Source organism: Podarcis raffonei, chromosome 13 (genome assembly GCF_027172205.1).
Source record: "Podarcis raffonei isolate rPodRaf1 chromosome 13, rPodRaf1.pri, whole genome shotgun sequence".
Classification (NCBI taxonomy): Eukaryota; Metazoa; Chordata; class Lepidosauria; order Squamata; family Lacertidae; genus Podarcis; species Podarcis raffonei.
This window is the reverse complement of record NC_070614.1, coordinates 27,645,801-27,897,697: the sequence shown is the minus strand read 5'-3', so window position 1 is coordinate 27,897,697 and position 251,897 is coordinate 27,645,801. Positions and strand designations below refer to the sequence as shown.

At 44.5% G+C, this 251,897-nt stretch overlaps 4 protein-coding genes across 12 annotated transcripts; 2 read left to right on the top strand and 2 right to left on the bottom strand.

Moving 5' to 3' along the window:
• The first annotated feature begins 27,588 nt into the window (after positions 1-27,588).
• Positions 27,589-50,840, top strand: LOC128399979 (transcription factor CP2-like protein 1). The gene is made up of 16 exons (XM_053361882.1): positions 27,589-27,897; positions 29,637-29,747; positions 32,316-32,470; positions 33,409-33,482; positions 33,971-34,076; positions 36,384-36,490; positions 39,386-39,538; positions 40,509-40,619; positions 41,894-41,991; positions 43,512-43,566; positions 46,002-46,095; positions 46,797-46,887; positions 47,920-47,999; positions 48,263-48,408; positions 49,284-49,335; positions 50,378-50,840. The coding sequence occupies exons 1-16, from the start codon at positions 27,632-27,634 to the stop codon at positions 50,413-50,415; spliced, it is 1,737 nt and encodes a 578-aa protein (XP_053217857.1). The 5' UTR covers positions 27,589-27,631; the 3' UTR covers positions 50,416-50,840.
• A 2,883-nt stretch (positions 50,841-53,723) lies between these two features.
• Positions 53,724-119,968, bottom strand: FBXL20 (F-box and leucine rich repeat protein 20). 4 transcript variants are annotated; one of them, XM_053362974.1, is made up of 16 exons: positions 119,537-119,968; positions 96,237-96,331; positions 94,331-94,392; positions 84,042-84,096; positions 81,216-81,290; positions 79,602-79,696; positions 73,324-73,392; positions 72,234-72,329; positions 71,233-71,359; positions 69,066-69,140; positions 67,391-67,521; positions 64,968-65,028; positions 63,715-63,759; positions 62,271-62,327; positions 60,207-60,419; positions 53,724-59,257 (listed from the first exon to the last, which is right to left on the bottom strand). In XM_053362974.1, the coding sequence occupies exons 2-16, from the start codon at positions 96,282-96,284 to the stop codon at positions 59,150-59,152; spliced, it is 1,317 nt and encodes a 438-aa protein (XP_053218949.1). In that variant the 5' UTR covers positions 96,285-96,331; positions 119,537-119,968; the 3' UTR covers positions 53,724-59,149. The 4 variants fall into 4 exon arrangements, with proteins under 4 accessions (XP_053218949.1, XP_053218950.1, XP_053218951.1 ...); XM_053362975.1 differs by lacking the exon at positions 119,537-119,968 and adding an exon at positions 97,834-97,852; XM_053362976.1 differs by lacking the exon at positions 96,237-96,331.
• Positions 119,969-122,780: 2,812 nt separating this feature from the next.
• On the bottom strand, positions 122,781-148,305 carry MED1 (mediator complex subunit 1). 2 transcript variants are annotated; one of them, XM_053362973.1, is made up of 18 exons: positions 148,070-148,305; positions 145,716-145,825; positions 144,924-145,002; positions 143,800-143,854; positions 142,906-143,038; positions 142,150-142,178; positions 140,150-140,221; positions 139,244-139,318; positions 138,433-138,506; positions 137,227-137,316; positions 136,196-136,307; positions 135,841-135,965; positions 134,719-134,837; positions 132,153-132,354; positions 131,370-131,465; positions 131,144-131,249; positions 127,347-129,289; positions 127,036-127,177 (listed from the first exon to the last, which is right to left on the bottom strand). In XM_053362973.1, exons 1-18 carry the CDS (start codon positions 148,095-148,097, stop codon positions 127,140-127,142), a joined length of 3,486 nt encoding a protein of 1,161 aa, XP_053218948.1. In that variant the 5' UTR covers positions 148,098-148,305; the 3' UTR covers positions 127,036-127,139. The 2 variants fall into 2 exon arrangements, with proteins under 2 accessions (XP_053218947.1, XP_053218948.1); XM_053362972.1 differs by having other exon boundaries at positions 122,781-129,289.
• Positions 148,306-149,759: 1,454 nt separating this feature from the next.
• CDK12 (cyclin dependent kinase 12) lies at positions 149,760-188,262 on the top strand. Of its 5 annotated transcripts, none has more exons than XM_053361019.1 (14): positions 149,760-151,181; positions 156,040-156,918; positions 161,063-161,239; positions 163,045-163,184; positions 165,821-165,991; positions 166,624-166,813; positions 167,728-167,784; positions 170,063-170,164; positions 170,868-170,945; positions 172,413-172,529; positions 173,907-174,038; positions 174,990-175,204; positions 176,181-176,633; positions 188,146-188,262. In XM_053361019.1, the coding sequence occupies exons 1-14, from the start codon at positions 150,121-150,123 to the stop codon at positions 188,172-188,174; spliced, it is 3,801 nt and encodes a 1,266-aa protein (XP_053216994.1). In that variant the 5' UTR covers positions 149,760-150,120; the 3' UTR covers positions 188,175-188,262. The 5 variants fall into 5 exon arrangements, with proteins under 5 accessions (XP_053216994.1, XP_053216993.1, XP_053216990.1 ...); XM_053361018.1 differs by lacking the exon at positions 188,146-188,262 and adding an exon at positions 178,272-181,121 and having other exon boundaries at positions 176,184-176,633; XM_053361015.1 differs by lacking the exon at positions 188,146-188,262 and adding an exon at positions 178,248-181,121 and having other exon boundaries at positions 176,184-176,633.
• The last annotated feature ends 63,635 nt before the right edge of the window (positions 188,263-251,897 follow it).

Sequence of the window (251,897 nt, the reverse complement as noted above, 5' to 3'; positions counted from 1 at the left end):
TGTAGGCGGTTATGCATTAATATGGGAATACACTGAGGGCTTTCTGGCGGTTCCCTCACTGTGAGAAGTGAAGTTACAGGGACCCAGGCAGAGGGCCTTCTCAGTAGTGGTGCCCGGCTCTGTGGAACACCCTCTCATCAGATGTCAAGGAGATAAATAACCACAACTTTTAGAAGACACCTTGTCCTGAATCCATGGCCCTACCTGGCAGCAGATCAGTATGTCAAGTCCAAAGTCCAATCTGTGGGTCAAGCCACACAAGCAAAATCCAAAGGTCAGGAAACATGGTCTAGGGGCAATCCAAGTAGCCAAGTCTGAAGTCCAGCAGTCAGAATACAGTCCAGAATCAAAGCCAAAGCACAGTCCCATAGAGATCCAGGAACATCCAAGCCGAGGTCCCTCAACATGGGCAGCTGATCAGACCCAGCTCCTTAGCTCTGCTTCCCTTTTGTACTTTACATGCTGATTGCAGCACCTGGGCTTGACGAGGCAGGTGACCCTCACCTGTTCTAAGCCTGCTCCAGCTGAGGAAGCACATCCCTCCTCCAGAGCTAGCGAGCCCCAGGTGGCCAGCTGTGGGCCTTTGTCTGCCTCAGCCTCCTAGAGGGCCACTCCTGCTGCTCCTTACACCTCACAACCCATGTTCATAGGGACAGGGCCCCCTCTGGCTCTGGTGATGGGTGTTGCTGTTCTGGTTCCTGTGCATTGATCTCCTTCCCTTCGCCATCCTCCATCACCCTGTGAGTACTTCTTTCCCCCTCCCCTGCATGGCCAGGTATGTCCCAGTCCCATCTACACCCCTTGCCGTGATCCTCTTCCTTCTCCTCATTGTCCTGCCAGTTCATGACACATCTGAAGGCAGCCTTGTACAGGGAAGTTTTTAATGTTTATGTTTTTATAACTCTTGGAAGCTGCCCACACTGGGAAACCCAGTCAGATAAGCAGGGTACTAGTACTAATATGTACAGCCCTATACCCGGGGGTCTCAGGGCGGTTCACAGAATAATAATATAATAATAATAAAATAAAAAATGATTAATCTTTTTGTATAAAGAGATACCCTCTGTGTATTTGCTCCCTCACATGGCATAGGACCCTTGGGGGCTGGAAGGTGCCTGCCAAATGCTGAACTTGGCTTTCGTGGGCTAGGCTCCACTTTGTCAAAGGCATTAAATCCAGGTTTCCTAAACTTGAGTCTCCAGCTGGTTGTTGGACTACAACTCCCATCACCCCTAGCTAACAGGACCAGTGGTCAGAGATGATAGGAATTGTAGTCCAAAAACAGCTAGAGACCCCAGTTTGGGAAGCCCTGCATTAAATGGTACTCAGCTGGGTAGGTACAGGTGTCCAGAGCAATACTGGATGTCCAGGTGAGTTGCTGCAAGTGTGGTGCAAACACACAGCAGCCAAGCCAATCTGGTGTTCCTGCTGGTATGCTTGCACTGCGGCACTTTCCCTGCTACCTCAGTCCTCCTCCTCCCAGGAAGTATTAGAGACTCGCCTGCTGAGGAGGTCAGATTGGTGTGTGTGTCCCCCATCTCTTTTGGGGTAGGGGGAGCTACCCATTTAGCACCTATTCTCTTGTGCAGTTGTACTATATTGTTTGGGACTGAAATGTGTTTTCGAGCTGAAACAAATTTTCTCCTTGGAATACTGCCTGTTGTTCTCCTTGGGTAATTGTTCATATCTGAGATTTACTTGACAATATTTGCTAGATATTTTAAATTGATATTTGACATCACCCATTACCCCACCCCCAAATCGTGTGCAATAGGAGGCCAGGGAATGCTGATCTGCCTTACACAGCTTTTAAGGATTACTGAGACAATGTATGTAAAGCATCTTACATGTGATAAAAGTGCTTAGTGTTATACGAGGCGCTCTGCTCTTATGAAATGCTCTCCCCAGGGAAGCTTGCCTGACTCTGGCACTAGACAAAAATGTTTTATTTTCCTGGGCACTTGGACAGTATGAATGGCCTGCCTTGAAGTAGCTGTTTCTGGTGTTCATTCTTCTGTGGAGTGGGCTAGATATTCCATGTTTCAGGTGATTTTGGATAAGCAGTTGTTTTTACAGACATTTCTGTGTGATTTTGAGTTTTATTTTTCTTGCGAATCACTTTGGGACTTGTTTCACTTCTGCATAGCTATAAATGAAAGTAATGAGCTGAACGGAGCTACACTTCGTTCGATAGTTGTCAACTGATAGACAACAGGAGGGGAAGTGTAGATAACACAGACCAATGGTCTTGCTCAGTATAAGGAAGTTTCCTCTGTTCCTGTTTAATTCTTCCTCTGCACCAGTGTTTCTCAAACTATCTGGTGTGGTGGACTGCCAGTGTCCCAGAGACTGGAACCATCTCTGGTCTCTGAATAAGCTCACCCGACCCTGGGCTACGGAGGGATTGCTACGGATTGATAGCCAGTGGCTTGTGGACCGCAGCAGTCCACGGGCCACCGCTTTGAGTAGCACTGCTCTATATTATGGGTTCAGAGTGGCTGGCAGCAGTCCCCTCTGCTGTCAAAAGCTCAGTCCCTGGTGTGTCTCTGGAATGCATTAGGTATCGCTGAACTATGCCAGCAAGTTAATATAAGTATTGCAGTCATTTAAAAGGTCAGTGCTAGAACTCATTTGTCTGTGGAGCAAGATTCCTTTGCATGACCTCGTTTGGATAAATAAATCTATTTTATCACAGTGATAACATAATAGCAGCCTGGAACAAATACAGGAAGAAGCGGCCCCCTCACTGTCTCCCACTGCAGCTGTGATTAATGATGAGCCTTTTTGGTTTGCATCGTCACCTTGGTCATTGTGAAATCAAGGAAATGCATAGTCTGCGTTGAAAGGTTGATCGTGTTCATCAACAATGTGATATTATCTTATGACCCAATTACTGAACTGTTCTTGCTTGGCAGATTCCTTTTCTATTATTATCTGCAATTACGATCTTTTCTGCCTTCTCAGAAACAGAAATACAATAGATTAAGCTCTACAACAGAGCTTGAGAAACTGGTGCACACAGATAATAAAAAAAAGATACCATCTAAAGTGCAGACGATTATAGTTGAAATAGATACACAATGTAACATGACATATATACCTAAAAATGTGGGGGAGATTTATAAAGGAATACCTCAAATGAAGTCGGGATTATTTTCAGAACGATAACTAAACCTTAAAGTTACAACATAGTCACACAGAGCTATTTTAAGTCCCCAAAAGATATTTGAAATTTACAATACAGTAGTACCTTGGGTTACATACGTTTCAGGTTACATACGCTTCAGGTTACAGACTCCGCTAACCCAGAAATAGTACCTCGGGTTAAGAACTTTGCTTCAGGATGAGAACAGAAATTGTGCGGCAGCGGGAGGCCCCATTAGCTAAAGTGGTGCTTCAGGTTAAGAACAGTTTCAGGTTAAGAAGGCAGCTCCGGAGCGAATTAAGTACTTAACCCGAAGTACCACTGTACTGGAAATGATTATTATTTGCGTTGTTAAACCGCAAAATCTGATTTTTTACAATATAAGCACCATTAATTCAATGTATGAGCTGCTTTCCTACATAAGTCTTGAAGTAGTATTAAACGGTGATAACAAAAGTCTCAAGCTGACTTGTAAAATTAAAAATCCAATACAGAGTACAAAGTTTAAGAATCTATTTTTTTTTATTTTAAAAAAAACCAACCTTATAAAAGCATAACAAATCCCTGCCACATAAGCTTGGCAACAAAACAAATAGCCCCCAAAACAATGTTGAATTCTGGAAAGGCCAGAGAGAAGAGAAAAATTAAAAAAAAAACTTGTCCTTGCTGGCTGTAGACAGTGTGGGTGGGGGTAGTGGAAAGGTCCATTCCCCCATGGTGATTCTCCATGGAGTGCTGTTGGAGGGGGCATACGGAGAAGGACCTCTCAAGACAACCACCTCTGGGGAAAAGGATTCTGCAAGGTGTTGGGGTCCTGAATCGTATAATAAGGCTTTAAAGCAGTGGCACCGAATAAGGGTGGGTGGATTATGCTCTTAAGGGTGCTGAGAAACTAACCAACAGCTCATCCATACTTCTGCTTGTGTCGGCTTGGAAAGCACAAGTCAGAGCATTTTTTCCCTTGCCCCGCTCCTTTCTGAGGGGAAACCTGCTCTCTGCTGATAGATCGGAACAAATGGCAATCCACGGGAAACAACGAATCACTGTTTGCTCCAATTGAGCTCCAGAGAGCGGTTGCCCCACCAATGGAAAGGAACGGGACAAGAGGAAGTGCGGTTAAGCCCTAAAAGCCAGTGGAAGTCTTCCAGCCAGTGCTGTCCCAATGTGTTTTGCTACCTGAGGCTGAGCTGCAAATGATTCCCACGCCAGGAAAAACACTTCTCCATGCAGTTATCCATTCCTGCCTTCATCTAACCCAGGAATGGGGACCCTGTGACCCTCCAAATGTTGTTGCAGCCAAATTCTCATCAGCCCCAGCCACCAGTGGGATAATGGGAATCCACACTTGAGATGTGTATTTTTAGGACCCACGTTATTTCTGTGACTGTAAGCAGTTTTAAACTTTTTTTTAAAAAAATATTATGTTTTAATTGGCCTGGGACCTTAAGGTGAAGTGTAGGTAATTAGCAAGAGAAACAGCAGGCGCCTTCAGAATGTATTAGTGTCATGGGTGGGCTGGATGTAGAGGAGTGGTGGCAGAGTACCAGCTGGGTGGAAATGCCCAAGGGGAACCCCCAGGGGAATAAGGCTCAGAGCCAAGGGAGTGGTGGTGGGACAATTATTGTGGTCAGAGGGAGAAGAGGGAGCAGGCTGGGTGGAGGTGTTGGAAGCTGAAGGGGTAACAGGCTTCAGTGAGCAGGGAGAGGTGGCAGAGAGCAGTCTAGAATCAGAGGCAGAAGCAGAGGTTGGAGAGGAGAAGGGCCAAGAGCTGCTGAAGAAGCCAGGGGGGAGGGTCTCCCTCTCCTGCTGCAATCTCCTCCCCACTGGTCTCCCAGGACCAGAAGTAGTATGAAGAGGGTGGAGCAAAGGCAGACGAGGCGAAGAATTCTCAGATTGCAAGGAAAGGACCTTGGGGAGGAGGAGACTTAGGGAGCTGTGGGAAGGCTGGGACCTTCAGTCCTTGCAATGGCTTCACTGGGGCAAGACCTGCAGGGAAGAGTTGCTGTGCTGAAGTGGCCTGAGCCGTGTTGTTTCTTTGAATAAAGAGTTAACTGCACTGGCACCTTGTGAGTTATTGCTGACCTGCGCCCGTCTCTTGACCATCAGGGGCAACATGTCATGAGGCTGGGGGCACATGCAGCTCGTGGGCCACAGCTTGCCCACCTGTGCTTTAAAAGCGTTGTTTTAAAAATAACCAAGGAATGTATGAGGAATCAGACTATGCAAATGCTGGCTGTTTTTGCTCTGCGGTGCCAGTCAGAAAGACAGTCATTTCCCCCCCAGCTGCCAGAACGAATTAAAATTTGGACATAATGAAATGTGAGAGTGAGTGAGTGTAAAGTGGTGGTGAGGATTCAATTAGGAAGCTGGGAGGCGTTTCTCTGCTGGCTTTGTTCTTCTCCAGGCTGGTCTTCAAAGACCCCTGACCTCTTATTCCGCAGACAAACGCCAGCTGGATTGTGCTTGTTTTGTTGCTAAAGCCCTGCCGTTTCATTTAATATGGATGAGGCTGCCGGCTCTTCTCTGGCTGCGTGCGGCGGCTCAGCTGATAGACAGGCAAGGCTCAGAACAGAAGAAGGATGTGGCGAGATAGAGAGGTAGGGGCTGGCGAGGGGAATGAAGATTGACGGAAAGCAACATGGAAGGGGCACCGAGGGAAAAGATAAATACAGACATCAAGGCAACAGGAGTGGCAACAGAGAGACTGACAGATGAAAGGAGGAGAAAGACAGGTAGACAGTAGGAATGGAAACAAGAGCTCCCCACCCCCAAATATTGGGGGATGGAAGGAAAATGCAATGGCCAGCCTTGTGCAGGATTAGACGACGTTTCAGGTTTTTATGTCAGAACTAAGGCCTGGACTGGGTGAAGTAACAGAACAACACAGTACCGCTAAGCATGCGCAGAATGCAATTTCCCTTGCCAATGGGTCACCAGCTTCTGGGATAAGAATGAAGCTACCAGCTCCTAGCTAAAATGAGCTCACTCTCCATTTATAGAGAGGCAGGGGCGTTGTAGGCACAGAACAGGCAGCCACATGGCGTTCAGCTCATCGGGAGTTCTCTTGCACAAACCCCGATGCAACAATCCTGTTAATCCCAAGGAGGTTTGTGCAGAAGGCCTTCCCCATGGAATTATACATTGTGAGCGCAGTGACACTCCCCGCCCCCCCCCCGTTCTGTTGCCCTTAAAAGCAGCTTTGGCTGCCTCCGTTCAACAGCAACAGCTGCAAGGCGCAGCCCTGGTGTGCAAACCAATGCCATGCTAATTAGAGGATTGCGCTGGTGGAAGGTGAAGAAAAAACCTGGACCAAGATGGTGAAGATGCAGAGAGCCAAAAGCTTGCAGCGGAATGGGGTGGAATCATGTTGGGCACACAGGCAAAGGCCATGCCCACATTAGCGCATCCAGTGTGCTCCCACTGCTAGTTCCTTGTAGGGGTGGCAAAAATCCAAAGGCCATGCGTGTTGGATGAAGACATCAGTTCTCTCTCTCTCTCTCAGATGTGAACTCTGTGCAAAACTCAAGTTTTAAACGCAGCGAAGGGGGTGGGAGAAAACGACCTTGCTGCATATTAAGCTGCTCATGTGAACATGACAGCAATCTCACAGAGCCCAAGCACTGATGGGACTCGCTCCCAAGTAAGAGTATGCAGGAATGAAGTTTTAAGCTGCTGCAAGACTATACACCTGGCTTCCTCAACCTGGTGCCCTCCAGGTGTTTTTGACTGTAACTCCCATCATCCCTGAACATTGGCCATGCGGTCTGAGGCTGATGGGCTTCCAACACAGCTGGCGGGCACCTGGTTGGGCAAGGCTGCCATGCACACTTGACCTGGGAGCTTAACTTCTGTAAATAGACCTATATAGTATTTCACTAGTAGGCTTTTAAGCCTGTCCACTTCCATATCAACAAAAGAAAGCCAGTGTTGTGTAGGGGCTCAGGTGGTTCAGACTTGGACCTGGGAGACCAGGGTTCAAATACCCTACACTCAGCCTAAAGCTCACTGGGTGACCTTGCCCCGGTCCCTGCCTCTCAGCCTAGCCTACCTCACAGGGTTCTTGTGGGGATTAAATGAGGGGGAAGAACCAGGTAGGCCACCTTGAGTACCTTGGAGGAAAAGGGATATGAATGCAATAAATGAATGACTGAGGAGTCAGACTGACATTACATTTGGGTGTGTTAATATATATGAATATTTGCAAATTTAGAAATTACTGTAATTTCAGCAGAAATACACCCTGGTGAGGAAGACTTTGACCAGGTGACCTGCTCAGCCTATTTTTTAGGGGCTACATGTTGATGGGCAACTTCAAGCCCTTGGCCCCTGCTCTCCCTCCCTCCTTAGGGATCTTTATCTTTAAAGCGGACTTGGACCGCAACAGACACTTCCTCAAACAGAGGCCTGCCCTCAGGCAGACCATAAAATAAAGGCCTGTCCCCTGTAAAGCAGGACACGCAGTAAAGCAGGAAGTAAACCCCACTGCCAGCCGTGCCATGGAATTAAACAGGAGTCAGTGGACTTTTGTAATAGGGAGCCCCGAGCAAGGGCAAAATCCCCCTCCCCATTCCCCCTCCCCCAATAATTCCTTTGGGTACAGTTGCTTTTCATGGATTTTCTCAGTAGCTACCTGCATAAGGCTGGCCAATCGAAAGGTCAGCAGTTCAAATCCCCACGATGGGGTGAGCTCCCGTTGTTCGGTCCCTGCTCCTGCCCACCTAGCAGTTTGAAAGCACGCCAAGTGCAAGTAGATAAATAGGTACCTCTCCAGCGGGAAGGTAAACTGCATTTCTGTGTGCTGCTCTGGTTCGCCAGAAGCAGCTTAGTCATGCTGGCCACATGACGCGGAAGCTGTCTGCGGAGAAATGCCGGCTCCCTCAGCCAATAGAGCGAGATGAGCGTGCAACCCCAGAGTCGTCCGCGACAAGCGACTGGACCTAACAGTCAGGGGTACCTTTACCTTTACCTTCATAAATATAGGTTTATTTATTTATTTATTTTTGCATCCCCTCGGCTTGCCATCCTGTATGGGGGAACCGCTGGCACTGCCCTAAATCCAGCACTGCAGGAGTTTTGGGATGGAATCAGAGGGTGGCTGCGACTCCAGATCCCTTCACTGGCGTAGTAGCATCTTCAGCATATATAACGCAGGGCTGGCTGGTGTTTTTTGTTTCCTCTTCCGTTGCAGAAGCAAAAGGGAAATAAACTGGGTCATGGAGCTCGAATCTTTTGCTGAGGAAGCATCCCAAACATCACTGCAGAGACCTCGTGGCTCCTCCCCCTCTTCCCAGCCAGGGCAGGTGTGGCCGGGTATAAAAAGCTTCCAGCATCTGCTATATTTAGCTGCTGATTGTCATGCATGGATTTATTGCCCGCCGCCGCCACAAAGCTGCAATGCAGCTAATTCTAGGATGCGAGCGTGGAAGAGCATTTGTGTATCCATCCACACAGGCCAGGAAGGGTGCAGAATAAAAGAAAGCCCACCTGCAGCCACCTGAGCCTCGAGGAGATGAAGAGCTACACATTGATTTAGACCACAAACAGATACATACCCAGCTCCCCAATCTATAGGATGTTTTTCCTTTGCTAACTTGGCATGCTATCTTTAGGGCTGTGTATCTTGTGTGGTTGTGGGTTGCCCTGCTTCTCGAAGGTGGCTGCGTTTCAGCTGGTGTGGGATCAGGGCTACTTAGAGAGGTGGGAACATCATGACCCATTAGGGATAAATGATGAGAAACAATTATTCTAAAGTTGAGTTCATCTGGGATTACAAGCAGGGAAAGGACCGTGGCACTCATACCTTGCTTATTAATGGGCTTCCCATAGGCATCTGGTACCAGCACCCCCTCCAACATGTCCAGGCCCCAAACTGGGATGCACGTCTTCTGGACCGTGCTCCCGGGTGAGTCATGTGATCCATGTGAGAGTATGTAGCCCCAAAAACACACGTTTTTGTGCTCTTGCGGTGCTAGAAAAGAAACACATTTTGGGGAGCCTATTGAGATCAAGCAGGCCCCTTCACTCTGCTCTTTGGGGCGTCTGTTAAAAACATTCATGTTTAGACCAGCTTAGAAAGCTGAGGTAATTTTAATCTGTTCTGGTATTTTAACTTTTTTGTGTTTTAAAGAAAGGTTGTAATTTCTTCTTTTTATTGATTTTACTGTTTTACCTTTTGTAAACCACTTTGAGGGGTTTTTAACGATCAAGCAGCGTATAAATTTTATGAAATAAATGAGTAACTAGAAGGGCTTTTGGCACGTCCGATGTGCTTATGTGGGGCCAATGGCCAGCTCCATGATATCAGGGTATTACAAATACAAAATATATGAAATAACAGGATGTGAGGAAATGTGTATACAGTGCTGCTTCTAGTGGTGTCCACATAAAGGTAAAGGTAAAGGTACCCCTGCCCGTACGGGCCAGTCTTGACAGACTCTGGGGTTGTGCGCCCATCTCACTTAAGAGGCCAGGGGCCAGCGCTGCCCGAAGACACTTCCGGGTCACGTGGCCAGCGTGACAAGCTGCATCTGGCGAGCCAGCGCAGCACACGGAACGCCGTTTACCTTCCCGCCAGTAAGCGGTCCCTATTTATCTACTTGCACCCGGGGGTGCTTTCGAACTGCTAGGTTGGCAGGCGCTGGGACCGAGCAGCGGGAGCGCACCCCGCTGCGGGGATTTGAACCGCCGACCTTTCGATCGACAAGCCCTAGGCGCTGAGGCTTTTACCCACAGCGCCACCCGCGTCCACATACTTAACGTTAATGGGCAGCTTCAGACCAAAATGGCCACACTTTCCAGTGCCAATGGAAACAAAACTAAACCAGTTTTGGCATACATGCAAACACCTAGTTGACAGAACGTGGGTCCATTCGTGCAGGATTTGCACGTCACTTGGGCAGGCTTTCAGCTTGCAAATGCTTTCAAGAGGAACGATCAAAGAAAGCAGGAAGAAGAAGAGAAGTTTGAGCCTTCAGTCATTGACACTATCACCACCAGCAGAGGTGCCCAGAGAAGGTGGAAATAACAGGGCAGCCCTGAAACACACTCATCCTGAACTTCGTTCCCTCCGTTAAACGCAGCCTCATTAGTGAAGACACGGGTAGCCCAGCTGGGCCCTGCCATTTCTTATTATCTCCCTGCCTGTGTTTCCGAGCCTAAGCGGCAAGGAGTTAATGGTGTGAAGCAGCCCTGTCTGCTTGTCTCTCTTCGCTGATTGCCTTCCGTTCTCTTCTTTGAATCGAGTGGGTGGAGGAGAGACTTGTTCAGGATTTGTTTTTAAATGTCCTTCATGAGGCCTGCCCCCACCTCCCTTAATGTTTCCAGAACTTCATGATGCTTTAAAGTGCTTTCAATAGGTTTTCGTTTAAATTTTGATTGTGTTGCATTCCTACTTTTTCCATACTGCTCAACAGTCCTGTTTTAAGCGGGGCATCCCGGGATTACAGAAGCCAATCCCAGCTTCCAATTGGATTCCAGAATGTCCCATTTTGTGGTCTGATGATCTGACACAAGTCAGCACCAGAGGCAGGAGGGCCAGACTGTCTCCTTATTTGCTCTGGTGTGAAAGCATCTTTCGGTCTTGCACTCGCTCTTACATGTGCATGAGGTCTCAGAACCAAGGATGTTGGAGATTATGAGATCTTTTATTTACTCATTGTCTTTATTTACCACCTTTTCCTCCAAGAAACTCAAGGGGGCATACGTATCTAGTTCTCCCCTTCCTCATTTAATCCCCACAACAACCCTTTGAGGTGGGTTATGCTAAGAGGCAGTTGGCTGGCCTAAGTTTACCCAGCGAGCTTCACAGCCTAGTGGGGATTTGAACCCTTGTCTCCCAGGTCCTAGCCTGACACTCGAACCACTACACTGTGCTGGTTGTCAAGTTTTTTTTAGGACCCACCTTATTCTTGTGGCTGTGTTTTGTTTTCACTGTTTTAATATTGAATTTTAAATTGTTATAACTTGCCCTGAGACCCCCTGGTGAAGGGCAGGGGCAGGTAATAAACTGGACTGAATGAATCAACTAAATAAATAAAATCCAGGCCCATGTTTTGACCTTCTGGCATGGGGGACGGGTAGATAATGTCAAAAGATTTCATAGTTGAAGCAAAAGTTGAACCAAGAACCTTCCAGCCCCCACACTCTCAGACATGTCTCAACATTTCACTTCTCCCTACCATCCATAATAAGTTATGCTTATGATGCTTCCATCAAATTTCTAAGACTGTGACATTTTCATTTTTCTCATGCCCCACTCTGGAAAAAGAAGAAGTCTTTGCTGAATTTTCTCCAATTATTTTTCTGGAAGTTGTCATTCCACACACACACCCTCTTAAAAACCCAGGGCGATGCTAAGTCATTGCAGAGGGTGCAAAACGGTAGCCAGGCTGCCAGCAGAGTTGCTGGTGGTGCCATTTGCCACAGCAGCCTCCCCCCCCCCAAAAAAAACTCGTAAGGGAAAAAAGAAAGGTGCTGTGTTACTGCTATTGCCAATGGAAAGCCCCACCTCTGAGCAAGTGCTAGAGAATTTCTCTTCACTCTGCAGTAAGTTGGTGAAACACTCCCCTGCCCTCAAACCTATTTCTCAGTCCACAAGATGGGCAGAAAATTTTGAGAGCAGAGCAGGAGTCAAAGGTGTGACACTCTGGGCATTTCAGCAAAAACTGTCCCACTAGTGGTGTAATGGTTATGGGGTTGCTCGTGCGTAAGTTGCCACCACTCCTGGGTAGGTGGCCTGGTTAAACCTTTCCTGGCTGGACAGCCCCTCACTTCGTGGCTGCTCAGTCGCTGGCAGAATCCGACAGTGGGTGTTTCTTCAACCTTTTCCAACATAAAAGTCGTTTGACGCCCAGTCTCCTCCTAGCCTCCCTGCGCGGAAGCCTTCTGCGCAGGGTGGGCGTGGGTAGCGGAGGACCTGTGCTCTCTCCGCTGGTGTCCAGTGAAGAGTCTCTGAGCCTGCTCTCCGCTTCCCCCATTGCCCCCCCTCCATCCCTGGTGTCGCGCTGATTTTCTTCCCCAACAGGAGACCTGCCTCTCTCCCTACTTGGCCCCTTTCCAGCATCGTCGTGGAGCCTCTCCTCCTCCTCTCGTTCCGATGGCAGTTCCCTGACAAGTGGTTACCTTAATTAGTAAGTAACCCTTCCCAAATCCTGGTGTAGTGCTTAGCTAAAGGACCCAATGGGGCTTACATGTGAGAAAACAGGCATAGGATTCCACTGTGGGTTACGAATCAGGAAGTCCTTGGTCCAAATCTGACACTCTTTTATGAACACGGCCAATCAGAGGAAGGCAATATTAGGCCTGCATCCCAAATTTAGAGGCATTCGATAAGTTTTGCAACTTGTTTTGATGCACACTGGACCAAAATGTGGCACTCTCCCTCAGCTTAGAGCTGCCAATTCAGGCAAGCGGGAGATACAATCTGGTAAAAGGCTTTGTTGTTGTTGATAACTGATAGAGATTCTGTCACATTAAAGGGTTAGAAATGTTCATAAATATTAATTAAAACCTATCAGTTCTGGTGGTGAACTTTAGACTATGATGAACCTGTTCTCTCACATCAGCTGATTATATAAACCGCTCGTTCTTTTTGCAGGGAGGTTCCTTGCTTCTTTTCATGAGTTGTCGATTTTAAATTCTTTATTATGGCTAGGGGGCTTCAGAAGCTGGATGTGTCTGAGCCTCTCTGGACCTCTCAGGGGGTCTGGCTTATGACTTACTAGGTGGCCTTAAGGAAGCAACTAGCCTCAGCCCACCCCAAACCTTGCCATATGGGACATAACAGTACAGGTTTACCTGTGGAAGGATTACAGCACAAGGAATACATATGAAGCACTTTGAACACTCAGGTCATTAATCACCAACTTGGTGCCCTCCGGATGTTCTGGACTAGATCTCCCTTCAGCTGCAGCCAGTGCACCTGGAGGGCGCCAGATTGGCAAAGGCTGCTCCCTATGACATTAAGTATTTTTTGTTGCAGTTGCTTCCTTGTGCTGCAGGGGGTGCTGTGATCCTTTCACGGCCAGACTGAATTAGAATCTGCAGAGTTCCTTTGGCCAGATGTTTCCTTCAACAACCCACACCCAAGTGGCAAGTCCTCTTTTAACTCCAGGGAGCCTGCAGTGATGAGAGTTAACAAAAGAACAGTGCACAGTCGCCCCCAAACCCCAGCCATGCAGGAATAGGCAAGCAGGCTGTCCCATATGGGGATCAAACCTGCAACCCTGGTGTTATCAGCACCATACTCTAACCCAGGCGTAGGCAAACTAAGGCCCGGGAGCCGGATCTGGCCAAATTGCCTTCCAAATCCGGCCCGCGGACGGTCCAAGGAATCAGCGTGTTTTTACATGAGTAGAATGTGTCCTTTTATTTAAAATGCATCTCTGGGTTATTTGTGGGGCCTGCCTGGTGTTTCTACATGAGCAGAATGTGTGCTTTTATTTAAAAATGCATCTCTGGGTTATTTGTGGGGCACAGGAATTCGCTCATTTCCCCCCCTCCAAAATATAGTCCGGCCCCCCACAAGGTCTGAGGGACAGTGGACTGGCCCCCTGCTGAAAAAGTTTGCTTACCCCTGCTCTAACCGACTGAGCTGTCAAACAGCCATGGCTTCCCGACAACAGAATCCTGGGAGGAGTTGCAGTTTGTTAAAGGAGGGTGAGAGTTGTTAGGAAACCCCTTTCGCCCTCACAGAGCTACAGTTCCCCAAGTTCCCAGGGAAGAGGGACTGACTGTTAAACCAGCCTGAGAACTGTAGCTCTGTGAGGGGATTAGGTGTCTCCTGACAACTCTCAGCACCCTTTAACAAACTACAGTGGCGTAGCGTGGGTTGTCAGCACCCGGGGCAAGGCAAGTAATTTGCGCCCCCTAACCTGTGGATTTTAGCACTCGAGTGCGAGCACCCCCCCAGATGTTGCGGCCGGTGCCGCCGGCCCCCCTGCACCCCCCACGCTACGCCACTGGGGCTGGGGGCGAGCGAAGGAGCCAAGGACCCCCCCCAAAAGGCTCAGTAGGAATTTATTAAATTTATTATTTGCGGAGCCCCCGCGGGCCGAGGCGCCCCCTCCTCTCCTTGGGCTGTAGGTGGAGCCCGCGCTCCCAGGCGCTCCAGATCCGGGCTTGGCGAGCGCCTCTCATCCTCCCGGCCGGGTCCGGGGGCTTCCAGCCGCGCTCCGTCCTCGCCCCCCCCGGCTGAGACTTGCGCTGAGAGCCAGAGCCAGCGGCGCCCCCTTCCGCCGGGAGACCCTCGCCCGCCCGCCGGCTTCCTCTCGGAGGGTTTTGGGGAGGGCAGGGCGCGTCGAGGCCCCTCGGAGCTCTCCTCCCTCCCAGTCGGCAGAAGCAGCCGCCGCCTGTGGCTGGGCCGAGGGGATGGCGGCGGCGGCGGGGAGCCCGGCGGAGGAAGGAACTTGTCCCTTCCCTCTGGACTCGCGCCCCCCCAGATGTTGCGCCCAGTGCGGCCGGCACCCCTGGCACCCCCCACGCTACGCCACTGACAAACTACAGTTCCCAGGATTCTTTTTTTGGGGGGGGGGAGCAGTGTCTATTTAAAGCAGTAAGATAGGGCCCCATCTGCAGATATCTAAAAGAACTAACTACAGTAGGGCCAGAGATCCCCCATTTCTGGAACAGACAGGTAGAGAGGCCAGTGGCCTGACTCAAGGTAAGGCTGCGTCTGGTGTCTAATATCCCCACCCTCATCCTCCATAGTCTGCGATGGCTTGGCTTGAGCCGGAGGATAGGACAAGGGCATTTGAACTTGAATAATTCTAGGAACAAAAGATGGGTTCCAATAAACGCCAGCGATTTTTGGTGGGAGAGAACCAATAATAGGTGTTAGGCAGCTAATATGGATTAATGAATCTGCAGCAAAAGAAGGATGTGGTGACAAACATTTGCAGCGTTCTTAATCACGGGGAAATTAGAAACACAAATCATGCCGGAATCAGTGGGACAAGCTGGTCCTGAGTCGGCAAACTTCATTCCCTTTGATTTGAATGGGATTCGTGCACGATAGGATCTCTTGCATTCTTTCCCTCCTTTAAGAAGCGGGGTGTCTTGCTTACTATACAATGGAGTAGCTTTTGTTCGGGGTTAGTAAAGGGTTAACTCTGGAAGGAAAAGACATAGAAGGGGAGGATTTTTCTATCTGTCTATCTATCTGTAAAATCCTCCTACTTCCCAAACATGCTGGATGGGAGTTGGAAGTTTTACTAGCATTGTGCGTGCAACAGTGTTTACTAGAAACAGGTGGGAAGACTCGGGGCATGTGTATATAGAAAACAGCCAGTGGAGAATAATTGCCGCCTATGCTCCCAAGGCCTGCGATAGCTGCCTCACCTTTCTTCTACCTACAGTTGCTGATTATTGGTTCCACACATTCTGATACCAGGAGAGATCCAGGAGGCAGGAGGAGTTTGGGAAATGTCAGGGGAGTGGGTGTGAGAGAGAAAGCCCCAGGGCTGTCCTTGCCCTGACATGCTGCTCAGCCACAACCCTCCAGCGCCCTGTGAAGGGACCTCAAAGACAGCCGTATTGCAGCCGAACAACTTGCTACTACAGTCTTGGCGACACCGGGCTTTCCCCCACTACTTTTTTAAAAAGTGTTAATTCAAAAACCAGGACCAAATTTCTGGCTTTGCATGAAAAAGTCTTGGTAACTGACCCAGACGTCAAGAGACTAGCCAGGGCTGTTTGCTATTGACGTTGATTTAGCACCCGTTTAGCACCCCAGTTGCCATTATTCCAGACATTTCACAGGAAGCTGCCAAAAAAGGAGGAAATTTAGGGTACCTCCAATCCAAGACTGTTATTTATTTATTTTGTTCTTCATTTCAACAGTTGTGTGCCACCTTTCAGGGCTAAATCTCAATAATAATAATAATAATAATAATAATAATAATAATAATAGGGAGAAGGGGGCAGCTTTGCAAATGTGCAGAATTCCTTTCTTGCCCCAGTGTATACATCACCTCGAGTTTTCAGATTTCCAAACTGGAGGCTGTGATGGCCAAACAAATAAGAGTCTCGGTATTTTAGAGCTCGGTAATTATGCAACTCCCCAGCACCTTAAGATCCCACTTCCAGCCTGGAAGAGTCAGGAACTCTGAATCCTTGGCGTGAACGCAAAATCCAGGACATCTGAAGCTCAGTTTGGGATCCTCAGATGCCAGGAGGATAACAAGTGCTAACATGCTTATGTTCCAGGGGATGGAGAGAAAGAGAAGCCCCCGTCACCCATTCAAAATAACATGTGGGAATAAAACATGTATATGGGGCGTTCATGTGTGAACCCCAGGCGTATCCAGGAAGCAACCTTTGGCAATGAGTGGGAAGTCTGCAAGGGAACTTCTTGATGCTTTCAGGTGAATGCACTAAATTCTCTCTCTCTCTCTGGTTGGACAACACGTGATGTTTCCAGAAAGTGCACTTTGCGCGTCTAATGGGACAGTTTAGAAACAAATGGGAATCTAAGCAAACGACGAGGCCTCGTTTGTTCATTCATTTTCATTAGCACAAATGCATGGGAATTTGAGCTGATGGAAATGGAAAAAAAACAACCCCAGTTCATTTGTTTGTTCATTCACTTTTAGCTGTTTTGCATCGGAGGCATTGTTTTGCACTGATGAACCGGACTAGAACACTATGTGCAGTTCGCAGGAAGGTCACAGGGAGGGAGAGGAAGAGAGAGAGAATAGTGAAAAAGGAGAGGAGAAAGCTTTTTTTAAGAACCTCCATAGGTCACAGAAAGGTTGTACAGGGTGTGGGGAAAGACAACTGCGAAGATGAGGGTTTAGATCAAGGATGGGCAACCTCCAGATGTTGGGGAACCTTCGCCATTAGACAGAAGAAGCAGAGGGCCCTTTTGCTACGTTGCCAGCCTGGTCCACTTTTGCGCTGGCTTCTGACGTAGGGAAAGCATTCCCTCTCTGGACAGTGCGGAAGCCGCAGAAACAGGGAACTCTGCATTGCAAAGCCAGCTGCCGATCAGTTGTGCGCTGGGGAAGGGACTCCACAGCATGGAAGTACAGTGGGTGTCAGGGCCGGATTTAGGTTTGATGAGGCCCTAAGCTACTGAAGGTAATGGGGCCCTTCATATGTCCAGCTGTCCTTTGTCAACAACAAATTGTCACTGTTTTTTGTGTTGAATATATACTATATGGTAATTTATGGACCTAATAGGTACCTAAAGCCATTTGCACATGATGCCATGCAACCAGTCCATGCAGAATGTAGGCACCCTGTATATAGAAATGAGCAAACCAGTGATATTTTAGGGAGCAGGCTAGCAGGCGGGGCCCATTACTTACATCATAGGAACCTACACAACACAAAACACTGTTGCTGTATGTAGGTTTTATTTTATTTGTTTTTTATCTTATATTTTGGAAATGTACATCCAGTTTTTCCCCCCTTTAATTTTTTTGGGGGGCCCCAAGAGAATGGGAACCTAAGCTATAGCTTATTTAGCTTATACGTAAATCCGGCACTGGTGGGTGTACATGTGTGAGTGCACACGTGGGGTGTGTGAGTAAGAGAGAACGGGTGGGCTGGTGTGTAAAAGGGGTGTGTATGTTTGAATACCTTTGTTTAATTAAACAATCTATGGCCTTTTAAACAGTGGGAGGGTGAAATTGTTATGGTGTGTTGTTATGCTCTGCGTTTTTGTGTTTTTACAGGCGTCTTACGCTCCCGGGTACATATAAGTGAAATCACACATAGCAGGGAACACTACCTAAAAAGCCTGCAAACACCCTCTAAATCTCTGGAAACCCTTGAAAACCCCTTTAAGAAAACCAGCAGCACTTACCAGACTGGCATGAATAGCGGCAATGCCAGCTCTCGGTCTTCCTTGCCGCTGCAGGATGGCGTGGAAACAACGACAAGGGTGTTGCCACATAGGCCTTGAAGGTTGATGCACAGGCTCGTGGCATTGCAGTTGCAAAGGCTTCTGGGATTGCTAGCCATTTTCCTGTTCTTTATGCAACATTTTCTGCAGTTTCCCTGCTCTTTTCGGGCCCTTTTTTGTGGTTTAACTTGATTTATTTAATAATTTCCCGGTGCCACACGGACACGGGGTCGAGCACGAGTCGAATGTGTGGAGACGCCTGTATATTGTAAGCCTCCCTGTGATGGTCGTATGAAGAACGGTATAGAAAATTAATAAATAAAGAAAAAGAAAGAAAGAAAAAAATGTGCTATGTGTGTACAGTGGTACCTCGGGTTACAGACACTTCAGGTTACAGACGCTTCAGGTTACAGACTCTGCTAACCCAGAAATAGTACCTCGGGTTAAGAACTTTGTTTCAGGATGAGAACAGAAATTGTGCTCCGGCGACGCGGCAGCAGCAGGAGGCCCCATTACCTAAAGTGGTACCTCAGGTTAAGAACAGTTTCAGGTTAAGAACGGAACTCCAGAACGAATTAAGTTCTCAACCCAAGGTACCACTGTATTTTTGTGTGTGTGTGAGAGAGAGAATGAGGGTGTGACTGTATATTGTGTGTGCGCTTTGTTTCCACCCTTTAAAGTTTTTGGAGCCCCACCCACTGCTAGAATGTGGCCCTTGGAGAACGCTCGCCAGCTCTGGTTCATATAATGTAGTTCAGACAGCAGCTAAGGCTATGTCTGAGTGTCTCTACTTCAATTGCCTATAAAACGGGGACTCTTTTGTTCTATCCTTCTAAAACACTGCAGACCTAATCCTTTGCAGGGTAGCGGAACGCCTGACAGTTTCATGCCGGTAGGCAAAATAAAGAACACTGAAGGTACAAGCAGGAGATATGCACCTTGGTCTCCCATTAAAAGTAATGTGAAGATTATAGGAAGAGCACCGTTTTTTAAATTGCCTGCGAAACAGGGGGCCCTTTGTTCACTGTGTCTGAAATCTGGCAGGTCTGATGGCCTGTTTGGGAAAGGAGTGCTAGTAGTATTTAATCCTATTTGGATAGATAACAAGGAATATACAGGCAGCAGATGATTGACTGGTCTCCCATTAAATCAGCGGGGGGGAAATAATACAGAAACAATGAAATGTTTGCAATGGAATGTATGGGGGGGACTTTAAAAAGGAGAAGCAGATAGAAAAAAGTATTTGTTTCTCTTCCTACCCTGTTGGATGGGTGGGGTATAAGTAATATACTACTACTGCTACTACTACTACTACTACTACTACTACTACTACTACTACTACTATTATTATTATTATTATTATTGACTCCTAGTTACATATCTGGCATGCCCCTAGAGATGCCTTGTAGTGTTTCTCCCCATCTGGCAGACCTCTGGAGGAGCTGTCACTGCTGAACAATATTCAACAGGTGCATCCTCCTTGATCTCTGCAACTTAATGCTCGGACAAGCTACACCTGATGAATTCCGCTCACTATGTTGCAAGTCTCCAGGATATAAAGTGGAACATGTATATGTCTTCCATACCCGTTTCCTCTGCCCACTAAACCCTTCTGACTATATGAAAAGGAAGCATTTGCTGTGTACAAGGCTGGCTCCCCCAAAGTATGGAAGCACGCTTTGTGCTCAGCTCTTTGAACCTAAGTGATGGGTTCTGCAAGTTGCACTGAGAAGTCCTCTCTTGTTATGCCCCAAAGCATAAGAAATGCCGCGCTGGATCAGACCAAAGGCAGATCTTGCCCGGCATCCTGTTTTTACCAGGGACAATCTTGATGCCTGCAGAAGTTCACTAGCAGGACATGAAGATATGTCCTCAGCGTTTGGTCTTCAGAGACTTGGGCCCCATCTGCCCTATACATCTAAAGCTGTATCATACCACTTTGAGGAGTCACGGTTTCCCCACAACGATGCTGGGAAGTGTCATTGGTCAAGGGTGCTGAGAGTTGCTAAGAGACCCCCTCGGGATCATGGCTTGCTCCTCCACAATGAGCCACAATTACTAGCCAACCTTCAGTCATGATTTGTGGTTGGCTTGCCTTTCTAGGGAGTAACGAACAAACCACAGGCCCTGGTTTGGATGCAATGAGAAACCAAGGCTTTGTTTATCCCACTTGTGCAAAGGGAGGAATGAGGCGGGGGAGCAATTGAGCAGTGCGTACCAGCATGTTGCACATTCACAACAGACCAAAATTAGCTGGAAAGGCTGTGTTCTATCATTACAGTGGTACCTCAGGTTAAGTACTTAATTCGTTCCGGAGGTCCGTACTTAACCTGAAACTGTTCTTAACCTGAAGCACCACTTTAGCTAATGGGGCCTCCTGCTGCTGCTGCGCCGCCGGAGCACAATTTCTGTTCTCATCCTGAAGCAAAGTTCTTAACCTGAAGCACAATTTCTGGGTTAGCGGAGTCTGTAACCCGAAGCGTATGTAACCTGAAGCGTATATAACCTGAGGTACCACTGTATCTGTGAACACCCAAGAAATGTGCATGTGCTCAGAAGGCATTTTCTGTTATTGCGTGTTCCAGGGCTGAGCCCCAGCACTGCCAGTTTGCTCTGGGGTCAAACCCCTCTCGGGTGAAGGCAATACCTGTGCCTCACTCCTGCCCCCCAGCTACAAATGGTGCCCAGGCAGGACCTGGACTTTGGATATTAATTTTCCTCTCTGTCGTTCCTCCTCCTTCTCCAGGCCTTTGATCTCCATATGTTTTGACATCAAACACGTGCCAGGTTTCTAGGACAGTGTGAGAGCCTCTGGTATGTATACAGTATAAACAAGAGAAATAGGAGTTGGGGGTTGGTGCTGGAGATGGGCGGGGGGGAGAGGCAATCTATGCCATTTGTTTACTGATAAATTTATTGCTTGCTTGATTGTTTGCAGATAAAACTTCACCAGAGGCAAACGGGAGAGTGCCAGCAACTCCCTGAGGAGGAAGAGTGGGGCGGAGATCAGAAATCTCAGCGAGGGGATGGGATATTCCACTTGTGGAGAATTGACAAGGGCTGCTACACACAATTGCCTCCACACGTTGTGTGAAGGAATGAACCGATGAATGGCGGCTTGCAGGTCCTTGAGGCCTAGTCCTGTATGTTGCTGCCACATCCCTGGGATGAATGCACATGGGAGCCCTCCACACATGCATCTGTGCATGCAGACTCTTGCCAATGAATGCTGAAACAGATGTCTGTCAGGGGAGGGTGGTGTTGGTATGTGGGGGTGGTGGTAGGTGGGGCGACCTCACGTGGCCCCACGACCTCCTCCATGTATTCATTCAGTGTGTGAAGAGGGTTAAGTAGGACCCATCCTCCGTGTCAGAGTTTAATTCCTATGACAGAAAGAGAAATGGGCCCCTTCTACGCTGTACATTTAAAGCAGTGTTGTGCCAGTCATGGCTTCTCCCAAAGAATCCTGGGAACTGTAGTTTGTTCAGGGTACTGAGAGTTGCTAGGAGACCCCTATTCCCTTCACAGAGAAACCGTTTTCAGAGTGCTTTGACTATCAATCCTCCTCCTTGGGGAACTCTGGGAATTTTAGAATATTATTTTGAAATATTATTGTTTGGTTTAAGAAACCACTGATAATTTCCCAAGGAACCCCATTACTTCCCCTTTTAGAACAGAAAAAGGGCCCTCTGATTGTCCTCAGCCATCCCCTAGCCCTCCTGTCAGACTCCACTTTTGGGTCCGGAGCGGCTGGTCTTCTCTCTCATCCCCTGGCCACACAGCCCTTAAACTCAGGGAATGTACAGCACCTCAGCCTTAGAGTTGCCAATTGACCAGAAAAAAACAAAATGGCGGATGCTGTCCCATTGCCATGTTTAAAGTAACATTCAACTGCTGTCCTTCACCTCAGGCGGCAAAGTGTCTTGGACCATCTCCAGCCAAAGGCTGCATGGCTTTTGTCTCTCGGTTTCCAACAAAACTGCTGGGACCCCACCTCTTGGCTCTACCATTTGACTTGTTTGGTTTCCCTGCAGGAAGCAACATGCCCCCCCCCATAATAATAATAATTCAAGAGTTTAATAATTCAAGCTTAAATGCTTAGGGGTTAAGCAATGCCCTTTTTCCTCAAGGCACATCAGAGGCTGGGCAGCATATACAGATAATGAAAATTAGCCCAGTTGTATATACTGAATTCAGGGCCTTCTCCATATTTTGTCTTTGCCGAGTCCATCTTTACAGGCTGAAAGCTGACATTTCGACCCACACACATCATTAATGCCTGGAACTAGCACTAGGCCGGATGAGGGCCAACAAACTAAGGCTCAACTCAGATAAGATGTAGAGACTGTTGGCTGAGTAAATTGTCTGTCTTGGGAAGTGATGTTCATTCTGTATTTTCTTAGATCAGGGGTAGGGAAGTTGCAGCCCTTCAGCTGGTGTTGGTTTCTCAGCTCCCATCATCACTGACCACTGGCAATGCTGGCTGGTGCTGATGGGAGTCGGCGGGCCATACCTTCCCCCGGCAACAGGAGCAGGGAGACCCAGGTTCAAATCCTGTTTCATCCATGGAGCCCATTGAGTGACACTGGGCCAGTAAGTATCTTTGAGCCCACCTTCAAGGGTTGTTGTGAGGATTAAAGTATGTAGGCTTATCTTGTGCTCCTTGGAGAAAAGGTGGGTATAAATGAAACACATACATACATATATATATATATATATTTAAAATGGTTGAACAAATTAATGGAGGGTGATATATCAATGACATTTAGAGCTAAAAACGGAACAAATGAGTTGCATTCTACTCAGAGCAGACTCATTGAAATAAATGTACCGAAGTTAATCATGTCTACTTCAGTGGGTCTACTCTGAGCAGGACTATCATGGAATACCAGCCTCTGTGTTTCAGGCAGGATTCGTTTGATGGCCAAATCCTGGGGACAGATGATTTCTGACATGCTATGATTAGCCAGTGGCATCTGGCTGGCCACAGAGATGCAGTGCCAAACCAGATATCTGTCTGAGCCCATGGGAAGCACCCCTTGTGATCAATTATGTGATCAAGGATCAAGTCCTGGTTGTAGCTATTCACTGCTTCCTGCACCTGAACTATTTGGGGAGACATTTGTCACCTTGAGTTAAACCTTGGGCATTCAGGTTGTGATTCCTCTGGGCGAGTCCTCCAGCCAAGGGTTCTATCTTCTCTTCCTGCCCATTTTCACAACAACCCCCACCCGTTTTAAAAATTGTTTGCTGTAAACCCTGATTTCGTATTCAGAGAACATTCCATATTGTGGATATTTCCTTTCCTCACCCCTCGCTTTGAACTCATTATAGGGGGAAAGTAAGCAACAAGTTACAGTATAGGGAAGAGTACAAAGGAGCTATTTCTGAAGAATAAAACTGGCGAGGCTTCCAGTTCAGCTCCCAAAACAAACATCCCAAGTTAGCTCATCTAAACCCCAGAAGGATCCAGAGATAATGAGGGTCTCAGCTCCAGAAAGCCTGGGAACTGTATAAAGTAATAATAAAGATGACTGTGCCCTTGAGGATGCACAGAGTACCCCACGTCACCACTAAACAACCACAGTCAACCCTACAAAGTTAGGGATTAGGCAGGAGCAAGATTTCCAGGTTGGGGGTTGGGGATTTTAAGGAGGTTCGAGCATTAGCAAATCTGTTGTGAAATTAGTCTACATCACCTTGACGCTGGGACTTGCTCATGCTTTTGTTACAAACTTAGTAAGTGAACTCGTGCAAAAATCAGGATGTGGTGGGGGTGTTTTTTTGGGGGGGTGTTCAGGGATAAGGACTATTGTGGCAGGAGGATAGGAAGGGATAGAGGTAATTAAGCAACCAAACAGACAAGAAATGAGCACCAGATCTGTTTGCAGATACTGTCTACGTGGTTTCAGGGCGTACAGTTCCACTATAATGAGGCCTAGAAACTTGAACTAATTTTTAAAAACCCACTGCTAACAGTACCTTCACAGAACAATTATTTTCACATGCACGGCACAGCAGAAGGCAGAATTACCTTTCCTATTCGTCTGGCAACTGGAGCACAAAAACATTCATTTTGCCCAAATGCAATCATAGGAAAGTTGTAAGCTGCCAAAGCTCTGTATGGCAGCATATATGACTCATGCCCCACCGAGTCTCCTCTCTCCATGGCCTTTGCTGAACCTTCTTAGTCAGAGCGACTGCGTAGGAAGGAGAAGAAGAGCTGTAGAATGGATGCTTAGCACACCGTCAGCATCCCAGAACTAGTAACACTCTGTTTTAAGATGAGTTTCTCTCAAGGTCGCTCATCCCCAGGGACCAAAGTGACTCTCTTAGATTCAGCCAGCTTCTCTGCTTCACTTCTCCTGATTGCAGGGAATCTGTTCCAGAAGAGGATCTTGCCCTGGCGCAGGATTCCACCGGGGGCCAAGGGTTCCTTACATGCCAGCTGCCAGCTAAGGATCGCTCCACTCCATTGCAATATTCTCTACCAAAGAAAACCTGGAACTGGAATTTACTTCCTTCTGGAATGGGACATGGTGAAATGTAATGGGGAGGGGGAAAAGCTTAAGCAATGTTTGTCCAACTCAGATTTTCTTTAAAAAATGAATTTAGGATTCTCCTAATCAAAATTTAAGTGCTGAGTCATGGGTTTAGCTTTCATAATGGGAGTAGAGAATTATCAACATTCATAACAGACCCTCTGAGGGTCCCTATTTTCCAAGTACAGTCCTGGATTTACAGAAGCCAGAATGTCCTTGAATGTCCCGCTTTTCCTTAGGACATCAGAGAAATGTTGGAGGGTATGTCATAAGCTGATAGGTAATGTGACTGTCTTCAAATTCATGGACTAATATGTTGAATGGTAGTCCAGGTAGGGAGGGGCAGGTGAAATTCAATTTTGTTGGCATTTTAATGAGAAACTACCCTAATCCACACTTCTCAGCCAATATGCAAAACCAAACCATGGCTCCCCTTTAAAATTCACACTTCTTCTAAGGTTGCAGTGAAGTTCCCCAACCCACCAATGTCTACAAAAATGCATTTACAGTCGTACCTTCAATCGCAAATGCCTTGGTACTCGGATGTTTTGGCTCCCAAACACCACAAACCCAGAAGTGAGTGTTCCGGTTTGCAAATGTTCTTCGGAACCCAAACGTCCGACATGGCTTCCATGGCTTCTGATTGGTTGCAGGGGCTTCCTGCAGCCAATCAGAAGCCGCACTTTGGTTCCCAAACGTTTTGGAAGTCAAATGGACTTCTGGAACGGATTCCGTTCGACTTCCAAGGTGTGGCTGTATTAAGGCGGGGTGGGGCTGAAACCCCCCCCCAATCCCTGTAGTAGGTGAAAGTGTTCATGCCACAACAAGGCACCTATCATGATAAGTAATACACACGAAATCAATAGGGAAAAATTCTTGCAAAAATGTACTTCAGGCAGAGCTCCATTTTTAAAAAAGTGTTTATTATCAGAAGTGTGCAGTAACATGCTGATGAATTTTCTGGAGAATTCCCCCCCCCCCCCCATGCAGATTGCAGACCCTCCTAAGTGTCCCTATTTTCTAGTGACATCCCTGATTTAGAGAAGCCGTCCTGGTTTCTGATCTGATGCCGGAATGTCCCACTTTTCCTTAGAACATCCCTATTTTCATTGGAGAAAGGTTGGGAGGGTATGGAGTTATCTGACCCCTGAGCCGTCTGAAGGCAATCCTGTATAGGGAAGTATTTTTTTTTTAATGTTTACTGTTTTATTATGCTTTAATATATGTTGGTAGCTGCCCAGAGTGGCTGGGGCAACGCAGTCAGATGTGTGGGGTATAAATAGTAAAATTATCAGTGTGTGGAGTGGGTTGGGAGGACTGAGCTCTGTGTGTGTGTTCTCCACACAGCCTGCACTGAGCCTCTTATGCTAGCCCACTGACCTCAGGTGTGATGGAGGACACTGTCTCATCATGGGGAGGGTTCAACTTCCAGGGTGGTCTGTTTCCACACACGGGACACGTGTGTGTAGATGAGTGCCCATATTGTCCTTGGCCTCAGGCAGCAAAATATCTTGAGCCAGCCTTGACTTGATGGGCAACTTCAAGTCTCCTGCTTACTCTTCTTACCTTCTTTCTTTATACGCTAGACTTGAACCCGGACTGCCCTTCCAATAGAAGATAGTGTTCTACAGAGTGCGACTTGGGCTCTCCAGGGTTTCAGAGCAAAGGCCTTCTGAGAGATGCAGAGGACTGGGCGCATGCCAAGAATGTGCTTTGCCACTGAGCTATGGCATCCCTCATACCTCCCGCAGACCTGCTGTACGAAGTACAGGTGCAATTTGCCCGTCTCCGGAATTGACACCTGGGCTCTTGAACACGCCGGGCGAGTTCACTTTTATGATGCTGGCAGTGACGCTGCCAAAACAATCACACAATTGGGAATCGTCCGGCCAGAGGTGAGGAGCAGGCAACAATTCCACCCCCCACCCCCACCGCCCTTTCCCTCTTTTCATTCTGGTAGTGATTGTCTGACTTGGAGGATTTACATAATGACACATTTATAACTCTTCTCCGTAATAATACGGAAATGGTTCCAGCACGGTTGCGCAAGAGCCGAAAGGATTCTTCCTGCCTTACTGCGTCAGACCCCATTTCCCCCACTGACCTCCTACACACTCCAGGCAACTGTGTGTTTGACTATGCAACAGTCATTAATACCAACACTGCCTCCAAAGTTAACCCATTGTGAGGCCAGCTCTCAGGAAGACACACTTTTAGGTGGTGGAACTGGAAGGCTTCTAATTGCCCCAAAGAGAGAGCTATGTGTAGTAAAGTGGATTTAGAAGGGGAAATGGGGAGTCCCCGGTTTGAACCTTATCTCTGATGATAATGATAATGATAATGATAATGATAATGATAATGATAATGATAATGATAATAATAATAATTTATTTATACCCTGCCCATCTGGCTGAGTTTCCCCAGCCACTCTGGGCGGCTCCCAATTGAGTGTTAAAAACAATACAGCATTAAATATTAAAAACTGCCCTAAACGTGTAATATATTGACCAGCTTCAGGTTTGAGGGGGGCCCTAGTGGGTCCCTTCCTCTCTTTCTCGGTCCCAGGAAAAACTTATTTGGGTGGGGTGGCTGTCGTCCTAGACAGGATTTTAGGTGAGGAGCATTGTGGGAAACTGGACCGGCTACCTGGGGCTGCTCAGAGCACGGGGCCAGAATTTTAAGCATTCCAGGGAGAGGCATCAGCAGTGCGTCTTGCCTGGGCCCTGGCAATGGTCCAAGGATGCCAGGTGACAGCACCAATCCTGTATGGCTGTCACAAATCTGCAAGGAGGCCTTGGGCAAGCCGCCATCTGATCAGCCTCAGACACCCTCTCTGTAATGTGAGACGAACAAAGCTGACCTACTTTGTGGGGCTCTTGCACCGCAATGAGGGAGGCGAAGGGCTTTGAACATTTGAAATGAGCTGCGGAAGTCTAATTATGATTCCCAGGACTAGTTCTGTCATTAGGATGGGTGGGGTGTTTGTGCGCATATGGGGAGGACGTCTGCCGGTGCCTGGTCAGGACTCCATTATCAGGACTGTCCATTATCAGGACTCCAGGGCAAGTTCTGCCCTTCCCTATAAAGGCATATGGTGCCATGATTGCTAAGCAGTTTGAGGATAAAATAGTCCGTATCTATCTTGACTCCAGATGCTGTTGTTTCTACAGATCAGACCAATGGTTGCAACCAGAGCACCATCTAGTTTTATGTTTATTGCCACAGATTCCCCATCCCTGGATGCTGTGGAAGGCCAGTGGTCTGAGAAGGTGGATGAAGTGCTTGGAGGAGGTGTGGCCAACCACACGTCTGCTTGACCTTTGGCTCACCTTGGATTTTGTTTTTAGCAAGGTGCCTGGGTCCAGGTAAGTGCCTCACTGTGAAAGGAGCTGGTCCCAATTGCCTTGAAAGACGTGGCTGTGTGAGACCACTCCGTGGGTGGACCTCAGGGATTCTAACAGCTACCAGACATCATAGCCATGGCATCCCTGGGGAGAGAGTCTGCCCTCTTATGGAACTTTCTCCCTAGGGAAGCTCACCAGCTGCCTATGTCAACCATCAAGGACTTTCCATCACCAAGGAAAGAGACCTCTCACCCCAAAAGGCATTTGCCACTGTGCTTTTCCCCCTGCTGCTTTCCCCCTTCCATTTTTTTTAAAATAATAATTTTGCATCTGCTTTTGGTATTTTCTTTTTACTTTTACATGTATAAACAATTCTGATAATTGCACATCGGAGGAAGGTATTAAAACAAACAAATCTGACAAATGAATGTCGAAAAAGTGCTGAATTTTGGTTTCTCCCAGTGAAGTGACCAAGCATATAGAAGGAAGTATTGGGGTGCACTTCGGGACAAACCACTGAAGTGGGTGCTGAATCTGCCCCCTGGTGACACCAGCCATTGTGAACCAGCCTGCTCCAGGCTGCAAAGCCCCATTCTGCCTGTTTTCTGTATCTTGGTCACACCAGAGTGTGACGGATTGCTGGATACTCTAGAACTGTGCTTGCTTTTAAGCAAGCTGCATGTAAATTCCCACCAGGGGTTCCCTTTCTAAAAGGGGGGTGTTCTGGAGTCTGAGCCTGCCAGGAAGACATTACAGTTGACCTGAAAGCAGCGAGAGCTGGCTATGATAAATATGCAGTGAAGGTAAAGTGCCCTGCCCATGCTAAGAAGGATTCACCCCTGCTATCACTTAACATAGTGAGGAGGGAGACTCACTCTGCATTCAAAAAGAAAGGCAATGCAACTGATGGAACCCACATTTTATTCAATGTTTTGAGAAAATTCTGCTGTTTGTGTGTACACAAAGCTCCCCCAGTTATCCTGTGGCAATGGAGACTTTCCCCTTCTGCACTGGGATGGGGGTTCCAGAAAGAGAGACCCTTTCTAACCAGCCCCTCTAACCAACCTATATCTGAGAATACAGAATGCTGGGTTGGAAACCACAGTTTATCCTGTCACACAGCTTGCTCCAGCAGCCAATGGAACATTATTGTTTTATTTTGCAAGTGGTTTAAGCGGAAATTATTTTGCTCTTCCTGACTACAGTTACATTTACAAACATATGCAAGCAATTATTCTTTTATCTCCCTCCCCTCCCTCCCTCTGAATAATTTCATTTAATAGTGATAGTTTGTTGATTGTTCAAAATGTATAGATAGGGGTCAAAAATTTATCCAGCACTGCCCAATGAATCCTAGTTCCAAACAGGCAATTTTACCTGACTTTGGGGTTTAGCCACCAGGTTGTTGTTGTTGGTTTTTTTTACCTGCCTGGGCTTTTTCATGCTTCCTTCTCTGTTCTTTTGGACTATACACCCATGTCTCTCTTTAATGAGGTTGTGGGCTACTCTTTAAGTAAAGAAATGTGTCCTGGGTCCTTGGCACTTATCAGTTCCTCTGGTCAACCCAAGGAAAGGAAAAGGCTATAAAATGCTGTTATCCAAGGTATTTAACCCTCAGCCAATTGAATGGCATTTCCTTTTGAACACTCCCACCTGGCCGGCAGGTGCATAAAAAGAAAAGGGATGGTCCCAGTTGCACAACAGCCACAGCCTGCTGCAGAGCTAAGACTTTCTTTTCTTTTTCTCTGGTATTTTCCTAGTCCATCTTTTTTTGGGGATCCGCCAATCATGCTTTTCTGGCACAGCCAACCTGATCATTACTGGCCAAGCCCGGGGGAAGTGTATCCTTGCTCTGGAAGCAACATTATAAGGTGAGAGGCCTTCTTTCGTCTGTCTAGAGAGCCAGTGTGGTGTAGTGGTTAAGAGCGGTAGATTCGTAATCTGGGGAACTGGGTTCGCGTCTCCGCTCCTCCACATGCAGCTGCTGGGTGACCTTGGGCCAGTCATGCTTCTCTGAAGTCTCTCAGCCCCACTCACCTCACAGAGTGTTTGTTGTGCGGGAGGAAGGGAAAGGAGAATGTTAGCCACTTTGAGACTCCTTTGGGTAGTGATAAAGCGGGATATCAAATCCAAACTCTTCTTCTTCTTCTTCTTCTTGCCCTGCCCTGCCCTGCATTTCCCTTCCCACCCAACGCCATCCGCAGAGGTCGGGGAGGTGGAAAGTTCATGCAGAAGCCTGAAATTTATTCAGCAAGGGATGCGTAGAATTGTGGCAGGAGTTATTGGTGCCGCTTAGAACGATTCAAACAGCCTCACCATAGACCAACAGCTCATCTAGCCCGCTTCCAACAGCAGGTCTTGTGAAATCTCACAAGCCGAGAGGGATCTGCTATTCGGAGGTAGACTGCCTCTGCACAGGGAGGCTCCACTTCAACTATTCCGGCTGATACCCCCTCCACAGACTCACCTCCCACGGATTTGTTTGTGACCTATTTTAAAGCCACCTACACTAGAGGCATTGCTACGTCTTGCAGTAGTTAAGTTTCCTAAACAAATTCCAGGAAATTAAGCTTCACAGCACAGAAGCCAAGATTCATCCATGCGAGGGAGACTCTATGGACTTGTGAATGAACCAATGATTTGGATGGATCTCCCGTTGCTTTCCTTCTTGGGTTCACCTATGTTTGTTGGCTCTTTGGGGGTGCTTTGTATCCTCACCTGCAAGACTGCTCTAGCATGCCTCGCCAGTCTCCTCCCAAACTGTGTCCAGAGTTTTTCACCTCCTGGTTCTTTCTCCTCTGCCCCTTCTTCCTTTGCTCTCTCCACTCTGCGGCTCTTGCCCACCTCTGCATCTTTCCTCAGCCTCCTATCTCTGCCTTCTGCCATGCTTGCAACTCTCGGAGGGGGTCTCCTCCTCTACTCTGCCCCCCTCTCCCTAACCAAAAGCTTCCTTTGAACCTGCTCTGAAGCTCACCTTTCCTAACACCTCCTCTGCCACCGGGATCTCTCCTTCATCCAGATTGCAACTGTACAGAGGTGGATTTATTTTTAAAGTCCAGAAAACCACCCCAGAGGCCTCTTCAAGCCCTGAGCGTGACAATCGAGCCTGCTGAAGTCTAGATTTTGCAGCCGCCCACAAGTTCTGTTAAACGGTTCCATTTAAGAGTCCAAGGCCAGAGAGATGCAAGAGGCAGGCAGGCAGGCAGAAAGACTTCTGTGACGTACGTCAGGTGGGAGGAAGACAGGGACTGACCCCAAGCCACCCAGAGAGCAACCTAGCTAAATGCAGAGGGTATTGTCGAAAGCCTTTTTGCAGACTCATGACATGTGAAAACAGGCTTGCGCATAAAGAGACTCACCCGGCAGTCTGGGGTAAAGAATTGCCCCCAGGAGAGCGGGCAAGGAAGCTTTTGTCAAGCAGAAGAGAGCGGTTTCTTTTCTTTCCCCCTTTCTTCCCCTTCGGAGCTGTTAAATGTGCCACTAACGAGTAACTCGGCTACATTTTGGCAAGCCAGCTAATTATAAATTGGGCAGTCTAGTAACCTTTGCTTGCTTTATTTGTAAGACGGATGTGAATGTTGTCAGCACAGGACAGAACGTGTGAGAGAGATGCTTTCAGACAAAAGCTGTGTTCTACTTAAGGCACATTGAACATTCAGAAGTGGGACGAGGGAACAACAACACCCCCCCCCCGATGCCTTATGACTCATGATACTCCTACATAGAAAGGGCAAGGATGTAGAAATTAGCAGGTAATCTGCACGTAAACAACTAGCCATACTGCACGATCTATGCACAGGGAAGCCACTGTTGGATTCGGCATCCTGACATTTGCACACTGCATGCATGTACGTATGGAGTTTTCAAGTGCGTTTGAATACAGTCATGCCTCATGTTACGTTTGCTTCATGTTACGTTCTTTCAGGTTGCGTCCCGCGGCGACCCGGAAGTACCAGAAAGGGTTACCTTCGGGTTTTGCCGCTTGCACATGTGCAGAAGCGCTAAATCACGCTTTGCGCATGCGCACAAACACCAAATTGTGCTGCACACCTGTGCAGCTATGGTGCTTCAGATTGCGGGCTTTTCATGTTGCGAACGGGCCTCTGGAATGGATCCCGTTCACAACCAGAGGTACCACTGTATGTATGTTGCATTTATTCCCCCCCCCCGTTTTTCTCCAGAAACCACAAGGAGGTACTGTATACATTTAATCCTCACAACAAACCTGTGAAGTAGGTTAGGTTGAGAGGCAGTGGCCGAGTGGGGATTTGAACCCTGGGTCTCCCAGGTCTTAGTCCAACACTCTAACCACTACACCAAACTGGCTCTCTGCCTGCAGGCTACTTCCTTCATGTACGTGATGTGTATGCAGGAGTTTCTCCCCTCAGCTGAGTGTAAAATCACCATTTGTAAGTGCCCCTCTCCCTTGCTACCTGCAGGGAACCCCTGACTTTGCCATTCCTGAAACAGGAAGAACCAAACAGCATCTCCACGTCGGCCGAACAGCACTGCCCTTCTTTCCAGTATGTTCTGTGTGCCGCTACCTCTCCAGCTGTCAAGCAGCATGAGGAGACCCTTACCTATCTCAACCAAGGTAAGGTTTAGGGCAGGTGTGTGTGTGCTGAGGATGGAGTGAACTTTGCCTAGATGCTGACCCCTAGCGGTGAACATAAGGCATGGACAGATGTGTTGCCTCTTCAATATACGCAGTGAATAGGATGGTAAACATCCAAGAAGCTTAAAAACAAACAAACCAACATGTCAGGCTGGCTTTTACAGCTCAGAATGCTGCTAGCAGTTTGCTGAGGTTTCAGAAGGTTTTGTATGGATGCAGACCATGCTGATGGGTTTTGACCTCCAGATATTGTTGAACTCCCAACTTCCACCAGCCACAGCCGGCATGGCCAGTGGGGAGGGATGAAGGGAATTGTGGAGGGCGACACAGCAGGGGCGGGGGATCCTGCAGGTGCTGCTGAACTACAACTCCCATCAGCCCCAGAAAGCATAGCCAGGGATGATGAGAGTTGTAGCTCAGCAACATCCGGAGGACTAAAAGTGCCGCACACGTGAGCAAGAGGCTTCCCATCCATGACCCATGTAAAATTTCTGCTATATCAAAGGTGCTAGACTAGAACTCAAGTGAAATTTCAAAATTTTCAGATTTTGCAATTTGGATTTCAGCGTCAAAGCTTGATTCGGAATCTGACATTTGACTGATAGGCTTAAAATTGGATGCTTTCGATGGGATGTTTTCTGGTTGATTAATTATTCAGGTTAACATAAAATGTATTACATCATATTGCAAGCTGCTCACCAGATACTGTCAAATACTAAAGCTACAAATGTGCACAGGAACCTCTGCTAGCCGAATAGCTCAGTCGGCAGAGCGTGAGACTCATAATCTCAGGATTGTGGGTTCAAGATCCATGTTGGGCTTAGATCATTGGTGAAAATTTGTGCCTGATATTCCAGATTCTTGACCTATTTTTATACATCAGCCTCCCATTCCTGACATATTCTGCTCTTTTCTAGGGCAATCTTATGAGATCCGGATGCTGTGCAGTCCCAAGATGGGAGAGTCTGCAGAGGGGCGCAAGTTACTGAAGGTGAGGAAAGGGAGATTTGACTGGCATTTTAAAAAACCAAAAAAACTGGGATGCTCATTATGCATAATTAGCTTATGAAATTCATTGACACAGTATATGTTGCAAAGTTTTTTGGGGCGAAACAAATAAATGAGTATATAGAAGATAGGTCCAGCTACTAAGTCATAACAGCTAGATGCACAATCTCTTTGTTGAGAGAAAGCAAAGGTCCCAGATGTTGGGTGTCAACAGAGCAAGGATATTCCCACCATGCCTTGCTTGTAGATGCTCCCTTCTCATTCCTGTTCTTCTGTTATTCATTTGCTAGCAAAAGCATTTGGATTTCTCTTTTCTTAAATCTGAATGTTTTCAACATTCCTAATTGGGAGTGCTTTCAGACCTATGCATTTTAGGAGAAAACGATGCGTAAGTTGTGTTTGATGAATTGCACTTCCCCAGTGGTAGAAGTGGATCCTGGGAAATCTCTGATGCCTCCTTCTCCCTGTCAGAGTGTTGTCAGGGTGGTATTCCATGACCGGCGACTACAGTATACTGAACACCAGCAGCTGGAGGGATGGAGGTGGAACAGGCCAGGTGACCGCATCCTGGATATTGGTAAGTAATGATTCATTTTTTAATTGGGCCCTGGAGACTTTGTGCCCCTTTAAATACTTCTAAACCTTGCTTCTTTTAAACCTTCAACATAACCTTCAGTTTTCTGTAACTGGGAATGCTTGATGATGTTTTTAGAGAAGATCAGATTGAGTTTTTTTGTAAGCGAAACCCAGTCAACAGAACAAGGTTAAAGATCCCCCTTAAGAAAAGCTTCGGCTTCAGTAGAAAATAACGGTAAGTGCTAGGATGCAGGGAACATTTGCCCCACTTCTGTGAGAAATTCCATGGGCACAGGGCTCCCTTGGAAGGAGGTCACTGGTTCACATTACTTCACTAGCACGAATTAGGGTTATCAATGGACTTGTAACTGAATGGAAAATTAAAGATGTGTAAGGTAATAAAGGAGAGAAATTGGAAACCAGGGGTGGGGTGGGGAGTCTAGATGGGATGAAGAAGTAAGTAATTTGGGTGTTAAATTGTTAAATTATTGAAAATTGAAAATAAAATATGAGAAAAGGGAAGGAGGCTTATTAGAGTTTTGCAATGTTTGCATTTATTTACAAATGTAGAATTGTGCATAGGTGGAGGGGTTGCTTGAAGACTCCAAAGTCCACTGCTCCTACATTATAATTTAGTATTATAAAAGTACATTATAATTATAATATAACAACAACAACCCACTCTTTCCCATAAGGTTCCAGTGCGTGTTACAACAATTTTAAAAAGAACATTAGAAGCAGTTAAAGCAACTTAGGATCACAAGATCTAGGGATCAGCAAAATTTTTCAGCAGGGGGCCGGTCCACTGTCCCTCAGACCTTGTGGGGGGCCGGACTATATTTTGGGGGGGGGAAAGAAAAGAACAAATTCCTATGACCCCACAAATAACCCAGAGATGCACTTTAAATAAAAGGACACATTCTACTCATGTTAAAGCACGCTGATTTCCAGACCGTCCGCGGGCCGGATTTAGAAGGCAATTGGGCCGGATCAGGCCCCTGGGCCTTAGTTTGCCTACCCATGAGGATCACAAGAATAGGGTGCATCCTAAAGATATAACATCTCAAATGTCACAAGGCCAGAGGTATGTTTTCAGCACTCACCAAAAACTGTGTAGTGAAGGTGCCAGACACACTGCTGTGGGGAGGGAGATCCACAACTTTGGGGCTGCCACAAAGAAATCCCTCTCCTGGGCCGCCCCACAATCTTCTGAGGTGAAACATCCAAGAGCATCCCCTCTGCCAATCCCAGCACCCAAGAGGGTCTGTAGCGAAAGAGGCGGCCTTTCAGGCATTTGGGGCCCAAGTCATTTAAACGCTAATGTCAGCACCTTGAATAGGTACCCGAGTGCCTTCATGTCCTTTGCCTGAAGCAGGAAAATGTTTGGGGCCTGCCCTAGAGACTCATCACTGGAATATCTGCTCTATCAAGGTCTTTTGATAAGACTAAGAGGCCGGGCAGGTCTTGCCTCAGGGCAGCCCTCATTGGCAGCGGCTCTATTCACAGAAATCTGGTGAGAAACCCGCCAGGGAAATCTTTGTCCTTTTCTCATGCATTCTGCTCCTAACCTGGGGCTGGGCGAGAGATATTTTTATGTCTCCAAATGCCTTGACTCCCACCCTGACATTTCAAGGTTTTCTGGAGCACGCTGTCCTGCTCAGCCACTGCTTCGCCAGCACCGCTTCTCCACATTTATCCAATTCTGCATTGAGTCTTCTTCTTTAGGATGAGGGGGACTAACACTATTTATGGCACTTTAAAAGAACATCATAAGGGAAAGCAAAAAGGGGTTTTGAGTATAAAATAGTCAATGGGGAAAACAAAAGAGGAAAGAGAGGAGGAGGAAAATGCAGTTATGTGGACTTAAAATTTGGTTACTGTTGGGAATAAGGAGCAAAAGATTCTTAAGGCAAAGTCTCCATGGGAAACTTGAGCCCAGAAGAGGGATTTGAAGGAGGGCAGTGGAGAGACAGGAGGCAACAGCCCAATTTCTGATTCACTAAAATATTAGGAGAAGCAAAAGACAGTCTGTCTTGAGAGGCAATGGGAGAGATTCGCTGGGGACATCTAAGCAGAGGCTGGGTTGCACTGAGCAGGGAAGGTGTTGTTGAACCCTGCACTGTGGATCCTGCTCTCAGCAAGGGGGCTCAGATGAGAGGATCTCCAAGATCCCTTCTATGATTCTATGTGCACTCCCAGGGAGGGAGCTCCATGCACCCCCCTCCCCAAGGTGGACACCCAGCAATTGTTCTGATTGTAAGCTTGCCCTGAAATCCTGACCCCCTCTTCCTCTGGTGGCCAACTACAGATATCCCCATGTCCGTCGGCATCCTTGAACCTCATATCCACCCGAACTTGCTCAACACTGTGGAATTCCTGTGGGACCCGACGAAGCGGACTTCTGTCTTTGTCCAGGTAAGCAAGCAAGGTGGGGATACCTGCCGGTAGGACTCCTTGACTCCCACAGTTGCTTTCTCCTCCTTTAGGCCTTTATTCCCTTTCCCCTTAGACCAGTTTTGCTTCCTATGTATTCTCCAAGACATACACCATTGGTGCTTAATGTAAATACAGTATGTGTAAACAAACCTGTACGCCTTCAGCAATTGAATAACAAGTAGATGTTGTTAGGATAATAGCAGTCAGCAGATGCAAGCAAACATGAGTCACAGTCATAATAGCAGGGGCAGTTTTAGGGTGGCATAACCGGTACTGGTCACAAAGGGCACCGCACTTCAGGGGGTACCGAAATAATGCTGTAGAAAGGAGCGTGATAGGCATGTGTGCGCACGCACAGGCTGAATTTTAGCGTCGCTGAAATTTGAGAACCCAAAGTCCACCTCTGGCAATAGTACTGTTGAGGCATCTGATCATAGCCTGCATTTTAATCAAGGCTTATATTTTGATCAGATTCCTGTATTCTAAAAATGAGCTTAAATTCACAAATGTTTCTTTCGAGGCAGGAAACCAGCAGGCAAGGTCTTTGTCAGAGGCCCCTTTGGTTTATTGCGGTCATAAAAAGGCTGAAGAGCAAAAGGTCACTGACCCTACATATTACAGAATATAATAAAGCTGTAATAAAGCGGCTAAATTAAGAATTAGTAAATAGTAAAAGGTTTTGCCATTTGGCCTCTCATCATACAAAGAGTCATTTGCCTAAAGGTCAAAAAGGTCAAAGCATCTGGCTGGCAAGAGGGGGAGTAAAGAGCCGTTTTTTTAAGCTGTTCCTTGTTCCTTTTAAATTGAGATCCTTTTACTCTGCAAAGATTTCTTTTCCTCTTAAAAGGTTATTTATGTTATGTATAATATGATATTCTGTTGCCTGAATGCAGTAAGCATCTAGAAAGTAATAAATGTTAAATTCTTATTTCATAGAATCATAGAATTATAGAAGAGTTGGAATAGACCACAAGGGCCATTGAGTCCAAACCCCTGCCAAGCAGGAAACACCATCAGAGCACTCCTGACATATGACATCCAAAGAAGGAGCTCTTTCATAGATGGTGTGTGAAAAGGTGAACAAAAAGATCTGTTCAGATAAAATTAGAACCATTAGCCATCTGTTTTGCAGGGAATAGGGCAAGAGGGGCCAAAGGTTATCTGGTAATTAAGGTGCCTTGTAGAGGTTAATGGCTACTTGTTTGCCATTTATAAATAGAAGAAAATATAGCTCTCTGTCTCCCATAAAAGGTAATAGGAAATGGGTGTATCTTTTATGATTGGTTCTAGCAAACAGCCAATAGGAATTTCAACCAGGCTGATTGGACAAAGGCAGCCAAAGGGAGGAGAAAGGGGGCTGGATTGAGGAAATATAAGTGCTGGCCATAATGGCAGGAAGGCAGGCCAGAGCTTGGTAACCATATACCACTGTGCCTCTCATTTATTTGTCTGACAAATAAATTATTATTTTAATTTCTCTATTGCTGCGTTGAATATTTCATTCCAGCTAAGCGTTAACCACAAGCAGGGTGCTACACTGTAAGTAGGAGCTGCAACAAAATGTTGAATTTCAGACAAATAGAAGAAGACACCTTCACCCCAGTATGGCTCCCCTTTATCACATACACAGCCCAACAAGACGACAACAAAAATCCACCAACAGCATACAAATCAATATGGCTAACCTGATCCAAAACACCCACCCACCCCACTCACACACAAAAACAAAGACCACCGCAGCCAACCACAAATGAATAGCCACACCCTAGGCCAACCCCAACCTCTCTCACCACCAAAGGAACACAAGCAAACAGCAAAGAACCTGCACAAGCAACACTGACACAAACCCTACATATAGTAAATAAAATAGAAACTTCGCCACCCGACCCCACCCCCACCCATCTTCCCCCCCCTCCACCTCTTTCCCCCTTTTCTTCCTAATGTCTCAACAAATGAAACTGATTTGTAAAAATGTTACATAGGGGAAAAATACGAGAGAGAGACATTGCACACTTCTGTAAATCAACAAAATCTTTAATAATAATAATAATAATAATAATAATAATTTATAATAAATGTCGCAGTGCAAAAGGACCGGGATTCCAGCCACTCCGTTCCGTTCCCGCTGCCCAGCCAGTCAGTTAGTATTCTGTGTTCACTGAGCATGCTTAGCCTTCATTGGGCTGTTTCATGGAGCCGGCCCCCCATGGATGGCTTTAAAAGAGGATCAGATAAATTCATAGAGGATAAGGCTATCAATGGGTACTAGATCTGATAGAGATGTTCTTCCTCCACTATTGGAGGCAGTGATGCTTCTGAATGCCAGTTGCTGGAAGAGAGGGCTCTTGTGCTCAGGTCCTGCTTGCATCTGACTGGCCACTGTGAGAACAGGATTCTGGGCTAGCGGGGCCAATGCTCTTAAGAAGGCCTGCTGCACTTCTGCAAGCCTTAGGGTTCCCCAGACATTCAGATACTTCCCCTTGTTTAGGTGTGGCATTGTTTTTGGCCCCATAAACACTGGCACGGGTGCCTGAGCATTGGAACTAAAAGGGGTGTTTGCTACCACTCTGGCCTCGCACATGAAATGAGCAAAGTTGTTTTGTACAGACTCTTGACTGTAACAAGGCTCATTTCCACGCAGCTGCCCAAACTGGAAGAGTCCTTGCTCAATAAGCCTGCGGGATAGCTCGGTCAGTAGCGCACGAGACGCTTAATCTCGAGGTTGTGGGTTCAAACCTCATGTTAGGCAAAAAATAAAATAAAATAAAATCCTACCTTCCTACTTTACAACTCTGTGAATACCCCCTATTCCCAGTTGATGCTGCTTACCTGTTTTCTGACCTTCTTCTTCCCCCACTCTTTTTTGGGTAACAGGTCCACTGCATCAGTACTGAATTCACATTACGCAAGAACGGTGGCGAGAAAGGTGTTCCTTTCCGAATCCAGGTGGACACCTTCCGGTCCAATGAGAAGGAGGAACATGTGGAGCACTTGCACTCAGCCAGCTGCCTCATCAAGGTCTTCAAGGTAATGCTGCCTTGCCCAGCAGGAGCTGGTGATCAAACCTAACACACACACCCCGTAGCAGGATCCTCCCAGCAAAGAAGCCTTGCTATAGAGCTCCTCTTTCAGAAAGCTGAAAGCAAGCGTAAACAAGAGAGTGCCTGCTCTGTGTGACTCGAGCAAATAAGCCAAGTTGCATTATGCAAACCTGGGCCCAGTGAATTTGTTGGGAGCACCTAATAGACTAGTGTGCCGTTACTAAAACTAAGGGGGTATGAATCTGATTTGGCTTCTGGATGGGATGCCCTCTAAGAGGAAACCCTATGAACAGCAGACAGCAGGCGAGACCTTGTTAGTGGTGCTGCCCAGTTGGGGGCTGATCTGTGACAGGGCCTTTTCAGTGCTGGTTCCCTATCTTCATCATTAACTTTCAAGGTTGTGTTTTTTAAAAAATCCTGTTTATCCAGGAGTTTGGTGGCTAAAGAATTCTATCCCAGGCAACCCTGCGATCATTGGATAGAAGAATGTTTTTGGCTGCTTTTATATTTTTGTTTGTTTAAACTGTAACTGATTTTTGATGTTTTAAATTGTCATTGTTTGTGGAATATTTTAATCTGTTTTAGAATGTTTGCTTTGTCTTTGTTTTGAACGGCACCTTTGTCTCCCTGGGCTCCTTCCAAATATAGGCAGCCCCCACCTACTGTTGACATGTATTCAATATGTAAACAACTATGTATAAGCACATCTCACCAAACCCAGAAGTGACCCAGAAAGACATCACTGAAACATCGCTAAAAGGGCGGAACAGGGGCAGGCCAGGGTGTTTGCAGGCTTTTTCAATGGGTTTCAATTATGCGTGATTTCACCGATGCGTGAAATCAGAACGTAAATCGGGGGGGGGGGGGGGGAGGCTATCAGTAACTATATACAGGACCATACTGTAAGTGTAGGTGAAAATCTGATTTTATCGATATAGCAAATGTGTACTTTTCAGCCCAAAGGAGCAGACCGGAAGCAAAAAACAGACCGGGAGAAGATTGAGAAGCAGTCCCTTCAGGAGCGTGAGAAATACCAGCCCTCGTACGAAAGCACCATGCTGACAGAGGTACAGGTTCCCTTTCTACAGCAGGGACTGAGAATAAAAGAATTGTTGAGTTGGAAGCTACCCCAAGAGTCATCTAATCCAGCCTTCTGCAACACAGGAATCTTTTGCCCAACATGGGGCTCAAACATGCGACCCAGAGATTAAGAGTCTCGTGCTTTGCCAACTGATCTATCCCAGCCTTATAAGTTGTGGGTCAGGTATCGTTGGTAGGGCTGGGCGATAGCAGCTTTTCAACATCGCAGAATATCACCAGCCCAACATCGAGGTCTGGCGATATACCACGATATTGAAAGAACAAGCTGCATTGGCCTCAGCCTCACCCCAGTGCCTAGTGGGCTGGGACGCAGAGAGAAGAACAAGCTGTATTGGTGCCTCGCCAATGCAGTTTTTTTCTCCCTCTGCGCAGTAATGAGAGCAGAGTGGGATGGTGGTTTCACTCAGCGATATATCTGCCACCGCTCCCAAGTTCCTCTGCTAGCAACACTTGCTGGAGGAAGTTTGTAGCAGAGGGACTCAGGAGCAATGGCAGGTTCACCAGCGATATACCGTGGAGTGAAGCTGACATCGCGGTCTGCTCCTCATACTGGTCCTGGCCGATATATGGATATATCGCCCAGGCCTAATTATTGGACTGCAGTTTGTACCATCCCTGATAAGTTGCCATGATGGCTGGGGCTGAAGTCCAACAACAGGCTCCCCCCATCCCTAGCTTAGAGCCAGCTTCCCCAATCTGGAGCCTACAAGATGCTTTGAACTACAACTCCCATCAGCCCTAGCCAGCACAACCGTTCTGTCGGGGGCTGATGGTCCAAGTCCCTTCCCATTCCTAATAGCCCCTTAAGTCCTGGCATCTTCGTTGTTCTATACTTTTTCTTTATTGAAATCAAAGCTCCACGAATAGCCACATTCTTATCTCACACTGCTTTTGCTAGTTATAGGGGCAGATAAAGAGTTAAGCAGGGCACTAAAGCCTTGTCCACTGGGAATCCTCCTCAGCACCCCATCCAGCATGTAGGTTTTCAGTGGGCATTGCTCACATAACTTCAAGCCTACCATCCATAAGGACTAGGAACCGGCTTTTTGAACAAAAGCTTTCTGCAACCATGCAGTGCCATCATGCACACAGCCCTTTGAGAGGTGTTCTCTGAAGTAGGAGGGCTGTAGCCCCAAAGCACCAGAGGATGGGTGAGTGTGTGAGATGTTGCAGCATCCAAGGCCTAACATTTCTCTCCTGGTCTTTGTTTCCTCTTACCACCTTTCCCCTCCTTTTCCAGTGTGCCCCATGGCCAGAAGTTGCTGGCAACCTTCACAGTCCTCCGACCACCCCTGGCCTTGTCTCTCCCCATTCCTTCAAGCTTCAGACCCCTGAAAGGTAAGCTGGGCAAAGCAAGAGCCTGTGGTAGCATGAGAAAAGAACCTCATCCTTTTGAAGCCCTGGACGACTCCCCCCTGCCCCCCACATTAGTCCCGACTTGCTTGCACAAAGCTCATGCGGAGGTCAGACTATCTCATGTCTTTATTGAGCATTCCTTCCAGGGCTGTTAAATGACATTGAGGATTCGTCCCGATTTGTGTCAGCTGTGCTCATATGTCTTCCTGTAAACTGTTCATCTTCCCCACACTGTCCAGGGCATTTTCCTGTCACTTGCCTAATCGTGGCGGGTCTCCCCCCGCCCCCACTTTAGTGGATTTGTTGTGCTAGGGCGACAGAGTGCTTCTAACTGCTGTAATCACACAAACCTAAATATCTGGTCTGTGTCTGAATCCCTCCTGCAAAATGCTGACCATCTAGAGGTGGACCCTGGCCATCGAAACTGAATACAGTGGTACCTCAGGTTAATAATAATAATAATAATAATAATAATAATAATAATAATAATATATTTATATCCTGCCCTCCCCAGCCAAAGCCGGGCTCAGAGCGGCTAACAACAGTAAAATAAATACAACATTCTAAAATCATTTCATTATAAAATTAATTCAGATCAGATTAATTGCAACCATTGGGCTAGAGTTCTGTGAGGATTGCCAAAGGAGGGGGTCAGGCTGTGCCCTGGTCAAAGGCCTGGTGGAACAGCTCTGTCTTGCAGGCCCTGTGGAAAGATGTCAAGTCCAGCAGGGCACTGGTCTCTTGTGACAGAGCGTTCCACCAGATCGGAGCCACAGCCGAAAAAGTCCTGGCTCTGATTGAGGCCAGCCTAACCTCTCTGTGGCCCGGGACCTCCAAGATGTTTTTGTTTGAAGACCGTAAGGTCCTCTGTGGGGACATACCAGGAGAGGCGGTCCCTTAGGTACAAGGGTCCTAGGCTGTATAGGGCTTTAAAGGTTAAAACCAGCACCTTAAACCTGATCCTGTACTCCACTGGGAGCCAGTGCAACTGGTATAGCACCGGGTGAATGTGATCTCGCAGCGAAGACCCCGTAAGGAGTCTCGCTGCGGCATTCTGCACCTGCTGGAGTTTCTGGGTCAGTCTCAAGGGCAGCCCCATGTAGAGTGAGTTACAATAATCCAGTCTGGAAGTGACCGTCGCGTGGGTCACAGTGGCTAGGTCAGGGTGAGAGAGGTAAGGAGCCAACTGCTTAGCTTGACGGAGATGAAAAAATGCCGCCTATTTTATAGTTGCAATCTGCACCTCCATGGAAAGGGAGAACTAAATTCGTTCTGGAGGTCGGTTCTTAACCTGAAACTGTTCTTAACCTGAGGTACCACTTTAGCTAATGGGGCCTCCCGCTGCCGCTGCCCCACAATTTCTGTTCTCATCCTGAAGCAAAGTTCTTAACCCGAGGTACTATTTCTGGGTTAGAGGAGTCTGTAAGCTGAAGTGTCTGTAAGCTGAAGTGTCTGTAAGCCGAGGTACCACTATAACCCACTTTTGTTCCTCTGTTTGGCAGGATGTGCTCCTCACCTGGCTACACCTTGGATAGCTCATCAGAGAGCACAGCAGAGGTAAGCAGGGGATGGGACACACACCGATAGGCTGGCTTCACCCTCGTAAAAGTTTTCATCTCTTTCAGTTTAAATTTTCTAGGCACTGGTGCAATCTTAAAATGTTTTTATATGATACACTGAGAAAGCTGCATCTCAGAAAACTAGAGTTAGGTCCATTTTTCCGCAGGTCCCAACTACTTGGGCTCCCCATGAAAACCAGGAGTCATATTCTAGTAGTTTGCATTTATTTGTTCATTTATTAGGAACATAAGAGCAGCCCTACTGAATCAGGCCAGTGGCCCGTATAGTCCAGCATCCTGTTCTCAGTGTCTAACCAGATGTCTATGGGAAACCCACAAGCAGGATTTGAGCACAAGAGCCGTCTCCCCTCCTGTGGATTCCAGCAACTGGTATTCAGAAGTATTATTGCCTCCAAGCATAGCGGCGGAGTGCAGGGGGCTGGACTAGATGACCCTCGTGGTCCCTCTCCACTCTTAATTCTGTGGCTAGCAGAGATTGAGAACCTTATTCACAATGAAGTTGTCCAATCCTCTTTTAAAGACGTCCAAAATGGTGGCCATCACTGCGTGAAGAACTGCTTTCTTTTATTTGACCTGACAGGCTGTATCCCTATGCTTAGCATCAGCAGCAAAAAAGAAGAAGTCTGGGTTGTTTCACACCATGGTTTTCAAGCAATGTTCCATGTAGCTTGGGAAATTAACCAGTTTGTTGAAGAACTGCAAGGTTCCCCCACAAGAAGCACCACCAACCGCTGAAATAGGCAGCTGCAGAAGCAGGCTGGGAGTCTGAGAGCTCTAGGTTAAAAGGAACAGGTCTAAGACCCCAAAAACCTCCTCTGGCCTGATGGGAACTGAGGGCAGATCCACACCATTCTTGCAAAGCACCTCCAAGGCACATTTAAAAGCACATGAGTTTTCTGGCAACAGTCCCCAACATCCTTAAACTACAGCCCCCATAATTCTTTGGGGTTTTAAACGTGTGCTAGATGTGTATGGTGTGGGGTGGCTCTGGCAGAACCATCCAGATTGCACCCCCTAGCCATGGACGAATTAGCTCTTTCCCCCTCTCCTCCAACCACCCCCTCCACCCATTCAGTTCAGGGATGCGGGTGGTGCTGTGGTCTAAGCCACAGAGCCTAGGGTTTGCCGATCAGCGGTTTGAGTCCCCGCGACGAGGTGAGCGTCCATTGCTCAGTCCCTGCTCCTGCCAACCTAGCAGTTCGAAAGCACAAAGTGCAAGTAGATAAATGGACGGATTAGCTCTTTCCGCCTCTCCTCCAACCACCCCCTCCACCCATTCAGTTCACCTATTAAAAACCTTTTATGAAGCAATAACAGTATTTTTTATAGACATATGTTTTTGCTGATTTTGCACCCCTGGTGGGGGTCCACTTCACCACCCCCTAGATTCGGCCCTGGCTCTGCTGCGAGTGTGCAGAATGCCTGGCAATCCTTGGCTGATGAGTTGATTCAGAAAGTGTTCCCTGAAGGCTCTAGCGCAGGGGTCGGCAACCAGTGGCAAGGGACTATTTGATGGCAAAGAGATCTGAACCTCGCCGCTGCCCATAATCCCAGTAGTTTTGCTAGCTTGTGCCTTCTCTTGCTTTCCTTTCCCAAACATGGTATGAGAGTGACGTCTGGTGGCAGCAGATGGTTTTACTTTTAGCAGCCGGCATCCAAAAAGGGCATATGCATGTGTGTCACTATGCTTAGGAAAGGACACACCACACACAACAGCACCAGATAATTGCCACTGGCTTGTCCAGGTCAACATTTTTGTTGGTCTTGCTCTTCCAAGCAACACCAACGGGAGCTGAGGAGAGAGCCCGAAGGTTGTCGTCCCCCCCTGCACTGAGTTCGAAACATGCCACTTGCAGCCCACACCACTTCGTCCAGTTCTCTGAACTGATTGCACACAAAGGCTCTCGGGAACAGATTTTGAAGATGTTCTTTTTTCAAATTCCTGCCAATAATTTGTCCCGCAACAGCATAGTGCCATTAACTGCCATCTCTTTTATGTCATTTAATATTTTTTTAAAAAAATTGAAATCCTAAATATTCATGCAAGTCATGCAGAGACTGGGGGATGTAGAAGGATATAAATTATATAAATAATATGGGTTGGTGCCATTACAGCAACCCCACCTTCTAGGTAGGGCTTCAAGGTTCCTGGCCTCAGTCCTAAAACATCGAAGTGGCACTCCGAATCCAATCATAGATGGTTGCCTGGAACGGGTGAAGCAGCACTGTTGAATGTTTAACAGGCTCCTACCAAATCTTTTGGCACCAGCCAGCGAAGTGTGGAAGCCAAGAAACTCCAATTGTTCTTATACTTGGGCATTTATATACTGCCTTTGATGTATCTGATCCCCAGGGCCCTCTGGGTTGTAGCTGATGTTGGTTTCTCCATGTTTCTCCCACTCTTCCTTTCAGGCCCTGAGCCCCAGTGCTTCCATCTTGGAAACCCAACAATGGTTGCACAAAAACAGGTTCCCCAATTACTCCCGGATTTTCGCCAGCTATACAGGTGAGGCTTTTCCTCTTCCAACACATAGCTCATCTCCCCCTTGAAATGTTGATTCCCCCCCCCCGACAAGTGCCCTTTTCTGGTCTCCCACCAGAACAACCCCCACCCTACAAACTTTTTTTAAGGCATGGAGAAATCTCTCTGTCACACATTTTTAAAGTTCAGAGAGAAAGCCACCGCTATGCACCGCAGAGCAAACTGAGATTTAGATTGCAATCTCTGCAAGGCTGACTCTGATTATGTGACAATGTAAAGCGCCAGGTACATTGATGGTATCATATAGTCACAAATTAATTGGCTGTGCCAGTCCCTGACACCCTGGAAATATTTTAAGGGGTGGAGGAAATTAACTCCAAGGCACATTGTGGAGTGAGCCTTCCTGAAGCTGTGATGGGCTGGACAAAAGCATCAGAATTGACACTGGGCCAACTCTGTCTTGAGCCCCAAAAAGCTCATTTGGTAGAGCATGAGACTCTCAGTCTGAGGGTTGTGGGTTCAAGCCCCACAATGGGCGAAAGATTCCTGAATTTCAAGGAGTTGGACTCCATAATCTTTGTGGTCCCTTCCAACTCTATGATTCCAAGTTATTTTGCTCCCACTGCTGTCCCAGGAAGATGCACCGTGGATTTTACAACTTCAGGGCAAATTCTGAGCAGGGACCATTTTGCCAACAGAGTCCTCTCTTTAACTTCCTCCCACAGGAGCTGACTTGCTCAGGCTCTCACGCACGGACCTTGTGCAGATCTGTGGAACAGCAGATGGAATCAGACTCTCAAATGCGCTAAAGGCCAGGTATGGAATTATGTTAATTCCCCCCTCAGTTAAAATTGGAGGGGGGGGGCAAAGCTAAAGGGAAGATTATTATTATTACATCTTGTAAAGAAGTCCTCATAGCAGCTTAGTGTTGATAAAACATACACAAAGGGTCGGGCTGCAATCTTTGACACACTTACTTGGGAGAAAGTCCTATTGAACTCTATCAGGATTATGTCTGAGTTAGCTGGTTAGCTTGTGCTGCTGCTAATGCCAAGGTTGCAGGTTCAATCCCCGCATCGGACAGCTGCACTGCAGGGGGGTGGAAAGAACCCCGAGGGACCATCTGTGATTCTCGGTCAAGCCAATTATTCAACCCAGCTTCATGTTTGTTGAATCAGAGAAGGCAGCTGTGGCTTCTTCTACCCCACAACCTTCTCTGGCCTGCTGAAGCAAGCAGGACTCCAAGAGCAAGTGGGGAAATGGGAATGGGAGCAAAAGGAGCAGGTGGAAGGCACCACAGCTGACTCACCACCTAGCTGCATTTCAAAGGTTAAAGGGAAATCTCTGGGCTGTAATCTGGTAGGCCCTTTTTATCATTAAATTTGCATCTCCAAGGAGCTCCAGGTGATGCATGGGGCACCATCCCATTTGTTAAGGTGCCCCCAGCATCCAGAATTATCTATGGGGCCAGGCACCAGCTAGGGAACCCTTAGGGCAGATGTCATCTAAGATGTGACCAGCAGCTGCCATCTAGCCCAGTATAGAGGGTGATGTCACTGGGTTACACTAGATGGTGGTCCCAAGGGCAGGATGCTGCTGGTGGCATGGGAACTTGAAGCCTCTGTGGTGGCACCCCACTTGTGGAACACCCCTTAGAGAAGCATGGGTGGCTACAACACTAATGGGCAAAGCCCTGGGGATGGTGCTTAGTGCAGTGGGAAAGCTACTCTGCATTATCCCTGTCAGTTGGGTTTGATGGGAGACCTCACTTCTAGAGGGTCATAAATTCCCATGCACTACACCATCTTACTAGGTATTGGTGGGCTACAAAACTTTGCCTCCCCTCAGGTGTGTGCGCCCTCGGCTCATCCTTTATGTGTCCAGGGAAGTGGAAACAAGCGGGAATGTCTCTCCAAATGAAGCATCTGGTAAGTCAGTGTTACTTTCCCAAGTTTAGCATTAGAGACCTTTTATCTGGCTCCATATAATCGCACCTGCCAATGGGCAGGAAAAACCTCTCTGTGCTTTTAAATGACATTTTAAAACATCCCACAAGGGACTTGCACACCCTTCCTGGCAGCAATACTAACGTTTTGATGTTTGTGTTTGGCCCGGACATTTGTTTTTGGAGGCACCAATTTCAATCCCCTTTGTTTTAAAATGTGGGGTTTTTGTTTCCCTTTCCCCAAAGCCCTGTACCAGGAATTGTATCTGGAAGAGCTGACCGCCAGCGAGCTGACCAATAAACTGGCAGAACTGCTCAGCCTCCCAGCCAACCAGATTCAGCAGGTTTCCAGGCAGGGGCCGACAGGAATTCACATCCTTGTCAACGATCAGGTATGAGCCTTATTTTCAAGCCCAATACCATGGCCTCCTTCGGACAGGGGCCAGAAGCTGTAGAGCTGCCTTGGCCCAGTGTTTTGCCACAGGAACCCCAAAGTGTATTCAGAAGCATGAACCAGGGAGCTACAACTGACCTTGCAGCAACCTGGAGCATGTTTAGAAATGGAACTTCCCTCCACATGAAACCATTTTACTGTATCCAACACTGTTGCTACAACACAAGAGTGGTGTTTTTGTTTAAAGAGTGTGCTTCCATTAACATTACTAAAACCCTGTGTAGATCAGTATTATCCCCTTATTAGTTTGCAGGCAGGTCAGAGGCTGGTGAGTTGATGATGGAGATATTTCAACCATCGAATGTCTGGTGCAGAAGACCTGAATAAGCCACATTCTTATGATCAGCTGGATAACTTAGTTGGTTAGAGCCTGGTGCAGATAATGCCAAGGTTATGGGTTCAATCCCCCGTAAGGGACAGCTGCATATTCCTGTATTTCAAGGGGATAGACTAGATGATCCTCAGGGTCATCTCCAACTCTACAAGTTCGGAAGCAGTGCTAAACTTTACAAGCCCCATCTAAGAACCCTTAAGCATTCAAACTAAACTCTCGAGTCAGATTAAATTTACATAAATCTATTTTCAAAAACTAACACTGTCACATGCACCTGTTATATTCAGAGTGCCACCGGGTCTTACGCTTGCCTGCTATCTCTTTTGACACATCATGGCCATCTGCCACTCAGGCGGCCTGAGGTCTCTGGGGTGCTTTTCTTACACAAACCCAGAATCTCCAAGTTGACTTTAAACCTGCTCCTAGGGGTCTGGCCAGCTTCTAACCTTGCCTTCTTGTTCTCTCCTGGGTTGCCACAGATGGTCAGAAATCTTCCAGACGAATCATCCTTTGTAGCAGCTGTAACAAAAGGTAGGTGAGCTTCCCTGTAAAAATGAGCAGAATCTTGTGACACCACCTTACAAGACAAATCATATGTTGTGAAAACATGGGGGGGGGGCAAACCATGGAGACACAGGAGACAATTGTTCACAAAAGCTTGTGCCACATTAATTTGTTAAGTCTTTAAAGGAAGCTACAAGTCTCTTTAGCATTTTTGTTTTTAGCAGTTTTTCTTCCACCATGAAGGCAGATTTTCAGTCAGTCTTCCATGCAGGCACTGATCTGAGTCAGACTCATTTAATCCAACAAGGGTGCTGTATCACATGCACTCAGTTTGCAAATCATCTTGTCTCTGTGCATAGACAGATGTGTTTTCCAACTAAGGATAATTCTTTCTAAGTGGGTTTTAGTGGACAAATCCTTTTGCCACAATAAATGCTAGTCTCTCAAAGGCTCTTCCCTATTCTTTTGGTGTAGTGGACTAACATGGCTTCCTCACCCTGAAAAATCAAAATGAGGTGTTTTGGAAATGCGGGGGCAGAAGAACCCTAAAGCGAGCAGCCCATTTGAAGGTGGTCCCCTGTAAGCCCAGGGAAAAAATGCCATATATTCAGTTTGGTTTACAATATATGACATTAGTGATTATAGGAACAGGGATCTGAGTTCAAATCATAGTTTTAAACAAAGAGTAATTTGACGGCCTTCTTCAAGCTACTCCTCACCTCAATTTGCCATTCCACATGTTAGAAACTTAAAAGGTGGTGGAAAATAGTTGGTATTAGCTGAATTGCTTGGGCAAGGGCACAGAACACTCATTTGCTGGATCTTGCACAAGGGCTCACAAAATGCCAGAGTTGGCCCCAAACCACCCACTTTGAAATGATCTCTAACAAGCCCAGTCTAGCCTAGTCAAGAAGTGCAGGTAGCTTCCCTGGAGTGGCAGCTAGAACCCCCAAGCTAATAGTTCTTACCCCCTGGATCCGTATGTATGAAAATATACGAAAGCCACCCATTCACTGGATGAGTAAGGAACACTTGGAAAATGACTAATTTGTGTTGTGTGTCACTACAGCACAGAACACAGAAGGTTATCACTTAGTTCTAAAATAGACCCGGACCTTCTAGAAGATGACACGACGCTGGCCTCCAAGAAGATGAGGAGCAAAGGGATGCAGAAGGAAGCATAATAATAATATATATAGAGTTATTAAAAACCACAAGTTCACTGTATCTCATTGAATGCAAGATTTCGCAAGGCTGAACTCTTCAAGATCTGGAGCCGAAGGACCAAACTGGCTTTTGTTTGTAGCAACAGAGATCTGCATCGCAACTGAACACAGAAACAGCTTTCCATCTTGCATCTGAAATTTGCAGTAAGAGGGTGGGAAGCAAGTTGATGAGCAAGCAGGATGAGCAAACATGCTTTTTCTTGATAAAGGAGGCAGCAGAGATGTCAGTTATATGTGAGAAAGTATCCAAGGGAGATATATTTGTGTATAGGCTGTATAGGATAAAATTTTAAGGTTTTTTAAAAATAATAATAAAAAAACAAAAAGCAAACCTCACAGGCTTTTGCTACAGTATTGAAGTTCCAGCACGGTGTCAGTAAATGGTTAGCAGAACTGTTGCAAAAGACATATGGCTGTTTTTTGGAATATGTTGTCCCTACATAACCATTTTCAGAATGGCTGACCTGCATCTGACACGAGGACTTGGGAGCAACAGCTTCCTGACAATGCCCACTGCACAGATGGGAACCAGGGATCTAGCTGGGAGTGTAAGAGGTCTCCTAGCTATCTAAATGCTTACACTGCTATCCTTTATGTGGTATAATTAATCAGTTCTCAGGCACAAGCACATCTTTAATCTTCAAGCAGTACCACAAGGCAGAGATTACCAGTGTAGCTTGCTCAGAACTTCTCCAGCTCCTGCTCACAGCCCAACTTACCACAGGGCACAATCTACTGAATAGCTTGCCCCCTGCAAGCAGAGGCCAATTGTATGTGCGAAGGAGACACCACCACCCCTTCCCCAAAGTGCTTGACAACAGTTTTAGTGTGCATACATGTTAAACTGGTTCGCTGAGTTTCTGTTGGGCAGGACAATCTGTAGTTAGAATGTCAAGCTGGAGAGATGTATCATCATCACCACAACTGGAGAAGAGGGGTGGGACAGCTGCACACTTGGCAGAATGAGAATCTGTTAATGGCACATTTCTTAAAACACCAAATGCTTGACCTCCAGTATGTATTCTAACTTTCAGGATATAGCGAGGTCGCTTTAATAGCCAGGCTTGTTTGTCTGGTGCTATCCAATTACAGGAGTCTGGATGTCAATTTCTGTGTGTCAGTTTTATTAAGGAGGAAAGCCAATCAAACACTGAAAGGAGGTGGTTCATAAAAATCTAACGGAAGCTTTAAGCTGCAATTCTACATACTCACCTGGAAGAAAGCCCCACTGAATTCAATGGGGCTCACTCACAAAGTTGCATAGGATTGTGCCAATGGTTACGAACTCCAATGTTGCACTTGATCTGTAGACCAGAAACACAAACTGTTCCAAACCACTAGCTTTCAAATGTCTTTTTCCAAGAAAGGTATATGCCTTTATACTGCTTAAAGTATTTGTCATGTATTAGTATTAACTGCAATCTAAAAAAAAAAATCTATTTGTATTTTGATGTATTTGTCTATACCTTTTTATATTAAAAAACAGCTGTGATTTACTGCCATCTGTTACCAGCTGGGTGTGTGTTTTAATGGTTTTTAATCCTTCCACACTATAGGGGAACAGTAACAGAATTATAAAGTAATCAAGAGTGGCTATTTTTAATGTGCTTGTGCAACCACACTTGTGACCTGGAATTTCTCCCCTTCCACATACGGGAAATCTTCTAATAACCTGGCAAGGCATTGACTAAGTGACTGAGTGCACAAGCTTGACTAAACTGATTTATAGCCTCAGTTACAAGAACCATTACAATCTCCCAGTCTTGTATTTGAAGTGCGCACTCCAGTTATTTTAAGCACACACCACAACATATAAAGCATGAATGGGACACACATATCATAAGGACGCAAACTTGCCAAGGACCTGAGACTGAGAGCAGGTCCCAGGTGAAAATACGCTATGAGCACAATTTGGTGTGAAAGTGCTCCTTGGGATCACTCCACTGTAACCCCTTCGAAAGAAGACTGGGTGAATTCATGAAGGATACAGTTATACATGGCTACTAGCCATGATGACTATGCTCTGCCTTCATGGATGGAGGCACCAATGCTTCTGTTGCTGAAACCTGGGGTGAGGCAGGAGAGAAGAGGGAACTCTTGTTTATGCTTAGGTCACTTGCAGCTTTCCTCCAGGCATCCGTGGCAACTGGATGCTGGACCAGATGGGCTCATTTTATGTTCTCATAGACACAAGTCTTTTAAACACAGTATTGTGGTTTCCAGTCTTAGTGGGCTTTGAGTGGCGGCATGGGCACATTTGATTATGCAAACCATCTCATATACAGGCAATGACCTAGTTAGGCACGTCCAAATGACACATGATCGTGCGCACATGCATGACGCTGAACCCGGAAGTAGCCCAAAAATGTCATAAAGATGTCACAAAAAGGGGTGGAGGGGGCTTGGGGGGGGAGGTCCGGAACGCAACCCCCAGTGCAAAAACGAGGATCACCTGTGCCAACAGCTCTAATCGCTATGGTACATGGTGGATGGATACAATCCTTAAACTTAGTATTTCACCTAGAGTACTAGTATTACAGCTCCCATCAAATATATAATAACGGCTTATTCACAAAATGACTCTCAAAAGAAATCCCCAGATTATTATTCTGGGCCTACTTAAAGTTCACAAAAAATTCTGCCGCAGGAACAAAGACAAATCATAGAAACAAAGTTCTCACCACAGGACCCTTCACAGCCACAATTTGGAAACGTTTTCTTTTCTTTTCGTGACCATTTCCCCACATTACAAACTTAGCCAAAATCACAATATTGTAACATGGACAGAAAAAGAAAAGATTGAGCTACATATATATTTATATTTGCTTTACTTTTTGTTAATTGACATTATTATATTCACAATCAAGTGTCCAGGAAAGGTGAAAACACAGTTTACAGGATCATAAAAGTAGTATTTTACAGATATCTCTGTATTATAGTTATGGGGGCTGAATGGCAAGGTTCCAACCTGGGCATCCAATATAATTTTTTATGACGAAATGGAGGGCCTTGTTAATAAAAACAACGTTTGAAGATATGCTGGCTTTTAAAACTGCTCAACATCACATGGAATGTGAGAAGAACTGCACTGCAGCGATCAGGAATTGTGTTTCTTTTAAATTTTTGAGTAAGAAATTAGGAGGAGTCACATGTGAGGGCAATCCTAAAAATAATTTGAAAAGCACAACATTCCTTTAAACACACCAAGAATGATGGGGTTTGTTTAATAAAAAGTGTTCACATTATAGTTACTGTGCCAGAGGTTTCCTGATAGTGGGTGGTACAATCAATTCTACTGTAGGGTTCTCAGTGCGAATGAAATTTAGTATTTAACTATCAAACATCCAGCCTGTGGAATACCAGCCGCATCCTTAATATGTCTAATACAATTATTTCTGAACGCTAATCATCCCAAACTTAACCAAAAGATTAGATCACAAATTAAGGGTAGCCCAGGGCTCTTACTACGCTCCTTCTCTCTTAAAACAGAACATTACTGTGTAAGCAACCATGTCATACAATTCCCTCCCCAACACCTGTCGAATCACATAATACCATGGGCCAGCCATGCCTACCATATTCAGATTAAAAGAGGGGAAACAAATACCCCCCTGGAGTTCATAGTAACAGCCACTGTGGGAATGGTTTCAGAATTGTGACCAGTGGCTGCATTATTGTACCTTGAAATCTAACGAATTCTGTTGATCCAGCGTTCCTCCAAAGCTTGAGGTTCTTCAGAGAACCTGATTGCAGATGTTAACTTCATTCCCGTTGCCTTCACGCTGGTCTCAAGCTTGTCATAATATGCAACAGGATATAGCAGAAAGCTTACAACACACGTAGCTTTCACCGTGTACAACTTAATATGGTTCAGGTACAGGAGAAGCCAATGGCGAGGCTGTTAAGTTTTGACATCTGGAGTTTTCATGATTTCCAAAAGGCGAGGAAGGTAAAGAGTAAAAATTAAGAGTGACCGCAATGGCCTTCTGACAACAGAACTCTTCATATCCTTGGTAATCAGGGTGAGCTGCTGTAGCTGGAATTTGTGGGAGCACAGAAAATGGCATTTTCCATGTAATTATGGATTTGGCACATCTGGTTAGAACAGACTTTGGCCACAAGGCTATTAAATTCTCGCTGTGTTTCTTCAACACTCAGCCTTCCCATTGATCCTAGCAATTTGACTATCAAATTTGACTCTGCCCCTTGTCTCTCCCCACCCCAACTGATCACCAGCAACCAGGCAGTGGAGGACAGACAATTATTTCATCACAAAAATAGAGTCCCTTACAAAATGGGGCATTTTCATGACACAGTGCACTTCCAGAACTCACTGTATGTATCGAACAGTCAGTTAATACACAGGGAGTTAATACACATTACTACTTCCAAAATTATGTATAATAAAAATATGATCTGATTAATCTGTCCCAAAAAGCAGCAGCCAGATGCTCCCACTGAGGCGATGGCCCTTCTGTTTATTCCCAACATCTGTTATATTTGCCTCTGAAAAGGCATTCTTGACAATCACAGCTAATTCTTGCATCAAGCCATCCTTGCTAACAGATGGGTATGCTTGCTTCTGGGGGGCCTTGGCTCAATAAGAAGTTATTGTGCTTTTTGTACTCGCTGAGCTCAGAAAGGCTTGAAAAATTACATCTGCTATTGTTTACTTGCAGGTTTCGTGCAAGTAAAGTGGGGATTCTGCACATGTCATGGGGAACTGCTTTACATTGTAAGCCTTCAGGGTCAATCTAACAAACAAAGGGAACCCCTTCTGAGCATTTATGCAGCTAATCTGGCATGTGGCTGACACCTCGCTGGGTGCACACAATTAAAAATGGGAACCCAGGTCTCTCGTTGCAGCTCTATGGACCAGCATACACTGCTGGTTGCAGTGAAGGGGAACTCGGCCTTCTTCGAAGGTGGGGATGTTTATTTACCCTTCCCCAAGAGACACAGCTGTCTCAATGCGTAATAAAATATAAAGTGACAGGAAGGAAGTACCTAGGATTGAATACCAGAAGACAAGAACACAGGGAGCTCTCATCCTATGCAAAAGCCATTCTTCTAACAAGACAAGCTTAGAAAAATGTGGTTTATTGATGTTATTAATAAATACACTGACAAGGGTGGAGGGGAAGAGAAGGATTTGATTATTGGCTTTAAAAATTCTCAATCAAGTGATATGAATCAAGTTATCTTTCTGTTCTGCCCTTCCCCTGAAAATAACATGGCACCGTCACTTTGGTCTCAACTTCTCTATGTTGGGAAACTAACTGCTGGCAAATTAAGGTCCATTTCACACATTTAGAGTGGCATGCAGACAGTTGCCCTGGGGTGCTATTCCACCTAGTTGGGGAGGCTGAATGCTTCGATCTGGAGATGGATTTGGTGAAAACAATCCTGCAACTAGCCCTGTCCATATGAATGAAATATTCCCACACACGGACACCCCTCAGTGGTGCGCGACTGTGAGTAAGCGGTTTCCACAACATGACGTGCATGAGATTAAAGGCAGCCCTTAGGGAGAACCACTACTTACGATCGAACAAATGCAAATACACTGCATGCAATGCAGCAAGCACTGCTGCTCTACAATTCCCATTCATTTCAAGCAGTTTGCACTGGAATAAAGTTGGATGGACTGCACTCAAGCTTTTACTCCCCTCCTTCCATTCCTAGAGGAAGGTTCTACTTTCAAGAGCTGTGCTGAACACTGACAAGCTGGCAGCACACGCACAAACACACACTCCTGGCTTGTTCAGGAGGTTCAGTAACATTGCAACAGTGAGTTGTTTCCACAATGTCAGCAATTGCCACAATGATGTTTGGAATTCGAAAGATGGAATTATGCTGCCAAGTTTTAGAAACGAGATGCACGAATCATAGATGGGAGGGGAAGACTATCAACCATATTTCTATGCTGGAGTTCGTAAAATGTTGTGGTTTTTTTTTTAAAGACACAAAACTCACAAGAATCATCAGTAGATATCTGGGTGGAAGAAAGAAGATCAAAAGTTTTAAAAAAGATTTTGGGGGAAGGAAGGAAGGGGAAAATGCATTATTTTAAAAACAGGTTTTGCCTTTTCAGATCTTTGGTAGCAGTCTGAACTGCTGGAAGGCCTTGTGAAAAGCAACATTGGTGGGTTTGGGAAATTTAACACAGGTGTGTTTGAGAGAGAAACCAAAGATTGCTGTGTAAATATATTTCTCTGGGAGTACTGAGAAAACACAAATCCTCTGGAATCAAAAGAAATCGTGATTACTGCTTTGGGAAAATGCAGAGAACATTTCACAGGACAATTTCCATAAAACAGAGCTGTTCTCCAGGCCCTTCCCCAATTATAGCTACAATTGTCTGAGGTCTGTGATCTTGGTGGGACAACAGAAAATTAGTGAATACCTAATCTCATCATCCAGCACCTAGGATGCTGTCTGGGCCAGACACCTGTCCCATTATATCTCTGAGACCAGCTCATACGATTTGTGCAATTTGTGCTGGGTTCCTGCTTTGGATGGGGACCCTGACACTTAAAAACATTTAAGCCAAGAGTGAAACAGAGCATGCGTTTCCTACAAAGCCTCACAATCTGCCTTAAGAATCCTCATGAGCACTGCTGTTACCGTGGTGGTCTTTTTTTAAAAAAAGAAACCATCTTCTACTCTACGGGCTTAGACAATCAAGCTTCTGAATCCAACCAAAGTGCAGTGGGAAAGTTGTTTTACAAGCCATGCTTTGGACAGTCAGAAGCCAGCACAGTTGAAAACAAAGCAGCAGATCAGAAGTGGACTGGCAACAGGCTAATTAAAAAAACAAAACAAACCACTCATTAGCAAATGTGGATGTGCTCACAAGCAGAGCAAAGGATTGTACATCAGCAAGGAAGCCAGATTTCTCGGGACAGAATTCTCATTATGAAGGGTTCCCCTGTGCATTCTGTACAACAGCCAAATCGGCAGGTGCTATTAAGAAAAACTGTGTTTGGGAACTGTTAAGGCGGGAAGGGCAACTTGCGATGGGAAGGGCAACAGGCGACCAAAATGCTGGAATCATTCAAACTGGAGGAAACTGATCTGGTGCTGTGCCTCTGCCCACAAGACCTTTAAAAACCCACCCAGAAATAAAAATAGCTACCCAACCTGGCCCTGCAAGGCATCAAAAAATGGCTCTGGTGTTTTTGAAGAAACAAAACGTACAGTTATTTAATGCTGAAGTGGAAGAATCTGGCCAACTTCCCTATCAGGGTGGTAACTGATTGTAGGGGAAAACACACAGGTCTAGCGATGGTGCCAAGAACCCCACATCAAATAAAGAAAGATTTTCAGAGTTGGCTCTAATGATACCATTGCATTACTATGGCAAATAAATAGAACAGCACAGCTGTGTGCCATTTCCCATTTGTGCTACACATTGTTCTTGACGGGGTTACCTTTGAACACACAGGATGCTATGAGCCCCACTTGGACTGTGTTATGGGTTAAAAGAACCTAGAGAAGACTATAGAAGCAATTTTGCTTTCAGAACTTCATCCCATTTCACAGCTGTGATTTCAAAGCTCGCCCTAGCCTCCTGGTGGTAAAATACACCTTTTAAAAAGGAAAATAGCTTAACATATATTTTATGTTCAGTCATTTCATACAATCTCAGAATGGTTTTCTTAAATAAATAAAAAACCCCCCGAAAACCTGGAGATACTGAAGAAGGAAGAGAGAGAAAAACAAAACAAAAGAAAATAAATCAGACCTGACGTTACAGATTTCTAGCTTTATCGTCACAACAATCTAGGAAGCCTCTGAGCCAAATGCTATGGAAACATGGAAGAGAAACCGCTGAACCTTCAACATGAGCATGCTCCGTGGATGTGCCGGCACAGAAAACGAGGAAGCACAGAAGCACAGGAATCAATGTCTCACAATGGCTGCTGTTTCAACATTCCCTAACACAAGGATGATGATTTTTAAAAAGTAAAAAATATAACCATGGGCTTTTAAAGGTTTTACGTTTTTCTCCTCTCTGGACAGTGGTGGTGAAGATTCAACGTCTTATTTTGTTCCCTTCCTTGGTTATCACCGCTGCTTCCACACTTGCATCGAAGGGTTTGTCCAGTTTGCTGTTTCCAATGTCAAAAGAACGACCCTCTCCCCTCCCGCCCCCCCAGCAACAGCAGTTCTTCAGATGTGCGTGATGATCCCCTACCTCCCCACTTTCTCTCCCACCCACCTCCCCATGATTTCTTCTGAGCATGCCCAGTAGGAATGGTTCATAATAATACCAATCCACCTACAAGAGAAAAAAAGGGGGAGAGAGAGAGAGAGAAGGAGCCCACTGATCCAGCTCCTAAACTCCAAGGTCCTTCAGTTTGCTGGAAGAAGTAGGTGAGAGTGGGTGTATATACTGCAGTGTGTGTGTTTTTGTGTGTGGCTTATGGGGCAAAATCGGGAAGAAACTTCTGCGACCAGCTCCCCCTGCTTTGCTTTCTTTTCGAAAGGCCCTCGCGAGAGACCACCGGCATCACTTTTGTCGTGTGGAGATACTGGTGTCCACTGTTACTTCTAGAAGGGTAATTTAAATACTCAGTTTTTGTTTTGCACAAGGTAGATTGGCTCCCGCGTCATAGGATGATGCAGCATCTGCAGAAGCGCTGTCTGCTGCCCCCCACAGATGGTGGTGGGGTCACGGGTGCGAAGTAGGCGTGGACTTTAATATTGGGTAAGTGGGTCTGAAAAGACAAACACATATATTTCCCCATTCAGAAAAAAAATCAGAAAGATGGGGGAGAGCACGGGTTGCACACAGAAGGACGCGGGGCTCATGAGTTGCAAAGCAGATCTCCGTAAGGAACAGGGAGACATTTCAGGGAAGGTGTTGGTTTTCCCCTCATTCTTCCCACCCTTTTCCCCACCCTGTAACTGGCATATCAACATTTGCCAGTTTTCTTCCTAGCCCGCCACTGTTCTGCTGGCCAGTGAAGGGAACCCCTTAATTCTATATAGGCTTCTAACATATTGAAGATTTGTAGGCCTCACTTAGGATCTGCCTCTTCCTATTCCAGTCCAACAAGAGGCTGAGTATATCGTGTGCCCCCCCACTACACCAGAAAGAAATATATCATTTCTACATCCAGGAAAACCCAAATTTCTTAGCTTAAATATTAGGAATGTCTGAATATATTTGTGGGTTTAGGCAAGGAGTTATAAAGGGCCACAGAAGCTGCAACTCTTGACCTGCTCAGTCTGGCCACTGGGAAGAGTGAATACTAACGTTCTCTCATAATAGTTGAGGGTGCACAGGATCTGAGCAAAGTGGTTCAGAAAAGAGGCTACGTATTGTGAATGAGAGACAGACCCTGCCTTCTCTAACGTGGGGAATTTCCTGGTTGAAAGTTCCCAGTTGTCAATGGGCCCCCAGGAGAACCCTGCAGATAATTCCCACATTGACACCACAGAGGGCTATGTGTGAAGTTCTTTCTCACTCCCCGCAAAAGGAACTTAAGACTTTGATCTACTAGCCAGCATGTCCTTAATCTTAGCAGGGGGTAGGGAGGTGGTGTAGATTTAACATAAAACCCCATTGGGCTTCCCCGGCATCATCTTCTGAAAGGAGTCAAACGGGCCCAGGAACTAGCAAAGCGTGCACTTGTGCCTACTTAATAAATGCCGTTTTTTTACCCTGAGTCTCTTGATTCCAGCCCGTGAAATCTGTTGACAGTCGTACAACTCTATCCTCTCCAGGCTGTGGCAGCTCTTGAGGTGCTCCAAGGAGGCGTCTGTAATCAAAGGGCAGTTGTCCAGCTCAATCACCTCCAGGCGGTCGTGGGCGCAGGCACCATTGCCCAGGTGGCGAATCCCATCGTCAGTGATCAGCTCACAGTGCGATAAGCTCTGCCGCCACAAAGGGAACAAAGCGAAAGCAAAGGAGAAAGAAGCAGGCAGCATTTGCAAAGGTGTTATTATGAGGTCATTTCAAGATGGTGGAGCTACCCCAGCCTGGCAGCGAGAACTTGATATATGCCTAAGTTATCTTCAGCTGAAGAAATTCTCCAGCAACATCTGGGACTGTTGGACCACAGTATCCCAAACCTCGGCTTACAGATTTGTTGGATTCATGGATGCTCTCCTCATCAGACGAGCCCCCAACCCCAGCGACCTATGATGTGCCATGCTGCTGGGAAGAGCTTCCCCTTCTCTCTGAATCCCTGCTTCCTCAGCCCTCTCCATTGTCGACTGCAGAGGTGGGGAACTTTCCCCACTCTCTCCTGAGGAACCTTCTGAGGGCCACATGGCAGTGGAGGGTGGGGCCAGAGGCAAAAGTGGGAGGAGCAGTGGATGTAAATATTATCTTTGTACAGCAGGCTAGTTTCTGCACAAACTCACACACTCCTCTTTATCCTCCATCTAGACAAGCAAGAGGCAGCGTTATTAGACTTCAGGGACACATTTTAGTCAGGCAAAAACACTTGGGGTGCAAAAGCAACGCCAGTGAGGTGTGTAGCCTAGGGAGAGTCCCAACAGCCAGACAGATAGGTCTGGAGGGCCACATCTGGCCCCCAGGCCCAAGGTTCCCCCTCCCCGGCCTACTGATTCTTCAAGTCACTCCAAGCTCACTTGCTTAGTGCTGTGTGTGTATAGTTAGTTCTCTTCTAAACGTCTGACATACTTGCTATGCCTTCATTTAGCATTCGCCTTTCCCTACACACACACACACACACACACCCCTAATCCGTGTTATTTGTATTGTAATAATGAAAAGTGTTTAATTAGTGGTCAAGGTACCTCAAATTATCTCACGAAACCTTGCAACAATCCTATTATTATGCATCTATACTGCAGATAGAGAGGGACAAAAGCCAAGAGATGGTGGTTTAGATCAGGTTTACCTAGCAAATCCATAGCTGAGGGAGTTTTTTTTATTATTATTGATTAACTAAAATTTAATACAGTGTTCACAAGAAAAAGAATAATAAACATAGCATTGAATTCATAGCGTCATTTTACATAATCTTTAAACAATAATGGTCAATGTAGGTTCTCCGCATACATGGTTGCAAAATTAGTGAGGAAAGTTTGCTATCTATTTCCCTTGCATATGAAAAGAAGGGGGGTCGAGTTTCATTAAAGGTGTCTCTCTTTACAACACTTTTTGTGACCCTCCTAAGCCCTGTTAGTTGCTCTAAAAGAGCCACATCTCAGATATTGTTGAACCATGTATCCAGGGGTTAGCTGAGGCAGTATTTGAGATCAAGAAACTTTCTGGCTCGTATATCTTAGCTACCATGCTAGACCAGCTCTAAAAGCTGGGCCGTCTTGTTGACAAAGCTGCTGTCCTGTTCACAGATCCATTATGCCAATGACAGACTAGAAGGTAGAACACTCAGCAGTTGCTTCTTAAACAACCTGTTGCTTTCTTAATCACACTCACAACTTGGAGCTTTTTTAATGACCCAAAATTCTGCAGCTGAGAGAAAAGCACTAAATTTGAAACTCTGGCTCTACCCCATTGTTTTGGGCAAGTCATTCTCAGTTCTTTTTCCTATCCAGATCCGCAAAGCTTAAACAACAGATGACCTATCTCACAGAGCTTTGCATACGAGCACATTATTTAGGGGTTCATGCATTTCAATACGCTGAATTCACACCTCATTTTCTTTTCCGACTTGGCAAATAATTTAGAAATGCAGTTAACAACATGGTTAAAATCCATGATTGGGGGGGGGTGTGCTCTTGAAGACTCACCAAAACCTGAAGCCGTGGACAGTGTATGGAGAGCTGGATTAATGTGCTGTCTGTTATCTGGAAGAGATCAAAAGATACACACGTTTCAGAAGGTATCGCCTAGCCTATCTTGTAGTAGTTCTTGGTAGGCCTTCCAGATAAAGGCAAATGGCTGCTGGCAGAGTCAACTGTTTTCAGAAGGCTCCCAGAGTTTTAGAATCTCTAATATAGACATTCCCTCTCTCATCAAGTACATACAGAAGTTCTCAAACTGCGGCCCGCAAGCTCCATTCAGGAGGCCTGCAGAAAAATTGCATCTGTGTCTGGCCCTGCACTTCACTGATTTTTTTTTTCTGATGGAGAGCAAAGCTGTTTTGACCAGGGATGGATTTTCAAATTGGCAAACAAGAACCTGGGGCCCCTGTAGGTCTCTGATTTTCATGATACTGTGCCGGTTCACATTGGGATGATGGCACTGAAGAAATTTTTTTTTTTTTTACTTTGCTTCATATTTAATTCAGAAGCACATCTATCACATTAGAAATGAAAGCCTACAGTTATTCAAACATGAGTTGTGCATGTGCTTTGGTTCACAGAACCAAACAAGTTCATCAAGTGATCCACTGAGACCTTCAGCAATTTTCAAGTAGTCTGAGGAAACAGAAGTTTGAGAATCGCTAGGCTGGATGTTATGGGAGCCATATGGCTACTGCCAAAAGCAGCACCTCTGCACTACCTCTTCCTCTCTTCTGTGACGATATGCAGTAAGTGAGGTCATTGCACTCCAGGTCCCCCTCTTCTTGCATGCAACAGGAAATAAAGTAGAGCAGGGAAACTTTGAATACAATGATGCCCTATGATACTTTAAAAAAATTATTACTGGGCAGAGAGGAGGTGGCGGATCTAGAGCAGCTGCCACTCATCTTACAGTAATATTTTGTTCCACCAGATTTTATTACAAACTAAGGGGCTGTTTTCAACTAAGCAATACTATGGGTAGACCTGTTGAAATTAATGAATCGTAAGTTAGCCTTAGAAATTAATTTCAATAGGTCTACTATGAGTGAGATTAGAATTCAATACCACTCTAAGTGGATAGGATTAGCGAGACTATATACTGCTATGTCTCAATATTATGGTGACAGGAAGTTCAAGATCATCTTTTCCTTTGGGGGGGGGATGAGTGACCAAGACCCTCACCAAAGCATTCTTGTGAAAATGCTTCCATGCAGGGATGGATCAACAAACTTCCTTTCTGAGCATTATAGGAAGAGCACACAAAGAGGAAAAGCGCAACTCACAAAACACTTCCTGCTTGTTGGAATGTGAATAAACAATCTCAAGCAAAGGCTTATCTTAACAAATTACAGCATTCTCTGAGTCATGGTCTACGTCCATGACATTCTGCACATGCATGAACACCCACACCCACCCCTAAGAAATGGGATGAAGATATTTCATGTACCTGAACACACTCTTCCAGGTCCATTTTTTCAAGCTCATGACAATTCTGGGGAGAATCAAAAACAAAGCAAAACACACACAAAATTAAGCATTCGTTTTTTCAAAAAAGCATGTATTGATTCTTCCTTCTGAACGCAAGGTAAGATGGCTATAGACTAGTCCCAATTACTTCAATGGGATCACTCCAATGGAAGCTGCTGGAGAAATGAGGCCAAGAGGTGTCTTAAAAAGAAACATTCCTTCCACGATCAGAGCCATGATCGCAAGAAGATCTAACTACATTACAGTGCTGTCCTTAGTACTGGCCACTCTGGAGTAAGTTCTGCGTGGTAGAGAAAGTGCACTGTATTATCTTCCCCTCTCCCTGATTTGGCTCCAAAGCAATCCTAACTCTGTAGTTAAGAACAGATTATGCAGCTATGGAAATTATCATATTTAAATGGCTTATTCTGCTCCCATCAACCAGATTTCTCAACATAGTTTAACTCCAGACCAATCCCATTTCCACCAATGGGATTATTCTGGGGAGTGTCACAATAATCTCTACATTTAAGGTCTAGAACAGGGATGGGGATGCTTCAGCCCTACATATGTTGTTGGACTACCACTCATACCATTCCTGACCTATGGTCCTGCTGGCTGGAGCTGATGCGATTCCCCACCCATAAACTCAATGACGGGAGAGATAATGGAGATCAGAGGACAAGATGGTTTTGCAAGGGATGGAAGTAGGGAATGGCTGCCATGAGTTGGGAGAAGGCCATGGAAGCACGACTCCTTAAACAACAGAAAATATGGTGTTGCTTTGTCTTCCATTCAGCCCCAGCCAAGCTTTTAAGATGCTACCATATTGCAAAAGTCTAAAGAGGTGCGTGCTTTCAGACATCAGCCCTGCCAGGTTCTGGTGCTTGTTGAACCTCCATTTCCATGGCTGTTCAATCCAGAACTTGGCTTCTATCCTTGCCCTTAGGTTCTCTCAGGGCTGGCAGTGGCAGTTACATATTTCTTTTCACATGCCCATCCCCATTCACTTATAAAGCCTTATATAGGATGTACAGAAAAGGGCGCCAAATCAACACATCACCTCCTCTTAGTTCACTGCTCAAACCACTCTTCTCTTTTCCCAGCTTGCTTATGGTATTGAGCCAGGTATGGCATAGGGCATGAGGTGTTTAGCATCTGTCTTCTACAAGGAAGACACCACTCACTGCTTTAAGTCTATGAACAAACGAACAAAAAGGATCAGATGCTTACCCGAGCCAGCGTGGTAAACCCCACATCAGTGAGCTGAGAACACCGAGCCACTTCCAATATTCTGCACAGAAAATAAAATACAGCAAATTAAGCACTTGTTCTTTTCAGAAATCCATTTCTGAAATCTCACAAACTTAGTGCCTGTGGAGAAGAAACCCCAAGACCACCAGTTTCAAAGTAGTTGAGGACATTTCACTTGATGGGCTCACGCTATATATCAGCAATCCTAACAACACACGTCGAAGGGATAAATACAGCTTAAATCGCCCAAGATACACATTCCCCCCCCCCCATTTTTATGATTCTTACACTTCCCATAATTGCTCCAGAAGACCTTAAATAGACATTTTTTCCCTCTTCCCTATTTCTGCTTGCCTGCCTGTCATATTTGACAAAACTCCTCCAGCTCATCCGTATTTACTCCAAACCCTGAACCCATCAAACCCTTGCAATCTCACTTTCCGATGATCAATGTCGCACAACTTTGTGGGAGTTAAATTGCTCGAAGCCCATCCCTATTGTCCTCTTGACCTAGCTCTGGGAAGGGAAGCTAGGATTATCAACAGTATTTTAGGCAACCTACGACCATTAGTCTAATTTCAAAAGCTTTCTGTAAGCAATCAGTTCAGACCTCTGGGAAGAGTGATCTGTCCTTTCCCTGGCAGCCTGCTGGGCAGGGAGGAAGAAAGTGGGGGTTTCCTCCTCTACTTTTTGCTCTGACTCCACACACTATTTCAGCTTGGTTCATAGTGAGCATGTGGCCCCTGACAATTACCCATGAGCGATTTTGGCCCTTAACGAAAAAAAGTTTGCTTGCCCCTGTTTTAAAGTGGCAGGTTTCACTCTGGGCAATGACATTTTTCACAACCTTGAACCTATGAGACAGATTGTAAGTATACAATCTGGGCCTGGAAGAAGCGGACCATTTGGATCCCTTCCAGTCGGGATTCAGGCCTCATCATGGGACTGAAACTGCCTTGGTCGCACTGGTTGATGATCTCCGGCGGGCTAGGGACAAAGGTGAGAGCTGTTTCCTAGTTCTGCTGGATCTCTCAGCGGTGTTTGATACCATTGACCATAACATCCTTCTGGACCGTCTTGAGGGGCTGGGAGCTGGGGGCACTGTCATACAGTGGTTCCGCTCCTTCCTCCTGGGCCGTGTTCAGAAAGTGGTGGGGGGGGATGAGTGTTCAGACCCCTGGGCTCTCACTTGTGGGGTGCCTCAGGGTTCTGTCCTCTCCCCCATGCTTTTCAACATTTACATGCAGCCGCTGGGAGAGATCATCAGGAGGTTTGGGCTGGGTGTTCATCAGTATGGGGCGGTGAAGGTCCTGTGTGAGTGTCTGGAGGCGGTTGGAGGATGGATGGCGGCTAACAGATTGAGGTTGAATCCTGACAAGACAGAAGTACTGTTTTTGGGGGACAGGAGGCGGGCAGGTGTGGAGGGTTCCCTGGTCCTTAATGGGGTAACTGTGCCCCTGAAGGACCAGGTGCGCAGCCTGGGAGTCATTTTGGACTCACAGCTGTCCATGGAGGCACAGGTCAAATCTGTGTCCAGGGCAGCTGTTTACCAGCTCCATCTGGTACGTAGGCTGAGACCCTATCTGCCTGCGGACTGTCTCGCAAGAGTGGTGCATGCTCTGGTTATCTCCCGCTTGGACTACTGCAATGCACTCTACGCGGGGCTACCTTTGAAGGTGACTCGGAAACTACAACTAATCCAGAATGCGGCAGCTAGACTGGTGACTGGGGGCGGCCGCCGAGACCATATAACACCGGTCTTGAAAGACCTACATTGGCTCCCAGTACGTTTCCGAGCACAATTCAAAGTGTTGGTGCTGACCTTTAAAGCCCTAAACGGCCTCGGTCCAGTATACCTGAAGGAGCGTCTCCACCCCCATCATTCTGCCCGGACGCTGAGGTCCAGCGCCGAGGGCCTTCTGGCGGTTCCCTCATTGCGAGAAGCAAAGCTACAGGGAACCAGGCAGAGGGCCTTCTCAGTAGTGGCGCCCGCCCTGTGGAACACCCTTCCAGCAGATGTCAAAGCAATAAACAACTACCTGACATTCAGAAGACATCTTAAGGCAGCCCTGTTCAGGGAAGTTTTTAACATGTGATATTTTACTGTATTTTTGGTTTCTATGGAAGCCGCCCAGAGTGGCTGGGGAGGCCCAGCCAGATGGGCGGGGTATAAATAATAAATTATTATTATTATTATTATTATTATTATTATTATTATTATTATTATTATTAACAAATGATTTTCTTTTTCTATGACCCATCCCCTTCCACATAATATGCCAACCCTTTTCTGTGAGCTTTTGATTCCCCTCATGTTACCCATTTTTACCCAGCATGCATCCCATGTTCACATGCTAACCTTGTATCCTCTCATGCAGCCCTGTAACCCAAAGCCTACTTACCTAAGCCTTGGACAGTTTTGCCCTAAAGCGTTCAAGATGGCGTCGGTGATGTTGGAACAGCCAGAGGCGCACAGAGACTGTAACTTGTGGCACCCTCTACATATTGTAATGAGGCCATCGTCTGTTATTTGCTGCAGAAGGAGAGAAGGGTATCAAAGTCATTTGTAGTGTGCGGCAAAGTTTTGGTCTGTCTCGCCTGGCACATGAAACCCACAGGTCAAAGCAAACCATTGTTTAATGTGAATGAGCAGCATGCTGGTGCCCACTGCTCATAAATTCCCGCAGCATGCTGTGGACAAAAGAATCTGCATGTTTGTCATGTTGTCCAAACCCAGGCTAAAGGTTGGCTTCCACCAAACAAACCACAAGCAGTCAGTCAAGAACAAATTTTGGTACTGCTTATGACTTTGCTGGGTGGAAATCAACCATGAACCGGGGTTCAGAAGACAGGATAAGCCAGACTCTGGCACATTTTGTCCACAACGGGGCAGCAAAGGTTGTGGGGAGGAGCGCAATAGGAACCAGAATGCTGCTCGTTCCCATTAAACCACAGTTTGTTTTAAACTTTGGTTTGATATGACATTTGAACTGGACTCCAGGATGGGAGAACCCTTCTGAGTCCTAAAATTACATGTTAAGTATTATTTGGTAAACTCGTTTTAGCAACTATCACGTGAAAAAGCAGGATGCCAACTGCACACAGGCTATCAAAATCTGTTCCTTTTTTGGGCTCAACATTCCATTTTTGGCACCACCACAAAATGGTACAGGATATTTTCTTGCAGGACAAAAATGTACTTCCTCTTCCAACTTTTTAAAAATACACACACAAAAAAAGTTAAATACGGAGACAAGAAAGCATTCCAACCTGACCAAAAAAATCTTTTCCAGCTTGTCCTGCAAACAAAATTTGAAATGCCTCCCGGGCAGCGGTGAACTCAGAGCAGATAGATTTGTCACATTAAATGCTAACACTAGGAGAGTTCTTTACTATATCCAGAAGGTATCCATTGTATGGACTAGGGTGGTGATATGGTTGCCAACTTGAGATTTTAAAAATATCCAGTCAGTGAGTGGTGTTGGCAAGCTCCTAGTGATCTGAGGGTGGAGCCCATTGGATTTTGTAATGCCAGAGCAGAGTCAACAAAGTGCCCTCAATATGTTATTGGACTGTAACTTCCAGCGTGCTGGTAGAGCATGAGACTCTTAAATGGAAAGAGCTCTTTTCCAATATCCTTTATTCCCCCCCACAGGAACTATACAGGGGAATATCACGGTTTTAGGAAGCCTTCAGTGGCTTTGGGGCACCATGGAAATTCTAATAACGTCTGTATGCCTAGCATACTAGGGGCATTGAATGTCTTGCTTAACATGTTTGGAAGCAAAGGGTCAAGAATGGCTATAGGCACAGAGACGCAAGCAATTACAAAACACTTGCCCATCCCCTCAGCTACTGACGATTTTTATAGCCAGATTTTCACACATTCCCATCCACCACAGTTGGGATTTTGCCCCTATGGAATAAGATGAACATCAAGCTACCAGGACTGCAACTACTCCAAGCCAACAGGGAGAGGCATTACTTGGGGTGTGAGTGTCACTTTGCATAGTTCACTGCCTCTGCATGTTAAGAAAAACAGGAGCAAATTTGGATTTGTGTGAACCAATTACTTACCAAGCAGGTCTGCAAATTCAAAGTCACCAGTTCAGGACAGTGTGCCCCAATGTATTTGAGAGCTTCATCCTCCAGCTAGAACAAAAGTGCAATAGGAGGGAGGTAGGGAGGTAAGCAACTTGTTAAAAGAGTCAGCATGAAGTCATATTTTGGGTTTTCTTTTTCAGGAGTAAAATTACTGAAAATATGGATTCTCAAAAGTCTCTGTTTTTATTTTAAAAAGAAAGGGCTAGTTGCTCATTTTCAATGACAGCTAAGAGCCCATATGGGTCTCTGGTATCTCATGTCACCATGGGACCCACAGCATCTAATAGGCTTTCAAAGCTGGCTACTGCAAAAACTCCCAGCATCAAGGCTGCCATGAAGGAGGGAAGAACAAGAGAAATATTCCATTTCTGCAAGGCCTCCCCCTACCCCATTCTATACCCCCATGAGCACTACACCTTTGTGGCATCGTCGCCCAATAATTTCTCTGGCTGGGTTCTCAAAATACTTGGCTTCATTATGGAGGTGTTTGAAAATCACATAGTGTAACCACATGGTTCTAGAATCAGAGTTTCTGAATTTTACAGACTTAAGTGCCTTTAATAATAATAAGAATTTTATTACTTAAATCCTGCCCATCTGGCTGGCTTCCCCCAGCAACTCTGGGCAGCTTACAGTACATATAAAAACATAGTAAAACGTCAAACATAACTACTTGTTGGTTTCATATAAACATGCTTTGTTTAAAAGAGAAAAAGAGGCTCTTTTGTTAAGGCAAAAAGAAAAAAAAAGCCAACACCCAAGTTATTTCTGCTACTAAAGATGCCACGGATGTCCTTGAATCACAGAGAACAGATGGCAAAACAACTGATAACAAGTGCCTTGCTTCCATCAATATTTTTTCCTTAGCGCTCCATAAAAAAGGGGAAAGGCTCAAGCTATTTTAAAAAAAGAAATATGCATTATAAAATTATGGCTGTGTTTGCTAAACCTCTCCGCTATAACTTCTTTCTTTGACTCATATAGGTGCAACTATAAACTGAACATCCTTTATCCATGTGGATGCAGATGCAGATACAGATGTGGATGTATATCTCCTGATGTGCCCTGAAGCTCCCAGATGCATATTTGATGCAGGTGAACATCCTCAATCAGAGGCCACAAGTTATGTAACATGTGGTTAGCTGCCCACAACTAAACCTGGATTGGGGGCCTAGAAACATGTCTTATGCTACTCTATTACAATTCCAAGCTGCTCTAAGAGATCCACAAAAATGTTTGCAAAAATCCAGTACAAGGAAACTGAAACCATGACAGTGGAAAGCTCCTGTCCTGCAACTGCCTTGTGTCACAGCTATTTTACTATTTTGCCTGGGATTGCTAACAAGGTTGGGATTTTTCCTTTCCCTGTATGAGGTGCCACAACTAAGTCATGTGGCCCATCTCAAAGAACTGAAATTCTTTGAGATGGGCGAAGCACACAGAGCAATGGCCCTCAACTAGTTGAACCAGGTCCCGCCCAAAGCTGAGATCAGGGGCCATCCTGCCCAGAACAGGATTCAACACACAACTTGATTTCCAATTCAGTTATCCAACTTGCTATTTTTACTTTTTAGGCAATTTCTAATTTCAAGACAAAACTTGGAGCATATTTGGATAAAAGGTAGGATTGCAGAGTGTGTTTCAGAATTTCAAATACAGTGGACATGAGAAATGCTCAGCTTTTCAGTAGAGATGCCCAGGTTTTTTTAAAAAAAGGTTGGCTTGGATGCCTCGGTCCTCTTCTAGTCCAACACCCTTAAATATGACAAATATCCTAGAAGAGAAGTAACCAAAAGTTCCTATACTTAAAAGCCACATGCTATCGCCAGACAGCCAAGAACTGCACGAAGCACAGTGCTTCTGCTCTACTTTTTCTTTGTTCAAAAGTAATCTCACAGATTTCCTCCCTTCTTCCCTATCCTCAGAGAAACTCGTGTAGTGCAAATTGCCATTATAACTCTTTTGGATAGGGTAAAATAAATAAAGGAATAAATAAAATTTATTCTCTCCTACTGTTCTCCCTCTTGCTTCCAATGTCACAATGTATGACCCACACTCAACTTGATTCTGCTCCAAGTTAAAACAAATGCACTTCAACTCAAGCTTTCTTGAAGCTGCTGTGTCCTCACTGGAGACATACCTGCGTGCAGCCTTTAAGAAACAGAGCTTTGAGTCCACCGCAGCCTCTCACCAAAGCCTGGATGCCATCTTTGGTCACTTGGTCACACCATGATATATTGAGCTGCTCCAGTAGAGGGCATCCCTCGCTTGAGAGGTGAGAAGGGGGCAGAGGGGAAAGGCAGACAGAGATGTTAACTCTTAAAGATAAAAAAATTCTTGCTTTGGAAACAAGGGAAATTCACCGCCTTGTTTTCCAGTAATAACACACTGAACTCTGCTCTCTGCCGCAGCTTCAAGGATGACCACCAACTGAAAACTATAGCAGGAATTTGGTTAGAGCATGGTATGATAACGCCATGGTTGCTGGTTCAATCACTGTATGGGACAGTTGCATACTTCTCCACTGCAGGGGGCTGGACTAGATGATCCTCAGGGTCCTTTCCAGCTCTACAATTCTATGAATAATATGTGTTTGTGGCGACAAAAGCCATGTGGCAACACTGCAGGGAGAAAGGGAATGGGCATGTTTGTATACCATGCACAAGGGCTACTATATCAAAAGGACCTAAACAGGGCAGGGGCTGAGAAGGCACAGACAGCAATGCCACAGCGTGTCTCACATCTGAATCAACAGCAAGGAAAGACCATTCCATTTCTTGGATGTCAGCCTTCTGTGGCTTCCGCACTACTAGCATTGTTGATCTCGCTTGGTCCACGACTAATTGGGAAGCTCATTCTTTCCCTCTGACTCTGACCCCATGGGACCAGAAAACAGCCCAAGCTTGTACTGATTGTCATCTTATGCCCAGCCTTCCTGGAGTGCCCCAAGTCAGACTAACTAAGAAAGAACAAGGTGTGCCTCTACCGCACCCGCCCACCCGTTCCAATTCTGGTCAGCTGCTATACCACTGACACCGTGAGCTGGCCCAGAGCATGTAAAATGAAGCAGGGGTTTCCATCGCAAAGAAATGTGGTATTTTTAAATCAGGGTGGATAAGCTTTATGAAGAGCTACACTCACCTCAGTGCTTTGAGGGACAGGTTGGTTATTGAAGTGCAGGAAGCTAGATCAAGATGTCGGAGTTTGGAGCAGAACTTACTAAGGCTAGTACATGTCCTGGAAGAGAATAGGACACACATAGGTTCATTGCTCTGTCTTTTTTTTTTTTTTTAAGTAGAAGACGTTTAGTGATCATGTGCCTATATCAGAATGGGTCCCTCATTTTCATTGTAGTTGAATGAAATCTATTTCTTTAAAAGCACATCAAGATTCTCAATATTCTTCTTAATTTGGATTTTTCTTTTTAACTATATCATTGCTAAGGGGACGCGGGTGGCGCTGTGGGTAAAAGCCTCAGTGCCTAGGGCTTGCCGATCGAAAGGTCGGCGGTTCGAATCCCCGCGGCGGGGTGCGCTCCCGTTGTTCGGTCCCAGCGCCTGCCAACCTAGCAGTTTGAAAGCACTCCCGGGTGCAAGTAGATAAATAGGGACCGCTTACTAGCGGGAAGGTAAACGGCGTTTCCGTGTGCGGCTCTGGCTCGCCAGAGCAGCGATGTCACGCTGGCCACATGACCCGGAAGTGTCTCCGGACAGCGCTGGCCCCCGGCCTCTTGAGTGAGATGGGCGCACAACCCTAGAGTCTGTCAAGACTGGCCCATACGGGCAGGGGTACCTTTACCTTTTATATCATTGCTAAGACAACACAATGTTCTACAGTTTATATTAAAAATTGAGATATATAAAAATTTGGGTGTAGTAAATGAGAGAGATTAGATGCCCAGCAAATCTGGCCCAGCCTAATCATGTGCCCTCCAAGCTTAGCCTCTGATCCCTTGCATGTCCGATATACACACAGGGGACCACTGCAGATTTGGTGAAGGTGATGCAAAGGTAAGGAAGGGCTTGCTGTGCACCAAGTTTAAGATGGTGTCACTCCCTACAGTGGGACAGGGGTCCCTTGGCAATTTGCCCTTTCTATCTACCCATTCACAATAAGAACGGATATACTCTGACAGCATTTGAGCAACAAAACATGCAACCAAGAAAATGGGGGAAAGTGATTAAAAAGAGCTAAAGAAATACCGCGGAGAGCTGATATAAATGCCACTTACGCATCTGTAATCTTGGTGCAGCCATTCAAGTTCAACACTTCAATATTTCTGCAGTTCTGTGCAAATGTCCTTCATGACAGAAAAAAGTACAGTGCTTTTCAGGCTTTTAATGACATACATTTTAATTCAGTGGCACCTGACATTTAAAAGGTCTTACAAACCGAGGGGCAATTAAAGCAAATAATGCAGATTTGGGGTTGGTTTGTTTTGTTAAGTGATACTTTGAGAATATTTAGGGGTGATACCCAGCTTAAAAAGAAAAGAGAAAACACCATTCACAATCTATTTCATGTGTTGGCTGTGATCAAGATGGTAATGTACTTGTGGCTCTCCCGCTGCCAACTACAGAAGACAAGGCTCTACATACATACCAGGGTGCTTTCATCAGTGTACACTAGCTGTAGCCTATAGGTGTGCAAGTGCCAGGCAGGCAAGTACATGCATCAGCTCCCCTTGCTGGATCTCCAAACTGCTTTCTAACATTGCCTGGAAGAAGGCCCAGCATAAACAGAAACCCCAGTGCACAGAGGTTAGATGTTGGACTGGGACTGGGAGACCAGGGTTCCAATCCCTGCTCAGCTATGATGCTCATCAGGTGACTGTGGGCCAGTCACTGTCCAGCCTACTTCACAGGGTTCTTGCGATAATAAATTGGGGAAAGCTATGAACACTGGCCTGAGCGCCTAGGAGGGAGATGAAAACCTAACTGTTAACAACAACAACATCTCCTCCTCTCTGAGCATCAGGAGGAGAGAAAGATTAAGTGTTTTATAGCTGTGCTGCCAACATTCTGCTCTCTTTCCTTGAAGGAGAATCTTTGCTGTCACCATGCAATGTACCAGAAAAAGTGCAATCCACATAGCCCGCATTTCAAGTAACAAAAATACCAGAACGCTATATCCTATTTTAATTCTTCACAGTCTTTATCTCATCATCCTTACAATGATCCTTCCTGTGAAGGCACTTATGAAGTGAAGGCACTGTGAAGGCACAGATTATGGTAAGCCATAATCAATGGTTTACTGTGAACACAGATGTGCCTCTTGCTTCATTCTTCCCCTTGTGCAGGGCTGGTGCAACAAACCACAATCCCAGGCTTAGAGCCCTGTCCAAACAAGCCACAATCCTTGGCCAGAGTTCATGGGGTTTGTTGCTCGAGCTCACACTAGGGAAGTAGGAGCAATCCCTGCACATTCACAAGCAAACCATTAACTATGCCTCAGTTTACAGACTATGGAACTTAACTTCTAGGTTAGATTCAGACAGCTGCCCAGTTCAGATGTCAGAGTCAAGTCACATTTTGATCATCAGAGATGTGCTGTGGGCTTGAGTAGTCTCTCCAGTTTTCTGATACCATGATACCCTAAGCTGGGGAGAGAAATGAGCAGAGGAGCTGTAGCACGTTCCTGACAGCCAAGCCATGATTAGGCTGTGGTGTCCGAACTACACCAGTGTGTATGGGGCATGTGTTTGGGTCTCCTGAATCTCACTTTTGATAGGTATAATTCCCTCCAAATCTGTTACGGGAGGACTGGTGGTGCAGGCCTATTTCGAGCAGGTACCGAAGCCATGTCAAGAAACCAAGCATCTGCTGCGCAACCATTAGGTAGATCTTCGCCCTATTGTGGTGTTGCAAGAGAACATTTACTTCTAAATAATAAACACCATCACCTCAGAAAGAAGGGGAGACACATCTACACATAACCGAGTGGCTGTGGAAGCACAGTGATCTCAATGCTGAAAACCAGGAAGAGCTCAACACCTTGAGAAACAGACAGACACTCTCTGAGCAAACCAAACTAGTAAGAGCAAACATATACACTCTCACGACTGGCTGGCAGGGAGGGCAAAATGAACAGGCCACTTCACCTAAGTGCCTGTAATAGGTTATTAGCAACAGATCATTAGCAATATATAAAAATAATTAGCAGTTCACCTGTCAGGTAAGGGCCCTGAGCGGTCAAGCTGATAAAGCATGTACTCCTCTTGCCTCTGGTAGCTGAGCTCTGCAAAGCCCTGGGACAAGCTCTAGTCCTGTCCCATGATACTCAGCAAGTCCATGTCTTTCCGGAAGGTTTTGGAAGTTTTTGGCCTGGGCAACATGCATCTTGGATTGTTCTATACTACATTTCCATAGGACTTTAGAAGCAACGTGATCAGAAAAAGAAATAGAGGAAGTTATAGGGAAACTAAAAAAGGGGGGGAGCCCCAGGAGCAGATGGATTGGGAACCGAATATTGTAAAGTATTTAAAAATATATTGGTTTGTAAATTAAATGTTTTATATAATTCAGTAATAGAGGGTGAGAGGATCCCTCCATCGTGGGAACAATCAATAACTATCTTAATTCCAAAACCAGGAAAAGATTTGAAGGACCCAGGCAGGATTGTATAAGCTGATTTCCCTAATAAATCAAGATGCTAAAATATTGATCACAATAATGGCAAAAAGGATGAATAATTTTATAAATAAATAAATAAATAAATAAATAATAAATGTGGCTTTGTAGCAGGAAGACAGATGTATAGTTTAATAGGAAGAGTGTTGAATAAAATAGATATAATAAGAAGAAATAAACTGAAAGCTGGCATAGTAGCATTGGATATTTTAAAGGCTTTTGACTGTGTAGAATGGCTGGCGTTAAAAATGATTATAGAAAGCGTAGGATTTGGAGAATGATTTAAGGGATTGATCCATCAATTACATCTGAGGAAAAAGGAATATGTCATAGTGAACGATAATATAACAGAACAAATAACACTAGCCCAAGGTACAAGGCAAGGATGTCCCCTTTCCCCAATTTTACTTGTATTGGTCATTGAAACTCTGGCCATGTAATTAGAGAAGATGAAAATATAAAAGGAATATGCAATAATGGAAAAGAAAAAATAAACTTATTTGCAGTTGACACCTTGCTAACAATCGAAAATCTGTTGGAAAATATGCAGGTAATAGAGGGGGGGGAAATGGAAAAAAATGGACAAATAACAGGGTCGCGAATTAATTGGTTCAAATAAGAGATGTTGAGATTTTACTACGATGAAGAGGAAAAATGAAAATTCTTGAAGGAAATAAAAATAGATATAAAATTAAGAAATGTAATAAAGTACTTGAGAATAACAAGAAATTTTAAAAAATTAGAACAAGAGAATCTTAACAAATTAAAGAGGGAAATTAAGGGAAAGCTGGAGGAATATAAAAAAAATAAAACTTTCATGGTTTGGAAGAATAGCGATAATTAAAATGAAAATTTTGTCTAGAATAATTTTTTTTATTTAGAATGTCACCAATTAAGATATTGGAGACAGAGATAAAGGGTTGGCAAAGTATGATTAATAAATTTTGTAATGGAATAAGAAGCCTAGAATTAATAAAAGAAGATGGTATAATCCCCAGAAAACAGGTGGACTGGGTCTCCCCAACATAAAGTTATATAGAATAGATATAGATATAGAAAATCAGTTAAGATATATCATAGATGTGATAACAGAACAAGGAGAGTTAGAATGGTTAGAGAGTGGTACATAGGGAATGAGGGAGAAGTTCGTGAATATATTTTTTAGCTAACCAAATAGGCAATGGTAGCAGAATACTGAAAATCCCTTATTAAGAAATACCATTGAGGGATGGGCAAAATATAAAGGAAAACTGATACCAGTAAATTCCCCACTAACTCCGGTGGTGATTATAGAAGACTTCCCAGTAAATTAAAAAAAGGAAATTGAAAAAGAAGCAAAAGAGAAGTAAATACTTAAAATGAAGAAATAGGTGGAGAAAATGAGAAGAAAAGAACAAATAAGAGAAGCTCTAACAGGAAGTAAAATAAGTTGGTTTAACTGTATACAATTGGAGCAATGGACAAAGAAATGGTTATGAGAAAACAAGAACTGCAAAGAATATACAAATTTTTAAAAAATGATTATAAAAAGAGAGGATAAAGAAGAAAATATAGTTATAAAAGGGGAAACCAGTGAAATTTATAAAATATTAGTAGAAATGGGGGATCAACAAGATCAATTAAAAGAGGTGTGAGAAAAGGAGAAAACAGGGCAGATAAATAGTCAAAGCTGGGGGTAAATATGGGAGAAACACAATTTGAAAATGTTGTCTACAAGGATAAAAGAAAATTATTATAAGTCAATTTGGAGATGGTATTTAACAGCAGTCAGATTTAATCAAATAAACAAGAAATATTCAGTGTTATGTTGGAGGGTATGCCAGGAAACCGGGACTTATGTTCACATATGGTGGTGGTGTAAATTTGTACAATTATTTGGGCAAAGGGTGTTTAAGGAGATAATAGAAATCACTGGGTCCAGAGGTAGCATGATTATCCATTTGCAATGGAGTGGAAGGTTCACAGGCTATGAAGGACTTGCTCACAAATTTACTGAAAGCAGCACAAGCTATTATAGCTAGGAAGTGGAAGAGGCAAGGAGAATATAAAATAGAAGAATGGTTTGAAGAAGTGTGGGATATAACTATTGATGATAAATTAACATGTGCTATTAAGGTAAGATGGGGAATATGCAGCAGAAATGATTTTGAGGTGATATGTAGGGTTTTTGTAGAATTTGTATTGTTAAAACAGAAAGGGGTCAAACTATCACAAGAGGTGCTGAAATTCTGGGAGGGTGGATAGTTACAATGGAATGGTCTTAGGGCTAGGGTGCACATTTCTATTCTTATTTACTTATTATTACTTTGTCAAAATAAAATAGATAAAAAAGAAGCAAAGTGAGACCAAATTTGCACAGGCACTCAGAACACAGTGACTTGCTAGAGGCCTTTCACAGAGCAGTGACTAGCCTATAGGATAAGTGGCTATTCCTAGCAACTTAGACAAGCTACAATAAGAGTGAGTGAAGTTCCAGTATATTCAAAGGTAAGGTCCTGATTATATGATACCTACAGTTCAGTGGATGCTGGCACCTGGTGGTTCTTTACCATGCCTTCTAAGAGGTCAAGCTGTATGCCTTACAAGGAGTTGTTTGGAAGAAGCTATGGGACAGCAGCAATAGTGCCACTCCAGACAGTGAAGAGGCCAGAGACCAAGTTGGCTGTGAGTCCTGGAAGACCTGCTCCCTGCTTTGCAAGCCTTTTCCCACCTGGCCTGGGAGGGCAGGGCCCTGACTGACTCCAGCTACAAAAGCTGAGGCTGCGGAACAGAATCTTGTTTAGGTGGGGTTGTTGGGGGATTGTTGTTGTTGTTGATGACGTTATTTTTTGTATCTTTATTTTGGATCTGATGTGGAAATTATTCAATTTGGCTGTGTAATTTTTGATGTTTTGTTTATTGTTCATGGCTACTTTTGTTACATCTGTAGTTACGTAATCTTTTATATGTTGTAAGCTGCCTTGAGCATGGTTTTAACTTTGGAAAGGCGGCATGCAAATAAAATGTTTGATTGACTGATTGAAGACCTAAATTAGAATGTGAACACAGGTTTCCTCAATCCTGACTCAGGGACTGAGTGTACGCTGCAACATTTCATTGCAGACACCTACTTCTGTTCTATAATTCTGTTCAATGGACTGTGATCCAGCAACTGCAGAATCTACCAGGGGTGCCAACGTGAAAGTTGGTGGCTCATGAGGATAGGGATTTTCAGGAGAAAATGAAAAAGAAGTGTTTCTTGTCCTTACTCATATATTTTCCCACTGCACTACACAGTGCTAAACAGCTCAGGTTTGGGGTTTGCTGCCAGCCATTAACCTGAATGCTTTATGCCATTTAGCTAAAAGTAGGATAGGTCAGAAGGGTGGAAAACAGAAAAGAGGACATGTTTTCTTTTCTCTCTTGAAACTTCTCCATATAAGAGAGGGATTTTCTCTTTTAACCTCATGGCACACATCCTTTCAACTGTAATCCCCAGTTCTAGGACACTATAAATTGTTATGGACTCTAGCAGGCAAATAATATGTTTCCCATAATTTCCTCATTATTTTCTTTCAATTGATGCTCTCAATGCTCTGTAGGACCTGAAAGTCACTCTTAATAGGTTCTTATCAATTCATTTCAATTTTTAAAAATTCTTTTAATTTGCAAATTATGCAAGTATGCACAACCCCCACTATTTTTGGTAGGCCCATTTTCTAAACCGATAGAAATGGGACCGCCTAAGTGCGATATCAATACAGGAGCCAATTATTTTGGAAATGCTATAACCTCATTTGAAAGTGGCTCACTGCCCCACCCTACATGTTCAGGTTCTCTGCTGGATAGAAAAATAAAATTATTTGTGCTTTTTCAGTGGCAAAGCACTTGACCTCTCTACCTTAATGCGTTGTCTCCCACACCTAGGCATCCACGAAGGCTCAGCTTTCGTAAGAAACCCCCACATCTTTTAGAAATATTCTCCACTACACGCCCCTGTAAAAAGACCAGGAAGAGAATTCGATTGATGTGACCTTCCAGAGTAATTAGCTTTGCTTAACTTTCCATGTGGTAAATAACTTTCTCATTTCTTTAGTAAAAGCATCAACTCCCCCCGCCCTTAACCCACTCCTCCCCTGGTTGATACCCGTTTTTTATCTGACTTTCAAATCCTCCTTAAACTCGTGCACTTAAATTCTGTACTCCAGAAATCTGCATTCTGTAGAATGTCTAACATTCATATGTACTTGGCCTATAATAAGCTGAATCTAGGGCAAGGTCACACAATCCCTGTGTGCTGCTCAGATTCTTCTTTGCTAGTGGCATATTGGTCATCTGAACCTATAGGCACAAATCATGATTTGACATGCCATCATTCAACCCACATTCACAGTTGTTTGCTGCAATATACTCTTTTCCCAGTTTGCGCCTGCAAAAGACAGCCCACAGACAACTATTTTACTTAACAAAATATGAGCTGACAGGAGCCATCAGCATGACAGAAAACCATTAGCCAGCCGTGCATAGGGTCCTGTCACCAAGCCACAATATTATACTTGGAGAAGTTCAAAGAGCTGGTTTTCTGCACAAAAATCTGACTCGGATTGGCTCCCCATTACACAATTTGAGAACCCCTGGTATGAACAGATAGCTTTAAAGCTCATGCTAGAAGTTCCTAAGTCATATCCGATGGCACGGATCTGACTGCTGCAATGGGAAATTTGACTACATGAGAAAATAGGGAGCTGCCTTATCCCAAATCGGACCATTGGTCCATTTAGGTCAGTACTGTCTACTCTACATGGATTTCAGACAACCCTACTTGGGGTATTTCCCAGCCCTGCTTTGAGGTGCCGGGGTCTGAACCTGGGTCCTTCTGCATGCAGGGCAGATGTTCCACCACTGAGCTAGGCTTCTTCCACTTGGAAGCCACTAAAGTGGCTAAGAGCCCCAAGGAACCAGAACAGGTTCTTTCCACGGCAACGGTTATCACATAAAGAATAGATTTTGTGCAACTAGGAATGGACCAAAATATTTTGGTGCCTGAGGAAGGAAATCCAAATGGCAAACTTACCAAATGGTTGTTTGTTTGTTTTTTAACCCAAATGGTTTACAATCTGCTGCCCTTAGCAGCACTCCAAAAAGCCCACCACCCAAAATACGCTGTCTCACCCATCCTAATGGTGCATTATTCTTGCAAGCGGCCAATGAACTAATTGCCAAGATCTGCTAAATGGGAAGTTACCACCCCTAGATCTTTCCCCAGTAAAAATATTAACAAGTTAGGGATCCATGTCTTTGCACACAGGTGAGAGTTCACACATCCACAAACCTATGTGCATAAAATAAGTTAGCGCAGTTTCAGTATCTGAAATCCTGGAGCTAGAAACTAGAAATTAACAATCCTATCTCTGGGGAAAGATGCAAAAGATTACACAGTTTATTACTGATCTTACACAGCGCTGTAATTACAGTTTAACTAGAGAAATTGTTTCTGCACACCACTTAATTATACCTCTATGTCCCTCTGGAAATCAAACAGGTCAATGCGCTGCCAGTTGCTGCCATCCAGGGCCAGGACATTCCACGCCTGCAGTGAAAAGGGAGAAGACAGTGAAAAGAATGTAAAATGTGGGAAAATATGGCAGAAATATAAAGCAAAACTTGGGTCTAATTTAAACCGACACCAAAGCCGCTGGCCCTTAATGAGGTGCAGCTTCCAGTGGGATGCTTCTAGCAAACCCATGCGTGAAAGGCCCCAACGATGCACAAATGATTTTCAGTGTAGCAACAGAACTGCTGAGAGAATGCTTAAATCATTGTTTGTTCTGGTTGCCATTTCTTTCTCTTTAAAGAACCACAGACAGTTGGGTCTTCCACAATTCTGAAACATGCACACGTGGTGACTACACTCAAATGCTCAGGCTACGGTGCCATACTTTGCAGTGAACGACATGATTAAAAAAAGAGGTGACTGTATTGGCTGATGGTGCCTTGGAATTTTCTATAGTTTCACACTAAAAAACAAAAAAGCTTTAAAGCACACATTTTAATGATTCACATATAACAAATGGGAGTGTTATATTAAAGTAACTCTATTAACAAAAATAAAGTTCCCTAAAAAAGATCGGTAAGAGATGTACTTACATTTTCAAAATTACCTCTTGGCACTTTGCCATGTCATATACAGTGGTGCCTCGCAAGACGAAAATAATCCGTTCCGCGAGTCTCTTCGTCTAGCGTTTTCTTCGTCTTGCGAAGCAACCCTATTAGCGGCTTAGCAGATTAGCGCTATTAGCGGTTTAGAGGCTAAAAGGCTATTAGCGGCTTAGCGGCTTAGAAAAAAGGGGGGGGAAGCGAAAAAAATCCCAAGACTCGCAAGACGTTTTCGTCTTGTGAAGCAAGCCCATAGGGAAATTCGTCTTGCGAAGCGCATCGAAAAACAGAAAACCCTTTCGTCTAGCGGGTTTTTCGTCTTGCGAAGCATTCGTCTTGCGGGGCACCACTGTATATTATTTTGCATTACCCACTGAGGAAGGTTAGAACAGAACAGACAATGGAAGGGGCCATGGGGAAAAAAGGGAAGCAAAGAACTACAGAATGTGAGAGTCTTGCTGGATCAGATGGAAGGCCCACCTAATCCACATAGCTACTATATAGCTATAGCAGCTAATAAGACCCATGAATTGGTTTATTTTATTTTTAAAAAAACCCATGGCAACCATAAGATAAAGATGCATTTTGTTAATTTTGACTGTCCAGCCTACTAATTTCATTAGTGTTATTAGAGAGGAAGCAAAACATCTATCTACTCCACATCATACATAATTTAAAAAACTCAATTCGCCTCCCCAGCTGTCTTTTTTTACCCAAATAAAAAAATCCCAAGGGCATTAGTTGTTTCTTCGTAAGGAAGATGCTTGAATCCATGAATATTTTGGGCTTTCCTTCTCCAGTGCTACAATATCCCTTTTGAGCTGGGACAATCAGAATGAAGTACGGAAGCTTTGTAAATAGCGGCCATTTTATTTTTGGTCCCTTTCTTAAAGATTCCCAGTATGGAATTTGCTCACTCCACTGATGTTGCACATTGAGTTAACATTTCCATGGAGCTATCCACCACAACCTGAAGATCTATTTCCTGGATAGTCACAGACAGGTCAGAACCCATCATGATTTTTTTGCCCAATGTGTTAGAATGTGCCAGTGCTTACTAATAACTATGTGCTGGAGAAACTAGCAACAAATGTGAATTTGCATGACCCACCTTCCTCATCACAGTGATCTCAGTGGTTTAGCTACAGCTTCAGCACTCTCTCCTTCAGAGTTTGAGCCTGAGCATCAGTTCCAGTCAGGCATTTAGTGACTGGGGCAAACTATGAGTTCATAATGTTCTTTTTTTAAAAATAAAATAAAAATGCAGGTTGATACTTAATTATTTTGTTAACCTATGGATTATTATGTTTCCATAATAGCAGTCACATCTCCACCCAGAATTTTTATGATAAACAGATGCACACATATCCTACAGGAGAGAGGGGAGCATTAATCCCTGTATGCCCGACATTTTCCACAATCAAGAGAGACATGCCAGTGTTTGCGTCTGAGAGAGGTAACAGAAAAATAATTATATTTGACATAGGTTAGGGACCTTCCCTTTTGCTACAGTGATAACCTTGTACCCCATTATTCAGTATAGGGCAGTTGGCAGAAACATATAACATCTCTTTGTGATTCTCAATCCTAGGCTATTTGAAAATCTCAAAATAGTAAAACTCCACCCAGTTAGATTTGGCTGCTCGAAACTAAGACAGACCTCAGCTGGTAATATTACAAGAAAAGAAAAGTAAAAAAAAAAAAAGGTGGGTGGGGAATACAACCTGTGGGGAGGATGTGCATTCTGTGTCTCTGCACTTGTACAATTAAAGGAGTATCATACCACTTTTTACAGTTATGGCTTCTCCCAAAGAACCCTGGGTAGTTTGTAAATGGTGTTGAGAGTTGATAGGATGAAAAATTCCTATTCCCTTCATGGAGCTACAATTCCCAGAGTTCTTTGGGAAGAGGAATTGAATGTGAAACCACTATGACACCTGTAGCTCTGCGAGGGAAGAATAACAGTTTTCAGCACCCTTGACAAACAAAAGTTGCCAGGAATCTTTGAGGAGAAGCAATGATTGTTTAAAGTGGTATGCTTTAAATATATAGCGCAAATGGGGCCTCTGTTGAAATATCCCTTCAAGCTGACACTTTCTTGGCTCTGGGATATGATGACAAACTGGAGGTGCCCAAGAGACAAGCAATTAAAACCTTACCAGTACTAGTTTGCAAACATTCTTACCCTGGAGACCTGAGCGCAACGGCATAGCGTGACCACATCCAGGAAGGAGAATATTCTGTTAACAAACACATACATACAAATAACTAAACATTGGAACATGCACATGGGATTCTCCTCACAAATTGTTTAGCAACAATTGGTATATTTGGTCTTGCAGCCTGTTTCCAGTGCCTGGGCTCAGCCCTGAAAAATTAAAAGTGGAATAGGATTTAACATTTGACCAGTCAAAAAATATGTAGCAATTTGACCGGTCAAATACCTATAGCACTCATCTAATAGAACTGTAACAAAGATTGATTCTTCGAATAACAAACAGCAAATAATCAAATATGTGTTGTTTCTCTATTAGGGTTAATTCCTTATTATATGACAACTGGAATTAAGAGATACACTTACTACAAACAGCAAAATCAGTTTACTGTTTAAAATAATGGCAATGAATTCTATCACACTACTTCACACATTATAAATGTCTAATAGCAATATTTATGAGCTCAAGCAATCCTTGTCAATACTGACACGTTTTGTTAAAAATGCAGTTAAATAAAAAAAGCAAAGTAAAACAAATAAAAAAGCTAGTAGCATGAATACCACATAGCAAGAATAAAACACAGATTTTAAATGTGGTTGGGGATGAAAAGAGAGGCAGACAGAGATATGATGTACTCAGACACTTGCAGGACTCTTGCCTTTATTACTGAATGGCACTAGGATGCAATTAAAATGTAGGCCGTCTTTGTGGAACACTTGACTGTATTGAGTTTTCAGCAGGTACTGCCCATTCATTTTCAAATGCATCTTCTTTGTTTAAGGGCTAGCCACTCTTAGAATTGAAAGTGGAAAAATCTCAGGAAACTGAACCCATTTTGCACCTTTTCTGTGCTCCTGAAGAGTTATAGCACACAAACGGCCCTTCCTTTAATCTCTTAATATGCTATGCAGCATTTACGATACAGACCACAACTGCAACACGTTGGTAACACCACTTCCTTTTGAATGCATTCCTTTTTTTCCTGGGATTTATATCCCCTTCTTCTCTCCCTAAATGTACCTGAATACTAGAAATCTATCCTATACCCAATCCCTCAGAAAAGCTTCAACAAGTATGAAAATCGAGAAACAACAAGGATGCTCTAGTCATTAATTTAAATTCATCCGTGTGCTCTCAGGTGGTTTATGATAGGGTTCATTTGCGTTGTATCTCCAGGGATGGGCAATCTCTTTGGGTTAAGAAACCTATGCAAACTTTCCAAGGATATTTCAAGGACTAAAAACAGAACTGAAAGCTGCCTAAAAGCTCAGTAGGAATGCTCTTTTAGCCAAGCCAGAGCAGCTTAGAGACTCTGCAGGCATTGTTTAGTTACACACCCCAGAGCTGCAATGAACTGATGATGATGCAGCTTCTTCTTGCCAACAGCGAGGATGGAATTCCTCAGAGTGTTCCTCAGTCTGGGCTAGAAGAGGATCCCACAACTCCATACTCCATGAACCTGGCAAAACCATTGTGCATTTGCATGATTCTTTTTGTGCTCTCCCTCCAAATTATTCCTGCTCACCCTTTTCTGTAAAGCGGAAAACGCTTCACATCACTAGGAAGTTAGTCAAGGGGAGGGGCTGCGATGAGAATCACAAAGATACAAAAAAGAAGATAATCGTGTATTTTACTGGATCACCACCTTGATGTGAAATACATGCAAGTTTTTGATTTACACATGAATGAAGCGGTTAAGAAAGGGTGGGAAGCTGTTTTAGATATTGGCTTAACTCTGAGCAAGAATATTATCTAGAAGAAATGAAAGATCTTTTTACTGAGGTACAGTTATGTTTGTTTTAAATATTTATACACCAAAGAACTTGGAATCTACACACTGGGGGGGATGCGACATATCCACTCCTTTGTCCCATTATCATCATCTAGACTGGGAGTACTCTACTGCATATATAAACTGTGTGTTTCCAAACCAGAGCACGATAGGCAAACAGAAAGTAACTCTCAGGCCCTATCCGACAGCTTTCCCCTTTCCCAGTATGCAGAAACCTCCCCACTGCCATATATAGCAATCTTGGAGGAGGGTTAGACTTGGCAGGATGCGTGTCACGAGGTTTTAAAACTCAGCTCTCTATGAACCTTTCTTTACTTCTCACTCTTCAGAAATTTCCTCTCCATGCATTTATATGCAACAAAGCATGCAGGCATTATAACACAACATGGGAAGGTTTAAGGATTGTGAGAAAGAAAGCAAAGAAGATGCAATTTTGTACTGTGGATAAGTCCTCCACTGCAGTTTCTCAAATGTGAAAGTACTTTACTGGGTGCCCACCAGAGCTCAAGAATGAGTGCCTCTACAAATGTTGCTAGACATTTTAATGTGAGATAAACTGTGGTTGCTAGGGAGAAGATTTTTAACAGGTGGCCAGTCAATTTATATAATAATAATAATAATAATAATAATAATAATAATAATAATAATATAATTTATAACTTTGGGCGGCTTCCAACAAAATATTAAAATACAATAGTCTGTCAAACACTAAAAGCTTCCCTAAACAAGGCTGCCTTCAGATGTCTTCTAAAAGTCTGGTAGTTGTTTTTCTCTTTGACATCTGGTGGGAGGCGTTCCACAGGGCGGGTGCCACTACCGAGAAGGCCCTCTGCCTGGTTTCCTGTAACTTGGCTTTTCGCAGCGAGGGAACCGCCAGAAGGCACTGAACTTTTAACATATTATTGCAAGCAAATATTGGGCCAGAGCAGGTTGTAAAGCCCCCCAAGCACAATGATATATATTGTTTAATAAAACCTTCAGGGCGAAATTTAGTTTAAAAGTCAAATGCTAAGAATGTACCACTACCACCGCAATTACTGCCAAAAAACCCTAGATTCCCATTTGGGTAGTGGCTTCTTCTAAACCATGTTGATCTATAAAAACCACCAATGAGAGCTAATTTTGAAAGGTGCAAGCATTTAATCATACCTACATTTCACTAAGATATACAGTGGTACCTTGGTTTAAGAACAGCTTAGTTTATGAACAACTTGGATTAAGAACGCTGCAAACCCGTAAGTAGGTGTTTTGGTTTGTGGACTTTGCCTTGGAAGCAGAACATGTTGAGTGTGTTCCATTTGTAAATTGAGTCCCCCGCTGCTATGGGAAAGCACGCCTTGGTTTAAGAACGGACTTCCGGAATGGATTAAGTTTGTAAATCAAGGTACCACTGTATAGGCAATCTGTTCTAAGAGAAAGTCCACCTCTATGTTGGCTTTGTGTGCTTGTGTGATCTCCCATCAGCAACACAAAGGCCACCTTGCCATTAGCCATTTGCTCAGCTCTGATTTTTAAGAGTAATACGATTTCAGTCCCTTGCATGTTTAATTAACCTCCTGACCTCTGTTGCTTAATGCCTCTACTTAAATAGCTCACTTTAGGGGAGGGTGGAATATACTACAGTAAGTAGGAGAGAGAGAGAGGGACTGATCAGCTCAGCTCCAAAGTGGCCCCAAGCCACAGTAGCGAGAGAGGAATTTGCTTACTGATTTATAATTTCTTTTTTATACCACTTAATTAAAATTTCTATGCAGTTTACAAGAAAAACACACTAACACAAAAAATGCAAACATTATTCTATAAAATTACCCCCAAAACTTTCAAGAAAGCACTAAATGGAAAGTGCCAGCATAACATCATACTAGACACCTGACAGTTTCAAGTGGTTTTTCCATTAGTTTACACTGGGGCTTTTATTGTATTGGGTAATTGTTTTATGATAATTACATTGTATTTAAACTTTTAGCATATTATTTAGCCTTATTCACTGTGTATGTATTGGAGTTTTATATTGGAGTCTTATTTCTTAAGTTTTCAAGACCAACGATTAGTACAATTGAATTTGTGGTTGTTGTTGATTATCTGAGGATAATTTAATGTTGCATTTCTGGGTTTACATGCTATCCAACAACATATCCTCACTACAATTACTTCTACAGCTACTATGCGTAACATATATCATCCACCAGTATCATTAAGGTGAAATTCTGTACTAGGCTGATTATGATTATTCCACGAGCATACAGGTCACCAGAGAGGTTTATATAGAAAATTTACATGTTGCATGAGGGACCTGGGTGTAATTGTTAGGATGACACCAGCCATGCTTCTGAAGTAGCTGGGAAGGGAGAAGAGTTCAGGGATTGTTATTTTTTAAAATGTTGTTATAAGTTGTGTGTCTTTGTTTCTCAATTTGATCCTTTGAACATACTGTGGTATTTTATGCACTGTGGGATGGTTATTTTTATTGATTATACTTTAGTAATTATTCAATGGAATTGCTAAGGGTGAATTTTTGTTTAATTATTATTTGGTGGTATTTTGAGAGTTAATGTTACTGTGTACTATTATATTCTAATGTATTATTGAACATTACTTTATTTGATACTTTTATTGTAAAGTCAAGTTTTTATCATTACTTTTTTTGTATTGGATCAGATTATTATAAGGTGTGTGATCTTTGCCGTATACTTGGTTGTTGCAAATCCACCTTGTGCATAGTAATATAGAAATTAAAAGTGAAATGGAACAGAATGAAATGAAATGAAGGCAATGTGGAAACCAGGCCTTACTGTTAGCTAAATACTACAGTTAAATGGGGAGGCCTTTTTAAAAAGGCTTCTGAGTCTAATGTTTGGGACATTGTAGCAGTTGTAGGAATTGTTGCTGAGCAACTAGATGTGTCTCAACCTGCTGTGTTCCAAACCACAGCTTCAAGAGACGTATATGAAGGTCAAAGTTGAGGTAAGAGCTCACACTTTCTCTCCAATGGCTCTAGATGTCAGAGTAATCTTTTTGTCCTCACCCACGGGTAGAATCCAAAGGGGGAGAATAGCAAATGTTGCATCCCAACTATCACTGGCTGATGAAGGGACTTATTTTACTGGACAAGCATTTTCTAGTCCTAATTTTGTATATTTAAAGGAGGGGGAAAATAATTTCTGGGACTGCTAGCCAAACCACAAAGAGCTGAAGAAAGGTTCTATAAACCTTTGATGTGTGCAAATACTTGCCCCTTCAAAATGAGCAATTTTACAAGCTGTCATAACTACAGCAACCCAGTAAAGGGAAGCTACAAACCCTTCAAAAATAAAGAACATATTAACTGAAACTAAAAATGAAAAAGCAAAAACACCCTTGACTGGAATTCAAAGAAATCAAGGGGCTTTCCCAGTTTCCTGTTCTGATTATTACACCTCCTTATATCCTGCATTGGAGACTGAATGCTCTCCAAAGTTCCTGTCAGTTTTGAAAACTGCTTCTTGGGCAACTGCAGGGAGCCACAATAGGAAAAACAGAGCCCAAGGGACAACTATACAGGCAGAAGCTCTTCATAGGGTGCATTAGATCTTACCTTTGAAACCAAGAGCACTGAACTTTCTAGCAATGACAACATAATGCTGTAGATCTTTGTGTGAGAATGGGAATCTGGGGGGGGGGGGGCGAATTTTGAATGCTATTCTTTTGAAACAAACAGTCTTAGTGAGCGAATGGGGGGGTAAAATGGTAAATGAAATTCAGTGTAAACAACTGTAAAGTGATGCATGTAGGTGCAAAAAAATAATAACCTTAATGTGACATATACAGTGATGTGGGGGGTTGAACTGGTGGTGACTGGCAAGGAACGAGACCTTGGGGTAGTAGTGGATAGCTCAATGAACATGTTGTCCCACTGTGTAGCATGTCTTAAGTATCTGCCTAGCCTTCCCTTGGACTGACCTGTTTTAATATCACTGCTATATATTCACTTTTGCTCACCACACTCACAAATGGGAATGGCTCCCTCTTTTTTCTCCAATGCAAATATAGCTTCCCAGCCATCTCCAAAAACCAGTCCCCCAGAGATACAATCAGGTTGAGATTAAACAACAAATACTTAAGCAACAACAGAAAAAACCAGCCTTTAAGGCCAAGGGCAAACAGACATAGGATTTCCCTGAAAACTGGAGCAGTCACCAACCCCTCTTATCCCTCTAACTGGGAACTCCAATTCCTCAGACCATATGCAAAAGTCAGCCAAACAATTAAACAAACACCCATAATTAAAATCTTCTGAAATGGCCATACACTAAATATGGAGATAGTCCTCCATATGAAGGAAAAAATGAATGATTTGCCCAAACAGAGAAACCATTATTTTCCAAGTGAGCAAATTACCAAACCCACCCAAGCTGCCCTGTTACTGATAGGTATGTGAAGGCAGGCAAAAATTAATTGCAATTTTCCACAAGGCTAGATTAAACAAAAAGCTTTCTCACAAGAATAAGAAGTGACAAAAATCATCATTATAGAAAAGTGCTGCATGGCTTAAAGAAGTGCCTATGGTAAGGGAGCAGGAACCATCGTAACATGATCTCTTATGCCACTGTTCAGGCCTAAGCTCTGGCCTACATTTAATGGACTGACAACACAGTTGTCCTCTAGTTCTCAGGTGTGCTGGAAAGCAAACAGGTTCCAGAGCCGTTCGAATACTAGCACCATAACTCATCAAATGTTATGATGTTGTGTTTCCTTCTTTACCACTGCACATTTATGTGGCTGCCATCTGTATTGTGTGTGTGTGTGTGTGCGCGCGCAAAAGAGTTAGAGCAAGAGAAAACAGTGTTGGCATGGTACTCCCGTCCCCTATTTTCCTCCCTTGTGTTGCCAGAGCATGATGAAGTGGCAGTAGAAAGGGCAAACAAACCTCCAGTGTCAGACACAATGTAGGAATCCCAGTGCAAAGTCATCATGATTAGAAGCCAACCTGTTGTCCACACTACTGCAACTCAATGGGAGAAAAATAATGCTTTTCACTCAACACCCCCGTACATGAGACGTCAGGACATTCTTTGGAATGAAGGAATGAGGGAACAAGAACTTACACAGCAGGGCTGTATGAAAACACACCAGCCTTTGTCTGACAGAAACTGATGCCCATTTATAAGCCTGTCCCCTTGATAAGACTCCCTTTCAAAGGCTGCCCTGCCAATGTGCATTAATGAATTTTCGCAGTATGCACAACAGAAAGTTTCCAGTTCTCAAAACTCTTGCTTATGGTTTAACTTTTTATAAACTCAATCCTCCTCGTTTGTTCCCAAAAGCAAAGTCTGGCAGAACCCTGAATGCAGAACTCAGCTACTCAGGAGGAATTCCAGAAAGACTGCCATATTAATCTGCTGCTAAATAAATAAATAAGAAGTGGCTTGCAATACCTCCAAAATTAATCATTTTATTGTGGCAAAGCTTTCATAAGCAACAGCTTGCTTCTATACGCATTCCTTAGATGTAAAGAGGTCTCTGGGCTTATCTACATTTTGCCTTTAAGGGAAGCATCATTCCGTGGCAACTCTATGTAATCTCGAGTATGCAGCTTTCCATAGTAACTCTGCCAACTGCATGAAGGATTTATATGAGAGCTAGACTACAGCAGAGTAGTGGACATTGATTTGGGTTCAAGTCTCTGCTCTCAGTGTATGCAGCCTTATAGAGTTGTGAGGCTAAAACAGGATAACTCATGTGCAGATTATTTCTAAGGAGTCAGTTATACCCCTGAATCTCTGATTGTAAAGAAATTCAATGAACATTTTTCAGGAGGATTCTAAAATGCATTAAGTTAACAACTAAAATTTAACCACACAATTAGGCTACAAAGGATACAGTCAGGTTAGTCTCAATTGTCCCTACCTTCCCCAACTGCAAGCAAATGGCTTGCTAGTGTGAAAACTCAGGTAACTGTTGACCCTATGGCCATACCAAAGTGTTTGGTAAAACAGTGCACATCAATAACCTCATTACACAAAGCTGGGCAAGCAATATACAAATACATGAGCAAACGGGGGTGTTTTCATGGGGCCTGCAAGACCAAAACCCCTACGATCAGTACGCAGATTAAGAAACATCCAGCAATGGAAATATGTGAAAATGCAGTTTTATTATTTATATCTGAAGAGCTTCAGGCAAGTTACAATACTTAGCAAATCCTCAAAGCAACTATGTGAAGATTCAGCTCAGAGTGTGTGATTTGCTGAAGGCTAGTCTGATATGCTTCACTGCTAAGTTGATCTTCCATATCCAAAATAAACAAACCTTCTATCCCCCTGATCCGCAATGTGGGCTAAAGTTCAAGAAACCAGAGATAACTTTAATCACCTAAAGTTTTTGTACACTGTACTAGCAGAGATGTTGGAAAAATGTTTGAAATTCCCAGAAACCAGCTCCAAAAGTTTGGGAGACAGAATCCAATATTTAAGAACGAAATAATCAGTAAGTAAGCTTTAGGTATTGACTATTCTGCTAGCTGGAGAGAAAGGCCAAGTGATGCTATCTAACAGCCAGTATATGATGTCACAACCTTTAAAACTAGCTGTAACAATGTAAAGCAGCCTATCGCTGATCTACCATGTCTGTAACCTGAGCTAACTGGATTGGCAAGTTTGTTTTATCTCACGTTTAACATTGGAGTCCACCACTTTACACTTAAGCAGGTACTTGCTACTGCTCACTGGTATGCACACATACAAGCCACCTTAAAAAAACTGCTGACATTTAGTCGGCAAAGAGGCAGGTAAAACTGGTACAATCTGCAAGCCCGATGAAAGATTAGACAGGTTGGAGTCACAAGATGGTAGGTTGAACATAGTAAGTATATAGCTGTCCCTTTACTATTTTCACACTTTCATAAGGAATATAGTATCTGTCACTGACTTGATAGAATCAAATTTTAGGCAGTAGAATAGAGCATACAATCCATAAATCAAGATTTGAGAGACTGACTCAACTCCTCCTATCAGTTCACACGTAGTTCATGATTTTTGAAAAGGAGAATTATAGGATGAGTGAATAACAGCTCTAAATCTTTACATTGGATTTCCAGTGTCAACTTTAATAGCAAATGTTTCCCATCCCTCCTCTATTTGCATTACATTTCCCATCCCTCCTCTATTTGCATTACCAAAAGCTAACAAAATATTATATACCACTAATAAACATTTTTCTTTGTTTGCTCTTTAGGCTATGTGTATTCTTAATTCCTGAGTTTATTTGTGTGACATCTTCAGGTACCTTGTATGTGCGGCAGAAGAGACACATTTAACAATAGTTCCAACTAGGGATGCTTGAGGAATGCCATATTTATGAATTCTGATATGAACTGACACCTCCGAGACTAATGTGCAGTTCAGAATTTAGTTTCAACAATTTTAACGCTCACTTTCCTATAATGTTCCAATGCTGTCCTTAGCTCTAAAAATATACCAATATTTGTTAGAATGTGCATTGTGCAAGAAAATGCATTTAGATATGAGTGTTTTGAGAGATGCAAATTTTCATGCAGATCTTAAAAAAAATAAATGCAAATCAATGTGGAAACTGGAGAGAAGCAACTGACAAGTGAACACATGGGAAGTGTCACAGACTGCAAACAGGTTGACTAGTCCATTTGTAGTTCCAACAGTAAACCAGTGGTCAAGTTCTAGCTTCAACACAAGTTTATTATTAACAACTGTATCTAACTGCTAGCAATCAAATCTAATAAAACTTCAGAAGATAAAGCCATGGTGTAAATCTTTAAAATTACATTCACGTCAAACTCTCAGTCAACCAGTTATTACTGGCTACAAACCACTAAAGGATGTTCAGGAGCTTAAAAACAACAACACTGTAATATTAACCATCCTGAATGGCTGGAAAACGATCCCCCTTGCATTTGGAAGCCAATGGCAGTGGCATAAAAATCTATAAAGTTAGTTTTAATTTCCTCATTCAAAGATTTGAAAATTTTGAGCTGAGAGTTGGCTCAAACTGAAGCACCTTGACCACAGTTGCTCTCTTTGGGAATCTAAAGCAGATTAGCAGTCATGCTGCCTTTCCTTTTAGGAGTCTACTTGTTTCTAATACACTGTTGCATATTGGTAAATAGATTAATTACAAAGACCCCATAGTCTCCTGTGCTTTTTTCAGCCAAAGAAAACCAAACCACATAGTACCCTGAACTTCTCATTGCTTAAGGAAGAGGTAGTGGCAAGGCACATACCAAGATACCTTATTTAGGTTCCTAATGCCTGTTGATTCTGCATGGCATAACCACACTCAGTAAAACTAGCCTGACTGACAGATTAAGAGTTTTGGGAGATGTTTGCATAATTCTGCGCCACCTTCAGAATTTGTTGAATTTACGGATTTTATTGACTTACAGTCAACTATGGTCTCTGCTCACTCAGCTATTACCAAAACTCCTAGACTTGCACAAGCCAAAAGGCGACTTACCGAAGCAGCAGTTCTTTGGGAAGTTTTTTGTTGATTGCAGCCTCATCACTGTTTGAGAACATCTGCAATAGAGAAAGCAACAACACGCATTTACCCTGTTGTGTGGATCATTATCTCTTACAAACTTGGGGGAGCATGGCAACTTCATAAGGGAAAGCTAATTTTGAGGCAATCTGAAAAGGTGGCATTTGAAGAAGACATAGTGCCTTGCATGTTTATTTTAAAAGGCTGGTATTAAAATATAGTGCAACTCACACTGAACATTTGGAATTGTGTTGAATTCTAAATGAACTAGCCTGAATAATATGGCAGTTTATTTTGGTTTCTCAGTAACAGGCCATACACCATATGCCCCCCCCCACCCCTAAGTGTTTACCTTTTCCTGCTGGATTATGTGGATGTGCAACAGCTAGATACAGACTGAAAAGAATGGATCAGAATTCCAAATACAATTTCCCCTTTATTAATTAGGCGAAAAGGTTCTAGTCCCCTAAAATAATTTCCCTGTTTCAGATTGAACCTTGATCCTGGGGCATATTTGCTTTCTCAAAAGTGTACGTCTTGGATCACTTGCTTGAGTCATTTCCTCTGAATATACCTTGGTGTGCTGCTTGTTTGTTTGCCCCCTATCTATTAATGGAGCGCTCTCTTATAACAGAACTATAACAGACCTTGAGATAGAGAGATGTACTTCTAGATACAAGAAGTCATTTATCTCCAAGTCACATCACTTGCTCATCTAGTAGGTAAGGGTAACCCTAACACATCAACTGTTTATTATTGTTATAATTTATTTAATGTCTGTGTTACCTAATAAGTGTGACTCACAATAAAAGCAAAAACCTACAATGCCACAAATACAATTCGTTGGGGTTTGTTTTTAAAATAAAAAATACACCAACACAATAAAGGAGACATCAACAACAAAGTACCATTTTAAACAGAAAAACTAAATAGACACAGACCCCTCAATTGGCAAATAATAACCCCAATGAACAGTAGTAATCCACCAACATTTGTCAAACTGAGCTCTTCAGGATTTCATATCATAAACCATTTCGCAGAGCATATGGTGTAGTAAATCATGCTGAAGATAAACAGGTCTGGGTTTGGTCAGTGCCTGGATGGAAAAATGTCTGGGAACCCTATGTACACTTCTTTGTATTCCAATATGGAAGAATGGCGATATATAAATAGGAATGCAGGAAATTGTGTAGTCACTATAGTGGAGGAGAGCTGGCTGATGGTAAACTCAGTAGTGTGGGCTATTTCTTTGGCATTTGGACTTTGCACTCCAAAGATGGAAAGTTGGCATAACTGGTGGAAGTTTGCTGGGCATACATCAGCTAACAGCCATGTGTTTCTCTCAGCATCTGTATCCCCATCAGTACCAAATTCACGTACACTCTTCACTTGGAGAAGCCACAGCAGGCATACAATTCAACAGTTCAGATTTCTACACAAAGAGGAAGGAGTATGCAAACAGGGCGAAGAACTGAAGTAGTGGGCCAGCTCATATGACTTCACCAGTCATAGAAATCAGGATTTTTAAAAATCCATGTGTAGTATGTATTTCAGCTGGCATGTAAAAGACACAACCTGGCTTGAGAGAGCAGGGGAACAAGACAAGAATTATTTGCTTCGGGTTTAAAATAGCCCAGCACGCCAAGCATTTTTTATGTGTGAATATGCAGGTAATCTCTGTGCATTGTGGTTATGGATTTGCAGAAATAGACAAATAGGAACACTGTTTCCATAGAGTTACACTGCAGGTAGGCAGCATTTGTGAAAGGCTGGAAAAAAAAAGTTATCAACATGTAACCACATCAGTTACCTAGAATTTTGATGCCAGTTCCTAAAAATTGCCCCACCGACCCAAGAAAATCCCAGAAAATGGTTTGCTCACCTGACAGAATTGGAGGCCCAGTTCAGAAAGCACATACCATGGGCTCATTCCTGACACACGGTTCCCTCAGCCACTTCCTGGTTCTTTTATATTTGCTGTTAATAGCCAAATGAGAAAACTTGGGTTAGCACCTTGCCTCCAAACCGTGATTTGAAACCACACTTTGAAAGGGCTTTGTAAATCATGGTTTGGAGTCAAGACACCAGCCACATTTTGCCAATTCAGACCTCTTGCTATCATCATCCTTGGCCATTGTCCATGTCAGCTGGGGTACATGTGCGTTGGGAGTTCAATAATAGCCAAAGTGTAACAACAGATACCCCACACCCAGTTTACTATGATGTTTGAGTACGTAAAAAGTTAAATGAAGAATTCGCTTGTGGTGTAATTAAGGATAGAGTCTTGCCCTTGGGGTGCAAGACTTGGGTTCAAATACCAACCAAATTCACTGGGTGACCTTGGGCCATTCACTCTTTCTTAAAGGAAAACTTCTTAAAAGAGGGAATCAATTGCCAGAAGGAAGGAGTGCATCAGAATTCTCTCTCTCTAAAGTGCTTAAAGATCTTGCACCAACAAACCCTAGCGAATGCATCTGAGGAAAGAATACAGGTGCAATGCAGACGGCACCCCATCCAGTAAAAAAATCAGCACCCAAGTTTTGTCCTGCTCTCTTCCTCATGTTAAGAGCTCAGGTTAGGTCTTGCTGTATCTTATTTTACCCTTCATAAATCTTTCAAGTTGATCTGACTAGGAGCTGTCAGAACTGAACACTGCTTGATGCTAGGTCTGCTAGGCTCAAAGACCACTGCTCTATTTATTACCCCATTTATTACCAAGCAGCAGAACAGGTTGCTACTTTCCTCACAGAAGCTGTAATTTTTTTAAAAAAATAATCGAGAAGAATCTCTACAAGCAGAAGCCTCACCTCATACTCTGTCTTGATGCACCAGACGTAACACAGCTATATCTACTTCAGTGGCACCCAGGTAAGCAAGTTTGCGTACAGCTAATCAATCATCTTTATAAGGTATGAGCTTCCAACCATTTATTACATGTCACTTCTGCAGAAACCAGGTCATGCAATTTAGTCAAAAGGAATCCTTCTCCCTGGACTTGAGGCCAATTTGTAGGGTAAAACACATGTGCCAAAATTATGAAGAGGAAGACACCATATACAAGTGTTATATGCTAAATGCTGGAAGCTTCTAAGTCAGCAGTTCTCAACTTGAGGGTCCCCAGATGTTGTTGGACTACAACTCCCATCATCCCTGAGCTCTGGCCTTGCTAGCTAGGGGTGATGAGAGTTGTAGTCCAACAACATCTGGGGACCCAAGGTTGAGAATGGCTGTCTAAGTCAAGATGAGTGGGCAGCTTGGTCTTAAGAGAAGAACACAGCTATAGAAGACATAAAGTAAAACTAGTAGAATGGAGAGAACCAGTGGGGCACAGTTATATCTGGATACAAACTACAGCAGGGGTGTGAAACTTTTTCCAGCTCAAGGGCATGTTCCTTTCTGGCAACTTTCTGGGGGCCACATGCGAGAGCTGGCTGGGGCCAGACACACAAAAAAGGCAGAGAAATGAATGTATATGTTACCTTTGTACAGTCAGGTAGTTTCTACACTAACTCACACGCCCATCTCTATGTTTCATCTAGGCAAGAAAGAGGCATTAACAGAGTCCAAGGACAGACACAAACACTCAAGGGGTGTGTGTGTGTGTGTGTGTGTGCAAGATCTGGGGAAAGTCCCAAGGGCCAACTAAAAGGGTTTGGAGGATTGCATTCAACCCTAGGACCTCAGGGAAGGGTGCACTGGAGGTGGTATCAAAGAGAACACAAGAGTTCAACCATCTAGAAGTCCCCCAAAAGGCAAACTCTTCTACAAAGATCACTGATTAATTAAGTTCAGGGGATGTATGATCACTCCCCCCCCCCAACTAAACTGCCCAGGGTGACTTTGAGATGGAGACTGAAATAAAGGAGGCACCTAAAGGAGGAAGTGTCATAATAATGGCCAACCTCCAACTACCCTCACAGATTGGAGCATGCATACACCCAATCACAACCAAGAGGTAAAATTTCCAGATACCCTAAATGACTCTGCCTTAGAACAGTTTGGGTCATGGAACTGACCAGAGAGATGGCAACCCTCAACTCAAGTGGCGTCCAAGACCTTGTGTGAGATGTAAGTGTTGCTGAATCAATTTGAAACAGTGATCAAAGTGCCATGTAAGTGGACAATTGCTAAGAAAGTCCAACACGGTCACATTTGACTTCAAAAGTGGAAACTTCCCCAAAAATGAGGGGTTGCTTATAAGACAGTGGAACGGCAAAGTCAAGAGGGTCAAATCTCTCCAGAATGGTTTGGGGCTTTAGCAAAAGGGTTGTGAGCAGACCATGAGGGGTTTTAAAAAAAAAAAAAGAATTTGATGAATACTTCGTTAAAAACATAAAGAGGCCAACAAGCAAACATTTTTTAAATACATGGCTGTTGGATAACAAGTGAGTCAAAGGTGTGCTGAAGGAGGAAATGTAACTGCAGAGAAGCTGGATGAATTCTTTGCATCTGTCTTCACAATGGAAGATGTAGTTCTCCAGAGTTTCAGACAGGAATCTTTCCCAGTCATAACTGGAGATACCAAGGGTTAAACATGGGACCTTCTGTATGCAAACACGTGCCCTGCCACTGGCTATGGTCTCTTTCTTCGCTGTGTGAGGTAGAGAAGCAAGGAATATTCATTGCCTGGCTCAAGCAAGGTCAGAACAGATATTGATTTGCTGGCAAACTCAGCTGCTTCTCAGCTGAGGCAGAATCAGGACTTTATTCCCTAAAAAAAGAAAAAGGAAAAGGAAAAGAAAGCTCACACAAGCCCTTATGATTAAAAGAATCAATGCCAAAATCAGCAACCAGCAGAAACTGCTAGTCTGGAAAGAAGACCTTGACATTGTAAAGGAATTATTCCAAAGGACAAGGTTGCAAAGGAGATCTGGTCTGAGAGCTTTCTATGGGCTGGAGCTGAAAAAATGCATTGCAGCTTTGTGCTGGCACATACAGATCTGGGGGTATTCTTCTAAAGGTTTTTGTTGTTTTTAATGGGGGGCATTGTGGATGAACCGTTACAGCTTATAGCATTCTGGAAGATCTTTAAGAGCCTAGTTAAGTAATGGAAACAGAATTTAAATATAGGGCAGGATCTAGTATAACCAAACCCTTAAATTTTGTGCAAGTCAGTGTCCAGGGAAGAAAAATGGTGAGAGTGGGCCATGAAATCAGAAGCAAAGAGACTTCTGAGTTTTCAAAACACATGTGGGATCACAAGAGAAATTAAAGGCATTATTTTAGTACCTGTCCCAATAACCTTTCAAGTAGCCTACTACAGGTACCACAGGCAGAGAGAGTCAATAGCACTCTTGGATTCAAGGAAAATATGAGAATCCACAGGCTGGCCTTGACATGGCCTGTACTTCTCTTGCTTCTCTCTCATCTCATGATACTGCTTGCTTTTCAGTTCTGTGAACCAGGCACCAAGTCACCTTTCCCAAGAGACAGACAGGGTGCAGAAACTTGTATTATAGCTGGGATTACTAATTGTTGGCCCTTCAGATGTTACTAGACTACAACTCTCAACTACTGGCCATGCTTGGAGGTGCTGATGGGAGTCAAACAACATCTGGAGGGTCTAAGGTTCCCCATCCTTGCATTATAGCATTAACTAGGGTGGCCCATACAAGAAGATTAAAGCATAGTAAAAATCAGAATTGAATGCTTATGTTCTTTACACTCTCTTAAACTAACTTTTATATATTTTGTTGTTTAGTTGTTTAGTCGTGTCCGACTCTTCGTGACCCCATGGACCAGAACTTTTATATATATTTCTAGTCAATTATAAGTAAATAGTTTTCCACTGTAACACTCTCTTGCTGCAAAAGTTTACCTGAGATGCTGGGTCAAGTGCATTGCAGATGCAGAACAGCTCAAACATTTTTGTGAACCATTTTTTATTCCAGTTCCATTACAGTGGTACCTCGGGTTAAGTACTTAATTCGTTCCGGAGGTCCGTTCTTAACCTGAAACTGTTCTTAACCTGAAGCACCACTTTAGCTAATGGGGCCTCCTGCTGCTGCTGCGCCGCCGGAGCACGATTTCTATTCTCATCCTGAAGCAAAGTTCTTAACCCGAGGTACTATTTCTGGGTTAGTGGAGTCTGTAGCCTGTAGGGTATGTAACCTAAAGCTTATGTAACCCGAGGTACCACTGTATCTATATCTTTTACTTCAAAGAGAACTTCCAAACACTCCAAAATATTTATAGACTGAAAGGATACAAGTGAAATACAAGGTATCCTGGGCATATACAGAAATACATTGAGTTGAAGAGGCCTTTCAAGAATGTGCATGGTAGACATCAGACCATAAAATAGCTTGCATATTTTTTTGCCAAACTTAAATCCTACCATGGAGTACCAATTCCAAAAGAGCAACCATGATTATTCTTGCTGCCATAAAGTCAAGCTAATGAACTCTTTCGCCTTTGAGTACAAAAAGAGACCGCCTCTTCCACCATGTACAAATTGCAACATCTGAGATAAATGAAGTTATTGCTTGGTTTCCACTACTTGGTTTCCAGAAAATATAAGGGAAATGCACATGGTCTGCAAAAGAGGGGTACAGCCTTGGGGGAAACATGCTTCCATTTAATCAGGGTTCTCTTGCTAACTAGGATTTGAAACGAGAGGTCAAAGTAGTTTTGCACATCCTAACTGCATCAGTGAGATATAAGCCACAGCTAAGTCAACAAGGGAAAGGATGGAATATGCACTCCCATGGCTGGTTCCTGATTTACAAATCATGCTTTGCAGGGAACCAGTGTTGTGCCTGCATCAGAACTTAATTTGTATGTGACACTTAAATCACTAACTATAACCCATCCTGAGCCTTAGGAATTGGTTTGGACTCGATGTCTAAAAAGAAAAATACATTTTGCCCGCTATTAGCCACCCAACATGCACACAGGGAGTAACAAGATTCCATATTTCTGTTTATGATGCTGAAATAGTTCTTCCACAAATTGTATTTAAAATACCACCATTCCTCTGGGAGGAGCTGTATGGAGAATATTGTCCACAGCAATTTATAAATAATACAAACAGTTCCGACTGGGTGAGCTTTCTTTAGAAGCTTCCCTGCTGTCCAGGGACTTCTATTTTCTTTTCTTCACTTTCCTTTTTACAGCTCACTTTATAAACTGTGTTCTCTCTGGGAAATGTGTATCTGCAGACTGCCACAGTCACCAAACTCATGAATACCATCATTAAAAGTCTGATATCTGCTCCAAGCACAGGCGTTATTAGGCCCGAGGAACAGGAACTGATGGATGGCCGATTACATATAGCAAACAGTGCTTGAAACTCCCATTGTTCTGGGCACATTTTGCAATAGAGAATTTCATTAGCATGAGCAGTTTCTGAGCTCTGGACGCAGTACTGCGCCTAAGATTTCAGAGTAAAACTGCAGAGTGGAAGGAAAGGAGGGCCTTTTTCTGCCTCCCCACTTCCAGCTACTCTCTGAAGACTTAATATTCTTAAGAATATTATAGGGGTGGGCAGGGGAAGGACTAGACCATTTGAAAAATGAACATAATATTTTAGCTGCAGTTCATTGGTTTTCAGCTTTGTATTCGTTATAAAAAAAAGCGTACCTAGGCATTCCGTTGTTGCGCCCATAACCTAGGTTTAAGGTGCCATTTAGCTCCCAGCTTTCATATCTCAGTTTCTAACACTGATACCAAACCCCTTCTCTACAACTTCCATAGGCTTCCTGAAATTATGGTGTGTGTGTTGGGCAGCAACCACAAGAAGGTCAGAAAAAGATGAGGGAAGAATCCATGAAGCACCTTGCCTCACTCCTGAGCCATTGCCCTGCTTGTACCATGTTGTTAATTCTTTGGGAACAATAAGCAATTCAGGCCCAGTGTTGTAGAGCAGATTGAATACTGGCATTTTAATGGGGTCAACATAGGGCAACTACCCGGGAAGGAAAAAGAGGGCAAGCGAGTCAGGCAAAAACTGTGGCATTGATACCCAGGCCTAGACAGCACATAGTTAAATTATGGAACACACTCCCATAAGAGCAAGTGGTGGCCACCAACTTAAATTGTTTTAAAATAGCTTTTGGCAAATTTATGAAGGAGAGGGTTATTGATGGCTTTTAGCCATGATGGCAACGCTCTGCCTCCACAATTGGACCAATGCTTCTGAATACCTGTTGCTGGAAACCACAGGAGAGGAGATTGCTATTGTGCTCAAATCCTGCTTGCTGGTTTCCCACAGGCTTTTGTTCAGACATTGTGAGAACAGGATACTGTACTAGATGGGCCATCGGCCTGATCCCTCTTATGCTCTTATGATCCATCAGCCTGCAGTCTATGCCAAAAACTGCCAACACCAGAGGGGACAAATAAGAGTATGTCTTCTTATGTTAGTTTTGCAAAGTTTAGGCCTGGGCAATATTATCGATATATTGCCCAGGACCAGTGTGAGGAGCAGGCCGCAATGTCAGGTTCGCTCAGCGGTATATCGCTGGTGAAACTGCCACTGCTCCAAAGTTCCTCTGCTAGCAGCGTCCGCTGGGGGAAGTCAGGCGCTGCTAGCAGAGGGACTCAGGAGCGATGGTGGTTTCACCAGTGATATATCACTGAGTGAAACCGCCATCCCACTCTGCCCTCATACAACAGAGAGGGATAAACAAGCTGTAGCGGCGAGGCACCGATACAGCTTGTTCCTCCATCTACATTTTTTAACTGCTTCAATGTAGAGCTGCCCTTGCCTCAGTAGAGCAGTTAAAGGAGCCTCCAGGCTGTCGCTGGCTCCCACAAGCCAGCAGTGGGGTGGGGGCTCCGTGAAACTGCTCAGCTGAGGGGAATGCGGTGGCTGCTCCCCGCATGTGAGCAGCAAGAACACCTGGGCTGTCTCAGCTGGTGGGGGGAGAACCTTCCTTCTCCCCAGCTGAGCTGCACAAACAAGCAGCATTGTGCCAGCCCGTGAGCCTGGGTGAAACCGCCTCAGCTTTTGAGATGAGAACTGAGGAGGTTTCACCCGGTGTCTCGCAGGCAGAGGTCAATGCACCTAGTTTTTTCAACACTGCAATATACTGTCAAACCTCAGTGTTTGGCTGACGATACACCACAATGTTGAAAAGCTGATGTTGTCCAGCCCTAGACCAGTTAGACCAATATTCTGGTATTTTCATTTTGATTGCACATACTCAATTTTTCTCCAGCACCCTCCATTGCTGATACGCCTTTGAATAAACTGCTTAACTGGATTTCTGAGCTGTGCTGGTTTGTTAACACACTCAAGAGGATGGTTGTCCCAACCGCTGCTCCATTGTTGGCTGTTAAAATGCCTGGTAAAACATGAGGGAGATAGGATGAAGTTGCCAAGCAAGACACTTGGAATTCAGCTGGCTGTTCGCCTGCTCCTGAGTAGACAACCACAAGACAGTGGGAATCCTGCACTTCTTGTGCTAGGTAACATATAACCATGTAGTAACAAGCAGAGAGAGAGAGAGAAAGCTGTTGCAATTTATCTCTTTTTAACCTGGAAGTCCTTGTGAGAAACTAACATCATCATGCAAGATAGATTTCAGGGTCTTATGGGTGGAAATGTAATTCACAAGAAGAGCAAAACAAAGGCCAATGGTTTTTGTTCACCCTAACACACACCCCCGACACAAAAAAAGGCTGACTTAAAGGGTTGTAATCTCCCCTGCTTTGTTTCAAACCCCCCACAAAATTTGCCCAAGAGTTCTCCTTTAACATTCACCCCAGATCACAGTAAAACATTAAGGAAGAATATTTCCACTCCTGTGACAAAAAGAAAATGAGTATAGTTATTGGGGTGGTGAAAAGTATGTATCAAAATTGTGAATCATTCCCGCTTCAAGTACTTTGAGATTATCCTATTTTATCCTCACAGCCGTACTGAGAGTTAGGTCAGGCCAAGTAATAATGCCTTGTCTAAAGCTGCTCACTAAGCCTCATGACTGCAAAGGGATGTGAACAAAGGCCCCATAGACCAAGCCCAACAGTCTATCCATTACAGCATACTGCCAATTTTTATAGGGGTAACACTCATGCATTCTCTTCCCTACCCCCATTGCTATTGTGGGACTAGTCATTCTGAATGCAACAACTGTCCACACAAACACTGGCTCCTCTGGGATACCCAGAAGATCTGAAGGAGTGCTATTAACAATTCAGAATACCAGAACACCAGCACAGATATGCAAACTATATTGGTGTCAGAGCACTGCTGCTTCTAGTAGGTGTTCTAACAATGGTGTGAACTCTCCTGCTATTTAAGAACCAAGATGACTAAAAGTATTGTACAAAGCATTAAGCAATCGCTGTGTATAAGGAATGCAACCTGTATTTCACAAACAAGACAGGAATGTTGTCCGACTGAGAGATGGGCACATGGTAGCAATTAGAAAAGGGAAAAGGTTGGGCAACAGGTCTAAGGAGTAATCTTAGTACTTTATTGATCCACTGTATGAGATTAATTAGATTTATGACTGGCTACACACGAAAAGAATCCTGAAGCAATTTACATGGGTAACATACCACATCCGATAAAAATCTATCAAAACAAAATATACTGAAAGTGTTCATCCAAATCACCCACTAGTGGGTTCTGACACTGTTTTCTCTGCACTTTTTGGTTCCACCATTGGGGGGGGGGTGTATTCTTTTCTCTACAACTTTACACTACCCCAAAGCCCAGAGTAAGAAAAGTATTTGCTTGGAGACGGAAGATCGACCAAGTCCCTGCAGATAGCATTCCACAAATGCAGAGTTGGGGGCATAGAGAACACCCTCTTTACAACAATTAGAAAGGGATATATCTAATGCTAGTCAAACACAGAGTAGATCCACTGAAAATACTTGGGTCCATTAATTTCAATGGGTATACTCATAATCTAGCTGGATACAAACCAAAGCTCTTTCGCCATTCTCCCTAAATTTGTAAGTGTGAGGAATATAAAAGGACTGAAAGTGCTGATCAGTTGACAAGCATGACCAACCAAGTGAGGTACACCTACCCTCTTTTAGGGGAAAAAACTCCAGTGCCAAAATGTTGTCAATGTTCAGTTCAAACAGTCTGATGAAATTTAGGATTTTTTTTGCACTTGGATTTGAGAAACTGTTACCTTTATTAATACCTGAAAATGATTTATAATGAAATAAAGCAACATTAATTCTAACCCATCAAAGATATGTAATGTCACACCATAATTCCCATGATGAACTGATATTTTTTTCCCTATTGTATAGTGATCTGATCCAATGCAGCAGCATGAAAAGGGCACAAAAGGAAAGAGATCTTCACAACTGCCCTCTTCCTGGAGAACTGCCAAAGTAAGAGCTTGAACATCTTCCAGAAGCATTTTAAGACTTTCCTTTTCAGGCTGACTTTTTGCAGCTAAGGTTAAGCCGGCATGGTGAATGAGGATGTACATACTTAAATGGGGTTTTGAAATCCTGGTTCCATTGTGTGTGTGTATTTAAAAATGATAAACACACTCCACAGGTTAAAATGTTCCTTTAAAAACATAATTACTAGGGTTGTGTGCATGCCATCGTTCAATGTAAGCATGGGTTTGTTAAAAGGATATGTAGTCTGCTTTTCAATTAAAAAGAAGAAGAGTTAACTATTACAGAACAATAAAAACAATACAAAGGATCGACCCTTAAGAGAGTGATACCCAAAGGCAGAAACAACAATCCCCCAATATTACCCATCAAGGTAGGAGAAAAGGTTTAAGGAAACCACTGCAGTGCAGTACCCTCACTTCCAACCTATACGTCCAATTCAAAGGGATACAATCATCAATGGCAACAGTTCACAAACATGCTCATTGTTCACACTGGCAAATGTATCTTCCAATCAGTATCAGGGTGAGTCCCCATCCTTCTCCAAGCCTAAAGGACAGAACTCTTGCTGATGGCAAGCAAAGTTTTGGAGTCCTCTGAGAAGCAGCAAGGTGTCTTGCTGCTTTCTGAGCATCTCAAGGACTCATTATGTTAGGGGAGGCAGAGGATAGGGTTTCACCAACTGCAGCCAGAGTGCACCTCTAGGTCCGCATGTTGCCAGTTAAGACCCCACCCACCTTAAGTGAAGACAGTTAGTGGTGAACACAAATCTTGGCTGGCTAATGACAAGCAAAATTCATGGACTTCTGATAGATGGTACCAAAAATTGCTGAGAAATTAAGGGAAATCAACTTATCTTTCTCCCAGCAAAGATCATCAGCTACGGTAATAAAATTAGTAGGGGTCCCAAACTCCAGCAACAAAACTGACTGAAGAGGATCATGTTAAGCAAAGTCATCTTGATGAGTCTGGAATTGCTTGGCCAGAGCCTTTTTGATTATTCTTGGTCATAAAAGCAAGCTGAACATTGGCTTCCCCAGGCTCTTTATCACTAGCCATGATGGATAGGGGTCAGATAGGCACGTCAAATGTACTGATCCAAAAGCCCCCTTCACATCCTTGGCTGCCAGCACTTGGAACTCCTCCAATAAAACCTACCCAGACACCCATGTGGTTGACTCAGAAAAATGGGTGGAATCAATTTGGAATGGATGCAAATGATTTTATCCACAGAACCTGTCATAGAAGGACATGAGTTAAGCCTTCCAGTGAAGGAGACACAGAATGGTAAAGCCCCAACTGTACAAAAGCTTGCACTCAGAGGTGGTGAATCCACAGATTTCTACTCCACTGACACTGTGAGGAAATAAACCTTTCACCAGGCTGTTTGATTGGCATTGCTACAACTTTTCATCCATTCCTGCCACCTCATTCCTGCCACCTCATTATTACCAGCTTGGCCTGCTTGCCAGCTATGACCATTCCTGGACATGGATAGCCTGACCATGGCAGTCCATGCACTGGCAACCTCAAAGCTAGATTACTGAAATGCTTCTATATGAGGCTGCCCTTGGACCTGGTTCAGAAGCTCCAGCTGGTGCAAAATGTGGTGGCCAGTCAGCTGATGGAGCAAATGCCCAACAACACGTGGCATGATTGTTAAAACATCTCCCCGGCTACCTATCTACTACTGAGCCAGGTTCAAGGTCCTTGTATTAATTTTCAAAGCCCTGAACAACTTAGGTCCAGGGTACCTTAGGGACTGTCTGAACCCTTAATATCCCAACTCGATTACTAAGATCATCTGCAGGAGTGTCACTGGTCATCCCCTGAGTTGGTGAGGCTCATCTGACAGTGACATGACACTGAGCCTTTAGCATCATCTTCCAAAAAGAGATTCAGCAGATGCCTTCTGCTTTAACCTTTAAGAATCTGCTGAAAACATTTCTATGCCACCAAGCTTATGGATACAATTAAGAAAACAGATTCCTGTAATAGTTAACTGATTATTTCTGGCAGTTTTTTACATGTTTTTGCATATGTGTGTGTGCGCGCGTTATAAACCACTTTAGATTTTTTTAAAAATGAACAGTGGCATACAAGTATTTTTATAAATATATAACCCACCGTTTTCCATTAACCACCACAACTTCACACCTCTAATGCCACTGAATCTGTTCAGGGATAGCACACAGCAGCTGGTCAAAGGTCAGACTGGCCTTTGTCCTATGATCAGATACTGGACAATACTTTTTAACACAGCTTTTGAATAGCAAATCATTGCTACAATGTGGCACATAGCCAGATACTCATGGGCCTGTAGCCAATTAAACAGATCTGCTAGTGCAAGGATTTCTGATTGTGCAACAGAACCTCCCGCAGGGTGCAGGGAGAGAACATGGGAAGTTCATTTGTGCAAGGGTAAATCCTTGTGCTGGTGGATTTATTTAGAGTAATACAGCCCAAGATAGAGAGATCTAGGCACCAGGGCCACGGAGACCCTTGAACATAGACATGAAATTATGCACCCCTGTAATTCAAGTACTACTGGGTTCAGAAAAATGTCATGATTTAATCAATTGATGATTTGGGGTACCTTTCTAGACAAAATAGAGATGCTCAATTAAACACTGCAATGCATGTACACAAGGGTATAATTTCATTTAATCCAATATGATTTCTTGGTATTACTCTTTGTGCTAAACCTCGTACGTATATCACAAAGTGGACAGCTTTCATTAAAGGTTGGACCATGCTACACACTAGGGAGGTGGCATCTGGAAATTAACTGGGATTAAATTGTAATGTTTTATACAATGCTAGTTTCTAACTAGCTGTGAATGTGTGTAATCTGAAAGGAAGAAGACAAATCAGGCAATAAGTCATGTTAAGGAGGACTCACAACATTCACATGTGACTAAAAGCCTAAATGAAAGCTAAATGCTGAATAGGTATAATTAGAAAAAAGGCCTTATACAAACTAGGGCTTTAAAGAGCCATACATTCACCTCAGAACCAAAACTTAAAGCCTGGTCAATGTTCTTAAACCAAGAATGCTGACTGTGCCACTGCTGCCAGACCACTGCCGCTTCTACTGCTGTCTCCCACCGCTGTGGTGAGGCCTTGCAGCCTGCTACTGATTTTGCTACCACCGCCAGGCCACTGCTTTAATTGCCACTGCCGCTATTGCCACTGCTGTAGCAAAGTCTCATAGGCTGCTACTGCTGTTGCCTCCCACCACCACGACAAGGCTTTGCAGGCCATCAGCACTTCTGCCACCGCTGCCATGAGGCTTCACAAACCACAGCTGCGACTGCTGCCACCAGGTCAAATATTATGAAACAGTTATCACAATGTAAACTTCAAACTGGTTTTAGACAATATATCCCTCTGTCACCCAGTCCTAGTGAGCATCAAAATCACCTGCTAAAACAGTGTCTTATTTACCGTCATTTTAGCAGGTGACACCTTGCAAATTTGCACAGCACCCCCTGTAAATGGATGCAGAACCACTCCCTTTTAGCAGCACTTTGCAAGGTGTTTTGAAGTCCCCTCTTCAGGACTTCAAAGTATCTTGAAAAGGTGGGTGACCCTGCACACCTGTCAAATTTGGTCTGCAAAGCTGATCCTGAAAAGGATTTGGCCCATGGAGCCAATATGTTTCCCAACACCTGTTGTAGAGTCTGTGTACTCCCTGCATAGAATTACCACCACAGGTTAAAGTGGGAGTTTGCTTAATCCCCAAATATATGCTCCTGTGAGAAAGACACAGTGTTTGCAGAAAAGGAGCCTTTACATATGAGTTGTGGCGAATCACTACAAAAAGGGAGTTACTGAAACAGAAGAGGTGCGTGATGAGATGGGCTCCATACATACAAAATACCGTGCACTTATTCGGATTAAATCGTTTTGAATAACCAGTTTTTCCAAGGAAATGGCAGTGCAGTTTAGAATCCTAGTCTACCCATAAGTGTATGCATTACAACACTTTCATCACTGCAAGTACATGCAGCTCAAACACTGAATCATAGTATCGTGCAACAAACTAACTATTTAAAAAAGAATCTTGTCAGAGATCTAGCATTCCAATTGTCTCTACAATTTGGGCTCTTTAAAGGAGGCATAAATAACTGATTAATAATAATAATCAATTATTATTACTCACTACCATCCAAATACCCTCCAAAATTTCCTGGATAAAGTGTTCAAGTTAACAGTCAAAATCTAAATCACTTGCAGTATAGCATCCTTTAGAAATTAACCAGTCTGGATCCTGAAGGGCATTTGTGACTTTTGAGTTATATCAATATAAAACTCACACACAACATTCCCAAGTACAGCAGTTGTGAGGACATCTATGTTGACTAGAAACAGATTTCACATCCGGGGTGGGGGGGTCAGACTTGTTACAACAAAGAGTGTTCTGTGGTACATTCATGATTTAACAAATTTATTATAAATTTTGTGGACCGCAGTCCATTCATTTGATGCATGAAGTGTAATTGTGAATTGGTAAGCACTGGCAAACACATGGCTGAGGGGAGCAAAGTCAAATGGAAATGAAATTCATAACGAACAGTGCCTCAAAGCAAGATAATTACAGTGACCAATTAACAAGGCAGTGTTGATGACAGCACCAACATCTTGGCATTGGTATCCAATTAACATATGTATTGAATTGTAATTCATCTGTTTCATGCTGGACTTTCCCTTTAGAGATCTTTGGATTTTATATTCCTGCGTGATTTACATCTAATGCTACTTCAGCAATGTCAGATCAGCCACAGAGCTTTCCTTAAGTGACCAGGGAGAGTTGCCACCCCATTGATTTTAAAGAGTGTTCCTACTCCTGTTCCTATCTCACCAATTCCCCTCTCAGTTCTGACAGTATACGAGTTACAGGTGCATATGCTCAACTATATCAACATGGCTTCTTCACTACTAGAGTGGAATAGAAACGATTAAGTATTGGTTTTTCTCTTGCTGTAAACTGAGGCTATTGTCAAAAAATAAGGAGGCAGCCTACTGAACAGTACTCTATTGTTTGCTTTGCTGCAGAGCTAAGTGATTATTTTCTCCATAGGAGCCACACCTTCAGAACAGACATTCTTAACAAATGTTCTCATTCTGGTACAGAGACCAACTAGCTTTCTTCCACAAAAGAGGGGAGAGTGTTCCTTATTACTGTAATGACCTGATTGTGACAAGCAGACACGAGGAGTAGGAAAACAATGCTTAATGGACAGCCCATATGGTATCAATTCATGATGTAAAAATAGGTGATTGCCCAACAGGCTTGCAAGCATAACATTATTTTTTAAATGTCTTGAAAACCACATGCAGTTTGAAATATTTCACTTAACCTCTTAAGTGACTGGGAACATAAATTTCAGGAGAGATTTGTGTATATAACACCATAGCTCTCAAAATATGTAGACAGCTTCATAAGGAACCAGGTCACAGAAGTTAAGAGTTCAGAGAGTGAGAGTTTAAATGGGTGGTCTATGACTAGACAATACATCCTGCGGATCACCAACTTGTGGCGAGTGCCTTGCTTTAAGCAGAGGCAGGGCACACATACAATGAAGACAGTCATACCCAGCTTGAGGACTACTTTTGCAAAGATGATGTCCCTGGTTTGAGGAAAAGCTACTTTTAGGTGAGGCAGGGAAGGAAATGGTTTAAAACTGTATGAAAGCAGGATGTTTGGCTCTGACCATTTTCTACCCCTGCAATTGCATTTCAAATGGATGGCTTACACAATTACTACTTTCTGGAGGAAGGTTCACACAGCGGTGCAGCTAAGTACTTCTAGATCAGGAGTCAGCAACCTTTTTCAGCCGTAGGCCGGTCCACCATCCCTCAGACCATGTGGTGGGCCGGACTGTATTTTGAAAAAATAAATTAAAAAATGAACAAATTCCTATGCCCCAGAAATAACCCAGAGATGCATTTTAAATAAAAGCACACATTCTACTCATGTAAAAACACACTGATTCCCGGACCATCTGTGGGTCAGACTGAGAAGGCGTTTGGGCCGCATCCGGCCCACAAGCCTTGGGTTGCCTACCCCTGTTCTAGACCTTATACTAAATGGTCTTACGGGAAGTGGGGACACCTTATATGACCATGAGTATCATCTCTCCACCTTGCGTCACTTCATTCATTGCAAGTGGTTAAATATTCCAGCATTGTTAGAGCAAAAGCACAAACAAAGCAGCTTGACAACCTTGATAAAATAAGAAAATAGAGAACGTACAGTTGTGATATTTAAACTCGCTTAAATCACTGCACTATCCTGACTACAGGAAGAAAATGCAATTTGATTCTGCTGCCTTGATGGGAATGCACAAACTTTGTTCTAGAAAAACAGTATTGTATATTTTAAAGTTGAAAAAAGAATCAAATTAGCATCTGCAATCATGTACTTTTCTGGTCAGCCACCTCAAGCATATAAAAAGCTTAAAATAAGTGGAGGGATGGAAGGATGCTACAAATATAGTATCAGGCCTGGTGGGCTTTAGCATGCCCATGGCAGCCCAGGTGTTGATACCTGGCTTCTTTGCCACTGGGGGAGCAAGGGCTTCTATTCATATAGAAGCCTTTGACCAGTCCAGGAGCAGAGTCACACCATGCATTTAAAGCACATTCCACATCCATTTAAGGCACATGGCTTCCCCCAAAGAATCCTGGAAAGTGTAGTTTGTTAAGGTTGTTGGGAATTGTAGCTCTCTGAGGGTGGAACTACAATTCCCAGGATTCTTTGGGGGAAGTCATGAATATTAAATGTGCACTGAATATGCTTTAAATGTATGCTATGGATGTACCCCAGGTGACCTTTCTTTTAATTCTGAAGATGTTTGACTTGGCTACTGTTTGATATTACCGTATTTTTTGCTCTATAAGATGCACCAGACCACAAGACGCACCTAGTTTTTGGAGGGGGAAAACAAGAAAAAAAAATATTCTGAATCTCAGAAGCCAGAACAGCAAGCGGGATCACTGCGCAGTGAAAGCAGCAATCCCTCTTGCTGTTCTGGCTTCTGGGATAGCTGTGCAGCCTGCATTCGCTCCATAAGATGCACACACATTTCCCCTTACTTTTTAGGAGGGAAAAAGTGAGTCTTATAGAACAAAAAATACGGTATTTTATTGTCCAAGCATTAACAGATTTTTATCTGCTCTTCAATTCACAGGTAAGGTGTTATGTGACTAAAGTCAGTCATTGATTTCAATGGTTCTTCTCTGAGTATGATTCTGTTGGATACCACCCATTATTATGTATTTTTAGTATGCTTTTATTCTAGTTATTAGCTTCCTTGAGTCTGTAGACAGAAATGAAGGATACTGAAAAAACAAACAATTTCTGTCAGATCATCAAACATAAGGAGAGATGTACTATCAGATGGCAGCTTCCCCTGGAGACTCAAAGTCTGACCATCTTTCTGAAGAACTATTTACTCAAGTTATCTTTGGTGACAACAGGCAAGGGTTCATTTGACTAAAGGGTGGGGCTTAAATGTACATTGTATCTAGTTGTCTGAGTACCTCTGTGTTTTGTGTTAAGGGCTGGTACAGTGCAGTGGCTAAAATAGTGAACTTCTTAGTTTAGACAACAATGCTCTGTGGCCTCAGGCAAGCCATTAATCAAAGCACAGTATCTGCAAAATGGGAATAATACTGCAGGCTTGTTGTAAGGATCACCAAGATGTTTGCAAACACTGAAAAGCTCAAATGCACACAAATGTATTGTATATGAGGAGGACACTGTACCCGACTATTGCCTCTCAGAACAATCTATACTGTCATCTTCATGCCAATTGTCTTTGGATGCTCAGAGGTGCCACTGGCTTTTTCCACAATATCTACCAGTGGGAGGCACTCATAGGGTATGCTTCCAAGAATACTTAAGTGATCAAATGTCAAATATGAATGCTGCTCTGGGTACTTCAGAACATCTTCCTATCAGCTGGGCAGACACACCCTGCAATTCCCTTGTTATTCAAGAAGTGGAAAAGAGAAGTTATAACTGATTAATTTTACTCAGTTTTTAACACTCTTATCTGAAGAAATCATCCCTCCTGCCATGGGACCTACTCAAACACTCCTGAGGCAGAAACTATCTACAGTAAAAATGAATTTTACAACCACTGTGAAATACTGTGAAAAATAACTTCAGTGTATGTACTGACAGATACTATATATAATCCTTAAAGTTCTACTCGAAACCCTTTTTGAAAAGCAGTGGCTCACAGCCTCAACTATTTACACCATTACTGTAAAGATAAACTGCAAAGAACATGTATCAAGCACACAGATTCAGAAATTATATATAATCTCTCCTATCACACTGCTCATTTTGCACCATTCCACCTACAGCCAATTTATAGAAATCATTGTATGTCTCTAGATCTAATATAATGATGACTCATATATAATGGCTAGTCTTTTATGCACTATTCCCTACTTTCAAGGGTTATGTAGAGACTAAATTGTAAAGCAGATTGCAAATCATCTTTCTTTGAAAGGCTTTAAAGAAGATTCTATGAGAGATACTTTAGAAATTCCCTCCCCTCCCCTGACATCAGATGTTTTCTATGAACACAGTATTATGAAGGAGCCTGTGCAAGTAACCTACTCCCTCCAGTAAGATTAGTTTGTTAGAATTACTGTTTACAAGGTTCTCTGCAATACTACTCAATATACTAGATATGTGACCATATTTTCTGCCACAATTTTCTTCTTTTAACACATATGCCTGAATATGCCTTGCATAACTCAAAAGCTCATATCAAAAATCTTGAACATTACCTGGTACTTAATTCTTTTTTCACCACGATACTGTCATTGATAGCTATTTCAGCTAACTATTGTTTAGCAATAAGGGAGGGACATGATCACAAATCACCCTCCCCCAACACTCCACCCTCAACCATGGCTTGATCAACCATGGCTTGATGTCACATCTGATAATTAAGAACACCCCCTAAACACCAGTTAACCATGGTTACTATTTTGGGAACATTATGCCTGCACCCATTATGACTCTGATCTGGTAGAGAGACTTATTACCTGGTCTATTTTTACTGGAATAGAGGTCTTTAGTTATTACAAGTGCAGTCAAAACATTCCCTAGTTTGAGATGTTTGTACAGATTTGGGGATAAATGTTTTGTGATCAAGTCAGCATCTCTGGGGTTCCCTGCTGCCATAAAACAATGGGAGATCTGATTTAGTGTGTTGGTTTCATTTACATTGAATGAACAAGACTTTAAAAAGTATGTTGTGCTAATTTTATGTACTAATTATCTTAATAGTTTCTCCAAAAGTCAGTTAAATGAAGTATTTGCCTGGAGAGGAGAATTCAAGCTGCTACATTCAATGTGCTTTAAGTGTTAGAGTCAAACAAATTTGAATCTTTATTTGGAAATTATCTTTATTTAAATAATTAATTAAAACAACTCAGTAACATAGTCGACTCTCAGCTTATGTGGGGGATAAATTCCATGGACAGTGCATAAAGCCAAAATCATGTATAGGCAAGACACACTCTCCCTGCACCTCCAAGCACTCTCCCAAGGTGAGTGCAGTGGCAGGTGGGATTGCCAATGTTTGTTTGTTTTAATGGATGCCTGCCCCTATTTGTTTGTTTGCTTAAGTTTAAATGCATGTAAGTTGCAAGTCAACTGTACACAATTATAAAGAAAAAACATTAAGGTACTGAAAACTATTTTACCATACTAAATTTAGTATCCCTCAAGAGCTGTGTGCATAAGCATGTGCTTTCTAGGGCTAGTCACTTCATAAATAGCCAATTACAACCATGAATTTATATTTCATTAGTATTATATTCATTTCAGTTGCCAAATTTGCACAGTACTCATTTCTAAAAATGGAACATTTTCCATGGAAAAAATATCACTTGAAAAATTTCCAGAAATGTTTTCACCCCACAGCACTGTTACAATATATTTGGTCTACAAATATTTGCATTAGTAAGTAGTCTCTCTCTGTATACAAGCTGGAAATTAGCTATCGTTCCATTGTATCTAATTACATGTTCTACACAATTCAAAGACTAAAATATTCATTTACTAACAGAAATTGGCCCAACAAAACTCTCTCATATTATTTCCGGTTTCCATTTTTAAATATATCATTGTATGCACATTTTCCCAATTGGGTTATGCCTCCCTTTCTCTCCCTCACAAGAATACCATGTAGACATCTATAATTAGAATAAGCAACCATAACACACACATTTGAATGTTAAGGTTCCCAACTGTACATCTCCCTTGGACACCGCTTTTGGAAAAAAAACATCCCCAGTGCTACCCAAAACACTGTTCATCAGTACCAATACATACTTTTCACAGGGGAAAGGCCTGGGAATAGATTCCCCTTCTCATACAATTAAACAATTAATCTCAATGGGGAAAAATACTAGTGTCAAATCACAAGAACCCCTCCATGTATCTAAACTCTCCCCTCAATTTTCAGATTACAAGATGGTGTAAAAAATAATGAAATTGTTATGTGCAGCTGCTTCTTACTTCTGTTCCCTGCAAGTCACAAAACTTCAGTTAGTGACCTTTTTTATTTGGACTCTGTTACCAATCAACATTTTCCTGGGCTATTTAGTCAATGGAAATTAATTCAATGAACATGCACTCTTTTTGTTTAGTTTGCATTCAACTTCCAATAGTACCCATTGAAAGTAAGAGAATGAAACCAAAACATTGTTTTTACCTGTCTCAGTTTCTGGATGAAGACGCCGCTCTTTTGCATTCTGCAGAACTTATCACCTTGTGCCATACGCTGCCTAAGTCATCCAGTACTTTGACTCAGTTACTTTTATTTTTCCTTTCTGGACCAGAAAGTAAAGAAGTAGCTGTGCCCAAAGCAGAAGTTCCTTCTGAGCTGAGCTAGTCTCCTCCCTGTATTCAAGTTATTCCTTGGTCACACTGTTGAAAGATTACACTTGGGCACTTTATTTTCCTCCCTCATGAAATCCCCACAAAAAGAGACTTGAACCAGCTTATTGCTCTTATTTGTGTCAACGATGCTGCCTCCTCCGCACTGTGGCTATCAATTCAGGAAAGGGGGGGAGGGACAGCTGTTACGACAAAGAACTGGATGAATCTCTGGCTAGATAGGGTGCTTTTGTGTGATGCCAGATCATGTCAATTATGTGCCATGTTTTCCTGAATAGTTCATTGTTTACCCTTTGCTTGCTCTGTTTGCACTTTTTACAGCATCTTTATCCTTCAGGATTCTCCTTTTCAATTTCAGAATAGTAAAGCAACAGTAGTCCTGGACTGTACCACATTTATATATTCTGATATTAAACACATGCACCAACCACCAGTCATGTTTCCTTTAAAGCTATTTAGCAATCCGTTTTGCATAATGTCCACAAACACACAGGGTCAGCACCACACATTGCAAACCAGTCACTCATCCTGTCAAAGAGCTACAGGCTCCACAATGCCCTTTAATCACATTCACATTTGTTACTTCAAAATACACCAAGGCATCAAAGCTACAGGATCTTCCTTACTCTAAACCCACTATATTGGCCATATGTCAGAGCACATGTATGTGCTCATGTGCATACCTCCCTGACCACTGGTCAGCGTCTGAAAACAGTTGTGATTAATATAAAGCTGTCATTTGCTAAGCTGATGTGACCAATACTCATTTTGTCAGCATACAATTTGATGAACTTTAGCCCCACATGGACAGATATACCTATTTACATATTACTTTAAACCCTCAAATTTTGCTCTTTTACAAACACACAGAAATAGACTATGCATTCCACATCCTGGAACACTATGCTCCTCCTTTCTGGCATGTCCTTCCTTTCCCCCCTAGCTGCCCACCTTCCTTTTCCAGACCAGGAGGATTCCCTTTGTCTATATATTAATTAGGCCCTTAGTAGCCATAAACAAACAGCACAAAACTGGTCATGCCAGCAGCATTAAGACTGGTTCCCTGGCCCTACCCTCTCTATTTCATGCTTCTGTCCTTGCATGATTCCCTCCCCGCCCCCCCCCCACCCAGTGACATGAAGTCCACAAATACTCCAGAGAATCTCCCACTACTATGAAGTATCATCCTCCTCTAATCCCTACACCTTTCTCCTGTTTTATCTCCCCCACTTAAGTGGGACAACTGGGAGATGACTTTCCCCCCTAGCCAGCGTAGCTAGCCTCCTGATGAGACCCTTTCCTGCCACTACCTAGGAACTGCAGCTTTTATTTTCCTTACATATACCAAGTAAAGGTTATCTAGACAGAACATTAGAGCTGTTGAATTTTCCACTGCTATGCTTCCTGTGGATTGCCCATATCTTCAGCAACAGCAGCCGGTGTATGAGTGCACTTAGGATGCACTTGAGGATAAACTGAAAATTAGTTGGACAAGTAACTGAAAAGTGCCATCCCCTTCTAGCAGTTTCTGAACAAAGCTAGAATCCTGACAGTAGCTTCCAACCCTCAAGAACCTTCACAGGGGACTGAGGATATCTGTAATATGCCCCCTTTTAAACAGCCCTGGGAATCTGTTTACACACACACACACACACAACCCTTCCCTTCATTGGTAGGGCATAAATTATGTGGGTAACGTGTGCCTGCCTTAACACTGTTCAGGAGCCTCCACATGCCTACAACTTGTTTCTCTCCCAATTCTAATCTAGTCCCAGCACACTTCTACAGCAGCTCTGCAACCTTCTTCCATTATCTCTACCACTGCTCCAAACACATACTTTCTCATAACTGAATTTCTTCTGGCTACAACCTGCCAATTCATCCCCATCCCCAAACACCTGAAGAATAGCATTTTCAGGTCAGACCCTGCCCCACCTTACAGTTTGCTCTTCAAGTTCTGATTAATTTCACCCCACACCCAAAATAATAATAATGCATTAATGTCCATGTTCCTCCACTGTGTATATAATCAAGGCAGCCCCAATCCTGGGACTTTCACTGCCGCTCCCACAGTGTGCTTAGGCTCCTCCCCTTCCTCTTCAAGCTCATTCTCCACCCATCCTGCCCCACTCCCAGTGGAAGTGGGTGGGATCCCAAACTCTGTTAACGAACCTCTTCGCCCAACTTCCCTACATGTACCGTGGTGCCACTAAACACACACAACAGACTTCCTAACGTAATATTTCCTTTCCTCTCTAGTGCACATCCTTCCCACAAGCGATATCCCACAGAATGGCACGGGCGGGGCGAGGGAACCCTTCCATCTGCGTAACCTATCACGACTGACTCCACCCCACCCAATATACACAGTGTTTCCCTCTTATTTGCAGGCTTACCTATTCCAAGACGACTACATACACCTTTCCCAGTTTTGTTCGAGGGAAAGGATCTCCTCCAGTGGAATGCCCTCGCGTCGACGGGAGAAGAAACCACTTTACACTTGTACATGTAATCTCCCTTATTGTAACCACGACAGGCAACCCTCCCACCCCCACCCCACTTAGGGGAACTTGTCGCCCTCTCCTTCCGCGGCCAGTTTTCTTCTCTGGTGTCTGGTAGGCGAGGAAAGGGAATTTCCTTCAGCCTCATCTAGTCGCCTCCCTTCCCCCATTTAAAACCCTCCCAATGGACACACAAACACCGCCCCATCTCTTCGGCCACCGCTTTATCGCCCCTCCAGATCTGGGGTGTCCCCCCCTTTCTTTTGAGGGGAGGAGGGAGAAACGAAAAGAGGGGAAGGGAAATCTCCTTCGGTGAAATCTAAAGCCCCCCCCACTGCCCCATTCACAACCGAACCAGCCCTGCACCACCACCTTCCCCCTCCCCACCCCGGGAAACTTTGGGAAGGCCCAGCCGATGCTCCCTCCGCTCACCTCAAACCGGCTCTTGGTGACTCCGTTCATTTCCCTCCTCATGGTGAAGGCCCTGCGGGGGTCGGCTCGGGTGAGAGCAGGCCAGGCCGAGCCGGGCCTGGCCCCCCCGGCTCCTGAACGGCGGCGTCAGCAGCGGCCGCCCGCTCAGCCCCGCGGACTCCCTTCGCGCTGCGGGGCTGAAGGAGGCGCAGCAGCCGGGGAGGCGGAAAGCCCGCCGTCGCCCGTCTGCCTCCCTAGACCAGCGGCGAGGGCCCGGGCGGCGTTAAGGCTCCTCAGCGGGTGCGGTTGAGGAAGGGGGGGGTCGGCCGGCCGGAGCCCCCTCCGCCGACTAGGCCCACTCCAGAAGGGAGGGGGGAGCAAAGAGAAAGCGAGCGAGAGAGAGTTCGGCCTTCGTCAACTACAACTACTACTTCTTCTCCTTCTACCCAAAACAAAAACACTCCGCACCTGCCAGCAACAGCGCCGCTCATTGGATGAGGGAGGCGCAGGCCGGGGAGGGGAAAGAGCACGGGCGGCGCGCGCCTCTGCGCGCGCGGATGGTGGGAGGAGGAGCGTGTGCGCGCGCCCACCCCTGCTCCCGGGGACAAGGCGAAGAAGCCGGGAGGGTCCTGGTCTTCCTTTTCTCCCCGCCCCGCACCCCTCCTCAACTCTGGTCTTGGCAGGTGAAGCGACCGCCTCCCGTCGCCAACCCTGAACCTATGCACGTTTCAATGACGGTCGTCGCATCGCGCAGGATTTCGGTTCTGATCCTACGCACGTGCGCGCCTCACGGGTGAAGCCGTTCGTCCCTACCGAGCTCGGTGAGGCTTGTAGATATATATTTTCAGCGCGCGCGCACTGGCACATTTCGGTTGCGCTCAGCGGTGGAGACATGCTCCCAAGCAGCTCTAGTGACTGGCATCCTTATTGATCTTAACGTTGTGCTGAATGGATCAACAAAAGGAGCTGCTTCTTCGTTGCCATCAGTTAAAATGCTTCAAACGCAGCTAAACCTTTTTTCTCTTTTTAATTTTCTCTACCTTTCCTCTGGGTTGGAATTTTTATTCCCTGGGGTGCCCCTTGCAGCAAGCTGTTTAGCTTCAGCATCCCATCAGGTGCCTTCAGATCATTCTCTTGAGCAACAAGATGAAAGCTTCCAGTTAAGAAGATTTGGCTCCTTTATTCTTGGGGGGAGGATTAATTCCTGTGGCATGGTGTTTCATCCAGCTATTGTATATATTGGGGGGGGGGGACACACACGACATTCTCTAACCAGGATAAGTAGCTGCCTCACTCCCTTGAATCCAAATTCTGCCAAGATCTGATGGATTGGTAGATTGAGCGAGTTGTGGACCACCTGCACTCAGTAGGTTGGCTTTCAGCAAGCCGATTATCCTATCAGCTTCACATACATTTTGGTAGGGGGGGTGGAAATACATATATAGAGGATGGTTGCCATATACTGGTAGTGATGATACAAGCAGTTTGACAGTGGAACGAACTGTTTTAAAAGGTGATGGATTCTCCTTCACTAGAGGCTTTAAAGCAGAGAATGGAAGACTAGCTACTGGGGTGCAACAGCAGAGGATTTCTGCAAAAGCAAGGGGTTGGACTAAGGTTACCTTTGAGGTCCCTTCCATATACTCTTACTAATTTACTGTACAAGGGCTATTGTAAGGATTACTGAAAGGACTGCGCGTGAAACTGCATCTACAGGAAAACCTGAAATTACACTGTATAAATGTCAAGCATTCTTACTACTGTTAATTATTAAACAAAACTATTAAGCTTTTACTCAGATACCATGCATTGAAAACGACCAAAACCAATTAAATGATACTTTTGCCAGTTGTTTACTCAAACAGGAACAAAAGAAGTTGATTTAACATTTAGAAATTTATCTTATTTGTATATGAACAATAAAGCTCTTCTACAAACCTGGAGGAGGAGGAGACTCTTGAGAGTCCCACAGACTGCAAGAAGATCAAACCTATCCATTCTTAAGGAAATCAGCCCTGAGTGCTCATTGGAAGGACAGATCCTGAAGCTGAGGCTCCAATACTTTGGCCACCTCATGAGAAGAGAAGACTCCCTGGAAAAGACCCTGATGTTGGGAAAGATGGAGGGCACAAGGAGAATGGGACGACAGAGGACGAGATGGTTGGACAGTGTTCTCGAAGCTACCAGCATGAGTTTGACCAAACTGCGGGAGGCAGTGGAAGACAGGAGTGCCTGGCGTGCTCTGGTCCATGGGGTCACGAAGAGTCAGACATGACTAAACGACTAAATAACAACAAACCAGCATTTTGTTTCCACTCTATATTTCCCCCACCTTTGACTAATGGAAACATTTTTGTTAAGTCAAATCGCTGGTCTGCCCTGGGTTCGTTCCTTTTGGAATGTAATGAAATAAAGTTTGCTCTAGGAATAAATTTTTGAAATAGGAGTACCTGAGGACACAGGTGAAGTCCTCCAAGCACACACAAAACACTACCTTCTCTACTATTACGCATTTGACCCCAATCTGTGATTAAGGCAATAGGGCTTCTAAGCCCATTTTAGAAATTAAGTCTGAATATTGCACCGTGTTAACTAGCCCATCTGATTTGGGAGATGAAGAGAAGCAGACACACATAACCTGGATACCTTCCACTGTCAACACTCAGCATTAGTTCCATATATGCCATCTTCCAATTAAGAATCTCTGCAGGCAGTAACATCCTATGACCAACTATTCTCATATTACACATCCACCCCAATATCTATCTACACAGTCCTTCTCAAGGTTCCCCAGAATAGTTATAATAAATCAATAGGCACCTGTACTGTATTTATCTTCATCATATTGTGGCTTATATTCTACCCACGTCAACTAGTAATGTAAATCAAAGCCTTCAGGAACTAATAGGTGACTAGGAATTAAAAGAAAAAAGCACCGAGAACTTGGATCATGTACAAGGGGTAACCAACAAAATGTGGTCCTCATCTGTTCAGCATGAGCAGAAGTCCAAGAGTCTGGGGATGCAGACTATTAGACAACTGAGCTTCTTAGACAAAATTGCAGATGAATGTTCAGCACCTACCAGTTCCTGCTAATATAAAACAGCTATAGTCATGAAGGAAATGCACTACCAACTTTATAAGTTTTGAAATAGAAGTTTCAAAAAAGGCTTCCCTCTTTCCAAAAAAGCTCTTACTTGACAATCAGAACTTCATCCAAGTAGAAGCCAACTTTTAAAGTGCAGAAATTGAGTTGAGGCAAACATTTCTATCAAACAAAATTTATTTGCATGTAAAACAAACATGTTATTTGAAGTACATCAAAAAACTAAAAATGGTCTATTCCTTCTCCACCTCCTCAGTCACCAGAAGCAGTATTTACACAATTGTTCACAAGAGTAAAGGACCTACCATGTACATGAAAAGAACCAATCTTAATCTCAGGTGAAGTACCTACACCTGAGATTAATAGGTTTGATTCTTTCCTATTTTCTGTTTTGTCTTTACAATACTGAAAGATGTAGGGTAATGTGAACAAATAAATGCACTTTTAGAAGTAAACATGAGAGATTTTAACACAGAAAAGGATTGTGTGATACTGGTATGTGTACTCCCAATTTTAATTGGTGGAACTATTCTTTGAATGGCTTATCTTTCTTCATTCCCTATGAAAAAAACATCACTGCTGGACAAAAAAGGTATATTGTATTAAAAGTAGAACTTTATTAACATCCTGCTTGCATAAGGTAAAAAAAACAACCACACAATTTTGGAACCTGTTAGCATGGTAGACTTTAGACTCCCATGGAACTAATATGACTTAATCCAGTTTATGCACAGAGGGCTCATAGGCCACAATAAACCTAATCTCTCCCCTCTTTCCCACATATAATTGGATGTTCAGCACTTGTGGGAAATGGAAGGCTGGTACATCATCCTCATCCCTCATATGTGCCAGGGAAAGAGCCATTATGACTGATAAGGGAATCCATTCATGAGCAAATCCTGCACCTCTCATACACTGGATCAAGGCTCGTTTTCATTCTGAAGAACCTTTTTGTATAACTCAAAAATCTACTACTGGCCAAGGTGGATGTCCACTGAAAAACAGAAAGTCTCAATTGTTTAACTTTGGGACCCAAAGAATTACCCCTCTAAAAGATCTGGTAGAATTCAAGGTTCAAGAGCCATTACCTCTTTTAATATTTTAGACACTGTCCATACCTAAGAATTGTATTACATTGCTCCTCACAGCCTTCATCTTCCAAATACTTTCAACAATTCCATTCCAATTACAGAGGATACCAGAACTATACTGTGCGTCCCATCATGAAAACACCACTCAAATGTTGCTGCTGGGATGCAGCAAGATGTCCAAAGCCTTAAACAATAAGGCTTCTCATTTTGAGTTGCACACTGTTTCTCAGAACCCAGCTTCTTCCCTAAATGAAAAGAATACTGTAAAAACCATCATAATAAAGACAACTGCTGTGGCCTGAACATACACAGGATTACATTCTGTGATGTGGCTATCGCAAAAAAACCTCTTGATCTATCAGAGACCTTGTACACACCCAAGTCGTTTGCAGTAAAATGAATTGTGTCATTTGCTCTGAATTTATGATTTGCAGTATCTTGGAAACTCAGGAAGCAGGTATACAAGTCAGGAAAACTCTGCAACATATGGTTGTGTGGGGGTACAGCTTCTCCATTAGAAGCCTCAATGCAACTTCTTCATTAGATAATCCTTGGTGGAGCAAACCTATGACATAAAAGCTCCTAAGAGTGCAAGCAGTTTGGGGTGTACAGTTAGCTATCAAAAAGTCCTGCAACCGTTGCAAACCCAGCATGGGTGGTTGTATGCCAGGGATGGGGAAGCTGTGACACTCCAGAAGTTGTTGGATTCTGACTCCTATTAGTCGCAGCCAGCAGGGCCAATGGTCATGCAAATGATGATGGGAGTTATAGGTCCGGCAACATTTGGATGGCCACAGGTTCCCCATTATTGCTGTATACTCTAGTATACCACGTGGAGTTCTGTGTGACCAGGTGCTACCCTATTCTCTTGAGCATCAGGGAATGCTCCATGTGAAGACGATACTGTAGAGAACAAGACATCAAGGTGAGGGTGATATGCATATAGTTCATGGCCTTCAATGGAACACAGCAAGGAAAATTCTAATGGCAAATCTCAATCCACTACAATACCATCTCTATCTGGTACTATGTGGTTATGGAAAAATTCTAGAATGTTTCCCTTGTATCTAGGTGGGAGTTGAAGTGCACATTCACTAAGCATATATTCTGACCACTCACACATTATAGGCTCCTTCTTAATAGGTCTGGAACCCTATATTACCTCACTGGCCTGTGAGCTGCTCCAGTATGCTGTTCCAGTGACTGCTGAAGTCATGTTAGAGGAGTCAAAGATGCAGCCACTTCACTCTGCCTAGGATTTGAGACAACTGCGAAGGGAAGTAGCTGCACTGCTGATTTCTCCCATATGACCTCAAGGTTCCTACTTTTCTGGAGTGATATGTAAAGGAGCCATGCTGCAGTGGATCTTATACCAAAGAGGAAACTGATTCCACACTCATGCCAACAAACCACACTCACCAAGGGGGAAAAGTGTCACTCCCACTTATTTTAACAGCATTCTCTCCTAGCTGGGTTTTCAACCTACTTCAAAATTAAAGGGGTTGAGAAGTCTAACAATCTACACTCACAGCACCAAACCCTCACTTTCTTCTTCCCCACTCAGTTGCCATCTTATACTACCCAGCGGTAACAGAGGAGACATGCATGGAAGCCAACAGTTTCCATGGAAGAAATCAATTTTATAATACAAAGATTAAGTGAAATGGCTGTAAAAGGTGTAACACATCTATGTCAAATACTTCACCACCTGCATAAGGGCCCAACTGGTGCTATCCACTGAACAGTTCCATTTCAGATTTTATTTTTAATAGGAGATGGCAGTCAGCACCTTGTGAACTAGGGGAGATACCAGGAACTGAACCAATTCCGCTAATTAATTTTTGGTGTAAATATCAGAGTATGAATAACAAAACCCAAACAAGCTTAAATCCTGAACACTAAAAATACGCTCCAGAATGGAAATGTTCCTAAAAAAGTGAAGTAAAAGAAATGAAATATCTGCCCAAGTTTCAATTCTATCTTGCAAGTCCACAGGCATGTAACTCTGAGACAAGTGACAGAACTACACCGAATAGCGTGGTGCATCGATTCTTTGTGGTAGAGACTCTGATTAGATGGAAGTATGCATGTGTAAGAGTCCATGTAAACTTCCAAGAGTTGAAGAATATTTTTTCTCTATGCTCCATTTGTCAAGAAGTACAGCCAAAGAAAAATGCTTGTTTTTACCTGAACCCACAAGGGTGTTGTTTGCACTCACAACTTTAAAAACATTTTTAAAACAACACTATATGAAACATTTAGCCCCAGCCCACTTCCCACCTGCCAACCTTGGCTAAATATTCTCAATTTCTTATCAGGGCAACATCCATGAGATCCTCATCTTCATCCCCAATCAAAAAATCAGGGCTAGGCCTGGATGGCCTTTCTGATGTAAGAATGGCACTGCTTGTCATAGACAAAGACTGTTCTGAAGATATAGGAGATTTAGACCAGTTCTCCGTCTTAATGCTGTGAGTTTTCTTTTTGTCTCTCTCTTTATCACGATCCCTATCCCTATCCCGGTCTTTATCTTTTACTTTCTTCTTTTCTTTTTTGTGTTTCTTATGCTTTTCCAAGCTGTATTCTGGAAGAGGCCGAATTCCATCATCAGAGCTGGGGCTGTTCTGATAGGATTTCTCTGCTATGGATGATCCCGATTCACTCTCGCTGTCAATGTTTTGCGGGGTATATGCTGGAGACTTACTGTGACTGGGAGAACAGCGCTCATGCTTTGGAGTAGACCCACTTATTAGTGGTGATCCATAGCTTTTGGAAGATGTCATCTGAGGCCTTAAGCCATCCCCACCTCCTTCCCCAGGCTTCTGCAAGGTAACTTTGGCTTTAATGCTAGGAGAGCCACCGTCATGTTTGCTGATGATAATCTTGGCCACTCCAGTGCTTCCAACATTCTTTGAATCAGATGCCTTTTTGGAAGAGTCAGAGGAGCCTCCTGAAACAGAGACTTTGGATTTCTCCTTGTCACTCCTTTCCCGCTTCCCCTGCAATTCACCTCCAGAGAGGTTGTGTTTGGAGGACATGGAGTGACTTGAGGAACTGGAACTCTGGACCATCTGTCCATCCATTGAGTCTTCCCCACCAGGGCCACTGGTGACTACACCATGCTTGAGTTTGTCAATCACAGCTGTCAAAGATGGCTTTTTGTTCCGGCTTGGGGACTTGCCTTTTGAACTCCCGTGCTGATTCTGAGATGAAGACATGGAAGAGCTGCCAGATGAGAAGGAAGATGAAGATCCCACTGAAGAATTTGAAGAAGGGGGTGGCTTCTGGGACATGGAACTGGAGGATCCCATCCCTGAAGAGGACTTCATGCTTGAACTTGATCCAGTCCCAGACATGTGTGAGCTTCCAGAACCGGAACTAATTGGGGACTTTGCTTTAGACGACGGGGGAGTACCTGGAACGGGTTTCATCGGAGAGGCCAGCTTGTCAGAACCGCCCGAGGGTCTAGAATGAGAAGGAGAAATGTTTGGTTTACTCATGGAAGGGTTCATAAGTGATGAAGGCTTCCCTTGAGGTTTGATCTTGGTACCTCCAGAGCCGCTGCTGAGGCCGTGTTTTGTGATGGGGGAGGACCCGGGCTTTCCCACTGATTGGGTGGAGCTTTTGGACTGACCTGATCCAGAGCCGCCTTGGCCCGAGTAGAGGCTGCTGCTCATCTTGGACCCAGAAGACCCATCCGACTTGCTGCTCTTTATTTTGCCCGAGGTCGATGAGGAAGACGAAGAGGACGATGATGACGATGAGGAGGAGGAAGAGGAGGAGGAGGAATGACTGTGATGACTTTTGCTGCTCAAAGAGGAGACTGAGCCGCTGCTTGTGTACTGCCCATGGGAAGGTTTGCCAACAGTCACTGTTCCCTTGGGAATCTGGATGGTGATTTTGGGTATGGGAGGAGTGGCTACCCCAGGGGGTGTTTGAGACCTGCCTGAACTTCCAGGAGATTTCGAGCCGCCTGTGCTTGCTGGTGGGGTGAAAGGCCTGGTAGACGAACTATGAGAGGGAGATTTGCCTTCTGGCTCCACCTTCCTCCGCTTCTGGACCTTTTCTTTACTCTTCCCATCGCTGGATGGGGTGCGGCTGCGTTTTCCACCCTTGCCATCCAGCCCAGGGCCCGTTAAAGAACTCCCGGATCCATTACCCTCTTTGACCCGCTTCTGCGACTTTTCCTTCCCCAAATCTCCCGTGCTCAGTAAGGGGCTCTGGCTTCCACTATGATGCTCCATGACATCAGAGACCCCCAGAGCCTTGCTGGCAGCAGTGATAATACTAAAGTCGACTGTGTCCGCTTGGCTGCTTGCCTTGAACTTACTCTCCCCTCCATCTCCCCCCAGCACTTGCACGCCCAGAGTACTTATCGTTTGTGATGCAAAGCCCTTGAAGTCATCAGCGTCTCCACTCTGGCTGCTATCATCAAAGTACTCTTCTCCAAAACCACTTTGGCTCTGGCTGTTCAGGAGGTCAGGGTTGAAATCAACTCCATCAGGGAAAAACTGATTTGAAGAGTCACTGTTTGGGCTCACAGTGGCATCGGCAATCAGGTCAGCTGGATCAGTGTAAGGGTTTTCACTGTTGTTAGACTGAAAGACATCAGGATCAAACAGGGCACTTTGGGAATGCCCTGAACTTGAGGAGTCTCTTACTGGTGTTCCAATAGGAGGGCAATCTTCACTGGTGCTTGGTAGCTTGGATGCTTCCTCTGCTATGTCAGAAAGGATATCTGTCACATCAGCACCAATGCTGTCTGAGCTGGAGAGCCGAACCATCCTCTGAATACTGGGCTGGGTATGAGGTATAGACTGTGGATACGTTGTTGGTGGAGTGCTGCACTGACTGGGAGCTGGAGTAATATGAGGGGTATCTAAAGTGTCAGTGGTCATATTGACATCAAAGATGGGATTCTGGGAGTCAACGTCCATGGAAAATAGCTCTCTCTGGAAGTCATCTTCAGTTTGATGCTTGGGTTTCTCCACCGTGACACGTGATTTTTTCTTCTTTTGCTTGTTGCCCCCTGGACCCATTTCCATCCTTGGGGAGCCAGAAGAGGAATTTTGCCTCTCAAGTGGGCTGTTTCCATACAGCGTTGAGAAATCTTGAGCTGGATTGTCCTTCAACAGGTTCATGAGCATGGGGTGGTTCTTGGTGTTGCTTGCCGGAGATGACACAGGGGGAGGGGTATGGTGTGGAGGCGTGGGACTGGAGCCAATAGTGGAGCCCACATTGCCTGTGATTTGTAGCAAGCTTGTAAGGATAGGGTTCTGGGACACTTTGCTGAAGTCTTCCCCGTGGCCCACTGAATCATGCCGTTCTTTTATACCCATGCTCATCGTGAACAAGGTGGAGATGGGTCCCCCCGGGAAAGTGTTGGTTGGGGTGGTGGTGCCACTCATTGGGTTGTTGCCGGTGGTCATGCCATAACCTGGGCTGCTGGCAGGGGGCAGGTTCTTTTTCACCATGTCTTCAACTGTCTCAGCAATGAGGGACAAAGCTGGTGTGTCTGCTTGGATTGTTTCAGCCTTTCTTCGGATGGCTCTCATGGTCACAGGTATTGACATGCATCTATAAGGCAAGGTGGAGAAAAGCTGGTTTAGTGTCATCCTTGCCAGCAGTAAGTTCCCCCATGAAGCTAAAAGCTGTACTCATTATAAACAATTATGAGCAGTGTTAGGTACACCTCTACAGAGTGAGCCTGACTTCTGTACTACTCAGGCACACTATATACAGGAATATAAACTTTTACTCTTTTTTCTAGAGGCGAATTCTCCACCACAGCAACAAAGTAGCAACTGAGGAGTAAGGAAGCCCTACTCAATTCATTAAAGTTCTCATTAATAAATAGGTGAATGTACTCTTTTTAAAAGAGAGTTCCTACTTTATCTTCTTATTCCATGAACATGACAAAATCAAAGCATGTTAAGGCTTTGCTGAACTGAAGAGCCTGTTCAAGTAAATATGGCCTAAGTAAATATGCCACATTTTGAAAATGCTAAACTGAAGAACTGGCATCGTTACAGGAGGGATGGGGGACCCGCAGTCCTCCAGATGTTGTCCTATCGGCTATGTGTGGTGGGTCTGATAGGAATTGGGAAGTCCAACATCTGGTGGTCTATAGGTTACTCACCCCTGAATTACAAAGTAAAGTACAGGACAGACAGATCTAGGCACTCCTTTCATACATGGCTATGCACATTAATGAAACCCAAATTCTGAACTTCAAATAAATCATTTCTATTCACATCAAGATGAATTTGGTTATTTTATTCATTTTACTCCTTTCTCTAAAGACTATAGAGATGGCTTGAAGGCCCAGAAGAGATAGAAAACATCATTCTTCAGATTCAGTTAACAGAAGACATAAATTCTACATGTATCATTTCAGCATACATGAAAGTGTGCACAACATATAGAGACCATCATGGGTGAAAAACACATGCCTATTTTCTAGGAGGTCACTGGGTAACCACAGCTAAATGCAAGCTGTAAAATATAAAGTGCACGCACTTTTCACAAATTGTGTACATGCTTCATATACTCTTCTTCCTACACAAAGTGTACAAAATTGCCTTATGTCACTGGTGCATGGACAAGCAGCTGTCTCAAACTTCTGCTCCTGGAGGAAAGCTCCTTATCACCAGCAGTAAAAGCAACCCACAGAAGACAGGACTGAGCCTTTTCCTTTTGATAGACAGAAGGGAACCCAAATGCCTTTAATAATTAGAAATCAGCAGCTGACCTTAAATCCAACTCTAAGTTGCAGAGAGCTTTTAATACCAAAGCACACCATCCAAGATAGCATAGTCTGAGTTGATAGGTAAGGTCTGTCAAAGTGTGGGCACGAGAAATTTTGAGAAAACCACAGAAGGATGGACTTGCTGCAGTGCCACAAATCTCCATGAGGATTATTGGACATGAAAGGTAACAGAAGTTCTAGTTACCTCTTTCTACTTTTATTTGCCATCTATTATATTTTGTTATAAATATATGTAGATAAAAGAAGGAGAAATGTAGAGATGGAAAGCAGGAGCTCCAAGTTAATTCTGGCTGAAAGGGAAGCTAGTGATTGCAGTGTGATGGAAGGCATGTGTCCCGAACATTTAAAGCAATCCGCCCCCCCCCCCCAAAACAGGAAAAGGAAAAGGTTCAGGATGCCATTGCTTTAAGGATTAGCCCAGAAACTTTCCTCCCTTGCGTAGGGTAGGCTCTCATTACTGGAAAAAAAACTGCTGTGTATGTAGACCTTTACTGCTGTCACCATTAGAGCAGAATATAAAAAGGATGGTAGGAAAATGTTACTGTAAAATTATTTTTCCCTTGGTAAAACGTTAATGTAAGTGACCTCTGAGTTACCAGGTTTATATTTAACCACTGTCTTCAAAGATCAGTTTTGATTCTGGCTTAAGCAGTATGACATACCTTTGAACAACTTTAGCAATGAAGTCATCTGTGCAGATGAGTGCATCAGAGAGCCCTTTATACAATTTGCAGTTCACATGTGTAGAATCTTGCACATCCATTACCACTGAAAGACACAGAGGCATCACAGGGAGGTCATTAAATCGAAAATGTGTCCATCTTCATTCAATGACTGTTTATACATACATATTTTTCCCCTCTTAAAACCCTCCATCCAGGAACTTACCACAAACTAGAGAGTCATTTACAGGATGCTGAAAGGACACACTGAAACAGGAATCTGACAGAGGGCAGACTTCAAACTGCAGGATGCCTGGGGAATCTGGAAAGACAAAAGAGCTTGCTAGCAAAGGCCATGAGCTTAAAAAGTCATGTTCACCCTATAGATAAAATAAGGGAAAGAGAGAAAGATGTTCATACTTTTATTTGCAGCTCAACTAAGACAGGGAAAAATAGGTCAGGAAACATCTGATGGTGCATGGGTTGGGTAACAGCTACTCTAATCTTTTCAAAGTTTATGTTTATTATGTTAGCTGCTTCAAGTTTACTCTGGAAGGAAGAGTCTTCTATTAATTTTAATAAAATAAATATTAGTTTGGTGCATTGTGGGCTTTGCCTGCTAACTGCCGTGTGAGCAGTTTGCTTTAGGGCCTGCTTTCTTTTGTTTTTTATACTCTTGCTTAGTTTCCTTACTAACTGAATGGAAATCCTGAACCTGAACTTACTGGCTATCTGGTTCATGCCTCCTTACACTATTCAGAATTTTGATATGGTCAATAAATGCAAGGGTTGAGAAGCAACAACAGTACTAAGAGTACAAGTATTAACATACATAAATGGATAGAAAAACTGATCTTCCTAGGCAAGTGAAATAAATTGGAGGAAAAGCCAAAGGAGTCAGCTGCTGTAGTAATTCAAACCTAACAACATCTGGAGAAGACTGACAAGATTATAGAGACCAATATGTTTTTAAAAATTCTTCAGGCAATGTACCATGGGTAGCACTCACCTTCTTTTAAGACTGTTCGCTTGACACAGCTGCCTATCAGAGTGTTGTAGGCCACCTGATGCCTGATCAAATTGAGGATGAGAGGAACCCGACTAGGATGGTGGAAAGCAATTTTGCTGAGCAGAGTTCCCTGAAGACTTCGTCCATCTGGCAAGGGGGCATCTTTGTTGAGGAAGTAGCAGTGCTGCTGACCTGGCAAAGCCTGTTATGGAGAGGGCACACACAACCTCACATTTACTACTTGGTAAAGTATGGATTGCCAACAAAGGTCCGTATAGTTAAAGCCATGGTTTTCCCAGTAGTGATGTATGGAAGTGAGAGCTGGACCATAAAGAAGGCTGATCGCCGAAGAATTGATGCTTTTGAATTATGGTGCTGGAGAAGACTCTTGAGAGTCCCATGGACTGCAAGAAGATCAAATGCATCCATTCTTAATGAAATCAGCCCTGAGTGCTCACTGGAAGGACAGATCGTGAAGCTGAGGCTCCAGTACTTTGGCCACCTCATGAGAAGAGAAGACTCCCTGGAGAAGACACTGATGCTGGGAAAGATGGAGGGCACAAGGAGAAGGGGGCGACAGAGGACGAGATGGTTGGATAGTGTTTTCGAGGTTACTGGCATGAGTTTGACCAAACTGCGGGAGGTAGTGGAGGACAGAGGTGCCTGGCGTGCTCTGGTCCATGGGGTCATGAAGAGTCGGACACGACTAAACGACAACAAAGTATGGATGGGTGCTACAAAATCACACATAGCCAGGAGATGAAAACCAAACTATTGTTTTTGAAGAACAAAACTGCATTATTCATTTATACGTTATTCCACCCTTTTCCAAAAAGTCCTACTAGTGGCAGTGGAAGGTGAGCAATGGCTCTAACAAAAACAAATAGATACAACAAAAGCACTGTGTGTCCACATTAAAAGAGGTAGGAACCAGTGCTATACCTTAGGCCAGGGTTTCCCAAATTTGGGTGTTTGGGGACTACAATTCCCAGCAAGCCTGACCATTGGTCCTGCTAGCTAGGGATGATGGGAGTTGTAGTCCAAAAACAACTAGAGACCCAAGTTTGGGAAACTCCGCTAGGTTGCATTTGCTTTCTTTGGGGCTCAATTATATGGCTTGCCTAGTTAATACTTAATCTTCTGGTACTGGGATGAAAATAAGATCTCATTATATACCATCTCATGCTACTTTTTCTAGACATCAGTATAAGTTTAGCAACAGCAGCATAATTACTTTGTCTTTTGAAGAGTCAGTTGAAAGTATTATCAATACATAATGCCAAAAATTCTCTTTTGCAGATCACTAATCATATCATATGAGGTTCTTAGAACAGGAATTGCCTTCATTCCTTTCAGTCCAAGGTTCAGTTTCTCTACTGCACTTCTCTCAATAATATTCTCTCTTAAAAGCAAACTTGAGTAGTGGAACATCTATCAGTTAGGAATCAAAATGGGGCCATCAAAATGGCTTTATATAGATCTCACAAGTGATCATTGGTCCAGCACACAGAGCAGGGCATACCCTAGATTTAGTCTTTTGCTGCAGGTGGAAAGGGTGGTGGTCTGGAAATAGGAGGGGTAGATTTCCCTCCCATTGTCATGGTCAGACTACTTCCTGTTGAGGTTTGGACTTGCAGTGACAACTCTCTCCTACAAGGGTGGAATGCCTATCCTCAGATGCTGATTGAATCCGATTCCTGACTGTTCTGGGTTTTCTCAGTAGATAGGGCAGGAGATCCTGCTGAGGCCCTAGTCTATACAAGCAATTAAGAAAACAACTTTCCATAATGGTTAGCTGATGGTCTTTGATTTTAAAATAAGTGTTTTCATTGTACACAGATATGGTTGCAAACAGCTTTGATTTTTTATGAGATAGCAGGATGTAAATATTTTTCTAAATAAAATAACTGGGAAAATAAAAAGGTGTCCTGGAACCAGAGCCATGGGATTCCCTGTTCCAAGAAAGCTTGAGCCTTTAACAGAAGTGCTCCAGATAAGGGGTGGAAAAACACTGCACTATTTTGTAGCAAATCCCCTGTTAATGTGTACCAGGGGTCAGCAACCTTTTTCAGCCATGTGGGGGGCCAGACTATATTTTTTTGGGGGGGGGAATGAATGAATTCCTATGCCCCCCAAATAACCCAGAGATGCATTTTAAATAAAAGCACACATTCTACTCATGTAAAAACACACAGATTCCTGAACCGTCCGCGGGCGATTGGGCAGCATCCGGCCCACGGGCCTTAGGTTGCCTACCTCTGCTGTGTACTTTACGACCACTCTTCCCTGAAGCCTCAAGATAAAGAACAATGGTGGAACTTCACCATAATTTATACTGAAGGCAACATCTAAACCTACCACAAATTCTCTAACAATGTAAAGTATTCCAGTGAGAGAACATAGATTTTCGATAGTCAGATCATATAACCTGTCTAATCATGAAAAGCTATATATAGGATCCTGTATTAAAATTACTGATATTTAGCTGAATGTGCACCTAGAATTTACCAACCTTCTCACATTCTGTGGGTGAAGGTAATTTATGAAATCCCCACCTATAACTTACCGCATAAAAGCGCATATTATGATTCAATGGTCCAGGGTCATCTTCCTTGGATAGCTCAAACTGTGTGATAAGCTCATATAAGGGGACATACGTTGGAGGGGTTTCAAACAATGGAATGCCTGAGAAAAGAAAAAAAACTATAACCACCCACCCAGAGATTTGTCCTCTCATAAAATACAAGCATTAGCTGTTACCTACAACTTGTATTTGTACTATAGGGGATCTCAATAATTTTCACTACAACTTGACATGAGAAATGCTTGTTGCAGCGTCAAATTTCTATAATCAGTTATCCAGAAACCACTTGTGCTGAATATATTCCAATGTGGATATTGAATGCTAGGAACTGTGAAATTCTTGACATGGAGCTAACATGAAAATCAGCGTGATCTTATGGAGCGCTGCACCTGGGAGAGATGGGTTCAAATACCTGAACACTAATAAATTACACTAGTAATCTTGAAAAAGAAGCAGCAGCAGGATCTTAAACAAGTGAGATAGCCCTCCCATGATCTGTGTGAAGATGAATGAGAAAAGTAGTAGCATTAAAGGCAACCTAAAAGGCCTGAGAGTAATCCAACCTCTGTGCCATGGAAGGCCACATACTGGTCCCTCCCCAATTAGGCAAATTACATGTTTTTCTGTATCTGCTTGCTCTGCGCCATTTGTTTGACTGAAAAATTAACGTCTCTAAGGATTTGGCATGGATTTAAACCAACACAAAAAACTAGTAACAAAAACAGATTGAGAAGATTAGCTTTTAAGTGGTCAGTAGGGATATGGGGAAAAGCATGAAGACATCCATGTGCTCTCATTAATACAAGACTCTGCTTAGCATTACTCTGATTTCTTGCCTTTTCCCAATTGTATCATTTGGGTTAATCAGTTCCATGATTAACATTAGACACTTTAGGTTTTTTTTAAAAAGAGGAAGACAGTCTGAAGCTGCAGGTATATGGATCTAGGCTGCAGAAATGCTGAAGAACAGGGGAGCAAATATTCATATCAACCCTACATTTAAAATGCTTTGACTGCTGCCCTCTAGGTGTCAGGTTATGGCACCAAATACATCACTGATGCTAGCAAAACTCTATCAACAGCTTATCTGAAGACATGACTGACCTGTGCAGTTCTGAAGTTTCTGAATGAAAGCCCGAGAAACTGGAATAGGCCTTGGGAACTTCAAGAAGAAGCAAGCTGGCAAATCAACACTATTGGCACTGGTGATTGAGGAGAAAGAAGGTGTCCTAAAGAAGAAAAGATTACAATAGTATTACATCTGGGTTCATGCAAATACTTTTTTTTTTAACATTAGGAAGGCTGTAAATACACTTTTATTCCAACAAGCTTTTGTTCTGAGTAACTAATTTATGCCGAAAGAAAACTAATATATGCATTGTCCATCTTGGATGACCTTATGGAATCATTCTAATTCATTATGGTAAAATAGCACCAACAAATGGTGCCTGTTTCTTACCCTTTGTTGTCCACTGGATGAGATCCCATAATGAGAGGGGCAATTGGAAGTTTGTTCATTGTCAGTGTTCCCTCAATTGTAACACATATGTTCATACCCAGGTAGCGAGGAACTGAAAGTGGAGGCAAGTGTTAACTTTTCAAACAACTGTATTAAATAAAAATAAAAATCCACTGCACAGCAACGGGTAATAAACTGGATGTTATGCATTGCTTATCAGCATTAGGCACTAAAACCCTGAAAAGAATTGATCTGGAGGGCCATAGGTTTCCTACACCTGCTTTAAGGAATAAGTACTTTAAAAATCGAGGGAGTGCCTATTTTACTCCACTTCTCTAATTTGAAAGACCATCAGGTGTGGTGCAATCAGAATAAGAGGGAAGAAGAATGGGTGCAGTGGCAGCAAGTTGGGCCAGCCATGGAAAAAACACACAAATGGGTTCAATTTGTCACTTGGCTGTTTACTACGGTATTTAGTCTTTGCAACAAGCTGCAAACTTCATGGCTGGGGGTTTAATGTACAAGGTCCACTGCAGGTCCATTAGGCTAGATAATTTTCAGGATACTCCATCATGCTTACAATCATTAACCAGAAAACCAGAGAGTACAAGCTTATGTTTCCTACTAATAACCATTGTCTCTTAAAAAAACAAAACACAAACCTACTACTACTACAGTAATCTGAACTCATTATTTAATTGCCTCACTGTTAATCAAGACATGCACCTGTCAAGAAACTTGCCTGGAGTCTAGATAAATTAGTAATCCACAGGAATGTTAATAGGACTGCTTGTTGATAAACATCAGACAGTGTTGGAATATAAGAAGCTGCCAATTCTCAACTGACTATATACTATACTATTTCAATATACAAACATTGGGGGGGAATAGCTATACTTAGAAAAACACAAATAAACCTTATACCAAAATAAAAGAAATCTGCTGCTTGGGGTTCAAAGAAAACCTTCAATATAATCCGAGGTGTGTTCAGAATGCACATTTGGAAGCAGAAAGCATATCTAGAAACATACCGTTGTTCTCATTCAGAATAATAGGAGCTCCAGTACCTTCCTCAATCAAATCATAGGGTGAAACATAATACTTCAGATTCATCAGGTGACCTGAAAGAAGAAAGCTTGTTAATGGGAAAGGGAACACAATGGGGTTGGGAAGGTCAGAAGTGATGCCTATGTGTTGATCTGGACATAAAAAATTATGTCCACCTAGCATTCTATGTAATTAGGAAGGTCACAACTCTTAGGACAAAGATCTACAAATTTTAGGGTTTGGGGGTTAATTTTTTGTACTACCCACCACCTTCTATTCTCTTTCGCATGAAGTTCCATGTATTCCCAAATCTCATTCTCTTATCTGTGAAGCAGAATCCCATCACTATGACTTACCAGCCCTGATCACTGGCTATGCTGGTTGGGACTTTTGGGAGTTGTAGACAAAACTCAGGATTGACAAGGCTGCTCTACCATAGAATAAATTCTGTCCAAACAGCTGGCTTTTTGCTTCAAAGAGTGTCTTAGTGGAACAATTCAATAAACGTGGAAGACTAAAGGTCATCAACTACATTCCTTTTCCTCTCATGGCACTTAAGATGTGGCTCAGTCTTGAGAATATGCCACCTTCATATTATGACCTTCTTACAAGGAATTCAGGGTGGCATATGTAGCATTGTTTTTATTCTTACAACAATCCCATGAGAAAAATGGCCTGCTTAGTATCTACCAAGCAACTTCATAGTAGAGTAGGGATTCCAACACCCGGAATCAACAGAGAAACCACAGTCGTATACTGGCTATGAGCAAAAAAAACCCCAACAACCCAGTAATTTATGATGTGACTCATGTATACCTAATTTACCAAACATGTATTCAGAAGCTCTGAAGGTTCTTAGTCCTGCTGGCTATATCTGGGGTTGCGAAAGAATTTTCCTTGAAGTCACTTTGGCTGCAGATTCTGAGAATATTTTGCCTTTCCTGTTAAGAGGTGGATCACTTGCATTTATGGAGCTCTTTGCTTTGCTAGCTAGCAGTCTTCCAATATGCATCTTTTCTCTGCTTATGGCATACTGGATAGGCTGAGCTCCATAAGGGGCTAATATGTGGATGGATATTTCAACTCTTTAACAAAAAAAATAGCATTGCACCATTTCACAAGTCATCTTTAAATAGAAAAAATGGGCAGTATTGTAAAATGGACTTCTGTCACAATATACAGTCGCCTACCTCCACTCCTTGGGGTGAGATAGCCAACACTGCCATGCAGAATCTTGTCCAAAGGGCTTGCATTGGTGGCTTGCCTACAAGCAGACAGAATCAAAGACATATGATAAACTGGTGCAGAATTAAGACCCAAGACTGCCACAGTATAAATCTTTTGGATTGTTATCTTAGACTGAATTTGTAACATGCCCATACTGAAATTTTAGGTTTGCAACACTAAGATTAAAAAGAGGAACCCATTTTTCCTTCTGACACTATTTTTTCTTTTTACTACCACGGTGATAGGCAGTGTATGTCACAGGACAGACAGCTGGTCTTGGATATGGGAGCCTGGGAATCCAGTACCACCTCCTCATTGGACTTTAGCAGTCACTCTTTCAACCCCAGTTCCTCAAAGACCCAAGGTAGTTTGTTGGGTTTGTTTGTTTATCTTTCAGTTTTAAGACTCTGGATTCCATAATGCTACCTTTGGAAACTTAAATAGCAATTCAAATTAAAGAAATGTAACATGCAAGCTTCTTTATTAATAAGCAACTATTTCTATAGACTGCTTTAGGGTACAGTGAGTTTGGCTGTGTTTGTTGCATTCATCTTCATGTGAGCCCTTTAAACTTGATCATAATCTGCCATATTTACAGAGGGTGGAACTGAGGCTGTTGTGGCTTATCACGGGAATAGCTAGTGGATCTGTGGTTCAAGTAAGATTTGAACTCAGTTCCTTCCAAGTTCAATGTTCTACTTCCTGAACAGTATTGCTGCCTAGGACATCAACAGGTAAATGCTGGGTTCATTCAGTAAGGCAAACTTCTCTTACCAGTACATCCCTGCCATCTTTGAAAGATCAAGCTCCAAGGACTGAAGAGCCAAGTACATTTTAGTTTTCAGTTTGCTAAGGAGAAAAAATAAAATATTATTTTTAAATTGGTACAGAAAAAGAGACAAAAAGATGCTTTGACGTGGCAATCCTATACACATTAACCTGGGAGTAGGTCTTTTTGAACTCACTGGGACTTCCTTCCAGTATACACGTATAGAACTGCACTGTGAGTCATGCAGAATTGCACTGTGAGCCAACGGGAGCACTGTCCAACCAGTAGCAGCCTTCCATGGAAGGTCGCTCAACTGTTATCATACAAGATCACAGACATGCCAAGGACTTAAGTTTCAGACTTTTTATAGCTTATGCAGTTATTTCAGCTGAACACCAGAATCTGGAAACGACAGGAAGGGAGACTGCTCTCGCACTCAGGCCCTGCTTGTGGGCTTCCCAAAGGCATCCGGTTGGCCACTGTGAGAACAATATGCTGAACTAGATGGGCCATGAGGTTCTTACATTCTTAGCTTTCCTATTAAAAAATCCCTTTTTGACAAAATGAAGACTATATTCTAAGACTGGTCGTACTTCTAAAATTTCCAATGCACACAAAGGATCCAACCTTGGCTGCACAACTCCTCTTTTAAAAAAGATGCAGATTTTAGCCCCTTTTGTGTTCTTTCTAGCGTCAGTGATACTGCAGTTCTACCTTAGTTTCCTTTCTTGAAGTTGGGAGAGATAATCAAGAGCGGTAATGCAGGAAAGGGATGGGGGTGGCACATAAAGTAAGGAGAAAAGGTAGACATACAATTGGGCAGGGTTTCAACCACTATATGCAATGCTCTTACAAATATGTAACTGCAGGTGTTGCCACATCACAGAAATTATGACTAGTGGAATGCTTACTTGTCACCAGGCAGTTTATACAGATTGACAAGACCCTTCAGGTGCTTAGAAAATTCTTCAAAATTTCTCTCTCTGGGAAAGAAAAACATATCAATTTTAGAGAATCTGGAAGAATCATACATGCCAGAGATATTTATAGTTAGATTTACCTAAGAGAGTTGGCAAAAGGAGTCAATTTCAACATTTTAGCTCCAAAAGCACATCCTACTACAGCACTCCTCCAGAAAATTCCAATATGCATGATACAATTCATAGGAAAAATAGATAGGCACCCCCCCCCCATACTGGAGGGTTGCAAGCTTCCCTTTCAGTATCCTTACTTTGAAATGTTATGGCCCAAGCTGCTTGCCTATGGTGCTGTGCCCTCTCAAGCTGTATGTAGGCTTCAGTGCTCTTTTGCTGGCTACTTGTCCTCCTGGGCCTTCTCAAAACTCTCTGAAAGGACTTTTTCCCTATGTGACTCTCATAGCCCTGAAACCACTATTCTGAAGGAGAATTTCTAAGAGAGAAATCTTTAGAACAAAACAAATTACTGTAAGGCCTAGGTGGTTGCCACAACAACCCTATTCTCCTGATAGAAGAGAAATATGACAAGTTCACCAGTGCAGTGCCTGATGATGCCTGCCAGTATCTATGGCGTCTGCCAAAGGTCTCAGAAAATACCCCTTCAAAAAGTCAAAATGCATGAGAGACTATTTGCTCTTCCCCCTCTGTTGCTATTTGCACTGGCTTGGCCTCTCCTAGACACGCATCCAGCAGCCATTTTGTGCTATACCATGCCCCTTCGGTAGCCATTTTATAACTAACATTCACAGTGCTTTCTTAAAATTCCAAATGTGCTCACTGGCTGAAAAATGTTGGTGAACCCTATGTACAGAGTGACGCCACTCCTAATTTCTTATTAAAGACTCAACCCTGCCTTCTTACTTAGGAGCAAAGGAGTTGGCCTCTCCTCAGTGTATGAGAACAGTCTTCATATAATTCCAAGGAGGAAGTAAAGACCTTCTGCTGAAATCTATGTTTTTAAAAACCCCAAATGTGCAAGTTACAGTGACTTATCCAATGCATTTCAAAGACCTTCATGGATAAATAGGGACCTTTCAAACATGAGCTTGAAGCTGTTTTACAATTCTGTTTGGAGGGCAAGACAATCAACTATTTGACAATTTGGTGGTAACAGCAAACTATGGTTTGTACTAAGGAAGAAGTAACGCAATGAATTGGAGAGCCCACGGGGAGGATGGAGGGCCTTATCATAAGGCCCATTCATATAACACCAAACCCAACTTGGTGTTGTTTGAACCAGCTCAGTGAATACAGAACATATATTGGGTCTCTGTTGCACCAGTGTCAACATACTCTTCACAAGTTGTGAGAGAGATTTGGGTCAGCTTGTACAAGGCTCAAGTCATAGCTAATTAGCCACCAAAGGCAGGAGCAACATACTACATCCTAAGGAAAACTGCATGCTTAAAAGTCTCGTTTTGGCAGGGTGGTGCTTTATAACAGGAAAAAGAGAACTGAAAAGAAACCTGATTATGGTGACCCTAAAAATTCCATATTGTCTGGATATTGGACTATTTTTTAAAGCAAGTAAATAAACATTCTGTTTCATGGTCTCTGATATGAGCTATTTATGCTGCTTTTCAAAAGGGCCAGAAACTGAAAACTGGATGAATATCCTCAGTTCATATGCACCCACTGTTCGTTGTTAAATCTAAGCAACACTGCTGCCTCACCCAGTTCTTCAATTCTTGTTCATTCTAAAATCTTCACCTCACCCTACACAATTCCTGAAAAGCACTATGGTTGAGAAAAGATCTGTACTCTATGTTCTAAAATAGCTAATATGGTGCATGAGTAAGCCACAATAAATCCAGAATGCTGTATATAAATTGTACAAGAGACATTATAGGAAATGGAGAAATGGTTGTAGCCATACAGCAGAACTGCACAGGGAGACGGTATGTAGCCAAGTAATGAAAGAGATTAGTACTCACCTTAGATGCTGCACCAGCTCTGGGCAACTCTAGAAGGGAAAATAAAAATGTGTGCTACAATTTCATTTGAAACTGTTGCAGTTATTCAGCACAATGGTGCTGGCTTAAATTGTACATGACTATAGGGAATGTCAGCTTCATGCAAGTACAAAACCCTAAAAACTTTCCTAAACAGTCCTACAGGATGTTTGGACAATGCAGAAGGCAGGTCAGAGGTATCCAGGATGATTAGAAATGACTGCAGGCATTTTGAAGGATGAGACTATAAAGTTAAAAAATGATATCAAATCTTTACACTGCTCCGACAAAGAATAAAAACTAAGTTTGGGGAGATGGCGAGAATTACAAATGGTACTAACTTGGTTAGCAAGCTGTTTGTACCACACTAGTAATAGGGCAAAGGGAGCTTTGACTTCTCTCGCTACTACTGAGGGATCCAACATTTTATTAAAGGCTGGGAAATGATAGACTCGGTTTTGAAAGAGTAGGTAGAATGTGAAAATGTGGCAGCTTGTGACTTTTTTTACAAGGCTAAGAGAACTTAAAGGGAATTGGGCTGAATAGATCACTTCCCTTCTGGAGAAGTGTAAAACTAAATGCAGGAGTAGAGATATATGGATTTTAGGAAGCTGTTAAGCTCAGGGTTGATACATACTGTAGACTGCCCTGCGCTATCAGAACAGAGTGGGCTGTAAAAACATGTTTCTACAAAAAGTAGAAGGCAGAAGTTTGGTGTGACCTTCATAGTCTACGTACCACAGGGTTTTCTCCATGATGGGCCACCTTAACATCGCACAGCTGTCCTGTAGGATCCAAATGGACTTCCACATAGAACATGTCTGAAGTTATGTAACATTCAGTGCCATTTGCACTAAGATGAGATCCAAGACTTACACACAAGGAGAGAAAAGATATTCACACATGAAAAGCTTGATCAAATACCAATCAATAGCACATCAATTAATCTGTTTGGCTGGAGGCATATATGCTGGTCTCCCTTGAAGGCTCAAAATTGATAATAATAGGCTGCATACAGGTTAGTCGCACTGAATTTATGCTGAAGCTGCAATCTTAACCTCACTTTCAGGAAGTAAGTCACATTGAGATCAATAGTTCTAAACAGCCATAGATAGGATTGTACTGTAAGTCTTGATTAACTTGTCCCTTTAATTCCTGTGAGAAATAAGTGCAACAACCAATCTTGATTCTAGTCCAATGTGTAGGGTACATACCTCTTACATTTCTCTTTCTACATAACCACCATGTGATTGCTATTTGGCAACATTCCTTTTTTATAAAAAAATATTTCAAAACCAAAAAATGGCAACATTCCTTTCCACCCATCCAGGGCAGAGATGGAACTAAACTAAAATCTAAGTCTAATTAAATCAAACATTTGATTTGCTGGACCTCTCTGTAACAAAAACTTTGGCTTCTACATTCTTAAGCGTGTAGCATAAACAATGAATAAAAATAATACAAAAAATGTGATTGGTTGTAGTCTCAATTAGCTCTTAAACATAAGATACACGAAAAGTATTAATCTTACTCAGTGGTGGGGAACCTATGGCCCTCCAGATATTGCTGGACTAAAATTCAAAACAGTTCCAGCCAGTTGGCCAATCGTCAGGGATAATGGGAGTTACTCACCCATTTTGTCTTGCAATAGACTCTAAGCGATCTGTCATGGCAGGTAGTGATGTCACTAGGAGGAAGATGAGCTTGTTTAAAGCCAAGTACATAAGCAAATTTATTCAAGTCCCAATAGGTGATATCCAACCAAGCCATACTCAGACCCACTGAAATCAATGGACAGTTGATCTGAACTGAAAGGGGGTGGAAGACATAGAGGTTTATCTTTCCATCTGCTGGGCAGCTGGAGCTTTAAGTGCCTGAGAAAGCCAGCTCACCTTCACAGCCCCTTATTAACTATGAGGTAGATGCAATGGCCAAGGCACTTCTAGTTGTCACTGAACTTGTGCCACATTCCAAAGATGCAGCCCAAAGACAAGACCCTGCCTCTTGGTCAGCAATCCTACAATTGTAATCACTTACTCCACAACTTGTGGAAATAAGAGTAAAAAATTGATCCTGAACTGCCCTCAGATGTGTACATAAGAGGCAACGTCTGTGTCTGTACTAATTTAATTAGTTACTTGATTAATTATACTTGATATCAGAAAGTGACAGAATTGCCACCTCACAGCAGTGGCTGTTTTAAAAGGTGGATAACCAGGATACTGAACTATGCGGAGATTCAACACACAGTCATCTGAGTGGGAACTTCGGGCTCACAGGAGCTTTTCGCTTACCCAGTTTCCCCATTGAAAAAAATGAGAATTACTATGGTACAGGCTGCAAGTTTTGGTAACTGGCTGAAACAGGAAAATAAACTATCTTTCTTCTTTAACCAGACACCAAGTGGTTAGCAGTGTGTGATATAACATGTGACTATACAAACAGTAGTAATTGATTCAATGAGTCTATTGAACATGAGCATTATACATGCCCAGTATGCAGCTTACCCATTACAGCAACACAGAGCCCAAGAATGCAGTTATAAACATACAAGGCCATAAGTTCCACTAAATACAGTAGGACTTCTGAGTAATCATGCAAAGGGCTGTCCAATAACCTTGAGGGTATCATAGTAATTCTTTGCACCCATCTAGTACAAACCATATAAACACCTTTATTATCCTAACGTCAATCCCTCCTAGTCTTTTTTATTTTAACCACAAACACTTATTTATGTTTCAGAAGCATCTACCAACCTTTTAATGCCTTCTGCAAAGTTTCTAAGCAGCTGACAAGATTCTGGTGACCAACAGAGTTCATTACAACTCGCTTTTCCTATGTTCAAAGGTGATGAAGAGAAAAAAATAGAGAAAGTGTTCATGCACATTCAGCAATACTGTGAAAGGAAAGCTATAACTAAAACATTGGAGCTTTCAACTGCATTCCTGAAGGCTTCCACTTTGTTTGTTCTGGAAAATCAGTTCCTATGGGTGCTGTAAATAAAAAAACCCTCCACAGATGCTGGCCTTGTGCATTATAAAGCTAGACCATTGTATGAGTCACACCAACTCAAACCAATGACAGCTCAGAATTGTTCTACTAAATAATAGCAAATAAAAATAATGATTATTCAAAAACTAGATCTTTTAACTAAAACTTTCTGTGTTCTAAGAGTTACTAGGTTTTTGATAAAAGAATCAGCAATGACAGTTTCTTTGCAATTGTGGCCCATCACTGCCAATCTTCCCATATAGTGCATAGTTGCAGAGGAATGCTAGGCACCTTCATCTAGGGAATATTCACAATTGATATGGAACAGCAGCAAAGACAGTGCTACCAGAATGGAGAGCATGTCATAGAATTCAACCCAGAATCTTCTGTATCTGCAGGGATTCTGTGAAAGATGCACACATTCTGTGAAAAATCTCCTGGCAATTTACTGTTGACAGTGTCCTCTCAAAGGAGACAATCTTGACAATCACTGTTTTATGAAAATGTGCAAGGAGATTTTATCAAGTACTCCCATCTAAAATAAGCTAAACCCTTACCATAACTTGCCGGACAAGCTTCATGGTTTCTGTCCAAGGTCTACTGTTAGGGTTAAACTTGACATGAAGCCTTTCTAGAAGGGAACTCATCTTATTCAGTTTCTCCGTTTCTATAAGAGAAATTGCAAGTCAGTGAAGCATACTATATATTTGAATTTCAGTCCAGAGATGCAGGTTCACCTTCAATTTCCCTGCATAACCCCCAGAGAACATTAACTTGAGCTATGTGACCATGAATAGACTAAAGTACCTTGCAGAATGGGACCATGGTACATGCAATCCAGAATTCTTTACAATACATGCCGTCAATATTAGGTAACCAATGAATCGCTTCTCCCCGTTGCCGCCCCTTGGTTCAAAAGGGGTCCCGGGACAGAGGGGAAGGCGCGCGTGGAGATTGCGCGGAGATTGCGGGGCTGGCAACGGGGAGAAGCGATCTTCTCCCTGCCACCCCTTGCTTCAAAAGAGGTCCGGGGACAGCGGGGAAGATGCGCTGCGCTTCCCTGCTATCCCCGGAGCTTGCGGGGCAAGCTTCGTTTTGCGAAGCAAGCCCATAGGGAAATGCGTCTTGCGAGGGGGTAAGAAAACAAAAAACTCCTTCGTCTAGCGAGTTTTTCGTCTTCCGAGGCGTTCGTCTTGCGGGGTACCACTGTATATCCAATTTAGGATGATCTTATATTGTCATATACTCAGTATATTGGTCCATCTAGGCCACTACTGTCTACTGATGGGCAGCTAAGTCTCATGTTATTTATTGGTCAGACAAAGGTCTTTCAAAGCACTGCTGATGGTCTTCTAACTGGAGATACTAGAGATCTGAGATCTTATGCACACAAAGCAAGTACTTTCTTACTCTGCTATGGTGCAGCCTTGTGTGCTCTGGTCCATGGGGTCACGAAGAGTCGGACACGACTAAATGACAACATGGTGCATCCTCACCAGAAACCTTAAAAACCTACACTTCACTCTGTGTTTTGAAAAGCAATAGATCACTCCCTCTAGCATGTCCTCCATACACATCCCTGGGTCTGCTAGCTAGTTACTGCTTGCAGACAAAAGGCCTGAAAGAACCTTTGATTTAACTAAACATGGTGGTTAGCATATGCTAAAGAAACAACATCCAGATCCTTTCTGAGGCTTAAGTCCATGAAAGCCCCTTTTTTTTCTACACAGCCCATCTCTTGCATGATGGAGGCTATCTATCTATATATATCTATATATCTATATCTATATATCTATATATATATCTATATATCTATATATCTATATATATACACACACACACACATACACACACACACACATACACAAGTTTCTAGCTGTCACAGCTGCAAAGATAGGTTTCAAATCATATTGGCAATGCCTACAGAAATAACAGAAGCCAGAAGGGAACTTATAAGTAATTCTGTAACATGCATAGGTCTGCACTCATTTCCATAAATTATTTGTATGGTGCACTCAGACTGCAGAATTCTTTTAAAACTTTGGTGTGGATTTTTGACTATTTTTTAAAAAGCGTTCTTTACAATTATCTGTGAGGCTGAGATGATTTCTCTGCTAATTACCCAGGAATTTTGCACTCTTCCCCCTCACAATTCATTTCTGAAGATGCCACCTTAATTGTTTTGGACAGTTATACCAAACCTTTAAAGTCTTCAAAGCACTTCCCATACAATCCTTATGCTTAATTTTAATTGATTTTATGATGTATGTTCTATCCATATTGCTCACTGCTTAGATTGAAGCTGCAGTATTCAAGCTGTTGCATGCTTTGAAGATACTACCGTAGGAGCAGACTCCTAGCCCCCCCCCCCCGCCCCAAGTTCACAGGCACCGCCATTCAAATGGCGTGCATGTGCTGGATCTTGTGATTGCGTTTCACCCTCACCCCCATATTTTATAATAATAATAATTTTATTCAAGTCGACACCCCTGGATGCTACATTTAAAAAAAGGGGGGCTTTTTAAAAACTCCAATCTGTACATAACTCCCGGAGAAGAATTCACAAATGAGGGCCGAGGTCTTCCCGGAAGCTCTTTCCTCCCGTCCATGGAAGGAAAGGGAGGCGACTCATGAACCTGCCCCGTAGCTCTCTTTGAACGAGGAGCTGTGAGGCCCTTCTGACCTCTTCGCCAGAGAACTTCCGATGCTTTTCCGCAGCCCAAAGGATTGGGCGGCGTTGGCGGGCGAGGGGAGGGGGGGCACCTTAATGAAATCTACAAACCGCCGCTCGGACTCCCGCCCCCCCACCTTGGTCGAAGGGGCCTGGTTTCCCTACGAAAGTCGAGCACCCTCACCCGCAGCATTTGCTAAAGGAAAGCGAGAGATCTTGACCCTCCCCCCGGTCACTCACCCTCGGCGCCCCCTTGGGCCGCCTTCATCCCTCAGGAGCGTGGTGGGGCGGGAGAGGGGCCAGGTGCCCCCCTCCGCTCTCCCTCATGTGGAGGTGGGGGGGAGAGGGCCTCTCCCGCTCCGAGGTGGAGGCGGCGAGGCCGGGGCGAGAGCAGCAGTTGGCCTGAGATGCTACCCCGCAGCAACCGCCATACCGCCGCCGGCCGCGCGAGACCAAGTCTCGCTGCTTCTCGCGGGATTCGATAAAAAAGGGGAGGGGAGAAAGTTCACAAGGAAATCCCGCGGTGCGGCCAACCGGCAAAGGCTAGGGGAAGCTCTCGCGAGATTTGGACACAGATACGCGCTCCGCTTCTTTAAAGGACGCACTTTTTAACTCTTTCACGCGAACAGCTGGGCTTTGTTGTTGTCGTCGTTTGCTTTAAACATGGAAGACTTTTGTCGAAGAATGAGAAGGACCAAGTTTGTCCGCGTCCTGTGGTGTTTTGTCATACTTACCAAGCGGCCCAATAAAATATTCGCTAAAAAAGCTGAAAGTGAGAAGGCGAAGAAACGGCCATTCATAAGTTCGTTTGTTCCTGTTGCTAAGGGGGAGGGGAATCAATAATAAAGTTTTGTTGAAATATATATGTCCCCAGAATTACAGTGTGAGAAGTTTCAATAAAGTTTGTTGAACGATACAGGAAGAAATGAATGAATGAATGGAAGTTCATGGCCCCTCCTTATAAAAACCTTGCATTTTTCCTTAATAAAAGTTTCCTTCCTCAGGAATGTTGTCATCTGCGGTGACCGTGAAATAAAGTTTTGTTGAAAGAGAAAACCACTTCCCGCGAGATTACGAAAATAAAATTTGCTTCATCGGCCTTCAAGTCCCCCGCCCCCCCGCTCCCGCTTCCCTATTTGCTTCCAGCGCCCGGCGTCGCGAGACTTCTCGAGTCTCCCCCGGCGTTCCGACCGTGTGCGCCTGCGCGCGAAGGAGGGCGAGCGAGCGTTTACACGCGCGCATGTGCGTGCTCTCGCGATATTTGGAGAAACAGGAGCAGGTAGAGAGGAGTTGGGGGAAGGAACCCCCGAGAGGCTGCAAAGGAAGCCACGGCGTCGGCGGCCGGGAGGACGAGGACGGCGATTTCTCCCCACGTTCTCGCGAGAGTTGGTGGCTAACCTTCTCCCTTGCTCACTTTTCTACCTTTCCTCTTCCCCCCCAACCCCTCCCCCCACCCGAACCTGAAAGCGGCTCCGTTTCGCTCTGGGAAGTACTAGGAGGAAGAGGAAGGTGGGGGTCCCGGCTTGGGGGCCTCGCTAGAGACTCAGGCTGAGGGCAGGGGAGCCCCCTCGGTGGGGACGCAGGGGCCCAAGGGTTTCCCCACACAGCCAGGCCTTGGGGCGGGTGGAGGTGTGCCCATCTCCCCGCCCCCGTGCTCTCCTCTCAGGAACTTAGGGGGTTTTTGAGGTAGGAACTAAGTCCGACCCTCATCTTTCTTTCCACGGGGGCCTTGAGTTAGTGGGGAGGGGTACCCCTGACCAAGAGGAGCACCAAGGGTGGCTTAGAAACGAAGGGGCCTATTGTTTGGGGGGCCGCTGCTTCAGAAAACGGGGGTGGGTGGGGTCTTTTTCTGAAGCTCTCTTTTTGTGGGGGTTGGGCAGCAGGTTGGAGAACTCCCAAACTCATTGCCCATTTACAAAGGGACCTAAGTGCTCCTGGTGTGTTTATGTTCTGAAACTGGTGGATAACCGAGGTAGGGTACTTGTTCAGGGTCTTCCATCCTACCTTTGAAGTCTAAGAACAGGGGACATTCTTGCCATTGCTGCTTGTCCCCTATTCAGAGGGTTGGGGGTAGCCTGTGGGGCGACTTCTCCCGTAAAATACTTTGTCGACCCAGATCCTCGTAAAGAAACCACATTCAGCCCCATGTAGGACAGAGAAGGGTGGGTTGAATGTAGGAAAAGGTAACGAAAGTGAACGCAGCCCTTCTGTTTTGGAAGCGGGTAAGTTGAGGTTTAGACTTTGGGGGTTTTGGAGGATTCCCCCCTCTTTTCAAGCACAGTGGAGAAGGAATGCCAAACCCAGAGAGACATGGGGGTAAGAAGGATTCAGGAGGAGGGGGGTCCTTGTATCAAGAAGCAGTGTCCAGTAGTGGCAGTTCAAACAGCAAAGAGAGGCACCGACTCTCCAAGCACAAACGACACAAGTCCAGGCATTCCAAAGACTCACCGATGGGGGCCCAAGAAGCTGGAGCACCGCTCGGCAGCATGATCAAGCCATTGGTGGAGTATGATGATATCAGCTCTGACTCGGACACCTTTTCAGATGAAGCAGTCCTCAAGCTGGAACGCAGGGAGAATGATGAGAGAAAAGGGACATCAGAAAGGAGTGACCGGCTACACAGGCATCGGCATCATCAACACAAGCGAGTCCGTGAGTTGATGAAAAGCAAGCTGGTAGACAAAGAGAAGAGGCTGGACAGGAACCAAGACTCCTCAGGCAAGTTGAGTTCCACTAAAGAAAGGGTGTCGGGGGCCTCCAAAAAGCTGCATGAGGAGAATGATGACCATTCATCTAAGTCATTCAAGAGCAGCAGCAAGGAGTCCCGGTCAGCCAAATCACACAAGGAAAAGTCCAGGAAAGAACGAGAGACTAAGTCCGGTCACAAAGACCGTAGCAAAAGTCACCGGAAAAGGGATGCTCCTAAAAGTTACAAATCGCTGGACAGTCCAAAGCGGAAATCCAGAAGTCCCCATCGCAGGTGGTCAGACAGTCCCAAGCAGGATGATAGCCCCTCAGGAGCATCTTACACGCAGGACTATGATCTCAGCCCTCCACGCTCACACACATCCAGTAACTATGATTCCTACAAGAAGAGTCCCGGTGGGTCTTCACGGAGACCATCAGTCAGCCCACCATACAAGGAGCCTGCTGCATACCAATCCAATATGCGCTCTCCCAGCCCTTATGGTAGGCGGCAGCGGTCGGTCAGCCCATACAGCAGGAGGCGTTCCTCAAGCTACGAGAGAGGAAGTGGGTCTTACAGTGGAAGGTCGCCTAGCCCATTCAACCGAAGGCGCTCCAGCAGTCCTTTTGTTTCCAAGCGGTCGCTGAGTCGAAGTCCTGTGTCCAGGTGCGTGGCCTTTATCTTTAATTAAAAGTGTTTGACTTCTTTGGTTCAGATGGTGCTAGTGTCCTGAAGTCAGATAAGAAAAATATTTGCTTCTCCCCTGTAACATGATTTGTTTAGGGTACAAGGTCTTCGTTGCTTGATTAGATAATTATTATTTTCACTTTATTGCATTGGGGATCTGAGTTTGAAAGGTAACCAAACCCATTCAGCCAATAAGACACTGGCTCAGTTCAGATCTCGCGCTGAATCATTGTTCCCCAGCCTGGTGCCCTGCAGATTTTTTTAGGCTACAACTCCCATCATTCTTGATCTTTGTACATGCTGGCTGGGGCTGATACCTAGAGGGTACTAGTTTGGGAAAGGCTGTGCTAAACCATAGTTTAGCATGACAAGAATGAGTACAGTGAGCATTGGAATAACATGCTTCCTTTTTCTGCTCCTGCATGGCTTTGAGGAGATGTTTAGAAGTTTTGGTTTAGATTAACTAGTTTGTTTGAAACAAGGTAACTTAAAACCATGTGTTAAGCTGCCTTGTCATAGTTAGCATCAACCACAATTTAGGATTCAGATAACGCACTGAATGAAACACACTTTAATGAAAATCGGAAACAAAAAAACTCTTTGGAGCTACACCAGAAGAGGGGATAGGGAAAATGGAAGCTACTGCAGCTCATCCTTATCATACTAAATTAGAGTTTAATGGGACCCCTAAAAGTGAACCAGGATTTGGACACAATTTCTGAAGTGGCAAACCATGGTTCCATTTTGTGGCATGTCAGTTGCTAATCTATACAGCTGGTGGGGATTCACAGAATGGGAAAATTGATGGATACCTTTTACTAAATCTTGCTTATGTTAACTAAAAAAGCAAGGTTTAGAGTTGCAGAGAACTGTTCCATCTTGATCCTAAGTATATTGAGCAGTAGAAAGTGAGGTACGTTGAAGTCAATAGAACCAAAGTCTCAGATTGCAGTGGGATCCAAGGTACCTATTTCTCACAAGATTTGTGCCTGTTATGTGGTTACCAAGTTCCACTGGTTTCAGTAGAACTTGGTTTCAATTAAATCTGCCTTGGATAGCTGCTTTTGTCAAGGTAGAACAGGTGAATATGAAATCTCCCCATACGTGAGAGTTGTGGTGTATGTAACCCAAATCTCAAGGTGTGTGTGGAAATGTTTGCTTGTGATCCATTACCACATTCACGTTAGATGTCAGTACCTCAGAAATCCCTTTTGAATACAGCTAGTGATCATCTTCAAGGGAATCCAGGCATCCTACAATCTGTTTAAATTGGCCTTGGGGGCAGTAAAATGTTTTTAACAGTCATTAAAGGGGATCTTGAATCCAATACTAACATCCTTGCTAGTTCTTTTTCAAAGCCAGTCAACACCTTTCACCTGTTCAGTTTACTTAGAATGAGGTTACATTTTTGTCATTTCTGAAACTTAGTTATTTCATAATCTGGATGTGCAGAATTGCTTTGGTCACAGATACCCCAACAGCTTGCTCAGTGTTAGAAACTGAGATATGAAAGCTAGGAACTAAATGGCACCTTAAACCTTGGTTATGGGCTCACCAAGGAATGTCTAGGTGTGCTTTTTATAACAAGAATACAAGCTGAAAATTAATGAACTGCTGCTAAAATAGTATGTTCATTTTTCACATGGGCTAGTCCTTCTCCTGCCCACCCCACTAATATTCTCCAGTCTTCACAGAGTAGTTGGAAGTGGGGAGGAAGAAAAAGGTCCTCCTTTCCTTCTGCTCTGCAGTTTTAATATGAAATCTTAGGCACAGTACTGCGCCCAGAGCTCAGAAACTGCTCGTACTTATGAAATTCCCTGTTGTAAAATGCGCCTAGAACAATGGGAGTTTCGAACACTGAGCTTGCTGCTGGTGCTTTGAATGTGCAAAGTTGCCATTTGACCATAAGCTCCTTGTGCTCTATCTAGTGCCTAGCACCTTGTCAGTGCTAAACAAACATATAGTCACCATCTTGTTTTGGCTATCTAGTCACTAGATTCTAGTGGGGTCGTATCTGCCAAGCCATGAACTCTGTGGATAGCCTTGGGGAAATCCCTGTCTCTCAGCCACCATTCCCTACCTGTACAGTAGTAACATCTCTTGGGTCAGGCAGGTTGATTCCTGGCAGCTACTTCTAAACAGTGTAGAGCAAGTGCAGCTGCCATTTCCTGCTCATTAAGGAGCAAGTGCTATCAGAAAATTCTCTCTGGCATACAGCATCTCTTTTTAATGAAAAAGAACTGGATAATGAGAGCTGATTGCAAGCACTTGGGGTACCTTAAGTACTTTTAGGAAGCTGCTATGAAAAGGAGTGCCTGGTGGAGCCTTTGTTAGGTACTAGGTAGAGTAAGCTTGAACGGAGTAGATGTTTAAATATTTAAATATGTGAACCTATGAGGGGGATCTCTTTTCTGTTTGTTTTCATACACCCTTGTTCATCTCTTTGTCTTTGTCTACTCTTGACTTTTTTTTCTTTATGAATGCTGTGTTATCTCACCAGGTGCTTAAAAAAACCCTTAACTTCCTCTAGTTCACCTCCTTTTCCTATTGGGAGCAGAAAGTTAATGTTCCTCAATAGAAAGCATGTTCTCCTGCTTCTGGACTGTTTCATGGGAACAATAGGAAAAGACCCCTTAGGGCTAAATAAATATTTCAAAATTCGAAGAAGCCAAGTATCAAATGAGCTGCCTGCTTTGGACAGGCGTGGGGTCCAGTTTCTAGCCAAATTCTTAAGTGAGCAGAGGCAGGTATGTTGTTTAATGAGAGTGGGGTTGCAGAGCATGGGAAATACCCTACCTGCAGGAACACTTTCCACATTGGCCCATCTACTGTGCAGTTCCTTCACACTTCAGAGGATTCTGGGAAATGTCTTAGCATACATGCTTGGATTTATGGACTGCAAGAGAGGCCTGCTGTGTGTAGCCATCACCTCACTGAAATTAAAGTGTGCCCGAGAATACTGCAGTGCTGTGTGCATTCCAGGGAAATATTGGTTAATGGTGAACAAACGATCTTTTCAGACAACCGTTTCTAGTCATGTTATTGTGGAAGTTCTGTGGAGCACTCTTTTGAAGTCCACTGTTATAAATAAATTCTTGAAAAGTTTGAGAATGCCAATGAGGGAATTTCTCATTGTCACAGTAGGTTCCTGAGAGTCGAGAAAAGATGCTCAGACATTCCACTTGCAGTTCTTTGGACGTGTCTTAGTCAAAACAAAAGGGAGGGATAGAGTTACATGGACAGAGCTTTCAAACAGCCTGGAAAAAATAAAAGAGCTCTTTTCCAGTGTATCAAAGCTTCCCTGCTTGGTTGCTTGAAAGTGATTCTTACTCGGCGTGGAAAGCCAGGCAAGTGGATATTTGCATATATGACTTGGAGGGTCCTTGAAGGAGTTACAAGAAAACATCCTGGTGATTGGGTGTGTAGGATAAATGGATGTCCGCAACAGTGGTGGTCATCTGCTCTAGGGAAGACAATCTGATTTGTGCCCCAGTCAAGGGAGGCACACCCAGGGAAGAACCTACCCGGCAACTGGCTGTTTTCCCTGATGGAGGCTTTCAGAATAGCAACTGTGAATAGTGAGCTAGCTATCACCAAGAGCCCAACTGGCATTTCCCATGTCAGAGGCCATTCAGAGAGTTTCAACAGTCTGAAATGGCAGGTATGCCTGTTGTAGTTACTTATTGACAGTCTGATGTGCACACAGAATGAAGTTAGAGTGACTGGCCTGAAGCTGAATTCAGTTTGTTTACTAAACTGAATCAATGACACTCCTTTTGGTTGCTCCTAGAGGGGCTGCCTTCTGCTGTGTGTGCCCTCCTCCCCAGTCTCCTGGTCCTTGTACAGCCAAATCTCAGAGCCTAATTAAATTGTCCCTGCCTGTCATAAGCAGCAGTGCATTCAGTCCTGTGCATTTAGTGAAAAATGCAGCTGGGATTTTTCCAGCACTGCCTGTGAGTATCAAAAGTTATGTTGTCTTTCAGTAGTGGTTGTAAAATATATGCCCAAACTTTCAAATCACCTAGAAGTAATAAGGCAACCAAATAAAACTTCACTATCTTCAGGAACGTTACATTTTGAGCTGCTAAAATGGCTCTTAGCAACATCTTGTCCTTGCCAGCTAAGACAGAGTACCAGGATTTGGTTGAGTTTTCATTTCAAAGAAAATGCTTCATCTTCTGAAAACACCTGACTCCAAAAGTTGGTTTAACATTTTTGAACTTGTGAGGTAACTGTTTAGTACATATTCTTTTACTCAAATTTAACCCCCTATGTTCCTGTGTTCCTGTTTAGGAATGATTTAGATTACGGTGATCAATTGACCTGTCCGGGAATCAGTGTGTTTTTACATGAGTAGAATGTGTCCTTTTATTTAAAATGCATCTCTGGGTTATTTGTGGGGCATAGGAATTTGTTCATTTGCCCCCTCCCCCCCCCAAATATAGTCCGGTCTACCACATGGTCTGAGGGATGATGGGCCGGCCCACGCCTGAAAAAGGTTGCTGACCCCTGATGTAGTGTTTATAGCCCCCAGGCAAGTTGGCTAGGAGCCAAATACACCATGGCCAGAATTTGTCCATGTCTACTTTGGCAGGTAGTGCAGTGACTGATTGTTTAATGTGTTGTTAAAAAAAAAAGTGGCTGAGAACCTCTAATAGAAGCAAATGGGGAAGCTGGCGAGGAGTTAAAATGCTCATTGGAGCCACAGGATCATAGCCATGTCTACACCCTTCAAGCAGGCCCCCCACCCCTGTGAGAGCTAAAGGTTTGCGTTTTTACATAAAACACGACTGTAGCATTCTTTGGAGATTCTGATTTTCCTCTTCTTTTTCCACAGGAAGCCAGTGAAGTCTCGAAGTAGAAGTCCTGCTTACTCGAGGCACTCATCTTCGCATAACAAAAAACAGAGATCTGGGTCCCGCAGTCGCCATTCCAGTATCTCACCTGCCCGACTACCATTGAACTCCAGCCTGGGAGCTGAACTGAGCAGAAAGAAAAAAGAGAGGGCAGCTGCTGCTGCAGCCGCAGCAAAGGTTGATGGGAAGGAGAGGAAGGACTCTCCTAGCGTTTTATCTAGGAAAGAAAACAGTTTGGCTGAAGTTAAAGAGCCAGCGGTTGAGGCCAAAAAGGCAAAAACGGCTAAACCTGAGAAGTGCCCTTCTGACATTGAGCCAGCAAATGTCACACAGCACAACACAGAGACAAAAACTACTCCTGAGCCCCTAAAAACAAAGGCAGTAGAGAACCACGAGAAGAAACCTCCTGCTTCAGTTAAAGACTCGAAAGCAATGGGAACAAAAGATATGAAACTTGCAGGCGGAAAGGAGGAAACTGTGACCCCAAAGGAAACTGAGACAGCCAAGCAAGAGGTCCCACCTCTTTTGCCTTCTGTTAAGTCACTACCTCCTCTGCCAACATCGTCGCCCCCTGCTCAGGCTCCTCCTCCGTTACCCCCTTTGCCTCCGTCACCAGTTATTCCCCCTCTGCCGCCTGCCCAGTCACCTGCCACTCACACCCCTGCTTTAGTTCCATCGTGTCTGCCGTCGTCTACCCACTCCAGGACATCTCTGACTACTCAGGCTAACTCTCAACCCACCATGCAGTCCTCCTCAAAGGCGCATGTATCTGTGACAACTGCTGTTCCGCATCTGAAAACGTCAACGTTGCCTCCGCTTCCTTTTCCGCCTGTCTTGCCTGGGGAAGATGACATGGATAGGTAAGGGGAATAACCAAGCAAACCTCTTCCACAAAGGGTTGGTAATATTATGGACCAGGACTTGTTAGAATTTATGTATCTGCTCATTTCTCATTGCAAATGAAATAATCTGGTGTTTGAAATGTGATTTGGCTTTCTGAAAATGGCACAGATAGTGAAGAAAAACTCAAGGCCTCAGATGTAGAAAGCAGCTTTGGAAGGTATGGAGAGGATACCAGGTATATGGAACGTGTAAAACAGGCTTCTAAATTAGTGGGGTGGATAGGATTGGGGCTCCCTTGCAGGAAATGGAAAATATGGTCCCAAATTAGAGCATGTTGAAAGGATCTTTGCTTGAGTAACAGAGCTGAAAGAGGCTTTAGCCTGAAATTCTGGACAGCTGTTGCCAGTCAGGATAGTACTGGATTTAGCTGACATGAATGATTGGTTGTACACCAGCACTATTCCTTGTATAGCTTATATCAGGGGGCAGCAACCTAAGGCCCATGGGCCACAAGTGGCCCACACAGGTTGTTTAACTAGCCCACGAGCCGCCCACTCGGCAAGTCCCTGTGCGCTGCGCTAAAACTGTGCGGCATGGGGACTGGCTTTTGCTGCACCGAAAATCACGTCTGCACATGCACAGACGCCGGAAATTGCATCTGTGTAGGTGTAGATGCTGGAAATTGCGTCTTGTCAGGTGCAGACACTGGAAATCGTGTCTGTGCAGATACAGATGCTGACAATGGAAATCGCGGGCAGGCGTGCTTATGTGCATGCGCAATCCGGCCCACCGAGGGATCTCTGCTGGAGTGAACCGGCCCAGGCAAGGTAAACCTTGCCGACCCCTGGCATATATAAACCTAAATTTTTGTTTTAGTATTGTTCCCTTGTTCACAATGTCTCACTTACGTGGCCAGCTCAGAAGAAAATCCCCAGTTAGCAATAGTTTAAGTGCATCAGGTTTATGCTACTGGGCTCAATTTTTTCTCTTTAAAGGACTTGGCAGTCAGGTTCAGACTGTCTTGTCTTGGTTCATTAATCTGAGATATGCATGAGTGTTTAGCCCTTGTATGCCGCCCCTTCACAGTTTGCTGCTTTCCACAATTAAACTAGGAAACTTCTTGTTAACCCTAGTTTCCTATTTTGGATTAACTGGGAAACTATGGTTACCGGTTTTAAGACAGGCCAGCATATTAGCCTGGATATTGAACTATGTTTAATGTCCTAGCTTGTTTTGAAGTTTGTAACATAGTTTTCCATTTTGGACAAAATGGGTTCAACAGAGACTTCCTGATTTAATCGTGGCAAAGGAGCTGCCTGTGCACTGGGAGATTATCATCCGAGCAAGGACAGTGTGTGGCATTTGCTTCCCTATCAATGTTTGATTGCTGTATTTGGGGTCAGGGAGAATAGTCTCACAATACAGAGCCTGAGTTTTTAGGGAGGTTGGGCTTCTTTTTTAGTGAGTCCTTTGGCTCACTTGCTTTTTCTGGATAGGTTCTCAGCCTGCTTATCAAACCAAGGCTTGTTTTAGTCTAACTCTAGTTTGTTTAAACTATAATCCCCTGAATTTGTAGATAACCACATTCAGATGTAATGCTAAATAATGGACGAAGCTGAGGCTTTTGTTTTCCCCACTCCTTGTCTGGTGTAGTTGTAAGGAGGAGATAAACTTATGCCAGTCTTTGTTAAAATATTCCTAAATATTGACGTAACTGTAAGTCTTGAATTAACTATGAACATGGAAATTGCCCGTCTTTTTGGCTTGTGAGGTGGTTTTCCTTTCTAAGGAGCATGTACTGTGATGTCATGCAAACGTGCAGGCAGAGTTAGAGACTGAGATATGAAAGTTAGGAGCTAAATGGCACCTTAAACCTGGGTTATGGGCACAACAACGGAATGTCTAGGTGCGCTTTTTCCTAACGACAACAAAGCTGAAAATGAATGAACAGCAGCTACAATATTATGTTAATTTTTCATATGGTCTAGTCCTTCCCTGTAATATTCTTAAGAGGGTCTCTCCTCCAGTCTTCAGAGAGTAGTTGGAAGTGGGGAGGCAGAAAAAGGTCCTCCTTTCCTTCCGCTCTGCAGTTTTAATATGAAATCTTAGGCACAGTACTGCGCCCAGAGCTCAGAAACTGCTCACACTTATGAAATTCCCTTTCGTAAAATGCGCCTAGAACAATGGGAGTTTTGAGCACTGGGGGTGGGATCTGGTTTTGCCTCTTCTCTCCAATTCAGCTAGAGCCCATAGAGGCTTCTGAGAGAGATTGGAATGGTGCATTGTGATCATATTCTGTGCTTGTAGAATCTAATGTTCCATATGGTGAAAGTTATGTAAACCAGCTTCAAACAATTGAGTGGGGGTTTGCTTCATTTACACTATTGTTCTTTTTTAAAACAAGACTGACAGGACTAGGGGAGAAAAGATAGGAAGGATCAAAGGATAGTAGGGTGGTGATGTGAAGGTCATAGTTTATGCCTGGCAGCTGTGTTGAACCATACAGCCCACCTTTAGAATTGTAGTGCTGGAATATGACAAAGAAGCTCGATACTTTAAAAATCCTGCCCAGAGGAGAGACCTTCAATCCATCTGATCAGCTGTGTAATTAAGCAAAGATCTAGTGCACCCCTGAAAGAGAGTTTATAGGGCAGTAGATCTAGCTGACTTTGGCTAACAGAAGTCAAAAGTTCTCAGTGTCACTAGCCAGACTGACTTCTAGGGAGGGGCTTCATTCCTGACCTCAAACAGGACAGTTAGTTGGACCCCAGGTATGAATTTTTGCTAGGCTTAGCTCGGCGTTACTCATTTTCTGTGTGTGCACTTCACACAGGGCTGATTCAAAGTTGCATATATACATTACTTAGCAACTGGTTACAGGCGGCAACCATTTCACACTGGGGTTCCATTCATACCCCTTGTGCATGTCAGTAGAGCACCCTTTGTGCCTTTGTCCAGGTCTAAGAGGACCCATGTGTTGGCAATCACATGTCAATTGGATGTTCTGAAAATGATCACTGCCTGTATTTCAAAGAGCATTGTGTTTGAAGTGAAATGAAAGTTCTTGTCTGTAGGCCATGGGGGAATTAAGGCCGCTCGTGGTTGCTAGTCATGGTGGCTACATTACCCTCCAGCATTGGAAGCAGTATGTCTCTGAGTGATGGGGATCATGAGCAAAAGAGTGCTTTAGTACTCGCGCCCTGCTTGTGGGCTTTCCAGAGGCATCTGGTTGGCCATTTTGAAAACAGCAGGCTGCACTAGATGGGTCTATGGTTTGATCCAGCTGATCTCTTCTTAACTAATCCTACATATGTAGTGGTGCATTCACACATGCACATTACTACTTTAGGTTGTCCTGCTGACTCTGCACACGAACCAGCCTGTAGTTCTGATTCAATTTGGTGATAGTGTGGGGTGTCACACCTGTAACACCAGGTAACTGAAGATGGATGAAAATTTAAATTTTAACTTGCGGAGAAAATTGCTTCATGTAAAAAGCTCATTTATGCAGCAGACAGAAAGTCAGCCCACTCCCAACCATGGCAAAGAGGGCTCCAGTTCTTCACATCTGCTGGGGGGAAGGCAATAGACCCCAGAAGTGGCGACCATTTCAGCCCCCAATGCATTGATGGAGCATTTATAAGCGCGCCCCCCCCCGTTACGCCCTTGTTTTGACTTCTTCTGGGCCCAACAGGACCCCACACCAGCGATCACGCATCAGTTGGATGTGCCTAAAGTGGTCTCCACCTGTATGCAGGAGCAGAAAGGGGTTAGATGGCTAGTCAATAAGAGATAACTTACAAGGGAGGAAAGGAGAACCTGTGCTAACCAGCCTTTCTCTGTCTTCACTAGACATTGCCTACTCATTTTGGCCCTGAAACTGCGACCATGAGGGTAGATGTGTTAAGGTAACTTTGGATACCCAAATCAATGCCAGATACTAGATTTGGTTCTCGTATGGCGCATTGCTTGGATGAGCTAAATACCAACAAATACTCACTGTCGATAAGGTTGGAATCCTGGTGACTATCACATTGCTCCAAAAAAGAAAGCTTATGTCACCTTTCTGTTAGAGGGTGTTGAGATGTGATAAGTAGTTGCTCTAAATAATTCATAAATGTGCTCTTCTTTTGTTTTGTTTTGTTTTTCCTGGTGCTTTAGCCCAAAGGAGATTGTTCCCTCAAAACCTGTGAAGAAGGAGAAAGACCAGAGACCACGACACTTACTCACGGACCTCCCACTCCCTCCCGAGCTTCCTGGTGGAGACCCTTCCCCTCCAGAGTCTCCAGAACCAAAGGCAGCCACGCCACCTCAGCAACCATGTAGAAAGAGACCAAAGTAAGTGTGGAGAGGGCATCTGTTTGCATAGCGGCCACTTCAGGGAAACGTCTGGTCATTTTGGTAAGGTTTGGAATTAATGGGAGGAACCATAAGAAACCAGATGAAGATAGACACTTAGCTACTCACCCAAGTTGTGTAAATCAGTACCTTCCAGGAAAGTAGAGCTTGCCAGATCGTTGCTCAAGCCATCTCATGCCATGTTTTCGTAGTGATAAGAACAGTTAGCATTTATGTCTTGCATTCTCATTCATTCTGAATCACCTTATAGGAGCCCTGTGTGGCAATTGCCAAAGGCTACATATTGTGTTGAAGGCAGAGGCAAGATTTGAACTGGGAACTACTGGTTCCCAGCTAAGTTACCATGCCATGCTAGGTGTCATGCGCAGACTGATAAACCTGTTTTTGAATTGATATACGCGATTCCTCTTTAATGATTAAAAATAGAATAAACTCTGCATAATATGTTGAGGTTCACGCTTCTAAAATAACAATAGAAACAGCATGGAGAGGCTGAAATCTACTCCTTGGAGGCCTGGCAGAATTAAATGATTTCATGAAGCAGAGTAAAGCTAAGAAGATGCTAACCTTGTGTGGCTCATAGGGGAGAGTATTCTGCAAGCAAAATGTCACTACTGAAAAAGCATTGCTGTTAGAGGATACCAGCCTTGTCTTTATCAAGGAAGGCATCTGACAAAAGGCTCCACCAGAAGATATTAAGACACAGGGAGAAAGATGCATTTTCTATATCAATGCCTAAAATATAAACTATCATGGCCTAACCAATGTGGAACATTAATATTCAATGTTGACACCTTACAATTCAGCTCAGAAATAGATTGGTAGCCAGTAAAGATTTATTTAACTCTGGTGTAACTGAGTCTGTCTGACTAGCACCAGTAAACAACACTATGATTATGTTGCAAATGTATATAAAACTTTTTTAAAGGGAGAGGAAATGGCAGAAGAAAGAGGTTCATAAAAGGAATCCATCTCTTTGCACATAAAGAGTAAGTCTTTAGGAATCTTTTCAGGTGACGAGAGAGGGAAAAGATTACTACGTAGAAGGTAGCAAATGGCAAATCAGAGGGCCACTGATTTTTGGTGTGGTGCAGGAATCAGCTGCTGGTATCCTAAGTAAAGGGAAGAAGCAAAATTCCCAGAGCAAATGTATTTTCTTTGTGTTTATTTATTAAATGTAACCTGCTCTATTTTTATAAAATAATGAAAACAATGGACACAAATTTACAGAAGCAAAACAAATAGCAAGCAACTGACTGAGGATTCACTTTGTAAGAGCACCAATGCAGAAATAGTCTGGCAATATCTGTAGAGCCACAGATTCCCCATCTCTGTGTCAGGATCTGTGGTAGCAAGACTGAGGAAGATCTCTGTCTGAGACTTTGGAAACCCAGTGCATGTTGGAATACTGCTAAAATCTGTATAAAACAGTTTCAATTCTCATATATGTTTAAACACCTAGTCCTGTAATGTCTCAATGGAAAATTGCCCCAAACCCATGTTTGAGGTTTTTCAAACTCCAAAGAGGAAGCATGGAGCATATATGTAATAAATAATGTATCGAATTAGAAATTTCAGTCAGTGTTAAAACTTGCATGCATGCATGCTGTAAAGAATCTGTAGTGTCAGGTGTTGATATAGGAACCATGAAGGCAGATAATGGATAGGAAAATCCACCAAAGCTTGTTATTCAGAAACGTTTTGTTGAAGTCGGCATTTGGGATTTTTACAGCTCTTGTGCTTCTCCTACCCAACTCCCATCTCTCTCTCTCTCTCTCTCTCAGAATCTGTTGTCCTCGTTACGGTGAGAGGAGGCAGACGGAAAGTGACTGGGGAAAGCGCTGCGTGGACAAATTTGATATCATTGGTATTATTGGCGAGGGGACCTATGGGCAAGTGTACAAAGCCAAGGACAAGGACACAGGTGGGTACTCGGTGCACACTATTTTCTTTTCTTATTTATTTATACATTTCAAATTTTTACATTTCACTAATTTTATACATTTAACTAATTTTACAGTCATTTTGACATTTCAAAACTTGACTTCCTCCCCCCTCTTTCTGTGGTTCCTTAAAATTGTTTTTAATATCTTCTGCATATCCAAATTATCTTAATTTGCTCATTTATTCATCTTCTTTCAATATATACTCTTGTAAAACTGCAGGTTATTACAATAATCCTGCCAGTGTTTTTTTCTGTTTGTAATTTATCTGTAAATATTCAATATCCATTCTTTTATTTAAAAAAAAAATACGTTACCTTGATTTCTTATTCTTCCGGTAAGTTTCGCCACTTCTGCATATTCCATAAGTTTTTGTATCCTCCTTCCTTTGCTGGGACTTCTGCTTCTTTCCGTTTTGGGGCACGTAACATTCTTGCTGCTGTTCTAGCATACATAAATACCGTATTTTTCGCTCTATAACACGCACCCGACCATAACACGCACGTAGTTTTTAGAGGAGGAAAATCCGTAGGCATGCCACCCATAGGCATTCCCTCCATAACACGCACAGACATTTCCGCTTACTTTCTAGGAGGAAAAAAGTGAGTGTTATGGTGCAAAAAATACGGTAAGTTTCTATACATTTTGTTCGTTCTGTTCCTATAATTCCCAAAGGTTATTTTAAACATCCTTTTCATTTTCATAGAAGAGTGCACACTATTTTCAGTCCGTTTTTCTCGTATTGAATTCACTTTTAAGTAGCTGTCGCAGAGCGTGCCGGTCAGCCTTCTTCCCTTGGAAGAAGGGTGGCTCCTCCCACCATTTCCCCAGTTGGCTCCTCCCACCATTCCTCTGCATCCAACCGATCCATGGCAGTATCCTATAAAAAACGCACCATGTTGTCTAACTGCTTTCACATTTGTTGACATCAACTGTTTTCGTATAGGCAGAGGCAGTATGCTTACGGATACCAGTTACTAGAAACTACAGGAGGGGAGTGGACTGTGAATGTTAAAATGATGTTGGATTGAAAATAAGTGGCATTAGCAACAAGGTTAATAAGAATATGCAAAAATGGATTGATAATGGATGAAAATATAGAGTTATAATATGTTAAGATATAGAGTTAAGATAAATGAAAGAGGGTAAGGATTTGCTGATTTGATTATGTAAATGGGAATACAAAAAGGGGAGGTGTGAGGAGGTCAAGGAAACAAGCAAATGAGTTTAAAGATACAAAAAAATGGATTTGTTTTTGATTTTTTCTTACCTATTCGCTTTTTGCATTTTGTATTTTTATTTTTTATTTTTTATGTATTTTTGTATGTTTCTTATTTTTTTCTTTTTATATGTTTTCTTTTTATTCTGTAAACCTTTGTTTTTTGTAAAATCTCAATAAATATTTTATATAAAAAAAAAAGAGGGGAGAGGACTGTTGTGTTCATGTCCTGCTTGTGGGCTTCCCATAGGCAAATTGTTGACTGAATGCTGGACTAGACGGGCCACTGGCCCTGATACAGCTGGGCTCTTCCTACATGGATGTGGCCGGTGGTCGTGTAATTATCAGGAGTTCAGCCTGCAGTCAAGTAAGACCCTGGCAGAGACACATGCCCGACTGGCATGTTCTCTTCCTCCTGGTCGATTGTTTGGGAGCTTCATAAGATTTCTTCGGCCCAAACATTACAGCTACCGATGCCAACCGGCACCTGCACACTTAGGGATCCGCTGAGTTTGCGCATCATGCGCGTGACAGACCTCCGCAACTCAGCATTTTGGCTAATCCAGTTTATTTACATATAAACACACATGGAGCACTGCAACATGGCTCCCTCTCTCTCTAGCGTCCAGCAGCAAAGAGAAAAAAGAACAAAGGACAATATTCCCACTTCACGGAACACAGTAACACAAACATCCTGTCTCCGTCACTTCCCACTCTGTAGAGTCAAAACATACACCGTCATGAGATAGACAAAAATCCCATGACTGCAATCATAGATCAGGAATTCTAGCAGTAATAGGCTGCTGCTTGGAGGGCTCTTTTAATTCATCATTTCTTCAGAATGTAATACCAGTATGCTTTCTCATGTTTTCTCAAACACTGTGCAGTACACCACGATTGATACCATAAGAAGAGGCCTAGGGATGTATCCAGGCAGAGAAGCTGAATTTCCTACTTTCCTCCCCAACACTAGCCGTGGCATCACAGTCCAAAGCAATAGTCTTGCAATGATTTGTAAGAACAAAATGGGCAAGATGACTGGCAGTAGACAATAATTGTTTTCTTGAGGTCAAATTATAAGCGTGCAAATAACATAATGTATCTCTTACCGCTGCTCCTACTACTACTATTAAATTTGTATACTGCCCTTCATCCGTGGATCTCAGGGTGGTTCACAGGATAAGAACACAAAATACATAATAAAAACAAGGACAAAACCAATCGATTAACCTTACCTCCCCCCAACCCCAAGCAGTGTTGGCCTTATCTACCAACCAGTGTTGTACTTCATGTAACTTGGAAGGGAGGGTTGCGTTTAAGAGGAGCAGCCTTTTTGCGGCTCATTTTTATTGCAAATGGTTGCCTCTCTTCTTACCGACTGCCATTTGTGTTTGACAGGCGAGTTGGTGGCTTTGAAGAAAGTGCGGCTGGACAATGAAAAAGAGGGCTTCCCCATCACAGCCATCCGTGAAATCAAAATTCTCCGGCAGTTGATTCACCGCAGTGTTGTCAACATGAAGGAAATCGTCACAGACAAACAAGATGCACTGGATTTCAAGAAGGACAAAGGTATCGAAGGACATTGTGCTGAGAAGTAAGATGTGAGACTGATGCAGGTTGTGGGGCCCCCTTAGTAGCTGTGAACATACTTAGCGTATAAAAATGCTCCACCCAGGTAAAGGATTCTGCGTAACCTTGCTTCAGTTTTCGCCAGGAGTGCTAGCATGGCAAAGGCTTGTCTTGTCACAAACATTCACGCCTGAAGTTTGCTCTCCCATTTTGAGGGTCTTTCGTGAGATATTTAGAAGGGTTTCAGGCTTTCCCAGACTATCCCATTTACTTGGGTGTCATAATGGTGGTGAGCAGGGAAGGAAATGTTTCTCTCCTTAGAGATCAGTTCAGTGCAGTGACCTATATGATTCCAAGGTGAGTGATGGGCTAGCACATGCCAATTTTAACCCCCTCCCCCCCCAAAAATTAATAATCATGGCAATCTTCATAAATATTAAGGAAGGCAGAAGAAAGAGGGTTTCAGCTGTAAATACAGAGTCAGAGCAAAAGCTGCTCTTGCCTTTTCCTGCTCACACCATAATCCATCTTGGAAATTTCACACACAAGTGTTTGGGCTAAAGCGCCAAATTGTGTGCTTTGACACCGTGAGTATTAACAGGCATTTTCTCCTTCTTCTCACCTTCTCCCAGGTGCCTTTTATCTTGTATTTGAATATATGGACCACGACCTCATGGGATTGCTAGAATCAGGACTGGTGCATTTCTCAGAGGACCACATCAAGTCTTTCATGAAGCAGTTGATGGAGGGGCTCGACTACTGTCACAAAAAAAACTTTCTACATCGAGACATAAAGTGCTCCAACATCTTATTAAACAACAGGTAACTGCCAGACCAATTCAACAAAGGAGATGTGGCTCCCAATTCCTGTGCTTTTTAAGGACAATGTGGAAAGGTTTTTGGAAGCTGCAGCTCTTATAAAACGCAACAGCCAGATTGCTTTCTGGATGGAATATACATGGTGGATGATACTACAGCAGCCCTCCACCAAATGCACTTTCAAAGAACAGTTGAAAGTGCTAGTTGTTACCTATAAAGTCCTAAACATTTTGCAGACGGGATATCTGAAAGACTCCTGATACGAATCTGCTTCAGGGGGATTAAGCTCTACTTCAAAGATAGGCTTCACTTAAAATAAGCTTTGGAGGCCCTGTTGTATATCCCACCACCAAGTGAAACAGAGTCTTTTCTGTGGTGGCACCCCAACTTTGAAATGCCCTCCCTGAGGAGGCCTTTAAAACTTATTTTAGTTCTGTGTAGCGTTTTGACTAATTTAAATTTGATTAATTCCACTCTGTTTAATTCCACCCCCCAATAATTTGTTGCTCTTTTTTTTATTCTGCTGTTTTAAATTGGGCATTGCATTTGTGGTGCCTCATACATTACTTTATAAAAATGAATAAATAGAATTATAAGTCATTAGGAACTGGGCTGTAGCACATATCTCTTAAGGCTAGAACTGTTCCACAGAAAGAAGAAATGGGAATCTACCAGATAGTTCAAATTAGCCGTATTCTTAAGTTCTGCCTTTTAAATTTTAAATATGGGAAGAAGCCATTGTTAAACTTTTTTTTAAAAAGAGCATTGCAGATGTCTCTTCTAAATGTATGAGCCTTTTAAGTGCGAATGACAGAAGCTTTGTTAATTTTAGTAATTCCTGTTCATTTTCTGTTTCCTATTCATGCTTTTGTATAAGCCATTGTTAATAAAAGTCTACTTCCACCTTCTTGTTGCAGTGGGCAGATCAAGCTGGCTGACTTTGGGCTTGCCCGGCTATACAGTTCAGAAGAAAGGTAAGGTTTCTGCTGAGAAAAGGATAGGGGTGGATTTAGCTACACCGGGATGGAATCTACACACACATATAAAAAAAACACTGTGAAAATGCTTTTAAAAAAAATGTTTTGAAAAATATATTGAATTTGCCATAGCTCACCACTGCCATCTAGTGTCACATTTGTACATTTCACTTTATAACACACTTAAAATGTTTCAATTGCAGCTGTATAGCTGAGTGCCAGGACGGTCTCCTTCATAAATGTTAATCTTGCATGTCTCCCATCTGTCTCAATGAAACTTATTCAAGAGATAGTCCTGCTTGGGTGAACATCTGAGTAATGTTTTGGATTCAAATCCCACCTCGGTCTTGAGCTCATTGGAAGCCCTGAAGCAAATGATTCTGAGCCTTTGGTCCTTGTTGATGAAGTGAAGACTGGTGCTTTTATTTTAAACCAGAGAGTTGGCTCAAACCTATCTTTCTCTGACCTTGGAAGCTTTGCGTTGTGATCAACTAACATTTACTCAGAGTAGACCCATTGAAATTGGTGACTGGGAGTAGGTTAAAGGTGAAGGACCCCTGACAGTTAAGTCCAGTCGCAAATGACTCTGGGGTTTGCGGTGCTCATCTCACTTTACTGGCCAAGGGAGGCAATGTTTGTCTGCAGACAGTTTTTCTGGGTCATGTGGCCAGCATGACTAAGCCGCTTCTGGTAAAACCAGAGCAGCGCATGGAAATGCCGTTTACCTTCCCGCCAGAGCGGTACCTATTTATCTACTTGCACTTTGACGTGCTTTCAAACTGCTAGGTGGGCAGGAGCAGGGACTGAGCAATGGGAGCTCACCCCATCATGGGGATTCGAACCGCCGACCATTCGATCGGCAAGCCCTAGGCTCAGTGGTTTAGACCACAGCACCACCCACGTCCCATTTCAGTGGGTTTGCTGAGCAAAAGCTAGTTGAATGCAACCCCTTCTTCCCTGATCCCTCAATGTGTGGAGGCTAGTGGTGGTGAAGGAAGAGTGTTTCCACAAGTGATCAGAGGCACTTCTATTTCTGCTTCAGATGCTCCTGAGCTCAGTCTCTGGCAGAGTATAGATGCCTTCCAGAGCCACACCCTAATTCATTTTGGTTCAAATTCTGTGCTGCCAAATGGCGCTTGAGGGTGAATGAAGTAAGGATTGCAAATAGCTTGGCACAATTGAAAGTGCCATATAAACAGTCAGCAATAAAAACAATAATTTGAATCTTACATAAGCTTGACTTTCAGTATATAAGCGCTCTCCATACACCACAAGTATTCTGGGGATAATTCATCCTACCCACAGCTTGGGGAGGGGGAGTAGGTAGTTTTATCCACAGGGTGAATATCTGTGTTATTTCAAAATAGCTTGAGGCAAATTGAATTAAGTTCTGGATCGGGAGATGGGGGGGGGATAATTTGGAAGTGATAACAGATGAAATGAATATGTTTCTAATGCTGGTTGCTTTTACAGTATTTTGAAATACTTCCATTCAATGTCTGAGTAATGTTGTTCCAGCATTATGCACATTGAAATGCTCCCTTTTAAAATTGCCACAATCAGAATGTTTCTGCTAGAGGCGGAGCCAAGTCTCCAGGCTGCCCATTGGGGAATAGTCATTACCTGCCACCAGCACAAGGAAGCAAAGGCTGGAAGCTGTCCTACTCTGGGACTAAAAATAGTATTATCCAATAACATGCACCTTTTTAAAGATTGTGTAAGTCCATTTCCAGTCCAACAAATGGCCTAGAATCAAGCAGATGGGCATCCGATTAACCCCTTAGATGGGAGGCCACTGGCCTCCTGTTGTGGCGTTCTTTGTGTTGCATATTTCATTGTGTAACCATCACTCAAGCTTTTATGCATCAGGTTGCATGCCGTATTAACCTATAAAGCATTTTTTTCAAGCAGCATTAGCGATCTGATGACATTTTACAAGCATGACTTGTAAAAGCACCTGTGACACACATCTGGATGAAATGTTAAAAGCCTCTTTTCCCATTGTATGGATTGAGAGCAGGTGTGGCTGTGAGAGAAACCTTCCTTGGCCTATCTAAAGCCCTTTCACACACACACAATATGGGTTGTGACTATGGAAAATGCTTCCTACACAGTTCATTTTGTTTCAACCATTTGAATCCAAGCCAGCTGGGATTGAAGCTTCAGCCTTGGTCCCAAACACAGTTTGGCTGCACCATTCTTGCTTTTGTATGTATGTTCCGATTCCTTACAAAAATCTCTCAACCTGAAACATCTCTTTTTTCCCCTCACTTAGCCGTCCATACACCAATAAAGTCATTACATTATGGTATCGACCACCTGAGTTGCTGCTAGGCGAGGAACGTTACACTCCAGCCATTGATGTCTGGAGCTGCGGGTAAGTCATCTTTCAAGTTTCTGATATGAGTTTACAGTTCTTGCTGAATGCATCCCTGTGTTGTGCTTTTTCAGTGGCTTGTATGAGTGTGTGTGTGAACTAAAAACACTTTCTAAACATTTAGGCATACTGTGAAAACTCTGGCGGTGCCTGCATTTGGTGTAGATTAGAAAATCATGCTATAGGTCAGGTTCTGTCATTTGCATTATAATGGTGCACCATGACAGTGTGTGTGTGTGAGAGAGAGAGCCCATGGATTGTTATTTGGTAGCCTGGCCCCTTTATTGCAGAAAGAGTCTGCTCAGTGTTCCATGTCCCTTGGAGCACTGAGGAATAGAAGATTCTGTCTTCTGTGAGTTCCAGCTTCCATCCCGATCCAAAGTAGAAAATTTTGGACACCTAATTGGCACAGAGGCTATCACAACACTGATCAGGCTTTCTGGATTTGTTTTATAGCAGTCTTTTTGCATGATAAAGGTGAATGTGTCACACATCTTCCCAATGCAAGTGGGAAATGTTGATCATAGAGGTTAATGGAATTAGACTTTTTTTAACGTTCAAATTTGACTGGGCACCTCCCTCTCTGTTCTGGGTTTCTACCAAACCTAAGCAACCAAGGAGAGTCACCCAACATCCCATTCAAATGCTTCCTTCAGTTTCTGCTGTTCATTTCAACCTTTCTTTGTTCCTTTCCCCCTCCCAGCTGTATCCTTGGGGAACTATTTACAAAGAAGCCTATTTTTCAAGCCAATCTTGAGTTGTCCCAGCTTGAATTAATCAGGTAAGTCATTCTGTGTGTCATCAACAGGAGCGTGTGCAAAGAGAGCTGTGTGTGCTGTCTTGGCGATGCCAGCAGTCATTTTGTTCCGAAATGCTAGCAGTCACCTTATGTGCAGGTAACAGGGCCCCCCACAGGTAGTTTTTTTGTACAGACAGAAAGCGGTTGTTGGCAGCTAAGTGTCAGAACCATGTAGACACAAACAGAAGCAATCTTTGCAATCAGAATCTCAGTGAGAGAGAGAAATTATCCCTTGACTTCATTTGAGTGCCTCACCTAATTGGCACCAGATTAAAGGGAGGCAAGAATACCAGCAGCCTCCATCATAGAAATTTAGGGCAGCTCAGAGCATATAATGCCCTTAGCCTAATGTTTCACCTTTTTAAAAAAAAACTCTGGTCTGTACCTAAACTTGCTTTTACCTTCCAAGTCCTAAGATAGAATTATTTCTAAACTCTACCATGAGGGACGCGGGTGGCGCTGTGGTCTAAACCACTAAGCCTAGGGCTTGCTGATCAGAAGGTTGGCGGTTCAAATCCTCATGACGGGGTGAACTCCCGTTGTTCGGTCCCTGCTCCTGCCAACCTAGCAGTTCAAAAGCACCTCAAAGTGCAGGTAGATAAATAGGTACTGCTCTGGCGGGAGGGTAAATGGCGTTTCTGTGTGCTACTCTGGTTTGCCAGAAGCAGCTTTGTCATACTGGCCACATGACCCGGAAGCTGTATGCTGGCTCCCTCGACCAATAAAGCGAGATGAGCACCACAACCCCAGAGTCGGTCACGACTGGACCTAATGGTCAGGGGTCCCTTTACCTTTTTACTATGAGGAAGAGCCTTCCTAAAAGGACAGCAGTATTCATGGGGGTCCTTTAAAAGTTAGGAAAATGGGCACTTCTGTGCAATTAACCTGGCCTTGCATGTAAACAAGCCCTGGGAAGCTTTATAGAGATCTGTTTCCTTTGGATCTGCTGTGTGTTATGTCTGTTTTGTGGCCTATTCTCCTGCAGGGGGCAGGGGATTCTCGGATAGGATCCTGTGCTGGCGGGGAACTGTCTGTTCGAGGATCCCCTCCATTCCCTGCAGAAAATGGACCTTCACAGGAGGTCCGGTGTCACATTTTTATTCCTGTCCATCCTTGACGGGAGGCCCTGTCTCATCTACCTGTAGTGTAGGGTGAGGAGTAGCGAGGGGAGTGGGAGGCTGCATGCAGGCATGTGCAGAAATAGTTTTGAAGCCATTTGGCTTCACTAGTTGAGAGGGAAAATCAGAAGAGGCTTCAACCATCCACGTCTTCCAGGCTGGAGAACTAAATGGCCTCTGTTTGAGCGGTTTCATTTTGACAGATGATTCACTTCTCATTTTATGGTCCTTTTAACTTGTGTAAACCACGAAGAAATCCTGGGCAACGTGGCAATATAGAAAGGCAATGCATAGTTGTGTTCACGCTCTCCCTTTTCCAAATCTCCTGCAGCCGCCTTTGCGGGAGCCCCTGTCCGGCTGTGTGGCCAGACGTCATCAAGCTACCTTATTTCAACACCATGAAACCTAAGAAGCAATACCGAAGGCGACTACGGGAGGAGTTTTCCTTGTACGTCCTGGGTAATGGTGTTGTGTGCCTGCGAATCCTTATGTCTGTGATATCTCCAGAAAGCACTGAATTTGTGTATAACTCCCCCCCCCCACAAGACCCAGACCCCAACATTGTGTGTGTGTGTGTGTGTGTGCGCGCGCGCTAGCAATAAGGGTGGGGGTGGAGAGGCACCAGAAAAATGATTTGCTGCTGGAGAACAATCCACGATAGAAATGGAACGAGATGCTTGTGATATTTGCTGCAAGAGATCAGCCCAAAATGAGCTGGTGCTGAAATATAGAATATAGCCAGTGCGGTACCCCAATGAGAGAGTCCGTTCTGAATGTGAGACATCCATGTTCATATCCTTGCTGAGCTGTGAAGCTCGCTATAGTAACCTTGGCCAAAACAGAGTTTCGCACCCTAAGCTAAATTGCAGGAAGCTTCAAGGCTAGTGCTCCCGTCTAAGCTTTGGGAAGAGTAGGTGAGGTGCAAATATCCTAATCAGTACAGTGGTACCTTGGGTTATGAACTTAATTCGTTCCAGAGGTCCGTTCTTAACCCGAAACCGTTCTTAACCTGAGGCGCGCTTTCCCTAATGGAACCTCCTGCTGCCACTGTGCTGCCGCCACGAGATTTCTGTTCTCATCCTGGGGCAAAGTTCTCAACCCGAGGTACTACTACCGGGTTAGCAGAGTTTGTAACCCAAAGTGTTTGTAACCCGAAGCATTTGTAACCCAAGGTACCACTTTAGTTTCAAAGTGACTTACTATCTAGAAACTGTGTGCAGGTCATTGTCTCCCAACTCAGAATGGATTCATCATCAAATTTCAGTTTAGCTAGAAGAATACAGTGGTACCTCGGGTCTTGAACTTAAATCTGTTCAGGGAGTCCATTCGATTCCCAAAACTGTTTGAAAACCAGTTTGGCTTCCAATTGGCTGCAGGAGCTTCTTCACTCAAGCAGAAACCACGTTGGACGTTCGGCTCCCCAAAAAGTTCGCAAACCAGAACACTTATTTCTGGGTTTGTGGCATTCGGGACCCGATTTGTTTGGGAGCCAAGCCATTCGAGTACCATGGTACCACTGTGTCGCGCAAGCCACTAGCTCAGTCCTAGGAGTAATAATATTGGCCTGCTTTTAAAGGGCAGGGGTATGGATTCAACTAAGTCCTACTCCGAGGAAACTGGTTGAAATGAATGAACCTAAATTAATCATGTCTCTTAACGTCAGTGGATTTATTCTGAGTAGGACTAGTGATGAATATCACCCAGGGCATTGGGGACAGGGAATTAAGAGATAATATGTGTGCAGAACAGCAGTGCTTGTTATTGTCATAATGGGGACCGTTTGTGGGTTGTTGTTGTTTTCTTCATTTTCTCTCTCTTCTCCCAGCATCCCTTCTGCTGCTCTTGACCTATTGGACCATATGCTCACGCTGGACCCCAGTAAACGATGCACAGCAGAGCAAGCCTTGCAAAGTGACTTCCTGAAGGATGTTGATGTCAGCAAGATGGACCCTCCAGAGTAAGCACCTCACTGTTCCTTGGGAAAGTGAGCCTGCAGGGTGGGGACTGAAATATGTCCTAGCCTTTTAAAGGTGCATTGAGAGTGGAGTGCTTGGATTCGTAGCAAGGCGGGGCTAGCTAACCCACAGATCCACACAGAGCGTTCTGCACAGTTCAGACCACAGAACGCTATTGGCAGGGAGGGAGCGTTCACCAACAGGTGCCCACTTAACCATCGCAGCACAAGCTGCATATTGTGGTGACACGTTGCAGTGGAAAGGTAACCTCAGCCCTGGTTTGTGAGCCCATTTAACCTCGGGGGAATTAAATGGCTTCTGTTATAAGCACAGATGCTACCACCTTGTAAGGCAAGAGGATCTAGGAAAGGATTTTTTTGCTCCCTGTCTTTGCCTGCCTCATTCATATTCAGAGGCAACAGGAAGACTTCAGCCTCCACACACACTCTGCAGCACATCTCAAAGTACATCTCTAAGTCTTCATGAAAAGGTTATCTGTAAGAGTTCCCTAAATTTGGCTTAGCTTACCTGTGTTACTGACCTGACCCAATCCTTTGCGTCCCCTGAGCCCTTTGCCACACACAGAGGACTCCAGGAAGGGTTGTGTCATACTGAGATTTTGGGCAAAAGTTGTGCAAATCTAGCTCCTTTTGTAAGGCCTGTCGGGTAGTAAGAGACTGACCTGCCCTTTCTCTTAAGTTCTCCATTCCTGCCAAATAACTCAGGATGGGCAGGGTTGGTCTAATACTTGAGATAGTAAAAGCACACCCAGTTCTCCATAATGTGCTAAAAGCTTGGGAAAAAAGAGGGAATCTTTGTGCTGAGCATTTGGGACCGGTGTGGCATCAAGACAGGCAGGGGCGGTCACCCAGTGTCAGAATTTGTCTTCCAGGCTTCTGCCACAACTTCATTGCTCCCTTCTCAACAAAGGTCCATTTGCTGTCTTTCTGCAGCCTTCCTCACTGGCAAGACTGCCACGAATTGTGGAGCAAGAAGCGGCGGCGGCAACGGCAGAGTGGGATCGTGGTAGAGGAGCCCCCCTCAGCCAAGGTTTCCCGAAAGGAGACAGCCTCCGTAATAAGCACAGATGCTATCAAGAATCACAGCAGTCCTGTACAACCACAGCCTGCGCCGATCAAAACACAACCTTGCGCTGTAGACTCATTCGGTCAGTGTATAGCCTGGGGTAACAGCTATAGCTTTAGTTGGCTAGACTGGGCTGTCTTCTTACTACCCTTGGTTCCTTTTTGCCATCCAGCTGGCTGCTGGTTGCTTTTGCTCCTTTAGACAGAGGCAACTGGGTGATATTCTGAAGCCAGATCTCCAGCCCCTTCCCCCGCCCCCAAAGAAGTGACAAGGGGAATACAGCTGTTATGTCTTGCACTTGGGAAAACCATACGTTTGGTGCAGGACCCACGTAGCAGGAAGCTGGGGCATCAAGCAAAGATGCAGACAGATGCATTGGCAGAAGGACCGTCAGCTAATTAATCAGGACTTCCAACTTGGAGAGTGTTTCCAGAAGGCTATCGTGGTTGATGATATTGAAGTGTCCCGAGAGGTCCAGGGGAATCAGTAGGATCACTCTCCACGTGTCTCTCTCCTGACTTAAGCCATTCACCAGAGTGAGCCTATCAGATTCTCGGACAGAATGAGTCAATTGGTCTGAGAGATCTGAGATGACAAACTCAACAGGTGATAGCTGGAGATAGCATGGACTAGTAGGAAAGTGAAACTGGGGCAACCCAGTCAGGTGGCAGGGTATTATTATTATTAGCTGGGTTAAATAGAAAAGATTCCAGAGTAGCACCAGGTCTGTGTCTATACAGGAGCAAGACTGAAACCTCCTGTCGCTTCCTGTCCATACCTGCTAACCCACCCTGCATAGTCAAACCCACCAGCAGGGCACAGAGCACTTCCTGCTCTGTCAAATGAGGGGGTACTCATCCTGAGAATGGCTCCCCACCCTGTCTCCATCCTTGGACTCTCCATGCCCTTAATGGCTCTGATTTTGGTTGTTGTCGTTAGTCTCTTGTAGGAGGTAGGTGTGGTTGCTTATGGACTACCTTCTGCTATTCCATTCCTAACACTCTGTTTTGTGTTTTGTTTTGTTTGTGTCCTGTGGCGGCTTTCCTTGGCGTTTGCAGCAGGCCTTGGTGACATCACGCAGCAGCTGAATCAGAGCGAGCTGGCTGTCTTGCTGAACTTGTTGCAGAGCCAGACAGACCTTAGCGTCCCGCAGATGGCTCAACTGCTCAACATCCACTCAAACCCAGAGATGCAGCAACAGCTGGAAGCCCTCAACCAGTCCATCAATGCACTCAATGAAGCCACCACGCAGCCGCAGGACTCTCAGAAAGCGTCCGAAGAGGAAGCAGCTGTTGAGGAGCCGCCCCCGCCAGCCCAGCCGTCAGAAGAGCAAGCCACCCCGGAAGTGGCAAACACTCAGGGAGACATGCAGAGCATGCTGGCGGTTTTGCTGAGCCAGCTCATCAAGACCCAGGAGCCGGCAGAAAACGTAGAGGAGAACAATGGGGAGAAGAGCAGTGAGCTGCGGGGGCCACGGAAGACCCCCACTTTGCCTCAGGAGGAAACTACAGGTAAATAATCGCAGCATCCCCCCCTCTTGCTCCTGGGACATAAGGAGGGAAAGGATGTGGGGGCTTTCCAAGCGGTAAATAAAAAGCACTTTGAATATTCTTTAACCAAGCCTGGTAGTCTTCTCTTGAGTGTGTGTGGAATCTGGCAGCAAAATCCCCACCAGAAGTTCTCGGTCAGGCTGCTCCCTCCTGCGTTAAGGCCAAACAATAATACAGTCTACTTGAAGAGTAGGAAGCCATTTGCACATCAGAATTGCCACCTGAATTTAAGTAGTGGCAGCCACTGTAAGACCTGTCACACAGGGCTGGTTCCGACATTCAGACAGACAATCTCATGTGGATTCAACCACATTAGAAAGCAATTTGGGGGCTGACTTTGTAAATATTCTCCAGGCCTAAACTTCCATACACATAAGAAGCTGACATGGCAATGAGAAAGCAGGGCTAGAGCACTTGTTCTGCCTGTGCTGTCTTTCCATGTGTAAAGAAAGCATTTTAAATAGTCCCCCCCCCCGCCCGCCCCGCATTCTGAAATGATAGTCAATGGAGGCTTTCTGCCATGTGGGTTTCCCCCCACCCTGAATGTTTTGATCAAGTGTTTCTCATACCTCTTTGCTTGCTACACTGCGTGCATGTTTAACGTACCATAACTTTCATCTTTAAATGTCATAATGCACCCTGAGAATAGGATGGAAACTCCTAAAAATTCTTTTTGAGTCTGTGGCTAAGCTAGAAGGAAAACAAGAGCTGAACTTCTTTGTTGGGGAAATGGGTTAAGAGGAAATCTTACCCCACTTGGGTGAAGGCATAAGTTTTCTTCCTTTCGTTTGCTTTTTAAAGGAGCACGTTTCTACTCCTTTTGTTTGCAGAGATACTCTCAAAAGCATGTTGGCAATATTTGCTGAATTCTCAAATGCCAAAGGAGGGGCTCAGCCTTATTTCCTGCGGGTGGGACTTTGGGGCTGTGCCTAGGACTTTGCAACTCCCCATGACTAGCCATAGTAAAATGAACACAGTACAGTGGACACTCGGGTTGCCAACGTGATCTGTGCGGGATACACGTTTGCAACCCACAGCATTCGCAACCAGCAGCGCGTCTGCGCACGTGCGGGTTGCAATTCGGCGCTTCTGCGCATGCACAATCCCCAAAACCCAGAAGTAACCCCCTCTGGTACTTCCGGGTTTCAGCAGATCTGTAACCCGAAACAACGCAACCATCTGTAACCCGAGGTATGACTGTAATATGAAGCAAATAGAATAACCTTTTTTTCATTTTTCCATTTTCTATTCATGTCACACGATGTGGGTTTCCTTGGTTAAGTTTTGTTTTTGTTTCTGTTCCTTTAAAAACATCAAGAGTACACACACCTAGCCCTGCTTAGAATTCTGTACCTCCTACCATTTCCCCGACTTAGTTGCAGCTCTCAAAGATCTTGAGAAGAGGCCTGTCAAGCCTTGCTATCTCAGACCCTTCTGTTGGGCGGTCACCTGGGGTCTTTTGTACACAGAGCATGTGCTGTAGCCCCCTCCCCATGAGTCCGTGTCTGAAATGTTTTGATGTTTGTTCGCGTGTGACTTTTAAGACGGTGTTTAAAAGAAGTAACCATTCCACAGCCTGTCCTCACATTCTCCCACCAGAGAAGAGACCTCCGGAGCCTCCAGGACCTCCGCCGCTGCCGCCGCCGCCACCCAACCTGCCCGAGGAGAGCATCTCCAATGCAGCTCAGGACTTTAACCCGGCCGTGACGGCTGCCCTCCTCCACCTTTTATCCCAGCAAGAGGCAGGGCTGCCGAGCCACCCAGAGCACGAACCCCAAGCTGTGAGGCCTTCCTCGGATTATACCCGGTCGCAAAGCTCATCCAGGACTTACAGCACCGACGGGACCGAGGGAAGCAGCTTCGACGTCGACGAGCGGAACTCCAGCCAGACTTTAACAGCGGAGACGTCGCCTCAGACCTTGGGGAAAAGTAGGACATTTCTGGGCTCCGCAAGTCACCTCGGGGAGTCAAGCAGCTACCAGGGCGCAGGATCGGTTCAGTTCCCGGGGGACCAGGATCTCCGTTTCGCCCGGATCCCCTTAGGGATGCATTCTGCCGTTGGCCAGTCCTTCATCAAAGCCACCGAGGGGAGCAACAACACACTGGTGCACCCAGAGGCCAAAATTCACAACTACAGTGAGGTGGGAGTGGCAAACGCTAGTTCTAGTGACACAGGAACAAGTCACACGTGGGGGAACCCAGTCCAATCTGCTGCTTACGGAAAAGCCTTTCGCGGGCAGAGTAGATTGCCTCCAAGAGGAGGTCGAGGAAGAGGGTTACCTTACTAAAAATGACTGGAGAGGGGGGAATTGGTACCTTTTTTTTCCAGTGGTGTTTTACCGTCCTTTTCCCCCTTGACCTTTCCAGCAGCCGGTTTGTCAGGGCAAACCATTGCCCACCTCCAGCCCACCACAGAAATGGTTTATTGTTGATACTTTCCCCTCCTGCTCCCTTTCTGCTCACCAGACTGCTGCTGCTGTTCTCTCCCCCACTCCACCGTGGGGCTTTAGAATGAAGACCTTGGCCTTTTTTCCCCCCCTCTTCCTTTTTTTTTTTACATCTTCTCATACCCAAAGACCTACTGATTTGGGTTTCCCCACTCAAAGATGGCAGGAGAAGGAAAGAATCCTTAAAGAAGTCATAATAATAAATTGGAAACATGAACCGAATGTGTTTGCTAGCCTTGAGCCATTTATTTGTGAGAGTGAGCCCCACTGAGAGTCTGGAAAAACTGAATCGTTTCCTCTGCAGCAGATTGAGGTGGCAGAAAGAGCCGTACTGCTCCAGATTGCAGGCCGGAGAACCTACCTTTTTTGAATCTATGCGCGCAAACACACACTACAACTTGCTTCCCTGCACACAGAAAGCCTAGCACACCTGGGAGTGATATTGTAGCCCAGTCCCTCTCTCCATTGTGCTAGCCTTGTTGTTTTCCAGGAGGCAAAATGATTGCTTTAGTATATATATTATATATATATATAAAGGGGGGGAAGAGGAGCATTCAGAAAAGGACAGTTCTCCCACCCTCCCCCCAGTGGTAAAACTCATTCTGCCGCATCGTTCCGCTGTATGTGTAAGATCCAGCCTCAGTATTGCAAAGGCAATGCGTTGTTTTGTTTTCCTTTGCTTCCTTGAATTTCAAGATTTGTCAGACGGTGCCTACATGCCTTTTATACTGAATTGGGAGGATTCGGTTTATGTTCTGTAAGATCTGGGATATTTCTCTCCCCACCCCCTTCTTAGCCACATCTTCTTCCCATGATGAAAAGACAGGATGCTACCATTCTTCTCCTGGCTAGCTGTCCCTTGTTTTACTGTGAAAGGCCTCGTGCTGTCTCATACTCACCTTCCAGACCTTTAGCTGAACTGAATTTCTGTAGTGTCCACGAGTCCGTTGACTTTTGGATGTTTTCTTCTTCCTTTTTTTAAAATTTTCTCTCTTAAGAATGGTGAGTGTCTTTTTGTTGAAGTTCTTAAGGCCAAAGTAAATGGCTGAAAATAAAATAAAAACCAAAAGCTTTGTAATCCTTAAGTTCTTCGGGGTGGAGTGAGCTTAAGATCAAAGCTGAGAGCGGTCGGGGCAGACGGGAGCCGAACAAGCAAGATCGGCGTTTTCAATCTTCCGAGTGGTTAACAAGTGCTTACTGTCTCTTGTGCGATTTCGTTGTTGTCAATGTTAAAAAGCAGCCTATCCGCAGCTTTCCTCACTGACACTGCAGTGAGGATCAGTTTATATTTATATACTTTTAACGGCTTTAGCAGTTCCACCTGCTCTGGTTAATTTGTTTCCCCCTCAAATATTTTCTAAGACGTAGATTTTTACTGTGAAGGACAGCAAGCCTGTTTTTGTTTTTTTGCGGGGGTTTTTTTTTCTTCCAAAAAAGTGAAAACTTGGAAGGGTGACTAATTTCTCGGGGGGGGGGGAATCATTCTCCTTTTAAACTTGACAGTGTTCAAAGGGGAGAAGCATGTCAGAAATTGCAGGGGGCAGAGGGAGTTTTAGCTCCAGCTTCTGGTCTTTACTTTACAAAAGAAGAACGGAATCTTCTTGCTTTCGTATAATACAAAAGAAAAGCTGCCTCTGTGTAGCACACTGCTGCTGAGGGCAGGGAAAAATGCCTTAAAACACATGGACAGGAGAGCCTGATGTGGAACAAGGGAGTTGAAACGGCCTTTAGAAAGAGTTCTGTGGAGGTTGGGGTAGGCACTGTTCAGTATAATATGTGCCACCTTGTATTGACAAACATACAAAAACCCCACAACCTGCTTCTTTCAATTCTGCAAAGTGTAGTAAGCTTGCAAAATTCCAAGTGTAAATTTTGTATGTGTGTGTTTTTTTAATTCAGTTATGAGTTCATGCCTAACATGCAAAGAAAAAAGAGAGAGAGTACTGTACATGCAGAATATGGTAAATAAAAAGGAGAGACTTCTCCCAGGCATTTATTTAAACATTTCTCTTTTTTTCTTTTCCCTTCTTCAGTTTCCTGATGTTTTGGGCCTTGGCATTTTTAGGCTGTCATGGAGTTCTCAGACATGTCTCTCCTCTTCTCCGTTCTCTGCACCTTCCTTCCTCTCTCCAGGGGAAAACACACAATTGCTGCCATTCAGCCATGTGGCCATTAATTTTATTTTTTTTGCTCTTGTCATAAACCTGCTCACCTGAAGGAATTTGACCACCCCTTTCATGCAGGGTCTTGCAGATTCTGACTTAACAGGCTTCCTTTACTGCCTCAGATCCTCCGAGGAAAAACTACTTAGGAAGGTATACTCTGGTATGAAGATTATCTCCCCCCTCCCTTCTAGTGTGGAGTCTCAGCAGCCATAATGAGTAACGTTCACCCAGCTGAGGAAAGTATGGAGTTTACAGAATCCAATCAGTTTTGAGTATTTAACCCAAAGTAAGCTTTCACCTTAAGGGGCGCGGGTGGCGCTGTGGGTTAAACTACAGAGCCTAGGACTTGCTGATCAGAAGGTCGGCAGTTCGAATCCCCGTGACGGGGTGAGCTCCCGTTGCTCGCTCCCTGCTCCTGCCAACCTAGCAGTTCAAAAGCACGTCAAAGTGCAAGTAGATAAATAGGTACCGCTCTGGCGGGAAGGTAAACAGCGTTTCCGTGCACTGCTCTGGTTCGCCAGAAGTGGCTTAGTCATGCTGGCCACATGACCAGGAAGCTGTATGCCGGCTCCCTCGGCCAGTAAAGCGAGATGAGCACCGCAACCCCAGAGTCGGCCACGACTGGACCTAATGGTCAGGGGTCCCTTTACCTTAAGGTATCACCTTGAGTTTCAAGGGAACAAAGGGGGTGCAAAGGAGGTTGCTGATAATAAACCTCCCCCTCATTTTGGCCCCAGCAGCTGCATTACTAGTTTTCATACATTATGGGGTTGTTACTGTTTTTTAAAAGGCCCATGGTGACATTTCTTGAGTTGCTGCTGCTCAGTTAGAATGTCACATGGAACAACTTTGCACCTGAATTGTTTACCCTTGGGCCACAGCTTATTTTACATGACATCTGCCCTATGCTAGATAGTGGCGTCCTAGTCATTGTCACGCATCCTCTTTGGGTGTTGTGTGGAAAAGGTGCATCTTAAGGAGTCATCGCACCCAAGTTTAGCGTTTTAGGAGGCAAGAATGATGGTGGTGAGCATTGAAAGGGGAGTAAATATGTCCTACACATGAGGATCAGGATCCTAAAAAGTCCCGCTTGGATAAACTCGGGGACCCTCCTTTGGAGAATCTTAAAAAAATATGTGGGGAGACGTCTGATCATCAGATGTGGAAGAGTGTACCTATGCTGTATTGAGCCAATTTTAGTTGCTTAACAAAATGGCAAATACTTTGAGTAGCGCAAATCCTTGCTTCAGAAAATCATGTTTATGCATGCACTATTTCTTACAGTTACATGGAACAACTTCACCCCTAACCTGTTGCCCCAGGTTATGACTTGTGAAAGACCTAACGCATGTAACAAACAGCACAGGTAGAACTTGGTATGGCTTGAATGCGGCAGTTGAAAGCATTCTGTTGACACATGCACAAACAGGAAATAGCTAATATGTGTACGACCTGACAATGGGCGGACCTTGTCTATCAGCAGGTACAGCCTAATCAAACCTGCTTTTTTCAGCTTCCACTACTGGTTAATTAACACAACAGTTTTACTTGTGAAATGCCAGCAGCTGGGCAGTGGAAACCCTAATGGAACATTACTAGAGCTCGTTTTCAAAAAATTTGCACAAACGGGGGTGGGGGGAGTGAAAGATGACTCACACAGATCCTAGCTTTCAGGACCCCCCCCTTTTAAAAATACATTTCTAGCCCTTATAGTTGGGGAGATACGTATGAAGTCATGCAGGGTCTGTCGGCAGAAAACTTCAATGTACTTTACAGAGATGGCAGCAGTTTTTAAATGGAATTCCAGCAAATTCCTTGGAAAGCTCATGGGGGTGCCACACTGAGAAGTTCACTGGTGGCAACCAAGCTTCCCTGAAATACAGCTGGCCCTCTGCTTCTGATTTTTTTTCTGTGCAACATACAGATTTAGAAGAATATTGGGTTACATTCTCAATTCATGGAAAGCAAGGACAAGACCCAAAAGATTAGCTCAGTGCCTCACATGAACTTGGCCAGGAAGTTGTGAGCTAAATTTGTGGCTCAGCTTGATTGTCCTTTATAGTTAAACAAATTACACTATTACACACACATGCATGTGTGTGAACTAAGTGTGTGCCCTAAAACATAACCCTCATTTCCCTGGAACATGCAGGAGAACATATGTGTAACTGTGAAAGAAGTCCCTGAAGACGCCAAGTTTGAAAGCCCTTGTCTTGTATCTACTTCCCCACAATAAGCTGCTGTTTTCTCCTTGAGTTGTACACAGCTGTGACCCATCACATATTCACATCTCTTCTGCATTGCTAGAAATATATTCAGCAGACTACCAAATTCCAGCTAGTAAGCTCAGAGTAGCCTGCAAATTGAAGCAGGGGAGAAGATGCAAGATGCACCAAGTTTCCATTCCAGTAGAAATAATCCATGTGTAACCAGGAAGTGTCTCATATCTGCTCTACTAGGAATGTACAAGCCTGCTTTCTTTGTTGTCCAAGATCCTTGTGAACCCTTGGCCAAGGCCGTGTGTACACAGTGCATTTTTTTTAAAAAAAGTAAATCTATGTGTCCCCCACCAGAAAAACCTGCCTACATTCTAACTTTGGCATAAATTTATTATGCAGTATTTACTAATATAGTATATAACACTGGTTTTGCTAGCTATGAGGACCACAAGGAGATCTACAGGGCATTCGGCTCATTGCAGATCTCATTCAGCCACTTCGGTGGGTTCTGAGATTTTTGCTAAGCGTTGTGCATGGCATACTTCAAAAACAATAATTCTGAACATTAACAAAAAGATGGCACAGGGGAAAACCACAGGGAAATAGATTTACAAGTTAGGCTCATAATACCTAAATTTTATCTCTTACATACATAGAGCTACTCCCTGCCACTCCCAAATTCCTGTGTTCATTCTTCACCCTATCTTAAATGTGTATATGTATAGTTAGCCAATGTTACCAGACTCCAAGCATTAACAGAGCAATCTTCTGCATGTCTCTATTCAAAAAAGGCCTGCTGCTTTTGGAAGTGGTGGTCTGATATACCTGGGAGTGATCAGGAACTCCTGAGTGTATCTGATTGCTGCTGAAAGCAGCCTGTTAGGGTAAGGCACCAAACTCAAACAGTGCCAAATTCAAGTCATGACTGCAAAGGAACATTCCCTTGCAGCCTTGGCTTTATGTGTCCTGTGCCCGATGTCAGATGGGCATGGCTTGGCCCAAATGGCAAAGCAAGCCAAATTAGGAGGGCTGATCTATCACTGATTTAAAATTTAAATGAATTTAAATTTTAAAGGCAGGTTATAACAGCATCAGGCCAATTGCATATATATGATCTTCCCATATGCATTCACAAGGGCTAGAACCATGCTTCTTTTTCTTAAATGAAAGTCTAGAATCTCAGGAAGCTGAATTCTGTGCCCATGACCATATGTCTTTGGCTGCTCCCATGAAAAGAAAGCCCTGCCCATAGTTTCTCTCAGCCATCTTCCCAAGCTACTGTTCTTTGGGTGCAGCCTTGCACTGGGGCTGCTACTCTTGATTTTGCATTATTTCTGTCTGCAGAATTATTTTTCCTTGATTTTAATGCAAAAAGCAGTGTGCATATATTCTCGACTGCTGGCCGCTTTTAAGAAACCAAATAAATCTATAAATCCGTGCAATTGACATAATGTCCTTTGCTCACTGAATTGTTGGTGCAGAATCTTTGCCCTCCTCCTGGAGTTGGGGGTGTTGGAGTAATGGAGTGTTCATCCTGAATGTATCTTCTTGTTTCTTCCATGGATCTAATCAAATGAGCTTATCTGGATTGCAAGAGTCTCGCTGTAGTGAGGCTCAACCAGAAATCAGATTTCTCAACAACAAGGACTGTACGCATTCTGAACAAGTCTCTCTGATTGTTCATAACAAAATTCGTATCACTTATTGTTTCTTCCACCACTTGGAGCAGGTCCCCAGCCCCCCATCCCACTCTCGAGGAGATCACTATCATGCAATGTTTCTTCTCTGGCCTCTCTCCTGCATGATGTCTTGTATGTGTAAAACATGTTCACTCTCCTCCCACAGAACCGGAATGATTTGCCCCTCCATAATATACTGACTGCTTTGAGGGCCAAATGGACATCTCTCTTGTACTCTGAGCTTGTAGTGACACCTGGTGACATAATGCATGCCTTGCACATTATTAGAGCACCAACCAATGGCAACAGGGAAATCCACTTGCTTCCATCCAAGTGTATTTAAAAACCCAACTTTCAGATTCAGCTCCAATGCCAAGGTAACTAACCACGTATGGATGAAAAGATAATGGGGTTTTTATATACAGTACCAGTTTCCATAATTATGGTGTTTTAATAATAATAATAATAATAATAATAATAATAATAATAATAATAATAATAAATTTATTATTTATACCTTGCCCATCTGGCTGGGCTTCCCCAGCCACTCTAGCCAGTTTCCAACAAAATATTAAAATACAGTAATGCATCCAACATTAAAAGCTTCCCTAAACACTGCTTAGAGCAGGTATGAAGAAACTGAGCCTCCAGATGTTGTTGGATTCCAACCTCCATCAGTCTTGGCCAGGATCACCAATGGATGATAGGAAGTGGGACTCCAGGAACAACTGGAGGGGAACAGGTGCCCTGTCTCTGGTTGAAAGCAAAGCATCATCTCCCACCCCTCCTAGAATACTGGTTCATCCGCTTTTCAGATCTAAAAAGTAAACCACTCCTTCACAATAACTTGTTCCTGGTTTTGTTTAGCTGGATGGTATGCTGGGTTTATAGAAATCCATGGAAAAGATGAACGATATACCACCAACAAGAAGGGAACTCAGTTTTGCAAGCTGTCCTGCGGGCAGAAGCCACATGTGGTAAACGTGGCACAGATCTTAACACCATGACTTTCATTTTGGAGAAATGCAGAGGGTCTGGTTTGTTCATTCTTCTTAATTCTGTTCTCCAATGACACATGGTGTGTGTTCTAGAGCCAGTGTGGTGTAGTGGTTAAGAGCGGTAGTCTCGTAATCTGGGAACCGGGTTCGCGTCTCCGCTCCTCCACATGCAGCTGCTGGGTGACCTTGGGCCAGTCACACTTCTTTGAAGTCTCTCAGCCCCACTCACCTCACAGAGTGTTTGTTGTGGGGGAGGAAGGGAAAGGAGATTGTTAGCCACTTTGAGACTCCTTAAAGGGAGTGAAAGGCGGAATATCAAATCCAAACTCTTCTTCTTTTGCACTTATTCTCATTTGTTCCCCTTGCCACTGCCATCCTTGCGGCACAATTCAGCTTGCACAGCCCTTTGATAATATTAATAATCAGCCGCCGCCACCACACACACACACACACACACACACACACACAATGATTTTGCCTCCACAGTTAACAGTGTATTAAGCGAGTTTGCCCTATCTGTTCTAATCACTGGGCTAGATCACAAATGCATGTGCATTGCTTGGTGACTGTACACTTGAGGGTGGCTGAATGTGAGAACTGCCTCCATTGGCCAATCGGAAAGTTCCATCTGTGCTGTTTAGAACTCCGACGGCTCCTTTGCATGTGAGAACCATCCAACAATTTTGCAGTCCTCAAGTGATGAATGTACGTGTGAGAATGAACCAACCCCTGGCATGGGAACCAGTGTGGTGGTGTGTGTTGGACTGAGGAGACTGGTTCAAATCCCTCCACCCTCAGTCATGAAACTCACTCAGTGATCTAGGGCCAGTTCCTGTCATATAGTGTAACCTATTTCACTGTTGTTGTGAGGATTTAAAATAAAGGGGTTGGGGGGGGGGGCATTTATGCTACTTTGATCACATGGGAAAGGCAGGATAGAGATGTAGTAAATTAATAATCCTAAATTTCTCTAGGCACAGACTTCACAGGGATTTCGTTCAGAATTTTTTCAGCCTCTCAACAATATCCTCCAATATACCCGGTTATTTGTTGACAATGCTTAGGATGACTTGTTGCAAGTTTTGAAAGCTTGCAAATGCTTTAAAGCAGCTACAACTAATGCAATGGAAGTGATGTTAATTTATATTCCTTATTTTATCTTTAAAAAAATTCTATTTTGCCCATCATGGCTCCGTAAAGCCCATAATACATAATACATAATACAAAATACATAATAATAAAAAAAGCTCAGAGCAGCTAAGTGCTCTCAGTAATCCCTCTAATCCCGCTGCAACTAAGGTAAATCAGAGTTGTTACACCTGTACAGTGGTATCTCGGGTTACATACGCTTCAGGTTACATACGCTTCAGGTTACAGACTCCACTAACCCAGAAATAGTGCTTCAGGTTAAGAACTTTGCTTCAGGATGAGAACAGAAATCATGCTCCGGCGGCGTGGCGGCAGCAGGAGGCCCCATTAGCTAAAGTGGTGCTTCAGGTTAAGAACAGTTTCAGTTAAAAACAGACCCCCGGAACGAATTAAGTACTTAACCCGAGGTACCACTGTACAGGGTTACCAGGTGTCTTGATAGATTAGGACATGTAGGCCGAGAGCAGAAAATGTCACCTGGTAACTCAGGAGTGGGCCTAGGTGCCCATGGCATCAAACCAGTGTGGTGTAGTGGTTAGAGTATTGAACTGGGAGTGTTGGGAGACCAGGATTCAAATCCCCACACAGCCATGAAGCTCCCTGGGTGACCTTGGGCCAGTCGCTACCTCTTGGACTAACCTACCTCACAGGGTGGTTGTGGAGATGCAATGAAGGCAGGGAGAGTGAGTTTTTGGTGAAATTTGAGCTGAAAAGTCCCAACTGGGAACTTCTGGTTCATAGCTCATGCTTTTAACTCCTAAGCTCCTTGGTTACATCTAGCTTATATATAACTACCCTTGCTTTCTCTCACTGCAGATGGCCATGCCCTGGAACAGTGTAGATGACCATGCCCTTGTATGCCTGATCTCAGCTCATTGAGGAGGCTCCTCCCTGATCTTCAGTGAGAAAAGAACCAAATTTGTAAGTAACGAATGTGACACGTTGCCTTACAGACACGTCAAAAAGGCCTCGTGCTTTGATGCAGTACAGCGGCTCTGGAAAATGGAGTCCCTGTTTTGGTAGGCCTTGCCCACTTTTCTGATTTCTTGCTGCCACTGAAAGGCCATCTGGTCAAGTTGCCATCCAAATAGAGGCTCATCCCTTCCCAGCTCAGCTAACACAGTCCAGATTATGAACTGCTCACCGATCAAATAGTTCCACACCACTCAGGCAAGTGAGCCAAGTCGCAGAATGCAAGTGAAAGAGAGGAGGGGGTAGAATTTAGTATGAGAGATGTCCATCTTAGATATTTCAAAGCAGGGGAGGCACCCTTTTTCAGTGTTGCAGGACCCACATAGCCGTGGTGGGTGTGACCAGAGGCACAACTGGGTGACGCAATGGAAGTAAATCTGACCTTCGTACGTAAAAATGTAAGGCGGGCCTGCTGGATCAAGCCCATCTAGTCCAGAATCTTGCTCTCACAGTGGCCAGCCAGATGCTTGTAGGAAGACCACAAGCAGGACCTGAGCACAAGAGCCCTCTTTCTTCTCCCCCACTGTGGTTTCCAGCAACTGGTATTCAGAAGCGTTACTGATGTCTAGGCAAAGCTTTAGACATCATGGCAAACAGGCCAGTTTCTTCACAGGCTCCTGCACCCCTCTCTAGTCTCCATCCAGGTAAGCAAAAGCCATGACCAGCATTGTAGGGCACTGTCATGGACTGGTTGGGCACAGAGGAATGTCACTGGGTGGCACCAGCAGGGAACCCCCAAGGAAAGAAGGCTCAGAGCCTGGGGATTGGTGGTGGGACAATGATGAGTTGTTAGAGGGAGAAGATTGGGGGGGGGGAGGTGTTGGAAGCTGAAGAAATTACAGGGTTTAGTGAGAAGACCAGAAGCAGGAGGAGAAGGAGGCCAAGAGGCAGAGTTGACTCAGGCTGGTGAATTTTCAAGCGTATCTTCCCCTCCCAGACTTCCAGTCCTGGGAGAGGAGCAGGACATTTCTGCTGAAGTTGAATACATCCATAGCAAGGGGCAGTCCAACGCATTGGACAAGGAGAGCCAGGAACTGTGTTGTTGGTTTGTGTTGGCTCAACCAAATGGGCAGAATTGGCAGGTGCTGGCGGCAGCAGTGGTGGACCTACGTTTTGGAGGCCCTGAAAATTGAACTGTTGTGGGGGCCGCTTTGCAACAGTGTCTGCGTGGCCACTGTTATCTTCTTCAGTGGGGGCTGTTCTGCGACAGATCACCACACCTTTACAACAACTGGGCTACTGGCTGTCGAGGTTTTGGAATTGTTGACATATAGACCCCAAAGAATTAATCGATTTGACCCGTGACACTCAAATGGGGTCTACTAGGCCCAAATTTTTAAAGCAATGTGGACTGACGTTGCTTCTGGGGCCCCTCTGAGATTAGGGGCCTTGAAACCAAAGCTTCATTAGTTTCATAGTAGATGCACCCCGGGGTGGCGGCACAATTCGAGGGGAGCCTGTCAGGCTGCACTCTCTTATCGTCTGAGCTTTTGACATCACCAACTTACTAGGCAGATTGAGAATGTACCCCAAAAGTGACACTACCATGGGTTACTGCTGTCTGTTAAGGGTATTATTGAAGGATAGACAGCCACCAGATGGCACTCTATAACCAAAGTAGAGGAGTGGAAGGTTTAGGTTTTCTACCCCAGTTCGCCCCACGGCTGCCTCATCCATAGCAATCCTTTGCGAATGTGTGAGAGCAGAAAGCACACACTGCAGTTTTCAAGTACCTGCAGAAGCAGCCTTGTAATGGAAAGCTATGTCTATACTACAGATTGAAAGCAGATTAAAACCTGGTTTTAGCCATCATGGGATCTCTAAGAACTTCTGGGATTTGGAGCGGGGGGGTGGGGGTGGTGTTAAGTGTTATTTTTATAGAAAAAGAGGTGCCAGAACTCACCATGAATACAGCCCTTGTTCTCTTATAATAGCAATGGCACCCACCTGAGAGGTGCCACAACTGAGTTCTGGAAAGTTCTTTTAAATTTATTTTTAAAGGACCAGATGACGCTCTTAGTTGCTTTCAATTCTACAACTCTATGATTTTATTCCATCCATATAAAAAGAAAAACAACAAAGGTAAAAATATCAGAAATTATTATTGTTATTCTTTATTAAATTTGTATGCCACCCTATCCCCTCAGATCTCCCTCAGGAAGGTTCACAACATACAATATAAAAAACACAAAATACATAATAAAAATAAGAACAGAAATAAACCAATAGTACCCTGTCCCACAACACATTTAAAAAGGCATGGATGTCACTCAGCTCAAGGCCTTGTTTTCCCCTGGCACCAGAAGGTGTATAAGGAAGGCACCAGGCGAACCTCATGTGCATTCCCTTAATTTGTCAACAAAATTGGAAGGTGTGAGGAGATGCCCATTAGTAGAAACATTAAGAAGTCACTATTTCCCACATTGATAAGAACCAAAGAGTCCTGGAGGTTAGTTGTGTTGGTATATGAACAGAATAAAGTCCCACCACACAGTATAAAAGTGTTCTGAAACTTCCAAGCCTCTGGAAACTTTCAGCTCCAGATTATGTACATGTTTTTGTTTTGTTTTATCACAAGGATATCTGCAGGCCTGGCTCTGTGTATATGCTAGTTACTGCCAACAGACACGGTGCCAACTCTCTTTAGGTTGCCATTCTTTGAGTATGACCACCCCATGTATTTAGAAGTGAAAGCTGAAGAGTCATTTGTATGGAAGTCTTTAAAAGAGCAAATATTTCCTGCTCATGGGCAACTCCGGAGGGTGGTTGGGGCAGGGCAAGGCCCCTCCAAACCAGGAGCTCCACCCCCGCACTTGCCTCCCCCCTCCACTGCTAGGCTCCTGCCATCCTAGACCATCGGTCAATGTTGGCTGAATGAGCACTGAAGAAACACAGATTCCCCAACATGTTTTAGATGCTCCTTGGTAGGCCTGATCAAGGTGCCTCCACCTTCTGAGGTTAGCGGATGGTCAGAGAAAGAGACTTTTCTATAAAGGGAGCTGAGTCTCTGGATTACCATCTCCAGAGATACCTATTTAATTATTTGATTTTGCTTATGGCTTGCCCCGCCCCCTCCACTAATTTTAATCTTTGTTGTTAAAATTGTTTTGTATGTTTTATTTCATTTTTCCCCAACAATCTCTTTAAAAATAGCAACAGTTGTTTTCAACATTAGTAATGGAAAAGCGAGCTGCAAATGCTTTAAAACGTTTTTTTAAAAATGTGGCTGTCCAGCCTACCTCACAAGGTTGTTTGTAAGAACCATCAAGATATCACGAGGAGCATTATGAGTTCATAAGAGAGAAGTGCCGCATAAATAGCTGTTGTGCAGTTAAATACGGGCCTTCAAAGCTGGCCAGATGGCTGGTTTTGCTCTTGATGAAAGCGGCAAGCTTTCTTTAAAAGACGCAAGAGGGCAGCACATGCCAATAAACCTTCCCAGCACTTCACTGGGGGGGGGGGACTGCTCTGGCTTCCCTCTTTTGGGTTATCATGGCCTGTTAACCCCATCTGAGCTCTGTTTTGGTTTCATTCCCTTTTATCACTTGCTGAAGGAAGACCTTTGAAGCCACAGAAGTCAGCTATGCTGAGACAGAGGAGTTCTCGGAGTTCGCAGTGCAGCAAAAGGTGCTCATTTCTTGCTGCTGAAGGCATCCTTGCAATAAAATCCAAAGCTGGTTCTTGAACTAATTATTGCCACGTAGCAGGGGGCATGAAAAATCTCCTGCCTGTTTCCTGGGTTTTATATTCAGGAAACATAAAGTCAACCATTAAGCAACCTGCATTCCATTCTGAAAAGTATGAAGAGCAATATGTTTCATATGCAGATTAGCTGATTATTTATAGAGCACCATCCGTACATAGCATTTTACAGAGTTTCCTATGTACACTGATCCAGGCAAGTCCCTGCCTCCAATGAGCTTACAATGTAATGTAAGCAGTGGGGGAAGACCCTGGGCATAGTCTGAGGGTGTGGTGCAGCTAAGTAGGACTTGCTGTGGTCAGTGTCTGGATAGGAGACCTCCTCAAAACTCCATGTTGAGTGGAAAACTCCACGTTGAGTGGAACTTGTCACCTTGAGTTCTACGATGGAAGACAACAGAGATGTACAATATTAAAACAAATAAACAAGATGGGAGGGGAAGAGATGATAGGTAGCCACGGATGGGTGTGAGGAAATGCAGTTGCATGCACTTGAGGATAAAGTTGGGCATAAAGATTAAGAAAAATACGTCACTGAAAAGATGAGGGTTTGAGGAAGTATTGTAAGGAAGAAAAAGAGATGGGGCATTACTTATGTGATCAGGGGGACCAGGCATAAGGGGTGGAAAGGAGGCTGGGGAGAGTCAAGTTAGAAAGCAATGAGACTGTCAGGCAGCTGAGGGTGAGGCATACTTGGCATACTTCTGGGGATTTTTTTTTTTTTAATGAAAGTTGTGAGGTCTGTTTTGTTCATTGATTGATTGTCTTGCCTTCAATTCGGATTCCAGCTCAGCGTTTGATTCACAGCGCTGCCTCAGGGGATATTGTTTCTCAGACTATGTTTCCCCAGTCAATAAAATGGGACCTTCAGCGTTCTGGTTCCCAAGATGGCGGTGAAGGTAAAAACGAAGGAGAAGGAGGGCAGGGAGCCATTTTGTGTACCAAAAAAGAGCTGCACAAATTGATTGCTGGTTACTTTCCATTCATTTTAAGTTCCTTTTTTTAAAAAAGTATACTCCACTCCTTGCTGAAGGCTCAAAATGTGCAGGTGTCAAATATGAAGAGTATTCTTTTAAAAAAAAAATCTAACACATTTAATGCTCCACACTAAATAATTACAATTTAACAATATTTTAATAAGTATAAATATATTGCATGCTCTTTGATGCTTCCTTTGCATCCTGTCACTGTGCCTGTTATGCTACACCCCATTAACTGGGTGTACCTAGCAATCCTTTTGCCACATTGACCAAAGTCATGTTAGAACTGCTTGTCTTGTGGCTCAGTACTGAAGTTCTTAGGTAAATAAATTTTGTCTTGGGATTGCCATACCAGTTAGCAGGGAGAGAGCTATGTACGTATGTATGTAAAGCAGATTTGTGCCACTGACAGAAAACCCCTAATCATGTTTTGCTTGATAAACCATTTGCAAAGATGATCTCCTGAGATGCACAAAACCTAATAGCTAACCACCTTACCTAGGTCCAGTCTCTTGTTATGGAATCATAGAATTGTAGAGCTGGAAGAGACCCCAAGGGTCATTTAGTCCAACCCCCTGCAAGGCCAGAATGGAGGACTAAGCCCCAGGATTTGTTGAACTACAACTCTCATCATCCTTGTCCTTGTCCATTGGCCATGCTAGCTGGGACCGATGGGAGTTTGAGTCTGACAACACTGCAGAGCCACAGGTTCCTCAGTGCCGCCGAAATAAGTGATGCGTCTGGGAATGGCATGTACCATAGAGCTATATCTGCACTGCCATAGACCTATACTGCTTTAAAAGCCGTTCACTCTTTTCAGGGATCATTGGGACTTTGGAACGGTGTCTCTGGTGTGACCACATTGTTATTTCCGTATAGATTTGTTCCCTCATATCTCGAAGGAATGTCACGGAGCTGGAAAACATGCTCAAATGGGCCGTCAGAATGATCCAAGAGTCGAAAGAACTTCTCTGTGAGAAAAGGCTTTATTGATTAAGAACTCTGTAAATTTATTTATTTGGTTTTTCAGATTAAAGTTTTACAATCACATATGCAACATGCAACATAAAAACAAGGTTCCAAAGCATCTCCTGGACTTCCCTCCTCCCCTTTGTGGGTCCTATTTTGAGTCATTTCCTCCTGCATCTTTTATAAGATTCCAAATCTTTTACCTCTCCACTGTGTCCAAAATTCACCATTAAACTACAAGTGTTATTCTAATCCTACTAATGATTTTAGCTGTTTACGCAATGGTTTTTAAGATAAATTATAAATTTTCCCCATTCTCTATTGAAATTTTGGTCTTCCTGATTTCTGATTCTTCCTGTCATTTTTGCCATTTCGGCATAATCCATCAACTTAATCTGCCAAATTGATTAAGAACGTTAAGTATGCAACCCTATGCATGTCTGCTCAGGAGCAAGCCCCAATGATTCCAACCATTCTGCCCCCAAATTAGCATGCATAGGATTGTAGCCCAAAGCAGCAGGATGGGAGAACGTGAAGCACAGCAGCCTTGCATTTAAGCACAAGCATAGATATAGGAGTGGCCAGGTGCAAAAGGACAGTTGTGCAGAAGAGGAAATTTCAGCTGGCATAGCTTGCATGGCAAGAAGACAGGGGCTCCTGAACCTTTAAATTTCAGCAGGTATGGCTTGCCATGCAGGAACTGCCTGCTGAAATTCCTTTGTCTTCACAACCATTAAAGGTGAAGGCACACCATCCTCTTTTTCACCTGGTCACCTTATAGAGGCAAAGAAGGGATTGCATGCAAGCGAATGAGTCAGCTGCTAAAGGCTCTGCACCTTGGATTGAACCAAGCAGATCGTGAGAGGAGGGGAGCGCCCTGCTCTGTACCATAGCGCAGAAAAGCAGCGCGTTCCTAGAGGAGGCTTGAAGCGAGTAGAAGGCTGCTGGCAGCTTTTCAGGCTAGAAGCTTTTGTGTGCCTACTTACAAGGCAGTGAGAAAGGCTTATAACATTGGGAACGGTGAAAGCAAAGGTCCGTCCCTCTCTCTTATAACACCACCACCAGTTGGGGTCACACCCTTTATCAAACCAAGGAGGCCAAACTAAAGTACTTCTTTATGCAACGCGTGCCTAAACTGATGGACCCTGCCACTGTAAGATGTGGCGGTAAGGTAAAGGTAAAGGGACCCCCGACCATTAGGTCCAGTCGTGACCGACTCTGGGGTTGCGGCACTCATCTTGCTTTATTGGCCAAGGGAGCCAGCGTACAGCTTCTGGGTCATGTGGCCAGCAGGACTAAGCCACTTCTGGAGAACCAAAGCAGCGCACAGAAACACTGTTTACCTTCCCACCAGAGTGGTACCTATTTATCTACTTGCACTTTGAGGTGCTTTCGAACTGCTAGGTTGGCAGAAGCAGGGACCGAACAACGGGAGCTCACCCCGTTGCGGGGATTCAAACCACCGACCTTCTGATTGGCAAGTCCTAGGCTCTGTGGTTTAACCCACAGCGCCACCCGTGTCCCAAGATGTGGCGGTAGCAAGTGGCTTTTAAAAAGACTAGGACAAACTCTCTGAGAAATGGTCTCTTGGCAACAATTCTTAGTTACCCAGAGTGGCTGGGGCAACCCAGTCAGATGGGTATTATTATTATTATTATTATTATTATTATTATTATTATTATTATATTTGCCTTGGTAGCTGAAAAGGGACCTTCTACCCGTATGGCAGAGGCAGAATGATTTTGATTCCTGGAAAAGTAGAGATGAACAGGGGGTAGTCCTCTCTGTCAGGCCCTGCTTGTTGACAAGTGCATAAGGCGCATAAGCCATCTTGACTGTATTTCATCTCCCAGGGTCAGCGGCAGTTTTCTGTCTATCGGTTGTCGGGAGTTGCAAGTGGGGAGAGCACTCTTGTGCTCAGCTCTCCTCCCACAGCTAAGTCTTTCTTTTGGGGGGCCTCTCTGTGTGTTTGTGTGTGGACTCCCAAGCCCTCACCCCCTCCTCCCCTTGACTTACCTCCCCCTCCCCTTCCCCAGTTCCACCCCACCTTCCCTGCCAAGATGGCTTGATTAAAAAGCCGCTGCTCCTGGAATAGCTGCACAGCTGGTGATCCTGTCAGCACCCCTGAGCAGAAAGTCGCTGAAGATTAAAATCTCCAATTAGCGGGAACGTGAAGCCGGCAAGAAATGCGGCAGATTCCAAAGCTTGGGAACACCTTGATAGGGCTTCTTCTGCCCAGGATTGGGAATAAGCCCACTTTCCGGCCTAATGGCCGGATTTGGTGTTCCATGTTGGTTTATGCTGCCCACTGTTGGTGTGGATATTTATGCTATTGCTACTCAGTCTTCTCAGACATGGCTTTGTTTTCACTCTGGGAGTCCCTTTCCAAGGCTACCACTTTTAACTCTTGAAATGTGAGATTATTAACGCAAATGTTTGTTTAGAACTTGGGCGTTTCGCGTTTTGCTTTTATGTGAGTTGCATTTCTGATCCTCGCCAGATTCTCATGCCCCAAAGCCTAGTCAACGGTGCAATCCTGTGCGTGTTTGCTCAGAAGTAATTCTCGCTGTGTTCGAGTGGGTTTACTCCCCGGAAAGGGGACATAGGATTTCAGCCTAAATTGCTAATCCTTGTGAATGTAAGGAGTCAACATTATATTTAAAAAGGTGTTATCGAACACTTGACCCACCCATTAGCACAGAATTTAAAACCATAGATTCTGCATGATACCTTACAATTAGCTTGGAATATGAGCCCATGAATATCTGGCTCCATCCTGGAGAGCGACTATAGCTGTTGTGGGTCATTGTAGATTATTGTGTGTTGATACAGAAATAAAACGTTGAAATGGAATGTTACGCAGTTTAACGTTTTTCCCCTTTCCTTCAGCATGGTTAAAGGACAAAAGCTGTCTTGGATTTGTGCCATTGACAGTGACACAAATAAAGAATATCAAGAGCTTGCCAGAGCGGTGTGCATTCTGCCACGGAACCTCTGCACAAGAATAAATACCGTATTGTGCCTCTTTCCTTCCTGCTCCCAGGCTTTTAGCAGGTTGAGGGTGATTTAAGCTAGGGAATCAGAATGAGGGAAAGGGCTAAGGCTCCTTCCCTCAGAACCATAGTCCTGATCCAAATCTGTGAGTCTTGACAGCTGCTTTTAACCAAAGGAAAATATGTACTGAGATCAAATCATGGATGTCTTGAATCAGGTTTATTTTGGTCCAGAGAATTTGGACTTCAAGGGATTGGGGTTACGTATATAGCAGCTGTGGAATAGGAAAGCTGTTAAAGATGGATGCTGAGAAATAGGGCTGGGGCTGGGGCTGGGGCTGGGGCAGAGGTGGGGGGAGAAAGCGAAGTTAACATCTTGGTTTGAAATGACTACGCAAATCTTTGCTTGCAGACCCTGTCTCCAGTAACCTTGTTCAAATGGAATCTGTGTTGACTTAGCAACTGTTTCTCTGCTAGAGAATCTGTTTTCTTTTTTCCTCCTCCCCTTCCTGGATTCAGGCTTAGTTACTTGGGAGAAGGAGTGCATAAAAATGGGGCCAGGCCGCAGCTGATGAAATATAATAACGCCAACCACCGGCTATGGAAATCAGTCTGCCACGTCTCTTGTGCATATACACACGCATGCGCGCGCACACACACACACACAGCGCTAGCCGAACAGACTGGCATGGCCTTGTGTTGGCACAGGTTCAGAGAACCCTCCTGTAGCCTCTCTCTCCCTCTCCCTGCGTCTCGTTCGAATCAAAGCGCAGATGAGCCAATCGTAGCGGGATAAGGAGGGAGTTCGTGTGGCACGTCCTCACCTGCCATTTAATTGGATGTATTTTTAATTAATAGCACCTCGGGGACCGACATGAGACGCTGCCGGTCTTTGAATAGGGACTGGGGAGGAATTGGGGAACGTGCAAGGATTGGACCGCAGGGTGCTCTTAGTGGGCAAACACTGCCATCAATCAAGGGCCACTTTGGGCTGTTTGGATGGATCTCAGCACGAAGGGAAATGGATAGTGCGCATGTGTTATGTGCGTGTAGGACAGGCGAGGAATCAAAGGGAATAATTCGTCCTCCTTACTTCTAAGGACAAGCCTTGGCCGACTGGGAGAGGCGCCAGCCTCAAGAGGTTATCTTTACTTTTGCCTCCGAAGAGATGAGACTTTTGTTCATTGGTAGTTAAGCTTTGTTTAAGACTTCAGGGGAAGTGGCATCTTATCATCTAGAAATTTGCATTCCTGAGTGCCAGGTGGGTGGCAGCAAATGCTCAGTATCAGGAGAGAAGCCTCAGAGGTACCCTGTTTATACCAGGGGTGCCCCTTCTGGAATTCGGTTGGGGTGAAGGCAAGCAAGGCAAGATTTTCATCAAGGCCAATTGGATGTATTCAAGATTAAATTGCAACCAAGCAGTGCATGTTAAGAAGAGTGGGGTATTTTATACACACAGCCTATAAGATTGCGAGTGACTACCCACAGAGGCCAAATGGGCACCATTTTGACACACACACTTAATGCATTTGCCCTTTGGATTGATTGTAACAATTGCCACTCAGGCTGCTTCGAGACGAAATTTCTGTGGAGCACTGATCCTCTTAATTTCCTTGCAAGGAGATCAGATAATGGGTGCTTCTAGGCTGTTGCTATATTCAGGCAGGATTTCATAGAATAGTAGAATTTGATCACTTATTGTCCATGCAGATTGCACAATTGATTGGGAGGCCCTGCTTCCCCTAGATATTGGGATGTTTAAGTTAAGGAAAGTGACAGGGAAGGCATTTGCTTTGATGCAATGTTGTCCATCCTCCCCACAAACAAATCTGGGTCATTGCTCAAGGAACTGGTCGCCTGGAAGCTCCAAATGCTACATTGAGCAAATACTGCCCTACAGTTTCCAGTGCATTTTTCAGTCACATTCCCTATTACAAGAAGTCCAATTTGAAGTGGGATTGGGTTTGCTGCTGGTGTGTGATTGAATCCCACCCGAAAATAGTGACAGTTTGGCCATGCCCTCAGAATCCATGGCCTGGGTCAAACTATAGGTCAGGTGTGGGGAACCTTTGGCCCTCCCGATGTTGCTATCATCCTTTGCCATTGGCCATCCTTGTTAGGGCTGATGGGAGTTGTAGTTCATCCTGAAGGGCCATTCCTGCTATAGGTGCCTTTAAGGAATAAGGACGTGTTGGCTGAAATGGCAAAATGCTGCCATCTTCCCTCTAAATGACATTCCTGCTTCGTAAGTTCAATATCTAAATGCTGCCATTGAAAACGGGTTCGGGGGTGAAGCCATACATTCCAGGGCTTGGCTCTGCCAAGCTTCCCTAGGCCGTGAATCATGACCAAATACGCCTGGAAGTGGAGTGTATTACTTGTGCAGACATACCCTAAAATCTAGCCAACTATTTGCCACAGGCAGACTCAGGGCTCTTTTCCCTCAGGCAAACAGAAAGTATTCAGAATATTGTCTCCAGCTCAGCTCCCTGGCAATTTAAACTTTTGTTAAAAGAAGAAGAATGTTTCTAAGCCTTATGGCTGCGACCGTGTGCCAGAAAGGTGCCTGAATAAAATATTCAGCTGCCATGGGTACAGAATCAAGTTTTCGTTGGTACAGAATTTGAATTGCCTGGGTGCAGAATCTTAATTTCTTTTCTTTCTTTTTTTAAAAAAGTGCAAGTACTCGGAGTTCTGGGCATACTTGTGGAAAATAAATATACTTGTGTTAGCGTACATGTAGGGTTGCCACTCCCTCGCCTCCCAAAAAAACCACCCTTTGCTTTAAACAATCGCTGCTGCTTTATAGGAGGAGATTCAACAGTGAATATGTTTCCCATCACTATATCTGTACAGCAGGAAAAGATTTGCCTGCTGAATGCATGAAGCATGTAGAAGGCATGGAAGCCCTTCCATGGGTCCGTGCCTGTGCATGAGGAGTGTGCATGTGTGCATACATAAGAGAGAGAATGCTAAACTGTTCCACAGTCCAGCATGAAGATGCAAACCTCCTCCGTCCATCCTATTCTTTCTGCATGCAGTTTTCTCCCTACCTGGATTGCTAAGGCTTGAAATAGAAAAATGCTGGTTCCCGGAAAAGTCCCAAGTGGATCTGGTGGGGAATGGACCTAAAGAGTGCCATGCAGAGATTTCTGGCAGGCCTGGGAGAGAGCGCAGGGACACCAAAGCCATCTATTCACCTGATTTGACATACGGCTAAAAATAAAAACAGCTTGGGGCGGGTAGAATAACCAGCCTTGTCCCTTGCTTTTCTGGCAGCTGGACTAAAAGCAGAAACTGGAACACTAGAACCTGGTTGGACCACTCTTTTTCTGGTTGGTTGGCAACCCTGTTCCCGCTTGGAGTGGGAAGAAAATCTGAGCACCCCAAAAAAGAAGACCCCACTAGTTTGGCTGCTTCTGATCTTACTCAGTTGGGCAAAGCAATAGTTGGTCTTCCAAGAAGGTCTAATTAACTCACCAACAAACAACGAACACACGCACACAGCCGTTTCCCCCACCCCTTATTCTGTCTGCTTTTTTTATTGGAAATGCTGTCTTCCGGCCTTGACTGCCACTGCCTCCGCAGAAGGGCGGCAAAGGAAGCCTGGGCTGGAAGAGAAACCTCTGGAAATGAGTGCACAGCTGGTACGGCTTTCCTCCTGCTCAGCTGCACCAGCCCCCCTTTGCCTTCTGGCGAGTCCCCAGTTGGCGGTGGTGGGGGGAAGGGGGTGGCGGGGAGGGGGGAAGGCGGAGGGGAAGGGGAGGGAGGGTTCCTGCTGGTAGAGAAGATGGTCTCTGCGGTGATGCGTGAGGGCAGCTGCCCTGCAGAAGGAATGATGGAGAGGGAGCTGGTTGGGGGGGGGGTGGGGAGGGGAGAGTCAGGTGCTTGTGGTTTTCAATGTAGGCCACTCATTAATATTTAGTGTCATTGGAGGACTGTGGGGAAAGTGTGAATGTGCGGCGGGGAGGTTTAGCCTTGCTTGTGTGGCAGCCTCTGCTTGGCCTTCTCTGCATTGGAATTTGCTTTGCCCAGGCAAGGATTGAGGCCTGCGAGCTGCAAGGTCCGAAGAGGCCTCAGGGGTATTCTTTGGCCCAAAGGCTTTCGGACAGAGTGGGGAAAGTTGTTGCAGCTATTACTGAACGTTATTTCGCCCTAACCGTGGGTGGCTGTGCTCCAGACAACCCCTTTTATCAAGGAGTAATAAACTGCCACCTTGCTCACAGATGACCACACACAAACACACACAGTCCAAGCCTGGTCCTGTGCTTTAAAACATCCGCTATACAGTGGTACCTCGGGTTACAGACGCTTCAGGTTACAGACGCTTCAGGTTACGGACTCCACTAACCCAGAAATAGTACCTTGGGTTAAGAACTTTGCTTCAGGATGAGAACAGAAATTGCGCGGTGGCAGCAGGAGGCCCCATTAGCTAAAGTGGTACCTCAGGTTAAGAACAGTTTCAGGTTAAGAACAGACCTCCAGAACGAATTAACCTGAGGTACCACTGTATCTGCAGGGCTGAGTATGTACAGCTTTTCATAGCACTGAGAGAAACAGTATCTCTTGCTCCATGTCTGCAGAGCAAGCCGCTGCTACAGGCAGAGGAGCAGGGGCTGGTGGGGAAAGTTGGCAACCTGACGTACAGGCGTGTGGGGAGCTGGTTCTCGGTAGCACCGCTCCAGAACTTTGTCATGTGCTGGCTCTTCTGTATGATAATGGGGATATGGTAAAAGTTTTTTTACCGTCTTGGCAAGGGCTACAGACAAGCATTTCTCCAGATACAAGATAAAAAGGTAAAGGACCGTTGGACGGTTAAGTCCAGTCAAAGGCGACTATGGGGTGTGGTGCTCATCTTGCTTTCAGGCCGAGGGAGCTGGCGTTTGTCCACAGGCAGCTTTCCGGGTCATGTGGCCAGCATGACTAAACTGCTTCTGGTGCATGGAGGACCATGACGGAAACCAGAGTGCACAGCTATTTATCTATTTGCACTTGACATGTTTTTGAACTGCTAGGTTGGCAGGAGCTGGGACAGAGCAACAGGAGCTCACCCCATTGCAGGGATTTGAACCTCCGACCTTCTGATCGGCAAGCCCAAGAGGCTCAGTGGTTTAGACCACAGCCACAGATACAAATACTGCGCTAAGTTACTGATAAGTGTAGCATCGTCTGTATTGACCTGGTGCATTAGCAAGGACTTAATAGAACGAGGATGTGCTGTCAAAGCCAATTTTCACTGTCCAGATTCAGCCCTGGAAGATGTGAATTGATAGCACTCGAGAGAAGCGTCAAACATTAGCCCAGTTTATTGTCTTCCTTACTAAAACCTGCTTCACTTATTTCAGAAAATCCAGGGATATGTTATACAATGCAGGGGGGCAAGGGCAGCATGTAAAATGTAAGGTGTGCATTTGGCCAATCCTCTGAGATAGAAAATCTATGGAGACCGTGGTGCACCCAGTTCACACTTTACGATGTGTGCATAGCAGGGAAGCTGTATCCCACCATGCATGCAATATTCCGAGCTCCGAGAGGTATGTCAACCAGATGTAAGTAACCCATAGTCCAAACTATACACAGGTGGGATTAGAAAACAGGGCTTTGAGAAAATGGAAGTTCCAGTTTCCAGTTACTCCAGAGCCTCTCTTTTTAGAAGTTAAGCTCCAGTCTTAAAAGATGCTGCACAAACCACAGATTGGTGGGGTTTGAAATCTACTTTAGATGAGTGCGATTGGAGGGCTGAGAGGAAGGGGAGAAAGATGTGTCAGGAAGCAGGAAAAGTGGGAATAAGGGGGGAGGAGCATGGAATGACCATTTGCGCGAGACATCTTCAGCTACTTGCCAACGTTGCACTTTTCTGCAATGACTTGGTTCCTGATTTGTGGCAAACTGCCCTGGATTGCATGCGCCAGAGGTTAGATAGATAGATAATACTTTATTCGGCTATAAGCCCACAAGCAGAGGTTCATAGAATCATAGAATTGTAGGGCTGGAAGGTTGCCAAACTTTGGTCTGCAAGCTTCCATTCCATTCCTTGGAAAGGCTGTTGAACAGTAAAGAATATCTGTATTTGACGCTGCACTTAATTCATTTTTTGACAGAGATCAAGGCTGTTTTGACCAGGTTAGCAAAAAAGGCTAACAAGGTTTTGGCAAAGCGACCATGATCTTCATAATATGGCACTGATGCAGTCAAATTTTTCCTTTAAAAAAATTTCCCTTAAAAATTGACCGGCTATGTGTAATTTTGCTGAACCTGACCTAAGAAACTTTACACTGAACTTCACAGAACTTTGCTCCCCCAAATAGGCACATCAATCACATTTTAAAGTATGTGTATGTGCTTTGAGCTGTCATATTCCCCCAAAGGTTTACTAGCTGTTGCACTGAACTCTCCAGCAATTTTCAAGTGGCATCCTCCCATTAAAAAAAAAGAATTATTAGTGGGGTTGCGGGTCTCCTTTCAGCACAGGGTTGAACTTAAATGATTCTCCTAACTGTGGTCCCATGAATAATTGCAATGACAGGAGATCTGTGGCTCTCAGAACTGTCATGGGAAAAAATAATCTTGCCCCTGAGAGAGAAGTCCTACCATTTATTTGTCCCTTTGTGATCCTATGATTCATATAAAGCCGCAAAGTAAACTAGTCAATCTTGAATGTGTTTTTCAAAACATGATAACTGCTAGAGTTAAACATTCAGACCTTTGTGCAGCTAGATTGGATTAAAAAATGCTTGTGCAGGAAAAAAAGTGCAATGGTTGGCTGGCGTGTTTGGTGTCCGAAAAGTGATCTGTAAGCAGGGCAGTCCACTGCTCAAAATTAGGTCTTGAAGAGGGGTTTGAAGGGAACTGAAGCAGAAACTGACGGCAGGAGCCCTATGTGGGATGTAATCCACTGGGAGCAGTCAAATACAACATTCCTTGTTTTGCTAGAGTGGGCATGCAAGGGAATGTTTGGTCCAGCCAGTCAAAACTTCCTGTTCCTCCTGGCCTGGAGCATCCTTCCTTGCATGTGACTATAGGTGGGCGTGACCTTTCCAGACCTGGTAAAAGGCCAAGTCACGCAGCCACCTCCCTCTCTTCGATCTTTTTCGTCTTGCAAACTTCCTGATTCACCTGGACTTTACTGCTGGCTGCCAACCAGCAGCCCCCCAGGTTATCTCCCATATGGGGTAAACCTGTTTGTACATGTTTGTAACTTTAAGCCTGAAGTCTGCCTTCAGGGATCACACTGTGCTATGCCTGATCATGAGTAAAACTACTTTTTGTTGCTTATAAATAAGACTGTTGAGTCTTTATTCTTTTAGGAGGGATCAAAGGGGTCTTACCTGGAATAATAGAACATATCTCAATCTGGGCAAGCCCGATTGTCTTAAGAGGCTCACATGAGTCTGCAACCAGTTTTCTGCTGCTGCGTAAGAAGGGGAATGCACTCTGCTAAGGGAAGAAGCTTGCTAGCACAAGTTAGGAAGGATAATAATAATCAGTATATCCTCTCCTGCCACCCTCAACATTCCCACAACCATCCCAGGCACAAGGTGGGCAATAAGACAAGAGTGGGAGAAGGGAAGACAAAGAGGGACTGGTGGTTTGGGGGCAGAGGAATGTGATATCTAAGGTATGGGGAATGGGTAGATTCTAGGGGAGGAGAGGTAGAGAAATATATATAACAGAAAACCTGGAATAAACCCAGACTATCTGGGTCAAACAGTGACAGCTGGCGAGGAGGGTGCCACAGGGAAGGACAGCTGCCATCCATCCATGACCTGCACACACACAGAGAGAGGAAGAGTGTGTGTGTGTGAAGCCTTCTATTTCCAATATGTTGGCAATTCTATGGCGATCACCCTTGGAAACCTATTTGTTCCTCTCATACCCATCTCGTACAGGCTGGAGCCTGTTTCTCACAAATGTCGCCATTGCCATGTCTTCCCCTGCTGCCTTTTCTCCCTTCTGTGTGGCGTAAAAGAGCATTGCGTATCGTTACAAAACAAACAAACCCAGAACGCAGCGATTTTGGCAACACTTTCGTTGAGTGTTATTATTTGTGACTTTTTACTTTTACCCTTGGTAGTTAATGTTTACTAGAGCCGACGGCATACTTTGTGTCCTGCAGGGTTACACAAGGAAAAAATGCCAGGATGTTCGACTGTGGGCATCTCTCAAGGACCCCCCCCCCACTATAGTCATAACATTTGAGAGTGGGGAAGACAAAGGAAAGGGAAGAAAATTAAGGGGTGTGTAGAGGGGTGTGTGAATGTGATTGATCCAGTTGTATCTACTTAGGCTGAGTTAGGGGTGATGAGGGTTGGGTTTAAGAGGTTGAGCTAGAGAGGCTTTGTTGAGAGGCTAAGGAGGGATCTGAAGAAATCGTTACGTCCTCACAAACATAATTGATGGAGGGCATTCTGGACAGCAAGGGAGACTAAGGCAGAGCAAAGAGAGCACGAGACCGTCAAACAATTGAGGGCAGTACAGTTTCAGAATCCAAAACACAGTCCTCAGGCCTGATCTGGCCGTCCTAGCAATTCATGATAGACCCCAAATAATTTGACTGTGGAAACAAGGTACCATGGAGAAACCATGGGCAATGCAGATTTGAGCGCTCAGGAGGGAGTGCTTCAATGTATCGTGGGTTCTGGCAATGAGCAAGTACAGTGGTTCCCAAATGGCTTGGCTCCTGAACGTCGCAAACCCCGAAGTAAGTGTACCGGTTTGCAAACGTTTTTCGGAAGCCGAATGTCCGACACAGCTTCCAATTGAGTGTTCCTGCAGTCAATCGGAAGCCGCGCCTTGGTTTTTGAACCATAGGGAGTTGAACTGACTCTTGGAATGGATTAAGTTCGAGAACCAAGGTACCACTGTACTCAGGAAACACTGGGGCAGATTGGAGTACTTCCTGTTTCCTGGCTGCTGGGACTGAACCTGTGACTTGTCTGCGTGCAAGGCAGATGCTCTACCACTGAGCCACAGCCAATATCAAAATATAATGCTGCATGTAAACAAAGGGTAAGAAAGAAATTCCAGTGATTTAGCTGATTAATTGGTAGGATTAATAATTAAAAACGGTTTGATAAAAAGGTGTCTCCAATTAATCAGGCAGATTTTGAAATAATTAGCCATTATTTCATTAGTACATAAACGCTGAGTATGTGTCATCTTTGAAAAGCCACCAGTCTCCCTCTCCCAATGCAGGTGGAGATACGTCTTCTAAAATAGTGCATTTTAAACACAGAAGCAAATAATAGATTTACTTCAGGACTGCTGCTTTTATGTCGATGCAAATTTAATTGATTGATTAATCAATATGCAAAATTGATTGATTGACTACAACTCATATACATAGCTGTATACATGTTGCAAACATCTGATTAGAGTTAATCATGTACTGAGCAATACTATACATGTGTAGTCCAAAGTAAGACATATTGAATTAAATGGAGTTTGCTTCCAGGTAAATGGGTCTAGGACTGCACCTTAGATTTATGGGAGGGTGGGAGACTTTAAAAGTGGGGTCGGCCATGTGGCACTCTTCAGATGTTGCAGGACTACAACCCCCATCATCCCTGACTATTGGTCATGCTGGCTGTGGTTGCTGGGAGCTGGAGTCCGTCAACATCTGGAGGGCCCCAGGGTGACTGAAAAAGTACAGTGGCACCTTGGGTTAAGAACTTAATTCATTCCGGAGGTCCATTCTTAACCTGAAACTGTTCTTAACCTGAAGCACCACTTTAGCTAATGGGGCCTCCCGCTGCCGCCGCACCACCACGGCGCGATTTCTGTTCTCATCCTGAAGCAAAATTCTTAACCCGAGGTACTATTTCTGGGTTAGCGGAGTCTGTAACCTGAAGCATCTGTAACCCAAGGTACCACTGTACTCCTAAGTAGAAGGGTATGTATTTTATTTAGAACATTTTAACACCCCTTTTTCTCTGAGAAATATAAAATGACTTGTGATAAACAATGCACAATAGTGCAAATTAAATGTTTCTACTGTAAATGAACAACATGATTGACTTCTCACAGTATACTTTATGTATTCTTTCTTTCTTTCTTTCTTTCTTTCTTTCTTTCTTTCTTTCTTTCTTTCTCTGTCTCTCTCTCTCTCTCTCTCTCTCTCTCTCTCTCTCTGTATTTGCAGAGTTCAACATAACCAAACCGAACAAAAGTTGCTGTTCAGCACAGCAAGGGCAGAAATTCACAGTTAACGCCATGTTCGGCCTTCACTCTTTCTTTTACCAGCCTTTGGAGCCACTCCTTGAAAGATCCCTGCTCCACCCATTTAACAGCCTCGTTTTATTTATTTGTTTGTTAATCAGATTTATACACTGCCCTTCATTGAAATATCTCAGGCCGGTTCCCTAGATCAAAACACAAGGTGCAAAAGTACAGATAAATAGTTAAAACACAAACAGCAGAACAATACCCCGTCCCCCAAACCCATTTGAGAGGCCGTAGAACATGAAGCAGCCCAGGGCCTGACTGAAGAGGAACATTTTTGCCTGGTACCCTAAAAATATATATAATGAACCTGTGATCCCTTGCGGCTCTTGTGGTTTCTCACAACTTCCAGCAATGGGGAACAGGCCTGGCTTCAGGTTTGGGCGCCTCCCTCCACGCCACCCTGTTTGCAGCTATAATAGAATTGCACCGAGCAGCTATCCTTTTAATTGGGTCTAGCCAGCCTTCCAAGGGACGCGGGTGGCGCTGTGGGTAAAACCTCAGTGCCTAGGACTTGCCGATTGCATGGTTGGCGGTTCGAATCCCCACGGCAGGGTGAGCTCCCGTCTTTCGGTCCCAGCTCCTGCCCACCTAGCAGTTCGAAAGCACCCTTAAGTGCAAGTAGATAAATAGGTACCACTTTCTAGCGGGAAGGTAAACGGCGTTTCCGTGTGCTGCGCTGGTGCTGGCTCGCCAGAGCAGCTTCATCACGCTGGCCACGTGACCCGGAAGTGTCTCCGGACAGCGCTGGCCCCCGGCCTCTTAAGTGAGATGGGCACACAACCCTAGAGTCGGACACGACTGGCCCGTACGGGCAGGGGTACCTTTACCTTTACTTTAGCCAGCCTTCCAATTTCCCAGGCTGCCTTGGAGCAGGGCCCTCTGGATGTTCCCGGAGCACAAATCCCACATACCCCCTCAGCATTGGCCAGGCTCACTGGGGCCAGAGTTTCCGGAGGCTCACAGATTTCCCCACCCCTAACTTAGAGGAACGCGAGATCGGGGGAGGCGGGGGCATTTTGAGAAAGCAAAAGGTGGCTGGATCCAGCCTCTCTTGGTGCTGCTCAGAATGCTGGGACGGCAGAGGGGGGGGACACGAAATCAAGGGAGGACCAAGGCGTGCTTCAGCACGGGGGCCCTGGCAGCTGCCCAAGGATGCCAGGTGCTCGCGCCAACCTTGTATGTGGAAGATCTGCTTCAATAGCTGGATTTGAGATTAGGGCACATAGTTTACAAATTCCTAGTTATGGACTATTTCTCTCTCTCTCTCTCCCACCCCCAGTTCTCTCTCTCTTCACCCTAAGGAAAGGTAGGATCTTCCTAGACGTGGGGGTCAGCTCAACCTGCCTTTGTGATCCACGTCTGTGTGCTTCTGTGTGTTTGTGCCTGCCAATTTATTAGCGTTATTCCAACATTGTGATGCAGCAGGAGTAAGGGAAGCAGATGCTCCTTGGTTGTAGTCTTTATTGTTACCTAGAGACAAGCTACTGGCGTTTTCCCAGCCTCTCTCCCCCCCACCCGCCCACCCCGCCGCACACTTCTCTAACTCAGTTCCCTCTGCATTCTGCAAAAAAGAGAGAGAGAATTTATGGTATGCCCACACCATTTGTTTTAACTCCTTCCCGCTCAGATGGCAGAGAGGCAACCAACCAGGGTGTGATTGGTGCCAGGGCTCCCTAACAGGATCTGGGGGGGGGGTTGCTTCCAAGACTCAAGTGGCCGTGCAGGCCTATGCGCCTGCCCCAGAACATGCACACAGTGCCTTCTCATCTATCAAAAGAGAACTAGACAAATTCATGGAGAATCAATGGCTCCAGTTGGAGGCAGAAATGCTTCCATATACAGTGGTACCTCGGGTTACATATGCTTCAGGTTACAGACTCCGCTAACCCAGAAATAGTACCTCGGGTTAAGAACTTTGCTTCAGGATGAGAACAGAAATCGTGCTCCGGCTGCGCGGCGACAGCGGGAGGTCCCATTAGCTAAAGTGGTGCTTCAGGTTAAGAACAGTTTCAGGTTAAGAATGGACCTCCGGAATGAATTAAGTACTTAACCCGAGGTACTACTGTACTAGTTGCTGGAAACCACAAGAGGAGAGAGGGCTCTTGCACTCGAATCCTGCTTGTAGGTTTTCCACAGGCATCTAGTTGGCCTCTGTGAGAACAGGATGCTGGACTAGACGGGCCATTAGCTTCACCCAGCAGCGCTCTCCTTAGGTTATTATGAACTTCGGTAATTCAGAACCGAGTGTTCAGAATTCCTGTCTCAGCCTTAGACAAACTGCAATTTCTCAGCCCTGGTTTTCCCATCTGCAATATGGGGATAATTATGTGGAACGGGGTAGGGTGGAGTAGAGGCAGTGGCGGAGGAAGGGGGTGCGGTGGGTGCAGGCTGCCCCGGGTGTCACTGCTGAGGGGGGTGACAAAATGGTGGGCGGCACTCACCGCGGGGCCTGCAGCACGCCTGAGCCATGCGTCTCTCCTGGGAGAGACAAGGTGGCTTGGGCGCGTGCAGGATCCGCGCGGCCCAAATGGTCGCCTGCTGCCTCCCGCCTCCCCCCCAGCTGTAGGGCGGCTGAGTAGGAGGTGGCAGGCAGACTCCAGAGGCCCTGCGGTGCGCCTGCCCTTGCCCTGCCCTATGGGTGGCTCACCCTGCCCCTGGCTTCCTCCGTCGCTGGGTAGAGGAGCTATATTTCAGTAGTACAACACACCCCTTGGCATGAGGGGGGAAGTTCCAGGTTCATTCTGCAGCAATGTCAGTTAAAGGATCTGGAGAAACAAGAGACCTCTGCCCCAAACCTTGAAGAACCATCGGCAGACCAAGTAAAATAAGAACAGTCCCAGCTGGATGAACGTTCTGATTCTGAATAAGGCAACTTTGCAAGTTCACTATGAATCCATAGCAACCTCTCACAAGCCTGGAACTGGGGGCAGGGGGAGGTTTGGAAGTTTCCATGTAAACTTAAAACCAGCACCTGTTATGTTCAGGAATTACGGTTGTAGTAAGTGGAACGCACTCATCGTCATCGTTTTGATGTTTCCGCGGTACTGAAAGAGGCGCTTTGATCATAGGTTGCCCCTTATCCCCCAGTCCTGATTACAAAATGCCACCTACCTTGAGAGCTTAATTAGAGGAAGGTGTGGTATAAATAGAATGCCATTGTGCTTTGACATTTCAAAGAAGCCGTCATCTAAGGATAGTCCTCAAAGGTGTTTTCTGGATGCAATAGTCTCACCGATGCACCTTGTGGCTGTTCCTTTGGCGCCCCCAGTGCAGACTCCAAAGGACGGTAGCTCTCAGGGGTCCTGGAAGCCCATGCCCAGCTGGACAGGGAGGAGGGAGGAGACAAAGGAGTTTTCCTGGTTTTAGATCCCACACATTTTTCTCCACAGAGCTCAAAGTGGCTTACTGGTGGGACCTGGAAGCCAGCAACAGTTCAGCGCCTTTTGTTCCACCTTTTCAATGCCTACTGGAAACTTTATTATTATTATTATTATTATTATTATTATTATTATTATTATGATGTCAGGCTTATGTAGACAATTAAGAATACATCTTTCTATAATAGCAAGCCACTCTCTGATTTTAAAATTTGTATTTGGTTTTTATCATGTGTGACAGATGCTCTGAATAGTGGTATATAAAATGTATAGGTAAAGAACCCCTGGCCGTTACATTTATAAAATGTAAAGGTAAAGAACCCCTGGCCGTTGCCCAGAGATGGAAATAAGATAAAGTTCCTACCAGAGAAGAATGGCAGGTCAAATTGATGGATTATGCCGAAATGGCTAAAATGACCGGAAGAATCAGAAATCAGAAAGACCAAAATTTTAATAAGGAATGGGAAAATTTTATAATTTATCTTAAAAACCATGGTAAACAGTTAAAATCGTTAGTAGGATTGGAAAAATACTTGTAGTTTAATGGTGGTTTTTGGACACAGTGGAGAGGTAAAAGATGTGGATTATTATAAAAGATGCAGGAGGAAATGATTAACAATAGGACCCACAAAGGGGAGGAGGGAAGTCCTGAAGATGCTTTGAAATCTTGTTTCTATGTTGTATGTTGAATATGTGACTGTAAAATTTTAATCTGTCAGGGATTCGAACTGCCAACCTTCTGGTTGGCAAGCCCAAGAGGCTCTGTGGTTTAGACCACAGCACCACCCGCTGTGGTGCTGTGGTCTAAATTGATAAACTGATATTTATAAATTGATATAGCAAACATCTGGACGACTATTGGCTCCCCACACATGAAATGGAATGATCCAGAGAGTATTTTGTGATTTCTCTGGGGGACTGGTGGTGCGCAAACTCACTTTGCACAGGGATGCCCCTGTGCTGTATAGCCCGCTAAAATCCTTAAACCAACCCTGCGTTTTGCTGTGCTCAAAGCTTATTGGGTTTTGATGGGTTCAAGGTGATGATGTTGTATGAGAAATGACACTGCCTGTGTGCTTGCCATGGACCCATGTATGCCCTTCTACGTCTTCCTTTTTAATAGGTTCTTACAAACATGCTAGAAGTCTTCTAGAATCCCTCTTCTTTGAAGATTGCGCCATCCGTAGAAAGGTGAGTACACAGCAGGGCAACAGAATGCAAGGGCTATTCCTTTGTTTCAGCACTTCCTGTCAAACAGAAGGGATGCCCTTTGATTTTAGATGCAGCCGAGCCGCAGGTTTCCTTCTGCCTGATACTTAGGCCTAGTAACCCTTCCATTCACTCCAATTGCACAAATGGCATGCTTGCACACCCTTCCAGGTGTGTTTTTTTTGGGGGGGGCACAACTCCCATCAGCCCCAGCCAGTGGCCAGTGGTAAGAGATGATGGGAGCCAGAGGCCAGTAATATATACCCTTGATTTACACAATCCACGTAGTTATAGCTCAAGCAAACAAGGTGTCTCATCCTGGAAGTTCCCTGTCTGGTCCCAACTCAAATGAGTGTGTGTGTTTTTTGTGCGTGTAAAAAAATGGGTTAAAGTATTTGAAATGGTTCAAGCATAGCATGCCACAATCCAGTGTGGGATTTCTCACTGGAAATAGGTGCTGGGACTCAAGCCTAAGACTTTCCCCTGGAGATCATGCACTCTAGTCCTAGTTGTGTTGGGGGCAGGCTGATATCCCTCATGGGGGAATATATGTCCATTTCCCCCCCCACACACACACCTCCTTGGCACACATAAGGAATTTTGGCTGGGTTCAAAATGCATTTGATGGTTCCTGCAATTGACCGTGAAATCACAGCCACCTTCCTCTGATGCCCATCTAGGGTTCACATCGCATCTTAGAATTTGGTTCAATTCCTAGTATGCCATTGGTGCCAATGGTAGGAGTGCGTTGTTTAATAACGTGATGGCCAGTTTCTGTATTCTTTGAGGTCCTGCTCTCCTTTTGATGATGGTTCAGATGTGTAATTTGTTTGTGCTTGCTATGAGTGCTCAATCTCAGAATAGGTATCAACCAGGGGCATTGTTTGGAAAACTCAAAGAGATACGTAAGCTCTAAAGTGACTCTTAAATAAATATATATAGAGTGACTCTTAAATAAATATATAGTGTATTGATCCCCGCAGTGAGTCTTGGTTGGGTTTGGTCATTCTGATGGTCCCACCCTGACCCCACTCTTAGCTCTCATCCTGAGACTTCCAGGGCCTTTTGCAGAAATGTGGCCTTTCGCCTCCCCTCTTGCTGACTGCACACGCTTTATGCTACATCGGCTCAGATAGTCTCAAGTACTTTACTTTCTGAGAGCACTGATAGATTTCTCTTGTTTGGGCTGGCTTGTAATGGCTAGACTGAGGCAGGCAGGCAGTGAGTAATTTTATCTCATTTCTAAATCTGTTCCTGCAAGTTTTCTAATGCAACACATAGCCACAAAGATAGTACAGTGATATCTTGGTTGTTGAACATAATCCGTTCCGGATGTGCGTTCGACTTCCGAAAAGGTTCGACAACCAAGGCACGGCTTCCGATTGGCTGCAGGAGCTTCCTGCACTCAATCGGAAGCTGCGCTGGCTGTTCGGCTTCCAAAAAACGTTCACAAACCGGAACACCTACTTCTGGGTTTGTGGCGCTTGGGAGCCGATTTGTTCAACAACTAAGCCATTCGGGAACCAAGGTACCACTGTATCTGTATTCTGCAACAGCAAAGAAGGTGCAATGTGTTGGAAATTTCCATGGCCTTTTGAATCGGAACCAGTCTTTGAAAATCTGATTATTTTGAAGCGAAGCAATGCGTCTGGCCAGTATTATTTTTCTTGGCAAGGCCTTGCATGCATGGAACGGACTGATGCAACAGCTGTAGTAGACTCCACCCTCTGACCTCTCAAGCCAATTGCTCAATCTCTCCCCTCTCCTGCCCCTGAGGCTCTTATTACTCTTGCTCCTGTTGGATCTGGACCCTGGCTGCCATAACTCAGGTGTTGCAAGGTGCTGACATGCTTCGTTGCTTGAAGTTATTGACGCTGTGGCATTATCAGTTTTTCTTTCCTTTTTCTCCACCCTCCCTTTCCCCCCCTTTCTTCCTCTCTTCTTTCCCCCCATCCCTTTCTTCTTTCTCTCAGCAAGTTTTTATGTGATTACAAGCACTGCATGGTAATTAGTGCTAAACTCATTTGCACAACTACAGTTAATTGGCTACAACAATTAATTAATGTGTTGGAAATTTGGCACCAGAATAAAAAAAAAAGTTTTTTTTTCATCAAACAAAAGACAGAAGTTAAAGAAGAGAGATGGACAGACGGAAAGGCAAATTGAGTGTGCTTGGATGGCCCCCCCCTCCAACAAAAAAACAAGCTTCTCACATTGTTGTTTCCAAACTACAGAGTCCTTCAAACTTTTGTTTTGTATCCGTCAACTAAAATGTTTTAGTTGTCTATTTTCTCTTTCATACCTTATCTGTTTTCTCGCTCCTCTTTTTTTTTAATTCCTTCTTTTATTTTGTATTTCCTGTAAAAAAAAAATTTGGGGGGTAATTTTTATTTTTTTTACAATTTTTTTTACAACTTAAGCAAACTCATTTCGCTGATAAAATATAGCATGACTAATGACTGGAGCATGTAGAAATCATTGGGAGAATGTCCTTGGAAGACGAATGCATTTTCAGCAGAATAATTAACTTAATTAACAAATTCACATGCATATTCATCAGGCTATTAATGTCTTCTCAGCTCAGCTTGATGAACATTGCGGTAATAACAATCTCATTTGCATACTGCATTCTACTGCTATCCAAAAAAAAAAAAATTAAGCAACATACACAAACACACAGAAAGGAACAGGCTTTTCCCCCTCCACCTTCTCCTCCCACCATCTTTCCCTTTGCAACATACACTGTATGTTTAGAATGAAGTTGGTCAATTTCAGCTTGCTCCCTATGAGGCGGGAGCAGGCATAAGTAGTCAACTGTATCTCATGTATGTGAGGCATGTGTGTGTGTGTGTGTGTGTGTGTGTGTGTGTGCGGGTGAACTTCCCCTATGCCTGTCTCTCTCTATCTTTCCTATCTCTCCCTAGGGAATCCTTGGCACGGGTTCCAACTTTTTCTTCACTCCTTCCCCCTGCTGCCAAGCGGCGTCAACACAAAATTGCCATTTTCCCCAGCTCTCTACGGAGCAATCTTGAAAAGCAGTAAGGTGTGACGCCAAAGGACTGCCAACTCGGCAGCAGTGCCTGCGGAGAAACCGCAGAATGGAGGCAGAGAAATAGGGATGGCTGTTGGTGGGTGCTGGGTTTTTTCCTCTCTCCTCTATATCCTACACACACACACACACACACACACACACACACCCATTACTGGCGCGTGGAGCACTTGGGAGGAGGGGTGGCGGTGGGGGGAGTTGAGAGAGAAAGAGTGGGGGGGGGGAAATAACGTAGCAGCTGTCGGCCTAATTCCACTAACACTCTGCTTGTGGTCATATTAGAAAAACAGATTATACTCCTTTGTGGCACTCATTTATTCCTGACATACGTTAACATTCTATATCTTAATTCTGCCCGCCTTTCCTCCGACCAGTGGACTTTGGGCAGTTGTTTTTTCCCCTCTCTCTCTCCCTTCCCACCCAGCTGGGTGTGTCGAGCAAGCTGGGAAAGCGAAATGTCACACTGCCTTCCCCCTCTCATCGTAATACCGGAGTCACTCGGTTAAAGTGGTGGGTTCAGGATGGACAAAGGGGAAAGCGCGGTTTCGCACGAAACGGCGTTAACCGGTGGAACTCACATCCACAAGAGCTGGTGGAGGAAGGCCCCCCAGCTTTGGTGGCTCTTTCAAAGGGCATTGAGGGTAGCTCTGTCAACGGCAATCAGCCACGATAGCTGAGTGGAGCCTCCATGGTTGGAGAGAGTCTACCTCTGTATACCAGCTGCTGAAGGGCAAATCAGTCAGTTGAAATAGCCCAGACATAGGAAAACTCGGCCCTCCTGATGTTTTGGGACTACAACTCCCATGATCCCTAGTTAACAGGACCAGTGGTCAGGGATGATGGGAATTGTAGTCCCAAAACATCTGGAGGGCCGAGTTTGCCTATGCCTGAAATAGCCAAAGCAAAATTCAAGTATTCTAAACATGCACAGCATTATTTAATGCATTGACAGATCGTTCCCATGCCTGTTTACTCATAAGTAAGTCTCGTTCTTTTTCTAGAAAAAGAGGTGTTGGAAATCACCACAAACACCTCTCCCTCATTCTCTTAGAATGGCAATGGCGCCCACCTGAGAGGTGCCGGAACTGAGATCTGGCTGAAAAAAATCCCTGAGTCTAACCATGTTCGTTGGGGCTTACTCCAAAGTATGCATGCATAGGATCGTAGCCTAAGCAACGGACTCTTCCCAGTGACCTGTTTTATTGAGCATTCATCCTGATGTGCTTCCACAAAGGTCAGAGCGTGTCTGGTCTTTATTTTGTTCCAGTTTGCTTGCAAGGTACAGGAGAGGAAGGATGCTATCTGTATGCCCTGCAATGTGGGCTTCCTGGAACTATCTGTCAGGCCACTGGTGGAAACAGGACGCTAGACTGATCCGTCAGAATGCTTCTTACGTCCTGTGCGCTGGACGGTGCTACCTGTCATTGACAACCCAAAATGTTGGTTTTTGTAACCCTATAAGGATGCAAGTTATTCACTGCACCTCCCTCTCAAGTTAGGGCCCCAAGGTGTGGTTTGAAGGCTCGCGATGCAGCAACCTTAAACCTAAGCAGGTCCAGTTTGGGTCAGTGCTTGGTTTTGAAGACCACCCAGGAATCCTGCATACGCCCCCTTGCATGCCGTTACAAAAAGAAGGCGTGTGCAATGAAGATGTGAATCAGAATGGATCCAGGCCAAAAGCTGAATTAGTGAAGACATCACTATGCAAAAAAAAACCCTCAAAGGGGCTGGGGTGGGGGAGCAGCAAGATAGCCATTTGGGCAAAGGGACAAGTGAAGAACATTAACCAGGCCTCTTGTTTCCATAGGCCCCAGTCCCATAGCGTTTCCACCTACTGTGTTCAAAAATCCAGCCTCTGAGCATTTGTGCAATGCCTTTAACAGGAGGCAAAAGTGTGTGTGTGTGTGTGTGTGTGTGTGTGTGTTCCCCCCTAAGGAAGGAAGCTTCCCTTTTGAGGGCAAGCCCGTTTTCTTAAAAGGATGGCTATAAAGACAAAGTGTCTTTGTGTTCTGCAGAAGTTTCTCTTCAAAAGGTAAGGCATTTTGTTTTCAAAGGAGTGTGTACCAAGTCAACGGCATTGATCGGTCCAAGCACAATGACCTCGCCCTCGCCCGCGCCTTAATTCCTTCTGTTCTGGCAGCTGGCCCAGAGGATGAAATTCTGACCAAGCCAGTAAAACTGGGGCTGCTTGGCAGCCCTGCCGAGTGCATACCCCTACGTAATGCAGATGAACTGTGCCATTTGCCGTCCTGGGGTAGTCAGCCCTGCCCTTGGCTTCCATCTCTTGCTTCTCCTTTATTTTTTTTTTTAACATGGCGCATAATTGGAGGCTGAGACACAGATGCACCAAGCAGCAAGGCACACTTGCCTTGCCCATTCTTGCCCGTTTGGCATCTCCGTCGACAAGTCAGTTCTAAACGGATCGCCTCGGCCTTGATCTCCCGCCCTCCAGGTTCCCCCGCTGCAGTCTCTTCCTGCCTGCTCTATCCATCCCCTGGGGTGCGCCTTCATCTTTCCTCTCCCCCTCGCTTCCTAAAGCATCTGATGATGGTTCCTCTTGGCTCTGAACCAAGAGTCACTCCAAATTGAACCAGATGTTCCCTCAGCCTCCTTTACAGCATCTCCTGCTTCCCCATCAGTGCACACTGCCTCTCTCCTGCCCCCACCTCCACCCCTCCTGCGTTTTCTCATTCTGGTTGCAAAAGAAGGGGGAAGGGAGGAATTTGCAAACACACAGAGAGAGGAGTCTGAGGGCGCATCGGAGTTATTTTGCATGGGTTTTGGTTTGAACTGTGCACACACAGTGTTTGTGGTAGAAATGTTCAACAAGGTCACAGGCCGCTGACGCCTCTCTAACATTTCTTTGTGCTCTGTGGGGCCAAACTGGACATGATGGCTAGAAGACCCGTGTCTGTTAATAAGATCACTGTGTCCTCATCGGTGCCACGGTTCAGAGCACAAGAGAGAAGTTCCCTGCCCCGAGGATCTAAAATCTGGCACAGAGGAAAGGGGGGCATGAGAACTTAAGAAGAACCTGATGGATCAATGGTCCATCTAGTCCAGCATCTTGTTCTCACAGTGGCTGATGGTGGGGAAACCTTAAAGCAGGTCCTGCGCACAAGAGCTCTCTCCTTTCCTGTGTTTTCCAGCAACTGGCATTCAGACGCATTACTGCTTCCAATACAGTGGAAGCATAGCATAGCAATCATGGCTACTAGCTGTCTATTGCTCTCTCTTCTCTGAATTGTCTAAGGCAGCCTTTCTCAACCTTGGGTCCTCAGATGTTTTTGGCTTACAACTCCCATCATCCCTAGCTAGCAAGGTCAGAGTTCAGGGATGATGGGAGTTGTAGTCCAACAACATCTGGGGACTCAAGGTTGAATAACACCGGTCTAAGGGCTCATCCACACTTTTACTTGACCCAAATTTTGACTGTATTGTTTAGCGATTAATTCCCCCAGAACCAAGAGCTTTTCTTGTCATTCCTTGGTTGCACCTTGCAAAACCCGGTCTTCCCCACTGAATCCGATCTCATCGGATGCATGGAAAATCTGTGGAGAGGTTTTCTTTAACCGAGCATCATTCCCGCAGGTAAGATTGGGTTTTCACAAGGCGCAGCCACTTTTCATACAGAAGGTCCTAGGTTCAGGGCAAGGGGAGATCCCCGTCTGAAAACCCAAAGAGACAGCAACGGAAAACTGAGATGGCATTCGTCTAGTTGAGAGATGACCTGAGTTTCTAGGGTCTAAAGCCAGGTCTGCCTCAGGACTGTATAAAAACATTTTGCAGTTTAAAAAAACGGATCCTGCCTTCCTGGTTGGGGCAGATCCACAGTTACATGCACAGATCTGCAGGCCGCGATCACGTATCCCTTGACCTTCACTTATCCACCCAAATTGTAAGTAAATAAAATAGATTCTGAGAATCTTAAATGTCACTGTCATGTACAGATTTTCTGTCCCGAGGTTTCTGTCTTTCATTGATTTTCACCGTCCTGCCAGCTTTCTAAAAAAGCCCAATGTATCTAAATTCTCCTTTCTAAAATATCAGGTCCCCTAATTTACTCAGCTTTGATGTCTCTCGCTGTCTCTCGAAGATGCCCATATATTTTGTCCCTCTTAAAACGTCTTTTATGCGAGCGTGCCAGCGCTTATCGACTTCTTTCCTATCCTCATTTAGATCATTAGCCCTAAGGGTTTCTTCAGACGCTGTGTTTTTAATGAGTTAACATAAACCATTTTACATGTACACATAAAAACATAACGTGTGGAAGATGCATGTTTTCCAACACATGTATGACACAGCATATGAAGGGCTGGCCCAAGATCATTATTTTACTGTCTAGGGCAAGGCAAGAGAGATAAACGTGCCCCCTTCAAACCCCATTCCCCACATCTAAAGTATCCAAGGCTGGTCAATTTGTTCTGGCACCCAAAGTAGAAAATCCCACAAGCAGCTCCTCTTGGGAGTAAAAATACAACAATAGAATAAAATACCAAATAATTGCCCTTTCTTGCCTCACTCCCCAATCAGCTGCCTCAGAGAGCTGCCTCATTCTACCTAATGCAAAGGTGGGGGAGGACATTTTTTCAGCCCAGGGCCCTGTTTCCTTCTGGGCAACTTTCCAAGGGACACCTGCCAGTGGTGGGTGGGGCCAGAGGCAAAAGTGGGCAGGGCAGCAGGTGTGAATTTTACCTCTGTGAAATGGCACCATCATCACACGTCTTTAGGTGCCAGACAAAAGCATTTCTCTACCCCAGGCTTTTGGCCATTAAATAATCTAGGACCTGCTAAAGCTTGGAAGGCGGAGGTCTTATTTTATTATTATGCTGCTTGTTGTTATGCTTTTTATTATGTTTATTATGTTTTTATTATTGATGCTCCGTAAACTGTGCTCTTAATGTTGTACACTGCCTTGTGATCTTTTGATAAAGGGTGGCATATGAATTGTAATAATAATAATGATAATAATAATAATAATAATAATAATAATACTTCATTATACCCCGCCCATCTGTCTGGGTTTCCCCAGCCACTCTGGGCGGCTTCCAACAAAAGATTAAAAATACATTAAAACATCAGTCATTAAAAACTTTACTATACTGGGGTGCCTTCAGATGTCTTCTAAAGGTTGTATAGTTACTTATTTCCTTGACATCTGATGGGAGGGCATTCCACAGGGTGGGCGCCACTACCGAGAAGGCCCTCTGCCTGGTTCCCTGTAACCTCACTTCTCACAGTGAGGGAACCACCAGTAGACCCTCGGAGCTGGACCTCAGGGCTGAATGATGGGGGTAGAGACACTCCTTCAGGTATACTGTAATAATAATTACTGTAATAATAATTACAACCAACTGGTTTTTGCACGTACACACACCCCTCATTCTTTTCTCATTTCCTCCATTCATTTATTGGGGTTCAAGGACACATCCCAGCCAGGGGAAAAACACTTGAAGAGGGTACGAAGAAGGATTGAGGAGCGGGTGTGCCCATGGGTCAGTTTTCTGTGGCCTTTTTTTGAGGCTGCATGGTGCTTAAATCCGCTGGGCCAAAACACAATGCAAAAGCTACACTGTGAGAGAATCTGCCATGGCAAGATTTGCCAGCACCTGTTTAGGTTAGAATTCTGAGGGGGAGTAACTATCTTAGGTATTTTATCCATAAGCCACCTTGAGTCCCTGTCTAGGAAAAACGTGGGGATATAAATCACTGACACCTGTCTGTCTTGGGAAACAATGGAGGAGTGAAGTCAAACTGTCGGAGAGCTACAGTACCTGCTGTGGCTGCAAAGACCGATACCGGAGAGACATGTTTTGACCTCATCAGCCTATTATCCTATTATTATTATTATTATTATTATTATTATTATTATTATTATTATTATTTATTATCCCTTTTTGGCTGTTGAGGTCAAAACATGTCTTTCCCCCAGACATTTCCAATAATAATAATACAGTGGTACCTCAGGTTACATATGCTTCAGGTTACATACGCTTCAGGTTACAGACTCTGCTAACCCAGAAAGATTACCTCAGGTTAAGAACTTTGCTTCAGGATAAGAACAGAAATTGTGCTCCGGCGGCGCAGCAGCAGTGGGAGGCTCCATTAGCAAAAGTGGTGTTTCAGGATTAAGAACAGTTTCAGGTTAAGTACAGACCTCCGGAACGAATTAAGTACTTAACCTGAGGTACCACTGTAACAACAACAACAACAACAACAACTGCAGAGATCAATATGGCAGGGACATGTTTTGACTGTATGAGCTGAAAAGGGATATGAATTGTTGTTGGTTGTTCCTATTACTGTTATTTCTTTAAATGCTTGTTCACAGCCCTTGGCTTTAAACTGATGCAGTATAACCTTGCAAATTGTGTTGGGCAGTTTCGTTTCATTTTTGAAAGGAAAGGCATTCGATAAATATAGTTGGCAAACGAAATAATTAATAATCTCCTGCCTAAAAACCTGAGGTGGACCTCTCTGCAGCATCTCCTGCTGTCGGCAATTCCCCGGCCTATCACATCCATTGCCCCCACCCACCCCGCACGCTAACAGTGTCGAGCACTGGGTGGTTCGCAGATGCCCCAAACCCATTTGCTAGGCAGGCAAGCTGCCACGCGGCCAACACACCTAGCGCACAGCCGAGCAGGAAGGGCTGTTTCCTCCCAGATTCATTACATGCAGGTGTGATGCCGCTGCTATCTTCCAAATGTGCCTTATGGGCCCGCTGCACTCCGGCAACAGGGAAAAAACGAATTTGGGGCACGCTTTACATAATTACGTGGAAAGGCCCGGAAAGACCTCCATGCCCAGCTTCGAGGCTGAAACTCGGTTCTGGGCAACTTTTCCAAACGCATTTCCCACCGGGGTCGCCAGCACTCTGCCTCCGCTGATTGTCCTGTGCCGAGACCTGTTGCTTAGCAACAACTGGTACATTCGTCCTTAATAAATTGCTGGCACGGCAATGGCCAAGACTGCAGGGAGGGGGCGAGAGGAGGATTTGATTTGGGTGCCATTTTTTTTTAAAAAAAGGGAACACCATGTGGTTTGCAAAAAAAAGGGGGGGGAGGTGCGGAGAAAAGAAAGGAAAATGCAATCTGTTGGCGCAGACTGGCTAGGCTGAGTCAGCCCACAGACTAGACAAGATCACCTTTCCATCAGCTACTTGAGAGCAACTGGGAACAGGATTTGTGCAGGCTCGTTCCAAATCTCTGCTTGCTTTTTCTTATGTGTGTGTGAAAGAGAGAGAGACGGACAGATGGACCGAGGTGTGATGGGTTTATTCCAACATTGGGTGGGGAACCAGTAGCCCTCCTGGCATTCTTGGGCTACAACTCCTCTCTCTCTCTCTCTCTCTCTCTCTCTCTCTCTCTCTCTCTCTCTCACACACACACACACACACACACACACACACACACCCAACCATTGGCCATGCTGGTTGGGGCTGGTGGGGGTTGGGGGTTAAACAACAATGTCCCAAGGGCCACCAGACCTGCCTTGGCTGTACAGGTAAGGGTCTGCAGCCTGCTTCCCCTGTGGGTCAGGCAGGTGGTGTGCCAGGAAAGTGCTGCTTGCCACGCAATGAAGCCAACTTGTGCAGAAACCAACGTTGGACACGGCAGGCACGCCCAGAAGTGGTTTTCATCGGCAAATGCAGTACCACTGCTGCAAAAGTTCCATCCAGAGAGTATGATAGACGACCTGTGTCAGCAATGGAGAATTGGATGGTCCTTCGGTTGGATTCCAGTTCACCACAGCCAACGGTCAGGGAAGATGAGAATCACAACTGTGGGTTCCTTTGCCATGATGACCGTTAAGCCTGATGAATGAGAGTCAAAGTACACCTTATGATCAACCTTATGATCAACTTCTTTCCTCTTGTTGCTTTTGTAAATTTCACCTGGTTGAACTGGGTACCTGAGCAGTGTAAAAAACCGAACAGCAGGCAATGGGATACCATGGCAGCAATGCAAGCTTCTCTCAGGCTCCAGTAGGTTCGAACAAGGTCGAGGTGCCTTATTCTTTCTGCTGCTAGCCCACGGGGTTCCACCAAGGTTTGTTAACTAGCAACACTATCAGGCCAACTTTGGGTCCTGTTTGTTTGAAACTAACTCTGTTTTTTTTCTTTGTTTTTGTGGAAAGTACCTTGAGTTCTCATACACGCTGCTGAACTGTTTTTTCCCCCTAAAGCAGAATGCTTCCATTCTGTTCCTTTTGCACACAAAGGAGCTCAAGGGCTCAATGAAGTTTGTTCCCAGTCACCTAAACCAGGGGTGGAGGTCGCCAGGTATTGCACCTTTGACCATCAACCATGTTGTTTGGGGCTGATGGGAGTACAGCATTTGGAAGGCTGCAGGTTTTCCACCCTTAGGGGTAGCCGATATGGTGCTCTCCAGATGTTTTGGATTACAACTCCCATCAGCACCAGTCAGCTTAGCCAATGGTCAGGGAAGATGGGATTTGTAGTTGAAAAGTCTGGAACATTTGATGTTTCCTTATGCTGGCCTAAACCATGGTTTAGGTCAGTGTTTCCCAAACTTGGATTCTCCAGCTGTTTTTGGAGTACAACTCCCATCATCCCTAGCTAGCAAGACCTGTGGTCAGGGCTGATGGGAATTGTAGTCCAAAAACAGCTGGAGACCCAAGTTTGGGAAACACTGGTTTCGCTGATGATATGGGACTGATGTGATAGAAGACTTCCCCCATTGCTTTTGGTCCTATTTATTCTGAACAAATATTAGAAAAGAGCTGCTTTATCCTTATCCCAGGCAGAAAGTTTCATTCATCCATAGGTTACAAAAGGGACTTCTAAAGCATGGTGGTCAGGAAATCTCACTTCAGACTGGGTGGGCCCAAGACATGTTGTTGTTGTTGTTGTTTGTTTGTCATTGAATTTATATACTGCCCTATATCCAAATGTCTCAGGGTGGTTCACAGAATTTGTTGCCTGAGATGAAGGACAAGATGGCACATGCACACCCACAATGAATAAAGGAGCTCTCTGGATGGGAAACTGAATTTTCCAAATCCTTAAATGCATCTGAAGGCAGCAGATTAGTTGAGTGTGCGCAAGGCAGGCTGTGTAGCAGCGCAGCCACAGTTCTGCCCTCCAACACTTGGCCACTGCTTCCTGCCCACCACTTTCTGCTGCCAGAGGCAACTGCCTCTTTTCTGCCAAATGGTAGGGCCAGCCCTGACTTCAGATATCACATTGCAACATATTTTGCATCTCTTCTCTTCCGCAGTTCTGTAAAACAGACACAGGGGTCAGAAAGTGATGCTCAGGCTCGAGAGTGATGCTTTGAATGTGTATAGCAACTTTAATTTGGATCTTTGTCTTCAGTGGAGCTGTGGCATTGCAACAACATATATTGCATGCGCTGTGGGTTAAACCACAGAGCCTAGGACTTGCCGATAAGAAGGTTGGCGGTTTGAATCCCCGTGACGGGGTGAGCTCCTGTTGCTCGGTCCCTGCTCCTGCCAACCTAGCAGTTCAAAAGCACATCAAAGTGCAAGTAGATAAACAGGTACCGCTCCAGCGGGAAGGTAAACGGCATTTCCGTGCGCTGCTCTGGTTCGCCAGAAGCGGCTTGGTCATGCTGGCCACATGACCCGGAAGCTGTACACCGGCTCCCTCGGCCAATAAAGCAAGATGAGCGCCGCAACCCCAGAGTCGGCCACAACTGGACCTGATGGTCAGGGGTCCCTTTACCTTTACCTTTTCTTTGAAAGCTGCCCTTTGGGAGGTAGGTAAGCTGGTACTTGAAATTGAAACTATGTGCTGTTGGTTGCAGTGGCTCAAGGATACGTGAGAGGCACTCTGCCCATGTTCAGAAGCTCTCTCTTTGGATCACTGCAGCTGTATAGCATGTGGTGTCTGGCACTGAAAACAAATTTGGCTGTGGAGGCAGGCTAGTTTTGATCAAGCCCTGGAGAATCACCCCCACACCCCTCAACCATCATTTCCTCCAAACATGCCAACTCTGTCTTCACCCCCTTCTCACAGAACAGAGAAGCAGCAACCCAAAGGAGGCCAAAGTGTGGTAAATTCCTGCCACGTTCCTTGCCTGCTGGAGGAAAAAGGAGCTGTCGGGGGGCGGGGGAGAGAGAGAACAGGGAGAAAGATGCGATATTATTGTTAGCGTTTGACTGGGTCCCTTCTGCGCCTTGCCGTTCATTTAAAATTCCGATTTAAAAACCAAAAGAGGCTCTTTAAAAATTTCCACATTAGCATGCCGTTTGTATGTTAGGCCAAGATGCTCGGGGATGCTTTTTGGCAGAAGTCGCCCTCTGACAGCTTTTGCCAGCAATAAAACAACACATGAATAAAAGAAAGTCGGGAGCTCTTTTCAACAATTTCTTCCCAATATGCAGTGTGCAAGGCGGCGCAAGGTTTGAAGGGCATCGAGGCCTGGAACTCTGTCCATTGTCTGCGTTTGCAAGGACAGGGGGTTCTCTTGCGCTGCTATGGAATGCATGATTTTTTACAAAAATAAAATATATTTTTTTTGCAAGGGTATCAAAGGCAGAATTCCTCCCTTCTCTCTCTCTCCCTCCCTCCCCCCCCCATTTCCTCCCTTTCCTCTTTCCCCTTGGGGGAATCTCTTACTTCTTCATAAGGACAGATGTCTCTTTTGATGAGGACACGAGGATTTGGCTGCCTTCCTGGGCCAGCCCAACTTCATTAATGGGCTTTCGTGCAGCTCGGGAACAGGTGGGGTCGGAGAGCGAGCGTTCTCCGAAGGATGTCGCGCCACATAAAATACGACGGTGCTGGCGGGTGGGTGGGAAGAGGCTGGCAGACGGCAGGGCAGAAATGAGAGCTGGCGGGGGCTGTTTCTCACACACACCCATACGGCCATTTGCACAACCAGCACACACGGTTACACATCTTGCTTTGCAGCCGAGATATGGGGGGATGCCTGAGCACGCCCAATTCCAGCATATATATATATATAGTTAGTGCCAGGACTGTATGCATGCCCTGCAAACCCCTCTCTTTTCAAAATTCCACAGCACAAACAGAAACACTGAATTCTGCAACCTGCATAAACTCCAGGCATTTGTGTAACTTTGCATTCTTTTCCTCCTCCTCCTGCTGCCATGGAGGGGAAGGAGCAGGGAAGCAACCCCCTGCCAGTGGTAGCAGCAGGAGGAGGCTAAGGAAATAAATATGAATAAAATCATAGAATAGATCATAGACGTTGGAAGGGAACCCAAGGGTCATCTAGTCCAACCCCTGCAATGCAGGAATCTTTTACCCAACATGGGCTCGAACCCACAACCTTGAGATTAAGAGTCTCATGCTCTACCGACTGAGCTATCCCAGGACCACCAGAAGTTTAAAAACAGTAGTGCATAATAAGTTATTTTATTTTATTTCCCACTCTTCCCCATAAGTTCCTGGGATAGGTTACAACACTTTAAAAAAAGAAGAAAGCAATTAAAGCAGTTGAAAACAACTAACAACCACAGAAATAAGGTGGGTCCTAAAAACATACTTCTCGGGTATTGCATACCTTTCAACATTTCTCCTATGAAAATAGGGACTTCCCCTTCCATGATAATTTTACTATTTATACACCACACATCTGGGTTGCCCCAGCCACTCTGAGCGGCTTCCAACATATATAAAAACATAATAAAACATTAAACATTTAAAAACTTCCCTATACAGGATTGCCTTCAGACGGTTCAGGGGTCGGATAACTTCATACCCTCCAACATTTCTTCAATGAAAATAAGAGACATCCTAAGGAAAAGCGGGACATTCCTGGATCAAATCAGAAACTGGGACTGCTTTGCTAAATCAGGGACACCCCTGGAAAATAGGGGCTCTTGAAGGGTCTGGTATTAAAGGCCCAAACAAAGAGGTGTGTATTCAACATTCACCCAGAACTGTATGGTGAAGCTGCCTTTTCTTGGGCTGCTGCCCCCCCCGAGCTTTGGAGGGTAGTGAAACAACCAAGAGGCCCCCCTCCAATTATCTTAGCACCCAAGACGGTCTTTTAGGGAACCACAGAACCATCTAGTCCAAACTCCTGCAGTGCAGGAATATGCAGTTGTCTCATACGGGGATTTGAACCTGCAACCTTGGCATTATCAGCACCGTGCTCTAACCAACTGAGCTATCCAGGTGGTCTTTCAGGCTTGGGGGTGCCTAAGTCATTGAAGGCTTCAAACACTAGCATGAGTACCTTGAAACGGGGCTGGAAACGAACTGATAACCTTTGCAGCTGTTTTAAAAGTAGTAATCTGGCCACTCCTTTTCAGACCCATTGCAGTTTCTGAGTCGTCTTCATGGCCAGCCCCACTCAAAGCTCATTGCAATAATTTGGTCTGGAAGCCGCTAGAGCATAGGGTACGGTGGCCAAATCATCTCGGTCCAAAAGGGGTTGTAGCTGGCGAACGAGCCGGGGCTGGGAAAAGGCACTCCTAGCCGTCTAGGCCACCTGAGCCTCCAGTGAAAAGTCTTGAATCTAGAAGCATCTCCCAAGCTGCAGACCTGCTCCTTCCGAAGAAGAGCAACCCACCCAAAACACGCTGTCTCCCCACCTCCCAGTTGAGGACTCAGGGGACACACAATACTTTTGTCTGCTCAGGGTTCTGCTGCAGTTCCTTGGCCCACATCCAGCCTATCACCTCTTTGCATTGCAGTTAAAGAATTTAAAGTGGACTGGTGACGTGTTGTTTCAAAATCGTAGGAAGGGCTTCGGATGCCAGCAACACCGTTTTCTTCATTTGGTGCGGGTATTTTATTTTCATGATAAACAGGACTCCCATTTTTTGCATCTACACAGAGACACCACTTTTAATTGTTCTCCAAGATGTGGAGGGGAAGGAAAAGAAAGACTGGGACATTCTGGGATCAAATCAGAAACCAGGACAGCTTCTGTAATTCCAGGATTGTCCCTGGAAAATAGGAGCACTTGGAGCATATTTTAGGCCCAAGATGCTCCTTCACAATCCCTCCATTATAGTTGCTTTTAACCGTTTGTCCTTGTTTCTATCTTTTTAAGTGTGTATAATATCATCACCTTTTAATTACTAGTTTTTATCCCTTACCTGTTTTAAGTCTTATATGTTCAGTTTTACCGTATATTTTATCTTATGCTGGTCTGCGGCCGAAATAAAGTTCGATACTGATACAGAGGGCATGCGACTGCTTCTACTAATTCAAATAGAACAGAGAGAGGGAGGTGGCTGGGTGTCATCTGCCTATTGACAACACTTAACTCCCAGTCTCTTGATGACATGTATCAGCGGCTTCAGATAGATATTAAATAACATGGAGGGCTAGTTGGAACCCGGCAGGACGCCACAGGGCAACTAGTGACTCTCTGCTGGTTTGCCTTTTGGTGGGCATCATTCTCAGTGGTGGTTGCTGCTCCATGGGATCTCGTAGGGTAGAAGGAGAGGAAACCAGCAGTAGGTGGAGATGGAGCCAATGGAAGGCAGCGCCACACCTGATTGGTTGTAAGACAGGAGGCAGGCCCAGGTCAGTGCCCCATTTGCCCTAATGGACCAGCTTTTGCTGCCATTCCTCTCCACTGTGACTGTCAGTCTTGATAACAGCCTTATCAGTACAACACTCTCTGAGTGGCCCTAACTGGCCCATTCCGCTCCTGGTTTCCAAAGCCGTGTATCGATATCTTTAAAGACTCCCATGTACAACCGTGCCAGCTGAATTTCAGTGTCGCCAAGGTACAGTTGCCATGGCACAAATAAAGTTATTCATATTCCATCAGCCGCCTCCTTCTCAGGCGTGCTTTGGGCCCAGCATCTCTGAACCGTCTGGAAATGCTGGCACCGGTTCCAGTCCTCGGTGCTCCCACGGTGAGCCGGCACGCATGGCAGGCCGCAGTTTCATTAGGATGATTGATTCCTTCAGTAGCTCTCACACAGTGGGGCCTCAGCAGCTACCAATGGGGGGGTAGGGGGTAGGAGGGAAAGCGTGGAACAGCAGCTTCCACAAAATCTTCCTTGGCACCTTTGTGGACATGGCTCCCTCGCAAGAGAGGAACATGGTTTGGTTTGGTTTGGTTTGGTTTGGTTTGGTTTGGTTTGGTTTGGCTAAAGAGGAGGCCAACATGGAAGCTAAAGACTCATGAGAATGGTCAAGGGCTGGTCTCATGGTTTGGCCTCTCTCTTGTCTCAGGGTGAGTCTGGGACAAGTCAACTAAGGCCAAGAAGGACATCCCTTCTTGGAAGGATGGAATGGAGCAGGGATGGGGAGCCTGTGAACTTCCAGATGCTGCTGGCTGCAACTCCCATCATCCCTCACTGTTGGCCATGCCGGCTTGGGTCTGAAGACCATCAGCATCAGGAGGTCCACACCTTCCCCACTCCTCAAATGGGGCAGCAGATAGGTAGAGCACATCAATGTTTCTCAGTCTTTCCACCTTCTGGGAACACTTTCCACATCACCATGTCTAATGAGGCACACCTGACCACCTGCCACAAAATCCTTGTGCACTGGAGAGATCCTAGGAGGACCTAGTTTTCTCCTACCTTCAATATACCATGACCTCGAAATACCCCAAACTCCCCTGAAGGCTGTCCTTGGCTGCTTTCCCATCATTATTGATACTTTTCTTGAGGGACATCTTGAGAAGTGTTTAAGGAACCTCCCAGCATCTTCCAGAACAGAGTTTGCAAGCAGTACAGTAAATGAATGCCCCCTAACTTCCTGCTGAAATCCTGTAACTTTTTATACCACAAAAGTTCCAGGCAGTCCTCCAGATAGCAATAATTGCAGGATAAAGCAAAATACAGTGGTAGCTTGGTTTACGAACTTAATCCATTCCAGAAGTCCGTTCTTAAACCAAAGCATTCTTAAACCAAGGCATGCTTTCCCTAGCAGTGGGGGACTCAATTTACAAATGGAACACACTCAACAGGAAGCGAAACATGTTCTGCTTCCAAGGCAAAGTTCACAAACCAAAACACCTACTTCTAGGTTTGCAGCATTCTTAATCCAAGTTGTTCATAAAATAAGCTGTTCTTAAACCAAGGTACCACTGTAATGTGGGGTTGACGGGCCTTTATAAATCTGCCACTAATGCATTCTACTGCATTAATGGCATGCTGCAGAATAAACCCTGCAGACAACACCAGTCCAGAGAGGTCCACACACACCTGCTGAAGATGTTGGATTCCAGGTGTCTGTGATTGGCAGGCTGTGTGGTGCCTCTAGATTCACCAGGTGGGCCATATACGAACACTTAAACCACTTCTGTAATATACTAGAATATTTCTGTCATTGCCTGATCAACATAGCTGTACCTTCCCAGATTGTTTCACTAGGGAACAAGATGGGAAATTCCCATCCCAGGTCCAGTTTTTGGGTACTGCTGCCTACAGCGTAGCTTTGACAATTTCATTCTTTTTTAATAATGATGATGATGATGATGATGATGTGTGTGTGTGTGCATAGCAATAACAGCATTGATATTTTAAATAAATGAACAAGCACACCTGCAGCTGCCAGATTCCCTCCTTTTTTTTCCTTCTTGACATTTTTTTTTAAAGGTGCACCAAACCACAGGTCCATTTTCTCTTTCTGACACACATTTGAAAAATCTTCAACATTACGTCAACGGCGAAGCATGCAGCTGGGGCTCAAGGCTGTCTGTCTCCCGTCCCCAGCTCAGCTCAGAGAGCCGTAGCTCGCCAGCGCGAAGGTTTCTCGCCCTGCCAAACTAAGTAATTAAAGCCTCTATCACAGTCTATAAAGATGTGCTCTTCTAGCAACAAGGAGAAGGGAGAGGCAACGTCAGAGGCAGTTGCAGGCTTCTTGTTTAGGGCTAGAGGACCAAGGATGGGGCAGGAAAGCTTCGGCAGGGGTGGTGCATTCTGTTTCACCGCCTGAGGCAAAATGCGAAGGTGCTGCCCCACCCTCACCAAAGCCTCCTTTACCTGGGTTGCACAGTGGGGCCCACAAAGCAGTGACAGCAATGGCAGGGCCCAGCAAGATCTTTTGAGATTTCTGCAAGATCTCATGATATCTCACCACCACTTCTCTGCCGGCAATGGTGGTGGCAGGGCTTCTACTGTCTGAAGCAGCTACCTCAGCCTGCCTCATGTTTGGGCCGGCTCTGAGCCTCCATTTTGAATATTAAAACAACGCATTTCACGAGCATACTCTTACACACCACCTCAGTCTACACGTAGTAAGAGACCCTGAGGGTTTCAAGTTTCTTAAGGGTGCTGACTGAGAGTTGTTAGGAGCTCACTATTTCCCTCAGCGAGGTACAATTGCCCAGTGGTTGAACAATCAACCCCTATTTACAGGGAACTTTGGAAACTGTATCTGTGTGGGGTGAACAGGGGCCTCCTCACAGCTCTCAGCACCCTTAACAAACTGCAGTTCCCAGAATTCTTTGGGGGACGCCACAACTGTTTAAAGTGGCACTGTAGGGCTTTAAATTCATGGTATGAGTGTGGCCTTTGTTGATGTTTTCTGTACATCCTTTGGTAGGGAACATATTCAGAAGAAACTTGGTGGGAAGTGCACTTAATCAAGAAAGAGAATCACATAGGAAAGGATTTCAGACTGAACCATTTCAGGTGTGGGTGTTACATGTTTGAAAGCTCCCCCCCATAGGAAAAACCTTCCCTTCTGGTTTTCGTTTGGTGTACATATGGATTTATGTGTGCGTGCACACACAGAGAAATCTTTCAGACATGGGATTCCCCTTTTTTCAGCTTGCCCTGAGTTCTATACAGGTAAAAAGGTTTATCATCGCTGTGCAGTGTGCAGTCGCTGGATCTTAGTACAATGAGTGATCTGCGAAGCATTAATTCTCTGGGGCTGGAGACATTTGTTACATGGAAGCTGACTTTTTAACACAGTAACTTTTAATTAATTTTGAAATGTGGGTATACCATGTCTCTGTAGATCTGACTTAAGTGAATTTAGAAATGAAACTGCTGCTCTCTCACGATCTCTCTTTCTCTGTAGCATCCCTCTATGACATAAAATCCTGGCGTTTTTCAGCCATGCTGTGGGGAAGGGTGATGGAAGTTCTTTTTTCTTTCTTTTTTTGAAAGACCTTCATTGTGAAAAGCAGCAGTACAGTGGTACCTTGGGTTACATATGCTTCAGGTTACAGACGCTTCAGGTTATATACGCTTCAGGTTACAGACTCCGCTAACCCAGAAATAGTGCTTCAGGTTAAGAACTTTGCTTCAGGATGAGAACAGAAATTGTGCTCCGGCGGCGCAGCAGCAGCAGGAGGCCCCATTAGCTAAAGTGGTGCTTCAGATTAAGAACAGTTTCATGTTAAGTATGGACCTCCGGAACGAATTAAGTTCGTAACCAGAGGTACCACTGTATTTTAACAGGATGTTTTCCTTTTAAAAGTAAGAACGCCTTAAAATCACATGCAGTGCTTTTTTCTGGGGGCTACGCAGGGGTACCCATACCCCTAAACATTTTGTGAATCTTAAGATTGGCCTCATTGAGGGGCAGTATTTCAATATGAGTAGGAAAATGACAGTACCCCTAAACATTTTTTTTAAAGAAAAAAAGCACTGATCATATGATATTTGCAATGATCGGCTTAGCAGCTCTCTTATCTCTTTCCATAAGAATGCTAAATCCCTAGGGTCCCTTTTAAAACATCTTTGAATCCCCCTAGTGGCCAATGGACCCAAGTGCAGGCAAGTGTTTGCCCCACAGAACCCTCAAGCAAGATTCCAGGTGCCCTCTCTTCCCAGGCTACAGTCACCAACCTTTTTTTGCAGGCCCTGCTCTGCTGCTCTCAACAGCACCCTGATGTGGTGCAGCAATTTTGCAAATTAAACTTTTCCTTTTCTTATGCACGCAGCTAAACCTGCTTGTTGTGTTGGTGCATATCAGACTGCCATTAAAGATGCAATAGCCAGCCCAGAAAATCCCTTATTCCAGACTAGAGTTGCCAGCTTTTAAACACATCTAATTTCTATTAGATTGCAAGCCTGTGGGCAGGAATGGCCTGATATTTTAATATGTGTACAGCACTTTTTAAAATGTTAGGTGTTTTATTATTGGATGAAGAGGAAAAGGAGGGTGCCTTTAAAGCAGTTTGACCTGCTGATATTAACACTGGTGAGGATATTTTGTCTCCAAATCACAAAGAACAACTCCTGGTTACTGTCGCTCCAATTGTTGTTGAAAGGAACAGAAGCAGGCATTTCTTTACGGTCAGCTGGCAACCCTGTCTCAGACTGATTTTAATGAAAACTAGTTCTCTCTTTCTGTGTGTGTGTGTGTGTGTGTGTGTGTGTTTTGAAATTAAAAAATACCCTACTGTTTTCTTATGCAAAAGATGGCAATATCTTTATTTGGTCTGGGAGAAGAATTTTTAATCTTGATTAAACACTTATGGCGCAGTCAATGTTCTGGTCTTCAAAGTGCCATGGAGTCCTGTTGTTTTTGCTGCTAACATGCAACTGCACTAGAAATGTGATTAGGGAACTCTAAATAGATTTTTGGGGTGTTGTTGTTTTTTTTTTTAATTGCTTGATTTTGACTTCTAGTCATTCAGTAACCTTGACCATGCTTTCAGAGGAAAGCCCTGCCATAGTGGCTTATGAACATAGGGTTCATTCAGAAGTGAGGGTTATAGAATCGTAAAGTTGTACAGTTGGAAGGGACCCTAAGGATTGTTTAGTCCAAACTCCTGCAAGGCAGAAACTTACAGCCGTCCCATATGGGGATCGAACCTGCAACCTTGGCGTTCTCATGGTCTAACCAACTGAGCTATCCAGGCGTATTTGAAAATAGATCCCCAAGAAACCAGCAGAACTACAACTTCTAAACGGCTGGGTTTAGAAGCAAAGTTACAGTGTGTCGTCACTGTAATATGTTAGCAAGTCAAACTGCTCTGGGGTTCAGGTTCACATTGGCATGGTTTTGTTTAGTGTCAGATTCATATCTGGATGTGCACACCCCTCGGGGGGGTGGGTGTTGACAGTATCTTTTCCCCCACCCCACCCATGCGAAGGTGCTCACACCTTGGTCAGAGACAAATTAGGAATTGCTTAAGAACTCCAATCAGTGTGAAGCTGGCTTGAGAAACAACACTGGTACCTCAGAAGTCAATGCATTCTGGAAGTCTGTTCGACTTCCAAAATGTTTGGAAACCAAGGCGCAGCTTCCAATTGGCTGCAAGAAGCCCCGTCAGACGTTCAGGTTCCAAAAGAACGTTCGGAAACCAGAACAGTCACTTCTGGGTTTTGCGGCATTTGGGAGACAAAACGGACGAGTACCAAGGTGTTCAGGATCCAAGGTACAACTGTATTTTATTACAAAGTACAACATACATATGCATTCTGTGTGAACACGGATTAAACACCCAGCACTGGCAGTGAATGCACAGCCAAGGACTTGCAAAGAGTTCTACCATGACCTTGGAGCTACTTACTTGGCTGGACTGCCCACTCCAGAGACATCACCTGAGACTGAGCTCTGCTGCCACTCAGACCATTCCTCTTGAGCAGGTGTCTGACTGCCGAAAGCACTGCCCTTTCGATGACTGTTGGGATTGGTTATACATGTTCTGGTTTGGGTGGTTTGCTATGTTTCCTACCCACTCACTCCCAGCAATAGATTCCATGTCTTCAATTCCTTTTCTATTATCCCCAACCCATTAACACTGCAGTCCTATACTTTTCCTTTCAAATGCGATGGTTTGCAATAGAGCTTACTCTGAGGTAAGTGTATGCCTGCCTAAGCGAGCATTTATCTGTGTGTCTACTCAGAAGTAAGTCCCATCAGAGTCTTCATTATGTAGGATGCCATTCTAACCATGTCCCATTGAATCCAATGGGCATTTCCGTCAAATAAGTGGGATTAGGGTACTTCCGCACTTAATTAAAATAATAATAATAATAATAATGTGGGATTTCCCACTCTTTGGACCACACCAGACACCAGTCAGGCTTTGTGCTTGTGATGCTATCAGGGCAGTTATTGTGCTTTCAATACCATTTGTGCCTTCTGGGAGAAGGAAAAATTCCAAGTTGATTCCAAGTCAGTGGTGGCTGGCGCCCTGGTAGGGCAGAAGGCAGGGAGGCGAACAGTAGGGGGAGCCAGAGCCAATGACAGGCGAGGTTCCATCTCTATCCTCCCTGCTGACTTCCACAGGGACTGAGGAGGAGGAAGCCCCTGCCCTTGGGGTTGGCTGTGAGTAGAAAAGGAGCCAGGTGGAAGCTGGCTGAAGGCAGACTGAGATTGGTGGGGCAATGCAGCAAATATTGCTAATTGCTCTACGGTTCTGTGAAATCACTGGTTGCCATTCAGATGCAAAAGCAAGCAAGGACCTCTTTAAGACTTGTGCAGAAGAGAGAATTTGCAGCAAGTCTTCTGCGACATGCGGCTCTCGCTGAAGCGCCCTCTACTGCACGAGCACTCAAAGTGCAGGAATCCTGCCCTCTTTTTCACCTGGCTACGCAAAGCCCACCTGTGGGCCAGCGCTCATCCCTATGGGGGTCAGATAGGACCTGAGAGCAGTTGTGAGCTGGGTCAGCCACCTGAACCATGAATCGAGGTAACCCAAACTCTGCTTCGAGAAACACGGGATTCTGCCACCGTTATAAATTATGCAGCTCAAGCACACATTTTGCCTTGCATTATTCATTCTGCTTCTCCTGGTCTGGAGAACTCGAGAGGCCTGCTGGATCAGACCAAAGGTTCGTCTCGCCCAGCATCCTGCTTTCCACAGTGCCCAAGCAGATGCTTCTGTGAGGCTCATAGGCAGGGCATGAAGACCACACACAATCTGAGCCACAGTGACTGGTATTCAAAAGCAGACTGTCTTAACCTAGACCTGGAAGTTCTGCATTGTGAATAGCTGCCAATTGCCTTATGCTGCATGAATTGGCCTAATCCCCGGGAAAGGAGTGTAAACCTCTGGTCCTCATCGCTATATCTTGTGGTTTTGAGTTCCACAAATGATGTTCGCATAGTACTATAATGTGATTTCCTTTTGCCAGTCCTCTTCCTCTTCCAGTGCAATAGAATTGGCAAGCTGGCAGAACTTTCCTTGTAAGTACCCAAAAAGATACTCAGAGCTCCCACTGGTTTCAACTGCTATGGCTTTGACTGGTTTATTTATTTATTTTTAAAAGCAGGTGTTCCTAAGTCAACCGTTGAGAGTCTGTGACTGGAGTTGTTATTTTTTAAATCCCCGTTGCAAAAGCAAACAGGTGTGCTGAAGGATTGCGTGGGTGAGCCCCCGGCAGATATCTGGCGGAATTCAGTGAGCTGCCCTTGGTGCTCACACCTGAGAAATGAATGAATGGTTTCTGAGATCATTCAGAAAATGAGTTGTGACCAGGGAACCACAACCCTCCTAGAGCAGGGAAGCACACAGCCTTTGACAGCTGTGTGTTTAGAAGAAATTCAATAGGTGTCATTTCCCTCCACCTTAGCAGTCAAAGTTGCACCTGTTGAATATTTTTGTTGTTGTTGTTGTTGTCATTTTATTTATACCCTGCCCATCTGACTGGATTGCCCCAGCCACTCTGGGTGGCTTCCTCCATAAATGAAAACATAACAAAACTTTAAACTTATTTTTTTAACCTTTCTATCTAGGGCTGCCTTCAGGTGTCTTCTAAAGGTTGTACAGTTACTTATCTCCTTGGCTTGGGGGTCCTCCATTCCCTCCAACATTTCTCTGATGAAAATAGGGGCATCCTAAGGAATAGTGGGGGACGCAAGTGGCCCTGTGGGTTAAACCACAGAGCCTAGGACTTGCTGATCAGAAGGTCAGCAGTTCGAATCCCCACAACGGGGTGAGCTCCCATTGCTCAGTCCCTGCTCCTGCCCACCTAGCAGTTCGAAGGTACGTCAAAGTGCAAGTAGATAAATAGGTACCGCTCCAGCGGGAAGGTAAATGGCATTTTCGTGCGCTGCTCTGGTTCGCCAGAAGCGGCTTAGTCATGCTGGCCACATGACCCGGAAGCTGTACGCCGGCTCCCTCGGCCAATAAAGCGAGATGAGCGCCGCAACCCCAGAGTCGGCCACAACTGGACCTAATGGTCAGGGGTCCCTTTACCTTTAAGGAATAGCGGCATGTTCCAGGATTGTATCAGAAACAGGGACGGCTTCTTTAAATCTGGGACTGTCCCATGGAGAATAGGGACACCTGGAGAGTCTGTGTGTTATCCACTGGACTAGATGTCGGGAAGAGGGCAGAGCAGGTGAGGGGGCTGGCCAAGGGCCGACTGAGGTGAGTGAGGCAGTGTGCCCCACTTGCTCAAACGAACCAGCCACCACTGTCGCTGAGCCACGTGTATCTGTTTCTGTCAGAGGCTGGCTCCCGTAGTGCTCTGCCATGGCGACGAAGCCCAGCTTGGTTGGCGGGAGTCAGAGCCCACCCCCCTAACCCCCCCCACTCCCACTCCCCCCCCAATGCATCCTGAGCCTTCCTGACATATGGCTGTAGCTGCCCCTCTTCACTCATTTAGATTTCTCCTTCTCAGAGTTGCTGTTGCATTAACATTTGCCTTTAGGCACCTCGGAGTTCAGATCGGCGGGCACCATAAGGCCTCCCTTTATTTATTTATTTTGCCACCTCAAACCGCCCCCCCCCCATTGCACTACATGCACACACTGCAAGAGACATCTTGCAAAGGAAAAAAAAGGAAGAAAAGGAGGAGGGGGATGGAGGAGAAGAGAGTAAGACACTTGCGGTGCTCATCCTAAGCATGTCAGGGATGACCCTCGTGGTCCCTGCCAACTCTGCAATACTGTGGTTCTGTGTCTACTCAGAAGCAAGGCCCACTGAGATCCATGAGACTTCTTCCCAGGTACAATGTGCTTGTAGGATCGCAGCCTTGGTGTGACCATGAAAACGGTGTCCAGAAGCGGCTGAATCTGGGTTTAGATCGGAGGGCTGAAAATGCACCATCATCACCCCCTCCAGATTGCGGAAGAGGATTCTCTCACCTCCTTTGCGTGGATGCCAGATGAATGGGTTGCACACAATGGTAATGGCAGCTCTGGTCCCTTTGGATGCTGAGCAGCTGTGCCTTTTAGAAACTATCCTGCTCTACCCACTGGCTGCTGCTGCTTTCATCTTGTTTTGCACGCCCTGCTTTTGTCGAGCAATGGAAAGTTTTGGGGTTGAGGTGGAAAGGTGTTTTCTTACATGGTCAGTTACCTTGGGAGAAGAAAATACCAGGGATTAAATGGCATTTTCATGCCATCTGTTTATTTACAAATATGCAGGCTGCACATAAGGAAGCAGGGAAGCATGCAGGCAGACACGGCTAATCTTCAGGTACCATTCGTTTCCCCCTAAAAGCAAACACCATGCCCTCAGAGTAATGGCTCCTTCCTGCCAGCCAGCTGCAGCGTGCATGCATGTATATATATAGGGGGGGGGGACTTCTATCTTCTTTGCTGGCTTCATTCCAACTGCCCAGGCTGTTTCTCCTCTCAGCTCCCACCTCACCTGGAGAGATCTGGGCAATAACTAGTAGCCACCAGCCACCAATGCTCATTAAGGAAATGCAAAAACCTTAGAGGAGGGGATATTTTTGCACAGCGAATTTGTTTTGCTTCACCTTTTACAAAGAGATTTCAGAGCAGCCATTCCAGGATCAGATTTCTTTGAGAGAGAGAAGACCCAGTGATCATTTCTCCACAATCCATTTACTGTGCAAAGCATTGGATTTCTACAGACCTTCTGACGATGCTCTGCTTCTGTTGCAAACATAGCGCATTTCGCACCAAAGTAATTTGTGGCTGGGGGGCGGGGAGGTTATTTACCCACCCCAAGAGACAGAATATTTATTGCTGTTGTGATTGTCATGTGGATTGTGGTTCTGGGTCATGGGCAGCTATTATATATTGTTGTTGTAATTAATTAAATACTTCAATACTCCTGCCTTTCTTCAATACTCCTGCCATTCAGGACGGCACATATAGATTACCCACTTGATCTCCTAGCCAAGCCCTGTCCAGACTGAGTCCTTCTGCTTAACTTCAGCAAGGTAGCTGAATCATGTGACTCAGAGGCCACACCCAATAATTTTGTGATGTAACATATGATGATCACAGGGCCAATCCTGCCATTGGGTAAAGTGAGACCGACCACCTCAGGTGGCAAATTTGAGGGTAGCAGTAAAAGGCAGATAGTTGTCCACAATCTGGTTTCTTATTATAATCTTTACTGCACTGGGAGTTGCTCTTTGGACACCAAGAAAATATAAAGAAATAAATCTTTGTCCTTTTATTTTAAAAGGAGGGGGTAAACCAAGGGATGTTTGTCTCCCCTACCTCAGCAAAGGGAAGCTCTTGCTTCCCAATCCATTGATACGAAAAAGGAGGGTCTTCTTGGTTATTGACCCCTGCAAATTGCCCCAAATCCTATAATAAATTAGAATACAGTAGTGAATGACCCCAGATGCAATTGGATCTGCCCTTTCAAAGATTACCGTATTTTTTGCACCATAACACTCACTTTTTTCCTCCTAAAAAGTAAGGGGAAATGTCTGTGCGTGTTATGGAGGGAATGCCTACGGGTGGCATGCCTACGGACTTTCCTCCTCTAAAAACTACGTGCGTGTTATGGTCAGGTGCGTGTTATAGAGCGAAAAATACGGTATAACAAACTAGCATAGTAAAATATTTCTTTGTTCCCCTTTCTTTACTTCTAATAAGGTAATATACATATATTTATTACATATATAATGTAATATACATATATATCATATAGACTACAGTTGCCTCTTCAGTGAAGACTCTGACTGAGAGAACAAGAGGTTTGTTGAAGTACAACTAAGTTTTTTAAAGTTGTCTTGACTGTGAATGCGGCACACAGTGCAAGATGCTTAAGATAAAATGTACATTATTTAGGTATAGAAGTAATAATAATAATAATAATAATAATAATAATAATAATAACAGCTAATTTCTAGATAAAGAGGTGCCAGAACTCCCCAGAACGCCCCTTGTTCTTTTATAATGGCAATGGTGCCCACCTGAGAGGTGCCGGAACTGAGCTCCAGTGAATTCCAGCTGAAAAAAAGCCCTGAAAATAACAATAATTATTTAACAGAGAGAAGAGCAGTGCCTCTTGCTGGGGTAGGGGATTTTATGGTCCTGGAATTGAAGCCGTGGGGGAGAAACAAACCTAGCATCCTGTTCAAGGAAGGATGCCAGTCTGTTTTCTCTGTTGTCTCTCCTTGTAGGGAAGAATGGAGGGCACAAGGTCAAGTAAAGGTCAAAGGAGGAGCATTGATGAGGAGGAAGATAGAAGTTCAAATGTGCATCAAAAAGGGGTGGAGGGGGAGAATTGATGATAACGCAACATCACAATCTGTCGGCAAATGAGGAATGAAAATAATGCTGCGGAACGAGCGTGCGAGCGCGCGCGCACACACAGCACAAGGCACATACCAGGTTTTTTTAATTAAAAAAAAAACTTTTTAAAAAGAACCTTTGGATGGGTGCAAAACAGCAGCAGTGAAGCAGTTAAACTGAGAGGCTTACACATAGCACACAAAGAGAGACGGAGGGGAGCACACAGCAAGGAGGTGGGGAGGAGCAGAGAAGAGAGAAAGTTGGTCCCAATCCAAAGAGTTAATGTTGCGCACCATGATCGATTAGATGTCAGATGTGATTTCGAACCAATACAAGATGAATAGCATAATTTTCCTGCGCCCATTTTCCGACAGAATTAAGAATCCATTAGCTAACACAATTTTTTTGGCAACTTTAATAAAAAAGCGCCAATAGACATTTGCGGCAAATGCTCCCTAAGGTACCTTTGAAAGATGTGAATAACCTTTTATTCTCATTCTCTCTCTCTCTCTTCTCCCCCTCCCCCCCGTCTTTTTCTCTCCTCCCTCCTCTTTCCTAATCTTTTTGTAACTGCTTTCTCTAAGAAATTGCCTGGTAGGGTTCTTCTGCCTTGTCCTCCTCCTCCCCGCCCCAGCACCTCACCAGTTGTGTTTATTTGAATAATTGTGGAGGGTGGCAGAGAACCTTCCCTCTTGTAACCACCAAGCATTCTTCACTGAACAATACTTCTAAAAATGGGGCAGGGTGGGCAAGAAGCAGTTTGTGATTTTGGGGTGCGTGGAGGGAGGGGAAGGAAGGAGAAGAATCAGCCAAAAGAGATTCTCCAAGGTTGCTTGGAAGATGAAGCTTCCCAAAGAGGAAATCTCCAACCGCAACACAATGATAACAGATTGAGACCTCCCAGGCCTTCTGAAAATTCATACAACCTCCCTGTCTACTCAGCAATTTGCCCTCGAGGAGCCGGCAGTCTGAGTGGAAGGAGGCCAGCTTTGTGAAATTGGATTCGTCAGGATTTTGCTTCCTTTTTTCCTACAGGTTTGATGTCCATTAGAGTGCCCAGAATAAGCACTGACTTGATATGCCCATGTCAAGCTTCCTTACATGCCATTGTTTGTGCCACACGAGTGCCAGATTCACAGTTTTGTGGAGCTGAGGATGAGATATTCACAGTGGACTCTCTCCAAATTCTCTCCTGCTTTTTCTGACCTCCCTCATGAGTTATGAGGTTGGAGAGATGAGCCCTTTGACCTACCTTGCCATCTAATGGAGCCAGCCCTGGGTCTGAAAAATGCAATATGAAGTAATCATAAGGAAAAGAGGGTTTCAAAGCATGTGCAGAATGCATTTCCCACAGACCTAATTAATCCTCTGTTAGGAAGAAGGACTTCCCTGTCAATGACTTTCAGCTCGGCATAAGCCCCAGCACTGAAAAGCTTCTGGGCTTGAACCTTGGTCGTTTTGGGCTGCATTTGAGGAATGAGAGATTTATGCAGTGGAGGGCCAGAAAATAATCAGGAACTCCTAATCATATCTGGTAGCAGTCAAAGGCCTCTTGTATGGGGTGAGTACATTAGCCAGCCTCATTTTCCTGTGTGTGTATAGAGCCCAGGAATACAAGAAAATGTGGTTTGAAACCAAGGATCATAAAAAGATAGCTTGCTCCCCCCCCCCCCATTTGTCATTGGTACTGAACGACTGGCTTTAGGGATAGAACGGAGCTGAATTTTTGCAGACGCAAATTTCAAGCGAGTTCTTCCTCCTAGCATTTGCTTGCAAAAACCTGAACGGATATCCTTCTAATTTGGCTTTTTTTAGGCTTCATTTTGTTTTGTTTCTGCTAAGCTGCCAGTACCACACAACAGAGGCAGCTGTGTGATGGCTAATGGTGTGTGCAGAGAACTCTGCATACATTGTGTTCTGCACACTATCGCCAGCAGGGCTCCTTCCTGGCCTTTTTTTGGGGGGGGGAGGTGGGTGTTCAAATTCAATACGCATAAAATTCCAAGGGCACTCTGATCTGACACAACGTCACCACTTCAGCTCACAAACAGGGACTTCCATGACAGAGCTGGTTGTGGACATGAAGTCTGAAAGATGCCCTGCTCTTGAGGTTGTGTCAGGCGCAAGGAGATGTCAGCTAAGAGTCCTGTCCATTGGGCACCCAGTTCTCTGCTTCCTGTGCAACTGGAGCCACTGACCTAGAAATGCAGGCAGCCCAAGTCAAGAGCATTAACACCAAAGCCCACAATCCTCTTGGCCCACGGAATCAGGTGATTTCAGGGGCCAATCCCACGCCACTGCTGACTATAAAGCTATAAGACCTTCTGTGTACCTACAGCCTAGGCCGCCATATTGACTGCCTTAACCCAACGCCAGCTACTTCCCTCTCAATACTTGCCGCATGCCTCTTAGCCTAACCTACCCCACGGGGTTGTTGTGGGGATTAAATGGGGGCAGAGAGAACCATGCAGTCCAACTTGAGCTCCTTTGGAGGACAAACGGTGGGGTGTAAATGCAACAGGCAGATAAATAAAATCTCTAGCTGTGGGACTGGCCTTTGCCTGCAGTCAGACCAAGGCTCCAGACAGTTCATTCAGATGCTCGACAGTTAAGTCAAAAGGTGGTGTGGCAGGGCGATTCTGCAAGTCACAAAAGAGTCTAGATTTTGACCTTTTTAAAAAATAAAAATAAAAAGAGTCTTCTAACATTCTAGTTCAAAACATGCACTGTTGGTAGAAAACCAAGCAAGGGCACATAAATCGTACTGATTGGCAGGAAATTATTTGCAGGACGTATGCGTTTGGGAACAGGGAATGGGTAAGTTGGAGCAGGTGTTGTTCCTTGGGGTGCTTCCAGACAGGGAAGGTTTCACATGTGGCTGCCCTCAGCCTCCATCAGTGGCCTGGTCTCGGGCACTGCCTGTGATTTTTACAATGCAGCCCTGGTTTTGACAACACTGCTAGCCACATCACCCAAAGCGGAAGAAAGGACGTGCCGAAAGAAAGGCCAAAAGAGGACATGGATTAGCATACGTTTTGCATACGCCAGTTTCTATGATAATTACTATTATAGAAACACATCACGGCTCACCATCGAGGAGGAGAGTATCACCAGGTAAACCTCCTGTGTGCCTCCTCAGTCTGGCAACCAGGTGCTGCTAACAGGTGACAGGCAGCTTCACATTGTCATTGGCCGTGGGCTCCAGTGCTGCTGTCCTCCTTGCCTTCTGCCCCACCGGCCCTTCAAACAGAGGACTTTGCTCTGTCAGCCCCTCGGATAGAAAACTGTCCTCTGTCAAGCCGAACACTGGGTTTAGCTGAAGAAAATAAGTTTAATCAGTGGTGTTCCAAGACCCCTGGCGCTGTTCATGAGGCCTGTAAGAGACTGACTTCAACTAGCTTACATGGCTTTGAACATGGAACGTTAAGGAAAGCTATTTTGAAGTTCCTTTTTCTTTATTGGGTGTGAGCCTTTCTTGCAGGAATGGTATCCTCCTAAAACCCACCGGAGAAAGTCACCTGATTTCCCCCTACCCCGCCCATCCGCCAGCCTTTCGTGACATCTGTCCGATGCAGTGGTGTCTGTGGGTGCGTAGCTCCAGATTCCTGCCACCAAAAAGGATCGGAATTAGGATTATTGTCACATCTGTTTGGAGCGGGAAATGTGATTAATTTGGCAGGCGTTCATTTGCTCTTTTTGTGGGGAGGGGGCCAGGATCGTATTGCATCCCCTGGACTAATCTGACCGGCTCTAACTTTAAATAGGCTTAATTGCTGCAGTAATCAAAGGGGAAGCCAGGTTAATGTAATTATTTGAAAGTTGTATATGTTTCTCTTTCTCTCAATTACTTTATGGTGGGGGTTATGGGGCCTGGCAGAAAGATTTATAGTCCTGTGGAGTTTAATTAGGAGCAGGCAAAAGGACTGAGTCACCTCTCGCTTTCTTCCTGGGTGAATTCTGCTTTCTAGGTCTTTGGCTTAGTCAGTCTGACCCACTTCTCCCTGAGAAGGCACCCCTCCAGAAATTTTCCAGTGGGGGGCAAGACGTCCATGATGATTTGTGCTGGGTTTGTTGTGCATGACCTTGCTTTCAACACTGTTTGAGCCTGCAAAAGTTTCAGGTTGGACTACTACTACTCTGTTTCCAAGCGGTGAGTGCCCTACTGAAATCCTGCAACTGTTTATACCACAAATGTTGGGTTTGGTTGTTCCCGCTTTTGTTGCACCAAAATAGCACAAGTGTTTCCCTCCAGGAGGAAATAGTGCAGTCACATGGGGAAAGGATTGCAGAGCAACTAAAGCAGAACAAGGTGTGGATTGTCCAGTATTAATCCAGAACCAATGTACTATTATGAACTGCTCTGAGAGCTTCAGGTATAGGGCGGTATAAAGGTAAAGGTAAAGGGATCCCTGACCATTAGGTCCAGTTGTGGCCGACTCTGGGGTTGCGGCGCTCATCTCGCTTTATTGGCCGAGGGAGCCGGCGTACAGCTTCCGGGTCATGTGGCCAGCATGACTAAGCCGCTTCTGGTGAACCAGAGCAGCACACGGAAATGCCGTTTACCTTCCCGCCGGAGCGGTACCTATTTATCTACTTGAGCTTTGACGTGCTTTCAAACTGCTAGGTAGGCAGGAGCAGGGACTGAGCAACGGGAGCTCACCCCATTGCGGGGATTCGAACCGCCGACCTTCTGATTGGCAAGTCCTAGGCTCTGTGGTTTAACCCACAGCGCCACCCATGTCCCTATAGGGCGGTGTAGAAATTAATTAATTAATTAATTAATTAATTAATTAAATATAGTGTGACAATGACCTGCAGATCTGCAAGACATATAAGTGTCCGTGTGCATGTATATACACACACAATCTGGAGGGGCACCAGGGCTACTTGTGTCCAGGCTGTCAAACTTCAGACTGCAGGGGGATGATGGCATGTGCTGTGATGGCTAGAGTGTTGGACTAAGACCTAGGAGACCAGGGTTTGAATGCCCGCTTGGCCATGACGCTCCCTGGGTGACCTTGGACCAATCACTGCCACTCAGCCTGTGGAGGTTAAATGAGGCGGGGAGAACCAGGGCTTTTTTTCCCAGCCAGAACTCGCAGGAACTCAGTTCCAGCACTTCTCAGGTGGGCACCATTGCCATTTGAAGAGAACGAGGGAGGTGTTCGTGGTGAGTTCCAGCACCTCTCTTTCTAGAAAAATAGAACCATGTAGGCCACCCTAAGCTCCTTGGATACAAAGGTGGGATATAAAAGCAGTAAGTAAATGATGATATTAAACAGTGTGGGACAGAAAAACCTTGGTATTGAGGCAGAGTTCAATTGAAAGTCCAATGTACGGATGAATACGTACCAAAGGAAACCATGGGGAAACTGGATCTGTGTGACCCACATGCACATGAACACTTTGGTGCATGCACAGATCTTGGCCTTTGGAGTTGGGGGGAGAGAAATGGTACACTTGACCGTTCCTTGTCTTCCTCTCATCCCCCAGCTACATCTGATATGTGGACTTTATCCTTCACCACACCACCTCCCAAGCTGAAATAATGAATGCTGTTGATATAACAGTTTTAAAATAATTGATTAAAAACCGATTTGAGGTTTAAGCCAATCTTAAGGGATTAGAACAGATGAGACTGTCACGGAGGACCAACATCTGCTGTTGTGCTATGGTGGGCTCAGTGTCCCTCTTTGGACAGCTGGCACACAGCTGGCCTCTGCTTTAATGCATGATGGGTGATACTGACTTGAATGGAACGGGGGTCAGGGCTAATTCAGCTGACCTTTTTTGGATTGGAAGGAGAGGGTTGAACTGGCTCAGATTGCTGACCATCACCATTTATGTTCTTCGTGTTGAAACAATTGTCTGAGGCCTTTGCTACAGCCCTGGGGAAATCAAAGGGATGACATTTCCTAGAAAAGGGGCAATGGGTGTATTTTGTGCATGCTCAGAGAGCGGGTTGGCAGGTGCCCGTCCTGTCAGTTTGCATTTCTTAGTGCAGAAAGTATTGATCTGATGTTTGGAGATCTTTCCTGTTCTGATTAATACAAGGGGATTCTAGAAGCTACTAGAAGCTTCTCTGAGAAGCAGGCAGAAGGGTCATGATTGTTGGGGTTATATCTTCTGGGAAGCTGATTTGAACTAGTTCTCTTATGTCTTCAGTTAAGGTCATGCTGACTATAAATATAGGCCAGAAGGAGCCTGGGTTTTACTTTCTCTTTCTGTCTCTCTTCCTTCTGGTGTGGTGTTCTGTACATAGTATGCTTAGTGTTAAGGTTTAGTCTTGTTATAAGTTTATTAGTTTTTGTAAGTGCTGCAACTGGATTTCTTATGGACTGTGCCAATCCTGACCGCATTTGGATTTGTGACCATTATGCTCATTCAGCACAAGTAAAACTCTGCTGGATGATGATGATGATGATGATGATATATTATTTGTGCCCTGCCCATCTGGCTGGGCTTCCTCAGCCACTCTGGGTGGCTTCCAACCAAATGGGTAAAGTACTATTACCTCTGGTCTGTTTTTGGAAACTGTGTTAACATGTTTAAGGTTTTCCTCCACACGTTGACATGTCCACCATTTGATTTCTTGCCACTCAGTGCAACTGCTGTTGATAACTGGCAACTGACTGTGTACCTGACTTTATTGGAGAGTATAGCATTTCAGCTACCATTGAGCTTGGAGATTTAATTTTAAACATATATTAGTTTTTATTTTAACTAAAGAGAATTAACTCCCCCAGCCTGAACAATAACCCTCAGTGTCATTCAAAAAACTAACTCAAGGCAGCTTGCAATAATAAAAACTTTCCTCTATGGTACTACATCTATGATGTCTCATTTACAAATGCGTGTCCTACCTTGGTCATACGCACATCTGCTGAGGAAAGTATATATACATACTTGAACCAGCCCAGAGGAGAATCCCTGTCATTATGTTCCAGAGTGAGTAAGGGATCCTCTCCACTCTACTGGCTGTTTTCCATTTCTAAATAAGTTTTGTTTTGTCTACCCCAACAGTATACAGCTTGACTCACTTACAGAAGCTGTCTATTTTGCTTTGTGGCAATGAAGCCTCTGGTGCCATTTGGCTGAGCTGTGTTCTAAAATGAAAGCAGAAGGTTTTGTTTCCCTCTTCTCAGGTGTAAAGGGGGAGACGTGGGGAAGAAAATGTGTAAGTTGAAGACTCTCCATTATTCATTCTCTGTCACCTAATCCATGGTGAGATGGTTGTCTGATCCATGCCAAATTCAGTTTCATATCTGAGTGAAAACTGGGTCTCTCCAGTACAAATCAGGCACTCTTGCTGTCAAATATCAAATAAGAAACCTTTATCAGAATCACATACTGCCAGTGTATGTCAGTTATTCAAGCATTTGTTCAAGTATCAGCTTCGACAGATATCTGAATATCATGGGAATATCTGTGATATATTCTGAAGAGAAATTTTGAGCAGAGTTTTTTTTTGGGGGGGGGAGTGTGTTCTAGTGTGTTTCATCCATCCCTTCCTAGCTTTTAGTAGAAAGCGAAACTGATCGTGTAATTTCAAATTCCTCCCACTTCATTCATCCCATGAGATCTAGAAACTTCAAATGAAAGTAGAAAGAGCCTGATTTATGGGATGGCCTCTGCAGTTTGTTGGCACAGCTCATGCAGATCTGTAGATCTCCCTGAATACATTCAGAAGATTATGTGCAAAAATCAATCCAGTGAGGATGTTGAAGTAAGCGTAAGATGGGGAGGGGATTGGGATCTTGTAAAACTGGTTCCGTCTGCCTGTATGTGAGGGCGAATATAGTGTGCACCCAACACACACACATGTCTTATTTTTCTGTGCTCTCTCAGTGCTTGACGAGATTGTTGCCATATTAATGGGATTACAGCTGAAATAACAGATGTTAACTTTGCAATGGAAGCTCCCGAGATATTCAGGGAGCTTAGAACAGGAAACGGGTTTAGTCACCTCCTGGGTTTCAAGTTACACACACACACACAAGCAAGAAATAAGCTACCGATGGCAGTCTGTGCCCTTTTGTCAACAAGGAACAGAGGGGAAGGATAGGGCAGGGACAAAGCTTGCGAGGAGCCAGGAAAAGATGAAAGGATTAAGAGGGTCCAGCTCTCCAAAGAACAAAATCTGTGAATATCACATATTTGGGTGAAAATATTCACCATTCAAAACTGGCAAGTGTTGCTTGTCTCTGTGCACATTTATGTAACCAACAGCTGAATTGTTGAGATGACCCTGAATATTCACAAACATTCAAATTGCATGGGGAGAGGGCAAGGTTCAGTGATGGGGTGCTGCTCAACACTGCAAGCTCTGTAAGCAACGTCAACATTTGGTCGTTTATTGCAGGCAGACTCGCACAGGACTGAGGGACCGGAGGGGCTGTGTGCTATCTCACTGAAAAGAAGAAGGGTAAAGGACGGGGCATGCAGTAGTCAGGATGTTTGGGCTGAGCAATTGGGTTGGAAGGGAGGTAAGAATAGTGAGCAGAGAGTTCAGGAGGCTGGTTGAACAGAAGAGTTGGAAGTGGAAAGGAGGTAGCGGGTACCCGAAAGAGATTGAGGCATGGAGTTTGGAGAATCAATGGCCCGTGTGGGAGGTCATCACTCAGTGGTAGAACTGAGTTCTGCATCAAGAAGGTTCCATGCCCATCTCCAGTTTAAAATATCAGGTAGCACATGACGTGGAATTTGCTGCTCTTGACGACCCCATCACTGAGAATGCAGCTCATCCCTATTTGCATTTCTCCATCTGAGGTTCTAATCCTTGGACAAAGAGTGCCATGGAATGCTGGGAACTGGCTTTTGTTATTTGCATGTAGGTATGTGGATACCTGTGTGTGTAACTGAGGGCTCCACAATATGAGACCTACAACAGACCAGACCCAATCCGGAACGTCACAAAGAACCAGAGCCACCAGTTTACTTCAGGAAGCCATGCCAGGGTTTCTCATCTGTGTGTATACTGGATAGGTGGGCCGAGGAGCAGGAAGCACAGATGAGTCAAACCCCACTTGATCTTTCATGACTGAGACCTTTAGCGTTCTTCTTGCTACTCCCACCCTTCTGTGGTGCTCTTCCAAATGTAATTGGCGCCCATTGGGCTTACAAGCAGCCAAATCCCCTTCCCACTCTGAGCTCAAGAGTGCTGGCATAGGACCCCATGGATTTTGCTCATCAGATGAACTACTGAGAGTGGAAGGGGAGAGAGGGAGAGGGCGATGGGAGGCTGACGGAGATGCAGCCAACTCATTTCAAAGTGATCTCTTTTTTTGCCTCTCATTCTTCTACAGTGGTACCTCTAGTTACGAACTTAATTCGTTCCAGAGGTCCGTTCTTAACCTGAAACTGTTCTTAACTAGAGGCATGCTTTTGCTAATGGGGCCTCTTGCTGCCGCTGCGCCGCCGGCACACGATTTCCATTCTCATCCTGGGGCAAAGTTCTCAACTCAAGGTAACTCTTCCAGGTTAGCGGAGTTTGTAACCTGAAGCGTTTGTAACCTGAGGCGTTTGTAACTCAAGGTACCACTGTATTGGCCACTGTCTATTTACAGACCTGCTCTCTCATATACAACCAGAGCTATTCCATTTATGTATTTATTTTCTATTGCAATCTGTAGCTTGGAAAATTGGAAGGCAGCTAGCAGAAGAGGCACCATATGCTGGAGAAGCCTCCTTCTGAAGCAAAGAAAAAAACAACAACACCATCGAGCAAATGGAAGCAAAGAAGTGTGTAAAGGTAGAAAGCCCAGTTGGCTGAATGGATGATACCATGTGATTCCTGTTTTGAGACTGATGGAGCCTATTGAGATCAAGAAGATTCCCATCCCTAGGCAGAAGAGCTCAGTTGTTTCTGGTAAATAGCAAATAATTCAGGAGCAAAATGTTACTTGCAATTAATTGTTTTCTTACATTTATAATCCCACCTTTCTCCCATCGCGGAATCCAAGGTGATTCACAAGCGCCCATCCAGACATTGGCCAGTCCTAGATCTGCAAGGTGGACTCCTCAGCTGCCTTCAAACCATACCTTGGGACCATGCCCATCATTCTGATGGTTGGGAAACGTGTGTGAGAGGAGGGTTCTTACATCATGTGGGTGTACACAGAGACATATTGCCCGCTACCAAATCCCTGCGGCTGAGGACCAGGCTACCATTGCCAGGGGGTGGATGCCAACCCCGACACTGGCCATGGATGGGACCTGTTAGCATGTATGGGGTAAAGGATGCTTCGAGAAGGGTGTTTATTGCAGGATGCATGCTGCTCATGCATGCAATGTTGTGTGTGTGTGTGTGTGTGTGTGTGTGTGTGTGTGTGGCATCTACTATAATGTCAGTGGTATTAACATGGTGGTCTGTATCCACCTGTCAAGGACTGGACTGAAGGAGAGGAGGAATGGTGGAGATCACACACACCCTTCTCCTGCCACTCCCAGAGAAGAGGATGGGAGTATTGAATTACAGCAGTGGTTTGAGGAAGGTCACAGCGCAGAGACAGGTGAACAGAAAAGTTGGGAGGTGTTGGGAGAAGAGAAGGGGGAGACAGTATATCGATAATATATCATGGAACTTTATGATAAAAAATCTAGAGTATATGGAAGTGGGTAAGGAATTTTACAATGGGATAAAGGCAATATATACAGAACAGAAAGCGAAGTTGATAGTAAATAACTTTGCTACAGAAGATATTAAAATAACCAAGGGTACAAGGCAGGGATGCCCACTGTCGCCACTATTATTCATCATGGTGCTGGAAGTTTTGTTAAAATCATTAAGGAAAAATGAAGATATAAAAGGGGTTTCTATAGGGAAAAATGAATATAAAGTGAAAGCATTCGCGGATGACTTGGTAATGACAGTAGAAGAACCAACGGAAAGTATTAAAAGAATCTTAGAGGAAATAGAACAATTTGGTCGAGTTGCAGGATTCTATCTCAACAAAAAGAAGACGAAAATTATTGTTAAAAACATGAATCAAGAAGTAATTGAGGAAATACAACAAAAGACAGAGATAGAAGTGGTGAATAAAGTGAAGTATTTAGGAATATGGTTAACCCCCAAGAACATCGATTTGTTTCAAAATAATTATTTACCTACGTGGAATCAAATAAAAAGGGATTTGGAGGTGTGGGGAAGACTGAAATTGTCCTTTTGGGGGAGAATGAGTGTGCTACCAAAGATGTTATTCCTTTTCCAATCACTGCCGATAATCAAGGGGGCATCAATTTTTAAGGAATGGCAAAAAATAATTTCAAGATATATCTGGCAGGGTAAGAAGCCAAGGATTCAGTTTAAGTTATTAACAGATGCAAAAGAAAGAGGCGGCTTCGCCCTACCAGATCTGAAATTATACTACGAAGCATCATGCCTCTGTTGGATAAAGGAATGGATTAAATTAGAGAATGAAGAGTTGTTAGATTTAGAAGGATTTGATAACAGATTTGGTTGGCATGCTTATCTATGGTATGAGAAGAAAAAAATTCATAAAGGTTTTGAAAACCACATCTTCCGAAGATCACTGATAGAGGTGTGGGAAAGGTATAAAAATTTACTGGAACCTAGACTTCCCCATTGGATTTCACCATTAGAAGTGATGAGTGTGAAAAAAATCAATATGAGGGGGAGGTGGATAACATATGGAGAATTGTCACAAGAGAGGGGGGGGGAATGGAAAATGAAAACTTATGAAGAGGTGAAAGAATTTGTTTACAACTGGTTACATTATTTTCAGATCAATGAAATGTTTAAAAAAGATTGTAAAATGTGTGGGTATGAAGGTAAAGAAT

What these genes read in the sequence shown, in the direction of transcription:
- FBXL20 (XM_053362974.1), bottom strand. Translation starts at nt 96,284, where the DNA reads ATGAGCCCATGGTATGTGCTTTCTGAACTGGGCCTCCAATTCTGTCAG. An exon ending in TGAATTTGCAGACCTGCTTG is followed by an intron (nt 67,522 to 69,065) that starts GTAAGTAATTGG and finishes CTCCTTCTGCAG; the next exon opens with CAAATAACAGACGATGGCCT. An exon ending in CTGGAATCAAGAGACTCAGG is followed by an intron (nt 59,258 to 60,206) that starts GTAAAAAAACGG and finishes TTGTCTTTTCAG; the next exon opens with ACCCACTTACCCAATATTAA.
- CDK12 (XM_053361014.1), top strand. Translation starts at nt 150,121, where the DNA reads ATGCCAAACCCAGAGAGACATGGGGGTAAGAAGGATTCAGGAGGAGGG. An exon ending in CTATACAGTTCAGAAGAAAG is followed by an intron (nt 167,785 to 170,062) that starts GTAAGGTTTCTG and finishes CCCCTCACTTAG; the next exon opens with CCGTCCATACACCAATAAAG. An exon ending in TTGCGCTGTAGACTCATTCG is followed by an intron (nt 175,205 to 176,180) that starts GTCAGTGTATAG and finishes TGGCGTTTGCAG; the next exon opens with CAGGCCTTGGTGACATCACG.
- LOC128399979 (XM_053361882.1), top strand. Translation starts at nt 27,632, where the DNA reads ATGATTGCTAAGCAGTTTGAGGATAAAATAGTCCGTATCTATCTTGAC. An exon ending in TCTGGAAGCAACATTATAAG is followed by an intron (nt 29,748 to 32,315) that starts GTGAGAGGCCTT and finishes TGCTACCTGCAG; the next exon opens with GGAACCCCTGACTTTGCCAT. An exon ending in AAGCTTCAGACCCCTGAAAG is followed by an intron (nt 41,992 to 43,511) that starts GTAAGCTGGGCA and finishes TCTGTTTGGCAG; the next exon opens with GATGTGCTCCTCACCTGGCT.
- MED1 (XM_053362972.1), bottom strand. Translation starts at nt 148,097, where the DNA reads ATGAAGGCGGCCCAAGGGGGCGCCGAGG. An exon ending in GAGCTGGTGCAGCATCTAAG is followed by an intron (nt 140,222 to 142,149) that starts GTGAGTACTAAT and finishes TTTCTTTCCCAG; the next exon opens with AGAGAGAAATTTTGAAGAAT. An exon ending in ATAATATGCGCTTTTATGCG is followed by an intron (nt 132,355 to 134,718) that starts GTAAGTTATAGG and finishes TCTCCATAACAG; the next exon opens with GCTTTGCCAGGTCAGCAGCA.